The 288,358-nt window shown below is 48.6% G+C and overlaps 2 protein-coding genes across 2 annotated transcripts; both read right to left on the bottom strand.

The window, feature by feature from the left end:
* Window positions 1-2,403: 2,403 nt before the first annotated feature.
* Window positions 2,404-6,127, bottom strand: LOC139251192 (aldo-keto reductase family 1 member D1-like; the record flags this gene model as incomplete). The annotated part of the gene is made up of 3 exons (XM_070873163.1): window positions 6,035-6,127; window positions 3,417-3,584; window positions 2,404-2,520 (listed from the first exon to the last, which is right to left on the bottom strand). Coding segments are annotated over exons 1-3 (378 nt in total), but the record flags the coding sequence as incomplete, so codon positions are not given.
* A 92,398-nt stretch (window positions 6,128-98,525) lies between these two features.
* On the bottom strand, window positions 98,526-226,627 carry LOC139251193 (aldo-keto reductase family 1 member C15-like). Its single transcript, XM_070873164.1, has 9 exons — window positions 226,489-226,627; window positions 198,361-198,528; window positions 182,855-182,971; window positions 176,362-176,442; window positions 172,211-172,333; window positions 158,349-158,458; window positions 132,762-132,927; window positions 102,992-103,074; window positions 98,526-98,714 (listed from the first exon to the last, which is right to left on the bottom strand). The coding sequence occupies exons 1-9, from the start codon at window positions 226,570-226,572 to the stop codon at window positions 98,672-98,674; spliced, it is 975 nt and encodes a 324-aa protein (XP_070729265.1). The 5' UTR covers window positions 226,573-226,627; the 3' UTR covers window positions 98,526-98,671.
* Between the last annotated feature and the right edge of the window lie 61,731 nt (window positions 226,628-288,358).

Raw genomic sequence — 288,358 nt, 5'->3', positions numbered from 1 at the left:
GACTCTGGTGGGAGCCTCATTATCAAATGCCACTCGGCATTTTAACCTGGCCCCGATGGGGCGCTGGCTATGTCCATCTCACTAGCTGAGCCTCGAGAAGCCAGCGAGGTCGCTAAGGTAAGTAAAAAACAAAGATTCCTTACTGGAGCCAGAAGCAGCATGACTTCTCCCCCGGGCCCCTCCAGGAAAGTGTGTGTCTCCTCTGCCCCCAGCTGGGAGAGCCTGCAAACATGCTTTATGCCGAATGGACCTGGTTCCCAGTGGCCTTCTTACACTGATGGTGGGCAACATCTCGCCCTCCGATTCTCGCCATTCCACACCACTGGTTTGCCAAGTGCTGATTTCCGCCGCACCTCACTGATCTCAGCCAGGCCTGCAGTTAGGTGCTAGAGTTCACCAGGTCTCTGTGGCTTATTGCTTCCACAGGGGGTGGTACTACTGTTGCTTAGTATCACACTCTGCCGCTTGTTTAACCATGAATAATCAGTAAACCCTCAAATCAGAATCTCCTACAAATTGGGGGCTCATGCAGTTTTGAATGAGGTGCGCATTAGTTCAGCAAACCCACGATGTTGTGTACTGTCACTGAGCTAATGGGCAGCCCAAGTTTAATTGGCGAAAGCACAACTTCCACATAGCAGCAACTGGAGCATCAGATTTGGCCAGAACACCCTGAGCTAGGAAGGTGCAAATCAGTCCCTGATCACAATCTGTACATCCCTGCTGGATTTCAGCTGAGGACACAGTTGTGTTCAGCTGTGGTGCCCTCTGTAGTTGGAGGTTCAAACCCCCTGTGCGGAGGGGAGGGGGGCCTCCTCGTAGGACTGCTCCTGGGCATGGTCAAGGTGGTCATTAACCAGTCCAGGCAGCGGGCGGTCAAGGGGGTCGTTCAGGCCGACTGCCTGCGTCTCTTCTGCGGTTACATCTGAGTCAGGGTGTCCCTGGAGATGGAGCACGCGGTGTCCACCGGTACGCTCGCGGCCTTCCGCAAGAGGTGGGCGCCGGAGGGACTGGAGTGCATCATCACCCCCGGCAACCAAATTTTAATTTGATTTTATGTCCAAATGTTAATTTGTTTAAATTGCTCGTTTTTAGTGACCTCACCCCCTTTTAGCCAGGGGGCACTTGTATAATTCGTGTTTTGGTGCCCTCAAAAAATAAACCAAAAAAACAAAAAACAACAAGGGGGCACCTGAAAAGATTTTGGAGTGCCCCCCCTTTAATCAGGGGGCACTTGATTAAAGTATTACAACAAAAATAGTTGTAGAGCTGTTATTCCAATATTGGAGGGTCAAACCTCTAATCTCAAATTGCTCTGGTTTCAGGCAGTTATGTTTGGGGTTGTCTTTCCTCAATATCAGTCTCCAAGTATTGTGGGAAGATATTGCATTAATTTGACTAGTGAGCAGCTTTATAACACATGTATTAGCAAAAACCTTATCTTCTCTCTAAGTGGAGATTTTGCTGTGTATGCAGATGGATTTTCAGCAGGCTAAAAGCTAATAAAACTCTGTCTGGATTGACTTATCATATGCTAACTTGTAACACAGCCAAGCAAATGGATTTTACAATAATTCAAAACATCTGGCAGTAAGAGGTTCTCTTTCCCCCCATGAATAATCATCATAGATGGTCCCTCGAACGTGGATGACTTGCTTCCACACGAGTTCACAGATGTTTCAATGAAGGACCCGATGTTCCAGTCCTGAACTCCAGGGGGTGGAAGATGCCTGTGAGTGGATTTTTTTAACGTGTGGTAACTGTTGCACATCAGCCATCACACGGGCTTGACAGAGCTCGGTCTTTATCCAGTGGCAAGGATTGACCAGGACGGCTGGAGACCTGCTCTGCTATTCGGACCTAGTGCGCGCACATATCACAGTGTGGGCTGGGAATAATAGAGATGTAATGTTTACAGTTTTACTTTGAAGTTTGGAGGACAAGCTGCTATAACTGGCTGGTCTTTGTAAATTATGTAATTCTGAATTTGTTTTCTCTTCAAGACTGCCCCAGTAGGTAAATTCAGAACCAGAAAAATAAATATCGGGTGAGGGCAAGGAATGGCTGCTATCTGTAAGACTGTGTCTTTTAAAGAAAATGGTTTCTTATGACTTTCTCCTCAAGAAATGTTCTCCGCTTATCTACATTAATGTCAACATTTGAAGTATCTGTTACAATAAATTGCTTATTTTTGCTGTTTAAAAACCCCCAGCCTGCAGGTGCTATCTAGACTTACACATGAAGAATAGACTTTTGGATGAGGTGGCAGAGGACTGTCCTGGTGAACTGCACACCAATAAGAGGGAGCTCCATGAGGAGGGGAAGGGAATTAGAGGGGGGAGGGAGGGGAAGAGGGCTATGAAAGAGCAGCCTCTGAAACATTGTGTAAGATGCTGACTTTACCTTGAAGGCCAATGGCAGCTCAATGATGAACAGGTCCATGTAATCAAACTTTAAAAGTTTCAGCGATCTCTCCAGGAAGGGTCTGACCATCACCGGAGGGTGATAGGTGCTCCATAGCTGAAAGTTGGACTCGAAGTTAATACAACAAACTGAAACAGCATTATAATATTCAGGATTACAGAACACTGAGAGTTCTGTATTGAAGACATCACAACCTCCGATACACCAGTTATATTCACAGTTCAGTCTGAAATTGTGCTTTCACAATGCCTGGTATCAGTGCTACAGGAGAGAGATTCCCCATGCAGCTGAATCATATAGCCCCCAAAATGCCAGATTCCCCTCCCGCCCCCCTCCGCCGTGCTGAGCCGGTGTAATGTGCCTCTGGGAGAGCGAGGGGGAAGTCACAGTCCTGGCACGTGATCGCCATCCACTGTCGTCAGTAGAAAGTGCCGATGGGGTCAAGGTTGGCTGTAATACCCTCTCTCGTTGATAGGCTGCTGTCTCACTGTTCACATATGAGGAGTGCCCACTTGAATGAGATATGGGAGAGCTGCTCACCCTTGCACAACTGGATCTCTCTACAAATTACCGCGCACAGGAAAGGAGCGAATCTAAAGCAGATAATGATTTGTAGAAACATTAAAGGTGCTATATAAATGCAGGCTGTTGTTGTTTAATATTTCTCTGCTGATTTACCATTGGTCCCTGGCGTAAGATGGAGAAATGCAGCCAGGGTTCCTGCTCCTGCTTGAGTCCTGAAGCGTGTGAGAGTGTGTACATGTTTGTGTGCATTTATGGATGTTTGTGCATATACATGCATTCACATGTATCTGCGTGAGTGGTTGAGAGTGTAAATGTACGTTTGTGTGTGCACACGTTCACTATCTGGGCACACACGTGAAAATGGCGAGGGAGCCAAAAGCTGCAGATGTACATAAAACAGAAGCTAATCAAGAGTCAGCAGGGAGAGGAGGAGAGAGAGAGAGAGAGGTTCTTCAAATGTTCATTACCTTGCCACAGTAATAGATCTCGTCTCGCCTCACTGCATCATCAGCGATTTTTTCCTGAATGGCCTCTCCGATCTCATCTTCATTACCGTACACCCATGCTCCATCAAAGTGGCGATAACCCACGTCGATCGCCACTTTCATTGCATGGTAACACGCATCATGGGCAGTCTGTTAAAAAAGGAATGTATCAGCAAAACAGAAGACAAAACTGTTTCAAACCTAGAGCTCAGTGTATTGTTACTTTAAAAAAAAGTACCCCCCCTCTCCCCCCCCCCCCCCCCCCCAGGGTGTAGTGGGTGACAGCGCCCACTACAGAAATGAACCCCAGTACTTTATCTGTATGCTTTATGGCCTTATCAACTTGCGTTGCTACTTTTAGCTATTCATGTACTTGTATTCTCAGATTGCTCCCTCTGGTGGCCCCGGCCTGCTGATGGTCTTGCAGGCTGGGACCGTGCCGATTTACATCAGTGGGCCGGGGCCATTGGAGGGAGCAGCGTGTGGCGGTATACCACTGCAGGGAGCAGCGCGTGCTGCTGCAGGAGGGCGATGGCTGACTGCAGTGAGGGCAGGTACAGCAGGAGCGGTGAGGTCGGGGTGAAGGAGCGGCGAGAGATTGTAGAGGGACGTGATCGGGGTCCAGGAGAGGCACGAGTTCGGGGCCCAGAAGAGGCGAGGGTCCTGGGGCAGCACAGGCCAGCCCACACTGCGATATGTGTGCGCACTAGTTCCGTGCAGCAGAGCGGTCTCCAGTCGTCTTAGTTAACCCTTGCCACTGGACCAAGACCTAGCTCTGTCAAGCCCGTGTGGTGGCTGGTGTGCAACGGTCACCACACGTTTAAAAAATCCACGCACAGGCATCTTCCACCCTTCAGGATGTAGTTCGGGATCCGGAATATTAGGTCCTTCATTGAAACACCTGTGAACTCATCCCTTTTTGGCGTGGAAGCAAGTTATCATCACTTCGAGGGACTGCCTATGATGATGATGATGATGATTCCCAGATCGCTTTGCTCCTCTACCCCATTTAGTTTTTTTAACCTTCCAAGGAATAATTACTTTCTTATTCCTCCTCCCAAAATGAACAAGTGCATGTATGCTATATGTGCCTGTATGTATTTAATTATCTGTGTGAGTGTATATATATTGACTGCACACACACACACACAAATGCACATGCTCCACTACATTAACCTTCATTTGCCAATGTTTATGTCTTCCTATATTTTGGTGCAGTCCTCCACATTATTAGCTGTACCCCACAATTTATCAATGTCCGTATGTGTGGCTGTGTCCATACGTGTGCGTGTGTGCATGTGCATATGTACTGCCATAGGGACACACCTGGCATTCAGTACATTCTCTCTCTGTGGACACACACACATGCTGTACATTCTCTATAGGGTCACAGGCAGTACACACTCTATAGGGACACAGGGAGTACACACTCTCTCTATGGGGACATAGGCAGTACACAGTTTCCATAGGGACACGGGCAGTACACACTCTCTATGGGGACACAGGCAGTACACACTCTCTATAGGGACACACACAGGGAGTACACACTCTCTTTCGGGACACAGGCAGTACACACTCTTTCTATAGGGACACAGGGAGTACACACTCTATGGGGACACAGGGAGTACACACTCTCTATGGGGACACAGGGAGTACACACTCTATGGGGATACAGGGAGTACACTATAAGGACACAGGCAGTACACACTCTTTGGGGACACAGGCAATATGCATTCTCTCGATAGGGACACAGGGAGTGCACACTCCCTCTATGGGGACACACACAGGGAGTACACACTTTCTCTATAGGGACACAGGGAGTACACACTCTATAGACACACAAACAGGGAGTACACACTCTCTCTATAGGGTCACAGACAATACACTCCCTCTATAGGGACACAGGTAATACACATTCTCTCTTTACGCACAGGGAGTACACACTCTCTCTATAGGTTCACAGGCAGTACACACTCTATAGGGACACACACAGGGAGTACACACTCTATGGGGACACAGGCAGTACACACTCTCTATCGGGACACAGGCAGTACACACTCTTTCTATAGGGACACAGGGAGTACACACTCTCTCTATAGGTACACAGGGAGTACACACTCTATAGGTACACAGGGAGTACACACTATAGGGACACAGGGAGTACACATTCTCTCTATAGGAACACAGGCAGTACACATTCTCTCTATAGGGATACAGGCAGTACACTCTCTTTATAGGGACACACACAGGGAGTACGCACTCTCTATATGGGGACACAGGCAGTACACACTCTCTATAGGTACACAGGGAGTACACACTCTATGGGGACACAGGCAGTACACACTCTCTCTATAGGGACACAGACGTACACACTCTCTCTATAGGGACACAGACAGGGAGTACACACTCTCTCTATAGGGACACATGCAGTACACGCTCTCTCTGTAGGTACACAGACAGTACACACTCACTCTGTAGGCAGGTTACTGAAGTGCACCGAGTAACCACAAGGGAGCGATGTGAACCCTTTTGAGAGAGCACAATGGAGGAGTGACAGGCAAATGTTGGAGAGAAAGATTGAAAATAAGAGACATACTTACGATTTTGGGTGTAGAGAAAGTTCCCAATCCAATAATGGGAATGCTGTTTCCATCATTTAAAGGGATTCGATGATTTTGTGCTGTCAAGCTCATTTCTGTAACCTGCTCAGATAAAATATGTGAATCCAAGTCTCTCTCAAGTTTTAATAGCCAACATCCACGTGAACCACAAAGGGGAAGGGCCATCTACCTAACCATGCAACTGTTAACCCTCTGACTTCCAAACTCTCCTTACAGACTTTAAACTTATAATCAAACATCTTTTCTGAAATAAAATGAAAAATCGTTAACTGAGACCGAATATGAGAGGTCCTTATTGCTTCAGTCACATGGTACCAGAGATACACATCTGCAAACACCTTTCAGCAGGGCTCACTGGATACTGGTTAGGGCCATAGGTCGGGTAAATTTACCGTCTCACACACAAGGTGCAGGCAGATAAATAACCGGTCTTCATATTTCCAGAAAAGAAACACCGGACATGGAGTGCAATCTCTCTATAGGGTGACAACTTGACATTCAAGGGCATTACCATCACCGAATCCCCCACCGTCAACATCCTGGGGGTCACCATTGACCATAAACTTAACTGGACCAGCCACATAAATACTGTGGCAACAAGAGCAGGTCAGAGGCTGGGTATTCTGCTGTTATGTATTGTCCAGGTACATTAAATGTATAAGTACAATGGTGCGCCACAGGGGGCGCTGTGGTGAAAGTACCTGTGAGACAGAGAATAAAAGGCTGCCCACCACACCTGAGAGGCACTCTGGAGTTGGACAATAAACGACTAAGGTCACAGCAGTTACTACAACACCAGACCATGTGGAATCAGTGATTTGAGTGCTACATGCCCCACATTGGCAACGAGGAAGCGGACGAACTCCATGCAACCATGGCTACTCTGGGCTCGCTAAAGGATTTTACCGTGGGCAATGATTGGGAGGCCTTTATAGAAGGGCTCGAGTACTACTTCACAGCAAACGACGTGACGAAGGACACAGATGCACTGAGAGAAGCGTAAGGCGATATTGCTTTCCAGTTGTGGCGATGAGGTTTACTGTCTCGTCGGGGATTTGCTGGCACCCGCAAGCACCAGGGACAAGTCATATGAGGAGCTGGTCGCACTCATTCATGACCAGTTGAAACCGAAGGAGAGCATCCTCACGGTCAGATACAAATTCTACCATCACTGCAGACCCGAGGGCCAGGATGTCACCAAATATGCTGCGGACCTCAGGAGACTCGCGGCGCCATGTGATTTTGGCGCACACCTTGACGAGGCGTTGCGGGACGTTTTTGTTATGGGGATTGGCCATGAGGGTCTCCTTCACAAACTGCTAGCCACGGAACCCACAGTCATCCTGACAAAAGCCATCACCATCAGCCGGGCATATATGACCTCGACTTGCAGCACCCAGCAAATGATCCACACAGTCTCGAACCCAGCAGGCACTGTCCACAGGATAGCACCTACCACGGACAAAACTGCAGAAAGTGGCTCTGCCCGGGGCAGAGAGCATGGACCTCAGGGTCCTGGAACTCAGAGTCCGCTGAAGGGGGCCAATCAAGCAGCACCATGCTGGCGCTGTGGAGGAAGCCATGGGGCTCACCGGTGCAGGTTTGCAGAGTAAACGTGCAATACCTGCCACCTGAAAGGCCACCTTCAGCGTATGTGTAAAAGAAATCGGACTCAGCATGTGGCTGAGGAGATGGTGAATGATCCACTGTTTAGTGAGGAGCAGGCAGAAGAAGATGAGGTGTTGGGACTGTATACGTGTACCGACGATTTGCTCCCAGTGATAATGGAAGTAAAAATTGACGGAGTCCCAGTGAGTATGGCAGTGGATACGGGATCGGGTCCGTCATTGATGAGTCAGAGAACTTTTGAGAAACTGTGGGGTAACCCGGCTGCATGACCCAAGCTGGTCCCTGTCATGGCAAAGCTGCGTACCTACACCAAGGAACTGATACCTGCACATACGCTCTGCTGAGAACAGGTATCTCACGGGGGCGAGACGCACGGTTTATCTTTGTGGGTCATTGCAGGCGATGGGCCGACGTTCCTCGGCAGAAGATGGATGGGAAGGTCCGTGGGAGCTGGGAAGACTTCATTCCTCCACAGACTGCTGCTCCTCGGGTTCCCAAGAGCAGCGCTGACCGAGCTGGAGCTGCAGCCTAAATCCACACACAGGCGACAGCGGCCCAGAACTCCTGACCCCAAGTAATTCTGCAGCTTCAGCCTCCACAGACGAGCAGACCCTGGAAGAACGTGTTTGCAGGTGCGGGCCGATTGCTGGGGTGTGGGCCGGCGGGGCGCTGCGGGCGTTGAGCGGGAGGTCCATCGAGGGCCGATGGATCTGGGGGGCCCACGCAGAGGAAAAGCAGGGCGGAGGTAGCAGCTGCGATGGTGACGGCCACGGCGGCCGCAGGAGGGGCGGCAAGTGCAGAGACAACGGTGGGAGCGGAGGCTGCAGCGGTGGCTGGCGTGACTCGGGAGAACGCGAGCCAGAGCGGTGGATGCGGCAGCAAGTACGGAGGGACTCACAGGGACTGTGACTGATCGAGTCCAGGGAGCCACTTCTGCCAAGCTGGGTTGCTCTGGGCCGTTTTTTTCCCTTCCTTTCTTCCTTGTCCCTTCTGTTCTTTCTTTGCCAGTGAGCTCAAGATGGTGGTGAGCCTTGTGGCAACGGAGCTCTGCAGACAAAGGCCAGCAGAACACCTAAGATGGCGGTGCCCAAGGGAAGCCTCGTGGGAGCCACAAAATGGCATCTTAGAAGGGAAATGCACCCGGGAGTCTTAAAAGGGCCTTACATCGTTTGCGGTCCCCACATAAAGACTTTTGTAAGGCAAGAGCGAGTCAAAATGAGCTATGTGAATGTAGGATGACGGATTTATGATAAGAATTAATATTTTAATGCTGAATGGTTATTGTGTTTAAAATAATGGATATGAATTATGAATTACGATAAGAGTTAAGAGTTCAATGCTGAATGGTCACTGGGTTTAAAATTATGGATATGAATTACGGAAAGAGTTAATACCACGAGGTTCAAGTAAAAGGGATATGGATCTGTGTCTAACATTACCAACGGGCTAATGCGATTTTCGATTAAGGGGATTCATGCAATGGTTCAGCGGCTGCTAAGGCGGCTACTTCATGAGAATAGAGGCAATGCACCAGTTGCGATACCCTGTCTCAGTGCAGCCCATTACCTCGGGCAAAAAGGGGCTGTGCACCGCCACTGTACCTCACCCAGAGGAGCTGGGATTAAATAACTGTTCAGTGTACCTGCAACCTTTTGACATAACATCGGCATCACATATTCTATGTACCATACAAATGTACCGTTTATGTATACCTGCTTTCTGTTGGAGGTTATGCTCGTGTACTTTATCACCCATGTAAGGACTGCAAGTACCACATGCTTGCACTGGGTCCTCCACATGGGGGAGAAGAGGGAAGTGGATGGTCATGGACTCACACCCACAAATCAACCAGGACCAACAAGGTCGAGGCCACCGGCAATGACTTTTGGAACTGGGGGGGGGAGTGAGATGTTATGTATTGTCCAGGTACATTAAATGTATCTGTACAATGGTGCGCCACAGAGGGTGCTGTGGTGGGAGACCTGAAAGTACCTGCGAGACAGAGTATAAAAGTCTGCCCACCACACCTGAGAGGCACTCTGGAGTTACACAATAAAGGACTAAGGTCACAGCAGTTATATCAACACCAGACCGTGTGGAGTCAGTGATTTGTGTGCTACATACACCACATCTGCGGCAAGTGTCTCCCCTCCTGACTCCCCAGAGCCTTTTCACCATCTACAAGGCACAAGTCAGGAGTGTGATGGAATACTCCCCACTTGCCTGGAAGAGTGCAGCTCCAACAACACTCAAGAAGCTCAACACCATCCAGGACAAAGCAGCCCGCTTGATTGGCTCCCCATCCACCACCTTAAACATTCACTCCCTCCACCACCGATGCACCGTGGCTGCCATCTACAAGATGCACTGCAGCAACTCGCCAAGGCTTCTTCGACAGTACCTCCCAAACCCGTGACCTCTACCACCTCGAAGGTCAAGGGCAGCAGGTGCATGGGAATACCACCACCTCCAGATTCCCCTCCCAGTCACACACCATCCTGACTTGGAAATATACCGTCGTTCCTTTGTCGTCGCTGGGTCAAAATCCTGGTAAATGGCAAGTTCGGTAAGTAATCATCAGATTGTAATTTGACTTTGTCTGGCAACATAAAGAAACTGGAGGGTCAGTGACAGTTAGCAGTTAACAGCTATCAATTGCAAGTGGTTGCTTGCGCTAAAAACCGGCTTTTCCGATCTGTCAAGCTGGAGCTTGACAGATCATCCGCATTTCAGGAGCGAGAACATTTGCACAGGCAAGATTGTGGGACTTACCCATATCTTGCCCAGCAAATGTCCTCAAAACTCTTGCGCCTACTATTACAGGTGTAAGAGTTTTAAAACACACAAAAACATTGTAAACTAAAATTTTAAAAACACGTTATTGTTAAAAACCCTCCCCACTATGGTAAGTTTTTTAAAACATAATTAAAAAAACTTTTTAAAAATCGGAAAAATATATATGTTTTTAAATACATAAATAACTTTAATTTAAATCAATGAAAATATGTTGTGCATTTTTTTTATCTTTTATTATTGGTTATTAGTGTTTGGTTACCAGCCTGTCCTCACCGCACAGCACTGCCCCCCAAACATCAAGGTCCACGACGTGGCCCTGGACACAGTGGACCACTTCCCATATCTCGGGAGTCTCCTATCAACAAGAGCAGGCATTGATGATGAGATCCAACACCGCCTCCAGTGTGCCAGTACAGCCTTCGGCCGCCTGAGGAAAAGTGTTTGAAGATCGTCCCGCAAAACTGTCACCAAGCTCATGGTCCACAGGGCCGCAGTAATACCTGCCTCCTGTATGGCTCAGAGACATGGACCATATACAGTAGACGCCTCAAATCGCTGGAGAAATACCACCAGCGATGTCTCCGCAAGATCCTGCAAATCCCCTGGGAGGACAGATGCACAAACGTTAGTGTCCTCGTGAAGGCCAACATCCCCAGCAGTGAAGCACTGACCACACTTGATCAGCTCCGCTGGGCAGGCCACATAGTTCGCATTCCAGACACGAGACTCCCAAAGCGAGCGCTCTACTCGGAACATGTCCACGACAAATGAGCCAAAGGCGGGCAAAGGAAATGTTACAAGGACACCCTCAAAGCCTTCCTGATAAAGTACGACATCCCCACTGACACCCAGGAGTCCCTGGCCAAAGACTGCCCTAAGTGGAGGAAGTGCATCTGGGAGGGCGCTGAGCACCTCGAGTATCGTCGCCGAGAGCGCAGGCAGTGGAAGGAGCGTGGGGCAAACCAGGCTCCCTGCCCATCCTTTCCCTCAACGACTATCTGTCCCACCTATGACAGAGACTGTGGTTCTCGTATTGGACTGTACAGCCACCTAAGAACTCATGCTAAGAGTGGAAGCAAGTCTTCCTCGATCCCGAGGGACTGCCTATGTTTGGAGGGCTTTCTCATTCATAATAATGGGAACTCCAACTTACGGAGTTCCCATTATTATGAATGAGAACATACTTTGCCTGATTGGCTGCCCAGACCCATGTGACTGTAGCTCCAGGCCTGCGCACATGCTGACGTGCACATGCTGCAACGCGCAGTCAGTGGAGGCCTCAGGACCGGGAACTCGCGTTGGCGCAGCAGCGCTTCTTTTTTATAAAATCCATTCGAACGCCCGCGGGAAGGAGAAACCGGGATTTCTGGGCCATTGCTATTCAGAACTGGCTGATTTATTCGCAAAAGGTTTAACAATCACAATACACATTACCAGTTCAACTATTTTAGTTGTGCACTTGAAACAAATGCCCCCTACAAGGGGGGCCACACTCCAAAATAAGTTTTTTTCCAGTGCCCCTTTTTTTTTTGAGGGTGCCCCGACAAGCATGGCACCACACGCCGTCCACCGTCCAGAAGATGCGCTAGGCAGTCCCCTCGTGCACCACGTTGAAGATGCCCTCCGTCGTCTCCTCCCGCGCCAGCGGACAAAAAGTTGGCGGCGGAAGGAGAACACGTGACGCAGGCTGGTCTCCCTGAGGCCGAGCGGTATGGGGTTAATCCCTGACCTTACCTCCCCCAGTTGATGTAGGTGGGGGAGCAGGAGCTCAGCGGGAACAAAGGGCGGGACGATGGAAAGAATGACCCTCTGCGCGGTGGCCTCGAGAGGGTCCACCGGCAGGAACGTCCCGCCCACCGTGAGTCCCTTTTCAAGGGCCAGGGACACCGCCCGCACCGACCCCAGGAAGAACACAGCCTTCCCGGACATCTTGGAGACAATGGCCGAGGGGCCGACTACCCCAGCCATCGCCCGCATGCACTCCTCAATGGTCATAGTGGGGTGAGTATAGCTTGTGATCCCGTTTTTTTTTGTTATTAATCTGAAAGGTGGCAGGGCAGCAGGAGGCGCAGGAGGTGCCGTGGATGTGGACGCCGCCTGCGCATACGTCCTTGCTGGCACCGCCACCGGCGTGGATGGGGACGCCATCACGGGGTCCCTTTAAGGGCTACACCCACCACAAAGTCACAGGCCTGAATGGTCTTAATGGCCTCGTTATTGTGTGAGGAGGGGGAGCTCTTAATGAGGCACACCTCTCCCCTAGTTAACGATTGGGGAGGGGCCTTGCTCCCTCTGCTCAGTTGTCTTATAATTGCTTTTTTAATAAGGAGGAAAGGGGCTCTCAGAGAGAGAGTGACAGAGAGAGTGACAGAGAGAGAGAGAGAGAGAGAGAGAGAGAGTGAGGGGGAGTGGGAAAGAGGGAAGCTGTTAGAGCAGGTCTCCCCTCACAGTGCTGGGTGGGTGTTTTGCTGGGGTGCAACCCCGGATGGTAAATACAAAGTGATAGAGAATTCAAGCTCTGCAGCCCGGCTGCAGTTTTGAGAAAACACAGACCACATTGCATTAAGTCATCAATCAACTTGACATTTTAGGACCTTGGGTAGTGAGCCAATTAAAGGTTAACAGACTATCAAATGAGCCAATAAGGTCAAAGAAGGCAAGTTCTTTTCTGTAAATTGAACCAGGTATAAGTACAGCCATTTTGGCCAGGTGGTCTACGAAGGACAAAGGCCTGGCTTAAAGCCAAGAGCTTGTTGCTGCTGCCAGAATAAAGTTACATTAAAACTACAACCGGAGTTCGTATTTCATTGGAAATTAAGAGATCTAACAATTTTGGCGTCACGAACACGATCGCTGAGGGAAGAAACTGAATTTTGGACATCGGACCTACATACTGAGGTAAGGACTCCTCTTTATAAAAGTCCTCGGTCAAAAGTCTAAATTCGCCTCTCCTTCTACGCGATTCCGAAAGCCTCCGGTTTGCGAACCTTCCAGTTGGTAGTTGGTACGAGGTCCCAAAGACGTCTAACTTCGGCGGTGTGTTAGTTAATTAATCACTGACCTACTGATCAGCTGGAAAGCCTACGACTCGAGACCCCAGTAAAGAAATCAGTATTATGGAGCAAAGAATTTCCTACAACTGTTAAAGGTGGGCAGGCACCATCTGAGGTTTCGATAGATGAAATCCTCCTACAGTTGAAAGAATACATAGAGCAACAATTCAACTTATCTAAAACCTGTATTAAGATCGAACTTCCAATGGTCCTTGGACGAGATTAAAAGGGTCTGGGGAAAAACGACCCGTATGAAAAATAAAGAGTGAATTAGATGTCCCTAGCCATTATGGGACAGATCCGAAAGCGGAATGAAATTATAATGCGTTCCCAACATGATAGAGAACTGACCAGTACAAAGGACCAATTGCAAGCTGTTTGTGCACAGCTGCAACAGAAAAAACTTGAACTTGAAAAGTTGGAAGCGGAAGTTAAAGATCTTAAAGGTGAAATTAAAGAATGGAAAAAATTATTAGGTCAAGAGACAGTAATAGGAAAAGGAAAATGTATCGGTCAATTCCCAGGGTTCCCATGTTTGGATAAATTAAAAGCACAAACCCGAAGACACGACCGAGGAATAGATATGGATTCTGAATCCTCCGACAATACAGAGTCGGAGGATGAAGAATTAGGGGTGCGCTTTGCCCCATTTAAAAAAAGACGAGTTGTAGTCAAATCAGAAGGGACTGCGGATGAGGGCGGAACCAAAAAAATGAAGAAAAGGGTGTATGCAGAATATTTAGTTCAAGACCCAGAGAAAATTGATAAATGGTCCAAGGAGTTGCCCAATCCAAAGAAAGGGGGAGTGAAAACGTGGGACCAATTGGACCGCTTAAGAAATATATATCAATTTCATCCCTGGGACGGAGTGCAAATTTTGACCATAATGGTGCCAAAAACACAGGGAAGAAAATTGCACGACAAAGTAGAAGAAGCTTTGGGGCAGGATGAGCAAGAATTAAACGCAGGATGGGAGATGATTAAACACTGGCTGCAAGACTTCAGTCCAGTTAAGACAGACTGGGGAAAAATTGCAGACTGCCAACAGAAAGGAACAGAGGAGGTCCTGGAGCATGACGAGCGGTTTGGATGCATGTGGCTAGAACATTCGGGTATGAATAATATGGATGAGGAAATGGAAGTGTTTGGACCCCTGAAAGCAGCTTTCGTGGCAGGTCTAAAGCCAGAACTGTCCAAAATGTTTAAGGTAGTGTTACCGGACTGGGAAGGTAGAGGAACTACCTTTGCAGCATTGGTGGATCGATGTAACCAATTAGATCGGGATATGGGAGCTAAAGTCCGAGCTGTACAGGCTATGGGATGGAAATCCCAGGATTCCGATAAACATCATTAGGAAAATTACCCGGAAAAAGTCATTATTGTGGGAAAGAAGGTCACCGGGCCAAGTTGTGCAGGGCAAAACAGCAAGGTCGCAGCCGGGGAAGAGGACGCAACCAGGGATACAATTCAACCAACAAGCCAGGCTTGTCACAAGATAACGACCTCATAGAAGCATTTAAGCGACTGACAATACAACAACAGAAGGAGTTACTTGGGATAGCAAAAAACGATTAGAGCCCACCCTGGTCCACCTCCTCGCACTAATACAACAAAGGGGAGATGGGCTATATATAACTGTGAGGGTGGGCGATAAGGATGTGAACTGTCTTTTAGACACAGGGGCGGAATTAACATGCTTACCCCTACAATATGGAGACTTTTTGCCGTCGGATGGTAGGGCACGTACAGCCTATGGAGTTGGGGGCCATAAAATGGAAATTAAAAGGACAACACCGGTACTTATAGGGCTGGGTCCACATGAACTAACCACGCCGGTCTGGATAGGCCCAGTAGATCAACCCCTTTTGGGAATGGACGTTCCAATCCAAGTAGATTCTCGTTGCATTTCGAGGATGGTCGAGTGACATGGTCAATTAGAACTTTGAAGAAAGAAGAATTGAAGGCACACCCGATATGGGCTAAAGATAAGAACGATTGTGGCCTACTCCAGATGGAGCCTGCGTCATTTACCGGGACCAAGCCTCCATGCACTAAACAGTATCCCATCAGTCCAACTGCCATCGTGGGAATCTTACTGGTTATTCAGCAATTGGAGAAACAAGGGGTGCTTATTAAAACACATAGCTCCTCCAATAGCCCCGCGTGGCCGGTACAGAAATCTAATGAGGCTTGGCGTTTGACTGTCGATTATAGGAAAGCTAACCAGTGTATTGATCAAAAAGCTCCTTTGGTCGCAGATCCGCCCACCATTTTTAATGCCCTCAAACCGGAACATAAATATTTCTCGGTTATAGATATGGCCAACGGATTTTGGTCGGTGCCTCTGGCACTGCAGGTTCGACAGTGGTTTGCTTTCACGGTCCAAGGACAACAGTATACTTGGACCCGGTTACAACAGCCCTACGGTATTCCACATGGCTTGACAAAGCCATTTGCGAGAATTACCTCCCTTGTCATCCACAGTCATCCAATATGTAGACGATATCCTGCTCACTTCAAACACGGAAGAACAGCATGAACAAGATTTACGAGTTTTGCTAGACCACCTTTGGCTGAAAGGACATAAAGCCAGCATCGACAAAGCACAAATATCCCAAGAAGAGGTTGTATACCTGGGAGAAAATATTTCACAAGGAAAGAGAGAACTTACCCAAGATAGAATTGCAGCCATTCGGGCTGCTAAAAAACCCACCACTATTCAGGAACTAAGGTCTTTTTTGGGATTGTGTAACTTTAACAGAAATTGGATTGACTCCTTCACACAGCTTGCTCAGCCATTGAATGATATCTTAAAGGGGAAACGTGCCTCTAAAGAAGCCATCACCCTCACTAAAGAACAGCAAGAGGCCTTCCTGAGTTTGAAAAAGGCTTTGTGTTCGGCACCAGCTCTGGGAATCCCCGACAGTGGTAAGCCATTTACCCTGTTTGTCCATGAGAAAGAAGAATATATGACAGCTATACTGACACAAGAACATGGGGATCGGCAAAGACCTATTGGCTATTATTCGGCAAAACTGGATGCGGTAGCCCTCGGATGGGGAAGTTGCCTAAGGGCCATGGAAGCTACATGTCAAGTGGTAATGACCACTGCGGGTCTAGTCCTCGACCAAAAGCTTATTGTCAAGTGTCCCCACACCGTGCACGCTTTGCTGTCTATGAATAGAATGTCTCAGGTGACGGCAGCTAGATGGACCCGCTGGACAGCAGTTTTGGAAGCTCCTAATCTCCATATCATCCGGGCCAGCCCGGTTAATTCCGCAACTATGCTCCCGATGTCAGAATCGAGGGAGCAAGAGCGGGGAAAATGTGAAGAGCCTGACTGCGTGGAGATTTTAAAAGAAACAGAAGAAGCAGCCTTAGCAGCAGAGGAGCCTCTGCACAAACCAGACCTCATCCTGTTTACAGATGGTTCCTCCTTTGTTGACAATGGTACAGAAAAGCAGGATGGGCAGTTACAACCTTATATGAGGTAGTGGCAAAAGGACGTTTACCCTCAGGAACGTCAGCACAACAGGCCGAGTTACGGGCCCTGTCAGAAGCATGTCGAATAGCAGAAGGACAGACAGCTAATGTCTACACAGATTTGCGTTATGCTTTAGGAGTCGCTCACGACTTTGATCTGTTATGGCGGAAAAGAGGATTCCTCACTGCTGCTGGTACATCTATCCGAAATGGAAAAGAAGTCCGAGACTTACTAGAGGCCATACAATTACCTCAGGAAGTGTCCATCCTGAAGTGTAAGGCCCATGCCAAGGAAAATACCACAGAAGCACAGGGAAATGCCCTAGCCGACCAGGCAGCTAAAGATGCCGCCTCACAGGGCGCTCCCCCAGAAGGATCAACACAGATGTGCAGATTGAAAGCACTCAGCACTCAGACACGAGTCCTTCAAACAATGAAGGTGAGTGCTCCCGAGAGGAAAAATGGACATGGATTGAGGCAGGAATTAAGCTATGTGAAGATGGTGTCTGGAGACAAAGAGTTACCGACAAGCCAGTCGCGCCACAAGCGCTTATGCCTTTTTTAGCCCAACAGATCCACTCGTGGGGACACTTGGCCTCACAACAGATGACGGCACGATTCCAGAAAAGCTGGTGGGGTTGGGGATTTAAACAACATGCCCAGCTGGTAGCAGACCGTTGTGTGGTCTGCCAGAAAAATAATTCTGGACCCATCACGGTAATGCCCCAACTGAGGTCCCCTGCCCCTGTCGGACCATTCCAGCATCTGCAGGTTGATTATATATCTCTTCCTTCATGCCAAGGATACACTAACATTCTTGTCATGGTCGACAGATTCTCTAGATGGGTAGAAGCTGTCCCAACTAAAAGAGCCACAGCCAATCACACTGCAAAGGTCTTGTGTAAGGATTACATTCCCCGATGGGGAGTCCCGAGTAGCATTGACTCTGATCAGGGAACACACTTCACAGGTGCTGTCTGCCAAGAAGTCTGTAGGTTACTGAACATTACGTGGGTTTTACACTGTCCTTATCATCCACAATCATCAGGACAAGTAGAGCGAATGAATCGAACTCTGAAACAACAGCTTGTCAAAGATCACCAAGAAGGAACACCATGGCCCCAGGCACTACCAATAGTGCTATGTAGTATTAGGGCAACCCCGAACAGAACTGCAGGTCGAAGCCCATTTGAAATTATAACAGAAAGACCCATGTCGCTGCCAGGAACTATCGATTTAAGGAAAACTGATGTTCACTTAATGAGTGACACTTTGTTATCATACTGTCAGAACCTAACCAATGCTATTAGTTCTGTTTCCTGACAAGTATCAGCAGCTTGGGGTAATCCACCCGAAGGAGGACACGACATCATCCCGGGAGTCTGGGTGTATGTGAAAAAGTTGCATAAAGAACCTTTGGGTGCCAAGTGGGAGGGACCTTATCAAGTGTTATTGACCACCCAGGCAGCTGTTAATGTCCAAGGAAAGAAAGCCTGGATCCACGCTTCACACGTTAAACGAGCACCTGTAACTGAAGCTGAAATCCAATAAGGACAATTACTTTTTGCCAAAATGTAGAAATTTACTGTATTACTGATTGTAAGTATTCTAGGCATTTGCCTACTTCTTACTAGCCGACCCTCTGCACCAAAGGGAAATAGTAGGGTAGCAAGGGAATTACATGTAAATACCTTTTTATATATGTCATACATTTATGCCAAACAAGGTAACATTTCTAGTTGTTGGGTATGTGCGCATATTCCTATTCACTCAAAGGGAGGGATTCCCTTGAGACCAGTTCCCTTGAATATCTCGGAAATGGCTGAGTGGATAATTAATCAAAACAAAACAGGCAATATGTTTCAGGATACGGAAAACTGGGCACGTAAATGGAAGTTAGCAGGTTACAATCTGGCTACCTTTGAAGGGGGATACCAACCATGCTACAATAATTCCAAACAGCCCCCCATTTTTTGTTATCACTAATACAACGGGAATAGGAAGACTGGGGGAATCGGTCTGTCAGATTAGAAACATCAAAGGAGGCCAAAATATGGGGTATAGTAACTGCTCCCAGAATTATAATGTAATCAAGCCACGGAACCGTCCAAACTGGGCCGATGTGGGAGTTTTTAACGCAACAGAGATTCTGAATAAATCAGATGGAAAAGCCTGGACAGGCCCCGGAGTGTTGCTGACAAAGAAACAGCTAACATTCATTGCCTATAATATAACCTATTGGGTGTGTGGCCACAAGGCCTACCCTTGGCTGCCCCAGAATTGGACGGGATCCTGCTATTTAGCCTATATTGTGCCATATATGTATCATATAAAGTCACTGTCGGAACATTTACACCGTCCTAAGAGAGCTATCACAGAAACAGAGAGGTTCTTTGCCATTCTGATCCCCAGGTATGGGACCGCCAGACTGGCAAGGGAATCCATTAACATGGCATCCGTTGTGGAATGGGTAGCCAATGATACCTCAGAGGCCCGAGTTAAAATCAATACAGAAATGATCGCAATCCGCACAGTAGCCCTACAGAATAGACTGGCCCTTGACTACATCCTGGCTGAAAAGGGAGGTACTTGCGCCCTACTCGGAACTGAGTGTTGCACGTATATCCCAGACAGCTCCGAAGAAATTACCCACTTAGCGGAGCATATCCAAAAGGAGGCAGAAAACTTAAGCAACCCCCATCATTCACTTTGTGGAGCGGAGCCACTGAATGGCTAGGTTCAATAGCAACTTCATTGGTGGAAGGTTTAATTCTATTTGTTGTAATTGTTTTACTTTTATATTGTTTGTTTATGTTGATTAAATGTGGTTGCAACCATGCGGCTGTAGCTGCTGTTCCGCATGTGAGACACCTAGCAGGTCCCAGCAGTACGTGGCACAGGGGTATGTTATGCTTAAGGGAAGGTTGTTTACTGGTTGAATTAAGATATTGATTTGGATTAAATTGGAATAAGGTTCATCAACCTACTAAAACCAGACTTCCATTGTGGCCACGATGGAACTCGGGTTGGTGTAAATTTGTGTGGAAGCTACTAGTCCGGACATGTGGCAAAACACATCAACAAATTTTAGAAGGAAACTCTATTAACAGGTATGAAATTATTTTTTAGAATGTTTAACCAGTGATACCTGATGTTTTATGATTCAGTTTGTGAAAGAATCAAAGGGGGGATTGATAGAGAATTCAAGCTCTGCAGCCCGGCTGCAGTTTTGAGAAAACACAGACCACATTGCATTAAGTCATCAATCAACTTGACATTTTAGGACCTTGGGTAGCGAGCCAATTAAAGGTTAACAGACGATCAAATGAGCCAATAAGGTCAAGGAAGGCGAGTTCTTTTCTGTAAATTGAACCATGTATAAGTACAGCCATTTTGGCCAGCTGGTCTCAGAAGGACAAAGGCCTGGCTTAAAGCCAAGAGCTTGTTGCTGCTGCCAGAATAAAATTACATTAAAACTACAACTGGAGTTCGTATTTCATTGGAAATTAAGAGATCTAACACAAAGTCTTTTAGATAATCTTTGGGTGGAGGGAGAAGATGTCTTCACCTGGGGCAGCTGGAGCCACCCAGGCACAGCACTCCCAACGGTGTTAATTGGGATGATTAACAAGTCTTCACCCAGTTAGCTCCAGCTAACCCAGGCCAGGCAATGGGGGAGGGGTGCTTCAGTGGTGTGTGGGGCCTAGTTGTGGGCAAGACCCCCACACACACTTCCACACACACACCCCCCCCGCGATGTTCCGGCCCTCGAATTTATCTTCTTTCCTTCCCCCACCAATAAAACAAAGTCTTTTGGGAGTGCACGAGTTCACCCACCTAAAGAATGATAATGGCTCTCCCTCCTACCAAACTGGATGGATGTTGTTCTTCTCCCCCTCTCTCCAACTCTCTGTAGCAGTGTTATAGTTGATGAATTCTGTTCTCCTCCTCTCCCTCTGGATGGTGAATTGTAGTAAACCCCTTCCTCCTCTTCCTGGGGTATTCTCAGGGTTCTTTACAGGCCTCAGGCAGGAGCAAAGGCAGAGAGCTCCTTCCCTCACTGCTCTCTGCTCCAAATGAGCAGGCAACAGCTCCACAACTCTTTTAGAGACAAAATAAAACATTTAAATCAAGTACCCCCCATCTTGGGGGGCCACTCCAAACATTTTCCAATGCCCTTTTTTTTTTTTTCGTTTTTTTTTTGTATTTTTGTTGTTTTTTTTGGGGCATTAAAATTGTATATTTTACAAGTGCCCCCTATAAAAGCGGAGGGGGACACTAAAAACCCGGCAATTAAAACAAATTAAACCTTAAAACATATAAAGTCAAATTAAAATTTGGTTGCCGGGTGTGACAATGCACTCCAGTCCCTCCGGTGCCCACCTCTCGCGGAAGGTCGCGAGCGTACCGGTGGACACCGCGTGCTCCATCTCTATGGACACCCTGGCCCGGATGTAGGCACGGAAGAGAGGCAGGCAGTCAGGCTGAACGACCCGCTCGACCGCCTGCTGCCTGGACCGGCTGATGGCACCCTTGGCCGTGCCCAAGAGCGGTCCTACGAGGAGGTCCTCGGACCTACCCACTCCCCTCCGCACAGGGTGCCCAAAGATCAGGAGTGTGGGACTGAAGTACAGCCAGAAATTGAGGAGCAGCCCCTTTAAATAATGAAACAGGGGCTGCAACCTCGCACACTCCATAAAAACATGGAACACGGACTCTTCCAGACCGCAGAAATTGCAGGCGGCCTGGGAGTCCGTGAACCGGCTTAAAAATTTGTTGCACGGCACTGCTCCGTGCACCACCCTCCAGGCTAAGTCCCCGATAAATAGTGGGAGGACTCCCGCGTAGAGTGCACTCCATCGGGGACCCCCGCCACCTCCGGATGGCAAGATGGTACGCCATGGCGTGTCCGGTCGGCAGACGAGGATGGCAAAGTTGAGAGTGTGCAGGAGCAGCCCATACAGGAAACCCTTCCGCGCAGAACTGAAAGGCACGGAGGGGATTTCCCCGAGGCGGCACAAGTTGTGAGGCGCCGGCTCCCGAGGGAAGTTCAGGGGTTTGGCACCGATGAGGAATTCCGTCCGGACGGGGTCAGTTCGGACGGGATCTCCCCACGTGCTTGAGCCTCCTCGACACACCTAACGGAGTCAGGGCCCAGAGCTGTTTTTAGCGACTTGATGGCATCGGCCGCGCGGTGTACGTCGGCCGAATTTAGGCACCGCGCCAGCGTGTCTGGCGCCATCCAACCCGCTCCTCCGCCATCGAGCAGGTCCCTGACCCTGGTCACCTCGCCAGCCACAGCACTCTTGCCCGATTGCCACCTAAAACCTCGGTCGTGGAGGTACGGATTCCCGAGCAGCGGCTCCTGCAGGACAGTCGCCACTCCAGCCGGTGGAGAGCTGCGCTTGGTGGAGACTTTGTTCCAGACCCTGGTGAGTTCCTTGTAAAAGACAGGCAGCTCCTGGAAGGCGGTCCTGGCACCCCCCAAGTTCACAAACAGGAGCTGCGTGTCATAGTTAAGGCCGTGCTGCTGGCGGAAGAAATACATCGCCAGCGCACGCCACCTAGGAGGGGGCTCGACGTAAAGGTATCTCTGCAGGGTCTGAAGATGGAAAGTCGCTAGCTGGGTGCTGACGCAGACCAATGACTGACCGCCCTCCCTAAGCGGGAGGCTCAAGACCGCGGCAGAGACCCAGTGCTTCCTGTTGTTGCAGAAGAAGTCCACCAGCTTCTCTGTATCTTGCCAACAAACGCAGGGGGAGGGGTCAAAGTGACCAGCCGGTACCACAGCATAGCGGCCACCAGCTGGTCTATGACTAGCGCTCGGCCACTGTAGGACAGCACTCGGAGCAGTCCTGTCCAGCGCCCTTGGCGAGCGGCGAACTTGGCCTCCAGCTCTTGCCAGTTCGCCGGCAAGGCTCCCTCGTCGGGGCTAAGGTAGACTCCCAGATAGAGGAGATGGGTCGTGCTCCAGGCAACAGGCCTGAGCTCCTACGGCAGGGAGTCCACCCACCACTGACGCACCAGGAGTCCGGAACATTTCTCCCAGTTGATCCTGGTGGAGGATGCGGCCGAGTAAATCTCCTGGCACTCACGCATCCTCCGCAGGTCAACGGGATCCTCTACCGTGGGGAGCACGTCATCGGCGTAAACCGAGAGGACGACCTCCACGCCCGGCCCTTGCAGAGCCAGTCCCATCAACCTCGTCCGCAGGAGACGCAGGAAAGGCTCCACGCAGATGGCATATAACTGGCGGGACATAGGGCATTCTGCATTAGGATGGAGAATGAAACAGTTAATTCAGAGACCATGGTCCAGAACTTAAAGAAGGGTAACTTTGAAGGTATGAGGCATGAACTGGCTAAGATAGATTGGCTAATGATACTTAAGGGGTTGACTGTGGATGGGCAATGGCAGACATTTAGAGACCGCATGGATGAATTACAACAATTGTACATTCCTGTCTGGCGTAAAAATAAAAAAGGGAAGGTGGCTCAACCGTGGCTATCTCGGGAAATCAGAGATAGTATTAAAGCCAAGGAAATGGCATACAAATTGGCCAGAAATAGCAGCGAACCTGGGGACTGGGAGAAATTTAGAACTCAGCAGAGGAGGACAAAGGGTTTGATTAGGGCAGGGAAAATGGAGTACGAGAAGAAGCTTGCAGGGAACATTAAGGCGGATTGCAAAAGTTACTATAGGTATGTAAAGAGAAAAAGGTTAGTAAAGACAAACGTAGGTCTCCTGCAGTCAGAATCAGGGGAAGTCATAACGGGGAACAAAGAAATGGCAGACCAATTGAACAAGTACTTTGGTTCAGTATTCACTAAGGAGGACACAAACAACCTTCCGGATATAAAAGGGGTCAGAGGGTCTAGTAAGGAGGAGGAACTGAGGGAAATCTTTATTAGTCGGGAAATTGTGTTGGGGAAATTGATGGGATTGAAGGCCGATAAATCCCCAGGGCCTGATGGACTGCATCCCAGAGTACTTAAGGAGGTGGCCTTGGAAATAGCGGATGCATTGACAGTCATTTTCCAATATTCCATTGACTCTGGATCAGTTCCTATCGAGTGGAGGGTAGCCAATGTAACCCCACTTTTTAAAAAAGGAGGGAGAGAGAAAGCAGGGAATTATAGACCGGTCAGCCTGACCTCAGTAGTGGGTAAAATGATGGAATCAATTATTAAGGATGTCATAGCAGTGCATTTGGAAAATGGTGACATGATAGGTCCAAGTCAGCATGGATTTGTGAAAGGGAGATCATGCTTGACAAATCTTCTGGAATTTTTTGAGGATGTTTCCAATAAAGTGGACAAAGGAGTACCAGTTGATGTGGTATATTTGGACTTTCAGAAGGCTTTCGACAAGATCCCACACAGGAGATTAATGTGCAAAGTTAGAGCACATGGGATTGGGGGTAGTGTGCTGACGTGGATTGAGAACTGGTTGTCAGACAGGAAGCAAAGAGTAGGAGTAAATGGGTACTTTTCGGAATGGCAGGCAGTGACTAGTGGGGTACCGCAGGGTTCTGTGCTGGGGCCCCAGCTGTTTACATTGTACATTAATGATTTAGACGAGGGGATTAAATGTAGTATCTCCAAATTTGCGGATGACACTAAGTTGGGTGGCAGTGTGAGCTGCGAGGAGGATGCTATGAGGCTGCAGAGTGACTTGGATAGGTTAGGTGAGTGGGCAAATGCGTGGCAGATGAAGTATAATGTGGATAAATGTGAGGTTATCCACTTTGGTGGTAAAAACAGAGAGACAGATTATTATCTGAATGGTGACAGATTAGGAAAAGGGGAGGTGCAACGAGACCTGGGTGTCATGGTACATCAGTCATTGAAGGTTGGCATGCAGGTACAGCAGGCGGTTATGAAAGCAAATGGCATGTTGGCCTTCATAGCGAGGGGATTTGAGTACAGGGGCAGGGAGGTGTTGCTACAGTTGTACAGGACCTTGGTGAGGCCACACCTGGAGTATTGTGTACAGTTTTGGTCTCCTAACTTGAGGAAGGACATTCTTGCTATTGAGGGAGTGTAGCGAAGATTCACCAGACTGATTCCCGGGATGGTGGGACTGGATCAACTGGGCTTGTATTCACTGGAGTTCAGAAGAGTAAGAGGGGACCTCATAGAAACGTTTAAAATTCTGACGGGTTTGGACAGGTTGGATGCAGGAAGAATGTTCCCAATGTTGGGGAAGTCCAGAACCAGGGGTCACAGTCTAAGGATAAGGGGTAAGCCATTTAGGACCGAGATAAGGAGAAACTTCTTCACCCAGAGAGTGCTGAACCTGTGGAATTCTCTACCACAGTAAGTAGTTGAGGCCAATTCACTAAATATATTCAAAAGGGAGTTAGATGAAGTCCTTACTACTCGGGGGATCAAGGGGTATGGCGTGAAAGCAGGAAGGGGGTACTGAAGTTTCATGTTCAGCCATGAACTCATTGAATGGTGGTGCAGGCTAGAAGGGCTGAATGGCCTGCTCCTGCACCTATTTTCTATGTTTCTATGTTTCTATCCCTGGCGCAGCCCTCTCCCAAAGCGAAGGGGCGCCATCAAGGACCCGGTAACCTTAATCAGACACTCTGCGGCGGCGTACAAAAGTCGGATCCGGGCGACGAAATGCGTCCCGAACCTGAAAGCGCGCCGAGTTCCGAACAGATAGTCGTGATCCACCCTGTTGAACGCCTTCTCTTGGTCGAGAGATAGGAAGGCGACTGACAGACCACTTCCTGGGAGTGATGGATGAGGTCCCGGACCAGATGGATGTTATTATGGATTGCCCGGCCCGGGACCGTGCAGGACTGGTCGGGGTGGATCATGTGGTCCAGCATGGCGCCAAGGCAAGCAGACATCACCCTGGCAAAGATTTTGTAGTCCGTGCTGAGGAGGGAGACCGGGCGCCACTTCTTAAAGAGGCGGAGATCGCCCTTCTTAGGCAGCAGGACGATGACTGCCCTGCGCCAAGAGAGGGGCATCTCCCCGGTCGCCAGACGTTCCCCCAGGACCCGCGCGTAGTCGCCCCCCAGGACGTCCCAGAATGACCTGTGGAACGCCACGGTCAGCCCATCCAGCCCCGGGGCTTTTCCCCTCGAGAGCCGGTCGAGGGCGTCAGTCAGCTCCGCCAAGTTTAGCGGAGCTTCCACATTTTCGGCGCCCTCCGGGCCGACCTTCGGCAGGTCCTCCCACAAAACTCTCCGCTCTTCCTCGCTGGACGGCTCCGGAGAGAACAGAGCCCGGTAATAGTCTCGGGCCCTGTTGATGACGCCCTCCGGATCCGAGACGAGAGAGCCGTCGTCGGCCAGCAGCGTCAGGAGCTGCTTACGGGCACTCTGTCTTTTTTCCAGCGAGTAGAAGAAGGGGGAGCCGCGGTCCAGATCCCGCAGGAACCGGATCCGCGACCTCACGAACGTGCCTCGGGACCCGATGAACTGCAGGTCCTTCAGCGCGGCCTTCTTCGCTTCGTACACCGTCCGCAGGGCCGGGTCCTCGACGACTTGACCGAGACGGGCTACCAGGTCGAGCACCTCTTTTTCTAGGCGCCCGACCTTGGCCGCCCACCTCTTGGTTGACCCCCTCGCATACTCTTGACAGAAGATGCGGACGTGAGCCTTGCCCACGTCCCACCACAGCCTCAAGGAGGGGAAGCCCCCCTGCTTTCTTCTCCAGTCGGCCCAGAAATGACGGAATGAGTCCTGGAACCGCTTGTCCTCCAGCAGCTGGTTGTTAAAATGCCAGAACGCGGACCCCGTCCTCGCGCGGAGCGAAGCGAGCTCCGCCCACACCAGGTGGTGGTCCGAACACGGCATCAGCCGCATGGAGGCTGCCGGGACTTAGGAAACGTACGCCCGAGACTTGTAAAGGCGGTCGATTCTGGACCATCCTACTCCAGGCCTCACCCAAGTAAAGGCGCTGGAGTCGGGATGGAGATTTCGCCAGACGTCCACCAAGTCGAAGGACCCGACCAGGTCCCTCAACTTCTCGATCGCCCTCATGCTCTGTGGGGCACCGGAGCGGTCCCTCACCTCGAGGGTGCAGTTAAAATCCCCCCGAGGACAATGCAGTCGCCGACGTCGACGGAGCCAAGAAGAGCGGCCACTTCTTCGAAGAAGCGCGTTTGCTGCGGGCCGGGCTGAGGGGCGTACACGTTCACGAGATGGAGCGGCACATCCCCCAGGCGAACCGTGACGTGCAGCAAGCGGCCTGGCACGGGCTCCTCGACCCCCAAGATCTCCGGCTGAAAATGCGGGGCCAGCAAGATGGCCACCCCACAAGAAGTGGCGGTGAGATGGCTCATTCGGACCTCTCCTTGCCATTCCAGGAGCCACGTGGCTTCGTCTCCCGCAACGGTGTGAGTTTCTTGCAGGAAGCACACCGCATATTTCCACTCCCGCAGGAGCGAAAAATTGTTAAATCTACGGTGTGCCTCTCTGCCGCCGTTGATGTTGAGGCTGGCTATGGTTATCTTCATGACAAAAGCATAGTGCAACCTCTACCTTAACCTATTGTGGGGGGGGGAGTGGAGTCGTTTGTTGACCTCCACTCCCTCAGCAGACCAGCGAGGAACCTTTTGAGCCGGCGCAGCTCAAGGCTTTGCGCCTTTGACAAGGGCCCGCCTGCGGCCATGGTTTTAGCGGCGCTGCGGATGTACGCGATGAGCAGCGTCGGCTCGGACCATTTTTCCAGGGCCAGATGGGTTCGGTTGCGGCGACCCTGGCTCTGGACGAAAAAGTTCCGGAGTTCCTTTACAGGAATGAGGGGGGACTCAGCGGCGGGCGTGAGGAGATCCACTGCCTCACTGGCGATGGACTCCAGATCTTCTGCGTCCTCCACCGAGTCCCCGTCCCCCTCCGGGAGGTCGCCGCTAGCAGCCGGCCCGTCGACCGCACGAGGTACAGAAAATGGCCCGGCTGCTCCATCCGGCCCTGGCTCTGCCCCGATCCCACCCCCAGGATCGTCGGCAGAGGAGTCCCCACTGGGCTCTTTTATATGTGGTGCCGGGTCGGGAAGCGACAACGGAAGGGGTTCCTCCTCCGTCCCAGGAACCGGGGAACATGGAGAGACCTGGTCAAAGAAATGTTCTAGGTCCTCCAATTCCCCCACCTCCAAAGTAGGGGGCGAAGGTTGGTGTTCTTCCCCCTCCCCGCCGCCACTCCCCGGCCCAGCGTGTGTCGGTTCATTAAAATTATTAAAAGGTTCATTTTCTGCAGAGTCGAGCAACTCCCGGGGGAAGTTGGGTATTGGCTGGGCGGGCTCAGGTTCGGCCTTTTCGGCCCCGCCCGCCTCAGTCCCCAGGATGCTCGACCCGGCGGCAACGCATTCCTCCGCTGGCCCCACGCCCCCCACGACAGCCAGATCTTCCACGCCATCCCCGGGAGGCAGAGGCTGGGCAGCCTCGACTGTCTCACCCTCCCCGGGGACAGATTCCTTCCGACTACGGCGCAGTTTGGGGGCGCTGGTGGGGGACGCGGGACACGCGGCGGGCACCGACTCCTCCGCAGAGAGATGTTGTTCCTCCTCCGCCTCATTGGAGCGGCGCCTCCTTTTTTTCCTGGGGGGTGGGGAGGCAGGGAGACCTCCATGTCTGCTGCGGTATTGGTCAAGGGCTCAGGCACGGGCTCAGGGCACCCCGCGCTCGCCGGTGACAGGGTTGGGCTGAGCCCCCTACTTTGGAGGTGGGGGAATTGGAGGACCTAGAACATTTCTTTGGACTGTCTGGTGCAATGAGGGGACCCGCCTCAAGGTGTTTTGTCTTCTTCCGCGCCTTCTTTCCGACCGGACGCTCGCCCTCCCCCCCCCGCCGCAGGCCATGAAAACAAAGGCCTCCGACGATGCCCGCGCACCTACGGGTGTTTTGGCAGCCTTGGAGGCGGGGCAGTTCTTACGGACGTGCCCCACCTCCCTACAGGCATGGCACCACACGCCGTCCGACGTCCAGAAGACGCGGTAGGCAGTCCCCCCGTGCACCACATTGAAAGTGCCCTCTGTCGTCTCCTCCCGCGCCAGCCGGACAAAGAGCTGGCGGCGGAAGGAGAACACATGCCGCAGGCTGTTCTCCATGAGGCCGAGCGGTATTGAGTTAATCCCTGACCTTACCTCCCCCAGTTGGTGTAGGTGAGGGAGGAGGAGCTCAGCGGAAACAAAGAGCGGGACGTTCGAAAGAATTACCCTCTGTGCGGTGGCCTCGAGAGGGTCCACCGGCAGGAACGTCCCTTTTCGAGGGCCAGGGACACTGCCCGCTCCGACCCCAGGAAGAAAACAGCCTTCCCAGACATTTTGGAGGCTGCAACAATGGCCGAGGGGCCGACTACCCCAGCCATCGCCCGCACGCACTCCTCAATGCTCATCGTGGGGTGAGTGTAGCTCTGGACCCCGTGTTTTTTGGTTATTAATTTAAATGGTGGCAGGGCAGCAGGAGGCGCAGTGGATGAAGACGCCGCCTGCGCGTACGTCTTTGCTGGCCCTGCCACCGACGTGGATGGGGTCGCCATCACGGGGTCCCTTTAAGGGCTACACCCACCCCAAAGTCACAGGCCTTAATGGTCTTAATTGGCCTCATTTAAATATATGAGCAGAGGGAGCTCTTAATGAGGCACACCTCTCCCCAGTTAACGATTTGGGAGGGGCCTTGCTCCCTCTGCTCAGTTGTCTTAATTTTTTAATTAAGGAGAAAAGGGCTCTCAGAGAGAGAGGGGAGAGACAGAGAGACAGAGAGACAGAGCGGGGGGTGGGAAAGAGGGAAGCTGTGAGGGCAGGTCTCCCCTCACAGTGATGGGTGGGTGTTGCTGGGGTGCACCCCCCAGATGGCAAGTAAAACAGTCTTTGTGGATGGTCTTCGGGTGGGGGGAGAAGATGTCTTCACCTGGGGCAGCTGGAGCCACACAGCACACACTCCCAACGATGTTAAATAGGGTGATTAATAAGGCTTAAGCCAGGTAGCTCCAACTATCCCAGGCTAGGCAATGGGGGAGGGATGCTTCAGTGGTGTGTGGGGCCTAGCTGTAAGCAAGACCCCCACACACACTTCCACACACACACACCCCCCGCGATGTTCCGGCCCTCGAAATAGTCTTCTTTCCTCCCCCCACCGAAAAAACAAAGTCTTTAGGGAGTACACCAATATACACCCAACTGAAGAATGGTAATGAAGTCTCTCCCTCCTTCCACACTGGATGGTGTTTTCTCAGGTTGATGTTCTTTCACCCTCTCTCCAACTCTCTGTCGCAGTACTAAAGCTGTTGTATGTTCTGCTCTCCTCCTCTCCCTCTGGATGAATGGAAATGTAGTAAACCCCTTCCTCCTCTTCCTGGGCTGGTCTCAGGGTCACACAGGGCCTCCAGGCACGAGCAACAGCAGGGAGCTCCTTCCTTCACTGCTCCAAGCTCCAAATGAACAGGCTACGCCTCCAACAGCTCCACAACGTTTTTAGAGTAAACAAATCAACATTGGATCGAGTGCTCCCCGATCTGGGGGACATTCCAGACACTTATAACAGCCCCCCTTTTTTTTGTATTTTGTAGGGTTTTTTTGTGTTTTTTTAGGTCATTAAAATTCAATATTTTCCAAGTGCCCCCTATAAAAGTGGAGGGGGAAACTAAAACCCCGGCAATTAAAACAAATTAAACTTTAAAACATAAAATCAAATTAAAATTTGGTTGCCGGGTGTGATGATGCACTCCAGTCCCTCCGGTGCCCACCTCTCGCGGAAGGCCGCAAGCGTACCGGTGGACACCGCGTGCTCCATCACCAAGGACACCCTGGCGCGGATGTATGCGTGGAAGAGAGGCAGGCAGTCAGGCTGAACGAACCCCTCGACCGCCCGCTGCCTGGACCGGCTAATGGCACCCATGGCCGTGCCCAGGAGCAGTCCTACGAGGAGGCCCTCGGACCTACCCGCTCCCCTCCGCACAGGGTGCCCGAAGATCAGGAGTGTGGGACTGAAGTGCAGCCAGAAATTGAGGAGCAGCCCCTTTAAATAATGAAACAGGGACTGCAACCTCGCACACTCCATAAAAACATGGAACACGGACTCTTCCAGACCGCAGAAATTGCAGGCGGCCTGGGAATCCGTGAACCGGCTTAAAAATTTGTTGCACGGCACTGCTCCGTGCACCACCCTCCAGGCCAAGTCCCCGATAAATCGTGGGAGTACTCCCGCGTAGATTGCATCGGGGCACCCCGCCTCCTCCGGACGGCAAGATGGTACGCCAAGGTGTGTCCTGATGGCAGACGAGCATGGCAAAGTTGAGAGTGTGCAAGAGCAGCCCGTACAGGAAACCACCTCTCTACAGGCATGGCACCACACGCCGTCCGACGTCCAGAAGACGCGGTAGGCAGTCCCCTCGTGCACCACATTAAAAATGCCCTCTGTCGTCTCCTCCCGCGCCAGCCAGACAAAGAGCTGGCGGCGGAAGGAGAACACATGCCGCAGGCTGTTCTCCCTGAGGCCGAGCGGTATGGGGTTAATCCCTGACCTTACCTCCCCCAGTTGATGTAGGTGAGGGAGGAGGAGCTAAGCGGGAACAAAGGGCGTGACGTTCGAAAGAATGACCCTCTGCGCGGTGGCCTCGAGAGGGTCCACCGGCAGGAACGTCCCGCCCACCGTGAGCCCCTTTTCAAGGGCCAGGGACACCGCCCGCTCCGACCCCAGGAAGAATACAGCCTGCCCAGACATCTTGGAGGCTGCGACAATGGCCGAGGGGCCGACTACCCCAGCCATCGCCCGCACGCACTCCTCAATGCTCATCGTGGGGTGAGTGTAGCTCTTGACCCCGTGTTTCTTGGTTAATAATGTAAATGGTGGCAGGGCAGCAGGAGGCGCAGGAGGCGCCATGGCTGATGACACCGCCTGCGCATACGTCCTCGCTGGCCCTGCCACCGGCGTGGATGGGGTCACCATGACGGGGTCCCTTTAAGGGCTACACCCACCCCAAAGTCACAGGCCTTAATGGTCTTAAATTGGCCTCGTTTAAATGTATGAGCAGAGGAGCTCTTAATGAGGCACACCTCTCCCCTAGTTGACGATTGGGGAGGGGCCTTGCTCCCTCTGCTCAGTTGTCTTAAATTGTTTTTTTTTCCAATTAGGAGGAAAGGAGAGAGAGGGGAGAGACAGAGAGAGAGAGAAAGTGAGAGGGGGTGGGAAAGAGGGAAGCTGTGAGGGCAGGTCTCCCCTCACAGTGATGGGTGGGTATTGCTGGGGTGCACTCCCCAGATGATGAAAGAACAAAGTCTTTTTGATGGTCTTCCGGTGGGGGGTAAAGATGTCTTCACCCGGGATAGCTGGAACCACCCAGGCACAGTACTCCCAACGATGTTAAACGAGATGTAAACGAGTCTTCACCCAGGTAGCTCCAGCTATCCCAGGCTAGGCAATGGGGGAGGGGTGCTTCAGTGGTGTGTGGGGCCTAGTTATAAACAAGACCGTCACACACACTTCCACATGCACACACACCCCCCGCGATGTTCCGGCTCTCGAATTATTCTTCTTTCCTCCCACCACCGATATAACAAAGTCTTTAGGGGAATACACCAATTATACACCCACCTGTAGATTGATCATGGCTCTCCCTCCTTCCACACAGGATGATGTTGTTATTTCCCCCTCTCTCCAACTCTCTGTAGAAGTGGTATAATTGTTGTATTCTGCTCTCCTCCTCTCCCTCTAAATGAAATGTAGTGTAGTAAGCCCATTCCTCCTCTTCCTGGGCTGGTCTCAGGGTACACAGTCCTCCAGGCAGGAGCTACAGCAGGGAGCTCCTTCCCTCACTGCTCCAAGCTCCAAATGAACAGGCCACGTCTCCAACAGCTCCACAAACCAAGGAGCATGCTCACAGATGCATACAGTCCGGCCTGGTTAGTGCCTGGATGGGAGACCGCTTGTGAAGACCAAGTTCACTTTGCCTTTCTTGCCTGCCGAAGCTGCTATCAGCCCTGCAAATTCACTGCTTTCAATCATGAAACTCTCATTAACCGGTCCAGGCAGCGGGCACTCGAGGGGGTCATTCAGCCCGACTGCTTGCCTCTTTTCCGCGGCTACATTCATGCCAGAGTGTCCCTGGAGATGGAGCACACAGTGTCCACCGGTACGCTCGCGGCCTTCCGCGAGAGGTGGGCGCCGGAGGGACTGGAGTGCATCATCACAACAGGAAACGGATTTTAAATTAGATTTGTTAAGGCTCTCTTTAATGTGTATTTGTAAATTTGCGAGTGCTGTGGTTGTGCCCTGTAACAAGGGGGCACGTGGTTGAATTGTATTATTTAAAAAGAGTTGTGAGCTAGAAGCTGCTTAAGCAGTTGTAGATTGTTGGACTCTCCAAAGCTGTATGTATTAGGCACTCGTTTGCAAAAGTACCGGTTTGGAGAGAACTGGGAGAACGCAAACGGAGTGAATCGTAAGCAGAGTGAGGAACTTTGTGAGCGCAGGGTTTTGGTGCAGAGGAGGAAGGCGGTGGAGATGTCTGACTGAAAAGGAGTAGTGGGGTCACAAAACCCAAGGTCTCTAAGTTAATAGATACGTGAGCAGCCCTGCGGCACAGCGAGAGGAGCGGCCGCAGATAAAGGTCGGACCGAGAGCCAAAAAGGAGCGCGGGTGTCAGGGACTGAGGTCAGTGATGTCAGCGCAAGGGAAAGAGCGGAATGGTGAGTAAGTTGGTGATTGTTGTTTTTTAAGTCTTAAGATTATTTCTGTTGTTACTTATAAAAAGTTAGTTAATAATCGAATAAATAAAGGCATGCAGGGCCGTGGAATGCACATCCTGAGCCATGTGGAACTCCAGGATGCTTCCCGTGTCTGGGACAACCTCATATGCAGGAGGTGTCGTCAGCTGCAGGAGCTCAAACTCCGGGTTTTGGAGCTTGAGCAGCAGCTGGCATCACTGCGGTGCATCCGTGAGGCTGAGAGCTACGTGGATACCACGTTTCAGGAGGTGGTCACCCCGTAGCTAAGGAGTGCGCAGGCAGAGAGAGAATGGGTGCCTGCTGGACAGAAGAGGAGGACCAGGCAGGTAGTGCAGTAGTCCCCTGAGTGCATCTCGCTCTCCAACCAGTATTCTGTTCTGAGTACTGGTGGGGGCGATGGTTCTTCTGGGAAGTACAGCCAGTCCAAGTCCATGGTACCACTGGTGGCTCAGCTGTACAGGGGAGGAGGAGGAAGACAGGGCAAACGATAGTGGTTCAGGGAGCAGACAGGCATTTCTGCGGTCGCAGACATGACTCCAGGATGGTATGTTGCCTCCCTGGTGCCAGGGTTACGAATGTCACTGAGCGGCTGCATAAAATTCTAGGGCGGGGGGGAGGTGAACAGCCAGAGTTCGTGGTCCATATCAGTACCAACGACATAGGTGGAAAGTTGGATGAGGTCCTGCAGGCAGATTTTAGGGAGCTAGGAAAGAGATTACAAAGCAGGACCTCAAAGGTAGTGAAGTGCTCTGCTATAATTAAAGGGTTAAGAATGGGTCTCGGGATTCAGGTGAGCTAAATAGGCTTTTGCAGTGGTCAGCTTTTGGTGGCTTAATGGGCCTTTTGAGATAACGTTAGGAACAACATGTTGACTTTGCAATGACTAATGGATGTAATCTGTGTGACTTGGTGATTGAAGCACAGGGGCTAAGGAGGGCAGGAAAGCAGAAGTGAAACGTTAACAGGATACCACATCTGGCCTGAGCAAGGGGTCAGAAGTAACACGTCTGGTATGAGGCATCGGAGAATGATTGTGCGATGCGAAAAGGAATTCGTCAATCAGCAACTGTGTGCGGGTTTTGGGCCAATTAAACAGCGTTGGGGGAGGGGAGGGGGGGGGCGCTGTGCTCGAGGCTGACATGCATTATTCAGTGTATAAAAGATTGCTTGGAACTTTGTATCATCAGAGAAGCCTGGCTAAAGGCAACTAGCAGGCAGGCTCCCCACCGGTGCAAATAAAGACTACTTGAATGTTCAAACCCGGACCTGGTGTTGCGTGTTGATTTTAAATACTTCACACAGTAGTAATCTCTGGATTACTCCTGGTGCCACACTCGAGAGAGAATAGAAATAGCAGGATAGAGCAGACGAATGCATAGCTGGAGAGATGGTGCAGGAGGGAGAGCTTCAGATTCTGGGGGCATTTCATCGGATACACGGCACAGAAACAAACTGTGGTGTCCTTACACCTTACTATAGAATCACACGAGGCATGTACTGCAGACAAGGTCACTAAGTGACCTGAACCTTTATTCCCATGACCAAGAAGTGATGACCCTGCGTGGGACCTCCCTTTATATACCTGGATAACCAGGTGAGGAGTGTCTCCCACAAGTTCACCCCCTGTGGCCAAGGTGTGCATTTCTTACATGTATACAGTGTACAGTGTTGTTACATAAAGGTTACAGTTATGTGAAGGTTATAAACATGACATCACCTCCCCCCAACGTCCTTGGGTCAAAGATTGAGTCTTTCAGGCGATCGACGCTCTCTCATGGAGCGCCGCAGTTGGGGCTCTGGTAGTTGGGCCTTGGCATGCGTCTCTGTCGCCTGAGGTGATTCCGGCCTGTCCGGGCTGGCCGCAGGGACTGTGCATGCTGGTGAATGTCCTTGTTGCTCGTTCTCTGGCAGTGGTGTAGGTGACATCTCATGATCTTCCTCAGGTTCCTCAGTGTCCATGCTGAACCTTTTCTTTACTTGGTCACGATGTTTGCAGCATATCTGACCATTGTTATGTCTGACCACCATGACCCTATTCCCCTCTTTGCCTATTACAGTGCCCTCAAGCCACTTGGGTCCCAAAGCATGATTGAGAACAAATACAGGGTCATCAATTTCTATGCATCTCCCCACTGAGTTGCGATCATGGCACTCGATTTGGGACTGGCGCTTGCCCTCAACAATGTCTGACAGGGCTCGATGAATGAGGGACAGTCGCGTTTTAAGCATGCGTTTCATGAGTAGTTCCGCGGGCGGGACTCATGTGAGCGAATTTGGTCGGGACCTGTAGGCCAGCAGGAGGCGCGATAGGCGGTACCGAAGGGAGGGTCGTTGAATCCGGAGCATGCCCTGTTTTATGATTTGAACCGCACGTTCCGCCTGGCCATTGGAAGCCGGCTTGAACGGTGCTGTCCTGATGTGTTTGATACTATTACCCGACATAAACTCCTGGAATTCAGACCTAGTGAAACACGGGTCGTTGTCGCTAACCAGGATGTCCGGCAAGCCGTGGGTCGCAAAGACCGTATGCAGACTCTCCACGTTGGTGGATGTCGTGCACAAATTCAATATGATGCACTCGATCCATTTCGAGTATGCATCAACAACAATCAGGAACATTTTTCCCATGAACGGGCCCGCGTAGTCGATGTGAATACGTGACCATGGCCTGGTGGGACGGGGCCACAGGCTGAATGGGGCCTCCCTGGGGGCATTGCCCAGCTGAGCACACGTCGTGCACCTGCGAACCCAGAGTTCCAGGTCTGAGTCAATTCCCGGCCACCATACATGTGACTGGGCAATGGTCTTCATTAACACGATGCCTGGGTGCTCGCTGTGGAGTTCCATGATGAATGCTTCCCTTTCTTTCTGGGGCATGACTACCCGGCTGCCCCATAGCAGGCACTTGGCTTGGATGGAGAGCTTATCCATCCGTCTGTGAAACGGTCTGACCTCCTCGGGGCACGCTCCGTGTGTGGGCGCCCAATCCCGGGTCAGGACACATTTCTTTATCAGGGATAGGAGGGGATCTCTGTTGGTCCAGATTTTGATCTGGTGAGCTATGATGGAGGAGCCTGCGGTGTTGAAAGCCTCAACGGCCATGACTATCTCTGCACTTTGCTCCGACTCCCCCTTGGTGATCACCAGTGGGAGCCTACTGAGCGCGTCAGTACAATTTTCAGTGCCTGGCCGGTGCCGTATGGTGTAGTCATACGCAGCCAGCGTGAGGGCCCACCGCTGTATGCGAGCTGACGCATTGGCATTGACAGCCTTGCTGTCGGACAACAGGGATGTTAACGGCTTGTGGTCCGTTTCTACCTGCTGAAAAGGTACTGGTGCATCTTTTTCACCCCGTAGACACATGCGAGTGCTTCCTTTTCAACCATCCCATATCCCCGTTCTGCCTGGGAGAACGACCTGGAGGCATAAGCTACAGGTTGGAGTTTGCCCTCATCATTACTCTGCTGCAACATGCACACAACCCCATAGTTTCTTACAGGGGTTGTACAAAGTCAGCACCTTGTTAGAACAAAGCAGATTCCACGCCCGATTGAAAGCCCATTCTTGATAGTCCCCCCAAAACCATTCACAACCCTTACGCAGGAGCATGTGCAGCGGCCCCAACAATGTGCTTAAATTCAGCAGAAAGTTCCCGAAGTAGTTCAATAGTCCCAGAAATGACCGCAACTCTGATGTGTTGCCGGGCCTGGGCGCACGACGGATCGCCTCAGTTTTGGATTCAATGGGCCGGATCCTGTCTGCGGCAACCCTCCTGCCCAATAACTTGACCTCTGGGGCCAAAAACACACACTTGGACTTCTTTAGTCGCAAGCCTACCTGGTCCACTCGGTGTAGCACCTCCTCCAGGTTGTGGAGGTGTTCCTCGGTGTCTCGACCCATGATTAGGATGTCATCTTGGAACACGATTGTTCCGGGGATGGAGTTAAGCAAGCTTTTCATGTTCCTCTGGAAGATAGCGGCCACTGAACGAATGCCAAAATGACACCTGTTGTAAACGAATAGCCCCTTGTGCGTAGTGATGGTGGTCAGAAGCTTGGATTCTTCAGCCAGTTCCTGAGTCATGTAGGCTGAAGTGAGGTCCAACTTGGTGAACAGCTTGCCACCTGCCAGCGTGGCAAAAAGGTCCTCCGCTCTCGGAAGCGGGTATTGATCCTGTAGTGACACTCGGTTGATGGTGGCCTTGTAGTCGCCACAAATCCTGACCGAGTCATCCGCTTTAAGGACAGGAACGATGGGGCTTGCCCAGTCACTGAATTCAACAGGCGAAATTATGCCCTCTCTTAGCAGCCTGTCCAACTCACTCTCAATACTCTCACGCATTACATACGGTACAGCTCTTACTTTGTGGTGCACTGGTCTGGCGTCCGGGGTGATGCGTATCTATCCTGTCGATCCCCTTCATTATTTTAAATGTTTCTATAAGATCACCCCTCATCCTTCTGAAATCCAACGAGTAAAGACCCAGTCTTCTCAATCTATCATCATCGGTAACCCCCTCATCTCCGGAATCAGCCTAGTGAATCGTCTCTGTACCCCTTCCAAAGCTAGTATATCCTTTCTTAAGTAAGGTGACCAAAACTGCACGCAGTACTCCAGGTGCAGCCTCACCAATACCCTGTACAGTTGCAGCAGGACCTCCCTGCTTTTGTACTCCATCCCTCTCGCAATGAAGGCCAACATTCCATTCGCCTTCCTGATTACCTGCTGCACCTGCAAACTAACCTTTTGGGATTCATGCACAAGGACCAATGGTGGAGCTTTGGAGGCGTGGCCTATTCAGTTGGAGCCTGGAGCAGTGAGAGAAGGAGCTGCTGCTTTTGCTCCTGTCTGGAAGGCCTGGAGTGAGCACTGAGAACAGCCCAGGAAGAGGAGGAGAGGGCTGGCTTACTACACATTCAACGTCCAGAGGGAGAAGAGGAGCGCAGAAAAATTCAACAAATTTATTTACTTCTACAAAGAGTTGGAGAGAGGGGGAAAACAGCAACAACCTGTGTGGAAGGAGGGAGATTCAACAACATTCTACAGGTGGGTGTTGGTGCATTCCCCGAAAGACATTGTTTTATTGGTGGGGGAGAAAAGAAGATTTTCTTCGAGGCCCGGAACATCGCGGGGGGTGTGTGTGTGTAGAAGTGTGTGTGGGGGTCTTGCTTACAGCTAGGCCCCACACACCACTGAAGCACCGCTCCCCCATTGCCTAGCCTGGGATAGCTGGAGCTACCTGGCTGAAGATTTACTAAATCACCCTATTAAACAACGTTGGGAGTGTGTGCCTGGGTGGCTCCAGCTGTCCCAGGTGAAGACATCTTCTCCTCCCACCTGAAGACCATCCCATAAGACTGTGCCTTGCTTTGCTTTCCATCATCTGGGGAGTGCGCCCCAGAAAAACACCCACCCATCGCTGTGAGGGGAGACCTGCCCTCACAGCTTCCCTCTTTCCCACCCCCTCACACTCTCTCTCTGTCACTCTCTCTGTCTCTCCCCTCTCTCTCTGAGAGCTCCTTTCCTCCTTAATTGGAAAAATAATTAAGACAACTGAGCAGAGGGAGCAAGGCCCCTCCCCAATTGTCAACTAGAGGAGAGGTGCGCCTCATTGAGAGCTCCTCTGCTCATAAATTCAAAAGAGGCCAAGTTAAGACCATCAAGGCCTGTGACTTTGGGGTGGGTGTAGCCCTTAAAGGGACCCCGTGATGGCGACCCCATCCACGCCGGTGGCAGGGCCAGCAAGGACTTATGCGCAGGCAGCGTCCACATCCACGGCGCCTCCTGCGCCACCTGCTGCCCTGCCACCATTCAGACTAATTACGAAGAAAAACGGGGTCAAGAGCTACACTCACCCCACAATGAGCATTGAGGAGTGCGTGCGGGCGATGGCTGGGGTAGTCGGCCCCTCGGCCATTGTCGCAGCCTCCAAGATGTCTGGGAAGGCTGTGTTCTTCCTGGGGTCGGAGCGGGCGGTGTCCCTGGCCCTCGAAAAGGGGCTCACGGTGGGCGGGACGTTCCTGCCGGTGGACCCTCTCGAGGCCACCGTGCAGAGGGTCGTCCTTTCAAACATCCCGCCCTTTGTTCCCGCTGAGCTCCTCCTCCCTCACCAACACCAACTGGGGGAGGTAAGGTCGGGGATCAACCCCATACCCCTCGGCCTCAGGGAGAGCAGCCTGCGCCACGTGTTCTCCTTCCGCCGCCAGCTCTTTGTCCGGCTAGCGCGTGAGGAGACGACAGAGGGCACTTTTAATGTGGTGCACGAGGGGACTGCCTACCGCGTCTTCTGGACGTCGGACGGCGTGCGGTGCTATGCCTGTAGGGAGGTGGGGCATGTTCGTAAGAACTGCCCCGCCTCCAAGGCCGCCAAACCACCGAGGGCGGCCAAGGCTGGCGCTGCCGCCACCCCTCCCCCTAGTAGTGTCCGCGTGCTGGGAGCTGTGGGTGCGCGGGCATCGTCGGGGGCCTTTGTTTTCATGGCCTCCGGCGGGGGGGGGGAGAGAGAGCATCCGATCGGAAGGAAGGCGCGGAAGAAGGCGAAATATCTGGAGGCGGGTCCCCTCGGTGCGCCAGACGATTTGTTTACCGCGCTCGGCCCAACCCCGTCACCGGCGAGCGCGGGGTGCCCTGAGCCCGTGCCCGAGCCCTTGACTAATACCGCAGAGGGGTTCGGGCGCGGGCAAGACAAGAAAAAGGGGGGAGTGGAGCGGGAGGCCTCGGCAGACATGGAGGTCTCCCTGCCTCCGCGCGCCCCCAGGAACAAAAGGAGGCGCCGCTCCAATGAGGCGGAGGGGGAACAACATCCCTCCGCGGAGGAGTCGGTGCCCGCCGCGTGTCCCGCGTCCCCCACCGGCGCCCCCAAACTGCGCCGTAGGCGCGAGGAATCTGTCCCCGGGGAGGGTGAGGCAGTCGAGGCTGCCCAGCCTCTGCCTCCCGGGGATGGCGTGGAAGATCTGCCTGTCGTGGGGGGCGTGGGGCCAGCGGAGGAATGCGTAGCCGCCGGGTCGAGCGTCCCGGGGACTGAGGCGGGCGGGGCCGAAAAGGCCGAACCTGAGCCCGCCCAGCCAATATCCAACTTCCCCCGGGATTTGCTCGACTCGGCAGAAACTGAAAATATGATTAATTCCACAGAACATCCACACGCTGGGCGGGGGGTGGCGGCGGGGAAGGGGAAGAACAACAACCCTCGCCCCCTACTTTGGAGCTGAGGGACTTGGTCGACGTGTAGAATTTCCTAAACCAGGTCTCTCCGTGTTCCCCGGCTCCTGGGGCGGAGGAGGAACCCCTTCCGCTGTCGCTTCCCGACCCAGCACCACTTTTAAAAGAGCCCAGTGGGGACTCCTCTGCCGACGATCCGTGAGGGTGGGATCGGGGCAGAGCCAGGGCCTGATGGAGCGGCCGGGCCGTTTCCCGTACCTCGTGCGGTCGACGGGCCGGCTGCTGGCGGTGACCTCCCGGAGGAGGACGGGGACTCGGTGGGGGACGCGGGAGAAGTTCTAGAGTCCACCGCCAGTGAGGCGGTGGATCTGCTCGCGTCCGCCGCTGAGGCCCTCCTCATTCCTGCAAAGGAACTCCGGGACTTTTTGGTCCAGTGCCGGGGTCGCCGCGACTGAGCCCGTCTGGCCCTGGAAAGATGGTCTGAGCCAGTGTTGATCATCGCGTCCGTCCGCGCCGCGGTTAAAACCTTGGCCGCGGGCGGGCCCTTGACAGGGGGTTCCTCGCTGGGCTGCGGAGGGAGTGGAAGCGAAAAAAAACGACTCCGCTTCCCCCCTCCACAATAGGTTAGGTAGAGGTTGCACTATGCTTTTGTCATGAAGATAACCATAGCCAGCCTCAACATCAACGGCAGCAGAGAGGCACACCGTAGATTTAACAATTTTTCGCTCCTGCGGGAGGGGAAATATGCGGTGTGCTTCCTGCAAGAAACCCACACCGTTCTGGGAGACGAAGCCACGTGGCTCCTGGAATGGCAAGGAGAGGTCCGCATGAGCAACCTCACCGCCACTTCTAGTGGGGTGGCCATCTTGCTGGGCCCGCATTTTCAGCCGGAGATCTTGGGGGTCGAGGAGCCCGTGCCAGGCCGCTTGCTGCACGTAACGGTTCGCCTGGGGGACTTGCCGCTCCATCTCGTGAACGTGTACGCCCCTCAGCCCGGCCCGCAGCAAACGCGCTTCTTCGAAGAGGTGTCCGCTTTTCTTGGCTCCGTCGACGTCGGCGACTGCATTGTCCTCGGGGGGGACTTTAACTGCACCCTCGAGGCGAGGGACCGCTCCGGTGCCCCGCAGTGCATGATGGCGATGGAGAAGTTGAGGGACCTGGTCGGGTCCTTCGACTTGGTGGGCGTCTGGCGAAATCCCCATCCCGACTCCAGCGCCTTTACTTGGGTGAGGCCTGGAGTAGGATGGTCCAGAGTCGACCGCCTTTACGTGTCTCGGGCGTACGTTTCCTGCGTCCCGGCGGCCTCCATGCGGCCGGTGCCATGTTCGGACTATCACCTGGTGTGGGCGGAGCTCGCTTCGCTCCGCGCGAGGACGGGGTCCGCGTACTGGCATTTTAACAACCAGCTGCTGGAGGACGTGCGGTTCCAGGACTCGTTCCGTCGATTCTGGTCCGACTGGAGAAGGAAGCAGGGGGGCTTCCCCTCCTTGAGGCTATGGTGGGACGTGGGCAAGGCTCACGTCCGCGTCTTCTGTCAAGAGTATGCGAGGGGGTCGACCAAGAGGCAGGCGGCCAGGGTCGGGCGCCTAGAAAAAGAGGTGCTCGACCTGGAGTCCCGTCTCGGTCAAGTCGTCGGGGACCCGGCCCTGCGGACGGTGTACGAAGCGAAGAAGGCCGCGCTGAAGGACCTGCAGCTCGTCGGGTCCCGAGGCGCGTTCGTGAGGTCACGGATCCGGTTCCTGCGAGATCTGGACCGCGGCTCCCCCTTCTTCTACTCGCTGGAAAAAAGGCCGACGACGGCTCTCTCGTCTCGGATCCGGAGGACGTCAACAACAGGGCCCGTGAATATTACGGGGCTCTGTTCTCTCCAGATCCGTTCAGCGAGGAAGCGCGTAGAGTTTTGTGGGAGGACTTGCCGAAGGTCAGCCCGGAGGGCGCCGAAAATCTGGAAGCTCCGCTAAGCCTAGTGGAGCTGACCGGTGCCCTTGCCCGGCTCAAGGGGAAAATCCCCGGGGCTGGACGGGCTGACCGTGGAGTTCCACAGGGCGTTCTGGGACGTCCTGGGGGGCGACTACGCGCGGGTCCTGGGGGAAAGTCTGGCGACCGGGGAGATGCCCCTCTCTTGGCGCAGAGCAGTCATCGTCCTGCTGCCTAAGAAGGGCGATCTCCGCCTCCTTAAGAACTGGCGCCCGGTCTCCCTCCTCAGCACGGACTACAAAATCTTCACCAGGGCGATGTCTGCTCGCCTTGGTGCCGTGCTGGACCACATGATCCACCCCGACCAGTCATACACGGTCCCGGGCCGGACAATCCACGATAACATCCATCTGGTCCGGGACCTCATCCATTATTACCAGGAGACTGGTCTGTCGGTCGCCTTCCTATCCCTCGACCAAGAGAAGGCGTTCGACAGGGTGGATCACGACTATCTGCTCGGAACTCTGCGCGCTTTCGGGTTCAGGACGCATTTCGTCGCCTGGATCCGACTTTTGTACGCCGCCGCGGAGTGTCTGATTAAGGTTAACGGGTCCTTGACGGCGCCCCTTCGCTTTAGGAGAGGGGTGCGCCAGGGATGCCCCATGTCCGGCCAGTTATATGCCATCTGCGTGGAGCCTTTCCTGCGCCTCCTGCGGACGAGGTTGACGGGACTGGCTCTGCAAGGGCCGGGCGTTGAGGTCGTCCTCTCGGCTTAAGCCGATGACGTGCTCCTCGCGGTAGAGGATCCCGCTGACCTGCGGAGGATGCGTGAGTGCCAGGAGATTTACTCGGCCGCATCCTCCGCCAGAATCAACTGGGAAAAATGTTCCGGATGCCTGGTGGGTCAGTGGCGGGTGGACTCCCTGCCGGAGGAGCTCAGGCCTTTTGCCTGGAGAACGACCCATCTCCTCTATCTGGGAGTCTACCTTAGCCCCGACGAGGAAGCCTGGCCGGCGAACTGGCAGGAGCTGGATGCCAAGGTCGCCGCTCGCCTAGGGCGCTGGACAGGATTGCTCCGAGTGCTGTCCTACAGGGGTCGAGCGCAAGTCATAAACCAGCTGGTGGCCGCAATGTTGTGGTACCGGCTGGTCACTTTGACCCCTCCCCCTGCGTTTGTCGCCAAGATACAGAAGAAGCTGGTGGACTTCTTCTGGAACAACAGGAAGCACTGGGTCTCTGCCGCGGTCTTGAGTCTCCCGCTTGAGGAGGGCGGTCAGTCTTTGGTGTGCGTCAGCGCCCAGCTCGCGACTTTCCGTCTTCAGACCCTGCAGAGATACCTTTACGTCGAGCCCCCTCCTAGGTGGTGTGCTCTGGCGACGTATTTCTTCCGCCAGCAGCGCGACCTCAATTACGACACGCAGCTCCTGTTTGTGAACTTGGGGGGGTGTCAGGACCGCCCTCCAGGAGCTGCCTGTCTTTTACAAGGAACTCATCAGGGTCTGGAACAAAGTCTCCACCAAGCGCAGCTCTCCGCCGGCTGGAGTGGCAGCTATCCTGCAGGAGCCGCTGCTCGGGAATCCGTACCTCCACGACCGAGGTTTTATGTGGCGGTCGGACGAGAGGGCTGTGGCTGGTGAGGTGACCAGGGTCAGGGACCAGCTCGATGGCGGAGGAGCGGGCTGGATGGCGCCAGGCATGCTGGCGCGGTGCCTGAATTCAGCCAACGTCCGCCACGCGGCCGAAGCCATCGAGTCGCTAAAAACAGCTTTGGGCCCTGACTCTGTTAGGTGCATCAAGGAGGCTCAAGCACGTGGGGAGATCCCGTCCGAACTGACCCCCGTCCGGACGGAATTCCTCATTGGCGCCAAACCCCGGAACCTCCCTTGGGGGCCGGCGCCTCACAACTTGAGCCGCCTCGGGGAAATCCCCTCCGTGCCTTTCAGTTCCGCGCGGAGGGGTTTCCTGTACGGGCTGCTCCTGCACACTCTCAACTTTGCCATCCTCGCCGGCCGTCAGGACACGCCATGGCGTACCATCTTGCCGTCCGGAGGAGGCGGGGGTCCCCGATGGAGGGCACTCTATGCGGGAGTCCTCCCACTATTCATCGGGGACTTGGCCTGGAGGGTGGTGCACGGAGCACTGCCGTGCAACAAATTTTTAAGCCGGTTCACGGACTCCCAGGCCGCCTGCAATTTCTGCGGTCTGGAGGAGTCCGTGTTCCATGTTTTTATTGAGTGCACGAGGTTGCAGCCCCTGTTTCATTATTTAAAGGGAGCACTGGAGTAAAAAAATTGATTTTAGTGCCCAAAAAAAAAGAAAAACACAAAGAAAAAACACAAAAAAGAAAAAAAAAAAGGGGCCTTGTAAATGTCTGGTGTGTCATCCAGGTCGGGTGGCACCGATTAATGTTTTATGTTTTTCAGATAAACTCCAAAAAGAGTTTCATGCACAAGGACCAATCGTGGAGCAGTGGAGGCGTGTCCTGCTCAGTTGGAGCTGAGCTGCAGTGAGGGAAGGAACTCCCTGCTTTGCTCCTGCCTAGGAAGGCCTGGAGAGCCCTGAGACCAGCCCAGGAATAGGAGGAAAGGGCTAGCTTGCTACCCATTCAACATCCGGAGGGAGAGGAGGAGCGCAGAAAAAATTATCAACTTTACTACACACTACAGAGAGTTGGAGAGAGGGGGAAAAAACAACAACCTGTGTGGAAGGAGGGAGATTCTACAATATTCTACAGGTGGGTGTTGGTGCATTTCCCCAAAAGACATTGTTTTATTGGTGGGGGTGGGATCGGGGCAGAGCCAGGGCCGGATGAAGCGGCCGGGCCGTTTGCCGTACCTCGTGCGGTCGACGGGCCGGCTGTTAGCGGCGACCTCCCGGAGGGGACGGGAACTCGGTGGGGGACGCGGGTGAAGATCTCGAGTCCATCGCCAGTGAGGCAGTGGATCTGCTCGCGTCCGCCGCTGAGACCCTCCTCATTCCTGCAAAGGAACTCCGGGACTTTTTGGTCCAGTGCCGGGGTCGCCGCGACCAAGCCTGTCTGGCCCTGGAAAGATGGTCTGAGCCGGTGTTGCTCATCGCTTCCGTCCGCGCCGCCGCTAAAACCATGGCCGCGGGCGGGCCCTTATCAAAGGCGCAAGGCCTTGAGCTGCGCCGGCTCAAGAAGTTCCTCGCTGGGCTGCTGAAGGAGTGGAGGTCAACAAACGACTCCACTCCCTCCCCCACAATAGGTTAGGTAGAGGTTGCACTATGCTCTTGTCATGAAGATAACCATAGCCAGCCTCAACATCAACGGCGGCAGAGAGGCACGCCGTAGATTTAACAATTTTTCGCTCCTGCGGGAGGGGAAATATGCGGCGTGCTTTCTGCAAGAAACCCACACCGTTCCGGGAGACGAAGCCACGTGGCTCCTGGAATGGCAAGGAGAGGTCCGCATGAGCCACCTCACCGCCACTTCAAGTGGGGTGGCCATCTTGCTGGCCTCGCATTTTCAGCCGGAGATCTTGGGGGTCGAGGAGCCCATGCCAGGCCGCTTGCTGCACCTAACGGTTCGCCTGGGGGATGTGCCGCTCCATCTCGTGAACGTGTACGCCCCTCAGCCCGGCCCGCAGCAAGCGCGCTTCTTCGAAGAGGTGTCCGCTCTTCTTGGCTCCGTCGACGTCGGCGACTGCATTGTCCTCGGGGGGGACTTTAACTGCTCCCTCGAGGCGCGGGACCGCTCTGGTGCCCCGCAGTGCATGACGGCGATGGAGAAGTTGAGGGACCTGGTCGGGTCCTTCGACTTGGTGGACGTCTGGCGAAATCTCCACCCCGACTCCAGCGCCTTTACTTGGGTGAGGCCTGGAGTTGGATGGTCCAGAGTCGACCGCCTTTACGTGTCTCGGGCGTACGTTTCCTGCGTCCCGGCGGCCTCCATGCGGCCGGTGCCGTGTTCGGACCACCACCTGGTGTGGGCGGAGCTCGCTTCGCTCCGCGCGAGGACGGGGTCCGCGTACTGGCATTTTAACAACCGGCTGCTGGAGGACGTGCGGTTCCAGGACTCGTTCCGTCGTTTCTGGGCCGACTGGAGAAGGAAGCAGGGGGGCTTCCCCTCCTTGAGGCTATGGTGGGACGTGGGCAAGACTCACGTCTGCGTCTTCTGTCAAGAGTACGCGAGGCGGTCGACCAAGAGGCGGGCGGCCAGGTTCGGGCGCCTAGAAAAAGAGGTGCTCGACCTAGAGTCCCGTCTCGGTCAAGTCGTTGGGGACCCGGCCCTGCGGACGGTGTACAAAGCGAAGAAGGCCGCGCTGAAGGACCTGCAGCTCGTCGGGTCCCGAGGCGCGTTCGTGAGGTCGCGGATCCGGTTTCTGCGGGATCTGGACCGCGGCTCCCCCTTCTTCTACTCGCTGGAAAAAAGGCAGAGTGTCCGTAAGCAGCTCTTGACGCTGCTGGCCGACGACGGCTCTCTCGTCTCGGATCCGGAGGGCGTCAACAACAGGGCCCATGAATATTACGGGGCTCTGTTCTCTCCGGATCCGTCCAGCGAGGAAGCGCGTAGAGTTTTGTGAGAGGACCTGCCGAAGGTCAGCCCGGAGGGCGCCGAAAATCTAGAAGCTCCGCTAAGCCTGGCGGAGCTGACCGCCACCCTCGACCGGCTCTCGAGGGGAAAATCCCCGGGGCTGGACGGGCTGACCGTGGAGTTCCACAGGGCGTTCTGGGACGTCCTGGGGGGCGACTACGCGCGGGTCATGGGGGAAAGTCTGGCGACCGGGGAGATGCCCCTCTCTTGGCGCAGGGCAGTCATCGTCCTGCTGCCTAAGAAGGGTGATTTCTGCCTCCTTAAGAACTGGCGCCCAGTTTCCCTCCTCAGCACGGACTACAAGATCTTCGCTAGGGCGATGTCTGCTCGCCTTGGCACCGTGCTGGACCACATGATCCACCCCGACCAATCCTACACGGTCCCGGGCCGGACAATCCACGTTAACATCCATCTGGTCCGGGACCTCATCCATTGTTCCCAGGAGGCTGGTCTGTCGGTCGCCTTCCTATCCCTCGACCAAGAGAAGGCGTTCGACAGGGTGGATCACGACTATCTGCTCGGAACTCTGCGCGCTTTCGGGTTCGGGACGCATTTCGTCGCCCGGATCCGACTTTTGTACGCCGCCGCGGAGTGTCTGATTAAGGTTAATGGGTCCTTGACGGCGCCCCTTCGCTTTAGGAGAGGGGTGCGCCAGGGATGCGCCATGTCCGGCCAGTTATACGCCGTCTGCGTGGAGCCTTTCCTGCGCCTCCTGCAGACGAGGTTGACGGGACTGGCTCTGCAAGGGCTGGGCGTGGAGGTCGTCCTCTCGGCTTACGCCGATGACGTGCTCCTCGCGGTAGAGGATCCCGCTGACCTGCGGAGGATGCGTGAGTGCCAGGAGATTTACTCGGCCGCGTCCTCCGCCAGAATCAACTGGGAAAAATGTTCCGGACGCTTGGTGGGTCAGTGGCGAGTGGACTCCCTGCCGGAGGAGCTCAGGCCTTTTGCCTGGAGCACGACCCATCTCCTCTATCTGGGAGTCTACCTTAGCCCCGACGAGGAAGCCTGGCCGGTGAACTGGCAGGAGCTGGAGGCCAAGGTCGCCGCTCGCCTAGGGCGCTGGACAGGACTGCTCCGAGTGCTGTCCTACAGGGGTCGAGCGCTAGTCATAAACCAGCTGGTGGCCGCCATGTTGTGGTACCGGCTGGTCACTTTGACCCCTCCCCCTGCGTTTGTCGCCAAGATACAGAAGAAGCTGGTGGACTTCTTCTGGAACAACAGGAATCACTATGTCTCTGCGGCGGTCTTGAGACTCTCGCTTGGGGAGGGCGGTCAGTCGTTAGTGTGCGTCAGCACCCAGCTCGCGACTTTCCGTCTTCAGACCCTGCAGAGATACCTTTACGTCGAGCCCCCTCCTAGGTGGCGTGCTCTGGCGACGTATTTCTTCCGCCAGCAGCACAGCCTCAATTACGACACGCAGCTCCTGTTTGTGAGTGTGGGGGGGCGTCAAGACCGCCCTCCGGGAGCTGCCTGTCTTTTACAAGGAACTCATTAGAGTCTGGAACAAAGTCTCCACCAAGCGCAGCTCTCCACCGGCTGGAGTGGCGGCCGTCCTGCAGGAGCCGCTGCTCGGGAATCCGTACCTCCACGACCGAGGTTTTTGGTGGCGGTCAGACGAGAGGGCTGTGGCTGGTGAGGTGACCAGGGTCAGGGACCTGCTCGATGGCGGAGGAGCGGGCTGGATGGCGCCAGACACGCTGGCGCGGCGCCTAGATTCTGCCAACATCCGCCACGCGGCCGATGCCATCGAGTCGCTAAAAAGAGCTCTGGGCCCTGACTCCGTTAGGTGCATCGAGGAGGCTCAAGCACGTGGGGAGATCCCGTCCGAACTGACCCCCGTCCGGACGGAATTCCTCATCGGCGCCAAAAACCAGAACCTCCCTTGGGGGCCAGCGACTCACAACTTGAGCCACCTCGGGGAAATCCCCTCCGTGCCTTTCAGTTCCGCGTGGAGGGGTTTCCTGTACGGGCTGCTCCTGTACACTCTCAATTTTGCCATCCTCGCCTGCCGTCCAGACACGCCATGGCGTACCATCTTGCCGTCCGGAGGAGGCGAGGGTCTCCGATGGAGGGCACTCTACACAGCGGTCCTCCCACTATTTGTCGGGGACTTGGCCTGGAGGGTGGTGCACGGAGCAGTGCCGTGCAATAAATTTTTAAGCCGGTTCACGGGCTCCCAGGCCGCCTGCAATTTCTGCGGTCTGGAAGAGTCCGTGTTCCATGTTTTTATTGAGTGCACGAGGTTGCAGCCCCTCTTTTGTTATCTAAAGGGGCTGCTCCTGAAATTCTGGCTGCACTTCAGTCCCACACTCCTGATCTTCGGGCACCCTGTGCGGAGGGGAGCGGGTAGGTCCGAGGGCCTCCTCGTAGGACTGCTCCTGGGCACGGCCAAGGGTGCCATCAGCCGGTCCAGGCAGCGGGCGGTTGAGGGGGTCGTTCAGCCAGACTGCCTGCCTCTCTTCCGCGCATATATCCGGTCCAGGGTGTCCCTGGAGATGGAGCACGCGGTGTCCACCACTACGCTCGCGGCCTTCCGCGAGAGGTGGGCACCGGAGGGACTGGAGTGCATCATCACGCCCGGCAACCAAATTTTAATTTGATTTTATGTTTTTAAATTAATTTGTTTTAATTGCCAGTGCTTTTAGTGTCCCCCTCCCCTTTTATAGGCGGCACTTGGAGAAAAAAAGTTTTTGTGCAAAAAAAAAAGCCTGTAAATGTTTGGTGTTTCCCCCAGATCCGGGGGGGGGGGCATGGTTTAATGTTTTTTGTTTACTCCCAAAAAGAGTTTCATGCACAAGGACCAATGGTGGAGCTTTGGAGGCGTGGCCTATTCAGTTGGATCTGAGCTGCTGCGAGGGAAGGAGCTACCTGCTTTGCTCCTGTTTGGAAGGCCTTGAGAGCCCTGAGACCAGCCCAGGAAGAGAAGGAGGGAAGGGGCTTTCGACAATTCTAATCCATCTAGAGGGAGAGGAGGAGAGCTGCAAATTCACCTTATTACTGCTACAGAGAGTTGCTGAGAGAGGAAAAAGAACACCATCCTGAGTGGAAGGAGGGAGAAACTTCAACAACCAAAGGTGGGTGTGTTTTGGTGCATTCCCCCTAAAAGACTTTGTTGTATTGGTGGGGGGAGGAAAGAAGACCACTCGAGGGCCGGAACATCGCGGGGGGTGTGTGTGTGTGGAAGTGTGTGTGGGGGTCTTGCCTACAGCTAGGCCCCACACAGCACTGAAGCACCCCTCCCCCATTGCCTAGCCTGGGATAGCTGGAGCTACCAGGCTGAAGAATATTTAAGTACCCTAATTAAACATCGTTGGGAGTGTGTGCCTGTGTGGCTCAAGCTGCCCCAGGTGAAGACATCTTCTCCCCCCACCCGAAGACCACCCCAAAGACTCTGTTTTGTTTTGCCATCTGGGGAGTACACCCACCCATTGCTGTGAGGGGAGACCTGCCCTCGCAGCCTCCCTCTTTCCCACACCCCCTCACTCTATCTTTCTCTATCTGTCTCTCCCCTCTCTCTCTGAGAGCCCTTCCTCCTAATTTTAAAAAACAATGAAAACAACTGAGCAGAGGGAGCAAGGCCCCTCCCCAATTGTCAACTAGTGGAGAGGTGTGCCTTGTTAAGAGCTCCTCTGCTCAGTCTTATTAAACGAGGCCAATCAAGACCATTAAGGCCTGTGACTTTGGGGTGGGTGTAGCCCTTAAAGGGACCCCGTGATGGCGACCCCATCCACGCCGGTGGCAGGGCCAGCAAGGACATAAATGCAGGCGGCATCCACATCCACGGCACGTCCTGCGCCTCCTGCTGCCCTGCCACCTTTCAGATTTATTACGAAAAAACACGGGGTCAAGAGCTACACTCACCCCACAATGAGCATCGAGGCGTGCGTGCGGGCGATGGCTGGGGTAGTCGGCCCCTCGGCCATTGTCGCAGCCTCTAAGATGTCTGGGAAGGCTGTGTTCTTCCTGGGGTCGGAGCGGGCGGTGTCCCTGGCCCTTGAAAGGGGGCTCACGGAGGGCGGGACGTTCCTGCCGGTGGACCCTCTCGAGGCCACCGCGCAGAGGGTCATCATATCTAACGTCCCGCCCTTTGTTCCCACTGAGCTCCTCCTCCCTCACCTACACCAACTGGGGGAGGTAAGGTCAGGGATCAACCCCATACCGCTTGGCCTCAGAGAGAACAGCCTGCGCCATGTGTTCTCCTTCCGCCGCCAGCTTTTTGTCCGGCTGGCGTGGGAGGAGACGACAGAGGGATCATTTAATGTGGTGCACGAGGGGACTGCCTACCGCGTCTTCTGGACGTCGGACGGCGTGCGGTGCCATGCCTGTAGGGAGGTGGGGCATGTTCGTAAGAACTGCCCCGCCTCCAAGGCCGCCAAACCACCGACGGCGGCCAAGGCTGGCGCCACCGCCACCCCTCCCCCTAGTTGCGTCCGCGTGCCGGGAGCTGTGGGTGCGCGGGCATCGTCGGGGGCATTTGTTTTCACGGCCTCCGGCGGGGGGGAGGGAGAGCGTCCGATCGGAAGGAAGGCGCGGAAGAAGGCGAAACATCTGGAGGCGGGTCCCCTCGGTGTGCCAGACGATTTGTTTACCGCGCTCGGCCCAACCCCATCACCGGCGAGCGCGGGGTGCCATGAGCCCGTGCCCGAGCCCTTGACTAATACCGCAGAGGTGTTCGGGCGCGGGCAAGACAAGAAAAAGGGGGGAGTGGAGCGGGAGGCCTCGGCAGACATGGGTGTCTCCCTGTCTCCGCGCCCCCCTGGAAAAAAAAGGAGGCGCCGCTCCAATGAGGCGGGGGGGGAAACAACATCACTCCGCGGAGGAGTCGGTGCCCGCCGCGTATCCCGCGTCCCCCACCGGCGCCCCCAAACTGCGCCGTAGCCACGAGGAATCTGTCCCCGGGGAGGGTGAGGCAGTCGAGGCTGCCCAGCCGCTGCCTCCCGGGGATGGCGTGAAAGATCTGCCTGTCGTGGGGGGCGTGGGGCCAGCGGAAGAATGCGTAGCCGCCGGGTCGAGCGTCCCGGGGACCGAGGCGGGCGGGGCCGAAAAGGCCGAACCTGAGGCCGCCCAGCCAATATCCAACTTCCCCCGGGATTTGCTCGACTCGGCAGAAACTGACACTGCAGACAACTGTAATATAGGCCGGGGGCTGGCGGCGGGGAAGGGGAAGAACAACAACCCTCGCCCCCTACTTTGGAGCTGAGGGACTTGGTGGACCTGGAGAATTTCCTAAACCAGGTCTCTCCGTGTTCCCCGGTTCCTGGGGCGGAGGAGGAACCCCTTCCACTGTCGCTTCCCGACCCAGCACCAATTTTAAAAGAGCCCAGTGGGGACTCCTCTGCCGACGATCCTGGGGGTGGGATCGGGGCAGAGCCAGGGCCAGATGAAGCGGCCGGGCCATTTGCTGTACTTCGTGCGGTCGAAGGGCCGGCTGCTAGCGGCGACCTCCCGGGGGGGGACGGGGACTCGGTGGAGGACGCGGGAGAAGATCTAGAGTCCATCGCCAGTGAGACGGTGGATCTGCTCGCGTCTGCCGCTGAGACACTCCTCATTCCTGCAAAGGAACTCCGGGAATTTTTGGTCCAGTTCCGGGGTCGCCGCGACCAAGCCCGTCTGGCCCTGGAAAGATGGTCTGAGCCGGTGTTGCTCATCGCTTCCGTCCGCGCCGCCGCTAAAACCATGGCCGCGGGTGGGCCCTTATCAAATGCGCAAGGCCTTGAGCTGCGCCTGCTCAAAAAGTTCCTCGCTGGGCTGCTGAAGGAGTGGAGTCAACAAACGACTCCACTCCCTCCCCCACAATAGGTAAGGTAGAGGTTGCACTAATCTCTTGTCATGAAGATAACCATAGCCAGCCTCAACATCAACGGCGGCAGAGAGGCACGCCGTAGATTTAACAATTTTTCGCTCCTGCGGGAGGGGAAATATGCGGCGTGCTTTCTGCAAGAAACCCACACCGTTCTAGGAGACGAAGCCACGTGGCTCCTGGAATGGCAAGGAGAGGTCCGCATGAGCCACCTCACCGCCACTTCTAGTGGGGTGGCCATCTTGCTGGTCCCGCATTTTCAGCCGGAGATCTTGGGGGTCGAGGAGCCCATGCCAGGCCGCTTGCTGCACGTAACGGTTCGCCTGGGGGACGTGCCGCTCCATCTCGTGAACGTGTACGCCCCTCAGCCCGGCCCGCAGCAAGCGCGCTTCTTCGAAGAGGTGTCCGCTCTTCTTGGCTCCGTCGACGTCGGCGACTGCATTGTCCTCGGGGGGGATTTTAACTGTACCCTCGAGGCGAGAGACCGCTCCGGTGCCCCGCAGAGCATGACGGCGATGGAGAAGTTGAGGGACCTGGTCGGGTCCTTCGACTTGGTGGACGTCTGGTGAAATCTCCATCCCGACTCCAGCGCCTTTACTTGGGTGAGGCCTGGAGTAGGATGGTCTAGAGTCGACCGCCTTTACGTGTCTCGGGCGTACGTTTCCTGCGTCCCGGCGGCCTCCATGCGGCCGGTGCCGTGTTCGGACCACCACCTGGAGTGGGCGGAGCTCGCTTCGCTCCGCGCGAGGACGGGGTCCGCGTACTGGCATTTTAACAACCGGCTGCTGGAGGACGTGCGGTTCCAGGACTCGTTCCGTCATTTCTGGGCCGACTGGAGAAGGAAGCAGGGGGGCTTCCCCTCCTTGAGGCTATGGTGGGACGTGGGCAAGGCTCACGTCCGTGTCTTCTGTCAAGAGTACGCGAGGCGGTGGACCAAGAGGCGGGCGGCCAGGGTCGGGCGCCTAGAAAAAGAGGTGCTCGACCTAGAGTCCCGTCTCGGTCAAGTCGTTGGGGACTCGGCCCTGCGGACGGTGTACGAAGCGAAGAAGGCCGCGCTGAAGGAGCTGCAGCTCGTCGGGTGCCGAGGCGTGTTCGTGAGGTCGCGGATCCGGTTCCTGCGGGATCTGGACCGCGGCTCCCCCTTCTTCTACTCGCTGGAAAAAAGACAGGGTGTCCGTAAGCAGCTCTTGACGCTGCTGGCCGACGACGGCTCTCTCGTCTCGGATCCGGAGGGCGTCAACAACAGGGCCCGTGAATATTACGGGACCCTGTTCTCTCCGGAGCCGTCCAGCAAGGAAGCACGTAGAGTTTTGTGGGAGGACCTGCCGAAGGTCAGCCCGGAGGGCGCCGAAAATCTGGAAGCTCCGCTAAGCCTGGCGGAGCTGACCGGTGCCCTCGCCCGGCTCTCGAGGGGAAAATCCCCGGGGCTGGACGGGCTGACCGTGGAGTTCCACAGGGCGTTCTGGGACGTCCTGGGGGGCGACTACGCGCGGGTCCTGGGGGAAAGTCTGGCGACCGGGGAGATGCCCCTCTCTTGGCGCAGGGCAGTCATCGTCCTGCTGCCTAAGAAGGGCGATCGCCGCCTCCTTAAGAACTGGCGCCCGGTCTCCCTCCTCAGCACGGGCTACAAAATCTTCGCCAGGGCGATGTCTGCTCGCCTTGGTGCCGTGCTGGACCACAATGATCCACCCCGACCAGTCCTACACGGTCCCGGGCCGGACAATCCACGATAACATCCATCTGGTCCGGGACCTCATCCATTGTTCCCAGGAGGCTGGTCTGTCGGTCGCCTTCCTATCCCTCGACCAAGAGAAGGCGTTCGACAGGGTGGATCACGACTATCTGCTCGGAACTCTGCGCGCTTTCGGATTCGGGATGCATTTCGTCGCCCGGATCCGACTTTTGTACGCCGCCGCGGAGTGTCTGATTAAGGTTAACGGGTCCTTGACGGCGCCCCTTCGCTTTAGGAGAGGGGTGCGCCAGGGATGCCCCATGTCCGGCCAGTTATATGCCATCTGCGTGGAGCCTTTCCTGCGCCTCCTGCGGACGAGGTTGACGGGACTGGCTCTGCAAGGGCCGGGCGTGGAGGTCGTCCTCTCGGCTTACGCCGATGACGTGCTCCTCGTGGTAGAGGATCCTGCTGACCTGCGGAGGATGCGTGAGTGCCAGGAGATTTACTCGGCCGCATCCTCCGCCAGAATCAACTGGGAAAAATGTTCCGGACTCCTGGTGGGTCAGTGGCGGATGGACTCCCTGCCGGAGGAGCTCAGGCCTTTTGCCTGGAGCACGACCCATCTCCTCTATCTGGGAGTCTACCTGAGCCCCGACGAGGAAGCCTGGCCGGCGAACTGGCAGGAGCTGGAGGCCAAGGTCGCCGCTCGCCTAGGGCGCTGGACCGGACTGCTCTGAGTGCTGTCCCACAGGGGCCGAGCGCTAGTCATAAACCAGCTGGTGGCCGCCATGTTGTGGTACCGGCTGGTCACTTTGACCCCTCCCCCTGCGTTTGTCGCCAAGATACAGAAGAAGCTGGTGGTCTTCTTCTGGAACAACAGGAAGCACTGGGTCTCTGCGGCAGTCTTGAGGCTCCCGCTTGGGGAGGGCGGTCAGTCGTTGGTGTGCGTCAGCACCCTGCTCGCGACTTTCCGTCTTCAGACCCTGCAGAGATACCTTTACGTCGAGCCCCCTCCTAGATGGCGTGCTCTGGCGACGTATTTCTTCCGCCAGCAGCACGGCCTCAACTACGACACGCAGCTCCTGTTTGTGAGTGTGGGGGGCGTCAGGACCGCCCTCCGGGAGCTGCCTGTCTTTTACAAGGAACTCATCAGGGTCTGGAACAAAGTCTCCACCAAGCGCAGCTCTCCACCGGCTGGAGTGGCGGCCGTCCTGCAGGAGCCGCTGCTCGGGAATCCGTACCTCCACGACCAAGGATTTAGGTGGCGGTCGGACGAGAGGGCTGTGGCTGGTGAGGTGACCAGGGTCAGGGACCTGCTCGATGGCGGAGGAGCGGGCTGGATGGCGCCAGACACGCTGGCGCGGTGCCTAAATTCTGCTAACGTCTGCCACGCGGCCGATGCCATCGAGTCGCTAAAAAGAGCTCTGGGCCCCGACTCCGTTAGGTGCATCGAGGAGGCTCAAGCACGTGGGGAGATCCCGTCCGAACTGACCGCCGTCTGGACGGAATTCCTCATCGGCGCCAAACCCCGGAACCTCCCTCGGGGGCCGGCGCCTCACAACTTGAGCCGCCTTGGGGAAATCCCCTCCGTGCCTTTCAGTTCCGCGCGGAGGGGTTTCCTGTACGGGCTGCTCCTGCACACTCTCAACTTTGCCATCCTCGCCTGCCATCCAGACACACCATGGCGTACCATCTTGCCGTCCGGAGGAGGCGGGTGTCCCCGATGGAGGGCACTCTACGCAGGGGTCCTCCCACTATTTGTCGGGGACTTGGCCTGGAGGGTATAGCACGGAGCAGTGCCGTGCAATAAATTTTTAAGCCGGTTCACGGGCTCCCAGGCCTCCTGCAATTTCTGCGGTCTGGAAGAGTCCGTGTTCCATGTTTTTATTGAGTGCACGAGGTTGCAGCCCCTGTTTTGTTATCTAAAGGGGCTGCTCCTGAAATTCTGGCTGCACTTCAGTCCCACACTCCTGATCTTCGGGCATCCTGTGCGGAGGGGAGCGGGTAGGTCCGAGGGCCTCCTCATAGGACTGCTCCTGGGCACGGCCAAGGGTGCCATCAGCCGGTCCAGGCAGCGGGCGGTTGAGGGGGTCGTTCAGCCAGACTGCCTGCCTCTCTTCCGCGCATACATCCGGTCCAGGGTGTCCCTGGAGATGGAGCACGCGGTGTCCACCGGTACGCTCGCGGCCTACCGCGAGAGGTGGGCACCGGAGGGACAGGAGTGCATCATCACGCCCGGCAACCAAATTTTAAATTGATTTTATGTTTTTAAGTTAATTTGTTTTAATTGCCGGTGCTTTTAGTGTCCCCCTCCCCTTTTATAGGGGGCACTTGGAGAAAAAAATATGTTTTTGTGCCCAAAAAAACCCCCAAAAAACCACAAAAAAAAATAAAAGGGCCTGTAAATGTTTGGTGTTTCCCCCAGATCGGGGGGGCACGGTTTAATGTTTTTTGTTTACTCCCAAAAAGAGTTTCATGCACAAGGACCAATGGTGGAGCTTTGAAGGCGTGGCTTATTCAGTTGAAGCTGAGCTGCAGAGAGAGAAGGAGCTACCTGCTTTGCTCCTGTCTAGAAGGCCTTGAGAGCCCTGAGACCAGCCCAGGAAGAGAAGGAGGGAAGGGGCTTTCTACAATTCTAATCCATCTAGAGGGAGAGGAGGAGAGCTGCAAATTCAACCACCTTATTACTGCTACAGAGAGTTGGAGAGAGAGGAAAAAGAACACCATCCAGTGTGGAAGGAGGGAGAAACTTCAACAACCAAAGGTGGGTGTGTTTTGGTGCATTCCCCCTAAAAGACTTTGTTGTATTGGTGTGGGGAGGAAAGAAGACCACTCGAGGGCCGGAACATCGCGGGGTGTGTGTGGAAGTCTTGCCTACAGCTAGGCCCCACACAGCACTGAAGCACCCCTCCCCCATTGCCTAGCCTGGGACAGCTGGAGCTATCAGGCTGAAGAATATTTAAGTACCCTAATTAAACATCGTTGGGAGTGTGTGCCTGGGTGGCTCCAGCTACCCCAGGTGAAGACATCTTCTCCCCCCACCCGAAGACCACCCGCAAAGACTGTGTTTCGTTTTGTTTTTTCCATCATCTGGGGAGTGCACCCCAAGAAAAACACCCACCCATCGCTGTGAGGGGAGACCTGCCCTCGCAGCATCCCTCTTTCCCACACCCCCTGACTCTATCTCTCTCTCTCTCTCTCTGTCTCTCCCCTCTCTCTCTGAGAGCCCTTCCTCCTAATTTTTAAAAACAATTAAAACAACTGAGCAGAGGGAGCAAGGCCCCTCCCCAATTGTCAACTAGGGGAGAGGTGTGCCTCGTTAAGAGCTCCTCTGCTCAGTCTTATTAAACGAGGCCAATCAAGACCATTAAGGCCTGTGACTTTGGGGTGGGTGTAGCCCTTAAAGGGACCCCGTGATGGCGACCCCATCCACGCCGGTGGCAGGGCCAGCAAGGACATATGCGCAGGCGGCATCGACATCCACGGCACGTCCTGCGCCTCCTGCTGCCCTGCCACCTTTCAGATTGATTACGAAAAAACACGGGGTCAAGAGCTACAGTCACCCCACAATGAGCATCGAGGAGTGCGTGTGGGCGATGGCTGGGGTAGTCGGCCCCTCGGCCATTGTCGCAACCTCTAAGATGTCTGGGAAGGCTGTGTTCTTCCTGGGGTCGGAGCGGGCGGTGTCCCTGGCCCTTGAAAAGGGGCTCACGGTGGGCAGGACGTTCCTGCCGGTGGACGCTCTCGAGGTAACCGCGCAGAGGGTTATCATATCTAACGTCCCGCCCTTTGTTCCCGCTGAGCTCCTCCTCCCTCACCTACACCAACTGGGGGAGGTAAGGTCGGGGATTAACCCCATATCGCTTGGCCTCAGAGAGAACAGCCTGCGCCATGTGTTCTCCTTCCGCCGCCAGCTCTTTGTCCGGCTGGCGCGGGAGGAGACGACGGAGGGTCATTTTAATGTGGTGCACGAGGGGACTGCCTACCGCGTCTTCTGGACGTCGGACGGCGTGCGGTGCCATGCCTGCAGGGAGGTGGGGCACGTTCGCAAGAACTGCCCCGCCTCCAAGGCCGCCAAATCACCGAAGGCGGCAAAGGCTGGCGCCGCCGCCACCCCTCCCCCTAGTTGCGTCCGCGTGCCGGGAGCCGTAGGTGCGCGGGCATCGTCGGGGGCCTTTGTTTTCACGGCCTCCGGCGGGGGGGAGGGAGAGCGTCCGATCGGAAGGAAGGCGCGGAAGAAGGCGAAACATCTGGAGGCGGGTCCCCTCGGTGCGCCAGACGATTTGTTTACCGCGCTCGGCCCAACCCCGTCACCGGCGAGCGCGGGGTGCCCTGAGCCCGTGCCCGAGCCCTTGACTAATACCGCAGAGGTGTTCGGGCGCGGGCAAGACAAGAAAAAGGGGGGAGTGGAGCGGGAGGCCTCGGCAGACACGGGTGTCTCCCTGTCTCCGCGCCCCCCCGGGAAAAAAAGGAGGCGCCGCTCCAATGAGGCGGAGGGGGAACAACATCCCTCCGCGGAGGAGTCGGTGCCCGCCGCGTGTCCCGCGTCCCCCACCGGCGCCCCCAAGCTGCGCTGTAGGCGCGAGGAATCTGTCACCGGGGAGGGTGAGGCAGTCGAGGTTGCCCAGCCGCTGCCTCCCGGGGATGGCGTGGAAGATCTGCCTGTCGTGGGGGGCGTGGGACCAGCGGAAGAATGCGTAGCCGCCGGGTCGAGCATCCCGGGGACTGAGGCGGGCGGTGCCGAAAAGGCCGAACCTGAGGCCGCCCAGCCAATACCCAACTTCGCCCGGGATTTGCTCGACTCGGCAGAAACTGACACTGCAGACAACTGTAATATACATCCACACGCTGGGCCGGGGCGTGGCGGCGGGGAGGGGGAAGAACAACAACCCTCGCCCCCTACTTTGGAGCTGAGGGACTTGGTGGACCTGGAGAATTTCCTAAACCAGGTCTCTCCGTGTTCCCCGGCTCCTGGGGCGGAGGAGGAACCCCTTCCACTGTCGCTTCCCGAACCAGCACCAATTTTAAAAGAGCCCAGTGGGGACTCCTCTGCCGACGATCCTGGGGGTGGGATCGGGGCAGAGCCAGGGCCTGATGGAGCGGCCGGGCCGTTTGCCGTACCTCACGCGGTCTACGGGCCGGCTGCTGGCGGCGACCTCCCGGGGGGGGACGGGGACTCGGTGGGGGACGCGGGAGAAGATCTAGAGTCCATCGCCAGTGAGGCGGTGGATCTGCTCGCGTCCGCCGCTGAGACCCTCCTCATTCCCGCAGAGGAACTCCGGGACTTTTTGGTCCAGTGCCGGGGTCGCCGCGACCAAGCACGTCTGGCCCTGGAAAGATGGTCTGAGCCGGTGTTGCTCATCGCTTCCGTCCGCGCCGCCGCTAAAACCATGGCCGCAGGCGGGCCCTTATCAAAGGCGCAAGGCCTTGAGCTGCGCCTGCTCAAAAAGTTCCTCGCTGGGCTGCTGAGGGAGTGGAGGTCAACAAACGACTCCACTCCCTCCCCCACAACAGGTTAGGTAGAGGTTGCACTATGCTTTTGTCATGAAGATAACCATAGCCAGCCTCAACATCAACGGCAGCAGAGAAGCACACCGCAGATTTAACAATTTTTCACTCCTGCGGGAGGGGAAATATGCGGTGTGCTTCCTGCAAGAAACCCACACCGTTCCGGGAGACGAAGCCACATGGCTCCTGGAATGGCAAGGACAGGTCCGCATGAGCCACCTCACCGCCACTTCTAGTGGGGTGGCCATCTTGCTGGCCCCGCATTTTCAGCCGGAGATCTTGGGGGTCGAGGAGCCCGTGCCAGGCCGCTTGCTGCACGTAACGGTTCGCCTGGGGGACGTGCCGCTCCATCTCGTGAACGTGTACGCCCCTCAGCCCAGCCCGCAGCAAACGCGCTTCTTCGAAGAGGTGTCCGCTCTTCTTGGCTCTGTCGACGTCGGCGACTGCATTGTCCTCGGTGGGGATTTTAACTGCACCCTCGAGGCGAGGGACCGCTCCGTTGCCCCGCACAGCATGACGGCGATGGAGAAGTTGAGGGACCTGGTCGGGTCCTTCGACTTGGTGGACGTCTGGCGAAATCTCCACCCCGACTCCAGCGCCTTTACTTGGGTGAGGCCTGGAGTAGGATGGTCCAGAGTCGACCGCCTTTACGTGTCTCGGGCGTACGTTTCCTGCGTCCTGGCAGCCTCCATGCGGCCGGTGCCGTGTTCGGACCACCACCTGGTGTGGGCGGAGCTCGCTTCGCTCCGCGCGAGGACGGGGTTCGCGTACTGGCATTTTAACAACCAGCTGCTGGAGGACGTGCGGTTCCAGGACTCGTTCCGTCGTTTCTGGGCCGACTAGAGAAGGAAGCAGGGGGGCTTCCCCTCCTTGAGGCTATGGTGGGACGTGGGCAAGGCTCACGTCCGCGTCTTGTGTCAAGAGTACGCGAGGGGGTCGACCAAGAGGCGGGCGGCCAGGGTCGGGCGCCTAGAAAAAGAGGTACTCGACCTGGAGTCCCGTCTCGGTCAAATCGTCGGGGACCCGGCCCTGCGGACGGTGTACGAAGTGAAGAAGGCCGTGCTGAAGGACCTGCAGCTCGTCGGGTCCCGAGGCGCGTTCGTGAGGTCGCGGATCCGGTTCCTGCAGGATCTGGACCGCGGCTCCCCCTTCTTCTACTCGCTGGAAAAAAGACAGGGTGTCCGTTAGCAGCTCTTGACGCTGCTGGCCGACGACGGCTCTCTCGTCTCGGATCCGGAGGGCGTCAACAACAGGGCCCGTGAATATTACGGGGCCCTGTTTTCTCCGGAGCCGTCCAGCGAGGAAGCGCGTAGAGTTTTGTGGGAGGACCTGCTGAAGGTCAGCTCGGAGAGCGCCGAAAATCTGGAAGCTCCGCTAAGCCTGGCGGAGCTGACCGGTGCCCTCGACCGGCTCCCGAGTGGAAAATCCCCGGGGCTGGACGGGCTGACCGTGGAGTTCCACAGGGCATTCTGGGACGTCCTGGGAGGCGACTACGCGCGGGTCCTGGGGGAAAGTCTGGCGACCGGGGAGATGCCCCTCTCTTGGCGCAGGGCAGTCATCGTCCTGCTGCCTAAGAAGGGCGATCTCCGCCTCCTTAAGAACTGGCGCCCGGTCTCCCTCCTCAGCACGGACTACAAAATCTTCGCCAGGGCGATGTCTGCTCGCCTTGGTGCCGTGCTGGACCACATGATCCACCCCGACCAGTCTTACATGGTCCCGGGCCGGACAATCCACGATAACATCCATCTGGTCCGGGATCTCATCCATCATTCCCAGGAGGCTGGTCTGTCAGTCGCCTTCCTATCCCTCGACCAAGATAAGGCCTTCGACAGGATGGATCACGACTATCTGCTCGGAACTCTGCGCGCTTTCGGGTTCGGGACGCATTTCGTCGCCCGGATCCGACTTTTGTACGCCGTCGCGGAGTGTCTAATTAAGGTTAACGGGTCCTTGACGGCGCCCCTTCGCTTTGGGAGAGGGGTGCGCCAGGGATGCCCCATGTCCGGCCAGTTATACGCCGTTTGCGTGGAGCCTTTCCTGCGCCTCCTGCGGACGAGGTTGACGGGACTGGCTCTGCAAGGGCCGGGCGTGGAGGTCGTCCTCTCGGCTTACGCTGATTACGTGCTCCTCGCGGTAGAGGATCCCGCTGACCTGCGGAGGATGCGTGAGTGCCAGGAGATTTACTCGGCCGCATCCTCCGTCAAAATCAACTGGGAGAAATGTTCCGGACTCCTGGTGGGTCAGTGGCAGGTGGACTCTTTGCCGGAGGAGCTCAGGTCTTTTGCCTGGAGCACGACCCATCTCCTCTATCTGGGAGTCTACCTTAGCCCCGATGAGGAAGCCTGGCCGGCGAACTGGCAGGAGCTGGAGGCTAAGGTCGCCGCTCGCCTAGGGCGCTGAACAGGACTGCTCCGAGTGCTGTCCTACAGGGGTCGAGCGCTAGTCATAAACCAGCTGGTGGCCGCCATGTTGTGGTGCCGGCTGGTCACTTTGACCCCTCCCCCTGCGTTTGTCGCCAAGATACAGAAGAAGCTGGTGGACTTCTTCTGGAACAACAGGAAGCACTGGGTCTCTGCCGTGGTCTTGAGTCTCCCGCTTAGGGAGGGCGGTCAGTCGTTGGTGTGCGTCAGCGCCCAGCTCGCGACTTTCCGTCTTCAGACCCTGCAGAGATACCTTTACGTTGAGCCCCCTCCTAGGTGGCGTGCTCTGGCGATGTATTTCTTCCGCCAGCAGCACGGCCTCAACTACGACACGCAGCTCCTGTTTGTGAGTGTGGGTGGTGTCAGGACCGCCCTCCGGGAGCTGCCTGTCTTTTACAAGGAACTCATCAGGGTCTGGAACAAAGTTTCCACCAAGCGCAGCTCTCCACCGGCTGGAGTGGCGGCCGTCCTGCAGGAGCCGCTGCTCGGGAATCCGTACCTCCACGACCGAGGTTTTTGGTGGCGGTCGGACGAGAGGGCTGTGGCTGGTGAGGTGACCAGGGTCAGGGACCTGCTCGATGGCGGAGGAGCGGGCTGGATGGCGCCAGACACGCTGGCGCGGTGCCTAAATTCTGCTAACGTCTGCCACGCGGCCGATGCCATCGAGTCGCTAAAAAGAGCTCTGGGCCCCGACTCCGTTAGGTGCATCGAGGAGGCTCAAGCACGTGGGGAGATCACGTCCGAACTGACCCCCGTCCGGACGGAATTCCTCATCGGCGCCAAACCCCGGAACCTCCCTCGGGGGCCGGCGCCTCACAACTTGAGCTACCTCGGGGAAATCCTCTCCGTGCCTTTCAGATCCGCGCGGAGGGGTTTCTTGTACGGGCTGCTCCTGCACACTCTCAACTTTGCCATCCTCGCCTGCCGTCCGGACACGCCATGGCGTACCATCTTGCCGTCCGGAGGAGGCGGGGGTCCCCGATTGAGGGCACTTTACGCAGGGGTCCTCCCATTATTTTTCGGGGACTTGGCCTGGAGGGTGGTGCACGGAGCAGTACCGTGCAATAAATTTTTAAGCCGATTCACGGGCTCCCAGGCCGCCTGCAATTTCTGCGGTCTGGAAGAGTCCGTGTTCCATGTTTTTATTGAGTGCACGAGGTTGCAGCCCCTGTTTTGTTATTTAAAGGGGCTGCTCCTGAAATTCTGGCTGCACTTCAGTCCCACACTCCTGATCTTCGGGCACCCTGTGCGGTGTCCTTGGAGATGGAGCACGCGGTGTCCACCGGTACGCTCGCGGCCTTCCGCGAGAGGTGGGCACCGGAGGGACTGGAGTGCATCATCACGCCCGACAAACAAATTTTAATTTGATTTTATGTTTTTAAGTTAATTTGTTTTAATTGCTGGTGCTTTTAGTGTCCCCCTCCCCTTTTATAGGGGTCACTTGGAGAAAAAATTCGATTCTGTGCCAAAAAAAAAAGAAGCCTTGTAAATGTTGGTGTTTCCCCCAGATCGGGGGGCACGGTTTAATGTTTTTTGTTTGCTCCTAAAAGAGTTTCATGCACAAGGACCCCCAGGTCCCTCTGCACTGTAGCATGTTGTGATTTCTCCCCATTCAAATAATATTCCCTTTTACTGTTTTTTTTTCCCAAGATGGATGGCCTCACATTTTCTGACATTGTATTCCATCTGCAAAACCTTAGCCCATTTGCTTAACCTATCTAAATCTATTTGCAGCCTCTCTGTGTCCTCTACACAACCCGCTTTCCCACTAATCTTTGTGTCATCTGCAAATTTTGTTACACTACACTCTGTCCGCTCTTCCAGGTCATCTATGTATATTGTAAACAGTTGTTGTCCCAGCACCGATCCCTGTGGCACACCACTAACCACCGATTTCCAACCCGAAAAGGACCCATTTAACCCAACTCTCTGCTTTCTGTTAGCCAGCCAATTCACGATCCATGCGAATACATTTCCTCTGACTCCGCGTACCTTTATCTTCTGCAGTAACCTTTTGTGTGGCATCTTATCGAATGCCTTTTGGAAATCTAAATACACCACATCCATCGGTACACCTCAATCCACCTTGCTCGTTATATCCTCAAAGGATTCCAATAAATTAGTTACACATGATTTCCCTTTCATGAATCAATGTTGCGTCTGCTTAATTGCACTATTCCTATCTAGATGTCCCGCTATTTCTTCCTTAATGATAGCTTCAAGCATTTCCCCACTACAGATGTTAAACTAACCGGCCTATAGTTACTTGCCTTTTGTCTGCCCCCTTTTTTAAACAGAGGCATTACATTAGCTGCTTTCCAATCGCTGGTACCTCCCCAGAGTCCAGAGAAATTTGGTAGATTATAACAAATGCATCTGCTATAACTTCCGCCATCTCTTTTAATCTCTTTTGAATTTCGCTCCACAGATGAAATGGCATGCACATCCCCCCAATTCCAGTTCATCTCGGCTAACCAGCTCCTCCCCAAGAGCGCGGGACCATTCCCCGGGACAATCCAGAGTGGCAGCCAGTTCTCCGATCCATTGTGTGTCCGATCCATTGTGTGTGACCACCAAGTTTGCACTGCCTCTCTAGTGTACGTCCGTAACTGCGAATCAATGCGTTTCAATTTGGGCCTGTTAGCTTTGAGTGGCAATAGTTTTTCAAATTGTTGGGCACTCATAAGTGACTGGCTGGCTCCTGTGTCCAGCTCCATGCGTACCGGGATGCCATTTAATAGAACTTTCATCATCATAGGTGGCGTTTTGGTATACGAGCTGTGGACGTCTGCCACATGAACCCGCTGGACTTCAACGTCCATAACTTTGCCTCAAGCATCACCCTGCCTTGCAGACCCCTCGTCTGGTTCCTCTGCCTTGTAAACTAGCCTCACTACAGGCTTTCTGCACATTCGGGCCAGATGTCCACTGAAGTTACAGATTCTACAGATAAATTGCTGAAACCTACAGGTTTTCGCAGCATGTCTGCCACTGCACCTCCAGCATGAGCTGAGATTGTTGTGAACAAAGGAACTGTTAACAGGCATTCCTCTCTGATTGTTTCTTTGATTACTCCTGAGCACTCTGTTGCTGAGTGTCAATGGTCCCATCCCGGGACGCATTGTCCCTTGTGATGGCGTGAATTGCCGATCCCCCTGCCATTGTCTCAGTTGCTGACCCAACCTAGAGTCTGTTGCTGCCTGGGCGTGTCGAATTGCCCTTGCCTGCCTGCGGGGTTCTGAATCTCGTTTACAATGTTAACTCCCTGGTCCATCGCCACGTTGGAACCAGGGCTGCGTGCGTAAATTATCTTGGTCTCCTCTTGCCCTGCCATGAAGGTTTGAGCTATCAACGTTGTCCTTTCCAAAGTCAAGTCTTTGGTCTCAATAAGCTTCCTGAAAATCCCGGCACGACCAATGCCCTCAATGAAGAAATCCCTTAACATCTCCCCCCTGCAGGCATCTGTGAACTTAGAGGCTGGCCAAACGCCAAAGGTCCACAACGAAGTCCGATATGCTTTGTCCCTCCCAATGCCGGTGTGTGTAGAACTGGTGCCGGGCCATGTGTACACTGCTCGCCGGTTTGAGGTGCTCAACGATCAGAGTGCTGAGCTCTTCAAAAGACTTGTCCGCCGGCTACTCGAGTGCGAGCAGGTCTTTCATCAGCGCATACATCTTGGATCCACAGTTGGTCAGTAGATGCGCCCTCCACTTGTCAGCCGCTTCCTCTCCCAGCCAGTCCTTCGTGACAAAGCTCTGCTGGAGCCTCTCAATGAAATCGTCCCAGTCCTCACCAACACAGTACCGTTCATCTGTGCTACCGGTGGCCATCCTCTTGGGTTGTTAATTCCCGTTTCTCGTCGCCAAATGTGGTGTCCTTACACCTTACTATAGAATCACACGAGGCATGTACTGCAGACAAAGTCACGATGTGACCTGAACCTTTATTTCCAGGACCAATAAGTGCTGACCCTGCGTGGGACCTACCTTTATATACCTGGATGACCAGGTGAGGAGTGTCTCCCGCAAGTTCACCCCCTGTGGTCAAGGTGTGCATTACTCAGGTGTATACAGTGTACAGTGTTGTTACATAAAGGTTACAGTTTTGTGAAGGTTACAAACATGACACAATCCATTCGGCCCAACCAGTCCATGCCGGCATTTATGCTCCACTTGAGCCTCCTCCCGTCTTTCCTCATCTAACTCTATCAGCATGTCCCTCTATTCCCTTCTCCCTCATATGCTTTTCTAGCCTCTCCTTAAATACATCGATACTATTCACTTCAACCATTCCCTTTGGTAGCAAGTTCACATTCTCACCATTCTTTGGGTAAATAAGTTTCTTCTGAATTCCCTATTAGATTTAGAACATAAGAACATAAGAAATAGGAGCAGGAGTAGGCCATATGGCCCCTCGAGTCTGCTCCACCATTGAATAAGATCATGGCTGATCTGATCATGGACTCAGCTCCACTTCCCCGCCCACTCCCCATAACCGTTTATCATTTAAGAAACTGTCTATTTCTGTCTTAAATTTATTCAATGACTCAGCTTCCACAGCTCTCTGAGGCAGCGAATTGCACAGATTTACAACCCTCAGAGAAGAAATTTCTCCTCAGCTCTGTTTTAAATGGGCAGCCCCTTATTCTAAGATCATGGCCTCTAGTTCTAGTCTCCCCCATCAGTGCAAACATCCTCTCTGCACCTTGTTAAGCCCACTCATAATCTTATATGTTTTGATAAGATCACCTCTCATTCTCCTGAATTACAATGAGTAGAGGCCCAACCTACTCAACATTTCCTCATAAGTCAAACCCCTTATCCCTGGAATCAACCTAGTGAATCTTCTCTGAACTGCCTCCAAAGCAAGTATATCCTTTCATAAATATGGAAACCAAAACTGCATGTAGTATTACAGGTGTGGCCTCACCAAAATCTTGTATAGCTGCAGCAAGACTTCCCTGCTTTTATACTCCATCCCCTTTGCAATAAAGGCCAAGATACCATTGGCCTTCCTGATCACTTGCTGTGCCTGCATACTATCCTTTTGTGTTTCATGCACAAGTACCCACATGTCCCACTATACTGCGGCACTTTGCAATCTTTCTCCATTTAAATAATAACTTGCTCCTTGATTTTTTTTCTGCCAAAGTGCATTTCTTGGTGACTATCTTATATTGATGGCCTCTAGTGTAAACACTCTCTCTGTATCCACTCTATCAAAATCTTTCATAATTTTAAAGACTTCTATTAAGTCATCCCTCAGCCTTCTTTTTTCAAGAGAAATGAGACCTTTCCTGATATGTACACCCTCGCAATTCTGGTAACATACTTGTGAATCTTCTCTGCATCCTCTTCAGTGCCTCTATATCCTTTTTATAATATGGCGACTAGAACTGTACATAGTACTCTAAGTGTGGTCTAACCAAGGTTCTATACAGGTTTAGCATAACTTCCCGACTGTAGTGGAGTATTACAAAGATACTCAACACTCTGTTTTGGAGAAGAGAATCGTTTATTATAAAGTACTCGATCGAGGGAAAGACAGCTTCTACACGGGTTCAGTAACTCGGTGACCCAAACCAGCCATTCTCTCCAAACAATCTTGGGTTACTGTTTTTATACAGTCAAAATACATACAAAATCATGAAGTTCCACGCGGAGGCTTTCCATTTGTTGTTTCCTTGCCTACATCACAACATTTTTGCCTTCCAACTCTGATTAATTGGTTAATACAATTATATTGACGGCAAGCTTCATTACCTCCCCTGTGCACCTTTTATCTGATAAGTTACGTGCCACATCATTCTCAGGTCTGCGAACTCTTCTCCTCTTGGCCTAACTGCTTTCAACTAGTTGAGATGTTCTTCAATCGTCTTTTGTTTCCCGTAATCTCTTACCACCCCATGTGACCTAGCCTTGGAGTGTATTTTTACCAACTGTCTGGTTTATACTGTAATAAGATGATCTATCTTCCTGAGAGTTCTAATTTTATCATTTTCCCTGTGTTCGTTGCATGTATTTTTTTTCTCACAGCCTTGCTTTTGGTTTATAAATTTTACTTAATTAGGTCCCCTTTGATTAATTAGGTTACCTCTACTTAAATTTTTTTTTTTACAATCCACCATTTGATCAGATGGTACCCCAAATACCCACCGTGACCAATAATTTTCCTTTCCCTATCTTGATTCGTGTGTCTCCCGCCCCGGTTTCATTGATCAGATGATAGGATTGGGACACTCACGACTCATATCAGGTACTCGTGCCATTGTTGTCGTTGCTCCTCCGGCTTCATCAGTTCTTTGTTAATGGCCCTAGCCAAGGTTTTTATTCTGTACCTCTTGTATCTGCCTGCACATTCTGCCAGGAGTATCAGTACCACTCCCAGCTGCACTATGACTAACACATGGGATATCATTCGAATCCAAGGGTGTATGTGCAAATTCAGTCCAAAGTTGTAGAACCGAGCACACCATGATGGTTCAGCCAATTCTGTATCAATGTCCTTTTGCAGATTTTCGATTTGTTTCTCTGAGATGACATATTTAAATTGTTGTTCAAACACATTCCTTTCCAGTGTCAACTGCTCTTCGAATTTCATGGTGTTAGATTCTGGACATTTCAAGACTCGTCATATCCGGGCATACCAGGGGTCCGTTTCAGGGAGGTGGGGGGGGCAGTCGTACCAGGGGCTGTGGTAGTTGGTGGGGCAGTGTTGGTGGGTTTAACTCAGGGACAACCTCCGAGCACCAATCACCACTGGCCCCATTCGTGCATTGGGAGGGCAGGCATAACTTCTGCTCATCCTGATCTTGCTGACGTACTCCTGAGAATTGAGTGAACTGTGGTGCGCACCTTATCTGCACCCCTTCCTTCCGGGTGCATTGCTTTTGTCTCTTCTCCTCCCATCCCAGGCTACCTGACATACCGCGTGTCTCATTTACCCAAATTGTCAACGTTGTATATGCCCATCCCGTGGGTGTTTCAAACCCTTTGTATACCGTTTTAGGGACATCATTCCCACGCTGCACCTTAAGTGCACTGTTGTTTCAACCGTCACCATCAGCTTTCCGGCATCACAACCAATGTCACCCGAATCCGTGTAATACATGCCTTGCTGTCCCTCAGTCGGTTGTCCCTGTGTTATGGTAGCTTCTTCCAGGCTGGTGAGGATTGAGGCACCTGTCAGGATCTTTGCAACAAGCCACATTTTTTTCCTGTTGAGAGATTACAGCCTGGCGTCCCAGGGTTCAATTAGATCCTCATCATTTCTCTTTCAACCCGATTGCTTGCATCGTTTCTCCGGACATGTGAACTTTCCCAGATCCATTTTATTATACACATGTGTAGCCACTGATTACCACCTCATATGGTCCACTTCACCTAGGTGCGAATCCTGGTTTATCTGCCACTTCCTCAAACATTACCTTAGCCCCACCTCGGAGATTATAGCTGAGGTATTTATCCCATTGTCTTTATCCTCCTCTCTCTGTCTTTCTCGGACCTCCTGTCGCATACCTTTCAACTGCTCACTCAATTCCATCACATACTTCCTGATTCGACATCGTAATGGTCCTAATTCTGCCCCTCCTGGAACTATTCCCTTGGGTAACTTCATTGCGCGTCCGGTCATTAATTCATACGGGTATTAATCCCGTGGTCCGGTTTGGGTTGGCGCGCAACCTCATTAATATTGTGGGTAGTAATTCTGGCCAGGATTGTCTGGTTTCCTGTATTCAAAAACAAGTGACAGTTTATAAACTATCTTAACATACAAGTGCTCGCAATTCAAGTTCTCGCAAATCATTTCCAAGGCTACTTCCATATCTTATCTCGTCTCCCCCAAATGTTATTTCTGTCTTTCATCAGAGAAAATGGTATTTTGTAGATTGTTTCCAAACTTTTTAGTTTTATTTCTTTTTTTTTTTAAAAAGAGATCAGATTTTACAAATTTGCATACAATGGAACTGTAGGCTGGCATCATTGGTTAGTGCCCACATTAAACATTTTATTTAGCGAGTCCTTTTGATGAAAAACATTCTTTCAATAGATCTCTGTCAGATCAACACACAAAAAAAATCTCAAACACCAAAATAGTTTTAAAGAGGCTCAATTTTAAATGTATCTCAGTATTTTGTTGTGTCTTTTCTTAACCAGTGGTACTTGAAACCTTTATAACAAAATGAATTCTTCACTGTTCCCATCCAAATTGCTGCTCCCCTTTTGTATTATTTGTATTTAAACGGTATTCTTCGATACTGATTGTCCTTTGCTGGAGTCTACAATCCCACCGATACCTTATAATCTCACGTTTGGGCCTGTCTACCCCTTAGAAACATAGAAACATAGAAAATAGGTGCAGGAGTAGACCATTCTGCCCTTCGAGCCTGCACCCACATTCAATATGATCATGGCTGATCATGCAACTTCAGTATCCCATTCCTGCTTTCTCTCCCTACCCCTTGATCCCTTTAGCCGTAAGGGCCACATCTAACTCCCTTTTGAATATATCTAATGAACTGGCCTCAACAACTTTCTGTGGTAGAGAATTCCACAGGTTCACAATTCTCTGAGTGAAGAAGTTTCTCCTCATCTCGGTCCAAAATGGCTTACCCCTTATCCTTAGACTGTGACCCCTGGTTCTGGACTTCCCCAACATCAGCAACATTCTTCCTGCATCTAACCTGTCCAATCTTCTAAATTCCAGTGACTATAAGCTGAGTCGATCCAGTCTTTCTTCATATGGCTGTCCTGCCATCCAGGGAATCAGTCTGGTGAACCTTCCCTGCTCTGCCTCAATAGCAAGAATGTTCTTCCTCGGATTAGGAGACCAGAACTGAACACAATATTCAAGGTGAGGCCTCACCAAGCCCCTGTACAACTGTAGTATGACCTCCCTGCTCCCATACTCAAATCCTCTTGCTATGAAGGCCAACATGCCATTTCCCTTCTTCACTGCCTCCTGTACCTGCAATGCCAACTTTCAATGACTGATGTACAATGACACCCAGGTCTCGTTGCACCGCCCCTTTTCCTAATCTGTCACCATTCAGATAATATTCTGCCTTCGTGTTTTTGCCATCAAAGTGGATAACCTCACATTTAGCTACATTATACTGCATCTGCCATACATTTGCCCACTCACCTAACCTGTCCAAGTCATCCTGCAGCCTCTTCGCATCCTCCTCACAGCTCACACTGCCACCCAGCGTAGTTCATTTGCAAATTTGGAGATAGCACCTTCAATTCCTTCATCTAAATCATTAATGTATATTGTAAATAGCTGGGGGGGTCCCAGCACTGAACCTTGCGGCACCCCACTAGTCGCTGCTCGCCATTCTGAAAAGGACCAGTTTATTCCTAATTTTTGCTTCCTGTCTGCCAACCAGTTCTCTATCCACGTCAATAAATTACCCGCAATACCATGTGCTTTAATTTTGCACACTGATCTCATGTGCGGGACCTGGTCAAAAGCCTTTTGAAAGTCCAAATACACCACATCCACTGGTTTTCCTTCGTCCACTCTATTAGTTACATCCTCAAAAAATTCTAGAAGATTTGTCAAGCATGATTTCCCGTTCATAAATCCATGCTGACTTGGACCAATCCTGTTACTGCTTTCCAAATGCGATGATATTACATCTTTAATAATTGATTCCAACATTTTCCCCACTATCGATGTCAGGCTAACCAGTCTATAATTCCCTGTATTCTCTCTCCCTTCTTTTTTAAAAAGTGGGGTTACATTAGTTACCCTCCAATCCATAGGAACTGATCCAGGGTCAATAGACTGCTGGAAAATGACCACCAATGCATCCACTATTTCTTGGGCCACTTCCTTAAATACTCTGGGATGCAGACTATCAGGCCCTGGGGATTTATCAGCCTTAAATCCCATCAATTTCCCTAACTCAATTTCCTGACGAAGAAGGATTTTCTTCAGTTCCTCCTTCTCGCTAGAACCTCTGTCCCTTAATATTTCCGGTAGGTTAAAATAGAAACATAGAAACATAGAAACATAGAAAGTAGGTGCAGGAGTAAGCCAATCGGCCCTTCAAGCCTGCACCATCATTCAATGAGTTCATGGCTGAACTTGCAACTTCAGTACTCCATTCCTGCCACCTCGCCATACCCCCCGATCCCTCCAGAGGTAAGGACTACATCTAACTCCTTTTTGAATATATTTAGTGAATTGGCATCAACAACTTTCTGTCGTAGAGAATTCCACAGTTTCACTACTCTCTGGGTGAAGAAGACTCTCCTCATCTCGGTCCTAAATAGCTTACCACCCCATCCTTAGACTGTAACCCCTGGTTCTGGACTTCCCCAACATTAATAATAAACATAAGAACATAAGAATTAGGAACAGGAGTAGGCTATCTAGCCCCTCGAGCCTGCTCCGCCATTCAACAAGATCATGGCTGATCTGGCCGTAGACTCAGCTCCACTTACCCGCCCGCTCCCCATAACCCTTAATTCCCTTATTGGTTAAAAATCTATCTATCTGTGGTTTGAATATATTCAATGAGATAGCCTCAACTGCTTCCTTGGGCAGAGAATTCCACAGATTCACAACCCTCTGGGAGAAGAAATTCCTTCTCAACTCAGTTTTAAATTGGCTCCCCCGTATTTTGAGGCTGTGCCTCCTAGTTCTAGTCTCCCCAACCAGTGGAAACAACTTCTCTGCCTCTATCCTGTCTATCCCTTTCATTATTTTAAATGTTTCTTTCAGATCACCCCTCATCCTTCTGATCTCCAACGAGTAAAGACCCAGTCTACTCAATCTATCATCATAAGGTAACCCCCTCATCTCCGGAATCAGCCTAGTGAATCGTCTCTGTACCCCCTCCAAAGCTAGTATATCCTTCCTTAAGTAAGGTGACCAAAACTGCACGCAGTACTCTAGGTGCAACCTCACCAATACCCTGTACAGTTGCAGCAGGACTTCCTTGCTTTTGTACTCCATCCCTCTCGCAATGAAGGCCAACATTCCATTCGTCTTCCTGATTACCTGCTGCACCTGCAAACTAACTTTTTGGGATTCAGGTCCCTCTGTACCGCAGCATGTTGTAATTTTTCCCCATTCAAATAATATTCCCTTTTACTGTTTTTTTTTCCAAGGTGGATGACCTCACATTTTCCGACATTGTATTCCATCTGCAAAACCTTAGCCCATTCGCTTAACCTATCTAAATCTCTCTGCAACCTCTCTGTGTCCTCTACACAACCCGCTTTCCCACTAATCTTTGTGTCATCTGCAAATTTTGTTACACTACACTCTGTCCCCTCTTCCAGGTCATCTATGTATATTGTAAACAGTTGTGGTCCCAGCACCAATCCCTGCGGCACACCATTAACCACCGATTTCCAACCCGAAAAGGACCCATTTATCTCAAATCTCTGCTTTCTGCCAGCCAGCCAATTCTCTATCCATGCTAATACATTTCCTCTGACCTCGTGTACCTTTATCTTCTGCAGTAACCTTTTGTGTGGCACCTTATCAAATGCCTTTTGGAAATCTAAATACACCACATCCATCGGCACACCTCTATCCACCATGCTCGTTATATCCTCAAAGAATTTCAGTAAATTAGTTACACATGATTTCCCTTTCATGAATCCATGTTGTGTCTGCTTGATTGCACTATTCCTATCTAGATGTCCCGGTATTTCTTTCTTAATGATAGCTTCAAGCATTTTCCCCACTACAGATGTTAAACTAACCAACCTATAGTTACCTGCCTTTTATCTGCCCCCTTTTTTAAACAGAGGCGTTACATTAGCTGCTTTTCAATCCGATGGTACCTCCCCAGAGTTCAGAGAATTTTGGTAGATTATAACAAATGCATCTGCGACAACTTCCACCATGCTGACGTGCTCAGACATATGATGGACACCACCCCACTCCAAACCAGCCCCTACACCACTTCAAACAGCCCCCCAAAGTGCTGGGAGGCAGTGACAAAGTTAAAGTGACGAATTTCCCGCCTTGGCCCTCCAACTCCCGCGGGGCGGTGATAATTTGACTAATTCGAATTATCCGCCCAAAACGTACTGGTGGGCAATTTCCAGCCCTTTATTCAATGATTATTTCTAGTTCTATTAATTAGCTAAGTATTAAATTTAATACAGTACTTTATAGTTTCCCGTACCTAGTTTAAACCACCATTGGGGCTGGTTCTGGGGGAGGTGGGATCTGTACAGGCCGGATGGGTTGCACCTCAACAGAGCCAGGACCAATAATCTCATGAAGAGGTTTGCTCGTGCTGTTGTTGAGCGTTTAAACTAATTTAGCAGCGGGGCACCAGGATGTAGCATTCGAAAGGAGAAACAAAGGGCACAAAGGATTGGGAGAGACGGATAACACTAAAGCAAGAAGTAGTAAGGTTGGGTCAGACTAAGAGAGAACACAGGATGGTCTAGGATAGGTTTACAGTGTATGTATGTGAGCGCATGAAGCGCAGTAAACAAGGTTGGTGAGCTGCAGCGCAAATAGCCACATGGGAATCTGATGTCATGGCGATAACGGAGACCTGGCTCAAAAAAGGGCAGGATTGGGTATTAAATTTTCCTGGATAAAGGGTGTTCAGGAAAGATAGTAGGTGGTGTGGCTGTATAGTTAAGGAGAATGTTACAGGTCTGGAGAGAGAGGATGTCTTGGAGGGGTCAAGGCCAGAATCTATATGGTTTGAGTTAAGAAACAATAGAGGTGCCATTACACTACTAGGTATATTCTATAAGCCACCGACTAGTAGAAAAATATGGGGGAGCAAATTTGTAGAGAAATTAGAGAGATGCAGGAATTATAGAGAAGTGATAATGGGGGACTACACTTTTCCTCATATAGACTGAGATAGTAACGGTGTAAAGGGTAGAGAGGGGGAAGAGTTTTTGAAGTGTGTTCAGGAGAACTTTCCTGATCAGTATGTTTCTGTCCCAGCGAGGGAGGAGGCATTGCTGGATCTGGTTCTGGGGAATGAGGTGGGTCAGGTGGAGCTACTGTCAATAGGGGAACATTTAGGGAACAGTGATCATAGTATCATAACGTTTAAATTAGCTATGGAAAAGAACAGGGAGCAATCTAGAGTACAAATACTTAATTGGAGGAAGGGAAATTTCAGTGGGATGAGAACAGATCTGACCCGGGTAAATTGGAATCAAAGATTGGCAGGTAAAACTATAATGGAACAATGGGCTGCCTTTAAAGAGGAAATAGTTCGGGTACAGTCGAGGTACATTCCCACTAGGGGGAAGAGCAGGGCAACTAAAGTCAGAGCTCCCTGGATGATGAAAGAGATAGAGAGTAAGGATGAAGCAGAAAAAGAGCACGTATGATAGATATCAGGTTGAGAATACATCTGGGAAGCAGGCTAAATATAGAAAGTTCAGAGGGGAAGTGAAAAAGTAAATAACAGAGACAAAGACCGGGTATTAGAATGGAATGGCAGCTACAAAGCTAGGTGGGAATGTAAGTTGTGAGGACGATGCAAAGAGGCTTCAGGGGAATATAGACAGGCTAAGTGAGTGGGCAAGCACATGGCAAATGGAATATAATATGGAGAAATGTGAAGTTATCCACTTTGGTAGGAAAAATAGAAAAGCAGAGTATTTTTTAAATGATGAGAGATTGGTAAGTGTTGGTGATCAGAGGGACCTGGGGGTTCTTGTACTGCAATTATATCATCATAGGCATTCCCTCGAAATTGAGGAAGACTTGCTTCCACTCTAAGAGTTGTCAGGTGACTGTACAGTCCAATACGGGAATTACAGTCTCTGTCACAGGTGGGACAGACAGTCGTTGAGGGAAAGGGTGGGTGGGAGTCTGGTTTTCCGCAAGCTGATTCCGCTGTCTGCGCTTGGTTTCTGAATGCTCTTGGCGACAAGACTCGAGGTGCTCAGCGCCCTCCCTGCTGCTCTTCCTCCACTTAGGGCGCTCTTGGGCCAGGGATTCCCAGGTGTCGGTGGGGATGTTGCACTTTATCAAGGAGGCTTTGAAGTTGTCCTTGAAATGTTTCCTCTGCCCACCTGGGGCTCGTTTGCCGTGCAGGAGTTCCAAGTAGAGCGCTTGCTTTGGGAGTCTTGTGTCGGGCATGCAGATGATGTGGCTTGCCCAATGGAGCTGGTCAAGTGCAGTCAGTGCTTCGATGCTGGGGATGTTGGCCTGATCGAGAACACTGACGTTGGTGCATCTATCCTCCCAGCGGATTGCAGATCTTGCGGAGGCGGCGTTGGTGGTACTTCCCCAGCGCTTTGAGGTGTCTACTGTATATGGTCCACGTCTCTGAGCCATATAGGAGGGCGGATATCACTACTGCCCTGTAGACCATAAGCTTGGTGCCAGATTTGAGGTCCTGGTCTTCAAACACTCTTCCTCAGGCGACCGAAGGCTGCGCTGGCACACTGGAGGCGGTATTGAACCTCGTCGTCGATGTCTGCCCTTGCTGATAGTAGGCTCCCGAGGTATGGAAAATCCCAAGGTATACAATTATATAGAGCCCTGGTGAGATCTCACCTGGAGTATTATGTACAGTTTTGGTCTCCTTACCTGAGGAAGGATATACTTACAACAAAGATTTACCTGACTGATTCTGGGATGGGGGATTGTCCTATGAGGAGAGATTGCATAGACTAGGCCTATGTTCTCTAGAGTTTAGAAGAATGAGAAGTGATCTCATTGAAACATACAAAATTCTGACAGAGCTTGACAGGGTAGATGCAGGGAGGATGTTTCCTCTGGCTGGGGAGTCAAGAACCAGGGGTCACTGTCACAGAATAAGGGGTCAGCCATTTAGGACTGAGATGAGGAAAGATTTCTTCACTCAAAGGGTGGTGAATCTTTGGAATTCTCTACCCCAGACGGCTGTGGAGGTTCAGTCGTTGAATATGTTCAAGACAGAGATTAATAGAGTTTTGAATATTAAAGGATATGGGGAAAGTGCAAGCAAGTGGAGTTGAGGTAGAAGATCAGCCATGACCTTACTGAATGGCGGAGCAAGCTCGAGGGGCCAAATGGCCAACTCCTGCTCCTAATTCTTATGTTCTAACATAAACGGGAATCCAAAAGTCTTCCATAGGCATATAAATAGTAAATGGGTAGTAAGAGGAGGGGTGGGGCTGAATAGGAGCCAAAAAGGATATGCAAGGGTGGATGGGATAAGAATTGATAAAGAGGAGGTACTAGAAAGGCTGGCTGTATTTAAAGTAGATCAGTCACCAGAACAGGATGGGATGCATCCTCGGACCCTGAGGGAGGTTAAGGAGGAAATTGAGGAGGGTACTGGCCATAATCTTCCAATCCTCCTTAGATACGGGGCTGGTGCCAAAAAAGGGTGTTAAGATAAATGCAGCAACTACAGGTCACTCAGTTGAAACTCGGTAGAGGAGAGAGTTTTAGAAACAGTAATCAAGGACAAAATTAACTGTCACTTGGACAAGTGTTGATTAATTAAGGAAAGCCAGCACGGATTTGTTAAAGGCAAATTGTGTTCAAGCAACTTGATGGAGTTTTTTGATGAGGTAACAGAGAGGGTTGATGAGGGCAATGCAGTTGATGTGCTGTACATGGATTTCCAAAAGGCGCTTGATAAAGTGCCACATAATAGGCTTGCCAGCAAAGTTGAAGGCCATGGAATAAAAGGGACAGTGACAGCATGGATATGGAATTGGCTCAGTGACAGGAAACGGAGAGTAGTGGTGAACGTTGTTTTTCGGACTGGAGGAAGGTATACAGTGGTGTTCCCCAGGGGTCGGTACTGGGACCACTGCTTTTCCTGATAAATATTAATGACTTGGACTTGGGTGTACACGGCACAATTTCAAAATTTGCAGATGACACAAAATTTGGAAATATAGTGAACAGTGAGGAGGATAGTGATAGACTTCAACAGGACATGGACAGACTGGTGGAATTAGCATGGCAGATTAAATTTAACGCAGAAAAGTGTGAAGTGATACATTTTGGTAGAAAGAGGAGAGGAAATATAAGCTGAAGGGTACAATCCTAAAGGAGGGGCATGAGCACAGATATATAGAAACATAGATATTTACAGCGCAGAAGGAGGCCATTTCAGCCCAACGTATCCGCACCGGATGACAAAGAGCCGCACGGCCCTCGGTCAGCAGGCCTGAAAGTTACATACCTTCCAACCTTACCTTAAATACCTACGAACAATGAACAATGGCGGAAAACGTTATGTGCACATAGAAACATAGAAAATAGGTGCAGGAGTAGGCCATTCGGCCCTTCGAGCCTGCACCACCATTCAATAAGATCATGGCTGATCATTCACCTCAGTACCCCTTTCCTGCTTTCTCTCCATACCCCTTGATCCCTTTAGCCGCAAGGGCCATATCTAACTCCCTCTTGAATATATCTAACGAACTGGCATCAACAACTCTATGTGGTAGAGAATTCCACAGGTTAACAACTCTCTGAGTGAAGAAGTTTCTCCACATCTCGGTCCTAAATGGCTTACCCCTTATCCTTATCCTTAGACTGTGACCCCTGGTTCTGGACTTCCCCAACATCGGGAACATTCTTCCTGCATCTGACCTGTCCAATCCCGTCAGAATTTTATATGTTTCTATGAGATTCCCTCTCAGTCTTCTAAACTCCAGTAAATACAGGCCCAGTCGATCCAGTCTCTCCTCATATGTCAGTCCTGCCATAGAAACATAGAAACATAGAAAATAGGTGCAGGAGCAGGCCATTCAGCCCTTCTAGCCTGCACCGCCATTCAATGAGTTCATGGCTGAACATGAAACTTCAGTACCCACTTCCTGCTTTCACGCCATACCCCTTGATCCCCCGAGTAGTAAGGACTTCATCTAACTCCCTTTTGAATATATTTAGTGAATTGGCCTCAACTACTTTCTGTGGTAGAGAATTCCACAGGTTCACCACTCTCTGGGTGAAGAAGTTTCTCCTTATCTCGGTCCTAAATGGCTTACCCCTTATCCTTAGACTGTGACCCCTGGTTCTGGACTTCCCCAACATTGGGAACATTCTTCCTGCATCCAACCTGTCCAAACCCGTCAGAATTTTAAACGTTTCTATGAGGTCCCCTCTCACTCTTCTGAACTCCAGTGAATACAAGCCCAGTTGATCCAGTCTTTCTTGATAGGTCAGTCCCACCATCCTGGGAATCAGTCTGGTAAACCTTCGCTGCACTCCCTCAATAGCAAGAACGTCCTTCCTCAGATTAGGAGACCAAAACTGAACACAATATTCCAGGTGAAGCTGGGCAGACAGTGAAGAAGAAGGAAAAGAGTGCTAGTTTCCATTGTATAGAATGCCTGTATGACAAAACGACCCTACTGTGACTGAAAGTTTAATAGCGCGGTCAAAATGGAGGCTCTTCAATTAACAGCCAGGGAAAGAAGTGGCTTTCTGCAGTGAGATTGTAAATCCCTTTGTGAAGATTAAATTAGGGCCGATTTCAACATCAGTGGGATAATGGAAGTTTGGGGGGGCTGGGGGGTGGGGGAGGTGTTGGTGAGATGGTGGTGAATGAGTGGAGTGTACCTGCCTGTGGTTGCCTGAGGCCTGAGCCATTTTGAGGCCCCGGGGCTTAATTACATGCGATTTACTGGAGCCAAATACTGGCTTCCCGGGCGGGAGGGCGAGAAGCCGACGACAGTCGGATCGGGACGGGGCATGACAGAGCATTCAAGGGGGAGGTGACCTGAGATGAACCTGCAGGGGGCCAGAGTTTACTGAGGGCCCTGCTCCTCATGGCCCCTCCAAACAACCCTGAAACATGAACCCAATTTGAGCGACCTCTAATGGTCCCTTTAAGGACCGCTGGGTTAGGTTGCTCAATACCTGGTACATCATCATATTCATAGGCGGTCCCTCGAAACAAGGATGACTTGCTTCCATACCGAAAATGGATGAGTTCACAGGTGTTTCAATCATATTCCGGATCCCGAACTACATCCAGAAGGATGGAAGATGCCTGTCCGTGGATTTTTCTAACGTGTGGTGACCGTTGCACACCAGCCACCACACGGGCTTGACAGAGCTAGGTCTTGGTCCAGTGTCAAGTGTTAACCAAGACGACTGGAGACCAGCTCTGCTGCACGGACCCAGTGCGCACACATAACACAGTGTGGGCTGGCCCATGTTGCCCCTGGGTCCTCGCCTCTTCCGGGCCCCGAACCTTTGCCTCTCCTGGGCCCCGGTCACATCCCTCTCCGAACTCTTGCCGCTCCTTCATCCCAACCTCGCCGCTCCTGCTGTACCTGCCGGCACTGCAGTCAGCCATCGCCCTCCAGCAGCAGCACGCGCTGCTCCCTGCAGTGGCCTCAACACCTGGTACACATGGGTAGACCCCACCCATTTGTACCTCAAAATTGGAGGTCCGTTTATCACAGGCCCCCGATTTGCATGTTACAAATCACATCTCACCTGAAACAGGTGAGTACTCCACTAGGCCATCTCAGGACCCAGGAGATTAAGGGAATCAAGGGATATGGGGATAGCACGGGAAGGTGGAGTTGAGGTAGAAGATCAGCAGGCTCGGGGTGGGGGGTGGGGGCTGAATGGCCGACTCCTGCTCCTAACTCTTATATTCTTAGCCCAAGAAGGCGGTGGCCAGGCCACCAGTGTATATGGATAAGTAAGTGTCTCAACGTCAATCTTGGGCTGTGACTGCCCAGGTCAAGTTAAAATCGTCCCTCGTCCTTTTTGATCTTGTCCTCCTCTATCCTCCATGCATGCACGATTTCTATTCGGAGTCACTGGACCGTGATCAGAAGCAGGAGCCCTGGTTGATACTTTCCCCCTCCCTTGTTCAGAGATGCTGAGGCCAAGTGTAACACCTAACTGAAATCAGGCAACTCAGTGCAGGCTGGGAGTTGAAACAAGGGCCTCACTGGCCTGTTTGGTGCAGTTGAATGTCGAGAGGTACAGTTGCCAACTGAATTACTGGAACTTCTGTATCTTGAGCACACTCGTGTTTGGCTTTCAGCGAAATGCCCCACGTGGAGGAATAGTCCGGCAATACCCAGTGCCAAGGGTCACCCTGAAAAAATGACAGTTTTGTGAGGCACTAAATGGGGTGAAGGACCTTCTTCACTGCCTGGAGCAGAAAGAAAGACTTGCATTTATATAGCACCTTTCACAGCCACCAGACATCTCAAAACGCTTTACAACCAATGATCTACTTTGTTTAGTGTAGTCACTGTTGTAATGTGGGAAATGCAGCCAGTCTGCACACAGCAAGCACCCAAAGACAACAATGCGACAACGACCAGACAACCTGCCCCCGACATGCTGACTGAGGGACAAACATTGGCTAGGACACCGGGGATAACTTCCCCGCTCTTCTTCGAAATAGTGTCATTGGATCCCTAACGTCCACCACATGAAAGGGCAGACAGGACCTCTGTTTAACATCTCATCCGAAAGCGCAGCACTCCCCCCACACCGCACCGGAGTGTCAGCCCAGACCTATATCTGAAGACCCTGAAGTGGGACTGGAACTCACAACCCTCCGACACAGAGGCGAGGGTGCTACCCACAGAGCTACAGCTGACACTCTGCACAGAGACTGTCTCACGGGTGCTATAGTTGGTGCTGTTCTGAAGCTCGGGCTGAGGCATATGGATGACACTTTGTATTTGCATATAATCGGGTGACACCGAACCTGGGATAAGCTCAAAATTCACAATAAAAGTTTTTTTCCCCTTTGTGTGTATTTCTTTTTATGCACAATCTCTCTTTGATGAGGTCATTATTATTACATTTTCCCTTGCTCCCTGTGTGAAAGCCTACAACAACAGCTTGCATTTATACAGCACCTTTAACAACAACAACAACAACTTGCATTTAGATTGCGGCTTTAACATTGTAAATGTCCCAAAACACTTCACAGGAGTGTTAACAAACAAAATTTGACACCGAGCCACATGAGGAGATATAAGGGCAGATGAAGGAGCTAGGTTTTGAAGAGCCTCTTAAAGATGGAAAGAGAGAGGTAGAGAGGTGGGGAGGTTTAACCTCGTCTATGTTGGCAGGGCAGGTTGAGAAAGCGGTTAAGAAAGCAAACGAGATCCTGGGCTTCATGAATAGCGGTATGGGGGGGGGGGTCATTGCGCCGCACCCCGTTTGGGGACGGTAACAGCCGCGGGGCAGGATTTCCCGCGCCGCTCGCAATATTGGGGTTCCCGCCGTCGAGAGGAAGTGAAGCGCAAATTAACGGACTCCACTTGCTCTGTGGGGCGCGAGTGGGGCGTAAACAATCGGAGAGGGGCACAGTGTAATGCACTGGGACACGGAGCACTGCCGTGTAGAAAGGGCCCTTCCCTTCATTAAAGGGGGGGAGCCAAGATGCTGCCTCTGTGGGTCCCTATTAGGACCACCGGGGAGCGAGTGCCCGGCGGTCAATCGGAGTGTGGGGCTGCCCGATCGTGGCACGGACCCCACAACCACGCTGCAATGGGCCGGATTTTTTTTTGAGAGCGTCACTTCCCTTTAACTAGCATTCTGCGAGGGCCCGACAGCCCAGTACCCTCCCCGCGAGGGGTCTACAGCCTGATACCCTCCCCGCGAGGGGTCTACAGCCCAGTACCCTCCCCGCGAGGGGTCTACAGCCTGATACTCTCCCCGCGAGGGCCCACAGCCCGATACCCTCCCCGCGAGGGGTCTACAGCCCGATACTCTCCCCGCGAGTGGTCTACAGCTCAGTACCCTCCCTGCGAGGGGTCTACAGCCCAGTACCCTCCCCGCGAGGGGTCTACAGCCCGATACTCTCCCCGCGAGGGGTCTGCAGCCCGATACCCTCCCCGCAAGGGGTCTACAGCTCAGTACCCTCCCCGCGAGGGGTCTACAGCCTGATACTCTCCCCGCGAGGGGTCTGCAGCCCGATACTCTCCCTGCGAGGGCCCACTGCCCGATACCCTCCCCGCGAGGGGTCTGCAGCCAAGTACCCTCCCCGCGAGGGGTCTGCAGCCCGATACCCTCCCCGCGAGGGGTCTGCAGCCTGATACCCTCCCCGCAAGGGGTCTACAGCCCAGTACCCTCCCCGCGAGGGGTCTACAGCCCGATACCCTCCCCGCAAGGGGTCTACAGCCCAGTACCCTCCCCGCGAGGGGCCCACAGCCCGGTACTCTCCCCGCGAGGGGCCCACAGCCCCATACCCTCCCCATGAGGGGCCCACAACCCGATACCCTCCCCGCGAGGGGTCTGCAGCCCGGTACCCTCCCCACAATTGGTCGCTGTGCACGGTTATGATGGCGTTACCAGTTACTGCTGCCGCTAAACTCCAGTGGAGGCGACCCCAATTTCTCCCCCATAGAGTACAAAAGCGTGGAAATTATGATGAACCTGGTTCGGCCCCATCTGGAGTATTGTGTCCAATTCTGGGCACCGCACAATGTGACAGCCTTAGAGAAGGTGCAGAAAAGATTTATGAGAATGGTTCCAGGGATGAGGTACTTCAGTTACGTGGATAGACTGGAGAAGCTGGGGTTGTTCTCCTTAGAGCAGAGAAGGTTGAGAGGAGATTTGATCGAATTGTCCAAAATCACGAGGGATCTGGACAGAGTAGGTAGAGAGAAACTGTTCCCACTGACAGAAGGCTCGAGAACCAGAGGACACAGATTTAAGGTGATTAACAGAAGGCGACATGAGAAAAAACTGTTTTTACACAGCGAGTGGTTAGGATCTGGAATGCACGGCCTGAAAGGGTGGTGGAGGCAGACTCAATCTCGGCTTTCAAAAGGGAGTTGCATAAGTAACTGAAATAATTATTTTGCAGGGCATGGGGAAAGGGCGGGGGAGTGGGACTAGTTGAAGTGCTCTTGCACGGGCTCAACGGGCCGAATGGCCTTCTTCCATGCTGTAACCATTCTATGATTCTATGCACTGCAGCAACTCGCCAAGGCTTCTTCGACAGAACCTCCCAAACTCGCGACCTCTACCACTTAGAAGGAAAAGGGCAGCAGGCACATGGGAACACCATCACCTCCAAGTCATACATCATCCTGACTTGGAAATATATCAACGTTCCTCAGACAGAGAGAGGACATGGCAGAGAGGGGGACAGGGCAGAGAGAGAGGGATAGCGGAGAGAGAGAGAGGAATAGTGGAGAGAAGGATAGTGGAGAGAGAGAAGGGATAGTGGAGAGAGGGATAGTGGAGAGGGGGATAACAACATAAGAACATAAGAAATAGGAGCAGGAGTAGGCCATACGGCCCCTCGAGCCTGCTCCGCCATTTAATAAGATCATGGCTGATCCGATCATGGACTTAGCTCCACTTCCCTGCCCACTCCCCATAACCCTTGATTCCCTTATAGTTTAAGAAACTGAATTAATTTAAGACAGAAATTGACAATGTCCCAGCTTCCACAGCTCTCTGAGGCAGCGAATTCCACAGATTTACAACCCTCAGAGAATAAATTTCTCCTTATCTCAGTGTTAAATCGGTGGCCCCTTATTCTAAGATCATGCCTTCTAGTTCTAGTCTCCCCCACCAGTGGAAACATCCTTTCTGCATCCACATTGTCAAGCCCCCTCATAATCTTATACGTTTCAATAAGATCACCTCTCATTCTTCTGAATTCCAATGAGTAGAGGCCCAACCTACTCAACCTTTCCTCATAAGTCAACCCCCTCATCTCTGGAACCAACCTAGTGAACCTTCTCTGAACTGCCTCCAAAGCAAGTATATCCTTTCGTAAATATGGAAACCAAAACTGCACGCAGTATTCCAGGTGTGGCCTCACCAATACCCTGTATAAATGTAGCAAGACTTCCCTCATTTTATACTCCATTCCTTTTGCAATAAAGGTCAAGATTCCATTGGCCTTCCTGATCACTTACTGTACCTGCATACTATCCTTTTGTGTTTCATGCACAAGTAACCCCAGGTCCCGCTGTACTGCAGCACTTTGCAAACTTTCTCCATTTAAACAATAACTTACTCTTTGATTTTTTTCTGCCAAAGTGCATGACCTCACACTTTCCAACATTATACTCCATCTGCCAAATTTTTGCCCACTCACCGAGCCTGTCTATCTCCTTTTGCAGATTTTTTGTGCCCTCCTCACATTGCTTTTCCTTCCATCTTTGTATCATCAGCAAACTTGGCTACGTTACACTCAGTCCCTTCTTCCAAGTTGTTAATATAGATAGTGGAGAGAGGGATAGTGGAGAGAAAGAGGGATAGTGGAGAGAGAGAGGGATAGTCGAGAGAGAGAGGGATAGTGGAGAGAGAGAGGGATAGTGGAGAGAGAGAGGGATAGTGGAGAGAGAGAGATAGTGGAGAGAAAGAGGGATAGTGGAGAGAGAGGGATAGTGGAGAGAGAGAGAGGGATAGTGGAGAGAGAGAGGGATAGTGGAGAGAGAGAGAGGGATAGTGGAGAGAGAGAGGGATAGTGGAGAGAGAGAGGGATAGTGGAGAGAGAGAGGGAAAGTGGAGAGAGGGATCTTTCAGGAAAAGGGATTTTGCAGGGAGAGATTTTGCAGGGAGAGGCATTTAAGAACATAAGAAATAGGAGCAGGAGTGGGCCATACGGCCCCACGAGCCTGCTCCACCATTTAATAAGATCTTGGCTGATCTGATCTTGGCCTCAACTCCACTTCCGTTGACTCCCCTATCGTTCAAAAATATATTCAATGACCCAGCCTCCACAGCTCTCTGTGGTAGAGAATTCCAAAGATTCACGACTCTCTGAGAGAAGAAATTCCTCTTCATTTCTGTTTTAAATGGGCGACCTCTTATTCTAAGACTATGCCCCCTAGTTCTAGATTCCCCATGAGGGGAAACATCCTCTCTGCATCCACCTTGTCGAGCCCCCTCAGAATCTTATATGTGTCAATAAGATCACCTCTCAGCCTTTTAAACTCCAATAAGTATAGACCCAACCTGCGCAACCTTTCTTCATATGACAACCCCTTCATTTCAGGAATCAACCTAGTGAACCTTTTCTGAACTGCCTCCATTGCAAGTATATCCCTCCTTAAATAGGGAGACCAAAACTGTATGCAGTACTCCAGGTGTGGCCTCACCAACACCCTATGCAGTTGTAGCAGGACTTCCTTACTTTTATACTCCATCCCCTTTGCAATAAAAGCCAATATTTGACAGAGAAAGGACTGCTTTTACCTTTTTTTAAAATCAGCTAATGGATTTTGCAATTCTACTGTTTACAAATTAGACGTTGCCCAATTACTTACAGCTGTTTAACATAGAATTGTCAGCCTGAAGGTTAACATTCTGAAAATAAACTTGGTTCAGTGATCTTTGATGTTTAACAGTCAATCAGTGTGGATCATGAATCAACACAATGTCAGAGGGAGTACACTCTAATCTATACAGTGTTCTGGCCATGAGACACTCAAAGGGAATGCTATGGAAGATGAATGAGATATTTAACGTTTTCAACGATTACTTCCTGCAAATATTTATGAGGTGAACTGGAGTAAAATCTCCTCCACAGACAGTGACAATCCAACTAAAATTAACTTCAATACAAATCAAATGAAAGACCTGAAGCCCTAATGGGCATCTGTTATAAACAAAAAGACCTTTGTGCATGTTGATGCAGGTGAGGGCCTTCGATGATTCCTCCAGTTCCTGCGTCATGTAGGCTGAAGTCAGATCCAGCTTCGTGAACTTCTTTCCTCCCGCCAGCGTTGCAAATAGGTCGTCGGCTTTTGGTAGTGGGTATTGGTCCTGCAGGGAGAAACGATTGATAGTTACTTTGTAATCGCCACAGATTCTGACGTTGCCGTCTCCCTTGATGACTGGCACAATAGTACTGGCCCACTCGCTGAACTCAATCGGTGAAATGATGCCCTCTCGTTGCAGCCGGTCTAACTCAATCTCTACCCTTTCTCCCATCATGTAAGGTACTGCTCTCGCCTTGTGATGCATGGGTCGCGCCCCCGGAATTAGGTGGATCTGCAATTTTGCTCCTTGGAATTTCCTGATGCCTGGTTTGAAGGAAATTTGTTTAAGATCTGGGCACACGAAGTGTCGTCAACGGGTGATAGCGCTCAGACGTCCTCCCAGTTCCAGCGTATCTTTCCCAGCCAGCTCCTGCCGAGCAGCGTAGGACCATCGCCCGGTACCACCCAGAGTGGTAGCTTGTGCACCGTTCCATTGTAGGAGACCTTTACAGTAGCACTGCCGATTACAGGAATCAATTCTTTAGTGTAAGTTCTTAGTCTCGTGCGAATTGGAGTTAAGACTGGCCTTGAGGCCTTGTTGCACCACAACATTTCGAAAGTCTTTTTGCCCATGATGGACTGGCTCACGCCCGTTTCCAGCTTCATTGACACCGGGACTCCATTCAGTTCAACATTCAGCATTATCGGGCTGACAATTCGTGGTGAAATTGTGCACCCCATGTACCTCTGCCTCCTCTATCTGCGGCTTTGGTTCATAGTGATGCTCTGTGGATCTGTCCCCCTCTGCAACGTGGTGGTCTTCAGGTTTAACAGGCTTAACAGCTCGCCTGCACACTCGTTGGAGGTGTCCCATTGTTCCACAGCCCTTGCAAATGTACTCTTTGAATCGGCATGAATGGAAACGATGCTCACCCCCGCAGCGCCAACAAGATGTTAATGGCCTTGCATTCATCACCCTTGATGGTGGACCCTGAGACATCTGCGGATGTGTAGCTGCAGGTATGTGTGACCTGCCCCGTACGTTACGATTCAAAAACAACATTACTTTGTTCGCAGTACTTGTAGAAGCACTTTTGAGCTGAGAGATTTGCTTAGTATTGTCACTGGTGGCAATGAATGCCTGGGCTATCGCTATGGCCATACTCAAGGTTGGGATCTCCACAGTCAAAAGCTTGTGAAGTATGTTTTATGGCCAATGCCAAGTTTCTGAGCATGTGCTCCAAATGTCCTTCAAATTCGCAATGTCCTGCAAGGCGTCTCAGCTCGGTGACATAACTCCCACTTCATGGCACTTCAGGCCTTTTGTAGGTGTAGAACCGGTACCTCGCCATCAGAACGCTTTCCTTCGGGTTCAAATGCTCGCGGACCAGTGCGCACAAATATCGTACGATTTCTGCTGGAGTGAGCAGATTCTTCATGAGGCCATACGTTGGTGCCCCACAGATGGTGAGGAGGATCGCTCTACGTTTGGCAGCGCTCTCTTCCCTATCTAGCTCGTTGGCCACGAAGTATTGATCGAGTCCCTCCACAAAAGTTTCCCAATCATCTCTCTCCGAAAATTTCTCAAGGGTGCCCACTGTTCTCTTCATCTTTGGGTTCGCTATCTGTATCTCATCACCAGTTGTTATGTATGGAGAAAGAGTCAGACTGAACACTGTGAGCTCAAAGTAAAGTGTGACCTTACTCTTTTATTGCAGGTCTCCAGAGTGCCTCTCCACCCTGTGAAGCCTTCTTAAATACCTGTGCTCCCAATGGATTATGGGATCCCTTGGGAGTCCGGGGAATGAGCCCTCTGGTGGCTGTACAGAGTAAATACAAGTCCACAAATATAATACTTAGCTTCCTGCCGCTGAGCCAATTTTCGATCCACTTGCCATTTTAGAAATATAGAAACATAGAAAATAGGTGCAGGAATAGGCCCCTCGACCCTGTACCATGATTCAATAAGATCATGGCTGATCATTCACCTCAGTACCCCTTTCCTGCTTTCTCTCCATTACCCCTTGATCCCTTTAGCCGTAAGGGCCATATCTAACTTGCTCCTGAATATATCCAATTAACTGACATCAACAACTCTCTGCGATAGAGAATTCCACAGGTTAACAACTCTCTGAGTGAAGAAGTTTCTCTTCATCTCAGTCCTAAATGGCTTACCCATTTCCCTTAGACTGTGTCCCCTGGTTCTGGACTTCCCCAACATCGGGAAAATTCTTCCTGCATCTAAACCTGTCCAGTCCCGTCAGAATTTTATATGTTTCTATGAAATCCCCTCTCAACCTTCTAAACTCCAGTGAATACAGGCCCAGTCGATCCAGTATCTCCTATTATATCAGTCCTGCCATCCCGGGAATCAGTCTGGTGAACCTTCCCTGCACTCCCTCAATAGCAAGAACATTCTTCCTCAGATTAGGAGACCAAAACTGAACACAATATTCCAGGTGAGGCCTCACCAAGGCCCTGTACAACTGCAGTAAGACCTCCCTGCTCCTATACTCAAATTTCCGAACTATGAAGGCCAACGTACCATTTGCCTTCTTCACCGCCTGCTGTACCTGCATGCCAACTTTTAATGACTGATGTACCATGACACCCAGGTCTCGTTGCACCTCCCCTTTTCCTAATCTGCCGCCATTCAGATAATATTCTGCCTTCGTGTTTTTGCCACCAAAGTGCACAATCTCACATTTATCCACATTATACTGCATCTGCTATGCATTTGCCCACTCATCTAACCTGTCCAAGTCACACTGCAGCCTCTTGGCGTCCTCCTCACAGCTCACACTGCCACCCAGCTTAGTGCCATCTGCAAACTTGGAGATATTACACTCAATTCCTTAATCTAAATCATTAATGTATATTGTAAAGAGCTGGGGCCCCAGCAATGAGTCCTGCGGCACCCTACTAGTCACTGCCTGCCATTCTGAAATGGAACCGTTTATCCTGACTCTCTGCTTCTTGTCTGCCAACCAGTTCTCTATCCACGTCAGTAGATTACCCCCAATACCATGTGCTTTAATTTTGCACACTAATCTCTTGTGTGGGACCTTGTCAAAAGCCTTTTGAAAGTCCAAATACATCATATCCACTGGTTCTCCCTTGTCCACTCTGCTAGTTACATCCTCAAAAAATTTCAGAAGATTTATCAAGCATGATTTCCCTTTCATAAATCCATGCTGACTTGGACCGATTCTGTTACTGCTTTCCAAATGTGCTGCGATTTCATCTTTCATAATTGTTTCCAACATTTTCCCCACCACTGATGTCAGGCTAACCGGTCTATAATTACCCGTTTTCTCTCTCCCTCCTTTTTTAAAAAGTGGGGTTACATTAGCTACCCTCCAGTCCATAGGAACTGATCCAGAGTCGATAGACTGTTGGAAAATGATCACCAATGCATCCACTATTTCTAGGGCCACTTCCTTAAGTACTCTGGGATGCAGACTATCAGGCCCTGGGGATTTATCGACCCATCAATTTCCCGAACACAATTTCCCGCCTAAGAAGGATTTCCTTCAGTTCCTTCTTCTCACTAGACCCTCGGTCCCCTAGTATTTCCGGAAGGTTATTTGTGTCTTCCTTTGTGAAGACAGAAAGTATTTGTTCAACTGGTCTGCCATTTCTTTGCTTCCCATTATAAATTCACTGAATCTGACTGCAAGGGATCTATGTTTGTCTTCACTAATCTTTTTACATATCTATCGAAGCTTTTTCAGTCAGTTTTTATGTTCCCAGCAAGCTTCCTCTCATACTCTATTTTCCCCCTCCTAATTAAACCCTTTGTCCTCCTCTGCTGAATTTTAAATTTCTCCCAGTCCTCAGGTTTGTTGCTTTTTCTGGCCAAATTAAATACTCTTCCTTGGATTTAACACTATCCTTAATTTCCCTTGTTAGCGACGGTTGAGCCACCTTTATTTTTACTCCAGACAGGGATGCACAATTGTTAAAGTTCATCCTTGTGACCTTTAAATGTTTGCCATTGCCTATCCACTGTCAACCCTTTAAATATCATTCGCCAGTCTATTCTAGCTAGTTCACGTCTTATACCATCGAAGTTACCTTTCCTTAAGTTCAGGACACTAGTCTCTGAGTTAACTGTGTCAGTCGCCACCTTAATAAAAAATTCTACCATATTATGGTCACTCTTCCCGAAGGGGCCTCACACAACAAGATTGCTAATTAGTTTTTTCTCATTACACATCACCCAGTCTAGGATGCCAAGCCCTCTAGTTGGTTCTTCGACATATTGGTCAAGCAAACCATCCCTAATACACTCCAGGAAATCCTCCTCCACCGTATTGCTACCAGTTTGGTTAGCCCAATCTATATGTAGATTAAAGTCGCCCATGCTAACTGCTGTACCTTTATTGCACGCATCCTTAATTTCTTGTTTGATGCTGTCCCCAACCTCACTTCTACTGTTTGGTGGGCTGTACACAACTCCCACGAGCATTTTCTGCCCTTTGATATTCCGCAGCTCCACCCATACAGATTCCACATCATCCAAGCCAATGTCCTTCCTTACTATTGCATTAATTTCCTCTTTAACCAGCATCGCTACCCCACCTCCTTTTCCTTTCTGTCTACCCTTCCTGAATGTTGAATACCCCTGGATGTTGAGTTCCCAGCCTTGGTCACCCTGGAGCCATGTCTCCGCGATGTTAAATATATCATATTTGTTAATTGCTGCCTGTGCAGTTAATTCGTCCACCTTATTATGAATACTCCTCGTATTGAGGGATAGAGCCTTCAGGCTTGTCTTTTTAACACACTTTGCCCCTTTAGAATTTTGTTGTAATGTGGCCCTTTTTGATTTTTGCCTTGGGTTTCTCTGCCCTCCACTTTCACTTTTCTTCTTTCTATCTTTTGCTTCTGTCCCCATTCTACTTCCCTCTCTCCCTGTATAGGTTCCCATCCCTCTGCCATATTAGTCCTTAAAATATTTCAGAAGATTGGTCAAGCATCATTTCCCTTTCATAAATCCATGTTGACTTGGATCGATTCTGTCACCTCTTTGCAAATGCGCTGCTATTTCATCCTTAATAATTGATTCCAACATTTTCCCACTACTGATGTCAGGCTAACCGGTCTATAATTATCCGCTTTCTCTCCCTCCTTTTTTAAAAAGTGATGTTACATTAGCTACCCTCCAATCCATAGGAACTGATCCAGAGTCAATAGACTGTTGGAAAATGATCACCAATGCATCCACTATTTCTCGGGCCACCTCATTAATTACTCTGGGGTGCAGACAACCAGGCCCCAGGGATTTATCGGCTTTCAATCCCATCAATCTCCCCAACACAATTTCCCGCCTCATAAGGATATCCTTCGGTTCCTCCTTCTCACTAGACCCTCGGTCCCCTAGTACATCCGGAAGGTCATTTGTGTCTTCCTTCGTGAAGACAGAACCAAAGTATTTGTTCAATTGGTCTGCCATTTCTTTGTTCCCCATTATAAATTCACCTGATTCTGACTGCAAGGGACCTACGTTTGTCTTCACTAATATTTTTCTCTGCACATTTCTATAGAAGCTTTTGCAGTCAGTTTTTATGTTCCCAGCAAGCTTCCTCTCGTACTCTATTTTCCCCCTCCTAATTAAACCCTTTGTCCTCCTCTGCTGAATTCTAAATTTCTCCCAGTCCTCAGGTTTATTGCTTTTTCTGGCCAATTTATATACCTCTTCCTTGGATCTAACACTATCCTTAATTTCCCTTGTTAGCCATGGTTGAGCCACCTTCCTTGTTTTATTTTTATTCCGGACAGGGATGTACAACTGTTGAAGTTCATCCATGTGATCTTTCAATGTTTGCCATTGCCTATCCACCGTCAACCCTTTAAGTATCATTTGCCAATCTATTCTAGCCAAGTCATGCCTCATGCCGTCGAAGTTCGCTTTCCTTAAGTTTCGGACCCTAGTTTCTGAATTAACTGTGTCACTCTCAATCTTAATAAAGAATTCAACCATATTATGGTCACTCTGCCCCAAGGGGCCTCGCACAACAAGATTGCTAATTAGTCCCTTCTCATTACACATCACCCAGTCTAGGATGGCCAGCTCTCTAGTTGGTTCCTCGACATATTGGTCAAGCAAACCATCCCTAATACACTCCAGGAAATCCTCCTCTACCGCATTGCTACCAGTTTGGTTAGCCCAATCTATATGTAAATGAAAGTCGCCCATGATAACTGCTGTACCTTTATTGCACACATCTCTTATTTCTTGAATAAGAGTAAAGAAGTCTTACTACAACTATACAGGGCCTTGGTGAGACCGCACCTGGAGCATTATGTACAGTTTTGGTCTACTTACCCAAGGAAGGATATACTTGCCATGGAGGGAATGCAACAAAGGGTCACCAGATTGATTTGTGGGAAGAGGGGATTGTTCGATGAGGAGAGATTGAACAGACTAGGCCTATATTCCTTAGAGTTTAGAAGAATTAGAGATGATCTCATCGAAACATTAAATTCTTAAGAGGCTTGACAGGGTAAATGCAGGGAGAATATTTTCCCTGTCTGGGGAGTCTAGAATAAGGGATCGGCCATTTTAGACTGAGATGAGGAGAAATTTCTTCACTCAGAGGGTGGTGAATCTTTGGAATTCTCTACCCCAGAGGGCTGTGGATGCTCAGTTGTTGAGTATATTCAAGACAGAGATCGATAGATTTTTGGATAACGGGAATCAAGGGACAAGGGGATAGTGCAGGAAGGTGGAGCTGAGGTAGAAGATCATCTATGATTTGAACAGAGAGCAGGCTCGAGGGGCTGTATGGCCTACTCCAGATCCTATTTTTTATGTTCTTAATCTCCTGGACACTGCTGGAGCATCCCAGGAGAAAAATCATTGGGGCAGTAAAACACTTTTGTTTATTAGTTATAAAAACAATGGAGATGGGAACAAAGGCTGTTTGACTGGGTGGGGCAGTTGGAGGCAGGAGGGCTGGTGATGAAATCTCCAAGAATACATTCAATCAGAATTGACAGCCCGACACTAATAGTGAGCAATGCTCCCTGTAATTTTGTTTGGCACCTCAAGGGTGCTTTAAGGGGTTGTGTGGGCCTTTCAGAATACCATGTATTCACCGCTTTTCTCATTAAAAAGCCGTCAAGCCAGCTGTGCAGGGTCACTGGAGCTCTGCGCGACCACGCAGCTTAAGAATATTAAAAAATAGGAGCAGGAGTCAACCATTTGGCCCCTCGAGCTTGCTCCATCATTCAATAAGATCATGGCTGATCTGATCATGGACTCAGCTCCACTTCCCTGCCCGCTCCCCATAACCCTTTACTCACATCGCTCAAAATTCTGTCTATCTCCACCTTAAATATATTCAATGACCCAGCCTCCACAGCTCTCTGGGGCAGAGAATTCCATAGATTTACAACCCTCAGAGAGAAGAAATTCCTCCTCATCTCCGTCTTAAATGGGAGACCCCTTATTCTATGACCCTAGTTTTAGTTTCCCCTATGAGTGGAAATATCCTCTCTGCATCTGCCTTGTCGAGCCCCTTACTCTCTTATAAAGTTTCAATAAGATCACCTCTCATTCTTCTGAACTCCAATGTATATAGACCCAACCTACTCAACCTATCCTCATAAGTTAGCCCCCTCATCTTCAGAATCAACCAAGTGAACCTTCTCTGAACAGCCTCCAATGCAAGTATATCCTTCCTTAAATACGGAGACCAAAACTGTACGCAGTACTCCAGGTGTGGCCTCACCAATACCCTGCACAGTTGTAACAAGACTTCTCTGCATTTATACTTTATCCCTCTTGCAATAAAGGCCAACATTCCATTTGCCTTCCTGATTCCTTGCTGTACCTGCATACTAACTTTTTGTGTTTCATGTACAAGGACCCCCAGGTCTCTCTGTCCTGCAGCATTTCTCTCCATTTAAATTATAATTTGCCTTTCTATTATTTCTGCCTAAGTGGATAACCTCACATTTTCCCACATTATACTCCATCTGCCAAATTTTTGCCCACTCACTTAGCCTGTCTATATCTCTTACAGGGAACATCAATAGTGAGTGCATTTTAGTCCAAACTCGAAGTACCAGCTTTAAGTTTACAGCTATCTGGAGAGAGTACAATCCCATCCCTGCTTGTTTTTGAGTTTTTACTGGACTCTTTTCTGCTGCCCATTACCTAACTCGCAACAAGTCTTGTTCACCCAACACTCCTGTGCTCATGGACCTACATTGGCACCCAGTCCAGAAACACCTCGATTTAAAAATTCTCATCCGTGTTCAAATTCATCTATGGCCCCTCCCCTCTCTGCAACCCCCTCCAGCCCTACAACTTTGTGAGCAACTTAGATGAGCTAGTTTATCTATAATATTATTGCCTTGTGTACTTTCTGTTGTAAAATTCTTGTCATTTTTTGTGTCAACCCTTTAACAGAAATTCGAGCCCATGAAATTGGAGTGCGATCTGTCTTCAGCGCACGCTAGACGTATCTAATAAGGATGCCAGCAGAAGCTGGCAGATTGGACCAGCGGCCTCATTACTACAGTGCCGCGGTGCGAGCACCAATCGTAGCTCGCCAATGATGCAACATGGTCCGTATTGGTGAGTCCAGGACAGGGAGGCAATCGGGAGGTTGTGAAAGGTGATTGGCAGCCGCTCGCAGTTTTATTGTGAGGCCAGGAGAAGCACTCCTGCTCCCACGTTGGGGCAAGTGTTTTTTTAAAAACACTTGCCACATTGCAGCATTATTTGGAACCCACCAGGATCTCGGCGCTCCTCCAATTCCGGCCTCTTGAGCATCCCCGATTTTAATCACTCCACCATTGGTGACCATGCCTTCAGCTGCCTGGGACCTCAGCTCTGGAACTCCCTCCCTTAACCTCTTGACCTCTCTCTCTACCTTTAAGTCACCCCTTAAAACCTACCTCTTTGACCAAGCTTTGCTCACCTGTCCGATTCTCTCTTTATTGGCTTGATACGCAATTTTGTCTGATAGCATCATCATAGGCAGTCCCTCGGAATTGAGGAAGACTTCCTTCCCCTCTTAGAATGAGACCGTAGGTGGCTGAACAATCTAATACAAGAACCAGAGTCCCTACCACAGGTGGAACACAGTCGTTGAGGGAAGGAGTGGGTGGGGCAGGTTTGCCGCACGTTCTTTCCGCTGCCTGCAGTCAGCGATGAGACTCGAGGTGCTCAGCATCCTCCCCGATGTGCTTCCTCCACTTAGGGCGGTCTTTGGCCAGGGACTCCCAGGTGTCGGTGAGGATGTTGCACTTTATCAGGGAGGCTTTGAGGGTGTCCTTGTAACATTTTCTCTGCCCACCTTTGGCTTGTTTGCCATGAAGGAGTTCAGAGTAGAGCGCCTGCTTTGGGAGTCTCCTGTCTGGCATGCGGACAATGTGGCCTGCCCAGCGGAGCTGATCAATTGTGGTCAGTGCTTCAATGCTGGGGACGTTGGCCTGGACGAGGACACTGATGTTGGTGCATCTGTCCTCCCAGGGGATTTGTAAGATCTTGAGGAGGTATTTCTCCAGCGACTTGAGGTGTCTACTGTACATGGGCCATGTCTCTGAGCCATACAGGAGGGCGGGTATTACTACAGTGGATCAGGAGCTTGGTGGTCGATCTGAGGGCATGGTCTTCGAACACTCTTTTCCTCAGGCGGTCGAAGGCTGCACTGGAGGCGGTGTTGAATTTCCTCATCAATGATTGCTTTTGTTGATAAAAGGCTCCCGAGGTATGGGAAATGGTCCACGTTGTCCAGGGCCGTGCCATGGATCTTGATGACTGGAGAGTGCCTTTGGATGTTTTACTACATTAAAGGTGCCATATAAATGCAAGTTGTTGCTCATGTGGCAGACTCCAGGGTTGCTTCACAATATTTCAGCCACTTCTTATTACAAGTGACTCCATTATCAGGAGGGGTCAGGTTCCACCTTCCCTCCCCCTTTCTACTTTGCTCCTATTTGCAGACGATTGGTCCTTTTGATGCCTTCCAGCTTCCTGAGGCCCGGCTGGTGGTTGGAGGGCATGATGGGGGCCGGGCTTCATGGGGAGCGGGGGGGCAGGTTTCACAGGGAGGGCGGGGGAGGGGCCAAGGTTCACAAGGAGGGGCTGCTGCCCTGGAGGGCGGGGCTCCCACTGATTGGCGGATCCCCGGATTTGAATGGGCTGACATGCTGCGTGCACCGCCGTACCAACAGCCGGTCCCGGGCTGCCCAGCAACGGCACCGAGAGCCTGGCCGGCGCGGGGGAGGGGCAGGGATAGAGGGTCAACAGGGGCCCTGGGGGGGCGGGGGGGAGGCAGAGATAGAGGGTCAACAGGGGGCCCGGGGCACTTCCCTCAATGCCCGGGGCACATCCCTCACATCCCGGGGCACATCCCTCCCTTTCCTCCCCTCTCGCAGAGCTCTCGTTTCCCCCGCTTTCTACTACACATCTCTCATCTCTCAGTTGGTAGGCTTGCATTCTGTATTCTTCATTTTACGGAAGCCAGGTTTCCTGTCTTGACCATGTTTCAGCAAGCAGCATTTCCATTGTTGCTGCCAATAACGTGAAGGGTGGGGCAGGGCAGGGCTTGTTTGCTCTGCAGTACCTCGGAGTAGTTAATACAAAGATTCCCAATCCTCCTTTGTAATGAGGGCTGTCTATTTACAGGTTTACGGTTAAATAAAATAGTCAGTTGGTTTATAGCCAGAGCTTCAGTTGGATAAATGTATACATTCATCGACCGAAGATGGGACATATTTCAGGAAGCCTGAGTATCTGTGAATCATGGACGAGGGAGAGCAGGAGCATAAAATCACCCCAACTCTCAATTCCTTCTCTGTGGGATTAGGTACTTTGTGGCCTTCCAGTTGGCCTCAGGGCAGGTGGGTTGAGATGGAATATTGACCACACCACAATATGAGGATAGGATTGGATTTGGCTGTAAGACAGCCTGCCAGCACTCATTGTCAAAGATCACACATGAAGAATGGCCATTTGGATCAAGTACCAGAGGGATCTCTTTCCATGTAAATGTACTGCAGTAAGACTCAACACACTCAGGAAGGGAAAGGGGAAAAGGAGCAGAGAATGTTTTAGTTGGGGTGGGGGCGAGAAAGAGGAAAGGAAAGAGCGAGAACATGATAGATAATTAGTTCACCGAGCAATATTAAATAATAACACTTCCCATGAGGTGTCCAGTAATGCTCAGATTTTATTTATTTTGATCCAAGTAATGTATCTGCTGCCAGGACTCGGTCATGTTCCTGACCTGTCCAGTCGGTCTTGTAAATTTTAGCAAAGTTGCATCATTATTGAGACATCCTTCTGGTGCGGAGCTCATTAATATTCATCATGGAATGGATAGTTGGGGTGATCAATCAACCTGAAATGGAACAGAAAAACAGGAATGCAACCAAAGATGCTTAAAGTGATTACAATATTTTTTGGAAAATCTCACAGGAGCTTTGTCACACCTGCTAAACACTTTACAGCAGGAGGCACTAGATAACAATCAAGAATCCGAACTTACACAACAAGGAGCTGGTACAGAGCAGGAAAGTCCCCTGTCCAGATAAATCCATCTAGACCAGGGATTGATCTCAATCAGGGTCAGAGTATTGCTTTCATTGACTTCAATACCCTGGGTTACAGAGTGGTAAAAGTTTTCTGGTGTCTTCCTTTCTGGATACTCAGTGATTGCTTGAAGTGCTGAAAACATGGTCACTTTGGAGTAAAGTTTGTTTGATGATGATGTGCCGGACAATGGGAAATTCAAACAGTTACACATCTGTGGTAGACTCAGTATTTGGATACCTGAGCTCGGCAGGCTCACAGTATTCCAGGGCAGAGAGATTGACCATTCAGCCTGGCTTATTGGGACCTGGAAGGATAGATGTGTTACTGAGAGCTGGGGAGTTCTTCTCACTGAAACCCAATGTCCCAATGGAAGATGGTAGGTCCTCATGGTTCAATAATGGGGAGCTTATTCCATGCCCCTGCTCTTTCCTGCTCTCTGAAGCTCAATTATTCCTGCTTGTCACACCTCCGCGTCTTAAAAAATCTCCTTTAGCTTTCCCTAACATACTGTCTTTCCCTTTTTCTCTTTCTCGATGGGCACTCTTTTCCTCAAAATCCATCTGTATGTGGCAAGTGCTGCACAAATGTAGTTTACTGTTGAAATTTACCTGTGCTTCGTGGCAGTAAGGTGTACAGTTTAGTTAGATTAACTTCAGCAGTACCCCTGAACCTTGCTTGGCCCACGTTGCCTGGGCTTGGGTAAGCAGAGTTTGTCCTGTTAGAGAGAGGATCCACACCCCATCAGCAAAACACAAAATGTATTGACATATACTTCTCATTAGTTGGGTGACAAGTTTCCACAGGTGTCAAACACTCAAAATGCATATGTGGATCCAAGACGAGACTGATGCCCCACAGTAAAATATTCTGTTACTCTCTAAGCTTGCACATTAATAATAGCTGTTTGGGCACAATTAAAGGGTGACCGCATGGGACCATACCACAACAAGGAGTCAATAGAGGAGGAGGGAGGAAAACTCGGAGGAAATAAAAGGAATAATGATCTTCTCCCTCCCTAGCCCTAATGAGCTGTGGCCAATAATCGTATCTATCGCCACCCCATCCGAGATCAGCTGTGGTTCAGTGGGCAGCACTCTCGCCTCTGAGTCAGAAGGTTGTGGGTTCAAGTCCCACTCCAGGGACTTGAGCACAAAAATATCTAGGCTGACACTCCAGTGCAGTGCTGCAGGTGCACTGTCGGATGAGACATTAAACCTGCTCTCAAGTGAGCGTAAAAGATCCCATGACACTATTTTGAAGAGCAGGGGAGTTATCCCCGGTGTTTTGGCCAATATTTATCCCTCAATCAACATAAGAAAAAAAAAAATTATCTGGTCATTATCATATTGCTGTGTGTGGGAGCTTGCTGTGCACAAATTGGCTGCTGCGTTTCCTACATTACAACAGTGACTAAACTCCAAAAGTACTTCATTGGCTGTATGGTACTTTGAGACATCCGGTGGTCGTGAAAGGAGCAATATAAATCCAAGCCTTTCCTTTCTTTAGCTGACTGCACAAATCAGGTTGAACGGAATAGGAGAGACAAACAAGCAAAATTAGTAGTAATAATTAGGTGGCATGAAGTTTCGGTTTTCGGTCCATAGAATCACATATGGGAGTTCTCCAGTTTTTAGGTTCTGAGAAAGAAATGAATTAGAGGATACTGTGAGACGATTTCTGATTTCAGTATGGTGAGGAAGTGTGCAGCTGTCACATTTATTGGATTTCTGACCTTCTGGCCACAGAAGAACTTTAATTTTATTAAATTAATTCGGTTAATTTCAGCTAAAATAATTTTATGTAGTGTTTTTCACACCCTCAGGATGTTCCAAAGTGCTTCAGTCAATGAAATGTAGTCACTATCGTAGTGGAAATGTGGCAACCTATTTGCGCAGATCATTCCTTATATGAAGCAGAAGGAAACAGTGGATGTAAAATGTTGTATGCAAGTGAAGCAGTCAAAGGCGAGAGTTTTTAAGGCAGGCTTTTGAAAGAAAGGTGGGATTTAGTGACAGAATGCAGGGGGCCTCAGGGGCAAGAAGTTGAAGAAAAACAATCAATTGTGGAATGGAGATATCGCAAAACAAGTATTACCTAGAACTGGAGGAGCAGGATTAAAAAATATATACATTTACAGGAGGTAGGTGACGCTGACAAAGCAGCACTCGTATATTCGTAGTTGCTCTGAGGTCATACTGAAGACGCTGCCTTTTTGAAACACTGCAGTCCTTCTTGTGATGGTGCTCCCGTGATAGTGCATTCCAGGAACATTGATGTACATCCAAGTTAGCATGGTGAATAACTTGAAAGATGGTGTTCCCATGGCACTGCTGCTGTTGTCTTCAGTGGTAGAGGTCACAGAGATGGGAGTTGGTATCAATGCAAATTTGGTAAGTTGCTGCAGAGCATACTGTAGATTGTGCACATGTACAGTGCTCCAGAGGTGGAGGTAGCAGATAGTCAGTGGCATGGAACCTGATCAAGTGGACTGCTTTGTCCTGGATGTTGTTTAAGCTTTGCGTATTGTTGCATGAGTGGTGAATTTTCCATCAGACCGCTGAGTTGAACCTTGTAGCTGGTGGAGAAGTTTTGTGGAGTCAGGTGGTGAGCCACTCGTCAGAGTACCTTGCCTCAGCCCTGCTCTTTTCGTCACAGATCTGGTCCAGTTAAATTTCTGGTCAGTGGTGATTCCCAATATGTTAATGGTGGGGGACCTGACCAAGATAACATTGTTGGAAGATCAGGGGGAAGTGGTTGGGAGTTTTGTTATTGGAGTTAGCACTTGTGTGGCATGAAAGTTACCCATCAGCCAAAGTTGGATGTTATTCAACTCCTGTTGTAGGCCAGCATGAGCTACTGCACAATTAGGAGTTGTGAATGTAGCTGAACACTGGAATTTTCAGAGAACGGCCCCACTTCTGAGTGCACAGATATATGGCTGGAGGAGAACTCAAGGCCGATTGCAGAAAGGCTTTGAAGGAATTTGAAGGCGAGGTTCTTGGAAGTTAATTTATTGGATACAGAGAACAAGTGGTGTTTGGCAAAATCAGGGATGATAGGAATGTGAGACAACTTGGTAAAACTAAGATGGTCTGCAGATATGCAACCTCCCAGCCTAGACATCCCTACAGAGCTGATTCAATGGATTATCAAAGTTCCTAGCAAAGCGTACAATTGGTGTCAGAGTGCCACCTAGTTTTGCCTAATAGCAGGTCTGCCCAGGGCTTGGTGCTCGGCCCATTTCCTGTTCTTCACTTAAGCCAATGACATTCCAATACCTGAACGAAGGACTCGTGTTCGCTCAGTTTGCTGCTATTAGCATTTGGGTATCCTTCATGAACTCAAATAGCATCAGAAATGCTGATGATACGGAGGAATGGTCGTGCCAATGGTGAATTTTGCTGAACCTCAAAATCAATGCATGGTATACTCCGAAAGAAACCAGTCCAAGAAACACGATGTGAGGATTGAATTCATGGCAAGACCAGTTAAAAGCAGAAGTTCGTGGTCATAACTTTCCAGAAGAACATGACTTGGACACATGGGTGACATCAGTTTCAGGGCATTAGCCCATGTGTCCTTTGTGATCAGAACAGAGTAAACCCCAGAACTTACCTTGGACTGCACAAAGCTACATCCACCAAATCCTGGAACGTGGCCATCCAGCCTGTTGCGCAGCAAGTTATCTACAAACAATCCAGAACTGAGCACCAAGGGCAAGATATCACCCACCACACTTTAGTTGCTTAACCTATGTGGGTTCCAAATAATGGAAGCAAGGCTTCTGAGATTCCAGCAGGGCACATGGACAAGGTGAGAACTATTCTATCACTGTCCATGCTGATTTAATCACAGAAGATTCTATGTTCTCCCCTATTACTAGCTAAGAAAGTGACACTGAAATCCGCACGTCAGAACAGATCTATAAATTTCAGAATGTCCAATATAAAAAGGATGTGAAGTATCCTGAGCAAGCTCCCAATAGTACTACCAATGACAACTAAAGCACACTCCCTGCCATGGTAGGGACTCTTACATTAAGGATCACAGCACAACAATTAGACACATTTGTCTATTACTTACGTTTCTTCAGTTACATAGCGGCAGTTTTTGTTTATTCCATCAATCCTTTTCATGTCCTCATCTGTCAGACAGAAGTCAAAGATCTGCAACAGTATAGAGAGAGATGTTCTCATATTCAGATTTGGAAATCGCTGCACTTCCTTTGCTATTGCACAGCAATCCTTGGGGACGTTATATTTTATATGTATGACGCATGATTCTATCATCAACCTCCTTAACACAGCAACATCCAGCCTCCCCAATAGTTCTGTTGGTAAACTAGAATCATAGAACGATACGGCACAGAAAGAGGTCATCTGACCCCTCGTGTCTTGCCAGCCCTTTGGTAGAGCTCTCCAATTAGCCCCACTCCTCTGCTCTTTCCCCATAGCCCTGTAAATGTTTTCCCTTCAAGTATTTATCCAATTCTCTTTTGAAACTATTGAATCTGTTTGGCCGTGCTTTCCAGATTACAACTTGCTGTGTAAAAATGCTACCTCATATTGCCTCTGGTTCTTTTGCCAATCACCTTAAATCTGTGTCCTCTTGGTTACTGACCCTTCAGCCACTGGAAACGGTTTCTGTTGGCATTATGGACCCCGGTTAATTCAGCTTCTGAAAGGGGTTAATGGTTAATTATTCTGTTATACTCATAATAAATGGTCAGACCGAGTACTGTGTGTAATGAGCAAGTGTGACCTTCGCTCCTTTATTGTAGTTGCAGAGTGCAGGTACCTCGTGTGTGGCCTGCTTATATACTGTACTCCCAAGGGATGCTGGGATCCCTTGGGACTCCAACTGGTAGACCCTCTAGTGGACAGGTGTGATGTAGGATACAAGGGGTTAAATACACAACATCACTCCCGTGTGAAGTCAACAATACACTTATTTACAAGGTGAGACGATCTGGGGCTTTGCACTTCCTTGTCGATTGTCTCAGTACAAATGTTGGTGTGGTTGGGTTGGTCAGTTCTTCATTGGGCTGTTGGGCAGCCGGCCTTGCCGGGCTGCTGGGGATGGTGAGTTCTGTTTCATGGTCAACTGTGATGTCAGTTGCCACTTGTGTGTGTGTTGGAAGGTCAAAGTTGGTGGTGTCTTCTTCGGGTTGTACGTAGCTGTCGGTGAACCGCAATTTAATTTGGTCCAAGTGTTTTCTGTGTGTTTGTCCTTTGGTCAGTTTGACCTGAAATACCCCTCTTTTTGGGACTATGTCCATAATTGAGCACAAACACAGGATCATTGATCTCAATATCACGTGACAAGTTTGCGCAGTCATGGTACACACTCTATTGATGTTGCTTGTCCTTCACGTGATCATGTCGATCAGGGTGGACCAGAGAGAGCCTTGTTTTAAGCGCCCTTTTCATGAGCAGCTCGGCTGGGTGTATCTCTATGAGTGAGTGGGGTCTGGTGCAGTAGCTGAGCAGTACTTGGGACACCCGGGTCTGCAGGGAGCCTTCCGACACGCATTTCAAGCTTTGCTTGATGGTCTGAACTGCCCGTTCTGCCTGGCTGTTGGATGCGGGCTTCAATGGCGCAGATGTGACATGTTTGACCGCGTTGCGGGTCATGAATTCGGCACTTGTGAAGCACGGGCCATTGTCACTGACTAGGACATCAGGCAGGCCGTGCGTGGCAAACATAGCTCTTAAGACTTTCAATGGTGGCCGTGGACGTACTTCCAGACATTATTGCACATTTAATCCATTTTGAGTACGCATCCACGGCAACCAAAAACATTTTTCCAAGGAATGGTCCTGCATAGTCTACATGGATCCTCGACCACTGTTTGGATGGCCAGGACCATAAACTTAGCGGTGCCTCTCTGGATGCATTGCTCAACTGAGAGCAAGCATTGCACTGGCGTACACATGATTCTAAATCTGAGTCGATGCCTGGCCACCACACATGGGATCTAGCTATGGCTTTCATCATCACGATGCCCGGGTGGGTGCTGTGTAGTTCCCCAATAAATGTTTCTCTGCCTTTCTTGGGCAAGATCACACGATTGCCCCCCAAGAGACAGTCCACCTGCAGGGACAGCTCATCTTTGCGTCTGTAGAATGGCTTAATCGCTTCCTGCATCTCCACTGGGACACTGGACCAGTTCCTATGGAGGACACAGTTTTTTTTTTTACCAGGGCCAGTAAAGGATCCAGGTCTGATCTGGCGGGCCATAACAGGGAATTTCTCGTTCTCAAATGCCTCCATGACCCTAAGCAAGTCCGCTGGCTGTGCCATTTCCACCCCGGTGGTGGGCAACGGTGGCCAATTGAGAGCATCTGCGCAGTTCTGTGTGCCTGGTCTGTGGCGAATTAGATAGTTGTGTGCCGACAGCGTGAGTGCCCATCTTTGGATGCGGGCAGAGGCATTGGTATTGATCCCTTTGCTCTCCGAGAATAGCGATATGAGCAGCTTGTGGTCTATTCCAAGTTCGAACTTGAGGCCAAACAAGTACTGGTGCATTTTCTTTACCCCGTAAATGCACACCAGAGCCTCTTTTTCAACCATGCTGTAGGCCTTTTCGGCCTTGGACAAACTCCTGGATGCACACGCAACCGGTTTCAAAATTTCCAATTTATTAGCCTGTTGTAACACACACCCAACACCGTATGACGACGCATTGCAAGCTAACACTAGTCGTTTACGTGGGTTATACAGGACAAACAGTTTGTTAGAACACAGTAAAGTTCTGGCTTTCTTAAAGGCAGCCTCGTGTGAATTTCCCCCATACCCAGTCGTCTCCTTTGCGCAGTAGCGCATGCAGGGGTTCTAGTAGGGTGCTTAACCCAGGTAGGAAATTACCGAAGTAGTTAAGGAGTCCCAGAAACGCCCGCAGCTCTGTCACGTAGCGTGGTCGCGGTGCGTTCTTGATGGCCTCCATCTTGGTGTCGGTGGGTCTGATGCTGTCTGCTGCGATCCTTCTTCCTCAGAATTCGACGTCCTGTGCCAGGAAAACACACTTCGAGCGTTTCAACCTGAGCCTCACATGATCCAACCGACTAAGAACCTCCTCCAGGTTCTTCAAGTGCTCCATGGTGTCCCGACCTGTAACCAATATGTCGTCCTGGAAGACCACTGTGCAAGGAACCGACTTTAGCAGGCTGCAACCAACCGAATCTCGAAAGGGTGCCGGTTGTAAATAAATAGACCTTTATACGTGTTGATGCAGGTGAGGCCCTTCAAAGACTCCTCCAGCTCCTGCGTCATGTAGGCCAAAGTCAGGTCCAACTTGGTGAATGTCTTCCCTCCAGCCAAGGTCGCAAATAGGTCGTCTGCCTTGGGTTGCGGATATTGGTCCTGCAGCGAAAAACGGGTAATTGTTACTTTATAGTCACCACAAATTCTAACTGTACTGTCCTCCTTGAGTACCAGAACAATCGGAGGTTCTTCATGAGGCCATAAGTAGTGGCCCCACAGACAGGTAAGAGGATCGTCCTTCATTTGGTCGTGTTCTCGTCCCCTTCCAGCTCGTTGGCTACGAAGTATTGGTCGAGTTTTTCCACAAAGGCCTCCCAATCATCCCCAGTATGTCGACTGTTCTTTGCATTTTCGAGCGGTTCGTTACCCCTTAGCCAATTGTTATTCTAATAATAAATGGTCAGACCGAGTACTGTGTGTAATGAGCAAGTGTGACCTTAGCTCCTTTATTGTAGTTCCAGAGTGCAGGTACCTCGTGGGTGGCCTGCTTATATACTGTACTCCCAAGGGATGCTGGTTACAAGGTGTTATAACACATTCGATATAGGGAAAAATGTGGTTAATATCATGAGAGAGACACACACACACACAGGGACAGATTTCACTTAGCAACAGCTGGTGGTTTATAACTAACCAGCCTTCGATATTTATAATTCTTCTAAATTTAAAATATTGGGCCCAAGTTTCGGACCGCGCCGCACCTAGAATGGCGTAGCCCCGACCTGGACGCCCGTTTTTCGCGCCACAAAAAATCTTCCAGATTCTCCGGCTCCCTGCAGGTCGTTTGCAGCTCGGCGCGGCACAGCACGAGCTGTGGGGGGCGGAGCCAGGTCCCTGCACTGAAAACAGTGCCGGGACCTCTGCACATGCGCGCTACAGTGGGCGCGTATGTGCAGTAGCTCCAGACGCCCAAAACTATGTGGGAGGGGCCCAAAGCACGCAGCCCCGAGCCCTGGCCGAATGGCCTCACTGGGGCTGCGTGCAGAAGGCTCCTCCCACGCCCAGCTCCTGCTTCCTCCGGACCGGACCCGACTTGACTCCAGCTCCCACCCCCCACGCCACCTACCTGTCAATCCAGTAAGTCCTGTCTCTCTGTCTTCTCCACCCCGTCTCCCCCCACCCCCCTCTTCCTCCCCCCACCCCCCTCTTCCTCCCCCCCACTACACCCCCTCTCCTCCACCCCTTGCTGTCAGAAACACAGACACTGACAGACAGAGAGTGAGAGACACAGACAGACAGAGATAGAGACACTAACAGAGACACACGGGGGGGGGGGGGGCTATCCCAGCACGCTGTTGGAGGACTCCCGGTGCTGCAGTCAGTAAGTAGAAAATGTTTTATTTATTGATTTTTTAAAAAATGTATTTTTTAATTTTTTTTGATTGATTTATTGGTTGATTTATTGATGTATTTATCATTTATTATTGATGATGACTCTTTTTGTCAAATTGAACTGTTTAATGTTTGTAAACTTCCCTTTAAACTCCCCCACCCTCCCCCCCCATTCCCCCATTCCCTACGCCTGATTTTCTAAAGTGTAGACAAGGTTTTTTCGAGCGTACAAAAATCTTCACTTACTCCATTCTAAGTTAGTTAGGAGTAAGTTTTCACTGACGAAACTTTGAAAACAGGCGTAAGTGGCCGGACACGCCCCCTTTTGAAAATAAAATTCTGTTCCAAAGTGAAACTGTTCTAACTGACGAGAACTGAAGCAAACTAAATGCCGAGAATTTGAATTTCTAAGATACTCTGTTCTACACCAGTTGCTCCAAAAAATCAGGAGCAACTGAGGCCGAAACTTGGGCCCATTGTTAGGATAAGAAAAGTCGAGAGAGAAGTGGTTTATGCTTACACAGCCAAGTCATGATGTTGTGTGCTTTAGATGCAGACCTGTGTCTCAACTATGCAATAGCCAAAGACTACCATTTTAGGTATGCCTGTTCGATAAGAAGAGTGCATAAATGTAAACCTTTTCCTTTATTCAATAGCACAGAGATACCCTTGCCTAGATATACCTTGCTCTGTGACTATACTGCGCTTGTAAATTGCTTTTTATGCTGAAATTAAAGAATAAAATGATTATAACCAGAAGACTGAATTCATTACTGCTCAAGTGAACAAACAGAACCTGGGGCCCAAGTTTCCACACGATAAAAAACGGGCGCCCCTCCGAGCTGGGCGCCCGTTTTTCGCGCCTAAAACGGCGCCTGAAAAAAAAATGCGCGATTCTGTAGCGCCCTGCAGCTCCTTGTCTGTTTGGCGCGGCGCCCAGGGGGGCAGAGCCTATACTCGCGCCGATTTTGTAAGTGGGAGGGGGCGGGTACTATTTAAATTAGTTTTTTTCCTGCCGGCAACGCTGCGCGTGCACGTTGGGGTGTTCGCGCATGCTCAGTGTGAAGGAAACATTGGCACTCGGTCATTTTTGTAGTTCTTTGTAGCTGTTTGGTTTTTGAACATTTTTTAATAAAAGCACATTGCCATCAGTATTGAGAAGGCTGCAGGAAGCCTCAGAAAGTTGAGGCAGCCGTTTCCTGACGACCTCCCCCTTTTGCCGTCGGGAAATGGCTCCTCAATTTCTGAGGCTTCCTGCAGCCTTCTGTCTCCTTCCCTTCCGCCGTCTGGAACGGCTTCCTCCCCCCCCCACCCCCGCTGCTTTCGGTCGGTCGGGCCCGCACTCCCCCCGCTCGGAACGGCTCTCCCCCCCCCCCCCCCCACCCGTTCGGTCGGCGGTCGGTTCCCTCCCTCCCTCCCTCCCTCCCGCCGTCTGGAACGGCTCTCCCCCCCCCCCCCACCCGTTCGGTCGGCGGTCGGTTCCCTCCCTCCCTCCCTCCCTCCCGCCGTCTGGAACGGCTACCGTCCCCCCCCCCACCCCGCGTTCGGGAACGGCTGCCTCATTTTGTTAGCCTTCCTGCAGCATTCTCCCTGCCTGAAGCACTTTCACACAGGTAGGAAGATGGTTTATTTAATCTTTTCTTTGCTTATAAATTTTTTATTCAGGTTGGATTTATTTGTATAATATTTGTATAAGTATAAATAAGGATTTATTATAGAATTTAATGACTTCCCTTCCCCCCCCCGCCCCCCACCTCGTTCTGGACGCCTAATTTGTAACCTGCGCCTGATTTTTTTAATGTATAGAACAGGTTTTTTCATTCTACAAAAATCTTCACTTGCTCCATTCTAAGTTAGTTTGGAGTACGTTTTCACTGTGGAAACTTTCAAATCAGGCGTCAGTGGCCGGACACGCCCCCTTTTGAAGAAAAAAATTCTGTTCCAAAGTGGAACTGTTCTACCTGACTAGAACTGCAGAAAAAAAAATGTGGAGAATTGCGATTTCTAAGATAGTCCGTTCTCCACCAGTTGCTCCTAAAAATCAGGCGCAAATCATGTGGAAACTTGGGCCCTTTGTTTTAAGATAACAGTTTCTCCTTATTTACTCTCATATAAACGGTTCATAATTTTGAATGCCTCTTATCAATTCTCCTCTTAACTTTCTCTGCCCCAAGAACCACCACCCCTGCTTATTCAGTCTCTACATAACTGAAATCTCTTCTGCACCCTCTCTAAGGTCTTGACATCCTTCCAAAAGTGTGGTGCCCAGAATTGAGCCCCAACCAGCGTTTAGTAAAGATTTAGCATACTTGTGTAATCTGGCTCTATTAATAAAACCCAGGATCCCATATGCTTTTTTAACAGCCTTCTCAACTTGTCTTGTCACCTTCAAAGCTTTGTGTACATACACCCCCAGGCCTCTCTATTCCTGCACCCCTTTTTAAATTTTACCCTTTTGTTCTTATTGCATCTCGTCATTGTTCCTACTAAAATTTATCAATTCTCTGCGTTAAATTTTATTTGCTCATTTCATAGGATATAAACGACACAGAAACAGACCATTTGGCCCAACCAGTCCATGCCAGTGTTAATGCTCCTTTTGAGCCTCCTTCCCTCATCTAAATCTATCAGTATAACCCTCTATTTTGTAATATATAGTTACACCTAGTGGACTACTGTGCTAATTGCTGTTTACAAGAATAAAACAAGGAATGGACCCAGCTTGGAGTCTGCGTATTGTGATGATGTAGAGAATATACCATATTGGCGACGGGATTTCTAGATACCCTGGCTGAAATTCTTGTTGGTGGATGATTCCAGCCAAACAATAGAGAGAAGAGAGAGGTCCTCTCTGTTGCAGAGCAGCTAAAAATCCAGCACACTTGGTTGAATTGAAGAGTCCAGATGGCCGTACCTCTGGGAATAGGGGGCCTGGGTGAATTCCATTGCGATTGAGAGACTTTGAGCATACGTGGAGTGGCTAGAAATGTTTTTCACCGCAAATAGTATCATCGAAGACCCCGATGATGAAAACTGTAACCGGTTGGAAAGAAAACGGGCTATTTTCCTGACTGAAGCAGGCCCCAAGGTGTATGAAACCCTGATAAATGTGCTTGTTCCCGTCAAGCCAAAGGACACATCCCCTTACGGAGATTCTAAGCAAGTTAGAATAGCACTACAGTCCTGAGCCCCTGGAAATTGCTGAAAGTTATCATTTCGGAATATGAGATCAGTTAACTGATGAGTGTATCAGTGAGTACATTGTAGCATTAAAAAAGTTATCCATTCACTATCATTTTGGAAACTTTCAGGACCGAGCATTGTGTAACCGCTTTGTTTGAGGGATGAAAAATGAAGCAATGAGGAGGACGTTGTTGACAACCTCTACCTTGACTTTTGATTTAGCTTATCAGACAGCTATGTCGGACATGACCGATCAATATTCCTGAGAATTTCGTACCATTTCCAGTCGTCAGACAACCGAGGTAAATCGCCTGCAGGTTAAAAGAAAAAGGCAGTTGGGCCCCAAGACCTCAGCAACTGGCAATGGTAACAGAACATTGAAATCATGCTATCGGTGTCTGGGACAAGACATTGATCAAAGTTGTCCATATGTGAAGGCAGAGCGTTTCTTCTGCTAGAAAACTGGGCATCTCACGAAGACATGCTGACGGAAGAGTAAACCAGCCTTCAAGGCTACAAGTAGAAATCCCCAGAGACTACAGAGCATTTAAGAAAAACAACAGGACGAGGAGGTTTTGGAGATATACATCATCAAGAGTACAAAGGTATCTAACGGCGATTTGAAAAGTATCATCCAAGTAGATGTTGCAGGAACCAGGATACCCATTTAAATCGACACTGGTGTATCCGTGAGCGTAGTATCGGAATCGCTATATCTCAACAAATTGCGTGATTTCCCAAGGTAGAGCTGCGAGGCTACTCAGGAGAGCAAATTCCTGTGGTAGGTCGTATCACTCTACCAGTGAAATACAAGGATCAATTTCAGTGCTTGCCTCTTTTAGTGGTGGCAGAAGGCTTACTAGGTAGAAATTGGTTGGGATCACTGAAGCTGGATTGGAATTAGATTTTGCATGTTGAAACGAGATTTGCGTTGAAGGATGATGTCATCAAGAAGTATCTGAAGGTATCCTGCGAAACAGGCAGTCCGATCCTCGGCTTCAAGGCGAATGTCAGGTTACAGACGTCGTTAGACCAGTTTACTGCAAGCCACGTCCCGTACCAAATGCACTCAAGGAGAGTTGAACAAGAACTCAAAAGATGAAATATTATCTCTAAGATAGATCTATGTAATTGGGCTACACCCATTGTTATTGTACCTAAGTCAGATGGTAAGGTAAGGTTGTGTGGTAATTATAAAGTAACCGTAAACCAGGTCCTAGAGGGTAATCTCCCCAATACATTGCTAAATGTAGAAGATTTGTTCACAATGCTGACAGGTGGTCAGATCTTCTCAAAGTTTGATTTTACAAATGCCTATTTACAACCTGAACTAGATGAGGAGTCCAAGTCATGCTTGACTATAAATACTCATCTTGGCCTATATCAATTTAATAGGCTACCATTTGGAGTGTCTTCCGCCCCCACCATATTTCAAGGGGCGATGAACCAGATTCTGCAAGGCATTGAAGGTGTAGTATGTTTAGATGACATACTCATTTCAGCACCAAACAAGCAAATTCATTATAACATATTGAATGAAGTCCTCAAACAGCTAGAGAAGCACAGCTAGAGTACAAGTGACTGCTCGCAAGTGTGAGTTATTTCAAAACTCAGTGGCGTACTTAGGGCACAGAGTAGACAAAGATGGTTTACATCCAACCAAGGGAAAGCTGGATGCAATTAAAAATGCACCCACTCCCAAGAATGTCACTGAACTTAGATCATTTTTGGATCTTTTGAACTATTATGGGAAGTTCCTACCAAATTTAGCTACAGTGTTACATCCACTGAATGGATAACATATCTAAGGAGATCAAGCTAGCATATGACACCTCTCCGTATGGAGTTGGGGCAGTGATCCCTCATGTACTATGTAGTGGGGAAGAGAGACCAATTGCTTTTGCTTCACGCACTCTCAGTGCCAGAGAGTAATTATGCATAAATCGAAAGGCAAGCTTTGGCTTTAATATTTGGGGTCAAGAAATTCTACAAATACTTGTATGGTCATAAGTTGACCATCGTTACAGACCATAAGCCCCTGACTGCAATCCTTCATCCAAAGTCCCCAGATCCACCTTTAGCTGCAGCCCGAATGCAGAAATAGGCTTTGATTTTATCAGCATATATGTATGACATTGAGTAGACGATCAGCTGATTACAGTAGTGTTGATGCTAAGTAGGTTGCCATCCCCAACACAAGTAACACCAATAGCTAAGAAATGTTGTATTTTTCATACAATGATGAACTGCCAGTCACAACTGAAGAGATTGGTAGAACAACCAAACTGACCCAGTTATGTCAAAGGTATATGATTACATCGCAAATGGCTGGTCAAACCATGTATCAGAGAAAGATATTCATCTATACTTCGTTCATAGGAATGAATTGTCTGAGGATAAAGATTGTATCATGTGGGGTGCAACAAAATTCCCCCAAAAATTTAGGTCCAAACTATTAGATCTTCATGACCAGCACCTGGGACTGTACTTGACCAAGAGTTTTTGCACACAGTTACTTATGGTATAAAGATATAGAGTACATAGTTAGCCACTTTTTAAAAAAGGAGGGAGAGAGAAAACAGATAATTATTGACAGGTTAGCCTAACATCGGTAGTGGGGAAAACGTTGGAATCAATTATTAAAGATGTAATAGCAATGCATTTGGAAAGCAGTTACAGCAAGTCAGCATGGATTTACGAAAGGGAAATCAAGCTTGACAAATCTTCTGGAATTTTTTTTAGGATGTAACTAGTAGAGTGGACAAGGGAGAACCAGTGGATGTGGTGTATTTGGACTTTCAAAAGGCTTTTGACAAAGTCCCACACAAGAGATTGGTGTGCAAAATTAAAGCACATGGTATTGGGGGTAATGTACTGACGTGGATAGAGAATTGGTTGGCAGACAGGAAGCAGAGAGTTGGGAGAAACGGGTCCTTTTCAGAATGGCAGGCAGTGACTAGTGGAGTGCCGCAGGGCTCAGTGCTGGGACCCCAGCTATTTACAATATACATTAATGATTTGGACGAAGGAATTGAATGCAATATCTCCAAAGTTTGCAGATGACACTAAGCTGGGTGGCAGTGTGAGCTATGAGGAGGATGCTAAGAGGCTGCAGGGTGACTTGGACAGGTTAGGTGAGTGGGCAAATGCATGGCAGATGCAGTATAATGTGGATAAATGTGAGATTATACACTTTGGTGGCAAAAACAGGAAGGTAGATTATTATCTGAATGGTGACAGATTAGGAAAAGGGGAGGTGCAACGAGACCTGGGTGTCAGTCATTGAAAGTTGGCATGCAGGTACAGCAGGCAGTGAAGGCGGCAAATAGCATGTTGGCCTTCATAGCGAGAGGAATTGAGTATAGGAGCAGGGAGGTCTTACTCTGGTTGTACAGAGCCTTGGTGAAGCCATACCTTTAATATTGTGTACAGTTTTGGTCTCCTAATCTGAGGAAGGACATTTTTGCTATTGAGGGAGTGCAGCGAAGGTTCACCAGACTGATTCCGGGGATGACAGGACTGACATATGAAGACTGGATCGACTAGGCTTATATTCACTGGAATTAAGAAGAATGAGAGGGAACCTCATAGAAACATCTAAAATTCTGACGGGATTGGATAGGTTAGATGCAGGAAGAATGTTCCCCAAGTTGGGGAAGTCCAGAACCAGGGGTCACAGTCTAAGGATAAGGGGTAAGCCATTTAGGACCGAGATGAGGAGAAACTTTTTCAGAGAATTGTGAACCTGTGGAATTCTCTACCACAGAAAGTTGTTGAGGCCAGTTCGTTAGATATATTCAAAAGGGAATTAGTGTGGCCCTTACGGCTAAAGGGATCGAGGGGTATGGAGAGAAAGCAGGAATGGGGTACTGAAGTTGCATGATCAGCCATGATCATATTGAATGGTGGTGCAGGCTCGAAGGGCTGAATGGCCTACTCCTGGATCTTCTATGTTACAACATGTCAATCGGTGAGCAAGAAACCATGGAAATGGCCTCCCAGGGTGTGGCAAAGGTTATATCTCGATTGCGCTGAGCTAGGAGGACAGCAACTGTTCATTGTTATTGATAGCCATGCGAAGTGGGTCGAGGTGTTTCCAATGTGGAAAATAACAAGTAAAACACTAGACAATTTTCTTCATATGGCCTACCAGAAGAGATTATTTCTGATAATGGGCCGCAATTTTGTTCAGAAGAATTTGCAAGAGTTCACGAGCAAAAATGGTGTGAAACGTACCAAGGTCCTACCGTACCACCCTGCTTCAAATGGTGCAGCAGAGCGCACAGTCCATATTGTAAAATGTGCCATCATCAAACAAATGTTGCATTCAAATCCGAAGAGACAACAATTGTCGTTGGGCCACAAATTTAGCTAATGAACCAGATTCTCGTTGTTAAAACCAAACTTGGCACAGTCCGTAGAAGAGAAAGAATTAAGACAGAAAGAGAATCATGATAGAGGTAGAGAAAAGTGTGAAATTTAATCAGAAGGAGAGAGTGAAGAACCATCACCATAAATGTTTAAAGTGGTTACCAGGAAGGGTGTTGAAGATATAACATAAGAACATAAGAATTAGGAACAGGAGTAGGTCATCTAGCCCCTCGAGCCTGCTCCGCCATTCAACAAGATCATGGCTGATCTGGCCGTGGACTCAGCTCCACTTACCCGCCCGCTCCCCGTAATCCTTAATTCCCTTATTGGTTAAAAATCTATCTATCTGTGACTTGAATACATTCAATCAGCTAGCCTTAACTGCTTCCTTGGGCAGAGAATTCCACAGATTCACAACCCTCTGGGAGAAGAAATTCCTTCTCAACTCGGTTTTAAATTGGCTCCTCCGTATTTTGAGGCTGTGCCCCCTAGTTCTAGTCTCCCCGACCAGTGGAAACAACCTGTCTGCCTCTATCTTGTCTATCCCTTTCATTATTTTAAATGTTTCTATAAGATCACCCCTCATCCTCTGAACTCCAACGAGTAAAGTCCCAGTCTACCTAGTCGACTCAATCTATCATAAGGTAACCCCTCATCTCCGGAATCAGCCTAGTGAATCGTCTCTGTACCCACTCCAAAGCTAGTATATCCTTCCTTAAGTAAGGTGACCAAAACTGCACGCAATACTCCAGCTGTGGCCACACCAATACCCTATACAGTTGCAGCAGGACCTCCCTGCTTTTGTACTCCATCCCTCTCGCAATGAAGGCCAACATTCCATTCGCCTTCCTGATTACCTGCTGCACCTGCAAACTAACTTTTTGGGATTCATGCACAAGGACCCCAGGTCCCTCTGCACCTCAGCATGTTGTAATTTCTCCCCATTCAAATAATATTCCCTTTTACTGTTTTTTTTCCCCCAAGGTGGATGACCTCACACTTTCCGACATTGTATTCCATCTGCCAAACCTTAGCCCATTCGCTTAACCTATCTAAATCTCCTTGCAGCCTCTCTGTGTCCTCTACACAACCCGCTTTCCCACTAATCTTTGTGTCAGCTGCAAATTTTGTTACACTATACTCTGTCCCCTCTTCCAGGTCATCTATGTATATTGTAAACAGTTGTGGTTCCAGCATTGATCCCTGTGGCACACCACTAACCACCGATTTCCAACCCAAAAAGGACCCATTTATCCTAACTCTCTGCTTTCTGTTAGCAAGCCAATTCTCTATTCATGCTAATACATTTCCTCTGACTTCGCGTACCTTTATCTTCTGCAGTAACCTTTTGTGTGGCACCTTATCGAATGCCTTTTGGAAATCTAAATACACCACATCCATCGGTACACCTCTATCCACCATGCTCGTTATATCCCCAAAGAATTCGTTAGTTAAACATGATTTCCCCTTCATGAATCCGTGCTGCGTCTGCTTGATTGCACTACTCCTATCTAGATGTCCCGCTATTTCTTCCTTAATGATAGTTTCAAGCATTTTCCCCACTACAGATGTTAAACTAACCGGCCTATAGTTACCTGCCTTTTGTCTGCCCCCTTTTTTAAACAGAGGCGTTACATTAGCTGCTTTCCAATCCGCTGGTACCTCCCCAGAGTCCAGAGAATTTTGGTAGATTATAACGAATGCATCTGCTATAACTTCCGCCATCTCTTTTAATACCCTGGGATGCATTTCATCAGGACCAGGAGACTTGTCTACCTCGAGTCCCATTAGCCTGTCCAGCACTACCCCCCTAGTGATAGTGATTGTCTCAAGGTCCTCCCTTCCGACATTCCTGTGACCAGCAATTTTTGGCATGGTTTTTGTGTCTTCCACTGTGAAGACCGAAGCAAAATAATTGTTTAAGGTCTCAGCCATTTCCACATTTCCCATTATTAAATCCCCTTTCTCATCTTCTGAGGGACCAACATTTACTTTAGTCACTCTTTTCCGTTTTATATATCTGTAAAAGCTTTTACTTTCTGTTTTTATGTTTTGCGGAAGTTTACCTTCGTAATTTATCTTTCCTTTCTTTATTGCTTTCTTAGTCATTCTTTGTTGTTGTTTAAAATTTTCCCAATCTTCTAGTTTCCCACTAACCTTGGCCACCTTATACACATTGGTCTTTAATTTGACACTCTCCTTTATTTCCTTGGTTATCCCTTCTCTTACCGCCCTTCTTTTTCACTGGAATATATTTTTGTTGAGCACTATGAAAGAGCTCCTTAAAAGTCCTCCACTGTTCCTCAATTGTGCCACCGTTTAGTCTGTGTTTCCAGTCTACTTTAGCCAACTCTGCCCTCATCCCACTGTAGTCCCCTTTGTTTAAGCATAGTATGCTCGTTTGAGACGCTACTTCCTCACCCTTAATCTGTATTACAAATTCAACCATACCGTGATCACTCATTCCGAGAGGATCTTTTACAAGGAGATCATTTATTTTTCCTGTCTCATTACACAGGACCTAAGATCTAAGATAGCTTGCTCCCTTGTAGGTTCTGTAACATACTGTTCTAAGAAACAATCCCGTATGCATTCTATGAATTCCTCCTCCAGGCTACCCAGTGCGATTTGATTTGACCAATCGATATGTAGGTTAAAATCCCCCATGATTTCTGCCGTTCCTTTTTCACATGCCTCCATTATTCCCTTGATTATTGCCCGCTCCACTGTGAAGTTATTATTTGGGGGCCTATAAACTACGCCCACCAGTGACTTTTTCCCCTTACTATCTCTGATCTCCACCGACAATGATTCAACATGTGGTCCTCGCACATATTTGGTCAAGATGTTTGATCATGGGCAGGTTAGGTTTGTTCACATTGATCATATTTTACCTACACATGTAGAAGGAGTTGAAACTTGGAATGATTCGATTATTTCTGACTCATCAGATAGTCTTATTACAAGTACAGTACCAGTAGCAAATCCTACATCAAATGTACTGGAAACAAATCCAAGAGAAAGTCCGAGTCAGGCAGACAAACAGTCTAAAGTTGTAGAGAGTTCAAATGTAGATCAAGGACATTCCTTGGAGGAGAATGTTCCTCAGGATCAGCCTAGAATGAGAGTCTTATGTTCGACACCATGTTTAGAATGTTCTGTTCGAGAGCGAAGGTATCAGAAAACAAGTTTGATTTGTAAATATGGCAAAATATCTTTTGTAATGTACAACCATGCAATTATGTATGATGATTGTTTGTTATAATTATATATTCATTAAGGAGGGAGAAATGTAAGAGCTGCGGAATACCAAAGGGCAGAAAACGCTAGTGGGAGTTGTGTACAGACCACCAAACAGTAGTAGTGAGGTTGGGGATGGCATCAAACAAGAAATTAGGGATGCGTGCAATAAAGGTACAGCAGTTATCATAGACGACTCTAATGTACATATAGATTGGATTAACCAAGTTGGTAGCAATGCGGTGGAGGAGGATTTTCCAGGGGTGTATTAGGGATGGCTTTCTAGACCAATATGACGAGGAACCAACTAGGGAGCTGGCCATCCTAGACTGGGTGTTGTGAAATGAGAGAGGACTAATTAGCAATCTTGTTGTGCAAGGCCCCCTGGGGAAGAGTGACCATAATATGGTAGAATTCTTTATTAAGATGGAGAGTGACAGCGTTAATTCATAGCCTAGGGTCCTGAACTTAAGGAAAGGTAACTTTGATGGTATGAGATGTGAATTGGCTAGAATAGACTGGCAAATGATACTTAAAGGGTTGACAGTGGATAGGCAATGGCAGACATTTATAGATTACATGGATGAACTTCAACAATTGTACATCCCTGTCTGGAGTAAAAATAAAAAGAGGAAGGTGGCTCAACCGTGGCTAACAAGGGAAATTAGGGATAGTGTTAAATCCAAGGAAGAGACATATAAATTGGCCAGAAAAAGCAGCAAACCTGAGGACCTGGAGAAATTTAGAATTCAGCAGAGGAGGACAAAGGGTCTAATTATGAGGGGGAAAATAAAGTATGAGAGGAAGATTGCAGGGAATATAAAAACTGACTTCTATAGATATGTGAAGAGAAAAAGATATGTGAAGAGAAAAAGATTAGTGAAGACCAACGTAGGTTCTTTGCAGACAGAATCAGGTGAATTTATAATGGTGAACCAAGAAATGGCAGACCAACTGAACAAATACTTTGGCTCTGTCTTCACTAAGGAAGACACAAATAACCTTCCGGAAATACTAGGAATTCGAGGGTCTAGCGAAAAGAAGGAACTGAAGGAAATCCTTATTAGTCAGGAAATTGTGTTATGGAATTTGATGGGATTGAAGGCCAATAAATCCCCAGGACCTGATAGTCTGCATCCCAGAATACTTAAGGAAGTGGCCCTAGAAATAGTGGATGCATCGGTGATCATTTTCCAACATTCTATTGAGTCTGGATCAGTTCCTATGGACTGAGGGTAGCTAATGTAACACCACTTTTTAAAAAAGGAGGGAGAGAAAACGGGGAATTATAGACCAGTTAGCCTGACATCGGTAATGGGGAAAGTTTTGGAATCAATGATTAAAGATGAAAAAGATGCATTTGGAAAGCGGTGACAGGATCAGTCCAAGTCAGCATGGATTTATGAAAGGAAAATCATGCTTGACAAATCTAGAATTTTTTGAGAATGTAACTGGTAGAATGAACAAGGGACAACCAGTGGATGTGGTATTTGGACTTTCAAAAGACTTTTGATAAGGTCCCACACAAGAGATTAGTGTGCAAAATTAAAGCACATGGTATTGGGGGTAATGTATTGACGTGGATAGAGAACTGGTTGGCAGACAGGAAGCAGAGAGTCGGAATAAACGGGTCCTTTTCAGAATGGCAGGCAGTGACCAGTGGTGTGTCGAAGGGTTCACTATTTACAATATACATGAATGATTTAGATGAAGGAATTGAATGTAATATCTCCAAGTTTGCAGATGACACTAAGCTGGGTGGCGATGTGAGCTGTAAGGAGGATGCTAAGAGACTGCAGGGTAACTTGGACAGGTTAGGTGAGTGGGCAAATGCATGGCAGATGCAGTATAATGTGGATAAATGTGAGGTTATCCACTTTGGTGGCAAAAACAGGAAGACAGAATATCTGAATGTGACAGATTAGGAAAAGGGGAGGTGCAACAAGACCTGGGTGTCATGGTACATCAGTCATTGAAGTTTGGTATGCAGGTTCAGCAGGCGGTGAAGGCGGCAAATGGCATGTTGGCCTTCATATCGAGACGATTTGAGTATATGAGAGCAGGGAGGTCTTACTGCCGTTGTACAGAGCCTTGGTGAGGACACACCTGGAATATTGTGTTCAGTTTTGGTCCCCTTAACTGAGGAAGAACGTTCTTGCTATTGAGGGAGTACAGCGAAGGTTCACCAGATTGATTCCTGGGATGGCAGGACTGACATATGAGGAGAGATTGGACCAACTGGGGCTTGTATCCACTGGAGTTTAGAAGAATGAGAGGGGATATCATAGAAACATATAAAATTCTGACAAGATTGGACAGGTTAGAGGCAGGAAGAATGTTCCCGTTGCTGGGGAGTTCCAGAACCAGGGGTCACAGTCTAAGAATAAGGGGTAAGCCATTTAGTACTGAGATGAGGAGAAACTTCTTCACTCAGAGAGTGGTTAACCTGTGGAATTCTCTACCGCAGAAAGTTGTTGAGGCCAGTTCGCTAAGATATATTCAAAAGAGAGTTAGATATGGCCCTTACAGCCAAAGGGATCAAGGAGTATGGAGAGAACGCAGGAAAGGGGTACTGAGGTTGAATGAACAGCCATGAACTTATTGAATGGTGGTGCAGGCTCGAAGGACCGAATGGCCTGCTCCTGCACCTAATTTCTATGTTTCTATTTGCTTTAACCACTCCCTGTGGTAGCAAGTTCCACATTCTCACCACTCTTTAGGTAAAGAAGTTTCTTTTGAATTCCCAATTGAATTTCTTGATGGCTATCTTATATTGATGACCTGCAGTTATGCTCTTCCCCACAAGTGGAAGCATGCTCTCTGTATCCACTCAAACCTTTCATAATTTTAAAGACCTCTAATTAGGTCACCCCTCAGCCTTCTTTTTTTCAAGAGAAAAAAGAGACCCAGCCTGTTCATCCTTTCCTGATTATGTATACCCTCGCATTTCTGGTATCATGCTTGTAAATCTTCTTTGCACCCTCCCTGTGCCTCTATATCTTTTTTATAATATGGTGACCAGAACTGTACGCAGTACTGCAAGTGTGGTCCAACCAAGGCTTGATACAAATTTAGCATAACTTTCCTACTTTTTAGTTCTATACCTCTAGAAATAAAGCCTAGTGCTTGGCTTGCTTTTTTTTAAATAGCCTTGCTAACCTGTGGCGCAAGTTTTAGTGATTTATGTAATTTGTACTCGGAGTTCCCTTTGTTCCTCTACCCCACCTAGACTAGCATCCTTCACGTAATAGTATTATGGGATACCTCTCTGTTACCTCTTCAAAAAATTCAATGAGGTTGGTCAAGACAGACTTTCCATTTTGAATGCTGACTATTCATTATTATATTTTTCATTTCTAGATATTCTATTTTCTCCTTTAGTAGAGATTCCATTATTTTTCTTAAACCTGGTGATGTGATCACTATTTCCAAAGTGCTCCCCCACTAAAACATATTCGACTTCATTCCCCAGAACTAGATCCAGCACTGCATCCTTCCTCATTGGGCTGGAAACACACTGAGCAAGAAACTCTGTAATTAGCCATTTGAACCAGATGGTGCCGGTTTCAGTTCTAGTCCCTGATGACTTGGATGCTTAACTGGCTTCAGTGCCTCTTTGGGGGAAAAAGTGGTCAGGGTTCTGGTTCTTCACTATCTAATGACCCTTACTAAAATTCTCTTCGGGTGGAGTGCCATCTTTAGCCTGCCAACATTCGCTGTCCAGGCTCACAGAAAGAGGTACTGGAGGCACGAGTCAGCATCGAGAAAAAAGTAGAATATACAAAAACTTTTTTAAATTGCCAGAGTACAATCACTTAATAAGAGATAATGTTGTAATTCCTAACTTTTTAATGAAGACTGAATGTATTATCGGGCAGACTGTATTATATGGGGAGGATTATAAACAATCCAGAATGCCCCTTATTTACATTATTGCTCCCAGTTCATGATCAGACTGATCCTGTGGACCTGGAATAGTGTAAGCAGGCCAAAAAGCCATGGAAAGAAAGAACAGATATGTTGTGTAATCTTGTTAAGGTAGACCCAGGTATTAACCAACAGAAGCCAATTTTTCGATGTGCATGGCCCTGAAACTTAACTCAGTGATTGCTAACTCGCTGATGCTTCATTATATCCCAAAATGAAATGCCCGGATATGCCAGCGTAGGGTAATCCTAGATCAAATTTTGAACCACACGATGTATGCATGAGGCAGAGCCACACACTAAAAACGTATAGGGTTAAAACTAGCAAGCTTTGTCTGTCACATGGGTCATAGGGAATGGTCAAGTGACATAAATGTGTTCCGCTTCTCTCCCCCTTCGCCCTCGGTTTTTCTTCCTGCGAATTCCCATCCCATTCTTCAGTGACTCATTGGGTACAGTTCCATGGACTAGTCACTCTTGGGTTACTTCGCCCAAGGGACCATTATTCTCAACAACACTAGAGACTCAACGCCATCCAGGACAGACCATTTTGCACGATTGGTGCTGTTAACCACTGAACTTAATATCTTCCCCTGTCGCTGGCACACGGACTACAATATGTACTACCTATAGGATACATTACAGCAACTTACCAAGCTTGCTTCAGCAGCACCTCCGCCTCATGCACCCTTACCACCAAGCAGAACAAGAGCAATAATGTGAGGGGAACACCATTACCCCCACGTCACATGCCATCCTAACTTGGACATACATTGGCATTCCTCAGTCACTGGATCAATATCCTAGAATTCCATACTGAACAGCATTCTAGGAGCACCATCACCACAAAGAATGCAGCAGTTCAAGGAAAAAAATGTGGACAAGAAGAGTCTAATAATAGGCTCTAATTTACAAGGTATTCAACTGGTCTGCCAAATGTCAGATCGATCCTATCCACAAATGTACAAATGAATAGGGAAAATTTGGAAGATTCTAGGGCTGGATTTTCACTAATATTGCGACTGGGTTTTCGCTGCAATTTGGCCCTCCGCGGAGAAAACCCGGTTGGCGGGATCCTCGGGTACCTGTTTGCGGTGGCGCTGCCACGTACTGCCGTGGAGAGGTGCGCCAACATGCAACGACGCAGATTGCGTTTGCATCGTACTTTCAGTACTCTCCCGACCGGTGCGCCGTGCCCAGAATACCGACAGGGTCAAACCTGTTGGTGCAGCCCTGCCAGCAGCGGTAAGTATGAAAACCTGCAAAGAAGGTAAGTTAAAGTTTTTATTTTTTAAATTATTTTTTAGCGATTTAGTAGGCAAGAGTTTTGTGAATGTTTTTTTGCAATTTCCCCGCCACCCCTTCCCCCCCCCCCCACACACAAAACCTCTCTCACAGCGCTACCGGCCCCGGACTAAAGTTGCCGAAACTCGCGGTTTGCTCCGCGAATCCTCATGCAACGCTGACTTTACCAATTCGTAAAGGCACAAAGTTAGGCCTAAAAACGGTTTTCAAACCGAAAATCTAGCCCAAGAGAGCTCAACACTTGTCTAAAGGGGTGGTGGTAGGAAGAGGTTTCTGTTGTGTGGGTCAAGGCCACATTTGTTGCCTGTCCTATTTGCCCTGAGAAGGTAGTGGTGGAACTTCTTGAACCACTGCAGTTTTTATGGCGATGGTGCTAGGTTAGGGATTACAGGATTTTGAGCGACGATAAAGTAATGGTATATGTCCAACTCACAATGGTGAGAGACTTAGAAATGGTGTTCCTTTACCATGTCTGCTCATTTTTGAGGCCCAGCACAAGCAGCGGGAATGGTCTCCTGCAATGGCTTGTCTTCTCGCCTCAACAGTTACCTTTTGAATCCCAAGGATCTATCCAGAGCTTCCTTCAATTTCTCATCTACATGCTGTCCTTTTGTGAAATCACCCAAAGATAAGACTTCAGGTTCCACACATAGAAACATAGAAAATAGGTGCAGGAATAGGCCATTCGGCCCTTCGAGCCTGCACCACCATTCAATAAAATCATTGCTGATCATTCTCCTCAGTACCCCTTTCCTGCTTTCCCTCCATACCCCTTGACCCCTTAAGCCGTAAGGGCCATATCCAACTCCCTCTTGAATATATCCAATGAACTGGCATCAACAACTCTTTGCTGTAGGGAATTCCACAGGTTAACAACTCTCAGTGAAGAGGTTTCTCCTCATCTCTGTCCTAAATGGCTTACCCCTTATCCTTAGACTATGTCCCCTGGTCCTGGACTTCGCCAACATCGGGAACATTTTTCCTGCATCTAACCTGTCCAGTCCCGTCAGAATTTTATATGTTTCTATGAGATCCCATTTCATCCCTCTAAACTCCAGTGAATACAGACCCAGTCGATCCAATCTCTCCTCATAAGTCAGTCCAGCCATCCCGGGAATCAATCTGGTGAACCTTCGCTGCACTCCCTCAATAGCAAAAATGTCCTTCCTCAGATTAGGAGACCAAAACTGAACACATTATTCCAGGTGAGGCCTCACTAAGGCTCTGTACAACTGCACTAAGACCTCCCTGCTCCTATACTCAAATCCCCTAGCTATGAAGGCCAACATGCCATTTGCCTTCTTCACCGCCTGCTGTACCTGCATGCCAACTTTCAATGACTGATGTACGATGATACACAGGTCTCATTGCATCTCCCCTTTTCCTAATCTGCTGCCATTCAGATAATATTCTGCCTTGGTGTTTTTGCCACCAAAGTGGATAACCTCACACTAACACTGCATCTGCCACGCATTTGCCCACTCACCTAACCTGTCCCAAGTCACCCTGCAGCCTTTTAGCATCCTCCTCACAGCTCACACCGCCATCCAGCTTAATGCCATCTGCAAACTTGGAGAAATTACACTCAATTCCTTCATCCAAATCATTAATGTATATTGTAAATAGCTGGGGTCTCAGCACGGAGCCCTGCGGCAACCCACTAGTCACTGCCTGCCATTCTGACTCTGCTTCGTGTCTGCCAACCAGTTCTCTATCCACGTCAGTACATTACCCCCAATACCATGTGCTTTAATTTTGCACACCAATCTCTTGTGTGGGACCTTGTCAAAAGCCTTTTGAAAGTCCAAATACACCACATCCACTGGTTCTCCCTTGTCCACTCTACCAGTTACATCCTCAAAAAATTCTAGAAGATTTGTCAAGCATGATTTCCCTTTCATAAATCCATGCTGACTTGGACTGATACGGTCACTGCTTTCCAAACGTGGTGCTATTTCATCTTTAATAATTGATTCCAACATTTTCCCCACTACTGATGTCAGGCTAACCGGTCTATAATTACCCGTTTTCTCTCTCCCTCCTTTCTTAAAAAGTGGTGTTACATTAGCTACCCTCCAGTCCATAGGAACCGATCCAGGGTCAATAGACTGTTGGAAAATGATCACCAATGCATCCACTATTTCTAGGGCTACTTCCTTAAGTACTCTGGGATGCAGACTATCAGGCCCCGGGGATTTATCGGCCTTAAATCCTATCATTTTCCCTAACACAATTTCCCGGCTAATAAGGATTTCCTTCAGTTCCCCCTTCTCGCTAGACCCTCGGTCCCCGAGTATTTTCGGGTGGTTATTTGTATCTTCGTTAGTGAAGACAGAACCAAAGTATTTCCTTGTTCCCAATTATGAATTCCCCTGATTCTGACTGCAAGGGACCTACGTTAGTTTTCACTAATCTTTTTCTCTTCACACATCTATAGAAACTTTTGCAGTCAGTTTTTATGTTGCCAGCAAGCTTCCTCTCATACTCTATTTCCCCCCTCCTAATTAAACCCTTTGTCCTCCTCTGCTGTATTACAAAATTCACCCAGTCCTCAGGTTTGTTGCTTTTTCTGGCCAATTTATATGCCTCTTCCTTGCCTTTAACACTATCCTTAATTTCCCTTGTTAGCCGTTTTATTTTTACTGCCGACAGGGATTACAATTATTGAAGTTCATCCATGTGATCTTTAAATGATTTCCATTGCCTATCCACCGTCAACCCTTTAAGTATCATTTGCCAGTCTATTCAAGCCAATTCACATCTCATACCATCGAAGTTACCTTTCCTCAAGTTCAGGAGCCAAGTCTCTAAATTAACTGTGTCACTCTCCACTTTAATAAAGAATTCTACCATATTATGGTCACTCTTCCCCAAGAGGCCTCCACAAGATTGTTAATTAGTCCTTCTCATTACACATCACCCAGTCCAGGATGGCCAGCCCTCTAATTGGTTCTTCGACATATTGGTTTAGGAAACCATCCCTAATACACTGCAGGAAATCCTCCTCCACCGCATTGCTACCAGTTTGGTTAGCCCAATCAATATTGGGTGGAGCTGCGGAATTCCAAAGGGCAGAAAACGCTAGTGGGAGTTGTGTACAGACCACCAAGCAGTAGTAGTGAGTTTGGGGACAGCATCAAACAAGAAATAAGGGATGTGCGCAATAAAGGTATCGCAGTTAACATGGGCGACTATAATCTACATATTGATTGGGCTAACCAAACTGGTAGCAATGCGGTGGATGAGGATTTCCTAGAGAGTATTAGGGATGGTTTTCGAGACCAATATGTCGAGGAACCAACTAGAAGCTGGCCATCCTAGACTGGGTGATGTGTAATGAGAAGGGACTAATTAGCAATCTTGTTGTGCGAGGCCCCTTGGGGAAGGGTGACCAGAATATGGTAGAATTCTTTATTAAGATGGAGAGTGACACAGTTAATTCGGAAACTAGGGTCCTGAATTTAAGAAAAGGGAACTTCGACGGCATGAGGCATGAATTGGCTAGAATAGACTGGCAAAGGATACTTAAAGGGTTGACGGTGGATAAGCAATGGCAAACATTTAAAGATCACATGGATGAACTTCAGCAATTGTACATCTCTGTCTGGAGTAAAAATAAAACGGGGAAGGTGGCTCAATCATGGCTAACAAGGGAAATTAAGGATAGCGTTAAAGCCAAGGAAGAGGTATATAAATTGGCTACAAAAAGCAACAAACCAATGGACTGGGAGAAATTTAGAATTCAGAAGAGGACGACAAAGGGGTTAATTAAGAGGGGGAAAATAGAGTACGAGAGGAAGCTTGTAGGGAACATAAAAACTGACTACAAAAGCTTCTATCAATATGTGAAGAGAAAAAGATTAGTCAAAACAAATGTAGGTCCTTTGCAGTCAGATTCAGGTGAATTTATAATGGGGAACAAAGAAATGGCAGACCAATTGAACAAATACTTCGGTTCTGTCTTCACGAAGGAAGACACAAATAACCTTACGAATGTACTAGGGGACAGTGGGTCTAGTTAGGAGGAGGAACTGAAGGATATCCTTATTAGGCAGGAAATTGTATTGGGAAATTAATGGGATTGAAGGCCGATAAATCCCCGGGGCCTGATAGTCTGCATCCCAGAGTACTTAAGGAAGTGGCCCTAGAAATAGTGGATGCATTGGTGATCATTTTCCAACAGTCTATCAACTCTGGATCAGTTCCTATGGACTGGAGGGTAGCTAATGTAACACCACTTTTTAAAAAAGGAGGGAGAGAGAAAACGGATAATTATAGACTGGTTAGCCTGACATCAGTAGTGGGGAAAATGTTGGAATCAATCATTAAGGATGAAATAGCAGCGCATTTGGAAAGCAGTGACAGGATCGGACCAAGTCAGCATGGATTTATGAAAGGGAAATCATGCTTGACGAATCTTCTGGAATTTTTTGAGGATGTAACTAGCAGAGTGGACAAGGGAGAACCAGTGGATGTGGTGTATTTGGACTTTCAAAAGGCTTTTGACAAGGTCCCGCACAAGAGTTGGTGTGCAAAATCAAAGCACATGGTATTGGGGGGTAATGTACTGACGTGGAAAGAGAACTGGTTGGCAGACAGGAAGCAGAGTCAGGATAAACGGGTCCTTTTCAGAATAGTAGGCAGTGACTAGTAGAGTTCCGCAGGGCTCAGTGCTGGGACCCCAGCTCTTTACAATATACATTAACGATTTAGATGAAGGAATTGAGTGTAATATCTCCAAGTTTGCGGATGACATTAAACTGGGTGGCGGAATGAGCTGTGAGGAGGATGTTAATAGGCTACAGGGTGACTTGGATAGGTTAGGTGAGTGGGCAAACGCATGCAGATGCAATATAATGTGGATAAATGTTAGGTTATCCATTTTGGGGACAAAAACACGAAGGCAGAATATTATCTGAATGGCGGCAGATTAGGAAAAGGGGAGATGCAACGAGACCTGGGTGTCATGGTTCATCAGTCACTGAAAGTGGGCATGCAGGTACAGCAGGCGGTGAAGGCGGCAAATGGTATGTTGGCCTTCATAGCTAGGGGATTTGAGTATAGGAGCAGGGAGGTCTTACTGCAGTTATACAGGGCCTTAGTGAGACCTCACCTGGATTATTGTGTTCAGTTTTGGTCTCCTAATCTGAGAAGGACGTTCTTGCTATTGAGGGAGTGCAGCGAAGGTTCACCAGACTGATTCCAGGGATGGCTGGACTGTCATATGAGGAGAGACTGGATCAACTGGGCCTTTATTCACTGGAGTTTAGAAGGATGAGAGGGGATCTTATAGAAACGTATAAGATTCTGACGGAACTGGACAGGTTAAATGTGGGAAGAATGTTCCCGATGTTGGGGAAGTCCAGAACCAGGGGAAATAGTCTTAGGATAAGGGGTAGGCTATTTCGGACTGAGATGAGGGGAAACTTCTTCACTCAGAGAGTTGTTAACCTATGAAATTCCCTACCGCGGAGAGTTGTTGATGCCAGTTCATTGGATATATTCAAGAGGGAGTTAGATATGGCCCTTACGGCTGAGGGGATCAAGGGGTATGGAGAGAAAGCAGGAAAGTGGTACTGAGGGAATGATCAGCCATGATCTTATTGAATGGCGGTGCAGGCTCGAAGGGCCGAATGGCCTATTCCTGCACCTATTTTCTATATTTCTATGTTTCTAATATGTCGATTAAAGTCGCCCACTGCTGTACCTTTATTGCACGCAACCCTAATTTCTTGTTTGATGCTGTCCCCAACCTCACTACTACTGTTTGGTGATCTGTACACAATTCCCACTAGCGTTTTCTGTCCTTTGCTATTCCGTAGCTCCACCCATACCGATTCCACATCATCCAAGCTAATGTCCTTCCTTACTATTGCATTCATTTCCTCTTTAACCAGCAATGCCACCCGACCTCCTTTTCCTTTGTCTGTCCTTCCTAAATATTGAATACCCCTGTCTGTTGAGTTCCCAGTCTTGGTCACCCTGGAGCCATGTCTCCGTGATGCCAATTACATCATATCTGTTAACTGCTATCTGTGTAGTTAATTCATCCACCTTATTCCAAATACTCCTCGCATTGAGGCACAATGCCTTCAGGCTTGTCTTATTAACACCCTTTGCCCCTTTAGAATTTTGCTGTAATGTGGTCCTTTTTGCTTTTTGCCTTGGGTTTCTCTGCCCTCCACTTTTACTTTTCTTCTTTCGATCTTTTGCTTCTGCCCCCATTCTACTTCCCTCTGTCTCTCTGCATAGGTTCCCATCCCCCTGCCATATTAATTTAACCCCTCCCCCAACAGCACTAGCAAACACTCCCCCTCGGACATTGGCTCCGGTCCTGCCCAGGTGCAGACCGTCCGGTTTGTACTGGTCCCACCTCCCCCAGAGCCAGTCCCAATATCCCAGAAATTTGAATCCCTCCCTTCTGCACCACTCCTCAAGCCACGTATTCATCTGAGCTATCCTGCAATTCCTACTCTGACTAGCACGTGAGAAATCAAGTTTTGACATCCTACTTTTTAATTTAGCTCCTAGCTCCCTAAATTCGTCTTGTAGGACCTCATCCCGTTTTTTTTAAACTTATATCGTTGGTACCTATATGCACCACAACAACTGGCTGTTCACCCTCCCTCTTCAAAATGTCCTGCACCTGCTCTGAGACATCCTTGACCCTTGCACCAGGGAGGCAACATACCATCCTGGAGTCTCGGTTGCGGCCGCAGAAACGTCTATTTTTTCCTCTTACAATAGAATCCCCTATCACTATAGCTATCCCACTCTTTTTCCTGCCCTCCTGTGCAGCAGAGCCACCCATGGTGCCATGAACTTGGCTGCTGCTGCTCTCCTCTAATAAGTCATCCCCCTCAACAGTACCCAAAAGCAGTGTATCTGTTTTGCAGGAGGATAACCGCAGGGGACCCCTGCACTACCTCCCTTCCACTGCTCTTCCTATTGGTCACCCATACACTATCTGGCTGTGTATCCTTTAACTGCGGTGTGGCCAACTCACTAAATGTACTATTCACGTCATTCTCAGCATCGTGGATGCTCCAGAGTAAATCCACCCGCAGCTCCAGTGCTGCAATGCAGTCTGTCAGGTGCTGCAGGCAGATGCACCTCCCTGGAAGCGTCCCTGACTTCCAACATATTACAGGAGGAGCATAATACGTGTCCGAGCTCTCCTGCCATGACTTAACCCTTAGATTAACTTAATTTGGCAACAATGCTAAAAGGTTGCTTACTGATAAAGAAAAGAAAAAGAAAAACTACTTACCAATCACCAGGCTGTGATGTCACCTTTCGATTTCTTTCTACTTCTTTTTTATTTTCTCTCCCTGCTGCAGCTGCACCAGCTAGCCTCATGAACTCCCGCTGTGACTGATGTGTCTTTATAGGCCTCTCCGACCACGAACTCCCTGACATATGCTGACAACACCTGGCTCTGCCTCACCACCTCCTCTCTTGACCCCTCCACTGCCTCTGTGTTGTCAGCCTGTTTGTCAGACATCCAGTCCTGGATAAGTTGTAATTTCTTCCAATTAAACCTCAAGAGACTGAAGCCACAAACTCATTTCCCTAGCCACCAATTCAATTTCTCTCCCCAGCCACTATCTCAGGCTGAACTAGACTGTTCACAACCTGTGTTCTATTTGACCCTGAGCTGAGATTCAACCCCATGTCCACACTATCTCCAAGACCACCGATTACCACCTGCCGAGTATCACCCATCTCCACCCCTGCTTCAACCCTTTTGTCGCTGAAATTCATCCATGCTCCACTATGCTAGTGCTCTCCTGGCCGGCTTCCCATCTTTCACTCTCCATCCTCCATAAACAAACTCATCCAAAACTCTGCTGCCCATATCCTAACCTGCAAGCAAGCACCGCTTACTCATCATACTGTGCTTATTGACCTACATTGGCTCCTGGTCCACCAACGTCTCAAAACTTATCCTTGTATTAAAACAGCTCATGATCTCACCTCTCCCAATTTCTAACCTCTTCCTGCCCTACATCTCTCCAAGAACCCTGCATTCTAACAATTCTAGCATCTTGTGCATCCTCCATTCCCTTAGCCTCACCATTGGCATCTGTGACTTCAGCCGTCAAGGCCATAAGCTCTGGAATTCCCTCCCTAAAACTATTTTACGTCCTATAAGATCCTCCTTAAAATCTACCTCTTTGAGCAAGCTTTGGCTCGGGATCACTTTTTGTCTGATTACATTCCTCTCACGGGATTAAGATTGAGAAATAGTTAAGAAATCCATTTTACACAAACGAATTACTTATTTATTTGTATTAAGTTCTGTAGTTAAACCTAAAATTGAATGACTGCAAAATGGCTGAAAATGTGTACAAAGGTAGTGTGCAGTCTGCTTCTGGGCCAAGTCTATCTCTATCACACTAAACTGGAAGCTCAGTATTATTGTTTTGGTGGCATGGTTCCTGTTGCATCATGCGGATACTAAATCTCTTTTTTTTCTGTGCAGATTTAAGGTGATTGGCAAAAGAACCATAGGAGACATAAGAAAAAACTTTTTTTACACAGTGAATGGCTAGGATCTGGAATGCACGGCCTGAAAGGGTGGTGGAGGCAGACTCGATCACGGTTTTCAAAAGGGAGCTGGATAAGTACCTGAGAGAAAAGAATTTGCAGGGCTACGGGGAAAGGATGGAGGAGTGGGACCAGCTGAAGTGCTCTTGCAGAGCCGGCACGAGCTCGATGGGCCGAATGGCCTTCTTCCGTGCTGTAACCATTGCATGATTCTAACTGGAGACCATAAGAATGGGGATTGAGAGTGGGTAAAGGGTTATGGAATGCAGATGCCTATGGATTAGCACAGTTTGGAACAGTATAAATTAAGTGAGATCATTACCATTAGGTTGGGTGATAAAGAAGGAGACATCTGGAGGGTCGAGCTGTAATGTGCGCATCTTCTGCGACTGATGTGATCTCGGTGGTGGCAGTGAGTATGTTCAGTTTAATATATCCTTCAATAACCATAGTGTTTGACTGTGTGTGATTTCATTCTTGGTTACAGGCACAAGATTGCAGCCTTTGTAATATTCGAACATTCACATTCCTAACACTATTCAACACTTGGGTGTTTTCTCAAGTTAAAGACATTATATAAGTGCAAGTTCTTGAATGGAGGTCAGGGACGATGACCGACTGTGCTAAAAGTGAATAGTTGGCAACTATGAAAAAGATTAACATCTCCATGAGGAATATTTTACCTCTTTGTTCTGCTTCATGCGTCCAGGACTGAAACTCTTCGGAATAACCACAACACCACGTTGCACTTGATAGCGCAGGGCTATTTGAGCTGCTGTCTTCTGGTGTTTTTCACCCATCTTTTTCAGCTCCGGGTCGTTAAGAAGGATAGGATTTTTTGTGTTGACCCTGTATTGGAAATTGAAAAGAATCTTTATAAGATCTCAGGATATTTCAAAATTTCTCCTTCCCACAACTATACAATGAAAAGCTGTGATTCCCTTTCATTTGATGTTTGTAAGTGAAAATAAACTCCATTTTTTTGTAAATTTATTCCTGGGCATCGCTGGCAAGGCCAGCATTTATTGCACATCTCTAAATGCTCTCGAGAAGGTGGTGATGAACATCCTTCTTGAACTACTGCAGTATGCGTGGCGAAAGTACTCCCACAGTGCTGTTAGGGAGTTCCAGGATTTTGACCCAGTGACTATGAAGGAACGCAATATACATCCAGTCAGGATGGTGTGTGACTTGGAGGTGCTGATGTTCCCATCCGCCTGCTGCCTTTGTCCTTCTCGGTGGTAGAGGTTGCGGTTTGGGAGGTGCAGTCAAAGCAGCCTTGGCGAGTTGCTTCAGTGCATCTTGTAGATGGTACACACTGCAGCCACGGTGCGCCGATGGAGGAGAGAATGAATATTTAAGGTTGTGGATGGAGTGCCAATAAAGCGAGCTGCTTTGTCCTGAATGGTGTCGAGCTTCTTGAGTGCTGTTGGAGCTGCACTCATCCAGGCAAGTGGAGAGTATTCCATCACGCTGCTGGCACTGAATGAATAGCCTGCCAACATTCATTGCCTCAGCTTACACACATGTAAAACCATCACTTGATTGAGGTATTAGTACAAGTGCCCCCTAGTTTCTCAGTAAGACTCGACATCATCAGGTTCTCAGTAAACATAATATACTATACGAATACTCACTACCATTGGCACATATTCAGAAAATTACCCCTCCCCGTGGGGGGGGGGTCTCCCACAAGCAGCTGACATTCAATATCAGACATGAGAAGGCATGGTTTCCCCAGAGTCAGAAAATAGCAGGTGTTGTCACCCACCACCAGTGCATAATCAGAAAATCCCTTCCTCCACTTTAATAGGGTAATATTATCACCGTGTCAGCACTATCACCACGGAGTCAGAAGGTCATGGGTTCAAGTCCCACTTCAGAGATTTGTGCACAAAAATTTAGACTGAGACTCCTAGTCTATTACTGAGGGAGTGCTGCACCGTCAGAGGTGACGTCTTTCGGATGAGACGTTAAACCGAGACCCCAAACATTCACAACTCTCTGAATGAAGAAATTCCTCCTCATCTCAGTCTTAAATGGCCGATCCCTTATCCTGAGACTATGCCTTCTTGTTCTAGATTCTCCAGCCAGGGGAAACAACCTCTCAGCATCTACCCTGTCAATTCCCCTCAGAATCTTCTATGTTTCAATGAGATTACCTCTCATTCTTCTAAACTCCAGCGAGGAAAGAATCTACTCAATCTCTCCTCATAGGACAACCTTCTCATCCCAGGGATCAATCTAGTGAACCTTTGTTGCATCACCACTAATAAAATTATATCCTTCCTCAGATAACTGTGCGCAGTACTCCAGGTGTGGTCTCTTGTACTCCAACCCTCTAGCAATAAAGGCCAACATGCCATTTGCCTTCCTAATTGCTTGCTGTACCTGCATGCTAACTCTGTGTTTCTTGTAGTAGACACCCAAATCTGTCTGAACACCAACATTTAATAATTTCTCACCATTTAAAAATGTGTTTTTCTATTCTTCCTACCAAAGTGAATAACCTCACAGTTCCTCATACTCCATCTGCCACCTTATTGCCCACTCACTTAACCTGTCCATATCCTTTTGCAGGCTCTTTGTGTCCTCCTCACAGCTTACTTGCCCATCTAGCTTTGTATCGTCAACAAACTTGGATACATTGCACTCAGCCCCTTCATCTAAGTCATTAATATAGATTGTAATAGTTGAGGCCACAGCACTGATCCTTGCGGTACCCCTACTAGTTACAGCCGGCCAATATGAAAATGACCCGTTTATTCTTACTCCCTGTTTTCTGTCTGTCAACCAATCCTTTATCCATGCTAATCCTTACCTCCCAACTCCATGTGCCCCTATCTTGCTTATCAAACTTTTATGTGGCATCTTATCCTTTTGGAAATCCAAATATATTACATCCACTGGTTCCCCTTTATCTACCCTGCTAGTTACATCCTCAAAAAAACTAAAATTTGTCAAACCATGCCGACACTCTGCCTAATATTATGATTCTCTAAGTACCCCTGTTACCACTTCCTTAATAATGGATTCCAGCATTTTCCCGATGACTAACTGGCCTGTAGTTCCCGGTTTTCTCTTTCTCTCCTTTCTTGAATAGCGGGCTTACATTTGCTACCTTCCAATCCGCTGGAGACTTTCTGAATCTAGGGAATTTCGGAAGATCACAACCAATGCATCCACTAACTCTGCAGCCACCTCTTTTAGGACCCAAGGATGTAGGTCATCAGATCCAGGGGATTTATCAGCTTTTAGTCCCATTAATTTCTCAAGTACTTTGCTCTACTGATATTAATTACATTAACTTCCTTGTTCTCAATAGCCCCTTGGTTCCCCACTATTTTTTGTATACTTTGTGTGTCTTCTACTGTGAAGACAGATACAAAATATTTATTTAAATCCTCTGCCATTTCCTTGTTCCCCAATATAATTTCTCCTGTCTCGGCCTCTAAGGGAACAACGCTTACTTTTACTGCTCTCTTCCATTTTACATACTTGTAAAAGCTCTTACAATCTGTTTTTTATATTTCTTGTTAATTTATTCACATTCTATTTGCTCCCTTTTAATCAATGCTTTGGTCATTCTTCGCTAGTTTCTAAAGCTCTCTCAATCCTCAGACTTACCACAATTCTTTGCAATAAGGGGAGATCGAACACGCTAATATGGTATTCTACAGAACACCTAATAGTGTAAGGGAAGTGGTGGAAGAAATATGTAATCTATGAAATGTGTAAAAGACACAAAATAATAATCAATGGAGATTTCGACTACCCCCAAATAAACTGGCAAGAGATAGGTAAAGTGTAAAAAGGAATGGAGTTTTTAAACAGTGTGTTCAGAACTCCTTTCTTATCTAGTACCCAAGAAGCCCAAAAAGAGAGTAATCACTGCTGGATCTCGTAATGGAACTTGAAACAGAGCAGATAAGAGAAGGGGTGCATCTAGGCAATATAGATCACAACATCATAACATTTAAAATGATTGAGAAAGATAAATAAGACAAAGTCCAAAGTAATAGATTCAAAAAAATACTAACTTTTAGGGGAGGAGAATGGAACTAGGGAAGATAAACTGTAAAACCATGTTGACAAAGAGATAGAACAGCAGTAGGAAACATTTTAAAAAGTAATCAATAGAGTTCAGGAGCAACATTTCCTCTAAGCTGCTTGGATGCACAGATCTGAGCTGGTCCCAAGCAGCCCAGGACTGGCTTTTTCAATGTTAAATTTCACACGTGTGAAATTGTGAACGTGCCGCGCACTCAAAAAAATTGAGAGAACATTGTTCAGAAGAAATATATTCTACCCAAAAAAAACAGGTACAAACTAGCCAATAATTAAATACGATGGATGAATAAAGAGATAAGGGTAAAATTGAAACTAAACATAAAGGCATACACTAAACACAGACAATAAAGGAGGATGACAAAAAGAATGCGGCGGATAGGAAATGTGGTTGACTCTTAACTGCCCTCTGAAATGGCCTAGGAAGCCACTCAGTTATAAAAAACCGCTACAAGAAACAATAAGAAGAATAAAACAGAATGGAACACCCGGCATCGACCTCGGCACCGGCTACGGACACGGCAACGCCACACGCAGCCCAATCGACCCTGCAAAGTTCTTCTGACCAACATCAAGGAACTTGTGCCAAAATTGGGAGAGCTGTCCCACACTAGTCAAGCAACAGTCTGACACTACGCCATAGGCAATAGGCTTATCGAGCTGTGCCTGGTCTCCAGTTGACTTGGACCCCCCTTGCCACTGGACCAAGACCTTGCTCAGCTAAGCCCGTGTGGTTGCCGGTGTGCAGTGGCCACCCCACGTTAAAAGAACTCACACACAGGCATCTTCCACTTCGTCAGTATGAAGTTCGGGACCTGGAACGTCCGGACCCTCATGGACAATCCCAACAGCAACAGGCCGGAATGCCGCACTGCCATAGTTGCCCGGGAACTCAGACGTTTTGACATGGACATCGCTGCCCTAAGCGAGACCCGGCGGGCAGGCCAGTTGAAGGAACATGGTGGAGGTTACACCTTTTTCTGGAAAGGGAAACCAGAGGCAGAACGCCGTCTTCATGGAGTCAGCTTTGCCGTCAAGAATGAGCTGGTCGACCACCTCAAAGATTCCCCCCTGTGGGGTTAGCGAACGCCTCATGACTCTCCGTATCACCCTAACCCGGAACCAATGTGCCACAGTCATCAGTGCGTACGCCCCTATACTCGATGCAACGGATGAGGCTAAAGAGGGTTTTTATTCCAACCTCAAGACATCCTTGTCCCGCGTCCCCACGGGTGACAAATTGATCCTCCTGGGTGATTTTAATGCCAGGGTCGACAAAGACTCAGCCCTCCGGGGAGGCGTGATTGGCAGAGAGGGGGTAGGGAAAGCCAACTTCAGTGGTACCCTACTCCTGACAAAACGTCAAGAACATGAACTCATCACCAACACCCTGTTCCGCCAGAGGGACAAATAAAAGCCATCGTGGCAATACCCTCGCTCCAAACACCGGCACCTGCTTGACTATGTCATCGTCTGAGCCAGGGATCAAAGGATGTGTGCATCACCCGTGCCATGACAGGAGCTGACGACTGCTGGACGGATCCACCATCAACATTAACATTGCCCCAAAGCAGAGGGGACAGCAGCAGTTCCGCAAACAAGTTAATGCCGGGGCACTTAGAGACCCAGCTAAGAGAGCCCTATATAGCCAGCGCCTCACAGCCAATCTGGCGTGCCTTGATGACCCTGAGCTGCTGAATGCCCACAGCGCTTGATCTGCCCTCCAGGCCTCTATAACCAGTGCCTATGAAGAGACACTTGTTCACGCAACCAGAAAACATCAGGAGTGGTTTGATGAAAATGATCAGGAGATCGAAGAACTAATAGATCACAAGCGCAAAGCATTTCTGAGCCTCAAGCAACAACGCAATTCGGGAGCTGCAAAACAACATTACAGACGGCTCAAGGCTCAGGTCCAACAAAAAACTCAGAACCTAAAGAACAGGTGGTGGATGGAGAAAGCACAGGAGATACAACAACTGGCCGACAGCCACGATATGCGAGGATTCTTCACTGCAGTCAAGGCCACCAACGGTCCAAACTCCCAAGGTCCCACCCCACTCCTGGTCAAGAACGGGAAAACACTCATTAAGGACACCGAGGCTGTCAGGGCCCGATGGAAGGAGCACTTTGAAGATCTCCTCAATCGAGACTCTGCCTTTGACTCGAGTGTTCTCGACTCCATCCCGCAGCATGCGACCCGCCACCAACTCAGTGAGACTTCAATGCTGCACGAGGTAGGCAAAGCCATAAAACAGCTGAAGAATAACAAGGCTACAGGTGCGGATGGAATCCTGCTGAGGCGCTGATACACGACCTCATCTGGAGGGAGGAGAGCGTGCCGGGTGATGTCAGAGATGCAATGATTGTGACCATTTTTAAGAAAGGGCACAAGTCCAACTGCGGCAACTATAGGGGAATCTCCCTATCAGCCACTGGGAAAGTTGTCGCTAGAGTTCCCCTCAATCGACTTCTCCCTGTGGCCGAGGAACTCCTCCCGGAATCACCATACGGATTTCGTCCCCTACGAGGCACAACAGACATGATCTTTGCAGCGCGACAGCTGCAGGAAAAATGCAGGGAGCAGCGCCAGCCCTTATACATGGCCTTTTCCGATCTTACAAAGGCCTTTGACACCGTCAACCGTGAGGGTCTATAGAGCGTCCTCCTCAGTTTCGGATGCCCCCAAAAGTTTGTCAACATCCTTCGCCTGCTTCACGATGACATGCAGGCCGTGATCCTTACCAACGGATCCATTACAGACCCAATTCACGTCCGGACCGAAGTCAAACAGGGCTGCGTCATCGCTCCAATCCTCTTCTCAATTTTCCTTGCTGCCATGCTCCACCTCACAATCAACAAGCTCCCCTTCCCGCTGGAGTGGAACTAAACTACAGAACCAATGGGAAGCTGTTTAACCTACGCCGCTTCCAGCTAGGTCCAAGATCACCCCAACCTCTGTCGTTGAGCTGCAGTATGCGGATGACGCCTGCGTCTGTGCACATTCAGAGGCTGAACTCCAGGATATAGTCAATGTATTCACTGAGGCATATGAAAGCATGGGCCTTACGCTTAACATCCGTAAGACAAAGGTCCTCTACCAGCCTGTCACCGTCGCACAGCACTACCTTCCAATCATCAAGATTCACGGCGCGGCCCTCGACAACGTGGACCATTTCCCATATCTCGGGAGCCTCTTATCAACGAAGGCAGACATTGATGCAGAGATTCAGCACCGCCTCCAGTGTGCCAGTGCAGCCTTCGGTCGTCTGAGGAAAAGAATGTTTGAAGACCAGGCCCTCAAATCTGCCACCAAGCTCATGGTCTACAGGGCTGTAGTAATACCCTCCCTCCTGTATGGATCTGAGGCATGGAGGATGTACAAAAGGCACCTCAAGTCGCTGAAGATATATCACCAACGATGTCTCCGCAAGATCCTGCAAATCCCCTGGAAGGACAGGCGCGCCAACATCAGTGTCCTCGACCAGGCTAACATCCCTAGTATTGAAGCACTGACCACACTCAATCAGCTTCACTGGGCAGGCCACATAGTTCACGTGCCAGATACGAGACTCCCTAAGCAAATGCTTTATGCGGAGCTCCTTCGTGGTAAACGAGCCAAAGGAGGACAGCGGAAACGTTATAAGGACACCCTCAAAGCCTCCCTGGTAAAGTGCGACATCACCACTGACACCTGGGAGACCCTGGCCGAAGACCGCCCGAGATGGAGAAAGTGCATCCGGGAGGGCATTGAGCTCTTCGAGTCTCAACGCAAAGAGCGTGAAGAGGTCAAGCACAGGCAGCGGAAGGTGTGTGTGGCAAACCAGCCCCACCGACCCCTTCCCTCGACAAATGTCTGTCCCACCTGTAACAGGGTCTGTGGCTCTCGTATCGGACTGTTCAGCCATCAAAGAACTCACTTTGGGAGTGGAAGCAAGTCTTCCTCGATTCCGAGGGACTGGTAATCATACCTTTCGGCCAAGGTCCCAGACTCCTCCATCACCCTCCCTGGGTACGTCCTATTCCACCGGCAGGATAGACCCACCAGAGGTGGTGGCACGGTGGTATACAGTCGGAAGGGAGTGGCCGAGTGTCAACATTGACTCTGAAGTCTCATGGCTTCAGGTCAAGCATTGGCAAGGAAACTTCCTGCTGATTACCACCCAACGCCCTCCCTCAGCTAATGAATCAGTACTCCTCTATGTTGAACATCACTTGGAAGAAGCACGGAGAGTAACAAGGGCACAGAATGTACTCTGGATGGGGGACTTCAATGTCAATAACCAAGAGTAGCTCGTTAGCACCACTACTGACCGAGCTGGCCAAGTCCTGAAGGTCATAGCTGCCAGACTGGGCCTGCGACAGGTTATGAGAGAACCGAGGGAAAAACCTACTTGAGCTGGTCCTCACCAATCTATCTGTCACAGGTGCATCTGTCCATGACAGAATTGGTAGCAGTGACCACCACACTGCAGCAGAATTGTATTCCACCATAATCTGTAACCTGATGACCCGGCATATCCCTCACTCTACCATTACCATCAAGCCTGGGGACCAACACTTGTTCAATGAGGAGTGTAGAAGAGCATGCCAGGAGCAGCACCAGGCATACCTAAAAATGAGGTACCAACCTGGGGAAGCTGCAACACAGGACTACATGCATGCTAAACAGCAGAAGCAGCATGCTATTGACAGGGTTAAGTGATCCCACAACCAACGAATCAGATCAAAACTCTACAGTCGTGCCACATCCAGTCCTGTAAGGTGGTGGACCATTAAACAACGGGAGGAGTAGGCTCCATGAATATCTCTATTCTCAATAATGGCAGAGCCCAGCACTTGAGTGCAAAAGACAAGCTGAAGCATTTTCAGCCAGAAGTGCCGAGTGGATGATCCATATCGAACTCCTCCCAACATCCCCACCATCGCAGAAGCCAGTCTTCAGCCAATTCAATTCACCACGTGATATCAAGAAGCGGCTGAGCGCACTGGATACAGCAAAGGCTATGGGCCCCAACAATATCCCAGCTGTCATGCTGAAGACTTGTGCAACAGAACGAGCCGCGCCACTAGCCAAGCTGTTCCAGTACAGCTACAACACTGGCATCTATCCAACAGTGTGCAAAATTGACCAGGAACATCCTGTGCACAAAAAGCAGGACAAATCCAATCCAGCCAATTACCACTCCTTCAGTCTACTCTCAATCATCAGCAAAGTGATGGAAGGTGTCTTCGACAGTGCTATCAAGCAGCACTTACTCACCAATGCCCAGTTTGGGTTCCGCCAGGACCACTCGGCTCAAGACCTCATTACAGCCTTAGTCCAAGCATGGATAAGAGATGAATTCCAGTGGTGAGGTGAGAGTGACTTCCCTTGACATCAAAGCAACATTTGACAGAGTGTGGCATCAAGGAGCCCTAGTAAAACTGAAGTCAATGGGAATCCGGGGAAAGACTCTCCACTGGCTGGAGTCATACCCAGCACAAAGGAAGATGGTTGCGGTGGTTGGAGGTCAATCATCATACCCCCAGGAGATCCTCAGGTCAGTGTCCTAGACCCAACCACTTTCAGCTGCTTCATCAATGACCTTCCTTCCATCATAAGGCCAGAAGTGGGAATGTTCGCTGATGATTGCACAGTGTTCAGTTCCATTCGCAATGCCTCAGATAATGTAGTCCATGCCCACATGCAGCAAGACCCAGATGACATTCAGGCTTGGGTTCATAAGTGGCAAGTAACAGTCACGCCACACAAGCGGCAGACAATGAGTATCTCCAACGGGATCACCATTTACCAGAAACTTAATTGGACCAGCCACATAAATCCTGTGGCTGCGAGGTCAGAGGCTGGGTATTCTGCTGCGAGTGTCTCACCTCCTGACTCCCCAAAATCTTTCCACCATCTACAAGGCACAAGTCTTCTGTAAGTACTTATCTTGAATAGGTGTTAATTGCAGAGCATAGGGGCCTTATAAATTGAGTGTAGCGCTTAAATGTATAAAAGTCAACAGTCTTTCAGAGCACAGAGTGGTATAAAACGGAGTGCACTTAAACAGAGTGGCTTATTTAGGAATTTCAAGAAAGTGGGAATTGGGGGAAGAGGTTGCAGCTTTTTGTCCATACTATTTGAAGTGCTTTGTGTTAGAACAGAGGCAAAAATCGAAAGTGTGACGTTGGCTCAAGGGAAATAGCCGATTGGCGAGTAGCTGGTGAGTGTTTTTGTCTTCTAGTTTTAAGTTTATTTCATAGTCAAATAGTTCATAGTTTATATCACAGTCAAATAAGTAGAGGCATGGCAGGGCAGCTCAGTCCCATGGATTGCACATCCTGTGGAATTTGGAAAATCCTGACGCTTCGCGCAGCCTGGACTACCCCATATGTAGGAGATGTCTCCAGCTGCAGCATCTCGAGCTCCACGTTTCAGAGCTTGAGCGGTGGCTGGAGTCACTGCGATGCATCTGCGAGACTGAGAATTTTGTGGATAGCACGTTTAAGGAGGTGGTCACCCCACATCTTAAGAGTCCCCCGTTCCCCCTCCCCACCGAGTCCATCTCGTTCGCCAACCAGTATTCTGTTCTGAGTACTGGTGAGGGTGATGGTGCCTTTGGGGAGTGCAGTCAGAGCTGCCCCGACCTGTGTGAGAACACCACCGCAGGTCGGGGCTATAAATAGAGCTGGAGCGCCAGGCCCTGGAACATCGTGGGTGAAAGTGCGGTGAATGAGGGTAGCACGGGCCTGCTCACACTGCAATGTGTGCACACTCAGTCTGTGCGGCAGAGCAGGTCTCCAGTCGTCCGGGTTCAACCCTTGCCACTGGATAAAGGCTTAGCTCTGTTGAACCCGTGTAGTGGCCGATGTGTAATGGTGACCACGTTTTTTTAAAAATCCACGCACAGGCATCTTCCACCCCCTCAACTGGAGTTCAGGACTGGAACATCAGGTCCTTCATTGAAACATCTGTGAACTCATGGAAGCAAGTCATCCTCGTTCGAGGGACCGCCTATGATGATGAGTCAGAGCCAAGTCCATGGCGTCACAGGTGGCTCAGCTGCACAGAGGGAGGAAGGGGGGAGGGGGGGGGGGGAAGAAGAATGGAAGAGCAGTAGTGGCAGGGGATTCAATTGTCAGGGGAGCAGACAGGCGTTTCTGTGGCCGCATACGTGACTCCAGGATGGTATGTTGCCTCCCTGATGCCAGGGTCAAGGATGTCACCGAGCAGCTGCAAGACATTCTGGGGGGGGGGAGGGAGAACAGCCAGAGGTAGTGGCCCATATCGGTACCAATGACATAGATTGAAAGTGGGATGAGGTCCTGCAGGCAGAGTGAGATTAAAAAGCAGGACCTCAAAAGGTAGTAATATCCGGATTACTGACGATGCCACGAACTAGTGAGTACAGAAATAGGAGGATAGAGATGATGAATGAATGGCTGGAGAGATGGTGCAGGAGGGAGGGCTTAAGATTCCTGAAGCATTGGTACCGTTTCTGGGGGAGGTAGGACCTGTATAAGCCGGACGGGTTGCTGTTGGGGAGAGTTTAAACTAGCTTGGCAGGGGGAGGGGAACCGGAGAATAGATTCAGTGGGGAGAGAGCAATGCTGGAATTGGGTAGCAGAGAAGTAGAAGTAGACAGCGAATTTGGAAGACAGAGGAAACCAGGGTTGGAAAATAGACAACAGGGGAGTTTAGCAATACTAAATGGAGTATAGGAAATAAGGCAGATGAGCTGAGAACACAAATTGACACTTGGGAGTATGATATTATAGTTATTACTGAGACATGGCTGAAAGAAGGGCAGGTATGGTAGCTCAACATTCCTGGTTACAGGGTTTTTAGATGGGAAGGACGGGGGGGGGGGGGGGGGTCGCAGTATTGAGAGAAAAGATAATCTATTAAAGGGGTCATCAAACGCAGCCATTTAGGTTGAATTAAGAAAAAAGGGGCGATCACACTATTGGGAGTGTACTATAGACCCCCAAACAGTCAGAGGGAGATAGAAGAACAAATATGTGGGCAAATTGCTGCAAAGTGCAAAAACTACAGAGCTGTAATAGTGGGGGATTTCAACTACCCTAATATTAACTGGGAAAAAGGTAGTTTGAATGGTAGAGGATGCGGAATTCCTAAAATGCATTCAGGAGAACTTCTTTAGCCAGTATGTAACAAGCCCAACAATGAAGGGGGCGGTTTGGGACTTGGTTTTGGGGATTGAAGAGGGGCAGGTGGAAGGGGTATCAGTGGGAGAGCATTTTGGTGCTAGTGATCATAATTTAGTAAGATTTAGAATAGTTATGGAAAAGGGCAAAGGGGGACCAGGAATAAAAGTTCTCAATTGGGGTAAAGCCAATTTTGCTGAGCTGGGATTTGGCCAAAGTGGACTGGAGACGTCTACTCGATGGTAAATCAGTGTCAGGCCTTCAAGGAGGAGATCCTGAGGGTACAGAGCAACTATGTTCCCTTAAAAAAAAAGGGTGGGGCTAACAAATCTAAAGCCTCCTGGATGTCAAGGGGCATACAGGGTAAGATAGAGAAAAAAAGGGAGGCTTGTGACAGCTATCGAGAACTCAACACTGCAGAAACTCCAGAGGAGTATAAGAAGTGCAGGGGTGCAATTAAAAAATATATCAGGAAAGCAAAAAGAGAGCATGAAAGAATGTTGGCAAGTAAAATCAGGGAAAACCCAAAGATGTTTTATAAATACATTATGAGCAAGAGGATAACTAGAGAAAGAGTGGGGCCTATTAGAGACCATAAAGAAAATCTGTGTGTGTAGGCAGAAGATGTGGGTAGTATTGTGTTCCTAACACAGATGAGACTGCACACAGGGAGGTTAAAGTAACAGTGACCTCAGTCTTTATTAAAACACTCCAGAGTGAGGAACAGGCCTCAGGGGCCAGTTTATGTACAGTGCTCCCAAGGGATGCTGGGATCCCTTGGGACTTCAGGGAATGCGCTCCCTGGTGGCGGAACATGGGAGTGCATGCTTTACAGATATACATGACTTCCCCCCCCAAAGTCAAAGGGAGGCAGTCAGGAGCCTTTCTTTCCCTGGTGGACCGCCTCGGTACAAATGTCTGTTCTGGTGTATTGGCTGTGCCCTTGCTGGGCTGGCGTATTGTTGGCCCTGCAGGGCTGGTGATGAGCCTGGCCTTGCTGGGCTGTTGGGCATGATGGGTTCGATTTCCTGGTCCAGCGTGGTGTCGTTGATCCTTTGGGTGTGTGTTGTGGGCTCGAAAAGGGTGGTGTCTGCTGTGGGTTGTTCAGGGCAGTCTGTGAACCACAGCCTCCTTTGGTCCAGGTGCTTTCTGCAAATTTGTCCATTGTCTAGTTTGACTGCAAACACCCTACTCCCTTCTTTAGCTATCACAATGCCCGCGATCCATTTGGAACTATGTCCATAGTTTAGCACATACACAGGGTCATTCAGATCAATTTCCCGTGACACAGTGGCGCGACCATAGTTTATATTTTGTTGCTGCCGCCTGCTCTCTACCTGATCATGCAGGTTGGGGTGAACCAGCGAGAGTCTGGTTTTAAGTGTCCTTTTCATGAGTAGCTCAGCCGGGGGCACCCCTGTGAGCGAGTGGGGTCTCGTGCGGTAGCTGCGCAGTACTCGGGACAGGCGGGTTTGGAGTGAGCCTTCTGTTACTCGTTTCAGGCTCTGTTTCATTGTTTGGACTGCCCGCTCTGCCTGCCCATTGGAGGCTGGTTTAAACGGGGCCGAGGTGACATGTTTGATCCCATTGCGGGTCATGAATTCTTTAAATTCGGCACTGGTGAAACATGGCCCGTTGTCAGTGACCAGTATGTTAGGCAGGCTGTGGGTGGCAAACATGGCCCTCAGGCTTTCAATGGTGGTGGTGGCGGTGCTTCCCGACATTATTTTAAATTCAATCCATTTTGAAAAAGCATCCACCACCACCAGGAACATTTTAACGAGAAACGGGCCCGCATAGTCGACATGGATTCTCGACCATGGTCTGGAGGGCCAGGACCACAAACTTAGTGGTGCCTCTCTGGGTGCGTTGCTCAACTGAGCACACACGCTGCATTGCCGTACACAAGACTCTAAGTCAGAGTCGATACCGGGCCACCACTCGTGGGATCAGGCTATCGCTTTCATCATTACTATACCTGGTTCTGTGCTGTGGAGATCAGAGATGAACGTCTCCCTGCCCTTTTTGGGTAGCACTACGTGGTTACCCCACAACAGGCAGTTTGTCTGAATGGACAGCTCGTCCTTTCGCTGCTGGAACGGCTTGATTAGCTCATGCATTTCAACCAGGATGCTGGCCCAGCTCCCATGCAGTACAAAGTTTTTTTTACTAGGGACAGCAGAGGATCTTGGCTGGTCCAAGTCCTAATCTGGCGGGCCGTGACAGGTGATTTATCATTTTCAAACACTTCCATGACCATCAACAAGTCTGCGGGCTGTGCCACCATGAACAAGTTTGCAGGCTGCGCCATTTCCACCCCCGTGGTGGACAATGGTAGCCAACTGAGAGCATCCGCACAGTTCTCGGTGCCTGGCCTGTGGTGGATGGTATAGTTATACGCTGATAGCGCGAGTGCCCACCTTTGTATGCTGGCTGAGGCATTAGTATTTATCCCCTTGTTTTCAGCTCAAATTTGAGGCCAAACATGTACTGATGCATTTTCTTTACCCCGAACACACATGCTAATGCCTCTTTCTCAATCATGCTGTATGCCCTCTCGGCCTTAGACAAGCTCCTGGAGGCATAGGCGACAGGTTGCAACTTCCCCGCAACATTAGCTTGTTGTAATACACACCCGACTCCGTACGACGACGGATCACATGCTAGCACAAGTCTTTTACACGAGTTATACAATACAAGCAGCTTTTTGGAGCATAAAATGTTTCTGGCTTTCTCAAAAGCAATTACTTGTTTTTTTCCCCATACCCAGTTCTCACCTTTACGCAATAACACACGTAGGGGCTCTAAGAGGGTATTTAACCCCGGTCGGAAGTTACCAAAATAGTTGAGTAGTCCCAGGAACGACCGCAGCTCCGTGACGTTCTGTGGCCTGGGCACGTTCCTGATAGCCTCTGTCTTGGTATCTGTGGGCCGAATGCCGTCCGCCGTGATCTTTCTCCCCAAAAACTCCACTTCTGTTGCCATGAAGATGCATTTTGACCTCTTCAGCCGCAGCCCTACGCGATCCAGTCATTGGAGGACCTCCTCCAGGTTTTGTAGGTGCCCGACGGTGTCCCGACCCGTGACCAATATGTCGTCCTGAAAAACCACCATGCGTGGTACGGACTTGAGTAGGCTCTCCGTGTTTCTCTGGAAGATCGCTGCAGCCGACCGAATTCCAAACGGGCATCTGTTGTATATGAACAGTCTCTTGAGTGTTGATGCAGATGAGGCCCTTCGAGGACTGCTCCAGCTCCTGCGTCATGTAGGCCGATGTCAGGTCGAGCTTGAACGTCCTGTCTCCTGCCAGCATCGCAAATAGATCGTCTGCCTTAGGTAGCGGGTATTGGTCCTGTAGCGAGAAACGATTAATAGTTACTTTATAATCGCCACAAATCCTGACCGTGCCATCACTTTTGAGTACTGGAACAATCGGGCTGGCCCACTCACTGAATTCCACCGGGGAGATGATGCCCTCGCGTTGCAGCCTGTCCAGCTCGATTTCCACTCTCTCCCTCATCATGTGAGGTACCGCTTGCGCCTTGTGGTGAATGGGTCGTGCCTCTGGGATCAAGTGGATCTGCACCTTCGCCCTGCAAAAGTTTCCAATGCCTGTCTCAAAGAGGGAAGGAAATTTGTTAAGAACCTGGGTACATGAGGCCTCATCGACATGTGATAGCGCTCAGATGTCATCCCAGTTCCAGCCAGGCTCCTTCAAAGCAGTGTGGGGCGATCGTCCAGGACAATCCAGAGTGGCAGTTGATGCACCATGCCCTTGTAGGTGACCTTGACCATGGCACTGCCCAGGACAGTGATAAGCTCTTTGGTGTACGTTCTCAGTTTCGTGTGGATGGGGCTCAGGGCTGGTCTGAGTGCCTTGTTGCACCACAGTCTCTCAAACATCTTTTTACTCATGATGGATTGGCTAGCGCCAATGTCCAGTTCCATGGCTACGAGTAAGCCTTACAATTTTACATTTAGCATTATAGGTGGACATTTCATCTCAAATGTGTGCACCCTGTGTACTTCAGCATCTGCCTCCTTTCTGAGGCTCGAAATTGCTTTGATGCACCATGGATTGATCTTCCTCTGCCACGTGGTGGTTAGCAGGTTTTGCAGAGCTTGCAGCCCCATTGTTCCAGAGCTCTTGTAAACATACCCTTTGAAGCTGCATGAATAGGCTGAATGGAAGCCTCCATAACGCCAAGGTGTGAATTGCCTTGCATTCATCCTTTGTTGCGGACTCAGTCATCTGGGTCACCTGAGGCCTGCTGGCAGTTGCAGACTCGTGATTTCTGCCCTGTACATTTCTGCTCGCAAACACAGTTCCAGTTAATTTACTTAGCTCGGTGACGTAGTTCGCCACTTACTGACCTTCAGATTGCTGGCACGTGTAGAACCGATACTTCGCCATCAGCATGCTCTCCCTCCGGTTAAGATGCTCCCGAACCAGTGTACATAACTCCTCATACGACTTATCTGTGGGTTTTACCAGAGCCAGAAGATTCTTCATGAGGCTGTAGGTTGGTGTCCCGCAGACCGTGAGGAGGACCGCTCTCCTTTTTGCAGTGCTTCCTTCTCCGTCCAGCTCATTGGCTACAAAGTACTGGTCTAGCCGTTCGACATAGGCTTCCCAGTCCTCAGCCTCCGAGAACTTCTCCAGGATGCCCACAGTTTGCTGCATTTTTGCGTTGGAATGGTATACTCGTCGCCAGTTATTGTGTTCCTAACGCAGATGAGACTGCACATAGGGAGGTTAAAGTAACAGTGACCTCAGTCTTTATTAAGACACTCTAGAATGAGGAACAGGCCTTAGGGGCTGGCTTATATACAGTGCTCCCAAGGGATGCTAGGATCCCTTGGGACTTCAGGGGATGCGCTCCCTGGTGGCGGAACATGGGTGTGCATGCTTTACAGATACACAACAGGTAATGAATATTTTGCATCTGTTTTCACAAAAGAGAGGGGCGGTACAGACTTTGCAATGAAGGAGGAGTGTGAAGTATTAACGAGATAAACATAGTGAGAGGAAATATTAAGGGGTTTAGCAACATTGAAAGTGGATAAATTCCCAGGCCCAGATGAAATGTATCCCAGGCTGTTAAGAGAAGCAAAAGAGGAAATAGCCGAGACCCTGACCATCATTTTTCAGACTTCTCTGGCTGCAGGTGTGGTGCCAGAGGACTGGAGGATTGCTAATGTTGTACCTTTGTTTAAAAAGGGAGAAAGGAATAGACCGAGGCTCCACTATTGGTGGCCTTACCACCCACTACCGTCGAGTTTTGCTGCCATTTTTCACTTGGGCTAGAGCAGGCGGGAGGGTAGCCCACTGATGTCCTCTGGCAGCCAAGCAGCGTAAGTGGCCTCCCGCTGAGCTGCCAGATTGGTGCAGGTGGGAGTCGGCGCCAGCAGGGGGAAGGACTGCTGCGTAGAAGCTGTTCTAACCCCAATGGTAGGTATGAAGGAAAAAAGAAAGTTAGTGAACATCTTAATAAAAGCAACGACTTATCTGGATGGGGTCTCCTGAAGGTGTTCCGGTGTTTTTTTATTGTTTGCTATGATTTTTATTTGCAGGTCTTCACCCTCCCTGGGCCCGACTCCATCCTCAGCGGCACTTGGGCGGCAAGAGCCTTTGCTGCCAAAATTGAGAGCTCCTGCCCGCTGCCACCCAGATTGACGGCGTAAGTCGTTGTTTGGCCACCGGGTGGTACTGCCACCTCATTAAGAGGGGTCTTCCAGGCAAAGCACCACCCAGTCTCTCGGCGGCCCTTTGGGCGGGCCTTGGCTTCGACCGAGTTCGGGCCCCGAGTAATTACAGGCCGAGTTCGGGCCCCGAGTAATTACAGGCCAGTCAGCCTAACCTCGGTGGTGGGAAAATTATTGGAAAAACTCCTGAGGGACAGGATAAATCTTCTTTTGGAAAGACATGGATTAATCAAGGACAGTCAGCATGGATTTGTCGAGGGAAGGTCGTGTCTGACTAACTTGATTGAATTTTTTGAGGAGGTAACCAGGAAGGTCGATGAGGGCAATGCGTATGGTGTAGCTAAGCTTCTGATAAGGTTCCACATGGCAGACTGGTCACGAAGGTAATAGCCCATGGGATCCAGTGCCAAGTGACATCATTGCCAGTCTGCAGACAATGGTGGACTCAGAGACCGTGTGGATCCAGACCTCATGATGCGTGTCATGGGCGATGTGGCAGCTTCCATTGCAGCACAGGCGGAAGCAATGCAATATCTTAGTGCTGTAATGCAGACAATGGTTGGTGGCACTGAAGCTCAGATTGCTCTCATGCAGTCTGAGCTGGGTGCCACGTGTGGTCTTAGTGCTGTCATGCAGTCAATGACTGCTGGCATCGAATCTCAGAATGCTCTCATGCAGTCTCAGCTGGGTGCCACGTGAGCTCTGACTGCTGCCATCGCCGCTGGATTCACTACAGTTGACCGGGGATCTCATGGTGTCACAGCAGGCCACCAATCTGTGCTCCAGAGAAATGGGTCAGTGGAGCAGGAACCTGCTGTCCTGTCCTCTCTCAGGATGACGGCATTCCTGAGCCCACCACTGCCACTCCACCATTACACTTGCCGCTGCCCGTCACCCAGTCAGCCGCCGTCCAACCTAAGTTGATGCAAACTACAACCAGGCCTTCCAGGCTCCGAGCTGGTCGAGGGCATCCTGCAAGGCCATCAGTAGTCTCTGGCACCAACACACAGCAGCCTTCCACCAGCTGTGCTGCAGCCACAGGGGACACACTGTGGAGGAACTGTAGACTAGTTAAGCCGAGTGTTAAGAGGAGTTATAAGGAATTGCACAAGGGTGATAAATATATTTGTTGTTTATGATACTCTTAAATGTTTGACTTACATTTTAGTTGGAATGGTTCATCTTTGGTTGTCTCTCATTTCAGTTTTGGGGTTGTGGTATGGAAGGGCAAATTGGTGTGCTAATGACAACGTGCAGAGCAACCGGGAAGTGGGATGGAATTCCAAAGTCTGAAGAGATGGTGTTGCTGCTCCTGCTCTTCCTTCTCTTGCTCCTCCTCCTCCTGACGTGGTTTGGCTACGCCTGGTGACAATGGCTGTGCCCTCATGATGGTCAAGTTGTGCAGCATGCAGCAGACGATAACAAAAAGGGACACCCGCTCAGCCGAGTACTGGAGGGCTCCTCCTGAGCGGTCAAGGTAGCCAAACCACTGTTTGAGCACTCTGATGGTCTGCTCGATGATGTTCCTGCTGGCGGCATGACTCTCATTATGAGTGCTGGGCAGGAGTGTTGGAGTTGCGGAGGGGAGTTATGAGCTAGGTGGAGAGCGGATAGCCCTCGTCTTACAGAAGCCAGCTGCGAGCTTGATGTGGTGGCTGGAAGAGAGCTGCCACACCGGTCTGGTGCAGGATGAATAGCCAGGATAGCAGGCATTGACGGTGAGGATTCTGCGTGTATGGTCGCACACCAACTGCAGTGAGTGGAAGTCTTTGTGGTTACAGAATACCTCAGGATTGTGATGCGGTGCCCACATAGTGACGTGGGTGCAGTCAATGGTGCCCTGCACCATGAGAATGCCTGCTATGCTGGAAAAGCCACATGCACACTCCAGCTGCTTCTCTCTGGTCATGGGGACGGAAATGTAGTCCCTTCTCCTTCTGTACACAGCATCTGTGATCTGATGGCTGGAGCAATGGACAGCAAACTGGGAGATGACTTCTGTCACTCCCTGGAAGGATCCATTACTGTAGAAATTGAGCGCGTTGGTGACCTTGACTGCCAGAGAGGGAGCCGTCCTCACCCTGGTCTGAGGCTCGAGGCCTGATTGCAGGAGGTGGCAGAACTCTGCGCTTCTCTTCAAACACACTGTTCCTCAGTGACAATGATGTAGGAGAATTGCTAGCAGAATACTCTGGAAGGTAAGGTCTCCTGTTGACAGCCTTGTTGGGCCTCCTCCCTTTGGCCACATTTTGCTGTCTTCCTCTCTGCCTAAAGTTGCCTCAAATAGTGACGTCGGAGAGGGTGTTCAGTGCCAACACAGCTCCCATGAAATGATATAAATGTTGTCGTTTCAAATGTGCCCTCAATGAAAGACAGGAATATTTAAAAGCCAGAATACTCCTTCAACCGAAAATCGCTCAAGTCTGTCAAACAGCCTGTCAGCCTATGTGTTAGTAAGCTGCAAACAGAAATGGGTGACTAAAATTGTTTCCAAAGATGGGGCCTTTAAATATCGCTCCTCCAGCCAACCCCCGACTGAAACGCGACAGCTGAAGCTTCGACATCAGCGCCAGACGGTAAGACAGGAGGCGCGACTGAATTTTGCTTCCAGGGCGGTATACCCATTAGTGCCGCCGCAACCCCACCCTCCAATTTAGCAGGAGGCGCCATTTTCGCAGCACCCAGGCGGAAACTAATTTGCGCCGTTAGTGTCCCTGGGGGGGGGGCACTGACTACCCGAATTTCGGCCACCTAATCTCTATCCAGTGATCCCCTACATCTGCAGACATCAGGGGAGAGCAGGAGGTTGGGGGGGTGGGGGGGGGGGGTGGGGCGGCAGGGAAACATGGATAGGCTGCAATTCCCTCCACAGGTGAATAGTCTCTTGATGCTCACATTGGGAGAACTGCCAGAATTCATCGAATTGTACTCCAGCAACATTTAGCTCCTTTAGTACACAAGGGGAAATATAGAAGGTACTCCCACAGTGCTATTAGGGAGTTCCAGGATTTTGATCCAGTGACTATGATGGAATGGCGATATGCTTCCAAATCAGGATGATGTGCGGCTTGAAGGGGAACATGGAGGTGGCGGTGTTCCCATGTGTTTGCTGCCCTTGTCCTTCTAGGTGAGAGAGGTCACAGGTTTAGGAGATGCTGTCAAAGATGCGTTGGCGAGTTGCTGCAGTGCATCTTGTAGATGGTACACACTGCAGCCACGGTGCGCCGGTGCTGGAGGGAGTGAATGTTGAAGGTGGTGGATGGGGAGCCAATCAAGCGGGCTGCTTTGTCCTGGATGGTATTGAGCTTCTTGAGTGTTGTTGGAGCTGCACTCATCCAGGCAAGTGGAGAGTGTTCCATCACACTCCTGACTTGTGCCTTGTAGATGGTGGAAAGGCTTTGGGGAGTCAGGAGGTGAAACACTCGCCGCAGAATACCAAGCCTCTGACCTGCTCTTGTTGCCACAGTATTTATGTGGCTGGTCCAGTTAAGTTTCTGGTCAATGGTGACCCATAGGATATTGATGGTGGGGGATTCGGTGATGGTAATGCCATTGAATGTTAAGGGGAGGTGGTTAGACTCTCGTTTGTTGGAGATAGTCATTGCCTGGCACTCGTGTGACACGAATGTTACTTGCCACTTATCAGCCCAAGCCTGAATGTTGTCTAGGTCTTGCTGCATGCGGGCATGGACTGCTCCATTATCTGAGGAGTTGTGAATGACACTAAACACTGAGCAGTCATCAGTGAACATCCCCACTTCTGACCTTATGATGGAGGGAAGGTCATTGATGAAGCAGCTGAAGATGGTTGGGCCTAGGACACTGTCCTGAGGATCTCCTACAGCAATGTCCTGGGGCTGTGATAATTGACCTCTAACCACCACACCCATCTTCCTTTGTGCTAGGTATGACTCCAGCAAGTGGCGAGTTTTCCACCCAATTCCCATTGACTTCAGTTTTACTCAGGCTCCTTGGTGCCACACTCGGTAAAATGCTGCCTTGATGTCGAGGGCAGTCACTCCCATCTCACCTCTGGAATTCAGCTCTTTTGTCCATGTTTGGACCAAGGCTGTAATGAGGTCTGGAGCCAAGTGGTCCTGCTGGACCCCAAACTGAGCATCAGTGAGCAGGTTATTGGTAAGTAAGTGTCGCTCGTCAGCACTGTCAATGACACCTTCCATCACTTTCCTGCTGATTGAGAGTAGACTGATGGGGTAGTAATTGGCTGGATTGGATTTGTCTTGCTTTTTGTGGACAGGGCATAACTGGGCAGTTTTTCACATCGTTCGATAGATGCCAGTGTTGTACCTGCACTGGAGCAACTTGGCTAGAGGCGCAGCTAGTTCTGGAGCACAAGTCTTCAGCACAACAGCCGGGATATTGTCGGGGCCCATAGCCTTTGCTGTATCCAGTGCGCTCAGATGTTTCTTGATATCACGTGGAGTGAATCGAATTGGCTGAAGATTGGCTTCTGTGATGGTGGGGACCTCATGAGGAGGCCGATATGCATCATCCACATGTGGCTGAAGATGGTTGTAAACACTTCAGCCTTTTCTTTTGCACTCACGTGATGGGCTCCGCCATCATTAAGGATGGGGATATTCATGGAGCCTCCTCCTCCCGTTAATTGTTTAATGGTGCACCACCATTCATGATTGGATGTGGCAGGACTGCAAAGCTTTTATCTGATCCGTTGGTTGTGGGATCACTTAACCCTGTCTATAGCATGCTGCTTCTGCTGTTCAGCATGCATGTAATCCTGTGTTGCAGCTTCCCCAGGCTGGCACCTCATTTTCAGGTATGCCTGGTGTTGCTCCTGACATGCTCTTCTACAGTCCTCATTGAACCAGTGTTGGTCCCCTGGCATGATGGTAATGGTGGTGAGGGATATGTCGTACCATGAGGTTATAGATTATGGTGGAATACATTTCTGCTGCTGCTGATGATGGCCCACAGCGCCTCATGGATGCCCAGTTTTGAGCTGCGAGATCTGTTCTGAATCAATCCCATTTAGCACGATGGTAGTGCCACAGAACACAATGGATGATAGCCTCCGTGTGAAATATAGAAAATAGGTGCAGGAGTAGGCCATTCGGCTCTTCGAGCCTGCACCGCCATTCAATAAGATCATGGCTAATCATTCCTTCAGAACCCCTTTCCTGCTTTCTCTCCATACCCCTTGATCCCCTTAACCGTAAGAGCCATATCTAACTCCCTCTTGAATATATCCAGTGAACTGGCATCAACAACTCTCTGCGGCAGGGAATTTCACAGGTTAACAACTCTGAGTGAAGAAGTTTCTCCTCATCTCAGTCCTAAATGGCCTACCCCTTATCCTAAGACTATTTCCCCTGGTTCTGGACTTCCCCAAGATCGGGAACATTCTTTCTGCATCTAACCTGTCCAGTCCTGTCAGAATCTTATATGTTTCTATGAGATCCCCTCTAAACTCCAGTGAATAAAGGCCCAGTTGACCCAGTCTTTCCTCATATGACAGCCCAGCCATTCCTGGAATCAGTCTGGTGAACCTTCGCTGCACTCCCTCAATAGCAAGAATGTCCTTCCTCAGATTAGGAGACCAAAACTGAAAACAATATTCCAGGCGAGGCCTCACTAAGGCCCTGTACAACTGTAGCAAGACCTCCCTGCTTCTATATTCAAATTCCCTAGCTATGAAGGCCAACATACCATTTGCCTTCTTTACCACCTGCTGTACCTGCGTGCCCACTTTCAGTGATTGATGAACCATGACACCCAGGTCTCATTACACCTCCCCTTTTTCTAGTCTGCCGCCATTCAGATAATATTCTGCCTTCGTGTTTTTGACCCCAAAATGGATAACCTCACATTTATCCACATTGTACTGCATCTGCCATGCATCTGCCCACTCACCTAACCTGTCCAAGTCACTCTGTAGCCTCTTAGCGTCCTCCTCACAGCTCACACCGCCACCCAATTTAGTGTCATCTGCAAACTTGGAGATATTACACTCTGTCCCTTTATCCAAATCGTTAATGTATATTGTAAAGAGCTGGGCCCTGCGGCACTCCACTAGTCATTGCCTGCCATTCTGAAAAGGACCCGTTTATCCCGATTCTCTGCTTCCTGTCTGCCAACCAGTTCCCTATCCACGTCAGTATATTACCCCAATACCATATGCTTTGATTTTGCACAACAATCTCTTGTGCGGGACCTTGTCAAAAGCCTTCTGAAAGTCCAAATACACATCCACTGGTTCTCCCTTGTCCACTCTGCTAGTTACATCCTCAAAAAATTCCAGAAGATTCGTCAAGCATGATTTCCCATGCTGACTTGGACCGATCCGGTCACCGCTTTCCAAATGCGCTGCTATTTCATCCTTCATGATCGATTCCAACATTTTCCCCACTACTGATGTCAGGCTAACCGATCTATAATTACATGTTTTCTCTCTCCCTCCTTTTTTAAAAAAGTGGTGTTACATTAGCTACCCTCCAGTCCATGGGAACTGATCCAGAGTCGATAGACTGTTGGAAAATGATCACCAATGTATCCACTATTTCTAGGGCCACTTCCTTGAGCACTCTGGGATGCAGACTATCAGGCCCCGGGGATTTATCGGCCTTCAATCCCATTAATTTCCCAACACAATTTCCTGCATAATAAGGATATCCTTCAGTTCCTCCTTCTCACTAGACCTACTGTCCCCTAGTACCTTCGGAAGGTTATTTGTATCTTCCTTCGTGAAGACAAAACCGAAGTATTTGTTCAATTGGTCTGCCATTTCTTTGTTCCCCATTATAAATTCACCTGAATCCAACTGCAAGGGGCCTACGTTTGTCTTTACTAATCTTTTTCTCTTCACATATTTATAGAAGCTTTTACAGTCAGTTTTTATATTCCCTGCAAGCTTCCTCTCATACTCTATTTCCCCCTCTTAATTAAATCCTTAGTCCTCCTCTGTTGAATTCTAAATTTCTCCCAGTCCTCAGGTTTGTTGCTTTTTCTGGCCAATTTATATGCCTCTTCCTTGGCTTTAACACTATCCTTAATTTCCTTTGTTAGCCATGGTTGAGCCACCTTCCCAGTTTTATTTGTACTCCAGACAGGGATGTACATTTGCTGAAGTTCATCCATGTGATCTTTAAATGTTTGCCATTGCTTATCCATTGTCAACCCTTTGAGTATCGTTTGCCAGTCTATTCTAACCAATTCATGCCTCATACCGTCGAAGTTACAGTCTACACAATAACTGTACAATGATCACTGCTACCAATGCTGTCATCGACAGATGCATCTGCGACAGGTAGATTGGTGAAACGGGGTCAAATAGATTTTTCACTCGTATTGGTTCTTTCACCACCTGCTGCAGGCCGGGTCTGGCAGCTATGTCCTCAGGACTCAGCCAGCTCGGTCAATAATGGTGCTAACTGAGCCACTCTTGATGATGGACATTGAAGTCCGCCACCCAGAGTACATTCTGTGCCCTTGCTACTCTCAGTGCTTCTTCCAAATGGTGTTCAACATGGAGGAGTACTGATTCATCAGCTGAGGGAGGGCGATAGGTGGTAATCAGCAGGAGGTTTCCTTGCCCATGCTTGACCTGATGCCATGAGGCTTCATGGTCCGTTGTCAATGTTGGGGACTCCCAAGGCCACTCCATCGGTGACTGTATACCACTGTACCGCCACCTCTAGTGGGTCTGTCCTGCTGGTGGGACAGGACATACTCAGGGATGGTGATGGAGTCTGAGACATTGGCTGACAGGTATGTTTCTGAAAGTATGACTGTCAGGCTGTTGCTTGACAAGTCTGTGGGACAGCTCTCCCAATTTTGGCACAAGTGCCCAGATGTTGGTGAGGAGGGTTTTGCAGGGTCGATTGGGCTGGGTGTGCCATTGTCGTGTCCATAGCCGGTGCCTAGGTCGATGCCGGGTGGTCCATTCTTCTTATGGTTTTTCGTAGCAGTTGCGTACAACTGCGTGGCTTGCTAGGCCATTTTAGAGGACAGTTAAAAGTCAACCACATTGCCCTGGATCTGGAGTTAAGAGTTATTGCAGTCTTCTGGCAATTTGCTCGATTGTTTTAGGAATTTTGATTGTCTTGGGAGATTTTGCAGTTCGAGGATGGGTTAATGGTCCACTTGGTGTACTATGTCTGAATGAGGCAAATTTGGACTTTTCCTGACCTTATTATACAATTGCATGTTGACCCAACCAGTATGAATCGATCTCAAAGTCCCCATTACATTTTAAATCTCCAGTTACCCAGTCCCAGGGAAGGTTTGCAGAGAATCATATCCCATGATATAGTATGTTCTAAATTCAGTTTCATGTTACAATTTGTTGATTCCGATGTACTTACAACGCTGGATCCTGTGGTCTTCCTAAGGGACTGTAGCCCACAAGAACGATATTGTTGGATTTACAGTACATCAGCAGTTTGCTCTGATTCAAGTATGGGTGACATTCAACCTGCAAAAACCAAAGGCCAGAATGGTTTAAAGACTCCCCACAACATGCAGTGGAACATGGCACAGCATAATAATGTTTGTAGTGAAATATCTCAAACAACACATGCAATGAACTACATTTGGAGTGCAGTGACACGACACGCAGCAATGTTCTACAAACGGCAGTGACCAGTTCATTTGTTTTGATGCTGCTAGTTAAAGGAACAATGTTGGCCAGGGCACATAAGAATTCCTCATGGTGCCGTGGGATCTTTAACAACCACCTGAACAGGCAAATGGGGCCTCAGTTTAACAGCCAATATGAAGGCCAGCCAGCACCTTTTGAGATAAGGTACTCCCTTTGTATCGCACTGAAATGCCAGGTCAGTTTATGCACTCAAGTCCTGGTGTGGAGCTCAAGACAAGAGTTATCTACTGAGCCAAACAGATACACGGGTAAATTTAACCCCCCAAAAATGGGTGGGTTTGGTTCAGATTGGAAGTTAAAATATTCAGGGGTGGAAATTCGGAATCACCCACTTTGAGGCAGTGACACCGCCCGGACGCTAGTTTTAGTGCCGCCAATGTTTACCGCCTCCAACTGGAATATTTAGTATTACTGCCCATGAGGGGAGTGGGGTGCTATGGGAAGCAGTGCACGCTACCCTTAGGGCGCAAACGAGGCGGAAACGCAGGAGGCCTACTGAAGTTATGGCGCTAGCTTGCCGGCATCCTAATGCCCAAAGAGGAGATGAGGTCGACCAGCTCAAAACCTAGAGAAAGTAAGGCAGGTAAGTCAAACAGTACAAACCGGTAAGTAATGTAATTAAGATGAATAAAATTGATTGCAGCCACTTACCTTCTCCACCGCAGCCATTTCGCCTGATGCTTGGAGGGACCGCCTGCTTTACTGGTCGGGAACAGCGCCTGCAGGTAAAGCAGGTGGTCCCATTCAAGTTTGTCGCCGCGGCGCCAAGGGAGTGTTTGACGCTGGACGTCACACACTCGACGATGTCGCCATGTGGGTGGCGCTAGAGTGCGCAGTGCTATCTCGTCGCACCGCCCCCATCCCTCCACTGAAGTTTTTGGGAGGCGAGGACAGGGCGAGGCTCGGGTGGTAAGTGTTTGGCGGCCCCTTAGCACCCCTCTCTGGCACTAAACAACCAAATTTCAGCCCCTAAATCTTTCAAACATGACCCCAACCGGCATACTTCTAGTTTTAAAGGAGGAGGATGAGGGGCAGGCAACTAATCTGCTCTCAGAGCCATATCCATAAGGTAAGTGTCTTTATGGAACTGCTTGTGTACCAGGAAGACAGGAGTGTTTCCTCCAGGTTCAACAAGCTAACCCTGTAAATCCCACCCCCACCCCACCACTGAACCTACCTGCTTCTGGGCAGCGGTCTGGTGCTGCAGTCTTCCCCAACCCCTCCCCTCCACCAACCCCCAAAACCATGTCCCAGTAAATATTGAGATATCAGGGCCTCAATCTCTGTAGTTGAACATCTATTGCTGGGAAACATAGAAAATAGGTGCAGGAGTGGACCATTCGGCCCTTCAAGCCCGTACCACCATTCAATATGATCATGGCTGATCATGCAACTTCAGTACCTCATTCCTGCTTTTTCTCCCTACCCCTTGATCCCTTTAGCCGTAAGTGCCACATGCTGAGGATGTTGTGAATAGCACGTTTAGTGAGTTGGTCACACCGCAGGTAAAGGTTACACATGCAGGTAGGGAATGGGTGACCACCAGGCAGAGCAGTGTAAGGAAGGTAGTGCAGGGGTCCCCGGCAGTCATCTCCCTCCAAAACAGGTACAGCGTTTTGGGTACTGTTGGGGAAGATGACTCATCAGGGGAAGGCAGCAGCAGCCAAGTTCATGGCACCATGGGTGGCTCTGCTGCACAGGGAGGGCAGCAAAGAGTGGGAGAGCTATAGTGATAGGGGATTCTATTGTAAGGGAACACATAGGCATTTTTGCGGCCACAATCGAGACTCCAGGATGGTATGTTGCCTCCCTGGTGCAAGGGTCAAGAATGTCTCGGAGCGGTTGCAGTGCATTCTGGAAGGGGAGGGTGAACAGCCAGCTGTCGTGGAGCATATAAGTACCAAAGATAAAGGTAAAAAACAGAATCAGGTCCTACAAGCTGAATTTAGGGAGTTAGGAGTTAAATTAAAAAGTAGGACCTCAAAAGGTAGTAATCTCAGGATTGCTACCAGTGCCATGTGCTAGTCAGAGTAGGAACTACAGGATAGCTCAGATGAATACATTACTTGAGGAATGGTGCAAGGAGGAGATATTCAAATTCCTGGGGCACTGGAACCGGTTCTGGGGGAGGTGGGGCCAGTATAAACCGGACGGTCTGCACCTGGGCAGGACCGGAACCGATGTCCTAGGGGGAGTGTTTGCTAGTGCTGTTGGGGAAGGTTTAAACTAATATGGCAGGGGGATGGGAACCTATGCAGGGAGGCAGAGGGAAGTAAAAAAGGGGCAGAAGCAAAAGGTAGGAAGGAGAAAAGCAAGAAGGGAGGGCAGAGAAATCAAGGGCAAAAATCAACAAGGGCCACAAGACAACATAATTCTAATAGGACAAAAAGAGTGCTAAAAAAACAAGCCTGAAGGCTCTGAGTCTCAATGCGAGGAGCATCGTAATAAGGTGGATGAATTAACTGCGCAGACCGCTGTTATGATGTAATTGGGATTACGGAGACATGGCTCCAGGGTAACCAAGGCTGGGAACTCAACATCCAGTGGTATTCAATATTCAGGAAGGAAAAGTAGGTGGGGTAGCGTTAATGGTTAAAGAGAACATTAACGCAATGGTAAGGAAGGACATTAGCTTGGATGATGTGAAATCTATATGGGTAGAGCTGCGAAACACCAAAGGGCAGAAAACATTAGTGGGAGCAGTAGTAGGGAGGTTGGTGATAGCATCAAACAGGAAATTAGGGACGCGTGCAATAAGGGTACAGCAGTTATCATGAGTGACTTTAACCTACATATTGATTGGGCTAACCAAACTGGTAGCAATACTGTGGAGGAGGATTTCCTGGAGTGTATAAGGGATAGTTTTCTAAACTAATATGTCAAGGAACCAACTAGAGAGCAGGCCATCCGAGACTGGGTCTTGTGTAACGAGAGAGGATTAATTAGCAATCTGGTCGTGCATGGCCCCGTGGGGAAAAGTGACCATAATATGGTGGAATTCATCATTAAGATGGAGAGTGACAGTTAATTCAGTGACTAGGGTCCTGAACTTAAAGAAAGGAAACTTCGATGGTATGAGACGTGATTTGGCTAGGATAGACTGGCGAATGATACTTAAAGGGTTGACGGTGGAGAGGCAATGGCAAACATTTAAAGATCACATTGATGAATTACAACTATTGCACATCCCTGTATGGCGTAAAAATAAAACAGGAAAGGCGACTCAACCGTGGCTAACAAAGGTAATTAGGGATAGTGTTAAATCCAAGGAAGAGGCATATAAATTGGCCAGAAGCAACAAACCTGAGGACTGGGAGAAATTTACAATTCAGCAGAGGAGGACTAAGGGTTTAATTAGGAGGGGGAAAATAGAGTATGAGAGTAAGCTTGCAGGGAACATAAAAACTGACTGCAAAAGCTTCAATAGATATGTGAAGAGAAAAAGATTAGTGAAGACAAATGTAGGTCCCTTGCAGTCAGAATCAGGTGAATTCATAATGGGGAACAAGGAAAGGGCAGACCAATTGAACAAATACTTTGGTTCTGTCTTCACTAAGGACGACACGAATAACCTCCCGAAAATACTAGGGGACCGAGGGTCTCGCGGGAAGGAGGAACTGAAAGAAATCCAAGTTAGTCAGGAAATGGTGTTAGAGAAACTGATGGGACTGAAGGCCGGTAAATCCCCAGGGCCTGATTGGGATGCATCCCAGAATACTTAAGGAAGTGGCCCTAGAAATAGTAGATGCATTAGTGGTCATTTTACAAAATTCCATGGACTGTGGATCAGTACCTATGGATTGGAGGGTAGCTAATGTAACCCCACTTTTTAAAAAAGGAGGGAGAGAAAACAGGGAATTATAGACCGGTTAGCCTGACATCGGTGGTGAGGAAAATGCTGGAATCAATTATTAAAGATATAATAGCAGCGCATATGGAAAGCAGTGACAGGATTGGTCCAAGTCAGCATGGATTTATGAAAGGGAGATCATGCTTGACAAATCTTCTAGAGTTTTTTCAGGATGTAAATAGTAGAGTGGATAAGGGAGAACCAGTGAATGTGGTGTATTTGGACTTTCAAAAGGCTTTTGACAAGGTCCCACACAAGAGGTTAGTGTACAAAATTGAGGCACATGGTATTGGGGGTAATGTATTGACGTGGATAGAGAACTGGTTGGCAGACAGGAAGCAAAGAGTAGGAATAAACGGGTCCTTTTCAGAATGGCAGGCAGTGACTAGTGGGGTACCGCAAGGTTCCGTGCTGGGACCCCAGCTATTTACAATATCCATTAATGATTCAGACAAAGGAATTGAATGTAATATCTCCAAGTTTGCAGATGACACTAAGCTGGGTGGCAGTGTGAGCTGTGAGGAGGATGCGAAGAGGCTACAGGGTGACTTGGACAGGTTAGGTGAATGTCCAAATGCATGACAGATGCAGTATAATGTGGATAAGTGTGAAGTTATCCACTTTGGGGGCAAAAACAGGAAGGCAGATTATTACCTGAATGGTGACAGATTAGAAAAAGGAGAGGTGCAACGAGACCTGGGTGTCATGGTACATCAGTCACTGAAGGTAGGCATGCAGGCACAGCAGGCAGTAAAGAAAGAAAATGGCATGTTGGCCTTCATAGCGAGAGGATTCGAGTGTAGGAGCAGGGAGGTCTTACTGCAGTTGTACAGGGCATTGGTGAGACCACACCTTTAGTACTGTGTGCAGTTTTGGTCTCCTAATCTGAGGAAGAACATGTTTGCTATTCAGGGAGTGCAGCGAAGGTTAACCAGACTAATTCCCGGAATGGCAGGACTGACTTTTGAAGAAAGACTGGATCGGCTAGGCTTATACTCACTGGAATTTGGAAGAATGAGGGGGGATCTCATAGAAACATAAAATTCTGACAGGACTGGACAGGTTAGATGCAAGAAGTATGTTCCCGATGTTTGGGAAGTCCAGCAACAGGGGTCTAAGGATAAGAGGTAAGCCATATAGGACCGAGATGAGGAGAAACTGTTTCACCCAGAGTGGTGAACCTGTGGAATTCTCTGCCACAAAGTTGTTGTGTCCAGTTCGTTGGATATATTGAAGAGAGAGTTAGATGTGGCCCTTATGCTAAGAGAATCAGGGGGTATGGAGAGAAGGTGGGAGTGGGGTACTGAAGTTGCATGATCAGCCATGGCGGTGCAGGCTCGAAGGGCTGAATGGCCTGCTCCTGCACCTATTTTCTATGTTTCTAACTCCCTTTTGAATACATCTAACGAACTGGCCTCAACAACTTTTGTGGGAGAGAATTCCACAGGTTGACAATTCTGAGTGAAACAGTTTCTCCTCATTTCGGTCCTAAATGGCTTACCCTTTATCCTTAGACTGTGACCCCTGGTTCTGGACTTCCCCAACATCAGGAACGTTCTTTCTGCATATAACCTGTCCAATCCCGTCAGAATTTTATATGTTTCTATGACATCCCCTCTCATTCTTCTAAATTCCAGTGACAAGAAGCCTAGTCGATCCAGTCTTTTTTCATATGTCAGTCCTGCCGTCCCGGGAATCAGTCTGGTGAACCTTTGCTGCACTCCCTCAATAGCAATAATGTCCTTCCTCAGATTATTGCACACAATATTCAAGGTATGGCCTCACAAAGTCCCTGTACAACTGCAGTCAGACCTCCCTGCTCCTATACTCAACTCCTCTCGTTATGAAGGCCAACATGCCATTTGCCGCCTTCACCGCCTGCTGTACCTTCATACCAACTTTCAATAACTGATGTACATGACACCCAGGTCTCGTTGCCCCTCCCCTTTTCCTAATCTGTCACTATTCAGATAATATTCTGCCTTCCTCTTTTTGCCACCAAAGTGGATACACTCACATTTATCTACATTATACTGCATCTGCCCACTCACCTAACCTGTCCAAGTCACCCTGTAGCGACTTAGCATCCTCCTCACAGCTCACAATGACACCAAACTTAGTGTCATCTGCAAACTTGGAGATATTACATTCAATTCCTTTGTCTAAATCATGAATGTATATTGTAAATAGCTGCAGTACCAGCACTGAACATTGCGGTACCCCACTAGTCACTGCCTGCCATTCTAAAAAGGACCAGTTTATTCCCACTCTTTGCTTCCTGTCTGCCAACCAGTTCTCTATCCATGTCAACGTATTACCTGCAATACCATGTGCCTTAATTTTGCACACCTATCTCTTGTGTGGAACCTTGTCAAAAGCCTTTTGAAAGTCAAAATACACCACATCCACTGCTTCTCCCTTGTCCACTCTACTACTTACATCCTCAAAAAATTCTAGAAGATTTGTCAAGCATGATTTCCCTTTCATAAATCCATGCTGACTTGGACCGATCCTGTCACTGCTTTCCAAATGCACTGCTATTACATCTTTAATAATTGATTCCAACATTTTCCCCACTACCGATGTCAGGCTAACCGGTCTATAATTCCCTGTTTTCTCTCTTTTTTTTTTAAAAAGTGGGGTTACATTAGCTACCCTCCAATCCATAGGGACCGATCCAGAGACTTTAGAATGTTGGAAATTGACCATCAATGCATCCACTATTTCTCGGGCCACTTCCTTAAGTACTCTGGGATGCAGACTATCAGGCCCTGGGGATTTATCGGCCTTCAATCCCATCAATTTCCCCAACACCATTTCCTGACTAAAAGCATTTCCTTCAGTTCCTCCTTGTTAGACCCTCGGTCCCCTAGTATTTTCAGAAGGTTAGTTGTGTCTTCCTTAATGAAGGCAGAACCAAAGTATTTGTTCAATTGGTCTGCCATTTCTTTGTTCCCCATTATAAATTCACCTGATTCTGACTGTAAGGGACCTATGTTTGTCTTCATTAATCTTTTTCTCTTCACACATCTATAGAAGCTTTTGCAGTCAGTTTTTATGTTCCCTGCAAGCTTACTCTCATACCCTATTTTTCCCCTCCTAATTAAACCCTTTGTCTTCCTCTGCTGAATTTTAAATTTCTCCCAGACCTTAGGTTTGCTGCTTTTTCTGGCCAATTTATATGCCTCTTCCTTGGATTTAACACTATCCCTAATTTCCCTCGTTAGCCACGGTTGAGCCACCTTCCCAGTTTTATTTTTGCGCCAAACAGGGATGTACAATTGTTGAGGTTCATCCATGTGATCTTTAAATGTCTGCCATTGCCTATCCACCGTCAACCCTTTCCCTTCGCCAGTCTATCCTAGCCAATTCACATCTCACACCATTGAAATTTCCTTTCTTTAACTTCAGGACCCGAGTCTCTGAATTAACTGTCACTCTCCAGCTTAATGAAGAATTCTATCATATTGTCACTCTTCCCCAAGGAGCTTCGCACAACAAGATTGCTAATTAATCCTCTCTCATTACACAACACCCAGTCGAGGATGGCCAACTTTCCAGTTGGTTCCTCGACATACTGATCTAGAAAACCATCCCATATACACGCCAGGAAATCCTCCTCCACCGTATTGCCAGCAGTTTGGTTAGCCCAATCTATATGTAGATTAAAGTCGTTCATGATAACTACTGTACCTTTATTGCACGCATTTCCTGTTTGATGCCATCCCCAACCTCACTATGACTGTTTGGTGGTCTATACACAACTGCTCCCACTAGCGTTTTCTGCCCTTTGGTGTTCCGCAGCTCTACCCATACAGATTCCACATCATCCAAGCTAATGTCCTTCCTTACAATTGCATTAATCTCCTCTTTAACCATCTCCTTTATCTTTCTGTGTATCCTTCCTGAATATTGAATACCCCTGGATGTTGAGTTCCCAGCCTTGGTCACCCTAGAGCCATGTCTCCGTAATCCCAATTACATCACATCCGTTAACAGCTATCTGCGCAGTCAACTCATCCACCTTGTGGTGTCCTTACACCTTACTATAGAATCACACGAGGCATGTACTGCAGACAAATTCACTAAGTGACCTGAACCTTTATTCCCAGGACCAAGAAGTGCTGACCCTCGTGGGACCTCCCTTTATATACCTGGATGACCAGGTGAGGTGTGTCTCCCACAAGTTCACCCACTGGGCCAAGGTGTGCATTTCTTACATATACAGTGTACAGTGTTGTTACATAAAGGTTACAGTTATGTGAAGGTTACAAACATGACATCACCTCCCCCCAATGTCTTTGGGTCAAAGATTGAGTCTTTCAGGCAGTCGACGCTCTCTCATGGAGCGCCGCAGTTGGGGCTCTGGTAGTTGGGGCATGGCATGCATCTGTCGCCTGAGGTGATTCCGGCCTGGCCGCAGGGTCTGTGCATGCTGGTGAATGTCCTTGTTGCTCGTTCTCTGGCAGTGGTGTGGGTGCCATCTCATGATCTTCCTCAGGTTCCTCAGTGTCCATGCTGAACCTTTTCTTTGTTTGGTCCAGATGTTTGCGGCAAATCTGCCCATTGTTAAGTCTGACCACTATGGCCCTATTCCCCTCTGCCAATTACAGTGCCCTCAAGCCACTTGCGTCCCAAAGCATGATTGAGAACGAATACAGGGTCATCGATTTCTATGCATCTCCCCACTGAGTTGCAATCATGGCACTCGATTTGCGACTGGCGCTTGCCCTCAACAATGTCTGACAGGGCTGGATGAATGAGGGACAGCCGCGTTTTAAGTGTGCGTTTCATGAGTAGTTCCGCGGGCGGGACTCCCGTGAGCGAATGCGGCCGGGACCTATAGGCCAGCAGGAGGCGCGATAGGCGGTACCGAAGGGAGGGTCGTTGAATCCGGAGCATGCCCTGTTTTATGATTTGAACCGCACGTTCCGCCTGGCCATTGGAAGCCGGCTTGAACGGTGCTGTCCTGACGTGTTTGATACTATTACCCGACATAAACTCCTGGAATTCATACCTAGTGAAACACGGGCCGTTGTCGCTAACCAGGATGTCCGGCAAGCCGTGGGTCGCGAAGACCGTACGCAGACTCTCCACAGTGGTGGATGTCGTGCACGAATTCAGTATGATGCACTCGATCCATTTCGAGTATGCATCAACAACAATCAGAAACATTTTTCCCATGAACGGGCCCGCGTAGTCTACATGAATACGTGACCATGGCCTGAAGGGCCAGGGCCACGGGCTGAGTGGGGCCTCCCTGCGGGCATTTCCCAGCTGAGCACACGTCGTGCACCTGCGAACCCAGAGTTCCAATTCCCGGCCACCATATATGTGACCGGGCAATGGCCTTCATTAGCATGATGCCTGGGTGCTCGCTGTGGAGTTCCCTGATGAATGCTTCCCTTCCTTTCTGGGGCATGACTACCCTGCTTCCCCATAGCAGGCAATTGGCTTGGATGGAGAGCTCGTCCATCCATCTGTGAAACGGCCTGACCTCCTCGGGGCATGCTCAGTGTGCGGGCGCCCAATCCCGGGTCAGGACACATTTCTTTATCAGGGATAGGAGGGGATCTCTGTTGGTCCAGATTTTGATCTGGTGAGCTATGATGGGGGAGCCTGCGGTGTCGAAAGCCTCAACGGCCATGACCATCTCTGCGCTTTGCTCCGACTCCCCCTTGGTGGTCGCCAGTGGGAGCCTGCTGAGCGCGACAGCGCAATTTTCAGTGCCTGGCCAGTGCCGTATGCTATCGTCATACGCAGCCAGCGTGAGGGCCCACCGCTGTATGCGAGCTGACACATTGGCATTGACAGCCTTGCTTTCGGACAACAGGGCTGTTAACGGTTTGTGGTCCGTTTCTAACTCGAACCTTCTGCCGAAAAGGTACTGGTGCATCTTTTTCACCCCGTAGACACATGCGAGTGCTTCCTTTTCAACCATCCCATATCCCCGTTCTGCCTGGGAGTGCGACCTGGAGGCATAAGCCACAGGTTGGAGTTGGCCCTCATCATTACTCTGCTGCAACATGCACACGCATAGGATGATGCATCACACATTAAAACCAGTTTCTTACAGGGGTTGTACAAGGTCAACAGCTCGTTAGAACAAAGCAGATTCCGCACCCAACTGAAAGCCCTTTCTTGACAGTCCCCCCAAAACCATTCACAACCCTTACGCAGGAGCACGTGCAGCGGCTCCAACAATGTGCTTAAGTTCGGCAGAAAGTTCCCGAAGTAGTTCAATCGTCCCAGAAATGACCGCAACTCTGATGTGTTGCCGGGCCTGGGCGCACGACAGATCGCCTCCGTTTTGGATTCGGTAGGCCGGATCCCGTCTGCGGCAATCCTCCTGCCCAAAAACTTGAACTCTGGGGCCAAAAACACACACTTGGACTTCTTTAGTCGCAAGCCTACCTGGTCCACTCGGTGTAGCACCTCCTTCAGGTTGTGGAGGTGTTCCTCGGTGTCTCGACCCATGATTAGGATGTCATCTTGGAGCACAATTGTTCCAGGGATGGATTTAAGCAAGCTTTCCATGTTCCTCTGGAAGATAGCGGCCGCTGAACGAATGCCAAACGAACACCTGTTGTAAACGAATAGCCCCTTGTGCGTAGTGATGGTGGTCAGAAGCTTGGATTCTTCAGCCAGTTCCTGAGTCATGTAGGCTGAAGTGAGGTCCAACTTGGTGAACAGTTTGCCACCTGCCAGCGTGGCAAAAAGATCCTCCGCTCTCGGAAGCGGGTATTGGTCCTGTAGTGACACTCGGTTGATGGTGGCCTTGTAGTCGCCACAAATCCTGACCGAGTCATCCGCTTTAAGGACAGGAACGATGGGGCTTGCCCAGTCACTGAATTCAACAGGCAAAATTATGCCCTCTCTTAGCAGCCTGTCCAACTCACTCTCAATTCTCTCACGCATTACATACGGCACGGCTCTGGCTTTGTGGTGCACTGGTCTGGCGACTGAGGTGATGTGTATCACTACTTTGGTGCCTTTAAAAGTCCCGACACCTGGTTGAAAAAGTGGCTTGAATTTCTGTAGGACCTGTGAGCATGAACTTCGCTCCACAGATGAAATGGCGTGCACATCCCCCCATTTCCAGTTCATCTCGGCTAACCAGCTCCTCCCCAAGAGCACGAGACCATTCCCCGGGACAATCCAGAGTGGCAGCCGGTTCTCCGATCCATTGTGTGTGACCACTAAGTTTGCACTGCCTAGTATTGGGATGATCTCTCTGGTGTGTGTCCGTAACTGCGTGTCAATGCGTTCCAGTTTGGGCCTGTTAGCTTTGAGTGGCCATAGTTTTTCAAATTGTTGGGCACTCAAAAGTGACTGGCTGGCTCCTGTGTCCAGCTCCATGCGTACCGGGATGCCATTTAATAGAACTTTCATCATCATAGGTGGCGTTTTGGTATACGAGCTGTGGACATCTGCCACATGAATCCGCTGGACTTCAGCATCCATAGCTTTGCCCCAAGCATCACCCTGCCTTGCAGACCCTTCATCTGGTTCCTCTGCCTCGTAAACTAGCCTCGCTACGGGCTTTCTGCACATTCTGGCCAGATGTCCACTGAAGTTACAGTTTCTGCAGATAAATTGCTGAAACCTACAGGTTTTCGCAGCATGTCTGCCACTGCACCTCCAGCATGAGCTGAGATTGTTCTGAACAAAGGAACTGTTAACAGGCATTCCTCTCTGATTGTCTCTTTGATTACTCCTGAGCACTCTGTTGCTGAGTGTCAATGGTCCCATCCCGGGACGCATTGTCCCTTGTGATGGCGTGAATTGCCGATTCCCCTTTCATTTCTCTGTTGCTGGCTCACCCGAGAGTCTGTTGCTGCCTGGGCGGTGTCGAATTGCCCTTGCCTGCCTGCGGGGTTCTGAATCTCGTTTACAATGTTAACTTGCTGGTCCATCGCCATGTTGGAACCAGGGCTCCGTGCGTAAATTATCTTGGTCTCCTCTTCCCCTGCCATGAAGGTCTGAGCCATCAACGTTGCCCTTTCCAAAGTCAAGTTCTTGGTCTCAATAAGCTTCCTGAAAATCTCGGCATGACCAATGCCCTCAATGCCCTTAACATCTTCCCCCCTGCAGGCGTCTGTGAACTTAGAGACTGGCTAAATGCTGAAGGTCTGCAACGAAGTCCAATGTGCTTTGTTCCTCCTGACGCCGGTGTGTGTAAAACCGGTGCGGGGCCATGTGTACACTGCTCGCCGGTTTGAGGTGGTCACCGATCAGAGTGCTGAGCTCTTCAAAAGACTTGTCTGCCGGCTTCTCGGGTGCGAGCAGGTCTTTCATCAGCGCTTACGTCTTGGATCCACAATTGGTCAGTAGATGCGCCCTCCACTTGCCAGCCGCTTCCTCTCCCAGCCAGTCCTTCATGACGAAGCTCTGCTGGAGCCTCTCAACGAAATCGTCCCAGTCCTCACCAACACAGTACCGTTCATCTGTGCTACCGGTGGCCATCCTCATGGGTCGTTGATTCCCGTTTCTCGTCGCCAAATGTGGTGATCTTACACCTTACTATAGAATCACACGAGGCATGTACTGCAGACAAAGTCACTACGTGACCTGAACCTTTATTCCCAGGACCAAGAAGTGCTGACACTGCATGGGACCTCTCTTTATATACCTGGATGACCAAGTGAGGAGTGTCTCCCACAAGTTCACCCCCTGTGGTCAAGGTGTGCATTACTCAGGTGTCTACAGTGTAGTTACATAAAGGTTACAGGTATGTGAAGGTTACAAACATGACACACCTTATTACGATGATCCTCGCATTGAGACACAGAGCCTTCAGGATTGTTTTTTCAACACTCTTTGTCCTTTTAGAATTATATTGAAATGTGGCTCTTTTTGATTTTTGCCTTTGATTTCTCTGCCTGCCACTTTTACTTTTCTCCTTTCTATCATTTGCTTCTGCCCCCATTTTACTTCCCTCTGTCTCCCTGCATAGATTCCTATCCCCCTGCCATATTAGTTTAAATCCTCCCCAACAGCACTAGCAAACACTCCCCTTAGGACATCAGTTCCGCTCCTGCCCAGGTGCAGACCGTCCGGTTTGTACTGGTCCCACCTCCCCCAGAACTGGTTCCAATGTGCCAGCAATTTGAATCCCTGCCTCTTGCACCATCCCTCAAGCCACATATTCATCTTAACTATCCTGCTATTTCTACTCTGACTGGCACGTGGCACTGGTAGCAATCCTGAGATTACTACCTTTGAGGTCCTACTTTATAATTTAACTGCTAGCTCCCTAAATTCAGCCTGTAGGACCTCATCCTGTTTATTTACCTATATCTTTGGTTCCTATATGCACCACGAGAACTGGCAAGACCCTTTGAAAGAGTGAATAAATTTACCTCCCAGGACAGTTCCAAGAGGAACAAGGAGGAGAGAGAGAGGGATCAGGGTTCCTGCTGCTGATGGCTGTTTGGTGTGTACATACCAGTTTAGATTAGGATTGGGATAACTGTGAGCCTCCATGGTCGATCAGTTTGCCATCACTCAATCTGGACTCCCGCATGAAGTATGCCCACTTGGGCAAGGAACCAGATGCAGGTTTGAAACTCTGCAGTAATTTCTATTTTATTATTAAGTAACTTGTGAAGGTTCCCTCCCTGAGTACATGAGGCAATTGGCCCCAATATTAGTAAACACAGCTACTGGGTGTAGAATTGCATCTCTGGTTTGTTACATTGATTCCTGAATCTTACCTGGTTACACACCGGCTTGTATTTCAGGTTGGGCATCTGCAGAATCATCTCCAACTGTCTGCGGTTGAAGTTGGACACTCCGATAGACCTCACCAAGCCATCATCCTTGCAGCCTTCCATAACCTACAGTGGATAAATGAGCAACTTTGTTTTTTTCGTCCTTTCCAACATTTTCATCCCCTGAAGTGGTTGGATCTGAGTGACAGATCAACAGGCCCCAGTCACACTCTCGTGTCTCCCCTAACATGCTAATTCGTATCTGAACCTTGATTGTGGACGTTGGCAAGTTATTCAACTGGGGAGAGCATCACAGCTGAACCTGATCCTGTCCTTGCACAGCGTTTACACAAATGCATGATCCAGTCAGAGCCCTTGGACAGTGTGGGAACACCCTCACTGTTTTCCTTCTCTCCTTAACCCAGGGACACTAAAGCCAATTGTACGTCCCCATCATCAACCTGAGTGAGACCATCCAATGCAATACAGACTGGGATCAATCCTTCTGTTTCCCACATTACAATAGTTACTACACTTAAAGTACTTCATTGGTTGTAAAGCATTTTGCGACATCCGGTGCTCAGGCAAGGCGCGATATAAATGTAAGTCTTTCTTTCTTTCCTGGTCCGTATGGACCAGAGATGGTCCTCAGGGTCATTGGGGAAGCTAATGTTGGTTCATAATTTCCTCTTCCTTATGAAGCTGATCTATTCCCATGGGATTTCTGCATCACATACACACTGCTTAGCGTTATCACCAGTCCAGAGTTTGAGGGGCTAGCCAGAAATGTCTAAAATTAAAACCTTGCACCAAAAGTTTGATGTTTAAATTGGGAGCCATTTCCCTCCCCCTTAAGTGGATGTCGAAATTATCAAGGTTTCTGAAGATTTTGTTCTTTGTTTTGTTTGCTCATATTGATTGAGGGAGTCTGGCCATGAACCAGGAGAACATTCTGTTCAGACAATATCATGGTATATTTACATCCACCTGAAAAGGCAAACAGACTTAGATTAACCATTACTCTAAAGAAAGGACAATATGGCCAACAGTGCAGCACTGTCACAGTACTGCACTGACATGTTAGCCTAGATTATGGGCGCAAAGTCTGCCGCAGGGATTCAACCCAGAATCTTTGGACTCAAAGTGAGTGTGCTAACACATAATCATTTTTCATGAACAGCAAGACAAACATCAGAACTCAAGCTATGATTTCACTTTTTTTCCCCTCTGACTTAATTTGAAATTTAACAAAAGCTCCCAATCACAGCAGTGGTGCACTGCACCATGCAGCTCCCAATCACAGCAGTGGTGCACTGCACCATGCAGCTCCCAATCACAGCAGTGGTGCACTGCACCATTGTAATGGTGCAACAAAAGGATAGGAGAACTTGGATGGCTGGGCAGGAGGCTATGTGCCAGCCGGGGCCCATTAACCAAAGAAAATAGCGATTGATGGAATATAATTGAATGGTGAAACTGGCGAAAGGAAAGAATGGAAGTGGAATTTAGTTAAGGGCCCGATTGGGAGAGCAAGGTCAAGGTGGGTGAGAAGGCTTACTCAGGGACATAAAGCGATTATCAGGAATGCCATGGTGATCTAGCAATGGCATGAGGGAGGAAGCACAGTGTTGCCATATTGCAGGAAGGGGGCAAGAAACAGAGAAGCCATTTGGCTCAACATGCCTCTGCTGCCTCTTTGAAAGAGCTATCCAATTAGTCCCACTCCCTTGCTCTTTCCTCATAGCCCTGCAATTTTTCTTCCTTTTTAATTATTTATCCAATTTCCTTTGGAAAGTTATTATTGAATCTGCTATCATTACCCCTTCAAAGCAATTGATGCTAGATCAATTGTTCATTTTAACTCAGAGATTGATAGCTTTTTGTAAACCAAACGTATTAAGGGATATGGGCCAAAGACTGGTATATGGAGTTAGGTCACAGATCAGCCATGATCTTATTGAATGGCAGAACAGGCTCGAGGGGCTAAATGGCCTCCTCATGTTCCTATGTTTTGCATTATTACTATTGTATATGAACACCCAAATCCCACAGCTCCTCCACAGCAACTCGGCTGGCCCATTAGAAAATATTCCAATTTGTTATTCTTGGATCCAAAGTTCACACTTCCCACATTGAACTTCATCGGTCACAGATTTGCCCACTCATTTAATTGGTTTAGGTCCATTGGAAACGTCCTACACAACTTACTGTGCCTCCTAACTTGGATATACAACTCTCTATTCCTACATCCACTTGCCAGATCCCGCTAATGAGAGTACATGAGAGTATTGTGGAGAATTCTGGGCACCACACCAGGAAAGATGTAAAGGCTTTACAGAGGAGGTTTACTAGAGATAAGTTATGAGGAGAGGTTAGAAAAGTTAGGACTGTTCTCCTTGGAATAGAGCAGATTAAGAGGTAATCTAATAAAGGTTTTCAAGACGATGTGCGGTTTTGATAAACTAGTCCCTCTGGCAAGTGGGTCAATAATCAGGGGTCATAGATTCAACATCATTGGCAAAAGATTTAGACGGGGTATGAGGAGAACTGTTTTCAGTCCAAGGGTTGTGGGGATCTGGAACACTCTACCTGAAGAGATGATGGAAGCTGGTTCCATAAATCATTTTAAAAGGGAATTGGACAGGTGCTTAAGGATGAGCAACTTACAGGGTTACGGACAAAAAGCGGTAAAATGGGACTTAGCACGACTGCTCTTCTAAAAAGCCAGCACAGGCACGACGGGCCAAATGGCCTCCTTCTGTGCTGATTCTCGGATTTCCTTTATTCCTACTCTATCTCGTACTTCCCAACAATTTACCCACCCATATAACAAGGTTACTTCCAATTCCATGTGCTCTTATTTTCGCTAATAATCTCTTGCGCAAAACCTTATTAAATGTCTTTTGGAAGTCCATATAGACACTCTCCTATCCACAATAGTGACTTCAAAAACTTCAACTGGATTAAGTCAGACATGACCTACTTTTCATAACTTCAAGCTGACTCAGCTCATACTTCTCCAAGTGTTTAGTCACTCGATCCCTGTTAATAGATTTCAGTAACTTCCCCACAATTGGTGTTATGGTTTCACTCTCCCTTTTTAAATAATGGAGTGAAATTTGCAATCCAAAGACACAATTCCCAAATGTAGAAAATGATAACTTAATACATCTGCAATTTCCTCCCCAATATCTGCAGTGAACCCCATCAGGTCCTGGAGATTTGTCTGTCTTAAGGTCCATTACTTTCTCCATTATCATTAAAAAAATATATATACTTGTAAGCTCAAATAAAAACAGAAAATGCTGGAAATACTCAGCAGGTCAGGCAGTCTGCGGAGGGGGAACCGTTTCATTTGTCAGAACTGGAAAAAGTTAGAGATGTAACAGATTTTAAGCAAGAACAAAAGGGAAGGTCTGTGATATGATGAAAGGCAGGAGAGATTAAAAGACAAAAGGGACGATAATACAAGGCAAAAGGAGATGGTAATGGGACAAGTAAAGAAACAAAAGACGAGTGTAGAAGAGGTGTAAATGGGATGGCAGAATCATCAACAGCTGCCATGTGGAAAAAATGGGGTCAGAGGTCCATCACAGACCTTCCCTTTTGTTCTTTCCTCCCCTCCACTTCCTTAAAATCTGTTACATCTCTAACTTTTTCCCGTTCTGACGAAAGGTCACCGACCCGCAACATTTCTCTCTCCACAGACGCTGCCTGACCAGCTGACCAGCGTTTCCAGCATTTTCTGTTTTTATTTCAGATTTCCAGCATCCGCAGTATTTTGCTTTTGCACTTGTAAGCTTCTCCACTTGACTTATTTTTTAAGTTCCCTTAGTTTTGTCTATTTTGTCCCTCTCCATTCTGCTCACTCCAAGAGTGAAAGCATACAGGTTTGGAACTGTCCCTATACATTCCCTAGACGCAGCGCAGTTTGCAATGTTAAAGTTCACGCATGCGCGAAACTGCAGATGGAAAACGTAGCCCCTTAAAGGTGCCACACCCCCAAAATAAATAACGGGAACGCTGTAAGCATCCCATAATACTTCAGCTGTTTAACACTTCACAGGATTGAAAAATTATTTTATTTTAGTTTTTTAGGTTCTGAATATCCCCAATTGTCACATACAATTATACTTCTGACGCCGAGTACCTACCGCCCAAGTTTCACGCAAATCCACATTCTCATGAAGAATCTTTCCACTCGCATCCCGAGGAAACAGTTCCTTTTCACTTGCCTGCAACAAACGGAAATAGTCACAAATTTTCCAGTTATCCCTGTTTTTATTAAGAAAAGCTATGCTTCCCTGATGGCCCCATGGATGATTAAGAGCAATTAGCCTCCAGGCATGCACCTCCATTGAAGGTGTGGTACACACTGGCTGACAGACATTGGCATACATCAGGATGGCTCAGGGACAGAGGGTGAGGGCTCACAGGTACTGAGGCGGCACTGGAGGTCCTGGTGGAGGAGGTATATCTTGTACTAGCTGGGGGTGGGCGGGGAGATGATGTGGGGGTGGAAGAGGAGGCCACAGAGGCAACTTATGCAGCAGATGCAGGAGGAGACCGCTGAGGAGGTTACAGCCAGGAGTACCTCTCCAGGACATGGCTCCAGTGCCACAAAAAATGTTCTGATTTGACATGAGTGGTCAAGGTAAAATCCCATCACACAAGTATTTCTCAGTAATGGCACCATCACCAGCATCACAAACTCAAAACACTGTATCCACCATGTAAGTGTACACTTACAGTCACACATCCCGCAATATTGCATCTTTCAACAAGCACTACTCACACCTCTTCAACCGTGTGAGGCATCACACACGCACAAACACACCTGCCAATACATTTATTCACAATCACTACTCTCTCTTCCTGCACAAGATGACACATAACAGGTGCCAACAGGACCCGACCGGGCAGGGTAAGCAGGTATGAGATCACTCCTCTTGCTGGTGGTAATCGGGGAGTGGCAGACGCCGGGGCCACAGGCAGAGCAGGGGACATATCGCCTAGTGATATGTGGCTACTCCAGCTTCCTTGCATATGGTCTCATCACACACATCCTCCTTTAGTGGCCACATGTGCTGCACCCTAAACCTTCTAGCTTTATCATTGTAGACTCTCAGGAGCAAGACCCACCCCGCTAGCCCCTACCTCCTCCGCCACAGAGGAGGAGAACTACCACTGTCGCAGGCACCAACTCAGAAGCCAGCACAATGCTTAACTTCGAGGGGCTCGGGTAGAACAAGGACCCCCATAGTAGCATGCCCCAGGCACTAGTGGACAGGGTGGAAAGGGCACTCTAGGTGCCCCCATTCTCGGGGGTGGGCAAGGTCGCATACTGGTTCTGCTACAGAGGACTGAGATGTGGACCTCACGGGCCAGGCTTCAGAAGGCTGATGGGTGCGACAAACCAAATGCACGGAGAGTCTGGCCAATTCCATCCAGCGACCCGTGGAGCCTAATATCATGCAGCATCCGATGACTGAGGTCGTAGGTTCCAATGCAGTCATTTCAGCTTCCATGGAACACCAAATAGCATCCATGGAACAAGATCCCTTTGTTTCTCTATCCCATCTAAACTCGCACCCTCCACGTAATAAGTCTACCTGGAACCCTCCGGTGCTCCCCCAGTCCTCCTCCTCCTTAACCTCTTCTTGAGCTTGACCCTCGGGCACAATTGCTGGTAGTATCGGCTGGTCCCTCATGATCGCCAGATTGTGGAGCATGCAGCAAGTCACCATGAATCAGGAGCATTCCCCACCGCCGTCCTGTCCCTCTCTACTCCAAAAGTTATGCCTGGCCTCATCTCCTCCCATTCCTCCTCTAGATCCAAGGGGGACCCCTAGCAAGATCCCCATTACCACTCTTTCTTCTGGTGACTCCTATAAGGTACAGTAGCACAACAATCACGGTTTTTAGGTCAAGAGAATTTTTGGAATAAATGATGATAGAGTGTTGGTGAAGTCTTGACAAAGTGTCCCAGAAAGTCTCCTGATATTTATCAAACATCCTCTACAAACGTAGTGTAGTCAGCTGATCTCCAGCAGCAAGTGAACAGTGAACAGTAAAAGCTGAACAAGGCTTTAAGTAGCACTCCTGTTCAGCTGGTCGCTGGGAGGTGAGGTCAGTAATTGCAACAATTGCCAAAAATGGTGTGCAGCCTCTTTAATTTTTGGGGCGTGCAGCCTCTTTAATGAGCGTTAGGAGCCAAATTTAATTGGTCATTAGAGCCTTCATCATCCAGAGGGCAGCCATTCCCAGTGCGCACTTCAACTCCTTTTACCAAGATGATGTCTTGCACGAAAGGTGGGCTATCCAGGCATTGCAGCTCAATGCCCCATATTGATCACCTCAGACTCATTTTAGCATAAAGGACACAGGGAAAATAGCCCCCTAGATATTTCCTTGGGTTCAACATTACTGATCACTCCTATAAGCAGACTTCACACCCTCTATGATTCAGAGTGCACCTCTAGTTAAACAGTAAAAAAAAATCCAGGATCATAACAGAGAACTCTTACTCCATACACTCACAACTGGAGTAGAAGGTGTGAATCCTCCTCTTTACAGAAGGCAGACTGAATATCATAGACGGTCCCTCGAACGAGGATGACTTGCTTCCACGAGTTCACAGATGTTTCAATGAAGGAGCCGATGTTCCAGTCCTGAACTCCAATTGAGGGGGTGGAAGATGCCTGTACGTGGATTTTTTAAAAAAAACGTGTGGTGACTGCTGCACACCAGCCACCACACGGGCTTGACAGAGCTAGGCCTTTATCCAGTGGCAAGGGTAAACCAGGACGACTGGAGACCAGCTCTGCTGTACGGACCTAGTGCGCGCACATATCGCAATGTGGGCTGGCCCGTGCTGCCCCTGGGCCCTCGACTCTTCTGGGCCCAGGTTCAGAGAATTGTCTACTGAGAGCACAAGCTTCAAGCCAATACAATGGCCTTGAAGTTCCAGTCGGAGGCTTCCTTCGGATGAATGCCTCTGACCCAAAATTTTTCTACGAATGTACCTCGTGGTTCCGGAAGCGCCTTCGATTCCGGTCGGAGGCCTAGATTAGATGTGTAGCACACAGGAAGAGGACTTCCTCGCACGCACGAAAAAGCTGGAGTCACGTGGGCCTGGACAACCAATCATTCTGCAGTATTCTCATTGATATAGGAACTCCGTTTCTCTGAGTTCCCATTATTATCAACGAGAATAACCCCCTAAAACACCCAAACACATAATAAATTAAAAAAACCACCAAATTGAAATTAAAGTTAATTAAATGTTTCAGAAAAAATATATATATTTTTTGGAATTGTGTGTGTGTTTTAATAGGGTTTAAAATAAAATTATCTTAATGGACAGGGTTTTTAAACATAAAAATGTATGATTACATTTAAATTTTATATGTTTTAAAACACTTACGCCAGTAAAAGTAAGTTATGCACCTGCTTTTACCAGGCGCAAGAGTTTGAAGGACATTCGCTGGGCATGAGTTGGACAAATAACCCAATCTCTCCTGCACGGATGTCTTTGCTGCGGGTATGCATTCAATCTGTCAAGAGATATCTTGACAAATCGGAAAAGCTGGGTTTTGGCGCATCGCGCCCCGATAACTAGCTTTTGCGAGGCCTCGCCGGGTTCATGCGTATTCCGTACGGACGCAGCAAGGCCGTGATTTCACGCCAATGGTTTGGTTACTCAAGGTGTAGAAATGAAGGGCCAAAATTGCACATTTTATAGTTCCATTTGTGCCTCAGGAGGGCGCTAACGGAATGCAATGAAGTTTTCGCCCAGGCAAGGAGGGTGACTGCGCCTCCCAGGAAATTGCCCACTGAGGTTTTGGGGGGCGAAGGGGGTGGGAGCGTGGGGGGGGCGATGTGCCAGTAGTGCCGCGCCCCGCGATTTGCCATGCATGTCGATCCCTTACCACCCCGCCCCGGCCCCTTTGCGCCCCACGGGGGAAATTACCCCACAGGTCGCGAGGATGGTGCCATCGGGGCACCTCTTAAAGGGGAGGGTTTTCTTTGTCAGCCAACTCTTCCATTGGCCCGACAATGGCGCCCCTTGTGACGACCAGCCCGCCAATACTCCATTATGGGTGTCGGGCTGCTGGCCCAATTGATCGGCTCCCTGGGGGTCCAGTGGGAGGGGCATTGTAGCATGTCAGCGCTACGCAGAGCATCCGGGTAGCACTGTGCTCCTGAGCATGGCGCTGGCCATCTGAACTTGGCGCTGCACTCAGTCCCATGTTCCTGCCCTAGGAGCGCCCCTCCAAGGATGCAGAGTGCCAGAAACAGCCTTCCGCTTCCTTTTAGGGGCGCTCGTGTCCAATTCTGTGTCGGGGCAGGACTTCCGGCCAGGCGATAAATGTCCCGGCCCGAAAGTTTACCGCCCCCAATCGGGGCCTGGGAAATTTCGACCTCGAATAGGCTACAGTGGGAATATACAATTCCCTCAATTGCTCAGTATATGTAAAAGATGCAACTTGCTTACTCATAGACTAAACATAAGCCACAAGATGGACAGCCCAGCATGACTGAGACCAAACTAGCTCAGGCTTTAGATGTTTAGAGAGCCTTTTGCTGCTGGTTGTGAAGCCCACAAACATGGACTGCCCCAGCCCCTTAAGTAAATGCGATGAAGTCTCTGTTTAGCACACTGTCAATCACAGAGGTCTCCTGGGAAACAATGACCATCACTTTTCTCAAAAATAACTGTTAATCAAAGTCACTACCCCAGGATGAGGACCGAGATATCTGCAGTTAGCCAATGTCCACTTTTACTACTCCGGTTCTGTGGTGTCAATTGCTCCCTGAAACGGTCGGATTGCCTGCTCATTTTAAAATGGAAGTCGACTCTGACTTTCTTGCAACTATTCGTGATAATGGGACCCGCAATTAATCTCTCTTAGATCGGGATTGGATTTCTGCGTCTTAAGCACACATGCACCATTAATCGTTCAGAAAGCAGACGGACTGTTCACACTTGGCACAGTGTGATTTGGTTCAATTGTAAACTGCTTTATTCGATGGTCGATAGAAACACACAGACCACCAAGTATGATGAAAGTTACTTGGTGCAATTAGTTCAATTTCAGTTTGTGTACCATTACAAAATTAAAGAATATACTGACACGAGCTCACTTGGGGACCTTTTTACTGAACGTAGAAAGATGGGATCACTGCGCTATCTATCTGGACAATGGTGTCGAGGTTCTCCCCCTCTCCTCTTGCTTTATTGACTGACTTTTGGCAAGTGTGTTGATTCTTAAAAAGCCTCTCTTAAAAGGCCAGCAGATCAAAGAAATATTGTCAATAAGTAGCTTCTAGATGTCGCCTGAATGACCAGTTATTGCTAACAAATAACAACTTGTATTTATATAGCACTTAACGTAGTAAAATGTCCCAAAGTGCTTCACAGAGGTATTGAGATTAAAAACTTGACACAGAGCCACATAAGTAGAAATTAGCACAGGTGACCAAAATCTTGGTCCGAGCTATGTTTTAAGGAGCGCCTTGAAGGAGTAACAAGAGGTAGAGAGGTGGAGAGGTTTAGGCAGAGAGTTCTAGAGCTTGGGGCCTAGGCAACAGAAGGCATGGTCACCGATGGTTGAGTGATTATAATCAGGGATGCTCAAGAGGGCAGAATTAGAGGAGCATAGATATTTCGGAAGGTTGTGGGGCTGGAGTAGATTACAGAGATAGGGAGGAGCAAGGCCATTGAGGGATTTGAAAAATAAGGATGAGAATTTTGAAATTGAGGCGTTGCTTAACTGGAAAGCAATGTAGGTCAGCGAGCACAGGGGGTGGTGGGTGAGCAGGACTTGGTGCGAGTTAGTACACGGGCAGACGAGTTTTGGATCACCTCTAGTTTACGTAAGCTAGAAAGTGGGAAGTCAGCCAGGAGTGCGTTGGAATAGCCAAGTCTAGAGGTAACAAAGGCATGGATGAGGGCTTCAGCAGCGGATGAGCTGAGGCAAGGGTGGAGACGGGCGATGTTACGGAGGTGGAAATAGGCGGTCTTAGTTATGCTGTGGATAAGTGGTCAAAAGCTCATTTCAGGGTCATATATGATACCAAGGTTGCGAACAGTGTGGTTCAGCCTCAGACAGAAGTTAGGGAGAGGGATGCAGTCAGTGGCTGGGGAACGCAGTTTGTGGCGGGGACCAAAAACAATGGCTTCAATCTTCCCAATATTCAATTGGAGAAAAAATTTCTGCTCATCCAGAACTGGATGAGCATCCAGAAATGGGCCATTGTTTGAGGCCTGTGCAAATTTTAAATCACCACTTATCTGCCTATAACCAATCGAGCATGGAGCTGTGGAAACTATGACCTTTCAGCACAGCCCTCGGCTCAAAACACATTTTCAGACAGCTGAATCCCAAACTGCAACATCCAGAGAGGTGGAACTTTCAATAGTATGGGAAGCCTGATTAATTTTTTCATTCTAAATGCAGGAGCTCCGAGGACAGTTGTGGAACCTCGATTGCTGCCCCGGGCGAGATCAGCGAACTCAGCACAGATGGAGGATTGAGCATGGGGCCTGCTGGCTCGTTTAGCTCAGTACCACACTAGGCTGTTTACCCTCTGGGCATTGCAAGCTCCATCTTTCACAGGTACATCTAATCATTTTTATTTTACCTTCAAAGCCATAGGCCAGTGTATAAGGTACAAGTCAACATAGTCCAGCCGCAGGCTTTTCAGTGTCTTCGTGAGGGCATTCCGGACCAAGTCGGGAGAAAGATAGGTCATCCATACCTACAGTCAAAACACAATACAATGGAGTTGTTACTTCAATCCAAAGCTTACATTTTTATTCAGAATATTATCAGTAAAGTGTCCCCAACACGTCTCATGATCTAATATAAAACCAGAGAATGCTGGAAATTTCAGCTGGTCAGGCAGCATCTGTGGAGAGAAAAACAGAGTTTCAGGTCGATGACCTCTCGTCAGAACTGGCGAATGTTCAAAATGAACAGATTCTTGAGGAGCACTGAAAGGGTGAGGGGAGGAAAAAACAAAAGGGAAGGTCTGTGATAGGGTGGAAGACAGGACAGATTTGAGACACAAAAGGGATGATGGACCGACTTGTAAATGGTGGGGGGGGCTGGGGAGATGGGGGAAGTTTAAAATCAAAAGCGAGGGAGCAAAATATGGGCAGAGGTTACGGTCTGAAATTGTTGAACTCGATGTCGAGTCCAGAAGGCTGTAAAGTGCCTAAACGAAAGATGAGGTGCTGTTCCTCGAGCTTGCATTGGAACAGTGTAGGAGGCCGAGGATGGAGAGGTCAGAATGAGAATGGAGTGAAGAATTAAAGTGACAGGTGACCGGAAGTTCTGGCTAACACTTAGGGACTGAACGAAGGTGCTCCACAAAGCGGTCTCCTAATCTGCGTTTGGTCTCCTCAGTGTAAAGAGCATCATCGTGAGCAGCAAATACAGTATACTAAATCGCAAGTACAACAAGTAAATCGCTGTTTCACCTGGAAGGAGTATTTGGGGCCCTGAACCAGAGAGTAGGTAAAAGGGCAGGTTTTGCATCTCCTGCGCTTGCACAAGAAGGTGCCGTGGGAAGGGGAGGGGGCGCTGGGGTGACTGCGGAATGGACCAGGGTGTCGCGGAGGGAGCGGTCTCTTTGGAACACTGAGAGGGGAGGAGAAGATGTAATTGGTGGTGGGATCACACTGGAAGTGGCAGAAATGGCGGAGGATGATCCGTTGAACGTGGAGGCTGGTGGGGTGAAAGGTGAGGACAAGGGGAACCCTGTCGTGGTTCTGAGAGGGAGGGGAAGGGGTGAGAGCAGAGGTGCGGGAAATAGAACGGGCACGGTCCAGGGCCATGTTAACCACGGCGGAGGGGAATCCTCTGTAGAGGAAAAATTGGAAAATAGGTCAGAAGCACTAGCATGGAAGGAGGCATCGTCAGAACAGATGCGACGCAGACGGAGAAACAGGGAGAATGGAATGGAGTCCTTACAGGATGTGGGGTGGGAGGAAGTGTAGTCCAGGTAGCTGTGGGAATCAGTGGGCTTATAGTGAATGTTTATCAATAGTCTATCCCCAGAAATGGAAACAGAGAAATCGAGGAAGGGAAGGGAAGAGCCGGAGATGGACCATGTAAAGGTGAGGGACGGGTGGAAATTGGATGCAAAGTGAATGACATTTTCTAATTCAGGGCGAGAGCAAGAAAAAGGGGTGAGGGAGGGGACCAGAGTAGGACTGGAACAAAGAATGTTCCACATATCCCACAAAAAGGCAGGCATAGCTAGGACCCATGCGAGTTCCCATAGCAACACCTTTAATTTGGAGGAAGTGAGTGGAGTTAAAGGAGAAGTTGTTCAATGGGGGATCAAGTTCAGCCAGGCGGAGGAGGGTGGTGGTGGTGGATGGGGACTGGTTGGGCCTCTGCTCGAGGAAGAAGTGAAGCGCCCTCAGGCCATCCTGGTGGGGGATGGAAATATAGAGAGATTGGACATCCATAGTGAAAAGGAGATGGTTGGGGCCGGGAAACTGGAAACTGTTAAGTGATGGAGGGCATCAGAGGAGTCACGGATCGAGGTAGGAAGAGAGTAGACAAGGGGAGAAATGAAGAAATAAGTTCCGTGGAGCAAGAACAGGCTGAAACGATGTGTCTACCGGGACAGTCCTGTTTTTGGATCTTGGGAAGGAGGTAGAGGCGGGCTGTGCAGGGCTGGGAACTATGAGGTTGGTGGCTGTGGAGGAAAAATCTCGAGGAGATGAGGTCTGGGAAATGATGACTTGTTCAGTGGTGGGGCCATGGTCCGGGGGAGGGAGGAAGAGGTGTCAGAGTTGGTGATCAGCCTCTGAAAGGTAGAGGTTGGTTCGTCAAACAACAATAGCACCACCCGTGTCAGCAGGTTTAATGACAAAGTTGGGGTCGGTTTGAGAGAGCAGAGTGCTGCAAATTCAGAGGGAGGTTGGTTGCAGTGAGTGAGTGAGGGGAGCAGAGAAATTGATAAGGCCGAAATCCCATTGGCAGTTTGTAATGAAGAGTTCTCGAGAGGGCAAGAGGCCAGAGGGAGGGGTCCAGGTAGAGCGAGAATTCTGCAAACGGGAGGAAAGGTCAGCTGTGCGGGGTGGAAGACCCCTGGCCAAAGAAGTGGACACAGGGGCGAAGGAAAAAGAGCTCATGATCTTCGTGGCATATTTATAGATTGTAATATTCTGGTCACTCATCAGTTAACTCACATTTTAAAATACTAGATCACCCTCGTCTTGCTGACTGCTATCTTGCAGGCTCAAGCACAGTTGCGATGTTTAGTTGTTCAGATGGAAACTTACTGTCCTTGATGTTATGTATGTAAACATTGTAACTATGTAAGACTTGCCACCAGAGGGCACAACTGTTGGAGGCCAGTGCAAGGGAGTATAAAAGGTTGTCTGCCATGCTGCTTAGGCACTCTGGAGTTGTATTAGAGAGACTAAGGTCACATCAGTTTTAGCTCACAGTACTCAGTCTTGTGGAGTTCTTCCAAACTTAACACTTTTTAGGTCAATTACTCCCTAAATAGGCAAATACAGGTAAGGTAGTTACAACTCCCTGTAAATTCATGGTTCCAGGTCAGAAACTCACAAAAGGTCAGAGCCTCTCCTTTTTTTGCTTGTGTTGCACATGTACCTAAATGTGACACTTTGGTGGCTCAATTTTCCCCGATCATTTGCGCCGTTTTTTTGGCGTATTTTTTTCCAAGTTTCCCCCTGCGATCTGCGCCGGTGTAACTGAGTTACGATTTTTCTAGGCCAGTTTTTTTTTTAAACCTCATGTCTGCGCCGTTTTTTTTCAATTGTTCGCAGTTTGGCCAACATTTTTTCCTCTTAGGTTGGCGTATCTGGCCACTTCTGGTGAGTTAAGAAAACCAGCACACATTGTCAAATCTGCACTGAAAGACGCCACTGTTTTTAAATCAAAGATTTTGGAATGAATCAAGAACAGTCAAAATCAATAATAAAGTTCAACCTTTTTTTAAAAAAAACTTGTCAACATAGAAGTGTAAATTAGTTGGATTTCAGTTTTCTCATTTTTTTTTAAAACTCACTCACACGACACCAGTGAACGACTTGAAGCAAGGCTGGAGGGTCATAGCTTTGGCCAGCAGAATCGGCCTCGCGTCTGGACTCAGCAGCTCGGGGCTCAGCTACAAAACAAGCTGTGGGGGGGTAGGGGGGGGGCAGGAGGGGGAGGAGAGAGCGAGGTGCCGATCGGAAGGCTTGGAGTCCAGGGAGGGGGAGGGGGAGGGAGAAGTCACTAATTATTATGGGTTGGGGGTTGAAGCAGTAGAGAGGAGCTGATCAGAAGGCTTGGAGCCCAGGGACCGGGGGGGGGGGGGAGAGGGAGGGAGGGAGGGGGGGAGAGGGAGGGAGGGAGGGAGAGGTCACAAGACCTGGAGATACACAACTGCAAACCTGTGCTGCCTGTTTTTCTGCTGTTTTGAGCTTCTTTCAAAGGCTAAATTTAAGTATGGGGGCAATACTGACAATGCCATACCTTGTGCAAGCCTTCTGCATCATGGTGCTATGTAGGAGACAACTGATTCAACTTCATCGCATCAGGAACATCAGAGCCCATAAAGTGCTGGGCAGAAGGCCTTACCCATCTCGGGTATATCGAGACAGGCGATCGTACCTCCACCCAAGTGATGCAGACTGTGTCAGAAGGCTGCATTTCCGTAAAGAAGTTGTAACTGAGATCTGAGAGTTGGACAAAGCAGACCTGCAACCTAGAAGCATCAGGAGGACTGCTTTGTCAGTTGAAGTGATGGTTACAGCTGCACTTTCATTCTATGTCTCTGGATCGTTTCAAGCTACAACTGGGGATGTGCGCGCCATCTCTCAACATGCAACACATGTATCCATTGGTCAGGTCACGGCTGCACTGTACGCGCGGAGGAATGACTTCATAAAGTTCCCCATGACCGCCCAAGCAATCCATGACCGGGCTGTGGGCTTCTCCAGGATTGCTGGCTTCCCACGATATTATACCCACATCGCCTTGCGAGCACCTTTGGAGGATTCCAAGATGTACAGGAACAGAAAAGGCTTCCACTCCATTAATGTGCAGCTCGTTTGTGATGACATGCATCATATCATATCAGTCGATGAGAGATACCCTGGCAACATCTATGATGCGTTCATCCTATGCGACAGCTTTATATCTGCCATGTTTCAGCAGCAGCCAGAAGGACAGAGCTGGCTACTGGGAGACAAAGGGGATGGCCTCGCCAACTGGCTCATGACACCCCTATGCGTAACCTGGACGGAAGCTGACCGTCAATACAATATGTTGCATAATGGACGCGCAACATCATAGAGAGGACCATTGGCATCTTGAAGCAGCGTTTCCGATGCCTGGACCATTCCGGAGGCTACTTGCTGTATTCCCCTGAGATTGTCGATCAGTTCACTGTTGTGTGCTGCATGTTGCATAACTTAGCCATCATGAGGCAGCAGCACCTGGTAGTGGAAGACCCACCTGCGATGAGAGTGGCTGATGATAATCATGTGGAAGATGTAGGAGGCGGAGGAGGACGACAACGAGGATGAGGAAGCCATGCAAGTGCCTGAGGCCGGAGCACAACAGCGGAGGAGCGTGGGCCATCGTGCTCCTTCAACAATTGCTCGAGCCTTGCGCCAGCAGCTCATCCGTGAACGCTTTACTGATGCCCGAGGGCTCTGCGACAACTATTCCACATGGACATGTTTACTGTTTGGAGCTGTTCTGTAATGTTGTGTTGTAATAATGGAACATGATTCAGTTTTAATGTAAAATATATTTTATTCAAAAGTTTACAATGTAGTTAACTTAAATAAAATTATTCTTGTATCAAACTTTACTTTAATATCACTCTTTACGATCATTTAAAAACTTTGACATAAACTTGTAAATTTACATAACTTACAAAAAACTTTTAATTTGAGAAGTTACAACAGTAACAATATCATCATCATCATCATCATAGGCAGTCCCTCGAAATCGAGGAAGACTTGCTTCCACTCTAAAAATGAGTTCTTAGGTGACTGAACAGTCTAATATGGGAATTACAGTCTCCGTCATAGGTGGGACGGACAGTGGTTGAAGGAAAGGGTGGCTGGAACTGGTTTGCCACATGCTCCTTCCGCTGCCTGTGCTTGATTTCTGCATGCTCTCGGCGATGAGACTCTGGGTGCTCAGCAACCTCCCGGATGCACTTCCTCCACTTAGGGTAGTCTTTGGCCAGGGACTCCCAGTCCCTGGGAATAACAACAACAGCAAAGAAAGGCTACACCCATCTCTCATCCCCCTTATTCTAAGACCACCTGCTGCGCTTGGTCTTGGACACTCCACCACCCCTGCAGTGGCGCAGTGTTTCTGGGCTTGATACCAAGCTTATTCCTTCTAACATCTTGGGTACTGTGCACCTCGAGGGTGGGGGGGGGGGGGGGGGGGGGGGGCGCGTCAGCATCTGGCAGCTTTGGGCTCTTCAGAGACTGGTGTGGGGATTGGAGTGGGAGTGACAGTTGATTCTGTCAATGGACGCGGGGTCTGGGTGTGTTCCCTTATTGCAGCAGCTAACTCCAACATGCTGTCCCTCATGCGCTCCGACAGTGTCTCAACGACCTGCAACATTCCCTCCCTCATGTTGAGCAAAACTGTCTGAACCACCTCCAACATTCCTTCCCTCATGGTCAGTGACGTGCTTTGCACTACCTCTGACATTCCTTCTCTCATGGCCACTATTCCTTCACTAATGGTCTTGGACATCATTCCCATTTCTCCTGTCATTGCTGTTACTTCTCCCGACAGTTCCGCTACCTCATCACTCACCCCACTGACGGCGTCCAGGAGTGGTCGGGTAAGGGCAATGCTCTCCGCACTCAATTACATCATCTGAACCACATCTGTTAGATCCTGCACCTCAGGAGAGCGCGGTCAAGCTTTCCTTCCCCTTCTCCCCATGGATGTGCCTCGCTGCACCCCAACACTGGGACCCGCAACCTCAGAAGGTGTGAAACCATGGAATGTCCCACCAACACTCAACCCACTAGTCACAGAAGGGGCTGTCACCTCCATGAGCGGCACCGCCTCCAAAGTCAGTGCAACAGTGGGAGCTTCATCCAGCTCCATCCCCTCACCTTCACCCCCATGGATGGATTGGAAGTTGCTCTCTTCAGGCTCATCCGCATCTGAATCATCTTCTGCATCGTCAGGGTTGCCTCAAGTTCTGCAAAAAGCAACAACAGTCAAATGGTTAGCAGCAGAGGAGGGGGCAGGGTGGATGGCATGAATAGGCTCACACATCGCAGGCCAGGCAGCAGGCTGATTTGAAGGACCATGATGAATTTGTAGGACTTACCCTCTCCCTCGAGTGTGGGGCCAGCTTGTGCTGTACGGATTGCTTTTTTCCAGGCAGGACCCATCAAAGCAAGGGTGTTAGTGGGTGAAGATTTGCCGGGCCTCCTCCTGTTTGAGTTCTTTCCCTTTTATGTGCCACCTTCCTCTGCAAAGATGAAAATGCAACTTTTTAGACAGGGTGTCTTTCTGCTGGGTGGGGCATATATAGCTGGTCACATTTGCAATTGCAATTCCACTGAATAAATGAAAATATTACTTACACTAACTACTTGACCAAGATCCTGCCATTTCTTTTTACACTGGCCTCTGCCTCTCGTGGTAGTCACCACTACGCAGTAATCCTCTGCAACTTGGTTCCAGCGTTTCTTCATTTCTTTGAATGGAACCTTTATGTGACCTTTGCTGGTGTCCAGCTCCTGCCATCTATTCTCAATCACAGTAACTAGTGCCTCCACTTCTTCCTGTAAGAAATTATTGGTCCTTGCACTGTGTTGCATCTTGTTTTACTGCAGCTGCGATTTACCCAATGCTCTCACACAGCACTCATAAGAACATAAGAAATAGGTGCAGGAGTAGGCCATACAGCCCCTCGAGCCTGCTCCGCCATTTAATAAGATCATGGCTGATCTGATCATGGACTCAGCTCCACTTCCCTATCCACTCCCCATAACCCTTTATCGTTTAAGAAACTGTCTATTTCTGTCTTAAATTTATTCAATGTCCCAGCTTCCACAGCTCTCTGAGGCAGCGAATTCCCAAGATTTACAACCCTGAGAGAAGAAATTTCTCCTCAGCTCAGTTTTAAATGGGCGGCCCCTTATTCTAAGATCATGTCCTCTAGATCTAGTCTCCCCCATTAGTGGAAACATCCACTCTGCATCCACTTATCAAGCTCCCTCATAATCTTATACATTTCAATAAGATCACCTCTCATTCTTCTGAATTCCAATGAGTAAAGGCCCAAGCTACTCAACCTTTCCTCATAAGTCAACTCCCTCATCCCCGGAATTAACCTAGTGAACCTTCTCTGAACTGCCTCCAAAGCAAGCATATCCTTTTGTAAATATGGAAACCAAAACTGCAAGCAGTATTCCAGGTGTGGCCTCACCAATACCTTATATAGCTATAGCAAGACTTCCCTCATTTTATACTCCATCCCCTTTACAATAAAGGCCAAAATACCATTGGCCTGCCTGATCACTTGCTGTACCTGCATACTATCCTTTTGTGTTTCATGCACAAGTACCCCCAGGTCCCTCTGTACTGCGGCACTTTGCAATCTTTTTCCATTTAAAATATTGGGCCTGAAATTCCGCTACATGTCTTCCCGTGGGCAAACTAAAGAACAAAGGTAAAAAAACTGCTGCACCCGCTTGAACTTCCGAGCCTGAGGCCTTCACTCCTACGCATCGGAGCGCGTGCACGTTGGGACGTGCACATGACTGGAGCCGTAGTCACATGGCTCCTGGCAGCCAATCAAGGTAAAGTGTTTTCTCATTCATAATAATGGGAGCTCCGTAAGTTGGAATTCCCATTATTAGGAATGAGACCCCCCCCACTCCCCCAACAAACACAAAATCAAAAAAAATTGAAAAAAAACACGACATATTTAGTAATTATTTAAATTAAAGTTCTTATAAAAAATAATATTTTCCCGACTTAAAATAAACTTACCGTAATGGGGAGAGTTTTTAAACAATAAAGTATGTTTTTATATTTGTTTATTTTATTTAATTTTAATGTTATGTATTTTTTTTAAAACACTTGCGCCTGTAAAGGTAGGCTATGCGCCTGCTTTTTCAGGCGCAAGATTTTAAAGGACATTTGCAGGGCAAGATATTTGTAAATATCGGAAATCTTGCCCTGCAAGTGTCCTCGCTCCCGATCTGCAGATGATCTGTCAAGCCAGAAACTTGACAGATCGGAAAAGCCGGTTTTCAGCGTGTGCGCATTGTGCGCTGAAACCCGGCTTTTCCGATGCCTTCCCGGGTCCGTAGGAACTTCGTACGGACCCGGGACATCGGAATTTCAGGGCTAATATCTTGCTCTTTGATTTTTTTCCTGCCAAAGTGCATGACCTCACACTTTCCAATATTATACTCCATCTGCCAAATTTTTGCCCACTCACTTAGCCTGTCTGTGTCCTTCTCACACAAACAACTGGCTCTTTAAAAATGGCCGATTGCCAAATCCGAGCTGTCCATCCATTGGAACGACGTCAAAAACGCAACTTTTTTTTCCGCGCATGCGCAGAAGGTGCGACTTCATTTTTCAACAGACAACAGGCTCCATCCCCCAAGGCGACTGAATTTGGTGCCATGCAGCATGTCCAAAGTATACATCGGAGAAACTTTGGCAAAATATTTCTGCCGGCAATACGCCAGAAAACAGGCTTGGGGAAAATTGGGCTCTTTATTTGATACTAGCAGATCTCCTGTGGCATTGCTTACTGTGGTTTGGTAGAAAGGTCACAAAAACAGTTCACTTGTGGCAGATTTCATTGAACCATTTGCACAGAATTGAGAGGTACATTTAACAAAACTGTTAAGATTGCAGAGGTAAAAATCAGGCTTTGTTTGCTTAGGCATTTACTGGAATCAGAATTATACAGCACAGGAGGCCAATCAGCCCATCAACCTTTGACTTGCTCTCTAAAAGCCATTTCAAATTTTATTTTTCAAGTATTCATCCATTTATCGTTTAAATTATGGATTCTGCATCCCCCATTTTTTCTGGTAGGGCATTCCACGTTCTAACTACCCCGAATATAAAATAAAAATTCTCAGAGAACGAGAGCTAGACCTGTTTCTGGCTGGATGATCAGCTTGTTCAAGAGGTAGGCACCTGGTAACGTTATCAGGACCAGAGCAATCTCCTGGACCAGTTTCGCTCACCTAAGGACATCAGAGAGGAACTTTCCAGATTTTTGTCCCCCTAATTGGCCTGGGTTTTTTATTTGGTTTTTCACCTTTCCCAGGCTCCAGGTGGGGAGTATATGCACTGTGATACAGGTACAGCAGGAGTGGCGAGGTCGGGGCGAAGGAGCAGTGAGAGATTGCAGAGCCATGTGATCGGGGCCCAGGAGAGGCGAGAGTTCGGAGCCCAGAAGAGGCGTGGGCCATGGGGCAGCATGGGCCAGCCCACACTGCGATGTGTGTGTGCACTAGGTCAGTGCAGCAGAGCTGATCTCCAGTCGTCTTGGTTAATTCCTGCCACTTGACCAAGAACTTGCTCTGTCAAGCCCGTGTGATGGCTGGTGTGCAACAGCCACCACACGTTAAAAAAATCCACGCACAGGCATCCTCCACCCTTGAATATGCAGTTCGGGACCTGGAATATTAGGTCCTTCATTGAAACACCCGCGAACTCATTCCTTTTTGGCGTGGAAGCAAGTCATCCTCGAGTTGAGGGACTGCCTAAGAAGATACACAAGATATTACAACTGTATGGGACAGGCTGGAAGGATCAGTAGGTGTTTTCTTGTCTGTCATTTTTCATATGGTCGTTCTTTCGATTATATTAAATTTATGCCCTTTATTTATCAACTCACCAACACTGAAAATTATTTTTCCTGATTTAGTTGTCATTTATCATCCGATCACCCCTTAAACATCTTTTGGGTTTGAGAATGCTTAGTGATCTGGGGCCAAGCATATTTGGGCTCACCGAGCTCTGGTACCACTCATGGTAGCAGCAGTGGAAGTCAGAGCATTGGAACATTCACAATACAGTTCTGATGAAAGGTCATCAACCTAAAATGTTAACTCTGTTTCTCTCTCCACAGATGCTGCCTGACTTGCTGCGTATTTCCAGCATTTTTGGTTGTTAATTTCAGATTTCCAGCGTCCGCAGTATTTTGCTTTTAGACACTGCTATCTGGTGGGGATATATGGAATAGACAGAGTAGGATCATCCACTGAGCACTTTAGGCTGAAGACACTTGCAAACGTTTCAGCTTTGGCTCTTACTTGTGCTGGGTTCTACAACGGTTGAGGACACATATGTTCACAGAACCTCCTCCTTCCAATTAGTTGTACATTCTCGACTGGATGAGGTAGGGCTACAGAGCTTTGTTCTGATCAGTTAGTTATGGGCCTACCTAACTGTCAATAGCTTGCTACATTTGAGGCTTAGCATGCAGGTAGCCCTGTGTAGTAGCTTCATTAAGTGCATAGCTCATTCCTGGCATACCCTTCTGCACTGACCCAGGGATAGTCTCCTCGCTTAATGGTGATCGCAGAGCTGGTGGGGGGTGGGAGGGCAGTATGCCAGGCCGTGAGGTTAGATTGTGGTGGTATATAATTCGGCTAGTACTGATGGGCCACAGTATTTCATGGATGCCAAGTTTTAGGTTGCTAGATCTGTTCTTTGTCTGTATAAGAACCTTGGAATGATAATGTTGCAATGCCCCTATCGAAATCCTCCCTTTCCCTGCTTTTGCACCTGGTTAAAATCTGTTATATCTCAAACGTTTCCAGTTCTGACGAAGGGTCACAGACCTGAAACGTTACCTCTGTTTCTCTCTCCACAGATGCTGCCTGACCTGCCGAGTATTTCCAGCATTTTGTGTTTTTGTTTTGGATTCCAGCATCCGCAGTATTTTGCTATTTGACTATAATTTTTTATTTGTGCTGGAACCTCAGTAGAAACACATACCCTTTTCTTCTTCTAACCAAGTGTGAGCAATGCCATGGGAGATGCTCATTAAATATATAGGGCAGGTCCTAAGTTCCTGAATAGTGCTTTAAAAAGGCTGTATATGTATAGCAAGACTAGATGTCAGATCTATAAGCGAGTGAAAGATAAACTTGGAACAGATTCCAGGAGGAATGGATGTGAAATGTCTAGAAAATTCTGCCAGGCAGGGGAGGAGAGACAAAGACTGCAGTGTATTAGGAGTGTATTAGAGATGGTTTTCGAGACCAATATGTCAAGGAACCAACTAGAGGCCTGGCCATCCTAGACTGGGTGATGTGTAATGAGAGAGGATTAATTAGCAATCTTGTTGTGCGAGACCCCTTGGTGAAGAGTGACCATAATATGGTAGAATTCTTCATTAAGATGGAGAGTGACAGTGTTAATTCAGAGACTAGGATCCTGAACTTAAGGAGAGGTAACTTCGATGGTATGAGACGTGAATTGGCTAAGATAGACTGGCAAATGATACTTAAAGGGTTGACAGTGGATAGGCAATGGCAGACATTTATAGATTACAGGGATGAACTTCAACAATTGTACATCCCTGTCTGGAGTAAAAATAAAACAGGGAAGGTGGCTCAACCGTGGCTAACAAGGGAAATTAGGGATAGTGTTAAATCCAAGGAAGAGGCATATAAATTGGCCAGAAAAAGCAACAAACCTGGGAGAATTTTGTAATACAGCAGAGGAGGACAAAGGGTTTAATTAGGAGGGGAAAAAGAGAGAAGGAGAGGAAGCTTGCTGGGAAGATAAAAACTGACTGCAAAAGCTTCTATAGATATGTGAAGAGAAAAAGATTAGTGAAGACCAACGTAGGTCTCTTGCAGTCAGATTCAGGTGAATTTATAATGGGGAACAAAGAAATGGCGGACTAGTTAAACAAATACTTTGGTTCTGTCTTCACGAAGGAAGACACAAATAACCTTCTGGAAATACTAGGGGACCTAGGGTCTAGTGAGAAGGAGGTACTGAAGGAAATCCTTATTAGGCGGGAAATTGTGTTAGGGAAATTGATGGGATTGAAGGCCGATGAATCCCTGGGGCCTGATAATCTGCATCCCAGAGTACTTAAGGAAGAAGCCCTAGAAATAGTGGATGCACTGGTGATCATTTTCCAACAGTCTATCGATTCTGGATCAGTTCCTGTGGACTGGAGGGTAGCAAATGTAACACCACTTTTTAAGAAAGGAGGGAGAGAGAAAACAGGTAATTATAGACCGGTTAGCCTGACATCAGTAGTGGGGAAAATGTTGGAATCAATTATTAAAGATGAAATAGCAACACATTTGGAAAGCAGTGACGGGATCGGTCTAAGTCAGCATGGATTTATGAAAGGGAAATCCTGCTTGACAAATCTTCTAGAATTTTTTGAGGATGTAACTAGTAGAGTGGATAAGGGAGAACCAGTGGATGTGGTGTATTTGGACTTTCAAAAGGCTTTTGACAAGGTCCCACACAAGAGATTGGTGTGCAAAATTAAAGCACATGCTATTGGGGGTAATGTACTGACGCTGATAGAGAATTGGTTGGCAGACAGGAAGCAGAGAGTCGGGATAAACGGGTCCTTGTCAGAATGGCAGGCAGTGAGTAGTGGGGTGCCGCAGGGCTCAGTGCTCGGACCCCAGCTCTTTACAATATACATTAAAGATTTAGATGAGGGAATTGAATGTAATATCTCCAAGTTTGCAGATGACACTAAGCTGGGTGGCAGTGTGAGCTGCGAGGAGGATGCTAAAACGCTGCAGGGTGACTTGGACAGGTTAGGAGAGTGGCAAACACGTGGCAGATGCAGTATAATGTGGATAAATGTGAGGTTATCCACTTTGGTGGCAAAAATACGAAGGCACATTATTATCTGAATGGTGGCAGATTAGGAAAAGAGGAGGTGCAACGAGACCTGGGTGTCATGGTACATCAGTCATTGAAAGTTGGCATGTAGGTACAGCAGGCAGTGAAGGAGGCAAATGGTATGTTGGCCTTCATAGCTAGGGGATTTGAGTATAGGAACAGGGAGGTCTTACTGCAGTTGTACAGGGCCTTTGTGAGGCCTCACCTGGAATATTGTGTTCAGTTTTGGTCTCCTAATCTGAGGAAGGACGTTCTTGCTATTGAAGGAGTGCAGCGAAGGTTCACCAGACTGATTCCAGGGATGGCAGGACTGACATATGAGGAGAGACTGGATCGACTGGGCTTGTATTCACTGGAGTTTAGAAGGATGAGAGGGGATCTCATAGAAACATATAAAATTCTGACGGGACTGGACAAGTTAGATGCAGGAAGAATGTTCCCGATGTTGGGGAAGTCCAGAACCAGAGGACACAGTCTAAGGATAAGGGGTAAGCCATTTAGGACTGAGATGAGAAGAAACTTCTTCACTCAGAGTTGTTAACCTGTGGAATTCTTTACCGCAGAAAGTTGTTGAGGCCAGTTCGTTAGATATATTTAAGAGGGAGTTAGATATGGCCCTGATGGCTAAAGGGATCAAAGGGTATGGAGAGAAAGCAGGAAAGGAGTACTGAGATGAATGATCAGCCATGATCTTATTGAATGGTGGTGCAGGCTCGAAGGGCCGAATGACCTGCTCCTGCACCTATTTCTATGTTTCTATAGTGGAAGCTGATTCAAAAATATCTTTCAATGGTAATTGGATAAATACTTGATGTGGAAAAAATTGCAGGGCCACGGGGAAAGCACAGGGGGCGTGGGACTAATTGGACAACTCTTTCAAAGAGGCACAATGGGTCAACATCCTCTGTGCTGTATCATTTGATAATTTATGATTCCAACAGTGACAATACTTCAAAAACTACATAATTGGCTTTAAAGCGGTTGTGGAAGGTTCGATATAAATGCACGCTCTTTTCTTTCTTTCCTGATGTTTTCTGTCATTTGTAACTGTACCCTAGCCAGAGTTAGCATCTTCAGGGATCAGGGCAGAAAAGGGTTTTCCACAAAGGGTAGTAGAAATCTGGAATTATCTCCCACAAAAGGCTGGATACAGAGACAATTGGATCTGCCAAGACTGAAATTGATAGGTAAGCGTTTCAATGGATTGCAGGTAAATGAAGTTGAGATACAGATCAGCCACAATCTGATTGAATGGCGGAGCAGGTTCAAGGGGCTGAGTGGCCTACTCCTGTTCCTATGTTCCTAAATCCTCCCATAACACATTCTTGAACATTTGGGAAATGTGAGTAAAGGATTTAAAATGCTCCTTTAAATTCTGACCAGGTCTGGAATTTAGCTCAGTACATTCTTGCCACTGTAGATATTACAGTACTCAAAATATGACATTCTGAAAACAGCTCGACTTCCACCAACTTTCTCCCCCTCTCCTGTATTCCACAGACCCTGTCAGCCTCTCTTCCTCCCCTGCTCTGCCTTTTGCCATGCCACTTTCATAACCAATGGGTCCCGCCACTCTTCCCCTCCCTCGCACTCTTTTCCCTCCATCGGCCCCTCCCTGCATCTTCTCTTCCCTCCCACCTAACCTTCTCTTCTCCCAAACCCTTGCAGCCTCGTCTACTTCGACACTTTTTTCCCTCCCTAACAAGGGAGGCCTAGCTCCTCCCATCCCACTTCCCTCTCCCCATCCCCTCGCATGTCATGTTCTCTCTACCAGCTCTCCTATCCCTTTTTCTTCCATCCCCAGTTCCTCTGGGCCACTTTGCTGCTTCTCGACTCACCCATCCTTTTCTCCCCACAACTCCTCCCCTTGTTTTCTCTTCCCTTCCTCCACTTCCAACTGCCCCTCTTTCCACTCCTCTTCTCTATCCCAGATTCTCACCTCTTACGAGTTATTCCTACCCCTGACCAGTCTCACCATTTCTCTCCCCAGCACCTCCTCTTTTCTCTGTCCCCATCTCCCTGATATAAGAACAATTTCTGATGACTTTCAAGACAAATTTATTGGGCTGAAAAGTCTATAAAAAGTGAAGATATTCCAGTTTCTCTTCAGTTTTTATAAACCTTTCAGCCTAATAAAATTGTCTTGAAAGTGAACAGAAATTGTTCTATACTCGAGGAAAATCTTATTTCAGGAGGTTCACCCAAGTACACTGCACCGACCTGTGTTTGTGTACATAATGAAACATTTCATACCTTGCTAGTGTAAAAGATGTCTTCCCGTTTCACTGTTCCATCAGCAATCTTTGCCCGAATGGCTTCGCCAATTTCATCTTCATTGCCATACATTAAGGCTCCATCTAGATGGCGGTACCCGATTTCAATGCCAGTCTTCACAGCTTTTGCTGTGTCACCTTTAACAAGCTGTCAAAACAAGTCATGCATCAGTGTTATGCTCAAAATGTGTAGTTACACCCATCCACCCACTCTCATCTCAGACACCTGCCTCAAGAAAATGTTCCCGCCCTGGAAGGTTCTGACCATTTCTGTAGAGCGTTTGAAAACTGCAAATGGCAGTAGGGCGATTTCCATTGTCTTGTGACTGGCCCAATTATGGGAAGGTGACGATCCCTGTCCCATTTTTGTAGGCCTCCTTCCCACCTCCAGCAGACCATAGACAGGGAGAATAAATTGCCTCAGCCAGGTCATCCTACTCGCAGATGGAGGGCATTCTGGAGATAGAAAGAGGCTGGGGCTAAACAGAAACGAGTCTCAGTATTACACCATTTAGGAGTGCAAACACATTTAGGCTTGATTTAGAAATGCTAATCTATTTCTAGACATCTCCTTAACTCACAGTAACCAATCATATTTCAGGTGTAGAATCATAGAAAATTTACAGCACGGAAGGAGGCCATTTCAGCCCATCATGTCCACGCCGGCCGACCAAGAGCTATCCAGCCTAATCCCACTTTCCAGCTCTTGGTCCATAGCCCTGTTGGTTACTGCACTTCAAGTGCACATTCAAGTACTTTTTAAATGTGGTGCGGGTTTCTGCCGCTACCACCCTTTCAGGCAGTGAGTTCCAGACCCTACCAGCCTCTGGCTGAAGAAATTTCCCCTCAAATCCCTTCCAAACCTCCTACCAATTACTTTAAATCTATGCCCCCTGATTACATAGAAACATAGAAAATAGGTACAGGAATAGGCCATTCGGCCCTTCGAGCCTACACCGCCACTCAATGAGTTCATGGCTGAACATGCAACTTCAGTACCCCATTCCTGCTTTCTCGCCATACCCCTTGATTCCCCCTAGTAGTAAGGACTACATCTCACTCCTTTTTGAATATATTTAGTGAATTGGCCTCAACAACTTTCTGTGGTAGAGAATTCCACAGGTTCACCACTCTCTGGGTGAAGAAGTTTCTCCTCATCTCGGTCCTAAATGGCTTATCCCTTATCCTTAGACTGTGACCCCTGGTTCTGGACTTCCTCAACATTGGGAACATTCTTCCTGCATCTAACCTGTCTAAACCCGTCAGAATTTTAAACGTTTCTATGAGATCCCCTCTCATTCTTCTGAACTCCAGTGAATACAAGCCCAGTTGATCCAGTCTTTCTTGATATGTCAGTCCCGCCATCCCGGGAATCAATCTGGTGAACCTTCGCTGCACTCCCTCAATAGCAAGAATGTCCTTCCTCAAGTTAGGAGACTAAAACTGAACACAATACTCCAGGCGTGGCCTCACCAAGGCGCTGTACAACTGTAGTAACACCTCCATGCCCCTGTACTCAAATCCCCTCGCTATGAAGGCCAACATGCCATTTGATATCTTAACCGCCTGCTGTACCTGCATGCCAACCTTCAATGACTGATGTACTATGACACCCAGGTCTGTTGCACCTCCCCTTTTTCTAATCTGTCACCATTCAGATAATAGTCTGTCTCTCTGTTTTTACCACCAAAGTGGATAACCTCACTTTGTTGATCTCTCTGCTGAGGGAAATAGATCCTTCCTATCCACTCTATCATAGTGTTATACAACTCAATCAGGTCTCCCCTCAGCCTCCTCTGTTCCAAAGAAAACAAACGCAGCATCTCCAATCTTTGCTCAAAGTCAAAATTCTCCAGTTCAGGCAACATACTTGTAAATCTCCTCTGCACCCTTTCCAGTGCAATAACATCTTTCCTGTAATGTGATGATCAGAACTGCAGACAGTACTCCAGCTGCGGCCTAAATTTCAAGCTTAACCTTCCTGCTCTTGTATTCCATGCCTCGACTAATAAAGGCAAGTATTCCATATGCCGCCTTAACCACCTTACCTACCTGGCCTGCCACCTTCAGGGATCTGCGGCATGCACTCCAAGGTCCCTTTGTTCCTCTACACATCTCTGTGTCCTACCGTTTAATGTGTAATCCTTTGCCTTGTTCGACTGCCCCAAAATGCAATACCTCACACTTCTCTGTATTGAATAACATTTGCCACTGTTCTGTCCACCTGACCAGTTGATTGATAACTTCCTGCAGTCTACAGCTTTCTTCATCATCATCAACTACACAGCCGATTTTAGTATCACCTGCAAACTTCTTAATCATACCCCCAACATTTAGAACTAATTTATTGATATATACCACAAAAAGCAAGGGACGAGTACGGAGCCCTGTGGAACCCCACTCGAAACAGCCTTCCAGTCACAAAAACACCCATCAACTATTACCCTTTGCTTCCTGCCTCCGAGTCAATTTTGGATCCAACTTGCCACTTTCCCTGGATCCCATGGGCTTTTACTTTCGTGACCAGTCATGTGGGACCTTATCAAATGCTTTGCTAAAATCCATATACACTACATCAAACACACTACCCTCAGTGACCCTCCTTGTTACCTCCTCAAAAAATTCAATTAAGTTAGTCAGACACGACCTTTCCTTAACAAATCCATGCTGACTGTCCTTGATTAATCCGTGTCTTTCTAAATGAAGATTTACCCTGTCCCTCGGAATTTTTTCCAATAATTTTCCCACCACCGAGGTTAGGCTGACTGGCCTGCAATTACTCGGGCTATCCCTTTTTAATCAAAGGTACAACATTAGCAGTCCTCCAGTACCCCACCTGTAGCCAGAGAGGATTGGAAAATTATGGTCAGAGCCTCTGCTGTTTCCTCTTTTGCTTCGCTTAATAGCCGGGTATACAATTCATCCGGGCCTGGGGATTTATCCACTTTCAAAGCTGCTAAATCACGTAACACTTACTCTCTTACTAGATTTGTTAGTCCCACCCTTTTTCTTTAAGGGAACATACTTGCTTTAAGCCCTACAGATCTCCTCCTTGAATGCCTCCCACTGCTCTGACACTGATTTACATTCAAGTAGCTGTTTCCAGTCCACTATGGCTAATTCGCCTCTCAGCTGCCCCAATTGAGAACTTTTATTACTGGTCTATCTTTGTCCTTTTCCATAATTACCCTAAATCTATGAATTATGATCACTAGCACCAAAATGCTCTCCCACTGATACCCCTTCCACCTGCCCCTCTTCATTCCCTAAAACTTAGTCCAGAACCGCCCCCTCCCTTCTTGGGCTTGTTACATACTGGCTAAAAAAGTTCTCCTGATTGCATTTTGCAAATTCCACACCCTCTATACCCTTCACACTAATTTTATCCCGGTTAATATTAGGGTAGTTGAAATCCCCTAGTATTACTGCCCTATAGTTTGTGCACTTCTCAGATATTTGCCTATATATTTGTTCTTCTATCTCCCTCTGACTGTTTGAGGGTCTATAGTACACTGCCAATGGTGTGATCACCCTTTTTGTTTTTTAATTCAACCCATTTGATGATCCTTCCAACATATCATCTCTCCTCACAGCTGTAATTATTTCTTTAATCAATATTGCGACCCCCCTCCTCCCCAGCTCTATCCCATCTGAAAACCCTGTAACCAGGAATGTTGAGCTGCCATACCTGCCCCTCTTTCAGCCATGTCTTCATAGCTATATCATACTCCCAAGTGTCTATCTGCATTCTCAGCTCATCTGCCTTATTCCCTAGACTCCTTGCATTGAAGTATATACCAGTTAGCACGGCCAAACTTCCTTGTTGTCTACGTTATAGCCCTCGTTTCCTCTGTCTTCCAAATTCAGTCTACTTTTCTGCATTCCAATTCCAGCTTTGCTTCTCTCTCTACAATCTATTCTCAGGTTCCCATCCCCCTGCCAAGCTAGTTTAAACCCTCCCCAACAGCACTAGCAAACACCCCACCGCCCCCCCCCCCCACCACCTCCTGGGAGGATATTGGTCCCGGTTTTGTTGAGGTGCAATCCATCTGGCTTGTACAGGTCCCACCTCCCCCAGAAACAGTGCCAATGCCTCAGGAATCTAAAGCCCTCCCTCCTGCACCATCCCTCCAGCCACCTGTCCTATCCTCCTATTTCTGTACTTACTAGCATGTGGCACTGGGAGTAATCCGGAGATTACTACCTTTGAGGTCCTGCTTTTTAATCTCTCTCCTTGCTCCTTAAAATCTGCCTGTAGGACCTCATCCCTCTTTCTACCTTTGTCATTGGTACCGATATGGACCATGACCTCTGGCTGTTCACATCTTCCCCAGAATGCCCTGCAGCCGTTTGGTGACATCCTTAACCCTGGCACCAGGGAGGCAACATACCATGCTGGAGTCACGTCTGCGGTCACAGAAACGCCTGACTGCTCCCCTAACTATTGAATTCTCCTACCACTATTGCTCTTCCATTCTTCTTCCTCCCCCCTGTGCAGCTGAGCCACCCGTGGTTTTGTGGACTTGGCTCTGGCTGCCCTCCCCAAAGGCACCGTCACCCCCACCAGCACTCAGAACAGAATACTGGTTGGAGAGCGAGATGCACTCCAGGGACCCCTGCACTGGTCCTCCTCTCCCTCTCTGCCTGCACTCTTAAGCTGCGGTAGCTGGCCACCACAGTGACTCCAGCTGCCACTCAAGCTCCGAAACCCGGAACTCGAGTTGCTGTAGCTGATGGCACTTCCTGCACATGTGGTCGTCCAGGCTACACGAAGCGTTCAGGATTTCCCACATGACACAGGATGTGCTGTCTACGGGACTGAGCTGCCCTGCCATGCCTCCATTTAATAGACTATGAAATAACTTAAAACCAGAAGACAAAAACACTCACCGGCTACTCACCAATCAGCTGTTTCCCTTGAGCCAACGTCACACTTTTGATTTTTGCCTCTCGAGTCTTTCCCAGTCCCGTTCTCTCTCGGAATCTCCCGCTCTCGGTATAGGACTAACTCAAGCATCCCTCCCATTATCGACCAGTAACTGAACCTCCCACCTTTCTGCTCAAGATGACTCAGGGCAACACCAGCTGGGACAGTTACACATTCAAATCAGGAGCACTTTGAAACATCCTTCTGGGTAATTAGATTTGTTGCCTGTATTCGCATCAAAACATTTTGAAGACAAATTCTCTACTTTTCTCCTTCCCTCTCCTGAAGACCCCAACTCACAGCTGGGTACAGCTCCACAGTCACAAGCAGCTTTCCAGAACAAGTCTAATCCTAACCTCACCCAAGATGAGGAGGAGTGCTGGTTAAACTTTTTCTCTCTGCTCCAGGGGCATGAGTGCCAGTCGTAGTCCTCTAAGTTGGTATGCTGGCTGAAATCTGCCAACTCACAGACTGAACTTTGGCCCTGAGACTTTGTGGTTGCTATGGTCTGGTCCTCCATTGGACAGGGCCTTTAGTCACCACGTCACCAGGGGAAATCGCGTATCAATTTTAAACAAACATTCAGCGTTGAGAACCAGGGCAGCAGTAGGAGACTAATGCTTCCAGATTGGAGAAGAAAATCAAGCCCCAGCTCCTGATCTTTATCTAGTGTACCTGCCTGAAAGTGAGCATGTGACCACAGAGCTATATTGCGTCACTCCCCAGTGCACATTCTTTCATACTCTATGCTGGATCCACTGGTGTGAATTACTGATGCTAAGGACACTACACGCTCCTACTGAACCCTTGTTGTCAACTTTCCATTCCTCCTTGGCCCCTTACGCTCCATTGGTGAACCTCAGTGATGTGCCTACTTATACTGTGTTCCTCAAACACCTCTTGGATTCACTTCCTCGCTACAACAGGTACTGAACCCGAGCGTTGGAGTCCACTTCACCCAACCGTAGAAACTCAGATTTCATAACTTTGGACGCTCTTGAATTTTGTCTCCTCTCAGTTCTCAGGTTACGACCAGATGTCTCTCCTAATCTCTACATGTCTTTGTAACCTGAATTCACACTATCCATTTGCATGTGCACTTTGGCTGTCGCTCCATGAACCAAGCCCATAATTTCTATCTCACTTCTCTTGGCCTCTCCTCTCCTGTCTCCTCCCCATCACCTATCATTTCTTCCCTCTTGGGTACCTTTCCCCTGCTAATCCCTAGCCCAAGCCATCACTATTCATATGCCTTTCTACTCTGCTGCCACTACCTCGGGCTTCAATAAGCCCACAGCTTCCCATTATGCTTCTCTCAGAATTCTCCAAAGAGTCCATCGAGACACTTGTTGCTTACAAATTGCAACTCTGAATGCCCCATCTTTGCTGATCTTCCCACTCAACATGCCTGCTGGAGATTAATCTCGCCAATCTCCTTCACATCGTCAGCCCACTTACTGCTGTCCCTCGGATCAACAGTCACCACAGTTCTGCACATTTCCCTCCATTGTGTCCCTTCACTCCCACACTAGGTTCTTGAGATCAATTACCTTATTGTCGACGACTGCATTGATATCCTGGCTTAGATAGAAACTTTTTCCACAGGTGTCACCACCTTGCACCTTAGCAAAGCCACCCAGCCTGCCATTGTTTTCCACCACAAATCGGCAGTGTTACCAAAGTCATCACCAAATCAGACCTTGGTCTCTCTTGTACCTCCAACCCCCACCCTCACCTTCTGGTACCTTCTCTTCCTTTAAGCACCTCACCTCATTTCCTCCCCTTGTGTCTCCTTTTAAATCCTTCTTCCCGACCACCCCTTCCCCAGCCACACCATAAGGTTTTTTCCCGCCAAGATATCAGGAAAAAAAATGTTTTTAACACGAGTGCTTATGATTTGGAATGCACTGCCTGATAGGGTGGTGGATACGCACTCAGTAGTGGCCTTCAAAGGGAATTGTATAAATACTTGAAAGGAGAAAACAATTGTGGGATATGGGGAAAGAGCAGAGGTGAGGGACTAACTAGATTGCTCTTCAAAAGAGCCAGCGCATACTCGGTGCTGTGCTATTCTATGATCACCAGATCGAGCACATCATTCTCCTCGACAATATTGGCCACAAATCCACGATCATCCTGGAATGCAAAGATAATCCCCGGCTTTGGTTTCTCCACTACCAACTGTCCCCTTAAACTGCTCTCACTGCTTCCTCCTCCAAATGGGAGGAGCTCAAGGAGTTGCTGGTCACTGATTGAAAGATTGAAACCATCATTCAGCTGCTTCTGCTATATCCTCCCCTTCCCCACCAAGCCAGCCCTAGCCCTGAACCCCTTTCTCTCTCTAGTTTCACTCCCATCTCACCTCATGTCATTTCTGAGCTCATCATGTCCACAAGGACCACCACTAATGAGGGTTATAAACCAAAAAATACCAAGTCATGATTTCTTACTTAATCTCATGATTTTTAAGAGTTTGTCTCAGGCCAGGTAGATAAGGTGGTTCAGAAGACATATGGAATACTTGCCTTTATAAGTTGAGGCATGGCATACAAGAGCAGGGGGTTATGCTTGAACTGTATAAAACACTAGCTAGGCCGCAGCTGGAGTACTGTGTGCAGTTCTGGTCACCACATTACAGGAAAGATGTGATTACAGGAAAGGGTACAGAGGAGATTTACAAGAATTTTGCCTGGACTGGAGAATTTTGGCTATGAGGAAAGATTGGAGATGCTGGGTCTGTTTTTATTTACAACAGAGGAGGCCAAAGGGAGACCTGATTGAGGTGTATAAAATTATGAAGGGCCTGGATAGAGTGGATAGGAAGAACCTATTTCCCTTGGCAGAGGGGTCAAAAACCAGGGGGCATAGATTTAAAGTAATTGGGGGGAGGTTTAGAGAAGATATGAGGGGAGATTTCTTCACCCAAAAGGTGTTGTGGGTCTGGAATTCACTGCCTGAAAGGGTGGTAGAGACAGAAACCTTCATCACATTTAATAGATACTTGGGTGTGCACCTGAAGTGCCGTAACCTACAGAGCTACGGACCAAGAGATGGAAAGTGGGATTAGGCTGGATCGCTCTTGGTCGGCCGACGTGGACACGATGGGCCAAAATGGCCTCCTTCCGTGCTGTAAATTTTGATGATTCTATGATTTATGAAACGGTGGAGTTGGCATTACCATCTCCGAGAGTCCAACCACATTCCCTTGACATTCAATGGCATTATCATCGCCGAATCGCCCACCATCAATATCCTGGGGGGGGAAGGAAAAGAGACCATTGACGAGAAACTCCACCACCTTCTACATCTACCGTGTAAGAATATAGATGTTTTAACATTATTCTAAAACAGAACAAAGACAGAACAGCTAATCGAGACAGAATTGGTTTTAACTGTACTCGCAAAGCATGGATTTCCCCCTCTATGACGCTGATAACATTGAAGAGAATGAATTTCAAGGACAAAGGCATTGGGGTGAAGTTTCGGCAGCCCACTAGAACGGCGCACATCGGAGAGGCCCACCTAATTTCTAGAACAAAAATTGCGCCGAATACTTACCTCGCGATTCTCCAATAGCTGTAGGCCCAATTCCACCTCAGTGGGGCGCAGCAGGAGCTGCTGGGGGCGGAGCTACAGCTCTGCGCCGAAAACAGTGCCGGCAGCTGTGCGGGTGCGCAGTGGAGGCTGCACGTGTGCGCAGTAGCGTCCTGTCTCCGGGGCGACGACCCTATCCCAGGCTGAAGGGACGGCGCCCCTATCCGCGGCCGAGTGGCCTGCGCATCTTACCTCGGCGGGACCCGGCTTCCTCGTCGGCGGCGGGGCCCTCCCGCCCTGCATCTTGCTGCGGTGGGCCCCGCCCGAAGAGTCGGTGGCATCAGCAGCAGCCCGGCAGCATCATCTCTCCCCCCTCATCATCATCCCCCCACCCCCCCCCCATCTTCTTCTCTTTCCCGCCCCCCCCCCCCCCCATCATCTTCCTCTTCCCCCCCATCTTCTCTCTCTTCCCACCTCCACACATCATCTTCCCCCCCTCCCCTCCCTCTACCCCCATCTTCTTCTCTTTCCTCCCCCCCCACACATCATCTTCCCCCCTCCCCTCCCTCTACCCCACCCCCCATCATCTTCTCTCTCATCCCGCCCCCCCCCCCCACCTCCAGCATCTTCTCTTCCCCTCTTCTCCCTGGTGCTGCAGTAGGGGAGTATAAATAATCATTTTATTTATTGTGATTTTTAATTTATTTTTTATTTTTTTAAATTTATTTGGATTGATTTATTGGTTTATTTATCATTTATTATTGATGATGGCTCTTTATTTGTAAAAAAGTGTTGTGTTTAGTGTTTGTTAACCACCCCCCCACCTCTCGTTCCCTACGCCTGATTTATAACCTATGCCTGATTTTCTAAGTGTAGGCAAGGTTTTTTTGAGGGTACAAAAATCTACACTTACTCCATTCTAAGTTAGTTTGGAGTAAGTTTTCGCTGCCTAAACTTGCAAAACAGGCGTAAATGGCCGGACACGCCCCCTTTTGAAAAAAAAAATCTGTTCTAAAATGAAACTGTTCTAACTCACTAGAACTGGAGCAAAATAAAGGCCGAGAATTGCAATTTCTAAGATACTCCATTCTAAACTAGTTGCTCCAAAAAAATAGGAGCAACTCGGGCCTAAACTTGACCCCATTATTCTGTAAAGATAGGTACATATAGATTATTAAATAAAGTAGCTAGTTCAGCTAGTTGCTGAAACACACGGTTTTGAAAAACAGGTTTTCATCATAGCAGGGAGGAGTGTAAAAGAAGGAAATTGTTGCAGTACAAATAAGGTCCCTTTTACTATAGAGATTGCAAGGGATAAGACATTGAAGGCTTGTACAACAAAGCTATGGTTTAAGAAAAGCAAGGATAGGGTATGGCGACGGTACAGTGTGATGGTAGAGTATGGGCCCCCTCATTCTTATCCAGCAATCTGTTCAATGATCCAAGAGTGATAAAATTTGAAGCCAGACAATGAAAGAAAATGCTTTCAAAAGATACAACCTTTCACTCAGTCGGAACTTTTTGACTACCTGCAAGGCCAGATAGCATGAACAGGTTTGGATGAGCCACACTCGCGATTTTCCACCAGATGTTCCCTACACGTTTGTTTTAGATACACAGCTAAATGTGTACTATTCTGTATGAGGTTTTAAGATGAATGTTGGGCCAAAAATTGCGCCTTGCCGGGTGTGTTCGATGTGTGCACGCACCCGAAGAGGGCTCGCAAACGCCAGTTCTCGCCCCGCAATGCGCATGCGCCAAGAACCGACTTTTGCGATCTGTCAAAATTCATTTTGACAGATCCAACACATCCCTGCAGGAAGGACATCCGTGGGGCAGAGACTGGGCTATTTGCCCAACTCTTGCCCGGCAAATGCTCTTCAAACTCTTGTGCCTGGCAAACTCTTATTGCCTACTTTTACCAGCGGAAGAGTTTTAAAACATAGCAAAATTAAATGTAATCATTCCTTTTTATATTAAAAACCCTGTCCATTAAGGCAAGTTTATTTTTAACCCTATTAAAACACATTAAAAAATTCAAAAAAATATATATTTTTCTAAAACATTTAATTACATTCAATTTCAATTATTTTTAAATATGTGAGGTGCTTTTTTATTTACTGTGTTGTGTTTCTTGTTTTTTGGGGGTTTCCTCATTGATAGTAATGGGAGCTCGTACAAACAGAAGTCCCATTATCAATGAGAATACTGTGATTGGTGGTCCAGGCCCACGTGATTCCAGGATACGCGTACGTACCTGGAAGACATGTTCCCGTACGCTGGACTGCGAATGGAGGCCTCCGACCGCAATCCTACGTTCCTCCAGGACAACCAGGTATTTTCGTCAAAAAATTTTGGGTCGAAGGAAGCCCCCGACCGCAATTTTCCCCAAATAATAAATGAAGTTAACTGTCAAACACATTACCGTCTCTAGCTTTATGAATCCGTTAAAAGGATGAGAGGAATTATCCTAACACACCATGGCTACAGTGTGTACCATCTAAATATATATTGCAGCAACTCACCAAGGCTTCTTCAACAATGCCTCCCAAACTCATGACCTCCACCATCTTAGAAGAACAAGGACAGCAGGTGCAGGGGAACACTATCACCTCCAAGTCATATACTATCCTGAATTGTACATAGAACATAGAAATTTACAGCGCAGAAGGAGGCCATTTCGGCCCATCGTGTCCGCATCGGCCGACAAAGAGCCACACGGCCTTCAGTCAACAGCCCTGAAGGTTACATACAAACCCATGAACAATTAACAATGGCGGAAAGGTAAAGAGCATCCAGCCAACCAGTCCGCCGCACACAACTGAGACATGGCTTGCACCACCCCAACTGAGGTGTGATATCTCTTGGGAGAGGCAAAAAGCAGACAAAAACCCAGGCCAATTGGGGGGAAAAAAATCTGGGAAAATTCCTCTCCGACCCATCCAGGTGATCGAAACTAGTCCAGGAGGTTACCTTGGCCATATTCATAGAAACATAGAAAGTAGGTGCAGGAGTAGGCCATTCAATATGATCACGGCTGATCATGTAACTTCAGTACCCTATTCCTGCTTTCTCTCCATACCCCTTGATCCCTTTAGTCGTAATGGCCACATCTAACTCCCTTTTTGAATATATCTAACGAACTGGCCTCAACAACTTTCTGTGGTAGAGAATTTCAAAGGTTCACAATTCTGAGTGAAGAAGTTTCTCCTCATCTCGGTCCTAAATGGCTTACCCCCTTATCCTAAGATTGTGACCCTCTGGTTCTGGACCTCCCCAAGATCGGGAACATTCATCCTGCATCTAACCTGTCCAATCCCATCAGAATTTTATATGTTTCTATGAGATCCCCTCTCATTCTTCTAAATTCCAGTGACTATAAGCCTAGTCGATCCAGTCTTTCTTCATATGTCAGTCCTGCCATCCCAGGAATCAGTCTGGTGAACCTTCGTTGTACTCCCTCAATAGCAAGAATGTCCTTCCTCGGATTAGGAGACCAAAACTGCACAAAATACTCAAGGTGTGGTCTCATCAAGGCCCTGTACAACTGCAGTAAGACCTCCCTACTCCTATACTCAAATCCCCTCACTATGAAGACCAGCATGCAATTTGCCTGCTTTACTGTTGGCTGTACCTGCATGCCTACCTTCAATGACTGATGTACCATGACACCCAGGTCTCACTGCATATCCCCTTTTACTAATCTGTCACCATTGATATAATAATCTGCCTTCCTGTTTTTCCAACCAAAGTGGATAACCTCACACTTATCCACATTATACTGCATCTGCCATACATTTGCCCATTCACCTAACCTGTCCAAGTCCCCCTGCAGCCTCCTCGCAGCTCGCACTGCCACCCAGCTTAGTGTCAAACTTGGAGATATTACATTCAATTCCTTCGTCTAAGTCATTAATGTATATTGTAAATAGCTGGGGTCCCAGTACTGAACTCTGCGGCACCCCACTAGTCACTGCCTGCCACTCTTTGCTTCCTGTCTGCCAACCAGTTCTCTATCCACGTCAATACATTACCCTCAGTACCATTTGCTTTAATTTTGCACACTAATCTCTTGTGTGGGACCTTGTCAAAAGCCTTTTGAAAGTCCAAATACATCACATCCACTGGTTCTCCCATTTGCACTCGACTAGTTACATCCTCAAATAACTCGAGAAGATTTGTCAAGCATGATTTCCCTTTCATAAATCCATGCTGACTTGGATCGATCCTGTCACTGCTTTCCAAATGCGCTATTTCATCTTTAATAATTGATTCCAACATTTTCCCCACTACCGATGTCAGGCCAACCGGTCTATAATTCCCTGTTTTCTTTCTCCCTCCTTTTTTAAAAAGTGGGGTTACATTAGCTACCCTCCAATCCATAGGAACTGAACCAGAGTCTATAGAATGTTGGAAAATGACTATCAATACATCCACTATTTCTAGGGCCACTTCCTTAAGTACTCTGGGATGCAGATAATCAGGCCCTGGGGATTTATCGGCATTCAGTCCCTTCAATTTCCCTAACACCATTTCCTGACTAATAAGGATTTCCCTCAGTTCCTCCTTCGCGCTAGACCTCAGTCCCCTGGTATTTTCGGGAGGTTATTTGTGTCTTCCTTAGTGAAGATAGAACCAAAGTATTTGTTCAATTGATCTGCCATTTCCTTGTTCCCCATTATGAATTCCCCTAATTCTGACTGCAAGGGACCTACGTTAGTTTTCACTAATCTTTTTCTCTTCACATATCTATTGAAGCTTTTGCAGTCAGTTTTTATGTTTCCTGCAAGCTTACGCTCATGCTCTATTTTCCTCCTCCTAATTAAACCCTTAGTCCTCCTCTGCTGAACTGTAAATTTCTCCCAGTCCTCAGGTTTGCTGCTTTTTCTGTCCAATTTATATACCTCTTCCTTGGATTTAACACTATCCCTAATTTCCCTTGTTAGCCACGTTTGCGCCACCTTCCCTTTTTTATTCTAATGCCACACAGGAATGTACAATTGTTGTAGTTCATTCATCTGATCTTTAGGTGTCTGCCATTGCCTATCCACCGTCAACCCTTTAAGTATCATTCTCCAGTCTATCCTAACCAATTCATGTCTCATACCGTTGAAGTTTCCTTTCTTTAATTTCAGGACCCTAGTCTCTGAATTAACTGTGTCACTCTCCATCTTAAATGAAGAATTCTACCATATTATGGTCACTCTTCCCCAAGGGGCCCCGCATGACCAGATTGCTAATTAATCCTCTCGCATAGAAACTTTTAAAATTCTGACGGGTTTAGACAGGTTAGATGCAGGAAGAATGTTCCCAATGTTGGGGAAGTCCAGAACCAGGGGTCACAGTCTAAGGATAAGGGGTAAACCATTTAGGACCGAGATGAGGAGAAACTTCTTCACCCAGAGAGTGGTGAACTTGTGGAATTCTCTACCACAGGAAGTTGTTGAGGCCAATTCACGAAATATATTCAAAAAGGAGTGAGATGTAGTCCTTACTGCTAGGGGGATCAAGGGGTATGGCAAGAAAGCAGGAATGGGGTGCTGAAGTTGCATGTTCAGCATGTTCGAACGGTGCAGGCTCGAAGGGTCGAATGGCCTACTCCTGCATCTATTTTCTATGTTTCTATGTTACACAAGTCTCAGTCTAGGATGGCCTGCTCTCTCGTTGGTTCCTCGACATATTGGTCTAGAAAACCATCACTTATACACTCCAGGAAATCCTTCTCCACAGTACTGCCACCAGTTTGGTTAGCCCAATCAATATGAAGATTAAAGTCACCCATGATAACTGCTGTACCCTTATTGCATGCGTCCCTAATTTCCTGTTTGATGACATCCCCAACCTCCCTACTACTGTTTGGCGGTCTGTACACAACTCCCACTAATGTTTTCTGCCCTTTGGTTTTCTCAGCTCTACCCATATAGATTCCACATCATCCATGCCAATGCCCTTCCTTACTATTGCCTTAATCTCCTCTTTAACCAGTAACACTTCCCCACCTCCTTTTCCTTCCTGTCTGTCTGTCCTTCCTGAATATTGAATACCCCTGGATGTTGAGTTCCCAGTCTTGATTACCTTGGAGCCATGTCTCCGTAATCCCAATTACATCATATCCGTTAACAGCTATCTGCGCAGTCAATTAATCCACCTTATTACGAATGCTTCTCGCATGAAGACTTAGAGCCCTCAGGCTTGTATTTTTAACATGCTTTCTCCTTTTAGAATTATGTTGTAATGTGGCCCTTTTTGATTTTTGCCCTTGATTTCTCTGCCTTCCACTCTTGTTTTTCTCCTTCCTATCTTTTGATTTTGCCCCCTTTTATTTCCCTCTGCCTCCCTGCATAGATTCCCATCCCCCTGCCTTTTTAGTTTAAACCCTCCCCAACAGCACTAATAAACACTCCCACTGGGACATTGGTTCCGGTCCTGCCCAGGTGCAGACCGTCCGTTTTTTTACTGGTCCCACCTCCCCCAGAACCAGTTCCAATTGTCCCAGGAATTTGAATCCCTCCCTCTTGCACCATTCCTCAAGCCACGTATTCATCTTAACTGTACTTGCTATTTCTACTCTGACTAGCACGTGGCACTAGTAGCAATCCTGAGATTACTACCTTCATGGTCCTACATTTTAATTTAACTCCTAGCTCCCTAAATTCAGCTTGTAGGACCTCATCCCGCTTTTTACCTATATCGTTGGTACCTATATGCACCACAACAACTGACTGATGGACAACTTCGATTCCCTGCAGTAATTACCATCATATCTGTGCCAGCCAACAAGAGGTTATCCAGTCTAATCCCACTTACCAGCTCTAGGTTTGTAACCCTGCAGGTTACGGCACTTCAAGTGCCCATCCAAGTACCTTTTAAATGTGGTGAGGGTTTCTGCATCCACCACCCTTCCAGGCAGTGAGTTCCAGACTCCCACAACCCTGTGTGCAGAAACCCCCACTTCAAATCCCCTCTGAACCTTCCACCAACCACCTTAAAACTATGTCCCCTCATAATTGACCCCTCCCACCAAGGGAAATAGGCCTTTGCTATTCACTATATCCAGGCCCCTCAAAATTTTGTACACCTCAATGAGGTCTCCTCTCAACCTCCTCTGTCCCAATGAGAACAAACCCAGCCTATCCAATCTGTCCTCATAGCTAAGATTCTCCATTCCAGGCAGAATCCTAGTAAATCTCCTCTGCACCCGCTCTAGTGCAATTACGTCCTTCCAATAATTCGGTGACCAGAACTGCACACAGTACTCCAGCTGTGGCCTAACCAGAGTATTGTACAATTAAGCATAACCTCCCTGCTCTTGTATTCTATTCCTCAGCCAATAAAGGCACGCATTCCATATATCTTCTTAACCACCTTATCCAACTGGCCTGCAACTTTCAGGAATCTGTGAACAAGCACTCAGGGATCTGTGGACAAGTGTTCATCTACACTATTAAGTGGCCTACCGCATAATGTGTATACCCTTTCCTTATTAGCCCTCCCAAAGTGCATTACCTCACAATTCTCCAAATTAAATTCCATTTGCCACTGCTCTGCCCACCTGACCAGTAGATTGATACCCTCCTGCAGTCCATGACTTTCCTCTTATCAACCAACAGTCTCTCCTCATATGTCAGTCCTGCCATCCTGGGAATCAGTCTGGTGAACCTTCGCTGCACTCTCTCAATAGCAAGAACGTCCTTCCTCAGATTAGGAGGTTTTTTCACGGGTTCCTGTCCACGACCAATCAGACCAGCACTCTGCTTGCCGGGCTGATTGGACAGGATCGCAGCTGCCGTGTTTTCCTTTGCCCAGCCTGCAGCGATGGCCCTTTCCTTTAAGGTAGGGAAGGAGCCTTTGCTCCATTCACCGCCCCGCCTGCTGACAACTGCTCACCAGGAAGGAAGTGGCATGCTTGATTTAGTGCTCCACTTCCTTCTTGGAATGCATATACCGAATATTTTTTTTTTTAAACTTTTTAAATTTTTTCAAACTTTTAAAATTTAACATCCCAAATGGGGCAATATCCAATTTCATCCCCAGAGTACAACAGCCTGAACCTGTATAAAGCACTGGTTCAGCTTCACCTGGAGTATTGTGTTCAATTTTGTGCACTGCAATTTAGGAAGGTGTGAAAAGATTGACGAGAATGATTCCAGGGATGAGGGACTTCAGTTACATGGCTAGAAGCTGGGGTTGTTCTCCTTAGAGCAGAGAAGATTGAGAGGAGATTTGATCGAGGTGTTCAAAATCATGAGGATTCCAGACAGAGTAGATAGAAACTGTTCCCAGTGGCAAAAGGGTCAAGAGGGCACAGATTTAAGGTGATTGGCAAAAGAACCAAAGGCGACAGAAGAGAAAACTTTTTTATGCAGCGAGTGGTTAGGATTTGGAATGTACTGGCTGAATGGGTGGTGGCAGCAGACTCAATCACGGCTTTCAAAAGGGCGCTGGATAAATAGCTGCAGGGCTACAGGGAAAGGGTGGGGGAGTGCGACTAGCTGAAATGCTCTTGCAGAGAGTCGGCACGGGCTCGATGAGCCAATGGCCGTCTTCCGTGCTGTAACCATTCTAAGTGTGACAGCCAGTGGCTCAGTGGGCAGCACACTCGTCTGAGTCAGAAGGTTGTGGGTTCAAGTTCCACTCGAGATTTGAGCACAAAAATCTAGGCTGACACTCCAGTGCAGTGCTGTACTGTTGGAGGTGCCGTCTTTCGGATGAGACTTTAAACCGAGGCCCCGTCTGCTCTCTCAGGGACGTAAAAAGTCCCATGGTACTATTTTGAAGAAGAGCAGGGGAATTATCTCCAGTGGCTTGGCCAATATTTATCCCTCAATCAACATCAATACAACGGACTATCTGATAATTGTCACATTGCTGTTTGTGGGAGCTTGCTGTGCGCAAATTGGCTGCCGTGTTTCCTACATTACAACAGTGACTACACTCCAAAAAGTACTTCATTGGCTGTAAAGTGCTTTGGGATATCCGATGGTCATGAAAGGAGCTACATAAATGCAAGTCTTTCTATGATTTTAAGCCCCGATGATATTTCTTCTGGGTTGCTCACAGCAGCGTACAGGAGTTTAATTTATTAATTCCTGGAGACTCCAGGACAATCCTGTAGAGTCGGCAACCCTAGTTGAAACCCATGTCTGCAGTCGGCTGCCATTCTATTTCCTACCCAACTCGCAAGCTCACGAGTCAACAGTGAAATCTCACGTTTGTTTTCCCCTCGGAGACTGACGCAATGACGCTGGGCAGGAATTGAACAGCACGGCAGTACTCCGATTTGTCAGGGCACAGCAGAGCCGCTCAGCATTGGCCACGGAGATCAGAACGTTCCCTGGGGGCACACGGGGCTAGAAATTTGCCAGCCTGTCGATAACGTTGTTTCACGTTATTTTTGTGAAAATATAATAATTTTGCCATTTTTTAAACGGGGTAAATTTGGGCAAAAAATACGCCCTCCGATAAAAATCGGAGTTGCTGGAGGATTCGTGTTGGAAACTGCCGTCCTCGCTAACTTTACGAGGCTGATAGCCAAAAATACAGGGAAGAAAACACAAAAAAATTTCAAAAAATAAATCAAAAAATTAACAAAATCAGAATACCCTTAAGTAACCAATTGCTGAAAATTAATTTTTAAAAAAACTTCAACTTACCTTTTGTGTAGGTCTTCCTATTTACCGATGTTTCTGAAGCCTGATTTTCTCATGCGTTATTTTTTCACCTGAGTACCGGTTCGCCGAATGGCCAAATTTAGGCGCTCCCATTTTTTACGCATGGTGGTCTGCTTTTTTTTTCGATACTTTGAAACCGCCATTCTTAACCTTTGGAGAATTTGTTAGGTTTCTTTTAACGACAAAAAAAACTTTTTAAGCGAAAAAGTCACGTTAAAACGTGCGTTAGGCTGGCTAATTTCTAGCACACGCTCTCCTATTGCCAAAGGTGACAGATGGACAGTGTTGCTGGAAAAGATCAGCCTTGCCTGGCGTGCGTGGGTTAGCACTGCCACCTGCTCACACCTGGCTACTCATTGTACAAGGAAGAGCAGTGTCCACCGGTACGCTCGTGGCCTTCCGTGAGAGGTGGGCACCGGAGGGACTGGAGTGCATTATTACCCCCGGCAACCAAATTTTAATTTGATTTTATATGTTTTAAAGTTTAATTTGTTTTAATTGCTGGTTTTAGTGTCCCCCTCCCCTTTTTATAGGGGGCACTTGTAAAATATATGGTTTTAATGCCCCCCCAAAAAAAAAACCCAAAAAAACAAAAAACATTTAAAAAAAATAAAGGGGCAGTTAAAAGTGTCTAGTGTCCCGCAGATCAGGGGGCACTTGATCGAATGTTTATTTTGTTCCCCCCCCCAAAAGAGTTGTACAAGGTAGAGGTGGATCGCAATCACGTCTAACAGCCCGCCATCAGGTCCCGTCCCTTGACCATGCTCATTGGCTACTTTGCAGGCAGCTCCGCTGAGCCTTTACAAGTGATTGGCTGGTTTCCTAATCAATCATACAGACAACCCTGGTTGCTTCTTTCGAGGTAAAGGAAGCGCTGCAGGGTGGCAGCAGTCAATTAGATTTGGGTTTTGCAAAAGCAAACGAAATTAGAGACAAAACTGAGGAATGTGTGCTTTTGTAAATATTGTTTATATTGTGAAAGCAATTGGACTTGTTTTCACCCAGTTGAATACTTGTGTTTTTTTTATTCATTCATAGGATGTGGGCGTCGCTGGCAAAGCCGGCATTTGTTGCCCATCCCTAATTTCCCCTTAAGGTGGTGGTTAACCGTCTTCTTGAACCGCTGCAGTCTGTGTGGTGAAGATACTTCCGCAGTGCTGTTAGGGAGGGAGTTCCAGGATTTTGATCCAGTAATAATGAAGGAACGGCCGATAAAGTTCCTAGTCAGGATGTCCTGATTTGGAGGTGGTGTGTTCCCAGGCCCCTGCTGCTCTTGTTCTTTCTAGGTGATAGAGGCCGTGGGTTTGCGAGGTTTTGTCAAAGGTGGGAGTGGATGGGGTGCCAATTAAGCGGGCTGCTTTGTTTTTAATGGTGTCAAGCTTCTTGAGTGTTGTTGGAGCTGCACTCATCCTGACTTGTGCCTTGGAGATGGTGGGACGGTTTTAGGGAGTCAGGAGGTGAGATATTCGCTGCAAAATACTCAGCCTCTGATTGGCTTTTGTTGTCAAAGTATGTGTGTGGCTGGTCCGGTTAAGTTTCTGGGCAATGCTGACCCCCAGGATGTTGATGGTGGGGGATTAAACAATGGTAATGCCATTGAATATCAGAGGCGGTGGTTAGACTCTCGCTTGTTGGAGATAGCATTGGCTGGCACTTAAGTGGTGCAAATGTTACTCGTCACTTATCAGCCCAAGCCTGAATGTTGTCCAGGTCTTGCTGCATGCGGGCATGGACTGCTCTATTATCTGAGGGGTTGCTAATGGAACTGAACACTGTGCAATCATCAGCAAACATCCCCACTTCTGACCTTATGATGGCGGGAAGGTCATTGGTGAAGCAGCTGAAGATGGTTGGGCCTAGGATACTGCCCTGAGGAACTCTTGCAGCGATGTCCTTTCTGTAACTTTGCTGATGATTGTGAGTAGATTGATGAGGTGATAATTGGCCGTATCAAACGTCCTGCCTTTTGTGGACAGGACATACCTGGGCAATTTTCCACTTTGTCGGCTAGATGCCAGTGTTGTAGCTGTACTGGAATAGATTGGCTAGAGGCACGGCTAGTTCTGGAGCACAAGTCTTCAGCACAACAGCCGGGATGTTGCGGGGCCCATAGCCTTTGCGCTCAGCCGTTTCTTGATATCACACGGAGTGAATCGAATTGGCTGAATACTGATTTCTGTGATGGTGGGGACATCAAGAGGAGGCAGAGATGGATCATCCATTCGGCACCTCTGGCTGAAGATGGTTGCAACCACTTCAGCCTTGTCTTTTGCACTCGCATGTTGGGATCCGCCATCATTGAGGATTGGGATATTCATGGAGCCTCCTCCTCCTTTTAGTTGTATAATTGTCCACCACCATTCACGACTGGATATGGCAGGACTGCGATGCTCTGATCTGATGGTTTTTGGATCACTGAACTGTGTTTATAGCATGCATGTCTTCCTGTGTGCAGCTTCCCCAGGTTGGTACCTCATTTTTAGGTATGCTTGGTGCTGCTCCTGGCATGCTCTTCTGCACTCCTCATTGAACCAGGATTAGTCCCGTGGCTTGTTGGTAATGGTAAAGTGAGGGATATGCCGTGCCATGAGGTTACAGATTGTGGTGGAATACAATTCTGCTGCTGCTGATGGCCCATAGAGCCTCATAGATGCCCAGTTTTGAGCTGCTAGATCTGTTGTGAATCTATCCTATTTAGCACAGTGGTAGTGCCACACAACACATTATGGAAGGTTTCTTGTGTGTGAATACAGGACTTCGTCTCCAAAAGGACTGTGCAGTGGTCACTCTTAACAATACTGACATGGACCGATGCATCTGCAACAGATAGAGTGAGAATGAGGTCAAATAGGTTTTTCCCTCATGTTGGTTCTCTCATCAACTGCTACAGACACAGTCTGGCAGCTATGTCCTTCAGGACTAGGCCAGCTCGGTCAATAGTGGTGCTGCCCAGCCATTCTTGATGATGGACATTGAAGTCCCCCACCCAGAGTACATTCTGTGCCCTTGCTACTCTTCCAAGTGGTGTAACTTTTATAGAGGGAAAAATAATCCCGAACCAAGTTTAAGGATACACTGGTTTAGAATTCATGAGATCTCATGGATCCCTTGCAACTTAAAAAACAGAAAAGTAAAACCCCAAAAACAAAACAAGGCCAAAGCTGGTAAAATGCAAGTCAAAAAGGCCTCAACATCGTGTTCCTATTTGCCAATGGTCTCTGAACATACAAAAGCTGAGAGGTGATTTAGCCATAGTGGACTGGAAACTGCGACTTGAAGGTAATTAGTGTCAGAGCAGTGGGAGGCATTCAAGGAGATCCGAAGGGTTCAGGCCAAAATGTGCCCATAAAGAAAAAGGATGGGACTAACAAATCTAGAGCCCCCTGGATGTCTAGGGTCATACAGGGTAGGATAAAGAAAAAAAGGGGAGCTTATGCCAGATACCATGGGCTAAATACTGCAGAATCTCTAGAGGAGTATAGAAAGTCCAGGGGTAAAACTAAAAAGGACATTAGGAAAGCAAAAAGAGTGTATGAAAAATTCTTGGCAAGTAAAATCAAGAAAAACCCAAGATGTTTTATAAATATATTAAGAGCAAGAGGATAACTAAAGAAAGGGTAGGGCCTATTAGCGACCATGAGGGTAATCTGTGTGTGGAGGCGGAAAATGTGGGTATGGTTGTTAATGAACACTTTGCGTCTGTTTTCACAAGAGAGGGGAGATGCAGTTGCTGCTATTGAGGAAGAGGAGTGTGAATTATTAGATGAAATGAACAGTGAGAGGAGGTATTAAGGGGTTTAGCAGCTTTGAAAGTGGATAAATCCCCAGGCCCGGATGAAATGTATCCTAGGCTGTTAAGCGAAGCAAAAGAGGAAATAGCGGAGTCTCTGACCATCACTTTCCAATCAGCTCTGGCTTCAGGTGTGGGGCCAGAGGACTGGAGGACTGCTAATGTGGTACCTTTGTTTAAGAAGGGAGAAAGGGATAAACCGAGTAATTACAGGCCAGTCATCCTAACCTCAGTGGTGGGAAAATTATTGTAAAAAAATTGTGAAGGACGGGATAAATCTTCATTTAGAAAGATATGGATCAATCAAGGACAGTCAGCACGGAATTGTTAAGGGAAGGTTGTGTCTGACTAACTTGATTGAATTTTTCGAGGAGGTAACCATGAGGGTCGATAAGAGCAGTGCTTACGATGTAGTATAGATGGATTTTAGCAAAGCTTTTGATAAGGTCCCACATGGCAGACTGGTCACGAAGTAAAAGCCCATGGGATTCAGGGCAAAGTGGCAAGTTGGATCCAAAATTGGCTCAGAGGCAGGAAGCAAAGGGTGTTTTGTGACTGGAAGGCTGTTTCCAGTGGGGTTCAGCAGGGCTCAGTCCTAGGTCCATTGCTTTTTGTGGTATATATCAATGATCTAGACTTGAATGTTGGAGGTATGATTAAGTAGTTTGCAGATGATACTAAAATCGGCTGTTGGTTAATAATGAAGCAGAAAGCTGAGGACTGCAGGAAGATATCAATCAACTGGTCAGGTGTGCAAAAGGAATTTAAACCAGAGAAGTGTGAGGTAATGCATTTGGGGAGGTCTAACAAGGAAAGGGAATACACATTAAATGGTAGGACAGTGTGAAGTGTAGAGGAATAAAGGAATCTTGGAGTGCAGGTCCACAGATCCCTGAAGGTAGCAGGCCAGGTAGAAAAGGTGGTTAAGGCTTAATGCTTGAACTGTATAAAACACTGGTTAGGCTACAACTGGAGTACTGCATGCAGTTCTGGTCACCGCATTATAGGAAGGATGTGATTGCACTGGACAGGGTACAGAGGAGATTTACGAGGATGATGCCGGGAGTGGAGAATCTTGACTATGAGGATAGATTGGATAGGCTGGGTTTGTTTTCCTTGGAACAGTAGAGGCTGAGGGGAGACCTCATTGAGGTATATAAAATTATGGAGGGGCTTAGATATAGTAGATAGAAAGGGCCTATTTCCCTTAGCAGAGGGATCAACAACCAGGGGGCAAAATTTTAAGTAATTGGTAGATGGTTTAGAGGGGATTTGTGGGGAAATATCTTCATAGAGGGTTGTGGTGGTCTGGCACTCACTGCCTTAAAGGGTGGTAGAGGCAGAAATCCTCACATTTAAAAAGTACTTGAATGTGCACCTGAAGTGCCGTAACCTACAGGGCTGGAAAGTGGGTAGCCTCTTTTTGGCCGGCACAGACATGATGGGCCAAAATGGCCTCCTTCCGTGCTGTAAACTTCTATGATTCTATGATACAATACATGTGCTGCCCATATCCCTCCCCTGATGTAGAACACCAACATTAATAGACTGTGTACAGCTTCTTTAGAAATTTTTGTTTGGAATATAATAATTTTGCGTTTATCTGAAACTGAAAAATCACCCACCTGAAGCCCAAGAGAAGTACCCAAATATAGCAACGTGATGATATTAAGTAGGACTTTTAAAAGATTTTTGTAAAAAAATTTCAGATGTAGAAAAATCCTATTTGTAATGAGCTATGATCTGTTAAGAGATGGATGAACTGTATATTGGTTTCTATTTCATACAAAAAGCACTCATGATTTCTTACCAAATCTCATGTTTTTTTTTAAAAAAAGAGTTTGTCTCATGATTTTGAGACGGTGGATTGGCATTACTTTTCCGATAAAATCCTATTTTGTTTCACTCTTATCGAAATGTAGAAAACTAATTAAATTCAGCATTATATACAAACACAAGGGTTTCACTCATTCAGGCATTTTTTGATCATGACAGACTGTAGACAGCCATGACAGTGGCCACCTTCATTGCTGCATTGTGCCCAGACCTCCCCGGATCCTCCTCCTGCTCCCGCACACACACTCCATGTAAACTCACATGACTTCTCTGACGACCCGCATGACCTCTCACCTCTCACTGACCACCCCCATGACCCCTCAAGTGAACTCTCACCTCTCAGACCACCCACATGACTTCTTACCCCTCGATGACCACCCGCATGACCCCTCACCGGACCTGCGTAACCTCTCACCACTGAATGACCATCCACATCCTATCATGGCAGGGAGTGTGGTTTAGTTGTCACTGGTAGTACTAGTAACATTGGGAGCTTGCTCAGGATACTTCACATCCTTTTTATATTGGACATTCTGAAATTGATAGATCTGTTCTGACATGTGCGGATTTCAGTGTCACTTTCTTAGCTAATCCCTGTAATAGGGGAGAACATTTAATCACAGAAGATTTTATCAACATGGACAGTGATAGAATAGTTCTCACCTTGTCCATGTGCCCTGCTGGAATCTCAGAAACCTTGCTTACATTATTTGGAGCCCACATAGGTTAAGCAACTAAAGTGTGGTGGGTGATATCTTGCCCTTGGTGCTCAGTTCTGGATTGTTTGTAGATGACTTGCTGCGCAACAGGCTGGATGGCCACGTTCCAGGATTTGGTGGATGTAGCTTTGTGCAGTCCAAGGTAAGTTCTGGGGTTTACTCTGTTCTGATCACAAAGGACACATGGGCTAATGCCCTGAAACTGATGTCACCCATGTGTCCAAGTCATGTTCTTCTGGAAAGTTATGACCAGGAACTTCTGCTTTTAGCTGGTCTTGACATGAATTCAATCCTCACATCGTGTTTCTTGGACTGGTTTCTTTCCCTGAGTATACCATGCATTATGAGATTCAGCAAAATTCACCATTGGCATGCCCATTCCTCCATATCATCAGCTTTTCTGATGCTATTTGAGTTCATGAAGGTTAATACTAATAGCAACAAACTGAGCGAACACTAGTCCTTCGTTCAGGTATTGGAATGTCATTGGCTTAAGTGAAGAACAGGAAATGGGCCGAGAACCAAGCCCTGGGCAGACCTGCTATTAGGCAAAACTAGGTGGCACTCTGACACAATTGTACACTTTGCTAGGAACTTTGATAATCCATTGAATCAGCTCTGTAGGGATGTCTAGGCTGGGAGGTTGCATATCTGCAGACCATCGCTTTGATAGTTTTACCAAGTTGTCTCACATTCCCATCATCCCTGATTTTGCCAAACACCACTTGTTCCCTGTGTCCAATAAATTAACTTCCAAGAACCTCGCCTTCAAATTTTTTCAAAGCCTTTCTGCAATCAGCCTTTAGTTCTCCTCCAGCCATATATCTGTGCACTCAGAAGTGGGGCCGTTCTCTGAAAATTCCAGTGTTCAGCTACATTCACAACTCCTAATTGTGCAGTAGCTCATGCTGGCCTACAACAGGAGTTGAATAACATCCAGCTTTGACTGATGGGTAACTTTCATGCCACACAAGTGCTAACTCCAATAACAAAACTCCCAACCACTTCCCCCTGATCTTCCAACAATATTATCTTGGTCAGGTCCCCCACCATTAACATATTGGGAATCACCATTGACCAGAAATTTAACTGGACCAGATCTGTGACTAAAAGAGCAGGGCTGAGGCAAGGTACTCTGACGAGTGGCTCACCTCCTGACTCCACAAAACTTCTCCACCAGCTCATCATCATAGGCGGTCCCTTGAACAAGGGTGACTTGCTTCCACAAGTTCACAGGTGTTTCGATGATGAGCCCGATGTTGCAGTCCTGAACTCCAATTGAGGGGGTGGAAGATGCCTGTGCGTGAATTTTTTTTAACATGTGGTGGCCGTTGCACACCAGCCACCACACGGGCTTGACAGAGCTAGGTCTTGGTCCAGTGGCAAGGATTAACCAAGACGACTGGAGACCAGCTCTGCTGCAGTGACCTAGTGCGCGCACACATCGCAGTGTGGGCTGGCCCGTGCTGACCCTGGGCCCTCGGCTCTTCTGGGCCCCGTACCCTTATCTGTTGCACCTCCATCATGATCTCTCACCGCTCCTCCGCCATAAACACACACCGCATCTCACCACAAACATTCGCCGCTCATCCGCCCCGACCTTCACACTCCTCTCTATACCTGGGCCCTGCCGATGTTCCTGCCCATGCTCCAAAACAGCGACCAGGGATTTGATGACATCACCCAGTTGCCCATCTCAAAATCGTCGCACACTTGGAGAGCTCGCGCTGGAGGTTGAAGCTCTTATACTTACCGACCTGCAGAGCTGTTCTCTCGCAGGTCAGGGGGGCCACCAGCTACAAGGTTCAACTCAGCAGTGTGATGGAAAATTCACCACTCATGCAGCAATACTCGAAGCTTAAACAACATCCAAGACAAAGCAGTCCACTTGATCAGGTTCCATGCTGTGGAAATGTATTTTTATCTAAGCTGATACCATACGGTATTTGTGTGCCCTTTGCAATATATATATAACAAAATGGAGTCCTGGCCCTTCCAGAACTTTCTGCATTTTAGCAGTCAGCTTGCGTAAACAGCTAAACCTGGTTTGAGATGGCTGATGGCCATCAGACAGCTAGGAGACAAGTCATGCTGAGACAAGTACCCCCCCCATGGTGCTCTCCTATTGTCCACACGAGTTCCATGTCACCCCACCCTTATCTTCTAGACTCAAACCACCAGCCATTATCTCTTGTAGAGACCTCATCCATTTGATGCAAACAGATAAACTGACCAGGAAATTGGACAATCCTGACGCAATACAAGACAGGTAATAGCCCATTACCTCATTCTCATGGAGTAATGGCCGGCTGGCCAACTGATAACCCTGACAAAAGGAAGTATCTGTAAACCATGTCAGGACCAGGATATAGTAATTAACTCTTTATCTGTATTCACTGACTGTGAGACAGAGCAATGCACAGGGAGAGGCCATAACTTGGGTTTTACTGTATAAATATCTTGTGAAACTGTACCATTGTGGAGGTGTTCACTTAGCCCTTGACTGAGTGTGACCTGCCCCTTGCTAGCAAGTAAATTAAAGAAACTTCTGCCGGAGCTGTAAGTGTCGGAGTCATTCTTTTCGGAGGTCGAGATTTCGACAATGCCACTGACTATTTGCCTGTTTGGTGCCAAAATGAGTATGTCATCTAAATAGCATACTACCCCTTCAATACCATGCAAAATCTGGTTCATCACTCCTTGGAATATGGCGGGGGCAGAAGACACTCTAAATGGTAGCCTATTAAATTGATATAGGCCTAGATAAGTCTTTATAGTCAAGCAGGACTTAGACTCCGCATCTAGTTCAAGTTGTAAGTACGCATTCGTAAGATCCAACTTTAAGGTTGTGAACAAATCTTCTACATTTAGTAATGAATTGGGGAGATTACCCTCTAGAACCTGGTTTATGGTTACTTTATAATCACCACACAATCTTACCTTACCATCTGACTTCTGTACAACAACAATGGGTGTAGCCCAATTACATCGATCTACCTTAGAGATAATGTCTCGTCTTTTGAGTTCTTGCTCAACTCTCCTCGAGTGCATATGGTACGTGGTTTGCAGTAAACTGGTCGAGCGTCCTTCTGTACTCTGACACTCACCTTGAAGCCTTGGATCAGACTGCCCGTTTCGCAGAACACCTTCGGATACTTCTTGATATCATCCTTTGATGCCAATCTCGTTTCAACACAAAAAATCTCACTCCAATCCAGCTTCAGTGATCCCAACCAATTTCTTCCTAGTAAGGCAGGTTTGTCTCCTACCACTACTATTAAAGCCAAGCTCTGTGATTGATCCTTGTATTTCACCAGTACGGTGATACGACCTACCACAGGAATGTTCTCTCCTGAGGGGCAAGCTCTGAAATCACCACATACAGTCATACAACAAAATTACTTTTTGAGTGAGCGGGTTCCCATTTCCGCAAGACCTCTCACCTCCCAATGACCACCTGTATGACCTCCCACCTCCCAATGACCACCTGTATGACCTCCCACCTCTACAGACATACTCTCACGAGGCTGCACCAACATATTGTGATGGAGGTGGTTGGGGAATGCTTTAATTAAAGTAATTTCACCACTCCCTCCGAAAACCGCTTTGGAAATTAAATATGTGTCCTTACTTTGTCGAGTGAGCAGGTTCCCAGCCCCAGGTTCGGGATACTGCTCCCGTCATTGAGCGGCACACAGCGACCGATTGCAGCCATCCTCACCCACAGCTCGAGCCCCAACTGTCCGCCCACCGCGCGCCGCTCCCGCTCCCCTCCCGGCCAGGTGTGTGTGGCTGGGGGGCGGGGCCACAGGGGCGGGGCCTCGGGCGGCTCCGGCTCTGCGGTTCCAGGGACTTTTTGCCTTTCAAACTGCATTTGGTGTTTACAGTAACTTACTCTCACGAGGCTGCACCAACATACTGTGATGGAGGTGGTTGGGGAATGCTTTAATTAAAGTCATTTCACCACTCCCTCCAAAAACCGCTTTGGAAATTAAAAATCTTTCTTCTCATTCCTTTTTTCCCTCTCCCTTTCATGTCTAATCTGCTTTCTAATAAAAAGAAAGACTTGCATTTATATAGCGCCGTTCACAATCTCAGGCTTTCCCATAGCATTTTACAGCTCTTATCAAAGTTATAAATGACATCCTGTGTCACTTTGACAAAGGTAAACTATCCCTATTCATTCTTCTCGACCTGCCTGACATGGCTGACCTCACCATCCTCCTCCAGTACCCCAATGTTGTCCAGCTGGGTGGGACTGCACTCGCCTGGTTCCATTCTTATCTATCCAATCATAGCCAGAGTATCACCTGCAATGGCTTCTCTTCCTGCTCCCACATCGTTCCCTCTGGTGCCCCCCAAGGATCTATACTTGGTTCCCTCCTACATGCTCGGCAACAACACCCAAAACCACAGCATCATTTTCTACAAGTACGCTGACGATATCCAGCTCTTGCTCACCACCACTTCTCTCGACGCCTCCACTATCTCTAAATTGTCAGACTGCTTGTCTGACATCCAGTACCAAGCAGCAATCTCCTCCAACTAAATATTGGGAAGACCAAAGTCGCCACAAACTCCATTCCCTAGCCACTGACTTCATCCACCTCCTCAGCATCTGTCTGAGGCTGAAGCAGACTGTTCGCAACTTTGGTGTCAATGAGCTTCCAACTACACATCCACACTATCACTAAGACCACCTATTTCCAATTGCGGAACATCGCCCGACTCCATCCCGCATGAGCTCTTCTGCTGCTGAAACCATCATTAATGGCTTTGTTAACTCTAGACTTGACTATTCCAATGCACTCCTGGCTGCCCTCCCACTTTCTACCATCAGTAAACTTGAGGTTATCCAAAATTCTGCTGCCCGTGTCCTAACTCGCATCAAGTTCCGCTCACCCATCACCCCCGTGCTCGCTGATCTACATTGGCTCCCAGTTAAGCAACGCCATGATTTCAAAATTCTCATCCTGATTTTCAAATCCCTCCATGGCCTCTCCCCTCCCTATCTCTGTAATCTCCTCCAGCCCCATAATCTTCCGAGATGTCTGCGCTCCTCTAATTCTCGTCTCTTGAGCATCCCTGATTTTAATTGCTCAACCATTGGTGTCTGATATGTCCTTACTATACAGTATAAATGCACACGAGGCCCATGCTTGAGAGAAGGTCAGTCTGTGACCTGTCCTTTATTCCTTAGCACTCAAGTGCAGGAAGTGGGTGGAGCTTCCCCTTTTATATCTGAAGGTCTAGGTTAGCAGTGTCTCCCACAAGTTCACCACCGAATGGTCAGTGTTCTCACGGTGTACAACTTAGGTCAGTTTATACATGGGTTACAATGCTGGTTGAATACATGACATCACCTCCCCCCCAAAGTCTTATTGGGATCACAGGTTGAGTCTCTCTGGTGGTTTACGCTCCCTTGTAGAGCGCCTGTGAAATGGTTTAAATTTCTCAGGGCATGCCCTGTACGTGGCTGCCCAGTCCCCATTCAAGACACATTTCTTGACTAGAGACAATAGCGGGTCTCTATTTGTCCAGACTTTAATCTGACGGGCTGTCACGAGTGAGCCTTCACTTCCGAAAGCTTCAACAGCCATGACCATCTCAGCAGCATGCTCGGTAGCCCCCTCAGTGGTGGCTAGTGGGAGCCTGCTGAGTGTATTGGTGCAATTTTCGGTGCCCGGTCTATGCCGAATTGTGTAGTCATAGGCGGCTAACGAGAGTGCCCACCTCTGTATGCGGTACCGATGCGTTTGCATTTATGGCCTTGTTGTCAGCCAAAAGGAACGTTAGGGGTTTGTGATCTGTCTCCAGCTCAAATTTCCTGCCAAACAGGTACTGGTGCATTTTCTTTACTGTATATACACATGCGAGCGCCTCCTTTTCTACCATCCCGTAGCCCCTTTCTGCCTGGGAAGACTTCTGGAGGCATAAGCTACCGGCTATAACTGACCCTTGGCATTGACATGCTGCAACACACACCCGACACCATAGGACGACGCATCGCACGTTAACACAAGTTTCTTACATGGGTCATATAGCGTTAACAGATTGTTGGAACATAACAGATTGCGTGCTCTATTAAAAGCCCTTTCCTGGCTGTCCCCCCAGACCCATTCACGACCTTTGCGTAGGAGCACGTGTAGCGGCTCTAGCAGCGTGCTCAATTTGGGAAGAAAGTTACCAAAATAGTTCAGGAGCCCCAGGAATGAACGCAGCTCCGTCGTGTTACAGGGTCTGGGTGTTCTCTGGATCGCTTCTGTCTTGGACGCAGTAGGCTGATCCCGTCTGCTGCTCCCCTCATCCCCAGGAATTCTACCTCTGGAGCTAGGAAGACGCACTTCGCCTTTTTCAGTCGCAGCCCTACCTGGTCCAGTCTGCGTAGCACCTCCTCCAGGTTGTGGAGGTGTTCTTCAGTATCGTAACCCATAATGAGGATGTCGTTCTGAAAAACCACCATCCCTGGAATCGACTTGAGGAGGCTTTCCATATTTCGTTATCGAAGATCGCGGCGGCCGAGCGAATCTCGAACGGACATCTGTTGTACTCAAACAACCGCTTGTGTGTCGTGATGGTGGTCAGCTTCTTCGATTCAGTCGCCAGCTCCTGCGTCATGTAAGCTGAGGTCAGGTCCAATTTTGAAAAAAGTTTGCCACCAGATAGCGTCGCAAAGAGGTCCTCCGCTCTCGGTAGTGGGTACTGGTCTTGGAGTGACATCCAATTGATGGTGGCCTTGTAATCGCCACATATCCTGACCGACCCATCCGCCTTGAGCACCGGCACAATCGGGCTCGCCCAGTCACTGAATTCGACTGGCGAGATGATGCCTTCCCTCAGCAGCCGGTCCAATTCGACTTCTATCTTTTCCCGCATCACGTACGGCACCGCTCTGGCCTTGTGGTGTACTGGCCTGGCGTCCGGGTGTATGTGAATCACTACCTTGGCCCCCATGAAAGTGCCAATGTCGGGTTGAAATAATGAGTCAAATTTGTCCAGGATCTGTGAGCATTATACTTGCTCCACAAAGGAAATTGCATTGACATCACTCCATTTCCAGTTCATGACAGCAAGCCAATTCCTCCCCAGTAGTGCGGGACCGTCCCCTGGGACAATCCAGAGTGGCAACCTGTTCTCCGAATCTTTGTGGGTCACGACTATCGTGGCGCTGCCTAGCACCGGAATGATCTGCTTTGTGTAAGTCCGTAGCTGTGCGTCAATCGGCGATAATTTTGGCCTCCTGGCCTTGGATGCCCACAACTTTTCGAACTGTTTTATACCCATCAGGGACTGGCTGGCCCCCGTGTCTAGCTCCATTGATACTGGGATGCCATTGAGGAGCACTTTCATCATTATCGGTGGCATCCTGGTGTATGAACTGTATACGTGCTCCACACGAACTCGCTGAACATCAGCTTCCAGCGATTTCCCCCAGCGTTCATTTCTGCAATTTCTGCAGGTATTTTGCTCACCTCTGCAAACTCCGGCTGAGTGTGTGCCTCCACGCCTCCAGCATGAGCTGCGGTTTGAAACAAAAGGTCCTTTGCCAGTCGATCGTCCCTGACTGCCCCTGTTATTGCCCTTGAGTGCGCCATTAACAGGTGTTGATGACCCCATTACTGGCCGCATTGTCCCTTGCAATAGCGTGAGTCGCCGTTCAGCTTGCCATTGTCTCTGTCGAACTCCCCCTCTGGGTTCGACTACATGTTGGTGCATGCCCGACTGCCCTTGTCTGCCTGGAGAACTGTGTGCTGCTTTAATAATGTTGAATCTCTGTCCCAACCATTCCTTAACAGAGTACCTCTCGTCTGTTCTGCTAGTGGCCATGCTCGCGTGGTTTAAATCCCAGTTTCTTGTCGCCATTGATACGTCCTTACTATACAGTATAAATGCACACGAGGCCCATGCTTGAGAGAAGGTCAGTCTTTGACCTGTCCTTTATTCCTTAGCATTCAAGTGCATGAAATGGGTGGAGCTTCCCCTTTTATATCTGAAGGTCCAGGTTAGGAGTGTCTCCCACAAGTTCACCACGTAGTGGTCAGTGTTCTCACAGTGTACAACTTAGGTCAGATTATACCTCTGTTACATTGCTGGTTGAATACATGACAGTGTCCATGCCTTCAGTTGCCAAGGCCCTAAGCTCTGGAATTCCCTTTCTACCTCTCTACCCTCCTTTCAGACGCTCCTTAAAACCTACGCCTTAAAAATCCAGCTTTTGGTCATCTGCCCGAATATCTCCTTATGTGGCTGTGTGTAAAATTTTGCTCATCTGAAACGCCTTGGGACATTTTACTATATTAAAAGCACTATATAAATATAAGTTGTTGTTGTTGTAATGTTGTGCTTCGACAGGATATTGTGATACCCTGTATATCATTTTTCCCTTATGTGGAGGTATTATCGGATATTGTCATACATCATTTACCTCTAATCACAGTGTGATGTACATTTAATAATACACCAATACACAGTGGTCCCACAGTATGATGTACTCCTAAGTACCTGTTACAGCCCTCTTTTTCAAAAAAATAGCATGAAAAGTTTATCATGGAAGATTAACCGATTCAAGGTTGTGGCATAGATAGCTTTGTCAGACAAGATAAAGACATCGGACAAAGGTGAAAAATTCAAACCAGTTGTTCTCAAACATGCACTGTGCCCACAGTATGACTTGCCTTTAAATTACAATAATAAACACAGACCTAACATTATGTTGTACGTTCAAGTATAGACTAACATACAGTGATTTAACAAAATACAGTAATGTACCTTTACAAATACATTAGTATATAGACCTGGATCTTGATGACGTCACTCTTCGCTGCTGTCGCAGCTCGTGCTGCTCCCTGAAGTGGTGTGCCTCTGCAAAATTCTAGTGCAACAGCCCATTAACCGCAAAATCTGTCAGAGTAGCCACTACCACATGGACTAATCCCAGGTCGATGATTGGAGCGTGGGCAGATACAGCAGGAGTGGAGAGAGACTGTGGAGGGACGTGATCGGGGCCCAGGAGAGGCATAAGTGCACACTATGCAATATGTGTGCACACTAGGTCTGTTCAGCAGAGCAGGTCTCCAGTCATCTTGGGTAACCCTTGCCACTGGACCAAGACCTAGCTCTGTCAAGCCTGTGTGGGGCCCGGTGTACAACGGCCACCCCACGTTAAAAAAATCTATGCACAGGCATCTTCCACTTCAGGATGTAGCTCAGGACCTGGAATTTTAGGTCCTTCATTGGAACACCTGTGAACTTATCCTTTTTTAGCGTGGAAGCAAGTCATCCTCGTTTCAAGGGACTGCCTATGATGATGATGATGATGAGTATACAGAGGGCCCATAGTGTGATACAGATTTGAAGACTTGCACTAATGCAATCACTTTTTGTTCTTCGCATAGGCACACGTAGCTTTATTTAGAATGAAGTGGCAATTCGCTGGCGTTTCTCACAGATATGAACTATCTCAGGCACTCAGGCTTCCCCAGAAAATCCATTACTTGTTGAATTTGGAGTATTGTGTACAGTTTTAGTCTCCTAACTTGAGGAAGGACATTCTTGCTATTGAGGGAGTGCAGCGAAGGTTCACCAGACTGATTCCCGGGATGGCGGGACTGACATATCAAAAAAGACTGGATCTTGTATTCACTGGAGCTCAGAAGAATGAGAGGGGATCTCATAGAAACGTTTAAAATTCTGACGGGTTTAGACAGGTTAGATGCAGGAAGAATGTTCCCAATGTTGAGGAAGTCCAGAACCAGGGGTCACAGTCTAAGGATAAGGGCTAAGCCATTTAGGACCGAGATGAGGAGAAACTTCTTCACCCAGAGAGTGGTGAACCTGTGAAATTCTCTACCACAGAAAGTTGTTGAGGCCAATTCACTAACTATATTCAAAAAGGAGTGAGGGGGATCAAGGGGTATGGTGAGAAAGCAGGAATGGGGTACTGAAATTGCATGTTCAGCCATGAACTCATTGAATGGCGGTGCAGGCTCGAAGGGCCAAATGGCCTACTCCTGCACCTATTTTCTATGTTTCTATGTTTCTATGAATTTGATTATTTTTTCAGTTTCTCTCTCCAAATCTCTTTGCTCCTGTCCTGATGTATACTGGGGCATTCTTCCAAAGGTGATTGATGTCTTTACCATGTGGGAGTCAAGGCATGAGTTTCAGCAGGCTGTTCAACCATGAGAATTAATACCCACCCGATTCTGACCATTCTGTGTCCTTATAGTGCACTTCGGTTAACTAAAAATCCAGTATTGAAAGATGAAGGAGAAACAACTTAATTTATTACATTTGAAAACAGCTTAACATTTAACAGTTCTCTGCTAGTTTACAAACTCCAGCTTTCAGGCTGACTAACTGACTATATAAGCAAATATAAACGATAACCCACTGCCAATTGACAACCCTGACCGACTAACCAATTGTCACTTAATGAAACGTACTCAAAAATTATTTACCATTACATCTTTTCTTCAACACAAGTAACTATTTGTACCGGACGGACAAGCCGGCATCGACCTCAGCATCAGCTATGGACACGCAATGGCACGCCCAGCCCAGTCGACCCTGCAAACTCTTTCTCACCAACATCTGGGGACTTGTGCCAAAATTGGGAGAGCTGTCCCATAGACTAGTCAAGCAACAGCCTGACATAGTCATCCTCATAGAATCATACCTTTCCACCAATGTCCCAGACTCCTCCATCACCATCCCTGGATATTTCCTGTCCTACAGCAAGACAGACCCACCAGGGGCAGCTACAGTTGGGTGGGAGGGGTCTTGGGAGATCTCAACATTGACTCCGGACACCATGAAGTCTCGTGGCTTCAGGTCAAGCATGGGCAAGGAAACCTCCTGCTGATTACCACCTACTGCCCTCCCTCAGCTGATGAATCAGTATCCTCCATGTTGAACACCATTTGGAAGAAACACTAAGAGTAGCAAGGACACAGAATGTACTCTGGGTGGGGGATTTCAATGTCCATCACCAAGAGTGACTCGGTAGCACCACTACTGACCGAGCTGCCCAAGTCCTGAAGGACATAGCTGCCAGACTGGGCCTGCAGCAGGTGGTGAGAGAACCAACACGAGGGAAAATCCCACTTGACCTCAACCTCACCAATCTACCTGTTGCAGATGCATCTGACCATGACAGCATTGGTAGCAGTGACCACCGCACAGTCATTATGGAGACGAAGTCCCATCTTCACTCTGAGAACACTCCATCGTGTTGTGTGGCACTACCACCGTGCTAAATGGGATAGATTCAGAACAGATCTAGCAGCTCAAAACTGGGCATCCATGAGGCGCTGTGGGCCATCAGCAGCAGCAGAATTGTATTCCACCACAACCTGTAACCTCATGGCCCAACATATCGCTCACTCTACCATTACCATCATGCCAGGGGACCAACACTGGAGCCAGGAGCAGCACCAGGCGTACCTGAAAATTAGGTGCCAACCTGGGGAAGCTGCAACACAGGACTACATGCAAGCTAAACAGCGGAAGCAGCATGCTATAGACAGAGCTAAGTGATCCCACGGATCAGAGCAAAGCTCTGCAATCCTGTCACATCCAATCATGAATGGTGATGGACCATTAAACAACTAACATGAAGAGGAGGCTCCATGAATATCCCCATCCTCAATGATGGCGGAGCCCAGCACGTAAGTGCAAAATACAAGGCTGAAGCCAGCTTCAGCCAGATGTGCTGAGTGGATGATCCATACCAGCCTCCTCCTGAGCTCCCCACCATCGTAGAAGCCAGCTTCAGCCAGATGTGCTGAGTGGATGATCCATACCAGCCTCCTCCTGAGCTCCCCACCATCGCAGAAGCCAGCTTCAGCCAGATGTGCTGAGTGGATGATCCATACCAGCCTCCTCCTGAGCTCCCCACCATCGCAGAAGCCAGTCTTCAGCCAATTCGATTCACACCACTTGATATCAAGAAACGGCTGAACACAGTGGATACAGCAAAGGCTATGGGTCCCGACAACATCCCGGCTGTCATGCTAAAGACCTGTGTGCCTCCAGCCAAGCTGTTCCAGTACAGCTACAACACTGGCATTTATCCAATAATGTGGAAAATTGCTCAGGTATGTCCTGTCCACAAAAAACAGGACAAATTTAATCTGGCCAATTACCATCCCATCAGTCTACTCTCAATCATCAGTAAAGTGATGGAAGGTGTCGTCAACGGTGCTATCAAGCGGCACTTACTCACCAATAACCTGCTCGCTGATGCTCAGTTTGGGTTCCGTCAGGACCACTCGGCTCCAGACCTCTTAACAGCCTCGGTCTAAACATGGGCAAAATATCTGTATTAAGAGCTGAGTTGACTTCAAGGCAGCATTTGACCGAGTAAAACTGAGGTCAATGGGAATCAGGGGGAAAACTCTCTATTGGCTGGAGTCAGACCTAGCACAAAGGAAGATGGTTGTGGTTGTTGGAGGTGAATCATCACAGCCCCAGGACATCGCTGCAGGAGTTCCTCAGGGCAGTGTTCTAGGCCCAACCATCTTCAGCTGCTTCATCAATGACCTTCCCTCCATCCTAAGGTCAGAAGTGGGGATGTTCGCTGATGATTGCACAGTGTTCAGTTCCATTCGCAACTCCTCAGATAATGGAGCAGTCCATGCCCGCATGCAGCAAGACCTGGACAACATTCAGGCTTGGGCTGATAAGTGGCAAGTAACATTCACATCACACAAGTGCCAGGCAATGACTATCTCCAACAAGCGAGAGTCTAACCACCTCCCCTTAACATTCAACGCCATTACCATCACCGAATCCCCCACCATCAATACCCTGGGGGTCACCATTGACCAGAAACTTAACTGGACCAGCCACATAAATACTGTGGCTACAAGAGCAGGTCAGAGGCTGGGTATTCTGCGGCGAGTGTCTCACCTGACTCCCCAAAGCCTTTCCACCATCTACAAGGCACAAGTCAGGAGTGTGATGGAATACTCTCCACTTGTCTGGATGAGTGCAGTTCCAATAACACTCAAGAAGCTCAACACCATCCAGGACAAAGCAGCCGCTTGATTGGCTCCCCATCCACCACCTTCAACATTCACTCCCTCCACCACCGGCGCCCCCTGGCTGCAGTGTGTACCATCTACAAGATGCACTGCAGCAACTCGCCAAGGCTTCTTTGGCAGCACCTCCCAAAATCGCGACCTCCACCACCTAGAAGGACAAAGGCAGCCGGTGCATGGGAACACCACTGTGGGAGCGCAGGTCCGCATTTCAGAACTCATTGCTTCAGCGCGGTCTGGAGATCGAAAGGGTTAAAAGTTGGAAGATTCAAGATTGGATTAAAACAGGCTGACAGACGATATGGTGCCTTTTAGCCATTGAAATGAGTAGCTGGTCATTGTCTGTGTGTTAAGTATTTGAGTACCTTGTTACTACAGGTGCAGCGCCCTGAATCCGGAACCCTCGGGACTGAGGCCGTTCTGGATTTTGGGTTTTGCTGGATTTTGGAAGGTCTTTCTGACATCATGAATCCGGAAACACCCCAGCCCAGGTTCGGGTATTTCCGGATTTCAGAATGTCAGCAGGGGTGTGTTCAGCGGGCGATGAGGTCGTTGGGGGATGGTGTTCGGGCGGGGCCCCGCCGCCGGGGAGGAGTTCGGGCGGGGTCCCGCCGCCGGGGAGGAGTTTGGGCGGGGTCCCGCCGCCGGGGAGGAGTTCGGGCGGGTCCCGCCGCCGGGGAGGAGTTCGGGCGGGGCCCCACCGCCGGGGAGGAGTTCGGGCGGGGTCCCGCCGCCGAGGAGGAGTTCGGGCGGGGTCCCGCCGCCGAGGAGGAGTTCGGGCGGGGTCCCACCGCCGGGGAGGAGTTCGGGCGGGGTCCCACCGCCGGGGAGGAGTTTGGGCGGGGTCCCGCCGCCGGGGAGTAGTTCGGGCGGGGCCCCGCTGGGGAAGAGTTTGAGCCCCGCAGGGGAAGAGTTTGGGCGGGGCCCCACCGCTGGGGGAGTGGTCAGTTGGGGCCCGCTGAAGAGCTGGTCGGGCGGCCCCATCGTGGAGGAGGTGTTCGGGCGGGCCAGCAAGGAAGCCTCGAGGTAAGGGCATTGGCGGCAAGGTGAGGCCCGAGGTCGGGCAGCGGCGAGGCAAGGGATGGTGAGGCAAGGCCCGTGGTCGGGCAGCGGCGAGGCGAGGGATGGTGAGGCGAGGCCCGAGGTTGGGCAGCGGCGAGGCGAGGGATGGTGAGGCGAGGCCCGAGGTTGGGCAGCGGCGAGGCGAGGGACGGTGAGGCAAGGCCCGAGGTCGGGCTGCGGCGAGGCGAGGCGAGGGACGGTGAGGTGCGGCGAGGCGAGACCTGAGGTCGGCAGGGTTGGCGGGTCCGGATTCCGGAACATTTTACGGATTCCAGACGACCCTTCCACCATTCGGTCCGGAGTCTGGACTCTGGAACATTCCAGATTCCTCAACTCCGGATTTTGGACGCTCAACCTGTACTTGATGGCGTCATCTGTATGTTAAACGATGTTAAGTATTTGAGTGTACCTTGTTACTATAATAGTAATTCGTGACATTGTCTGTATTTGAGTACCTTGTTACTATTTGATGACATCTGTCTGTTAAATAATCTGTTTTGTGTGAAGTAATTCAGAAAGCAGATAGCCTTGATTGTCTAAATGCAAAGAAATAAGAGTTCAAAGGCTTTTTAGATACAAGAGATGGAACTGGCTTTTGTCACACATACGCGGACAACAGTGACTGGAATCTCGAAAGGTGTGTCACTGCTTGGAGAGCTGCCTTTGCAAGCAGAAAGTTTGTTGAGTATGAATGTCTAAATAAAAGACCCCATCCTGCCTTTACTACTAATGAGTGTGTGTGCAATTCGATGTTTAAAGCAACGAAACGAAAAGAGCAAGACAGCTGTTACAACAACCACCACCTCCACGTTCCCCTCCAAGTCACACACCATCCTGACTTGGAAATATATCGCCGTTCCTTCTTCGTCGCTGGGTCACAATCCTGGAACTCCCTCCCTAACAGCACTGTGGGAGTACCTTCACCACACGGACTGCAGCGGTTCAAGAAGGCGGCTCACCACCACCTTCTCAAGGGCGATTAGGGATGGGCAATAAATGCTAGTCTAACCAGCGATGCCCACATCCCAGGAACAAATAAAAAAAACCTGAAATGGTATGGAAGTAACAGGAGCAGGAACTGCAGTGCTGCAGAAATTGTATACATATATGATAGAAATATAGGGCCCAAGTTTCCACATGATAAAAAACGGGCGCCCCTCCGAGCTGGGCGCGTTTTTCACGCCTAAAACGGCGCCGGAAAAAAAACGCGCGATTCTGGAGCACCCTGCAGCTCCTTGTCTGTTTGGCGCGGCGCCCAGGGGGGGGCGGAGCCTATACTCGCGCCAATTTTGTAAGTGGGAGGGCGCGGGTACTATTTAAATTAGTTTTTTTCCTGCCGGCAACGCTGCGCGTGCGCGTTGGAGCGATCGCGCACGCGCAGTGTGAAGGAAACATTGGCACTCGACCATTTTTGTAGTTCTTTGTAGCTGTTTAATTTTTGAACATTTTTTAATAAAAGCACATTGCCATCAGCACATCAGCACTGAGGCTTCCTGCTTACTGCCCCTCCCTCCCTCCCGTTCGCGGGAACATCGCTGAGCTGACTGAAGCACTTTCACACAGGTAGGAAGATGGTTTATTTAATCTTTTCTTTGCTTATAAATGTTTATTCAGGTTGGATTTATTTGTATAATATTTGTAGAAGTATAAATAAGGATTTATTGTAGAATTTAATGATTTCCCTTCCCTCCCCCCTCCCCCTCCACCTCATTCTGGACGCCTAATTTGTAACCTACGCCTGATTTTTTAATGTGTAGAACAGGTTTTTCTTCACTTGCTCCATTCTAACTTAGTTTGGAGTACGTTTTCACTGTGGAAACTTTGAAATCAGGCGTCAGTGGCCGGACACGCCCCATTTTGAAGAAAAAATTCTGTTCCAAAGTAGAACTGTTCTACCTGACTAGAACTGCAGAAAAAAAAATGTGGAGAATTGCGATTTCTAAGATAGTCCGTTCTCCACCAGTTGCTCCTAAAAATCAGGTGCAAATCATGTGGAAACTTGGGCCCATAAAGGGGAAATGTGCATGAAAAATACAATGATTGATCAAAGGGTTTGATTAGGGCAGGGAAAATGGAGTATGAGAAGAAGCTTGCAGGGAACATTAAGACGGATTGCAAAAGTTTCTATAGATATGTAAAGAGAGAAAGGTTAGTAAAGACAAACGTAGGTCCCCTGCAGTCAGAATCAGGGGAAGTCATAACGGGGAACAAAGAAATGGCGGACCAATTGAACAAGTACTTTGGTTCGGTATTCACGAAGGAGGACACGAACAACCTTCCGGTTATAAAGGGGGTCGGGGGGTCTAGTAAGGAGGAGGAACTGAGGGAAATCCTTATTAGCCGGGAAATTGTGTTGGGGAAATTGATGGGATTGAAGGCCGATAAATCCCCAGGGCCTGATGGACTGCATCCCAGAGTACTTAAGGAGGTGGCCTTGGAAATAGTGGATGCGTTGACAGTCATTTTCCAACATTCCATTGACTCTGGATCAGTTCCTATAGAGTGGAGGGTAGCCAATGTAACCCCACTTTTTAAAAAAGGAGGGAGAGAGAAAGCAGGGAATTATAGACCGGTCAGCCTGACCTCAGTCGTGGGTAAAATGATGGAATCAATTATTAAGGATGTCATAGCAGTGCATTTGGAAAGAGGTGACATGATAGGTCCAAGTCAGCATGGATTTGTGAAAGGGAAATCATGCTTGACAAATCTTCTGGAATTTTTTGAGGATGTTTCCAGTAGAGTGGACAAGGGAGAACCAGTTGATGTGGTATATTTGGACTTTCAGAAGGCGTTCGACAAGGTCCCACACAAGAGATTGATGTGCAAAGTTAGAGCACATGGGATTGGGGGTAGTGTACTGACATGGATTGAGAACTGGTTGTCAGACAGGAAGCAAAGAGTAAGAGTAACTGGGTACTTTTCAGAATGGCAGGCAGTGACTAGTGGGGTACCGCAAGGTTCTGTGCTGGGGCCCCAGCTGTTTACACTGTACATTAATGATTTAGATGAGGGGATTAAATGTAGTATCTCCAAATTTGCGGATGACACTAAGTTGGGTGGCAGTGTGAGCTGCGAGGAGGATGCTGTGAGGCTGCAGAGCGACTTGGATAGGTTAGGTGAGTGGGCAAATGCATGGCAGATGAATTATAATGTGGATAAATGTGAGGTTATCCACTTTGGTGGTAAAAACAGAGAGACAGACTATTATCTGAATGGTGACAGATTAGGAAAAGGGGAGGTGCAAAGAGACTTGGGTGTCATGGTACATCAGTCATTGAAGGTTGGCATGCAGGTGCAGCAGGCGGTTAAGAAAGCAAATGGCATGTTGGCCTTCATAGCAAGGGGATTTGAGTACAGGGGCAGGGAGGTGTTGCTGCAGTTGTACAGGGCATTGGTGAGGCCACACCTGGAGTATTGTGTACAGTTTTGGTCTCCTAACCTGAGGAAGGACATTCTTGCTATTGAGGGAGTGCAGCGAAGGTTCACCAGACTGATTCCCGGGATGGCGGGACTGACCTATCAAGAAAGACTGGATCAACTGGGCTTGTATTCACTGGAGTTCAGAAGAATGAGAGGGGACCTCATAGAAACATTTAAAATTCTGACGGGGTTAGACAGGTTAGATGCAGGAAGAATGTTCCCAATGTTGGGGAAGTCCAGAACCAGAGGTCACAGTCTAAGGATAAGGGGTAAGCCATTTAGGACCGAGATGCGGAGGAACTTCTTCACCCAGAGAGTGGTGAACCTGTGGAATTCTCTACCACAGAAAGTTGTTGAGGCCAATTCACTAAATATATTCAAAAAGGAGTTAGATGAGGTCCTTACTACTAGGGGGATCAAGGGGTATGGCGAGAAAGCAGGAATGGGGTACTGAAGTTGAATGTTCAGCCATGAACTCATTGAATGGCGGTGCAGGCTAGAAGGGCCGAATGGCCTACTCCTGCACCTATTTTCTATGTTTCTATGTTTCTATATAGAGGGTGCTGGAAAAGACACTTTGAGGTCGGTGATCGTACGCAGGTATAATAGGTTCATTCACTTTTTTTTTTATTTCCAAGGCTGTTTCCCGAGAATTAATCGTATAAGCTGATTTTACATTGGGTGGTATATGCCTTGCCTCTGCCCAAACCAAACCATGTTTGTAGCTCAGCATCCGTTCCCAAGCTTTACTAATAAAGGTGCTATGTGTTCAGTACAAGTAGTTTGTGTTGTGTATGGAGAAAGAGTCAGACTGAACACTGTGAACTCAAAGTAAAGTGTGACCTTAGTCTTTTATTGCAGGTCTCCAGAGTGCCTCTCCAACCTGTGAAGCCTTCTGAAATACCTGTGCTCCCAAGGGTTTATGGGATCCCTTGGGACTCTGGGGGATGAGCCCTCTGGTGGCTGTACAGAGTAAATACAAGTCCACATATATAACAACATTGCCCCCCCCAAAGTCAATAGTGTAACTATTTACAATGTGAGTCGATCTGGGGCCCTTCTTTCCCCGGTTGATTGTCTCGGTGTGAAAGCTGGTGTTGTTGAATCATTTGTTGGGCCCTGCAGGGCTGCTGTGGATGATGGGTTCTGCTTCATGGTCAACCGTGGTGTCAGTTACCACTGGTGTGTGTGTTGGGGGATCAAAAAAGGTAGGGTCCAAGGTGGGTTGCTCAGGATAGCCCGTAAATCTGAGTTTGATTTGGTCCAAGTATTTCCAGTGAATGAGTCCATTTGAAAGTTTGACTCGAAACACCCTGCTCCCCTCTTTGGCCACAACAGGGCCAGAAGCCACTTGGGACCTTGTCCATAATTTAATACAAATACAGGATCATTGACTTCAATCTCGCGTGACACATTTGCGCTATCATGGTATGCACTTTGTTGAAGCCGCCTGCTTTCTACCTGTTCATGTAGATCAGGGTGAACTAACGCGAGCCTTGTCTTAAGTGCTCTTTTCATGAGCAGTTCAGCAGATGGGATCCCAGTGAATGATTGGGATCTCATGCGGTAGGTAAGCAGGACTCGGAATAGGCGAGTCTGCAGTGAGCCTTCAGTTACCCTCCTCAAGCCTTGCTTGATGGTTTGCACTGCTCTCTCTGCCTGACTATTGGACGCTGGTTTAAACGGGGCAGATGTGACATGTTTGATCCCGTTACAGGTCATGAATTCTTTGAACTCAGCACTGGTAAAGCATGGCCCGTTGTCACTCACCAGGACATCGGTAAAGCTGTGAGTGGCAAACATGGCCCGCAGGCTTTCAGTAGTGGCAGCGGACGTGCTAGTCGAAATGATCTCACATTAAATCCACTTGGAGTATGCGTCTACAATCACAAGGAACATTTTACCCAAGAACGGGCCTGCATAGTCGACATGTACTCTGGACCACGGTTTGGAGGGCCAAGACCATAAACTTAGCAGCGCCTCCCAGGGTACATTACTTAACTGCGAGCATGTATTACATCTGTGAATGCAGGACTCTAAGTCCGCATCGATACCGGGCCACCATACGTGGGATCTGGCTATCGCTTTCATCATTGCGATGCCTGGGTGGGTACTGTGGAGGTCATTGATGAAGGTGTCTTTGCCCTTCTTGGGACCACGACTCGATTGCCCCACAGAAGGCAGTCTGCCTGTGTAGATAGTTCATCTTTGCGCCGCTGGAACGGCTTTATCTCTTCCTGCATTTCCACTGGAACACTGGACCAGTTCCCATGAAGCACATAGCTTTTGACTAGAGATGATAAGGGGTCCTGGCTTGTCCAGGTTTTGATCTGCTGGGCAATGACGGGTGATTGCTCACTCTCAAATGCTTCCATAACCATGGCTAGATCTGCGGGCTGCACCATTTCCACCCCCGGGGTGGGCAATGGCAGCCTACTGAGAGCATCGGAACAGTTTTCTATGCCTGGCCTGTGTCGGATGGTGTAGTTGTATGCGGACAACATGAGCGCCCATCTCTGGATGCGGGCCGATGCATTGGTATTTATTCCTTTAATCTCGGAAAATAGGGATATAAGTGGCTTATGGTCCAATTCGTTTCCAATTTGAATTTTAGCCAAAACAGGTATTGATGCATTTTCTTTACCTCATTGACACACGCTAACGCTTCTTTTTCAATCATGCTGTAGCCTCTCTCGGCCTTAGACAGATTCCTGGATGCATAAGTAACCGGTTGCAGTTTCCCAAAATCATTAGCTTGTTGCAATGCACACCCGACGCCATATGACGACGCATCACATGCTAGTACCAAACGCTTATATGGATCATACAACACAAGCAATTTGTTTGAGCATAACAATTTTCTCGCTTTTACAAAGGCATTTTCTTGACTTTTGCCCCAAACCCATTTGCCCTCTTTTCGTTGTAAGACATGTAGTGGTTTTAGCAGGGTGCTGAGACCTGGTAAAAAGTTACCAAATTGGTTCAAGAGTCCCAGAAACGACCGCAGCTCCGTCACGTTCCGTGGCCTCGGTGTGTTCTCGATTGCCTCTGTCTTCGCGTTGGTGGGCTTAATGCCGTCTGCCGCAATCCTCCTTCCCAGGAACTCCACGTCAGGCGACAGGAAAATGCACTTCGAGTGTTTTAACCTGAGCCCCACACGGGTGAGTCAACTAAGAACCTCCTCCAGGTTCTGCAGGTGCTTGACTGTGTTCCGACCTGTGACCAAGATGTCGTCCTGGAAGACCACGATGTGCGGGACCAACTTCAGTAAACTTTCCTTGTTTCTCTGGAATATCGCCGTCGCTGATTGGATTCCAATCTGTTATAAACAAAAAGACCTTTGTGCGTGTTGATGCAGGTGAAGTCATCCACCTTGGGGGAAAAAAACAGTAAAAGGGAATATTATTTGAATGGGGAGAAATTACAACATGCTGAGGTGCAGAGGGACCTGGGGGTCCTTGTGCATGAATCCCAAAAAGTTAGTTTGCAGGTGCAGCAGGTAATCAGGAAGGCGAATGGAATGTTGGCCTTCATTGCGAGAGGGATGGAGTACAAAAGCAGGGAGGTCCTGCTGCAACTGTATAGGTATTGGTAAGGCCGCACCTGGAGTACTGCGTGCAGTTTTGGTCACCTTACTTAAGGAAGGATATACTGGCTTTGGAGGGGGTACAGAGACGATTCACTAGGCTGATTCCGGAGATGAGGGGGTTACCTTATGATGATAGATTGAGTAGACTGGGTCTTTACTCGTTGGAGTTCAGAAGGATGAGGGGTGATCTTATAGAAACATTTAAAATAATGAAAGGGATAGACAAGATAGAGGCGGAGAGGTTGTTTCCACTGATCGGGGAGACTAGAACTCGGGGGCACAGCCTCAAAATACGGGGGAGACAATTTAAAACCGAGTTGAGAAGGAATTTCTTCTCCCAGAAGGTTGTGAATCTGTGGAATTCTCTGCCCAAGGAAGCAGTTGAGGCTAGCTCATTGAATGTATTCAAATCACAGATAGATAGATTTTTAACCAATAAGGGAATTAAGAGTTACGGGGAGCGGGCGGATAAGTGGAGCTGAGTCACGGCCAGATCAGCCATGATCTTATTAAATGGCGGAGCAGGCTCGAGGGGCTGGATGGCCTACTCCTATTCCTAATTCTTATGTTCTTATGAAGGCCTTCCTGATGATTCCTCCAGTTCCTGCATCATGTAGGTTGAAGTCAGATCCAGCTTCGTGAACGTCTTTCAAAGAGGTCGTCGGCTTTTGGTAGTGTGTATTGGTCCTGCAGGGAGAAATGATTGATAGTTACTTTGTAATCGCCACAGATTCTGACGGTGCCATCTCCCTTGAGGACTGGGACAATAAGACTGGCCCACTCGCTGAACTCGATCGGTGAAATGATGCCCTCTCTTTGTAGCTGGTCTAGCTCGATCTCTATCCTTTCCCTCATCATGACGGTACTGCTCTCGCCTTGTGACCGGAATTAGGTGGATCTGCACTTTTGCTCCTTGGAATTTCCCGATGCCTGGTTCGAACAGTGAAGGAAATTTGTTTAAGACCTGGGCATACGAAGTGTCGTCAGCAGACGATAGCGCTCGGATGTCGTCCCAGTTCCAGCGTATCTTTCCCAGCCAGCTCCTGCCGAGCAGCATGGGACCATCGCCCGGTATCACCCAGAGTGGTAGCTTGTGCACCGCTCCATCGTAGGAGACCTTTACGGTAGTACTGCTGATTACAGGAATCAGTTCTTTTGTGTAAGTTCTTAGTTTCGTGCGAATTGGAGTTAAGACTGGCCTTGAGGCCTTGTTGCACCACAACCTTTCGAAAGTCTTTTTGCCCATGATGGACTGGCTCGCGCTTGTGTCCAGCTCCATTGACACTGGGAGCCCATTTAGTTCAACATTCAGCATTACAATTCGTGGTGAATGTGTGTACCCCAAGTACTCTGCCTCCTCTATCTGAGGCTTTGTTTCGTCGTGATCTTCCTCTGCAACATGGAAGTTTGCAGATTTAACAGGCTTAGCAGCTCGCCTGCACACTTGTTGGAGGTGTCCCATTGTTCCACAGCCCTTGCAAATGTATTCTTTGAATCGGCATGAATGGAAACGATGATCACCCCCGCAGCGCCATCAAGGTGTTAATGGCCTTGCATTCATCACCCTTGATGGTGGAATCTGAGACATCTGCGGATGTGCAGCTGCAGGTATGTGTGACCTGCCCTGTACATTACGATTTGAAAACATCAATTTTTCACAGTACTTGTAGCAGCACTTGTGTGCTGAGAGATTTGCTTTGTATTATCACTGGTGGCTATGAACGCTTGGGCTATCGCTATGGCCTTACTCAAGGTTGGGGTCTCTACAGTCAAAAGTTTGTGAAGTATGGTTTTGTGGCCAGTGTCAAGTAAGAAAAAGTCTCTGAGCATGTGCTCCAAATGTCCTTCAAATTCGCAATGTCCTGCAAGGCATCCCAGCTCGGCGACATAACTCGCCACTTCCTGGCCTTCAAATCTTTTGTCGGTGTAGAACCGGTACCTCACCATCAAAACGCTTTCCTTCGGGTTCAAATGCTCTTGGACCAGTATGCACAAATCGTCGTGCGGTTTCTCCGTGGGTTTCGCTGGAGTGAGAAGATTTTTCATGAGGCTATACCTTGGTGCTCCACAGACGGTGAGGAGGATCGCCCTTCGTTTGGCAGCGCTCTCTTCCCCATCTAGCTCTTTGGCCACGAAGTATTGGTCGAGTCGCTCCACAAAAGTTTCCCAATCATCTCCCTCCGAAAATTTCTCCAGGATGCCCACTGTTCTCTGCATCTTTGGGTTCGCTATCTGTATCACATCGCCAGTTGTTGTGTATGGAGAAAGAGTCAGACTGAACACTGTGAGCTCAAAGTAAAGTGTGACCTTAGTCTATTATTGCAGGTCTCCAGAGTGCCTCTCCAACCTGTGAAGCCTTCTTAAATACCTGTGCTCCCAAGGGATTATGGGATCCCTTGGGACTCCGGGGGATGAGCCCTCTGGTGGCTGTACAGAGTAAATACAAGTCCACATACATAACAGTTTGTTTCTGTGATTTTCTGGTAACAATATCATTTTTATTTTATTTAAACTTACTAATCAATTTTCCGATTTTGCATGTTTTTCGGTAAAAGTTGTATTGCTTGCAATTCTATCCGTTACTTGCTCTCAAACTCCAATGCAAATGGGCTCCTTTCCCTGTGAAATAGGCTCCTGCGCCTGCTTTCACTAACCGTACCATTTTTGGACGTAATTGCTGGGAAGTTGGTGGGCAATTAGCCCAACTCTGCGCCAGCAATCAGCATTTCCCCATCGGTGCAGCTCATGTGTCAAGGCACGCAAATTTGGGATTTAGCACATGCACAGGCGCATGTGGAAAGGCCGCACTTGCGGGATATCTCAAAGGCAAAATCTGCCCCGAAAATAGATAGAAATGTCACCTTGGAAAGAATAGGAAATCTCTGAATAGATAAGGTCCAATTCCAACTGACATCCACCCAAGGGTGATTAAAGAGATGGTACAAGAGATCTGTGAGCCCATTGCCCCAATCTTCAATAACGCAATAGAGTCAGCGATAGTTCCCTTACATTGGAAGGTAGCTCATGTAGTTCTCATTTACAAAAATTAAACGCCCATAAACCTGACCCCCAGCATTGGGAAGATGCTTCAAGGGATCCAAAGAAATGATCACTACAACAACTTTTATTTATATAGTGCCTTTAACGTAGTAAAACATCCCAAGGCAATTTCACAGCAGTGTTATAAGAAAAAAAAAAAAATTTGACACTGAGCCACATAAGAAGAAATTACAGCAAATGACCAAAAGCTTGGTCAAAGAGGTAGGTTTTAAGGAGAGGCTTAAAGGAGGAAAGAGAGGTAGAGAGGCAGAGAGGTTTAGGCAGGGAGTTGCAGAGCTTGGGGCCCAGGCAACAGAAGGCACGGCCACAATGGTTGACCAGTTGTAATCAGGAATAATCAAGAGGCCAGAATTTGAGAAGTGCAGACATCTCGGGGGGGTTGTGAGGCTGAAGAAAATTACAGAGGAAGCGAGGGGTGAGGCCATGGAGGGATTTATAAACAAAGATGAGAATTTTGAAATCGAAGCGTTGCTTAATCGGGACACAGGTAGGTAGGTCAGCGAGGACAGGGGTGATGGGTGAGCGGGACTTGGTGCAAGTTAGGACACGTCTGCCAAGTTTTGGATGACCTCAAGATTACGTAGGGTAGTGTCATGTATGTACTTTTGGGATCACTAGCCACTAGATGGCGTTACTGTTGGATGCCATTGGGCTGCACGCACGTGTGTGCAGCCCAAGTATAAAAGGCCAGCCATTTTGTATATTAGTCACTTTGGGCCTTAATAAATCAGAGCCAAGGTCATAGCTCTTGGAGTTAAACAGTACTCAGTCTAACAGTTATTGCATACACAACATTTGGCGACGAGGCAACAAGAACCTTTGCATGCAAAAATGAGCACAATTGGATTGTTGGAGCAATTCATGGAAGGAGAAGATTGGGCAGATTTTGTGAGCCGTTTGAGCAAGTTCTTCATGGCCAACAAAATGGCGGCGGGCGGTGTTCCTCGTGGTTTGCGGTCCAAACATTTATGGTCTGACAAAGAATCTACTCTACCTGTGAGTCCAATAGAGAAGACGTATGAAGAATTGTGTACACTGGTACAGGACCACCTTAAGCCAGATGAAGGCATCATCATCTTGAAATACAGATTTTACACGCATGTTCGCTCAGAGGGACGGAATGCGGCAGAATTCGTTGCCGACCTGAGACGTCTAGTGGGACTGTAAGTTCGGGGCTGTGTTGGCAGACATGCTGCGGGACTTCTTTGTAATCAACTACGAGGTGATCCTGCGTAAACTAATGGTGGTGGAGACGTTGGACTTGAACAGGGCCATCACGATTGCTCAGTAATGCTTGACGACAGATAGAAGTCTAAAGCAGATATCAGTGAAAAATAGAAACTCGGCAAGTACTGTAAATATAATTGATTCGGTGCTCGGCAGAGCGGCACATGGCAGGGCCTACCCGACCGCGTATGCGAAACCTGTGGCTGCCCAAAGTCCACCAGCGGGAATGCATCCGATTTCTCCGTGTTGGCATTGTGGGGGAACTCACCGGCACCAGTAGTGCCGATTTAAGCAATATAGTTGCAAAGGCTGTCTAAGAGTGGGGTATCTCCAGCGCAAGTGTCCACAGATGAGCAAGCGTGCTGCGACACAACACGTGGAGGATGATGGTCAGACTAGCGCGGCTCCGGATACACAATCCGAGATACCAGAGGAGGAAGTGTATGGACTGTACTCATTCCTAAGTAAGAGCAAACCGATAATGATTAACATGAAATTTAATGGGGTGACGGTATCGATGGAACTGGACATGGGGGCGAGTCAATCGACAATGAGCCAGAGGGCATTCGACAAGCTGTAGGATACTAAGGCTGTGAGGCCCAGGCTGAGTCCAGTCAATGCCAAGTTGCGCATGTACACCAAAGAACTCATAACGGTGATTGGCAGTGCCACAATTAAAGTGTCGTATGACGGTGCTGTTCACGAGTTACCGCTTTGGTTTGTCCGAGGCAATGGCCCAACGCTGTTCGGCAGGAACTGGCTTGAGAAAATCAGATGTGATGGGAACGACATCAAAGATACATGTGCCCAAGTACTGAGCAAGTTCCCTTCGCTGTTCGAATCAGGCATCGGCAAATTCACGGGAGCCAAGGTACAGATCCACGTGGACTCAGATGCAAGACCCGTCCATCATAAAGCTCGGGCAATTCCATATATGATGAGGGAGAAGGTCGAAATCGAACTGGACAGACTCCAGCGTGCAGAGATCATATCACCGGTTGAATTCAATGAATGGGCCAGCCCCATTCTTCCTGTGCTGAAAAGTGATGGCACAGTCAGAATCTGTGGAGACTACAAGGCTACGATCAACAGGGTTTTGAAACAGGATCAGTACCCGTAACCGAAGGCTGATGACTTGTTTGCAACGTTAGTCGGGGTGTAGTCGTTCACCAAACTGGACTTGACATCGGCCTACATGACACAGGAGCTGGTCGAGAAGTCGAAGAGACTTACGTGCATTGACACGCATAAAGGACTGTTTATTTATCACAGATGCCCTTTTGGAATTCGCTCGGCTGCAGCAATATTTCAGAGGAACATGGAGAGTCTACTGAAGTCCGTTCCCAGAACCATCGTGTTCCAAGATGACATCCTGATCACAGGTCGTCACTCCGAGGAACATCTGAACAATTTGGAAGAGATTCTACATCGTCTGGACAAAGTGGGACTCAGACTGAAACGTTCGAAGTGCGTCTTCATGGCACCAGAGGTCGAATTCCTCGGGAGGAAAATTGCAGCTGATGGCATCAGGCCCATGGACACGAAAACCAAGGCCACCAAGAATACACCCAAGCCACAAATGTGATGGAGCTGCATTCATTCCTTGGTCTACTCAACTACTTTGGTAACTTCCTATCTAAATTGAGAACCTTATTAGAACCACTGCACATACTGCTAAGAAAAGGCGACAACTGGGTGTGGGATGCATCTCAAGACAGAGCTTTTGAGAAAGCCACTAATCTGCTTTGCTCTAACAAGCTGCTGGTACATTATGACCCATGTAAACGCTTAGTATTGGCCTGTGATGCTTCGTCATATTGAATTGGTTGCGTACTCCAACAAGCTAATGAGTCGGGTAAACTTCAACCAGTCGCGTATGCTTCAAAAAGTTTGTCTAAAGCGGAAAGAGCCAACAGCATGGTAGAGAAAGAAGCCTGTGTGTGTATGGGGTTAAAAAGATGCATCAGTACCTGTTTGGTCTTCGGTTTGAACTGAAGACAGATCACAAGCCGCTCATTTCACTGTTCTCTGAAAACAAAGGTATCAACACCAATGCTTCATCCCGCATCCAGAGGTGGGCGCTGACATTATCCGCTTACGATTATGTAATTCACCGTAGACCTGACACCGAGAATTGTGCCGATGCTTTGAACCGTCTGCCGTTGCCCACACCGGAGGTGGAAACGCCACAACCGGCGGACATATTGTTAGTTATGGATGCTTTTGAGAGTGAAGAAACCCCTGTCACAGCTCAACAAGTTAAGACCTGGACCAGCCAGGATCCGATTTTATCGGTGGCGAAGAGTTGCATCCACAAAGGTGATTGGTCTGCCATACCCAAGCAAACGTGCGAGGAGATCAAACCATACATTCATTGCAAAGACGAACTGTCTATTCAGTTGGATTGTATACTGTGGGGCAATCGTGTTGTTATGTCCAAGAAGGAGAGAGAAATTTGTACCTGAGCTACATAGCACACACCCCGGCATTGTAATGATGAAAGCCATCGCCAGGTCTCATGTATGGTGGCCGGGAATTGACTCTGAGCTGGAATCATGTGTGCATCAGTGCAACACTTGCATGCAGATCAGCAAAGCACCAACGGAATCGCCACTGAGTCTGTGGTCGTGGCCATCCAAACCATGGTCCAGCATCCACATAGACTTTGCAGGTCCCTTCCTGGGCAACATTTTTTAGTTGTGATGGATGCATATTCGAAGTGGATAGAGTGTATAATCATGTCATCCAGCACATCCACAGCTTCCATTGAGAATCTCAGTGTCATGTTTGTGACACATGGTCTGCCTGACATCGTTGTTAGCGACAATGGATCGTGCTTCACCATTCAGGAGTTTCAAGAGTTCATGAAACTCAATGGTATCAAACATGTAAGGTCAGCACCATTCAAACCTGCATCCAATGGGCAAGCAGAATGTGCCACCCAATCATAAAGCAGAGTATAAAGCGAGTAACCCAAGGGTCACTGCAGACCTGCCTGTCATGCATGCTGCTTAGTTACAGGACAAGACCACACATGCTTACCGGGGTCTCGCCTGCTGAACTAATGATGAAGAGAGGGTTTAAGACCAAGCTATCTCTTTACAGCCTGATTTGAATAATCATGTTGAATATAGAAGACAAAGTCAGCAAGGGTATCACAATCGCACAGCTGTATTATGCGATATTTCTGTAAATTATCCTGTATATGTTCTGAATGATGGTCAGTGTCCCAAGTGGATCGCTGGTACTGTCATGGCCAAGGAGGGCAACAGAGTATTTATTGTCCAGCTCAAAAATAGGCAAACATGCAGGAAACATATGGATCAGACAAAGCTGCGGCACACAGACGAACCGGAACAGTCGGAGGAAGAGACAATCGACGACCAACCAACCTAGCCCCAATCATCAGAGGACTCAGTGGTCATCGGTGAATCGGGACTTTCAATCACTGACATATTCAATGAAAATGGACTTTCAATCCCTGACATGGCCATTGCCACTCCCACCAGGTCAGCCACCCAGCCACCAGTCACAACAGACTCTGACCACTCACCCAAGGCTGGAGTTGAACTGAGATGGTCAACCCGGGAGTGTAAAACACCGGACCGTCTCAATTTGTAAAATACTGTGTTAATATCTCAGAGAGGGGTATTGTCATTGTATGTACTTTTGGGGTCACTAGCCACTAGATGGCATCACTATTAGAGGCCATTGGGCTGCACACACGCGTATATTAGTCACTTTGGGCCTTAGTAAAGCAGAGCCAAGGTCATACCTCTTGGAATTAAACAGTACTCAGTCTAACAGTTATTGCATACACAACAGTACAATGTGGGAGGCCAGCCAGGAGTGTGTTGGAATAGCAAGTCTAGAAGTAACAAAGGCTGGATGAAGGTTTCAGCAGCAGATGAGCTGAGATAGGGGCAGAGACGGGCAATGTTACGGAGGTGGAAATACTTGGTTTTAGTTGTGCCGCAGATATGTGGCTGGAAGCTGATTTCAGGGACAAAGATGATGGCCAGATAGTGAACAGTCTGGTTCAGCCTCAGATAGATACTAGGGAGAGGGATGGAGTCAGTGGATAGGAAATGCAGTTTGTGCTCAGGATCAAAGACAATGGCTTCGGTCTTCCCAAAATTTAATTGGAGAAAATTTCTGACAATTTAGAGACCATGGAGGGGTGGAGAGAAGTGGTGGAGAGGTAGAGCTGGGTGTCGTCAGCGTACATGTGGAAACTGATGCTGTGTTTTCAGATGATGTTGCCAAGGGGCAACATGTAGATGAGAAATAGGAGGGGCCAAGGACAGATCCTTGGGGGACACCAGAGGTAACGATGCGGGAGTGGGAAGAGAAGCCGTTGCAGGTGATTTTCTAGCTACGATTAGAGAGATAAGAATGGAACCAGGCAAGTGCAGTCCCATCCAGCTGGACGATGGTGGAGAGGCGTTGGAAGAGGATAGAGTGGTCAACCGTGTCAACGGCTGCAGACAGGTCGGGAAGGACGAGGAGGGATAGTTTACCTTTGTCACAGTCACAAAGGATGTCATTTGTGACTTTGATAAGAGCCATTTCTGTACTGTGGCTGGGGTGGAAACCAGATTGAAGGGATTCAAACATGGAGTTTGGGGAAAGCTGGGCATGGATTTGTGATGCGACAACACGTTCAAGGACTTTGGAGAAGAGAGGGAGGTTGGAGAAGGGGCGGTGGCTTGCAAGCACAATGGGGACAAGGGTTGGTTTTTTGAGAAACGAATGATAGAATCATAGAGATTTACAGCACGGAAGGAAGCCATTTCGGCCCATCATGTCCGTGCCGGCCAACCAAGAGCTATCCAGCCTAATCCCACTTTCCAGCTCTTGATCTGTAGCCCTGTAGGTTGCGGCACTTTAAGTGCACATCCAAGTATTTTTTAAATGTGGTGAGGGTTTCTGCCTCAACCACACTTTCAGGCAGTGAGTTCCAGACCCCCAGCACATTCTGGGGAAAAAAGTTTACCCTCATATCTCTTCTAAACCTCCCCCCAATTACTTTAAATCCATACCCCCTGGTTGTTGACCCCTTTGCCAAGGGAAACAGGTCCTTCCTATCCACTATCGGGCCCCTCATAATGTTATACACCTTAATCAGGTCTCCCCTCAACCTCCTCTGTTCCAAAGAAAATAGACCCAGCATCTCCAATCTTTCCTCAGCCAAAATTCTCCAGTCCAGGCAACATTCTTGTAAATCTCCTCTGCATCCTTTCCAGTGCAATCACATCTTTCCTGTAATGTGGTGATCAGAACTGCACACAGTCCTCCAGCTGTGGCCTAACCAGTGTTTTATACAGTTCAAGCATAAGCTCCTTGCTTTTGTATTCCATGCCTTGACTAATAAAGGCAAGTATTCCATATGCCGCCTTAATCACCTTATCTACCTGGCCTGCTACCTTCAGGAATCTGTGGACCTGCACTCCAAGGTCCCTTTGTTCCTCTACACTTTTCAGTGTCGTACCATTTAATGTGTATTCCCTTGCCTTGTAGACCTACCCAAATGCATTACCTCACACTTATCCGGATTGAATTCCATTTACCACTGTTCTGCCCACCTGACCAGTACATTGATATTTTCCTGCAGTCCGCAGCTTTCTTCTTCATTATCGACCACACAGCCTATTTTAGTGTCAACTGCAAACTTCTTAATTATACCCTCAACATTCAAGTTCAAGTCATTGATATATACCACAGAAAGCAAAGGACCCAGACTGAGCCCAGTGGAACCCCACTGGGTACAGACTTCTAGTCACAAAAACATCCATCAACCATTACCCTTTGCTTCCTGCCTCTGAGCCAATTTTGGATCCAATTTGGCCGCATTGCCCTGGATCCCATGGGCTTTTACTTTCATGACCAGTCTGCCATGTGGGACCTTATCAAAAGCCTTGATAAAGTCCATATACACTACATCATATGCACTGCCCTCATCGACCCTCCTGGTTACCTCCTTGAAAAATTCAATCAAGTTAGTCAGACACGACCTTCCCCTGAACAAATCCATGCTGACTGTCCTTAATTAATCCATGTCTTTCCAAATGAAGACTCATCTTGTCCCTCAGGATATTTTCCAATAATGTTCCCACCACACTTAGGTTGACTGGCGTGTAGTTACTCGGCATATCCCTTTCTCCCTTTTTAAACAAAGGTACAACATTGGCAGTCCTCTGGCCCCACACCTGTAGCCAGAGAGGACTGGAAAATGATGGTCAGAGCCTCTGCTATTTCCTCTTTTGCTTCTCTGTACAGACTTGGATACATTTCATCCAGGCCTGGGGACGTATTCACTTTCAAAGCTGCTAAACCCCTTAATATTTCCTCTCTGACTATGTTTATCTCATCTAATAATTTACACTCCTCCCTCATTGCAAAGTCTGCATTACCCCTCTCTTTTGTGAAAACGGATGCAAAGTATTCATTAAGAATCTTACTTACGTCTTCCACCTCCACACACAGATTTTCTTTATGGTCTCTAATAGGCCCCACTCTTTCTCTAGTTATCCTTTTGCTTTTAATGTATTTATAAAACATCTTTGGGTTTCCCCTGATTTTACTTGCCAACATTCTTTCATGCTCTCTCTTTGCTTTCCTGATATGTTTTTTAATTGCACCCCTACACCACTTATACCTCGCTAGAATTTCTGCAGTACTGAGTTCTCGGCATCTGTCATAAGCCTCCCTTTTTTTCTTTATCTTACCCTGTATGTCCCTTGACATCCAGGAGGCTGTAGATTTGTTAGCCCCACCCTTTTTCTTTAAGGGAATATACTTGCTCTGAACCCTCAGGATCTCCTCCTTGAAGGCCTCCCACTGCTCTGACACTGATTTAACCATCAAGTAACCATTTCCAGTCCACTTTGGCTAAATCCCATCTCAACTCAGCAAAATTGGATTAACCCCAATTGAAAACTTTTTTTTCCTGGTCCCCCTTTGTCCTTTTCCATAACTCTCCTAAATCTTACTGAATTATGATCACTAACACCAAAATGCTCTCCCACTGATACCCCTTCCACCTGCCCCTCTTCATTCCCCAAAACCAAGTCCAGAACCGCCCCCTCCCTTGTTGGACTTGTTACATACTGGCTAAAGAACTTCTCTGAATGCATTTTAGGAATTCTGCACCCTCTACAATTCACACTACATTTTTCCCAGTTAATATTAGGGTAGTTGAAATCCCCCACTATTACAGCTTTATAGTTTTTGCACTTTACAGCAATTTGCCCACATATTTGTTCTTCTATCTCCCTCTGACTGTTTGGGGGTCTATAGTACACTCACAGTAGTGTGATCGCTCCTTTTTTTTCTTTAATTCAACCCATATGGCCTGGTTTGATGACCCATCTAACATATCATCCCTTCTCATAGCTGCAATTATTTCTTTAATCAATACTACGACACCCCCTCCTTTTTTACCCCCCTCTCTAGGCCGTCTGAAAACCCTGTAACCAGGAATGTTGAGCTGCCATGCCTCAGTATTGGCTATAATATTTTACTCCCAAATATCTATCTGTGCTCTCAGCTCATCTGCCTTACTCCCTATACAGCTTGCATTGAAGTATATACCATTTAGTATTGCCAAATTTTCCTGTTGTCTATTTTCCAGCCCTGTTTCCTCTGTCTTCCAAATTCACTTTCTACTTCTACTTCTCTGCTGCCCAATTCCAACTTTGCTTCTCTCCCCACTGAATCTATTCTTAGGTTCCCATCCCCCTGCCAAGCTAGTTTAAACCCTCCCCAACAGCACTAGCAAACCCCCCCGCGAGGTTATTGGTCCCGGCTCTGTTGAGCTGTAACACGTCTGGCTTGTACAGGTCCCACCTCCCCCAGAAATGGTCCCAATGCCTCAGGAATCTAAAGCCCTCCCTCCTGCACCATCTCTCCAGCCACACATTCATCTTCTCTATCCTCCTATTTTTGTACACACTAGCACGTGGCACCAGGAGTAATCTGGAGATTACTACCTTTGAGGTCCTGCTTTTTAATCTCTCTCCTAGCTCCCTAAACTCTCCCTGTGATTGAGAAGGGTGATAACCGCAGATTTGAAGTAGAGGGGGGAACAGTATCTGAGGAGAGAGAACCGTTAACAATGTCGGTTAACATAAGAGCCAGAAAAGGAAGTTGGGTGGTCAGCAGTTTAGTGGGAACAGGGTCAAGGGAACAGGAAGTGGGTCTCATGGACAACATGAGCGTGGAGAGGTCAAGAGTGGAGATCAGAGAGAAACTAGAGAAAGCTGTGAGTTTATGGCTAGGGCAGGGGGAGCCGCAGAGGAAGTTAGGCCTGCTGGGCTAGAAGAAGGAAAGGAACTCGTAGAGGCAGCTGATCGAATGGTCTCAATCTTACAGACAAAGACGTTCATGACCTTGTCACACTTGTTGTTGGAGGTGAGTGTGGTGGAGACAGGAGAGTGGGAGTTAAGAAGACAGTTAGCAGTAGAGAAGAGTAGCCGAGTGTTATCTTAGCATTCCAGAAATAGGAGGGAGCCAAGAATAGATCCTGGAATAGTGAGCAGTTTTGGCAGACAAGAGTAGGACTCAATAATGCTTTATGTGGTGCAGCCAACTCTGGCAGTGAATGGCTAAACCAGTTGTCTGCCACATCTGGTCAAGTCTGCGTCCCTTGGACTTGAGGGAGCGAAGATGAGGGCCGGACCAGGGGGAACGGCTGGTGTGAGAAAGTAAATGTTTTAATAGGGACTGGGGCATCAAAGGTGGTGATGAGGGCGTTGTTGAGCTGATCGGTGGCTGCAGAAATGCCATAGTGAAAGCAGACCCGAAGGCTGAATAGTTTGGAATTGATATGTGCAGTTGTAAGAGAGTTTGGAGAGAATTTTTTCCAGGAAAGAGAAGCAACCATTAGAGATATTGAACACGGCTTCCAGAAAAGAAGGTCGTGTCATACAAAGGTCGTGGCTTTTTGAAAAAGTTACTCGGTTCATGGATGAGGGTAATCTGATTGATATTGTCTGCTTGGATTTTCAGAAAGCCTTCAATAAGGTACCTCACACTCAGGCCGCGATCTCGTCAATCATGGCAAGTTCGGGTGGGTGGCAACCCTGCTCCAGGCTCCAGCCTGCACTATGTGAAGAATCTTCCCTTGATCGGGCTTGTTAAGCCCCGCCCTGCGAGGTTCCCGGTCAATTAAAAGGAAGCGGGTCTTATGACATCATTTGATGATGCGTCCTTAAAGGGACCATGGCCACATTGATTTTGACAATTGTTCTGTCAGTGTTCTGCAGCATTGAGGTGCTGCAAACACTGACAATCAGCCCAAAAGTGTAGGGCTGCACCCAGGCTCTCCCATCACTCCATCCAGATGGATATGGAGGGAGTCACAGCATGAAGGGAGGTTCTCTTCCCTTCCAATGGGCAGAAGAGACCTCCCAAGGACAGCAATGCAGCCTGGTTGCACATTGCACAAGCAGTGATGTGGTCAGGAGGACCAGGCTGCAGTGGCACAAACCTTTCCATGATCTCAGTAGATCACAAAAAGTTAGTATAAAGCCACATTCAACCTCATCCTGCTGTGCCACTCATCACATTCCCATCACTTTTCCCTACCCTAGTCCTACACATCCTTACTTACACCAACTTACCTTGCACCTCCACCCATCTCTCTCTCTATATATACATTATCACATCCTTATCTCACTAGCCACACCTCGCACTCACCCTCACACTCGCCCAATCATACCAACTTTATGGTGTTGATGTGGGGTGGTGCCAACCTGGCGCATCATGTGGCAGTCAGGGTGCACAGAGTCAAGTGAAGTAAATCTGGCCTCCCAGGCAGCAATGTGGTCAGGTGCTGATGCCCTGTGTACTGTGCAGCATCAGGTGATTGCGGAGAAGGTTGGTGTTATTGGTGGTGATGCTGCTGTGTTTATTGATGTTGGTGTTGGCGCTGATTGTGGTAGGATTCTGAGGACCATGATGAGAGTTTCTCTTGGGCACTGATACTGACGGAATAGATGGCAGCTGAAGTTGAGATGACAGAAGCGATCTGTCAAAGGTGAGAGAGGTTGCTCCAAGGAGGATGCAAGAGGGATGGAGTATAAAAGCAGAGAAGTCCTGGTACAACTGTACAGAGTGATGGTGAAACATAGAAACATAGAAAATAGGTGCAGGAGTAGGCCATTCGGCCCTTCGAGCCTGCACCACCATTCAATAAGATCATGGCTGATCATTCACCTCAGTATTGCTTTCTCTCCAAACCCCTTGATCTCTTTAGGCGTAAGGGCCACATCTAACTCCCTCTTGAATATATCGAATGAACTGGCATCAACAACTCTCTGTGGTAGAGAATTCCACAGGTTAACAACTCTCTGAGTGAAGAAGTTTCTCCTCATCTCGATCCTAAATGGCTTACCCCTCATCCTTATACTGTGACCTCTGGTTCTGGGCTCCCCCAACATCGGGAACATTCTTTCTGCATCTAACCTGTCTGATCCCGTCAGAATTTTATGTTTCTATGAGATCCCCACTCATTCTTCTGAACTCCAGTGAATACAGGCCCAGTCAATCCCGTCTCTCCTCATATGTCAATCCTGCCATCCCGGGAATCAGTCTGGTGAACCTTCGCTGCACTCCCTCAACAGCAAGAATGTCCTTCCTCAGATTAGGAGACCAAAACTGAACACATTCCAGGTGAGGCCTCACCAAGGCCCTGTACAACTGCAGTAAGACCTCCCTGCTCCTATACTCAAATCCCCTAGCTATGAAGGCCAACATGCCATTTGCCTTCTTCACCGCCTGCTGCACCTGCATGCCAACTTCAAGGACTGATGCACCATGACACCCAGGTCTCGTTGCACCTCCCCTTTTCCTAATCTGCCGCATTCAGATAATATTCTGACTTTATGTTTTTGCCACCAAAGTGGATAACCTCACATCTATCCACATTATACGGCATCTGCCATGCATTTGCCCACTCACCTAACCTGTCCAAGTAACCCTGCAGCCTCTTAGCATTCTCCTCACAGCTCACACTGCCATCCAGCTTAGTGTCATCTGCAAACTTGGCGATATTACTCTCAATTCCTTCATCTAAATCATTAATGTATCTTGTAACGAGCTGGGATACCAGCACTGAGCCCTGCGGCACCCCACTAGTCACTGCCTGCCATTCTGAAAAAGACACGTTTATCCTGACTCTCTGCTTCCTGTCTGCCAACCAGTTCTCTATCCACGTCAGTACATTACCCCCAATACCATGTGCTTTGATTTTGCACACCACTCTCTTGTGTGGGACCTTGTCAAAAGCCTTTGGAAAATCCAAATACACCACATCCACTGGTTCTCCTTTGTCCAATCTACTAGTTACATCCTCAAAAAATTCTAGAAGATTTGTCAAGCATGATTTCCCTTTCATAAATCCATGCTGACTTGGACCGATCCTGTCACTGCTTTCCAAATGCGCTGCTATTTCATCTTTAATAATTGATTCCAACATTTTCCCCACTACCGATGTCAGGCTAACCAGTCTATAATTGCCTGTTTTCTCTCTCCCTCCTTTTTTAAAAAGTGGGGTTACATTAGCTATCCTCCAGTCCATAGGAACTGATCCAGAATGATAGACTGCTGGAAAATGACCACCAATGCATCCACTATTTCTAGGGCCACTTCCTAAAATATTCTGGGATGGAGACTATCAGGCCCTGGGGATTTATCGGTCTTCAATCCCATCAATTTTCCAAACACAATTTCCTGACCAATAAGGATTTTCTTCAGTTCCTCCTTCTCGCTAGACCCTTGGTCCCCTAGTATTTCCGGAAGGTTATTAGTGTCTTCCATCGTGAAGACTTAACCAAAGTGTTTGTTCAATTGGTCTGCCATTTCTTTGTTCCCCATTATAAATTCACCTGGTTCCGACTGCAAGGGACCTATGTTTGTCTTCACTAATCTTTTTCTCGTCACAGATCTATAGAAGCTTTTGCAGACAGTTTTTATGTTCCCAGCAAGCTTTCTCTATTTTCCTCCTCCTAATTAAACCCTTTGTCCTCCTCTGCTGAATTCTAAATTTCTCTCAGTCCTCAGGTTTGCTGCTTTTTCTGGCCAATTTATATGCCTCTTCCTTGGATTTAACGCTATCCCTAATTTCCCTTGTTAGCCATGGTTGAGCCACCTTCCCCATTTTATTTTTACTCCAGATAGGGATGTACAATTGTTGAAGTTCATCGATCTGTTCTTTAAATGTTTGCCATTGCCTATCCACCGTCAACACATTAAGTATCATTCACGAGTCTATTCTAGCCAATTCACTTCTCATACCATCAAGGTTACCTTTCCTTAAGTTCAGGACCCTAGTCTCTGAATTAACTGTGTCACTCTCCATCTTAATAAAGAATTCTACCATATTATGGTCACTCTTCCCCAAGGGGCCTCGCACAACAAGATTGCTAATTAGTCCTTTCTCGTTACACATCACCCAGTCTAGGATGGCCAGCTCTCTAGTTGGTTCCTCAACATATTGGTCTAGAAAACCATCCCTAATACACACCAGGAAATCCTCCTCCACCATACTGCTAGAAGTTTGGTTAGCCCAAATCAATATGTAGATTAAAGTCGTCTATGATAACTGCATCCCTAATTTCTTGTTTGATGCTGTCCCCAACCTCACTACTACTGTTTGGTGGTCTGTACACAACTCCCACTAGTGTTTTCTGCCCTTTGGTATTCCGCAGCTCATACAGATTCTACATTATCCAAGTTAATGTCCTTTCTTACTATTGCGTTAATTTCCTCTTTAACCAGCAACTCTACCCACCCCCTTTTCCTTTCTGCCTATCCTTCCTGAATGTTGAATACCCCTGGATGTTGAGTTCCCAGCCTTGGTCACCCTGGAGCCACGTCTCCGTAATGCCAATTATTTCATATTCGTTAATAGCTGCCTGCGCAGTTAATTCGTCCACCTTATTACGAATACTCCTCGCATTAAGGCACAGAGCCTTCAGGCTTGACTTTTTAACACACTTTGTCCATTTACTGTGGAATTCCTGTGGAATTCTCTACCACAGAAAGTTGTTGAGGCCAATTCACTCCTGTGGAATTCTCTACCACAGAAAGTTGTTGAGGCTAATTCACTAAATATATTCAAAAAGGAGTTAGATGAAGTCCTTACTACTAGGGGGATCAAGGGGTATGGCGAGAAAGCAGGAATGGGGTACTGAAGTTGCATGTTCAGCCATGAACTCATTGAATGGCGGTGCAGGCTAGAAGGGCCGAACGGCCTACTCCTGTACCTATTTTCTATGTTTCTATGTTTCTATGTTTACACTTTTGCTGTAATGTGGCTCTTTTTGATTTTTGTCTTGGGTTTCTCTGCCCTCCACTTTTACTTTTCTTCTTTCTATCTTTTGCTTCTGCCCCCATCTTACTTAACTCTGTTTCCCTGCATAGGTTCCCATCCCCCTGCCATATTAGTTTAAATCCTCCCCAACAGCACTAGCAAACACTCCCTTTAGGACATCGGTTCCGGTCCTGCCCAGGTGCAGACCGTCCGGTTTGTACTGGTCCCACCTCCCCCAGAACCGGTTCCAATGTCCCAGGAATTTGAATCCCTTCCTCCTGCACCAGTGCTCAAGCCACGTAGTCATCTGAGCTATCCTGCAATTCCTACTCTGCCTAGCACGTGCAACTGGTAGCAATCCTGAGATTTCTACCTTTGAGGTCCTGCTTTTTAATTTAACTCCTAGCTCCCTAAATTCAGCTTTTAGGACCTCATCCCGTTTTTTACCTATATCATTGGTACCTATATGCAGCACGACAACTGGCTGTTCATCCTCCCCCTCCAAAATGTCCTGCAGCCACTCCAAGACATCATTGACCCTTGCACTGGGGAGGGAACAAACCATCCTGGAGTCTCGATTGCGGCCACAGAAACGCCTATCTATTCCCTTTACAATAGAATCCCCTAGCACTATAGCTCTCCCACTCCTTTTCCTGCCCTCCTGTGCAGCTGAGCCACCCATGATGCCATGAACTTGGCTGATGCTGCCTTCCCCTGATGAGTCATCCTCCCCAACAGCACCCAAAACGGTGTATCTGTTTTGGAGGGGGATGACCGCCGGGGACCCCTGCACTACCTTCCTTCCACTGCTCTGCCTGATGGTCACCCACTCCTTATCTGTGAGAACACACCTGGAGTACTGTGTACAGTTTTGATCCCCTTATTTAAGGAGGGATATACTTGCATTGGAGGCAGTTCAGAGAGAGAAAGAGAAAGAGAAAGAGAGAGAGTGAGAGTGAGAGAGAGAAAGAAAGGTTCATGAGGTTGATTCCTGAGATGAAGGGGTAATCTTATGAAGAAAGATTGAGCAGGTTGGGCCTATACTCATTGAAGTTTAGAAGAATGAGAGGTGATCTTATTGAAACATGTAAGATTCTGAGGGGGTTTGATAGGTAGATGCAGAGAGGATGTTTCCCCTCGTGGGGGAATCTAGAACTAGGGGGCATAGTTTCAGAATAAGGGGTCGCCCATTTAAAACGGAAATGAGGAGGAATTTCTTCTCTCAGAGGGTCGTGAATTTTTGGAATTTTCTGTCCCAGACGGACTGGGTAATTGAATATATTTAAGGTGGAGATCGACAAATTTTTGAATGAAAGGGGAGTCAAGGGTTATTGGGAGTGGGCAGGGAAGTGGAGTTGAGACCAAGATCAGATCAGCCAAATGGCCGATGCCTACTCCAATTTCTTATGTTCTTATGTAAGGAGGTGACAGTGGTGTCATGTATCCTACATGGCTACTGTTAGTACTATCACAAGGTGTGCCACCAGAGGATATAGCAGTGGGAGACTTGTAGGTTACCAGTATAGGTGTGCCTGGCCTAGTATAAAAGGCAGACCACCAGGTGCGATCCTCACTCTGGAGTTAACGAATAAAAAACTAAGGTTACTACAGTTCAAATACAACACATTGTCTCGTGGAGTCATTATCAGAGCACCTAAGGACACAACAATTGGCGACGAGATTACGAACTTTCACGCAAAAATGGCAACCTTTGGTATGTTGCAGCAGTTCGCCGATGGTGATGATTGGGATGCCTTTGTGGAGAAGCTAGACCATTTCTTCACAGCACACGACCTGCCAGAGATAACCCGGCCACACTGGCTGATAAGCACAGAGCTATCCTGCTCACTTGTGGGCCCACTGTCGATGGCCTCGTCAGGGACTTGCTGGCACCAGCGAGGACAATGACCAAGTCATACAAAGAGCTCGTAACCCTGATCCATGAGCAACTCAAGCCCAAGGAGAGCATCCTCACAGCCAGACACTGGTCCTATACCCACCGATGGCCCAAAGGCCAGAAAATTGCAAAGTATGCCGCAGACCTCAGGAGGCTGGCAGCACCGTGAGAGTTCGGCACCCACCTCGACAAAGCGCTGCGGGACATTTTTGTCAGTGGAAGTGGCCATGAGGGCCTTCTTCATAAGCTACTGTCGGTGGATACCACAGTCACACTGCAGAAGGCCATCTCTGTGAGCCAGGCATTCATCATCTCGACCTGCGACTCGAGGCAGATGACTCACCCTCAGGACTCAAACCCGACAGGTACCATGCACAGAGTGGCGCCTTTTAGAGGCTGGACTGCAGAGCGCGAACCTTCTCAGGGAAGAGAGAACAGGCCCACGAGTCCCTTAACTCAGAGTCCGTCAAGGGGAGCTAATCGTGTAGCACCATGCTGGCATTACAGAGGGAATCACAGGGCTCACCAATGCCACTTTAAAGACTATGTGTGCAAAGGCTGCAGCACAAAGGGCCACCTCCAGCGAATGTGTAAGAGAAATATGACTCACTGTGTCGATGAAGAGTCTGCAGGTGGTCAGGAATCCAGCACGGATTATGAATCGATAAGCAGAGAGACAGCCCAGCCCCACGGGGAGGAACATAGCATGTTCACCTGTACCACCGAGTGTTCCCTGCTGAAGATGGAAGTCGAGATAGATGGCGTTCCAGTCTTCATGGAAGTGGACACGGTGGCGAGCCAGTCAGTGATGAATCAAGAAGCCTTTGAGAGGCTATGGGACAATCAAGCTGAACGACCCAAGTTGGTCCCGGTTCAGGCAAAGCTGTGCACCTACACCGATGAAATCATCCCAGTCATTGGTAGCGCGAATGTAAAGGTACTCCATGATGGGGAGGTGCACAAGTTACCTCTGTGGATTGTTGCAGGTGATGGACCAACGCTGCTCGGCAGAAGGTGGATGGAGAAGATCCGTTGGAAGTGGGAAGACTTTACCCCTCCACGGCAAAGCAAGCCCTCACCTGAGGGTGGACCCGGCACCAGAGAGCAGACCAGCACGGCACCTGAGGCACAGACCGCTCAGCACGACTGCGTGGAGATGATCCAGCTGAGACAACCCGGACGCACCTTCCAGGTTCCAGTGGCAGGACTCCGGAGGAAGAAAATCGATCCAGAGGTGACTTCCCAGCTTCGGTGACAGAACCCGGGGAGAAGAGGATCACAGCAGTCGACATCATGGATGGTGGAAAGATGGCGCCCAAACCACGAGGTGAGGTGCTGAAGAAAAAGATGGCCATGGCCAGACCACGAGGTGCAGCGCTGATGGAGCAACACATGGCACCAAACGGAGAAGCGGATTGGGGTAAAAATAGCAAGGCTCTCTTAAAGGAGGCCTGCAACCCACTATAATTAAAGGGACAGTCCCCAGCCTCAAGCAATTAAATAGTTACTGTAAGTCAGAGACAAAATGTGCAACTGATCATGTAAAATGTGTAATTGATGATCTGAATTGTGTACATGCAACCAGCGAGGAAAAGTTGCGCGATTGCGATCGGACTCACAGAGTGTCCATCATAAGTAATGAAAAGTTGTGCGATGCAGGATTTCAACTGCATGCAGCCAATGCAGCGGGCAGACACCCATCGGGAGCGCACAGGTCCAGCGAGCTACCCAATGCTGTAGCCTGTGTCCGGGGGACCAGAGTCATGCACCATGAAGTGTGGCCACAAGCAGCCAACACACATGAGCTGCAGAGCAAGTGACCTCAGCAGGGCAAAGGCACCGGTATCGAAACCCTGCCCCTCATCGGCTCCACCTCTCAGGCACCCGATGGCACTGACTGCCACGAGCCTGAAAGAACAGACTGTGCTACAGCGCAGCCCCCAGACCCCATCGCCACCAAGGCCAAACCAGTAAACGAAGGGTCACCCGCCACAGTTTCCCCAAAGGGGACCGGGACCAGCCAGGATCCCAAACCAAACAACGCCCAGGCCAGCGAGTCAGCAGTCCCCTGTGCACTGCTGGGCGACAGCTCCTCAGGGAACAGCAGTGACCCAGGGCGCAAAGAAAGGACAGGGAGGTCACAGGCATCTGTGAACCGGCCCGACGCTAGGGACCACGGTAACTGCCCCAAGAGCAGGCAACTCGAGCCAACCGGGTTCCTACTGCCAGCACCGGACACCGAGCCACCATCAGACTGCAGGGACACAATCCAGCAGCCCTGGAACTAGTTTGTCCTTATGCACCGGTCACTGCATCGATAAGGCATCTCGCCAGTCTAATGTACTTGTCTCACAATGGAACCACAAATTTAATGTTTCCCTGAACTTAAATATATATTGATAGGTCCTTACTATACAGTATAAATGCACACGAGGCCCATGCTTGAGAGAAGGTCAGTCTGTGACCTGTCCTTTATTCCTTAGCGCTCAAGTGATGAAGGTGGGTGGAGCCTCCACTTTTGTACCTGAAGGTCCAGGTTTGGAGTGTCTCCCACCTAGTGGTCATTGTACTCACAGTGTACAACTTAGGTCAGATTATACATGGGTTACAATGCTGGTTGAATACTTGACATCACCTCCCCCCCAAAGTCTTATTGGGATCACAGGTTGAGTCTCTCTGGTGGTTTACACTCCCTTGTAGAGCGCCTGAGTTGGGGCTCCGGTTGTTGGGCGCTGGCCTGAGTGTCTGCTGTTTGCGGTGCCTCAGGCCTGTCCGGACTGCCCACAGTGACTGGGCTCTCGTTCACTTGGTTCCGGTGTTCGGTCACCTGTGGTGGAGTGAACTCTATATCGTGTTCTTCCTCTGCTTCTTCTATGGGGTTGCTGAATCTCCTTTTTGTTTGATCCACGTGTTTGTGGCAGATTTGTCCATTGGTAAGTTTAACTACCAGAATCCTATTTCCCTCTTTGGCAATCACAGTGCCTGTGAGCCATTTGGGCCCTGCAGCGTAGCTGAGGACAAAAACAGGATAATTTACATCAATACATCGCGCCCTCGCATTCCTGTCATGGTAGTCATATTGTGATTGACGCCTGCTCTCGACAATTTCTTTCATGGTGGGGTTTATAAGGGATAACCGGGTTTTGAGCATTCTTTTCATCAGCAGCTCTGCGGGTGGAACCCCTGTGAGCGAGTGTGGTCGGGATCTATAGGCCAACAGGAGGCGTGATAAGTGGGTTTGTAGGGAACCCCCTTGGATTCTGAGCATTCCCTGTTTGATTATCTGCACTGCTCGTTCTGCCTGGCCGTTTGAGGCCGGCTTGAACGGTGCTGTTCTAACATGGTTAATTCCATTGCCTGCCATGAAGTCCTGGAATTCAGTGCTTGTGAAGCACGAGCCATTGTCACTGACCAAGACGTCCGGTAGACCGTGGGCGGCGAACATTGCCCGTAGACTTTCTACCATGACAGAGGATGTGCTTGAATTAAAAATGTCACACTCGATCCATTTGGAGCAGGCGTCTACTACAACCAAAAACATTTTTCCCATGAAAGGACCTGCGTAGTCCACATGGATGCGTGACCAAGGCTTGGCGGGCCATGGCCAGGGGCTAAGGGGGGCTTCCCTGGGTGCATTGCCCAGCTGGGCACACGTGTTGCATCTGCAAATACAAAGTTCCAGATCTGCGTCTATCCCTGGCCACCAAACGTATGACCTGGCAATTGCCTTCATCATGACAATGCCTGGGTGCTCGTTGTGGAGTTCTCTGATGAACACCTCTCTGCCCATCTGGGGCATGACTACGCGGTTTCCCCACAATAGGCAATCGGCCTGAATTGAGAGTTCATCACTGCGCCTGTGAAATGGTTTAAATTCCTCAGGGCATGCCCAGTCCCCATTCAGGACACATTTCTTGACTAGAGACAATAGTGGGTCTCTATTTGTCTAGACTTTAATCTGACGGGGTGTCACGGGGGAACCTTCGCTTCCGAAAGCTTCAACAGCCATGACCATCTCAGCAGCATGCTCGGTAGACCCTTCAGTGGTGCTAGTGGGAGCCTGCTGAGTACATCGGCGCAGTTTTCGGTGCCCGGTCTGTGCCGAATTGTGTAGTCATAGGTGGCTAACGTGAGTGCCCACCTCTGTATGCGGGCCGATCCGCATTTGCATTTATGGCCTTGTTGTCAACCAAAAGGGATGTTCGAGGTTTGTGATCTGTCTCCAGCTCAAATTTCCTGCCAAACAGGTACTGGTGCATTTTCTTTACAGCATATACACATGCGAGCGCCTCCTTTTCTACCATTCCGTAACCCCTTTCTGCCTGGGACAGACTTCTGGAGGCATAAGCTACCGGTTGTAACTGACCCTTGACATTGACATGCTGCAACACACACCCGATACCATGGGATGACGCATCGCACGTTAACACAAGTTTCTTACATGGGTCATATACTGTTAACAGAGTGTTGGAACATAACAAATTGCGTGCTCTATTAAAAGCCCTTTCCTGGCTGTCCCCCCCCAGACCCATTCACGATCTTTGCGTAGGAGCACGTGTAGCGGCTCTAGCAGCGTGCTAAATTTGGGAAGAAAGTTATCAAAATAGTTCAGGAGCCCCAGGAACGAACGCAGCTCCATCGTGTTACGGGATCTGGGTGCTCTCTGGATCGCTTCCATCTTGGACGCAGTAGGGCTGATCCCATCTGCTGCTACCCTCATCCACAGGAATTCTACCTATGGAGCTAGGAAGACGCACTTCGCCTTTTTCAGTCGCAGCCCTACCCGGTCCAGTCTGCGTAGCACCTCCTCCAAGTTGTGGAGGTGTTCTTCAGTATCGAAACCCATGATGAGGATGTCGTCCTGAAAAACCACCGTCCCTGGAATTGACTTGAGGAGGCTTTCCATATTTCGTTGGAAGATCGCGGCGGCCGAGCGAATCCCGAATGGACATCTGTTGTACTCAAACAATCCCTTGTGTGTCGTGATGGTGGTCAGCTTCTTCGACTCACTCGCCAGCTCCTGGGTCATGTAAGCTGAGGTCAGGTCCAATTTTGAAAATAGTTTGCCACCGGATAGCATCGTAAAGAGGTCCTCCACTCTCGGTAGCGGGTACTGGTCTTGGAGTGACATCCAATTGATGGTGGCCTTGTAATCACCACATATCCTGACCGACCCATCCGCCTTGAGCACCGGCACGATCGGGCTTGCCCAGTCACTGAATTCGACTGGCGAGATGGTGCCTTCCCTCAGCAGGTGGTCCAATTCGCCTTCTATCTTTTCCCGCATCACATACGGCACCGCTCTGGCCTTGTGGTGTAGTGGCCTGGAGTCCGGGTTTTTGTGAATCACTACCTTGGCCCTCATGAAAGTGCCGATGCCGGGTTGAAATAATGAATCAAATTTGTCCAGGATCTGTGAGCATGATACTCGCTCCACACAGGAAATTGCATTGACATCGCCTCATTTCCAGTTCATGACAGCAAGCCAACTCCTCCCCAGTAGTGCGGGACCATCCCCTGGGACAATCCAGAGTAGCAACCTGTTCTCCGAATCTTTGTGGGTCACGACTACAGTGGCGCTGCCTCGCACCGGAATGATCTGCTTTGTGTAAGTCCATAGCTGTGCGTCAATCGGCGATAATTTTGGCCTCCTGGCCTTGGACGCCCACAACTTTTCGAACTGTTTGATACCCATCAGGGACTGGCTGACCTCCGTGTCTAGCTCCATTGATACTGGGATGCCATTGAGGAGCACTTTCATCATTATCGGTGGCGTCCTGGTGTATGAACTGTTTACGTACTCCACATGAACTCGCTGAACTTTAGCTTCCAGCGATTTCCCCCAGTGTCCATTTCTGCAATTTCTGCAGATATTTTGCTCATCTTTGCAAACTCTGGCTGAGTTTGTGCCTCCACGCCTCCAACATGAGCTGTTGTTGGAAACAAAAGATCCCTTGCCAGTCGATCGTCCCTGACTGCCCCTGTGACTGTCCTTGAATGCGCCATTAACAGGTGTTGATGGCCCCATTACTGGCCGCATTGTCCCTTGCAATGGCGTGAATCGCCGTTCAACTTGCCATTGTCTCTGTCGAACTCCCCCTCTGGGTTCGACTACATGTTGGGGCATGCCCGATTGCCCTTGTCTGCCTGGAGAACTGTGTGCTGCTTTAACAATGTTGAATCTCTGTCCCAACCATTCCTTAACACAGTACCTCTCGTCTGTTCTGCTAGTGGCCATGCTCGGTTTAAATCCCAGTTTCTCTTCGCCTTTGATAGGTCCTTACTATACAGTATAAATGCACACGAGGCCCATGCTTGAGAGAGAAAGTCAGTCTGTGACCTGTCCTTTATTCCTTAGCACTCAAGTGATGAAGGAGGGTGGAGATTCCCCTTTTGTACCTGAAGGTCCAAGTTAGGAGTGTCTCCCACCTAGTGGTCATTATTCTCACAGTGTACAACTTAGGTCAGATTATACATGGGTTACAATGCTGGTTGAATACGTGACATATATGAATGCTATGAGCCTCTGACATAATCTATGTGTGTCGCGGGGGTGGGGGGGGGAGTGATTAGGGACACACTCCAACAGCAATCACCAGCACGCTACTGCACCAACCACTCACCCAAGATTGAAACGACCTGCCAAGAGTCAACCAGATAGAGCCCACATAGAGCTAAGCCCAGAGCACAGTCAATGCAGAGGCGATTTGCACTAAAGGCTCAGGGGAGAGTGATGTCATGTATCCTACATGACTACTGTTGGTACTATCACAAGATGTGCCACCAGAGGACACAGCAGTGGGAGACTTGTAGGTTACCTGTACAGGTGTGCCTGGCCTAGTATAAAAGCAGGCCACCAGGTGTGATCCTCACTCTGGAGTTAACAAATAAAGGACTCAGGTCACTACAGTTGAAGTACATTGCCTCGTGGAGTCATTACTAGAGCCTCTAAGGACACAACAAGTGGGTAAAGAATTCATGGCAAACACTTCCAAACTGCATACAGCTCAAAAGTGTCTTCCAAATCCTGAAGACTTTCGCTTCTGAGATTGGAAAGTGAACAGCTGTGAAATGGTAGCTTTTATACCACTTGTGCAGCTGTAAACTAGCCAAAGCAAATGAGAGTCACTGAGAACCCAATGCATTTATCTGACGTGAAACCCGAGCGACGGGAAGCTCCTGAAAAAGTTGGAAGAATGGTACATACCTGGTAAAATTATTTTCAAATACCTTTAAAATACCTCTTAATAATTGGCTGGTCCGCCATTTGCTGTCGGGCCTGTGACCGCAGTCAGGCCCGGCACTTTGGAATCTACCAAGGAGGCATCCTGTCCCGCTGTCAATCAGGGTCATAGTGACAGTGGACCCCGGCTCCAAACCCGCACTCACAGGGCTGGGGAGATTCACAAGATAGCATCTTGCGTTAACAGTGGGAATTTGATACGCTGGATTATGAATTGGCTACAATCCCACAGGCAAAAAGTTATCGTGAATTGTTGTGGATCAGCCTGGAGGTAGGTTACTAGTAGTGTCCCCCAGGGATCAGTCCGAGACCCACTACTGTTCAATGCTTTTATGAATGACCTGGACAGTGGTGTTGGGTCAATGCGATCTCCTGGGTCGTCTCTGTTGTATATGCTGACTATGGATGTACTCTATGTGTAGTCACTTGAGATTGTGTAAGATGGAGACTTGTTTACCTGATGTACTATCAATAAGGTTCACACCGTGTACATACATGCTGGCACCACTAGAGGATGCAACTGGTGGAGACCAGGTGTTTCCTGTCCTGGTAGCAGGGCCCTGTATAAAAGGCTGCACACCATGCTTGCTGAGCACTCTGGAGTTTGAAAGAAAGGACCAAGGTCACTGCAGTTCAAGTATAACACATTGCCTTGTGGAGTCATTCATAAGACGGAGGGTCCGTAAGCAGCTCTTGGCGCTGTTGGCTGATGACGGCTCTCTGGTCTCGGGTCCGGAGGCATCAGCAACAGGCCCCGAGAATATTACGGGGCTCTGTTCTCTCCGGAGCCGTCCAGCGAGGAAGTGCGTAGAGTTTTGTGGGAGGACCTGCTGAAGGTCGGCCCGGAGGGCGCCGAAAATCTGGACTCTCCACTAAGCCTGGCGGAGCTGACCGGTGCCCTTGACCAGCTCTCGAGGGGAAAAGCCCCTGTACTGGACGGGCTGACCGTGGAGTTCCACAGGGCGTTCTGGGACGTCCTGGGGGGGTCGACTATGCCCCTGGGGGAAAGTCTGGCGACCGGGGAGATGCCCCTCCCTTGGTGCAGGGCAGTCATCATCCTGCTGCCTAAGAAGGGCGATCTCCGCCAACTTAAGAACTGGCACCCGGTCTCCCTCCTCAGCACGGACTACAAAATCTTCGCCAGGGTGATGTCTGCTCACTTTGGCAATGTGCTGGACCACATGATCCACCCCGACCAGTCCTACACGGTCCCAGGCTGGACTGTCTACCACATCTCCCAAGGGTGTCGGCGCCTCACAACTTGAGCCTCCTTGGGGAAATCCCCTCCGTGCCTTTCAGTTTTGCGTGGAGGGGTTTCCTGTACGGGCTGCTCTTTCACACTCTCCACTTTGCCATCCTCGTCTGCCGTCCGGACATGCCATGGCGCATCATCTTGCCGTCCGGAGGAGGCGGGGGTCCCGAGTGGAGTGCTCTCTATGCTGGAATCCTCCCTTTATTTATTGGGGACTTGGCCTGGAGGGTGTTGCACGGGGCAGTCCCGTACAATAGGTTTTTAAGTCAGTTCACGGACTCCCAGGCCACCCGTAATTTCTGCGGTCTGGAGGAGTCCGTGTTCCCTGTTTATGTTGAATGTGTGAGGTTGCAGCCCCTCTTCCATTATTTTAAGGGGCTGCTCCTCACATTTTGGTTGTACTTCAGTCCCATGCTCCTGATCTATGGGCAACCAGTGCAGAGGGGAGCGGGCAGGTCGGAGGGCCTCCTCATAGGACTGCTCCTGGGTATGGCCAAGGTGGCCATTAACCGGTCCAGGCAGCGGGCAGTCGAGGGGATCTTTCAGTCCAACTGCCTGCCTTCCGCGGTTACATCCGAGCCAGGGTGTCCCTGGAGATGGAGCACGCAGTGCGGTACGCTCGCGGCCTTCCGCGAGAGGTGGGCGCCGGAGGGACTGGAGTGTATCATCACCCCCGGCAACCAAATTTTAATTTGATTCATTTAATGCCCAATGTTTAATTGTTAATTCGTCAGTTCTAGTGCCACTTTTGGGGGCGGGGCGAGGGGGACTTGATGTATTGTTTTATGTAAAATAATTTAGAGTTGTTGAATTAGGAATGGCTTAGCCAGTCACGGGACGTACACAAGACTCAATAAAACCCCAGCCAGTTGGGTTCGGGGGATCCACGACAAGGCAGGTGGTTGTGAGTTGCTATGAATTCTAAGCAAAGAACCCATGAAGCAAATACATTATGCTTTTTATTTTAAATTTACTTAATTAACTGAATTGAAATTCCCCAGCTGTTGTGGTAGGATTTGAACTTTTGTCTCCGGATCATTAGTCCAGGCCTCTGGATCATGAGCCCAGTAACATTACCACTATGCTAATGTTCTCACTGCTGTGTGTGGAGGAAATATTCCTCCAGTGCTCCTCATTAATATTTGTAGGAAGTAATCACTGAGAATGTTAAATATTATCGTCCACATCTCTCCCTTTGCCTGTCTTATGGCTAGAGCACTTTACAGATTGGAGTGGGCTCCCTCTGACATTGGGCCTGAAATTCAGGTGGGAGACTTCCTTCGGACGAACGCCTCAGACCCGAGAATCTTTTCCGAAAGTACCTGGTGGTCCCGGAGGCGCTTGCGATTATGGTGGGAGGCCTTCTCTTCCCGCGCTTCGGAGCGCGTCCTCGTCCTCCAGGTTCGCACCAAGAAGGTGCAGTCACATGTGACTGTTCAGCCAATCAGGTACGGTATTCTCATTGATAGCAATGACAACTCCGTATCTCCGAGTTCTTATTGCTATCAATGAGAAAAAAACTCCAAAACATATTGAACACAACATAAAAAATAAAAAAAACACCTCCCATAATTAAAATTAATTGAAATTAAAGTTAAATGTTTTAGAAAAAATTATATTTGGGGGATTTTTTAAAAAGTGTTTTAATAGGGTTTAAAATAAACTTACCTTAGTGGTCAGGGTTTTTAACATAAAACTGTGTATTTAAATTTTATATTTATATGTTTTAAAACGCTTACACTGATAAAAGTAGGCTATGTGCTTGCTTTGACCAGGCGCAAGAGTTTTAAGGACATTCGTTGGGCAAGAGATGGACAAACAGCCCAATTTCTCCCGCGCGGATGTCCTGGCTACGGGGATACGTTTGATCTGTCAAGCCAGAACGGAAAAGTCGGTTTTCGGTGCATGCACATTACGCGCAGAAAACCAGCTCTTGCGGGGCCTCACAGGATCCATACGCACTCCGTACGCACTTTCTGCAGACCCGGTGAGGTTGGAGTTTTAGCCCATTATGTTGATTCATGATCCACACTGACTGACTGTTAAACGTCAAAGATCACTGAACCATGCTTATTTGCAGAATGTTAACCTTTTATTGTTAGGCAAGCAGTCTAATCCTTCTCAAGGCTGTGAATTCGACATTAAACAGTAGCATGCAATCGGGCAATGTCCAATTTGTAATCTGCTCAATTGCAAAAGTCAACTTGCTGACAAAAAAGGTTAAAGCAGTCCCTCTCCCTGAAAATCGTTCTCCCTGAAAATCATCCTCCCTGTATTCTCACTATCTGCTATCCTGCTCTATGCAACATCCCTCACTCTGCTATCTCATTATATGCTACACCTCTCTCTACCATTAGGCAATCTGCACTGCATTAAACGTTAAAGTCTACTTTATACAGTGATAAATAACTGGCCAATGTCCAATTTTTAAATTGCTGAATTGTAAAAGTCAACTTGCTGATAAAAATTGTTAAAGCAGCCCTGCCTCTGTCAAAATCCCTCTCCTTGTAAAATCCCTCTCCCTGTGGTACACTCATAATAAAGGATGAAGCTGAGTACTGTGTACAATGAGCAAGTGTAACCTTAGCTCCTTTATTAAGATTCCAGAGTGCATGTATCTCGTGGGTGGCCTGCTTATATACAGTGCTCCCAAGAGATGCTGGGATCCCTTGGGACTCCAACAGGTAGGCCCTCTGCTGGACAGGTGTCATACAGGTTACAAGGGGTTAAATACATAACATCACTCCCCCGTGAAGTCAACAGTACACTTATTTACAAGATGAGACGATCTGGGGCTTTTCGCTCCCTTATCGATCGTCTCGGTACAAATGCGGGTGTGGGTGGGTTGGTCAGTTCTTCACTGGGCTGTTGGGCAGCCAGCCTTGCCGGGCTGCTGGGGATGGTGAGTTCAGCTTCGTGGTCAACCATGATGTCAGTTGCCATTTGTGTGTGTGTGTTGGAAGGTCAAAGTTGGTGGTGTCTTCTTCAGTTTGTTCGTAGCTGTCGGTGAACCGCAATTTGATTTGGTCCAAATGTTTTCTGTACATTTGTCCATTGGCCAATTTGACCTGAAACACCCTACTCCCCTCTTTGGCTGTGACTGTGCCAGTGAGCCATTTGGGATCATGTCCATAATTGAGCACAAAAACAGCATTATTGATCTCAATATCGCGTGACAAATTTGTGCGGTCATGATACACACTTTGTTGATGCTGCTTGCTCTCCACGTGATCATGGAGATCAGAATAGACAAAAGAGAGAGCCTTGTTTTAAGCGCCCTTTTCATGAACAGCTCAGCTGGGGGAACCCCAGTGAGTGAGTGGGGTCTGGTGCGGTAGCTGAGCAGCACTCGGGACAACCGGGCCTGCAGGGAACCTTCCTATACGCATTTCAAGCTTTGCTTGATGGTCTGAACTGCCCATTCTGCCTGGCCATTGGATGCGGGCTTGAATGGGGCAGAAGTGACGTGTTTGATCCCATTGCGGATCATGAATTCCTTGAATTCAGCACTGGCCATTGTCGCTGACTAGGACATCAGGCAAGCCGTGCGTGGCAAACATGGCTCGTAGGCTTTCAATAGTGGCCGTGGATGTGCTTACAAACATTATTGCACATTCAATCCATTTTGAGTAAGCGTCCACGATGACCAAAAACATTTTGCCTAGAAATGGGCCACATAATCCACGTGAATTCTCGACCACAATTTGGATGGCCACGACCACAAACTTAGCAGTGCCTCTCTGGGTGCAATGGTCAGCTGAGAGCAAGTGTTGCACTGGCGCACGCATGACCCTAAATCTGAGTCGATGCCAGGCCACCACGCATGGGATTTGGCTATGGTTTTCATCATTACAATGCCTGGCTGGGTGCTGTGCAGTTCACATATGAACATATCTCTGCCTTTCTTGGGCCACAATAGACAGTCCGCCTGCAGGGACAACTCAACTTTGTGTCTGTGGAATGGCTTAATCGCCTTCTGCATCTCCACTGGGACACGGGACCAGCTCCCATGTAGGACACAGTTTTTTACCAAGGGCAGAAAAGGATCCTGGCTGGTCCAGGTCCTGATCTGGCAGGCCATAATGGGGGACTTCTCATTCTCGAATGCCTCCATGACCATGAGCAAGTCCACTGGCTGTGCCATTTCCACCCCGGTGGTGGGCAATGGCAGCCAACTGAAAGCATCTGCGCACCAGTTGCAAAATCCCAGATTCGTTAGCCTGTTATAACACACACCCGACCTCATATGACAATGCATCGCAAGCTAGCACTAATCATGTACAAGGGTTATACAGGACAAGCAGTTTGTTTGAACACAATAAGTTTCTGGCTTTCTTAAAGGCAGCGCCTTGTGCATTCCCCCATACCCAGTCGTCTCCCTTGCGCAGTAGCACATGCAGGGATTCTAGCAGGATGCTTAACCCAAGTAGGAAATTATCGAAATAGTTAAGGATTCCCAGGAACGACTGCAGCTCCATCACGTTCTGTGGTCACGGCGCGTTCTTGATGGCCTCCGTCTTGGCATCGGTGGGTCTGATGCCGTCTGCTGCGATTCTTCTTCCCAAGAATTCAATGTTCTGCGCCAGGAAAACACACTTCGAGCGCTTCAAACTGAGCCCCACGCGATCCAACTGACTAAGAACCTCTTCCAGATTCTTCAAGTGCTCAATGGTGTCCCGACCTGTAACCAGTATGTCGTCCTGGAAAACCACAGTGCAAGAAACTGACTTTAGCAGGCTCTCCTTATTCTGCTGGAAGATCACCACGGCCGACTGAATGCCGAACGGGCACCGGTTATAGATGAACAGACCTTTGTGCATGTTGATGCAGGTGAGGCCTTTCGAAGACTCCTCCAGCTCCTGCGTCATGTAGGCCGAGGTCAGGTCCAGCTTGGTGAACGTCTTCCCTCCAGCCAGGGTCGCAAATAGGGTCTGTCTTGGGTAGCGGGTACTGGTCCTGCAGCGAAAAATGGTTAATCATTACTTTATAGACCCCACAAATTCTAACCGTGCCGTCCTCTTTAAGTACCAGGACAATCGGACTAGCCCAGTTGTTGAATTCCACCAGCGCGATGATGCCTTGTGGTGGATGGGTCGCGTACCGGAAACCAAATGGATCTACACTTTCGCCCCCTCGGACAACGGTGGGAACTTGTTCAGAATCTGGGCACATGAGGCGTCGTCGACAGACGAAAGCGCTCGGATGCCGTCCCAGTTCCAGTGTATTTTTCCCAGCCAGCTTCTGCCAAACAACTTGGGGCCATCCCCTGGCACAATCCACAGCGGGAGTTCGTGTTCTGCTCCGTCATAGGAGACTTTGACTTCTGCACTGCGAATTAGTTGTGTCATGTACATTTCTGCTCGAAACCGACGTTACTTTATGCACAGTACTGGCCGAAACTTCTTTACTTTGCGAAATCTGTTTGGTGTTGTCACTGGTGGACATAAATGCCTGGGCTATCCTTATGGCTTTACTTAGATTCAGAGTTTCTACAGTCAACAGTTTGCGAAGGATTGTCTCATGTCCAATGCCCAGTCTCTGAGCATTTGTTCTAGGAATCCTCAAACTCACAATGTCCTGCGAGGCACCTTAATTCGTCAACATAGCTCGCCACTTCCTGGCCCTTTGATCGTTGACACGTGTAAAACCGATATCTCGCCATCAAAACGCATTCCTTAGGATTTAGGTGCTCCCAGACCAGCTTACACAATTCTTCGTAGGATTTCTTTGTTGGTTTTACCGGAGCCAGGAGATTCTTCATGAGGCCAGAGGTTGCTGCCCCACAGACAGTTAGTAGGATCGCCCTTTGTTTGGTAGCGTTCTCGTCCCCTTCCAGCTCGTTAGCCACAAAGTATTGGTCAAGTCTCTCCACGAAGGCCTCCCAATCTGAGACCTTCTCCAGGATATTGACTGTTCTTTGCATTTTCGCGCGGTTGTTCGTTACCTCGTTACCAATTGGTACACTCATAATAAAGGATGAAACTGAGTACTGTATACAATGAGCAAGCATGACATTAGCTCCTTTATTAATCTCCAGAGTGCAGGCACCTCGTGGGTGGCCTGCTTATATACCGTGCTCCTAGGGATGCTGGGATCCCTTGGGACTGCAACAGGTGGGCACTTTGGTGGTCAGGTGTCATACAGGGGTTACAAGGGGTTAAATACATAACACCATGTAAAATCCCTCTCCCTGTAAAATCCCTCTCACTCCAAAATCCCTTTCTTGCAATATCCCTCTCTCTGCAAAATCCCTCCCCTGTAAAATCCCTGGGGCGAAATTGCCCACCGCCCCGATTGGGGCCGTTAAGCCGCTCGGAGCGGGACTTCCTGCAGCCGGTCGGAAGTCCCTCCCCAGCCACTGAATTGGGCTTATCGCCCCTCAAAGGAAGTGGTTCCAGCGGCACTAATCATAGAAACGTAGAAATTTACAGCACGGAAGGAGGCCATTTCGGCCCATCGTGTTCGCGCTGGCCGACCAAGAGCTATCCAGCCTAACCCCACTTTCCAGCTCTTGGTCCGTAGCCCTGTAGGTTACGACACTTCAAGTGCACATATAAATACTTTTTAAATGTGGTGAGGGTTTCTGCCTCTACCACTCTTTCAGGCAGTGAGTTCCAGACCCCCACCACCCTCTGGGTGAAGACATTTCCCCACAATTCTCCTCTAAACATCTACCAATTACTTGAAATCTACGCCCCCTGATTATTGACCTATCTGCTGAGGGAAATAGGTCTGTCCTATACACTATCCAGGCCCCTCATAATTTTATACACCTCAATAAGGTCTCCCCTCAGCCTCCTCTGTTCCAACAAAAATAAACACTGCCTATACAATCTTTCCTCATAGCTTAGATTTTCCAGTCCAGATATTCTCATAAATCTCCTCTGTACCATCTCTACTGCAATCACATCTTTCCTGCAACATGGTGCTCCAAGCCATCGTCAACATCTTCACCGAGGTGTACGAAAACATGGGCCTTATACTAAACATCCGTAAGAGAAAGGTCTTCCACCAATGTGACCCCGCCACACAGCAATGCCCCCCCACTCATCAAAATCCACAATGCAGCCCTGGACAACGTGGACCTCTTTCCATACCTCGGGAGCCTACTACCAGCAAGGGCAGACATCGACGATGAGGTTCAACACCACCTCCAGTGCGCCAGTGCAGCCTTCGGTCGCCTGAGGAAGAGAGTGTTCGAAGATCAGGCCCTCAAACCGGGCACCAAATTTATGGTCTACAGGGCTGTAGTGATACCCGCCCTCCTGTATGGCTCAGAAACGTGGACCATATAGAGTAGACACCGCAAATCGCTGGAGAAATACCACCAACGATGTCTCCACAAGATCCTGCAAATCCCCTGGGAGGATCGAGGCTCCAACAAAGAAACATAGAAACCTAGAAAATAGGTGCAGGAGCAGGCCATTCGGCCCTTCGAGCCTGCACCACCATTCAATATGATCATGGCTGATCATGCAACTTCAGTACCCCATTCCTACTTTCTCTCCATACCCCTTGATCCCTTTAGCCGTAAGGGCCACATCTAACTCCCTTTTGAATACATCTAACGAACTGGCCTCAACAACTTTCTGTGGTAGAGAATTCCACAGGTTCACAATTGTCTGAGTGAAGAAATTTCTCCTCATCTTGGTCCTAAATGGCTTACCCCTTATCCTTAGATTGTGACCCCTGGTTCTGGACTTCCCCAACATCGGGAACATTCTTCCTGCATCTAACCTGTTCAATCCCGTCAGAATTTTATATGTTTCTATGAGATCCCCTCTCATTCTTCTAAATTCCAGTGAATATAAGCCTAGTCAATCCAGTCTTTTTTCATATGTCAGTCCTGCCATCCCGGGAATCAGTCTGGTGAACCTTCACTGCACTCCCTCAATAGCAAGAATGTCCTTCCTCAGATTAGGAGACCAAAACTGTACACAATATTCAAAGTGTGGCCTCACCAAGGCCCTGTACAACTGCAGCAAGACCTCCCTGCTCCTGTACTCAAATCCTCTTGCTATGAAGGCCAACATGCCATTTTCCTTCTTCACCGTCTGCTGTACCTGCATGCCAACTTTCAATGACTGCTGTACCATGACACCCAGGTCTCTTACACCTCCCCTTTTCCTAATCTGTTACCATTCAGATAATATTCTATCTTCCTGTTTTTGCCACCAAAGTGGATAACCTCACATTCATCTACATTATACTGCATCTGCCATGTACGCTGGTGGTGGAGGGAGTGAATGTTGAAGGTGATAGACAGGGTGCCGATCAAGCGGGCTGCTTTGTCCTGGATGGTGTCAAGCTTCTTGAGTGTTGTTGGAGCTGCATTCATCCAGGCAAGTGGAGAGTATTCCATCACATTCATGACATGCCTTGTAGATGGTGGAAAGGCTTTGGAGAGTCAGGAGGTAAGACACTTGCCGCAGAATACCCAGCATTTGACCCGCTCTTGTTGCCATAGTTTTTATGTGGCTGGTCCAGTGAAGTTTCTGGTCAATGGTGATCCCCAGGATATTGATGGTGGGGGCTTTGTCAATGGTAACGCTGTTGAATGCGAAGGGTATGTGGTTAGACTTTCTCTTGTTAGAGATAGTCCGGAGATGAGGGGATTGAGTTAAGAGGAAAGGTTGAGTAGGTTGGGCCTCTACTCATTGGAATTCAGAAGAATGAGAGGTGATTTTATCGATATGTATAAGATTATTGTTATGCATTTAACTATATAATACTTGCCACCAGAGGGCGCGACTGTTGGAGTCCTAATGGTCACCTGCACACATGTGCAGGACCAGTATAAAAAATTGGCTGCCATGTTGTTTAGGCACTCTGGAGTTGTAATAAAGAAGGTTAAGTTTAGCTCACAGTACTCAGCCTCGTGGAGTTCTTCTATACACAACAATAGGCGACTCGTAACAGAATACGAACCTTCACGCAACCATGGCTGCCATTGGAATATTAGAGAGATTCGTAGAGGGTGATGATTGGGAAGCCTTTGTTGAGCATCTCGACCAGTACTTTGTGGCCAACGAGCTGGAAGGAGACACTAACGCAGCCAAGTGCACGGCTAAAGGGATCAAGGGTTATGGAGAGAAAGCAGGAATGGGGTACTGAAAGGCATGATCAGCTATGATCATATTGAATGGGGGTGCAGGCTCGAAGGGCCGAATGGTCTACTCCTGCACCTACTTTCTATGTTTTCTATGTTTCCATGTTTCTCCTCACCGCCTGTGGAACTAAAATATACGGCCTCATCAAGAATCTGCTCGCACCGACAAAACCAACGTAGACGGAATATACAGAGTTGTGCACGCTGGTTCAGGACCACCTCAAGTTCTCAGAGAGTACCCTCATGGCCAGATATCGTTTTTACACGCACCATCGCTCCGGGGGCCAGGACATGGCGGATTATGTCGCCGACCTGAGACGCCTCGTGGGACCTTGCGATTTTGAAGCTGTGTTGGGGGAAATGCTGCGGGACTTTTGAGTGCTGGGCATCAGCCACGAGGTCATTCTTCGAAAGCTGCTGGCTGATGAAACCCTAGACCTGAGCAGGGCCACCGCGATCGACCAGCCAACCATAGTCACGGACGATAATACCAAACATATGTCTTCTCAACATTGAAGCTCACCGGCAAGTACTGTGCATAAAATGATGTCGCTAGCAGGCCGAACGGCATATGGCAGGGCCTATAGGTCTGCGGCTGCAAGACCTGTGATGACTCAGAGTCCGCCATCGGCGGTGAATGTGAATCCATTAGCACCAGGTTGGCGTTGCGGGGGTAATCATCAGGCCCATCAATGTCGATTCAAGCATTGCCTGTGTAAAAACTGCGCAACGATGGGGCACCTCCAGCGAATGTGCAAACGTGCTGCGACATAGAAAATAAAGAAAATAGGTGCAGGAGTAGGCCATTTGGCCCTTCGAGTCTGCACCACCATTCAATATGATCATGATTGCTGATGCAACTTTAGTACCCCATTCCTGATTTCTCTCCCTACCCCTTGATCCCTTTAGCTGTAATGGCTACATGTATACATGTAACTCCCTTTTGAATATATCTATCGAACTGGCCTCAACAACTTTCTGTGGTAGAGAATTCCACAGGTTCACAATCCTCTGAGTGAAGAAGTTTCTCCTTATCTCGGTCCTAAATGGCTTACCCCTTATTCTTAGACTGTGACCCCTGGTTCTGGACTTCTCCAACATCGGGAACATTCTTCCTGCATCTAACCTGTCCAATCCCCAGAATTTTATATGTTTCTATGAGATCCCCTCTCATTCTTCTAAATTCCAGTGAATATAAGCCTAGTCGATCCAGTCTTTCATCATATGTCATTCCTGCCATCCCGGGAAGCAGTCTGGTGACCCTTCGCTGTGCTCCCTCAATCCAAGAATGTCCTTCCTCAGATTAGGAGACCAAAACTGTATACAATATTCAAGGTGTGGCCTCACCAAGGCCCTGTGCAACTGCAGCATGACCTCTCTGCTCCTGTACTCAAATCCCCTCGCTATGAAGGCCAACATGCCATTTGCCTTTTTCGCCGCCTGCTGTACCTGCATGCCAACTTTTAATGACTGATGTACATGACACCCAGGTCTCATTGCATCTTCCCTTTTCCTAATCTGTCACCATTCAGATAATATTCTGCCTTCCTGTTACATTATATTGCATTGGCCATGCATTTGCCCACTCACCTAACCTGTCCAACTCATTGCTTTCCAAATGCGCTGCTATTACATCTTTAATAATTGATTCAGCATTTTCCCCACTACCGATGTCAGGCTAACCAGCCTATAATTCCCTGTTTTCTCTCTCCCTCCTTTTTTAAAAAGTGGGGTTACATTAGCTACCTTCCAATCCATAGGAACTGATCCAGAGTCTATAGAATGTTGGAAAATGACCACCAATGCATCCACTATTTCTAGGGCCACTTCCTTAAATACTCTGGGATGCAGACTATCGGGCACAGGGGATTTATCGGCCCTCAATCCCATCAATTTCCCAAACACAATTTCCTGACTAGTAAGGATTTCCTTCAGTTCCTCCTTCTCGCTAGACCCTTGGTCCCCTAGTATTTCCGGAAGGTTATTTGTGTCTTCCGAGTGAAGACAGAACCAAAATATTTGTTCAATTGGTTTGCCATTTATTTGTTCCCCATTATAAATTCACCTGAATCTGACTGCGAGGTACCTACGTTTGTCTTCACTAATCTTTTTCTCTTCACATATCTATAGAAGCTTTTTCAGTCAATTTTTATGTACCCTACAAGCTTCCTCTCATACACTATTTTCCCCCTCCTAATTAAACCCTTAGTCCTCCTCTGCTGAATTCTAAATTTCTCCCAGTCCTCAGGTTTATGCTTTTCCTGGTCAATTTATATGCCTCTTCCTTGGATTTAACACTATCCCTAATTTCCCTTGTTAGCCATGGTTGAGCCACCTTCCCCGTTTTATTTTTATGCCAGAACAAGGATGTACAATTGTTGAAGTTCTTCCATGTGATATTTAAATGTCTGCCATTGCCTATCCACTGTCAATCCTTTAAGTATCATTTGCCAGTCTATCCTAGCCAATTCACATCACATACCATCGAAGTTACCTTTCTTTAAGTTCAGGACCCTAGTCTCTGAATTAACTATGTCACTCTCCATCTTAATAAAGAATTCTACCATATTATGGTCACTCTTCCCAAGGGGTCTCGCACAACAAAGATTGCTAATTAATCACGTGGCAGAGGATGATCGATCCGGCGCGGATCACGCAGCACAGGCAACTCAACCCGAGGAAGAAGTGTATGGGGTACATGCCTTCACCACCAAGAGCTCTCCTATAATGCTGAAAGTCAAATTAAATGGAGTTCCAGTATCCATGGAGTTGGACAAGGGTGCGAGTCAGTCAATAATGAGCCAGAAGGCTTTCGAGAAACTGTGGGGCAATATAGCACAAAGGCCCAAACTGAGCCCGAATAATGCAAAGCTGCACCTCTGCACCAAAGAGCTCAAACCAGTCATTGGAAGTGCGGTAGTGAAGGAGCTGTGCATGACTTATCATTGTGGATTGTTCCAGGCAACAGCCAACGCTGGCTAGAAAAGATTAGATGGAATTGGAACGATATCAAAGCACTATCTTCAGTGGATGATGCCTCGTGTGCTCAAGTGCTGAGCAAGTTTCCCTTGCTATTCGAACCAGGCAGCGGCAACTTCACAGGCGCCAAGGTACAGATCCATCTCGGCCCCGATGCACGGCACATTCATCACAAGGCTCGGGCGGTCCGTACATGATGAGGGAGAAAGTCGAGATCGAACTGGACAGACTTCAACACGAAGGAAACATATCGCCAATCGAGTTCAACGAATGGGCCAGTCCAATTGTTCTGGTGTTGAAAAGCGATGGCACAGTCAGAATCTGCGGAGACTACAAGGTAACGATTAATCGAGTCTCACTACAGGACCAGTACCCACTGCCCAAGGTGGATGACCTGTTCGCAACTTTAGCGCGGGGGAAGTCGTTCACCAAGTTGGACCTAACCTCCGCCTACATGACACAGGAGCCGGCTGAATCTTCGAAAAGACTGACGTGCATCAACACACACAAAGGGCTGTTTATACACCACAGGTGCCCTTTCGGGATTCGCTCGGCTGCAGCCATTTTCCAGAGAAACGTGGAGAGTTTGCTGAAATCTGTTCCGCGCACCATTGTTTCAAATGACATCCTGATCACAGGTCATGATACCATCGAACACCTGCACAACCTGGAAAAGGTTCTAAGTCGCCTAGACAGAGTGGGACTCAGGCTGAAATGTTCCAAGTATGTTTTCCTGGCGCCAGAAGTCGAATTTTTGGAGAGAAAGATTGCAGCAGACGGCATCAGGCCCACAGTCTCAAAGGTATAAGCCATAAAGAATGCACCCAGACCGCAGAATGTTACGGAGCTGCATTCATTCCTGGGACTCCTCAACTATTTTGGTAACTTTCTAACCGGGTTGAGCATGTTGTTAGAGCCTTTGCACATGTTGTTACGTAAGAGTGACGACTGGGTTTGAGGCAAATCTCAAGACACAGCCTTTGAGAAGGCCAGGAACCTGCTATGTTCAAATAAGTTACTTGTACACTATGACCCATGTAAACGTTTAGTGCTAGCTTGTGACGCCTCATCATTCGAGTTTGGCTGTGTGTTACAGCAAGCCAATGTATCAAGCAACCTCCAACTGGTTGCGTACGTGTCTCGAAGACTGTCTAAGACTGAGTGAACCTCTTGTATGGTCGAGAAAGAGGCATTTGCATGTGTATATGGGTTAAGAAAATGCACCAATACCTATTTGGACTTCAGTTTGAGCTTGAAACTGACTACCAGCCGCTCATTTCGCTGTTTTCAGAGAGCAAAGGTATAAATACCAATGCTTCGTCCTGCATCCAAAGATGGGCACGAACATTATCCGCTTATTACTATGTTACTATGTTATCTGCCACAGACCAGACACTGAAAACTGTGCCGATGCTCTCAGCCAGCTACCATTACCCACCACTGGGGTTGAAATGCCGCAGCCCGCAGACTTGCTACTGGTCATGGATGCTTTTGATAGCGAGGGGTCATCCGCGTTAATGAAGAGGGCCCTCAAAACCAGGCTCTCCCTTGTCCACCCAGATCTAAATGATCACATGGAAACCAGGCGACACCGGCAGAACATGTACCACGATCGTGCAGCTGTTTCACGTTGTTAAGTTCTATTTCAGGTGGTCAGCTGTATTCGACAACAATCGAGTCAGATACCTTCAATCTTTACATCTTTATTGAAGCAGCTCCGGACCTGTTACCAAACTGCCAGCACAGAGTCTATAGATTCCGGGGCAGGCAGACAAAAGGTCTGCCTATCCTTACAGATGCATCCTTTTTATTCTTACAAACTAGAGGAGGTATGGCCCGCTTCATCAATCACAGTGTGTTACTAGGGCTTCATGAATTGATAGCCTGTTTATCTTTAGAACACTTTATACTTTTACGAGCGGAATAGCCCAGCTTAATCACACGAGGCAAATGTGCACCTTATCAAGTCATGGCCATAAACCCTTGTTTATCAGTGATGGTCACACAAGCTACTTTACCCCCTACTTTCTCACGAGAAACCAAGTCTGCCTTTCCTTACTTGCTTATTGATTCCTTGAACCATTTTATTAACCCTTTCATGATTCTTCCACCTACATTCACAACGTGACATTGATGTTAACGACCCTGAGTTTGTCCTGTATTACGGTCATGGTCCCAAGTGGGCTGCTGGCACTGTTTTGGCCAAGGAAGGGAATTGGGTGTTTATAATCAAACTGTTAAATGGCCAAACGTGCAGAAAGCATTTAGATCAGACCAAATTGCGATTTACTGACAACTAGGAATGACTTGAAGAGGACATCACCATCGACAATCCACCAACACACCCCCAACCAGCAATCGACCTCGCTGACAATCACGAGGATGAACCCACCGTTCCTGACAGTCCGGTCAGACCAGCCACGGTGCAGTGCAGCAATGGTCCGACCAACTCACACACGCCAGGGTTTGAACTTAGACGATCAACCAGGGAGCGAAGGGCTCCGGATCGCCTCAACTTGTAAATAACTTGCACCAAAGACTTTGGGGGAGTGATGTTATGTATGTAACTATGTAATACTTGCCACCAGAGGGCGCGACTGTTGGAGTCCTAATGGTCACCTGCACACACATACAGGGCCAGTATAAAAGGTTGGCGGCCATGTTGTTTAGACATTCTGGAGTTGTAATAAAGAAGACTAAGGTCACACGAAGTTTAGCTCACAGTACTCAACCTCATGGAGTTCTTCTGTTTACAACAATTATGAGGGGGCTTGACAAGGTGGATGCAGAGAGGATGTTTCCACTGATACGGGAGACAGGAACCAGGGGGCATAATCTTAGAATAAGGAGCTGCCATTTAAAATTGAGATGAGGAGGAATTTCTTCTCTCAGAGGGTTGTAAATCTGTGGAATTCGCTGCCTCAGAGAGCTGTGGAAGCTGGGACATTGAATAAATTTAAGACAGAAATAGACAGTTTCTTAACTGATAAGGGGTTATAGGAAGCGGGCAGGGAAGTGGACCTGAGTCCATGATCAGATCAGCCATGATCGTATTAGATGGCGGAGCAGGCTCGAGGGGCCATATGGCCTACTCCTGCTCCTATTTCTTATGTTCTTATGCCTGGCCTTTGTGTGGCACGAATGTTACTTGCCACTTACCAGCCCAAGCCTGAACGTCTGATGAATGGTCATCAACCCGAAACGTTAACTCTGCTTCCTCTCCTCAGATGCTGCCTGACCTGCTGAGATTTCCAGCATTTTTTGTTTTTATTCTAGATTCCAGCATCCGCAGTATTTTGCTTTTGTATGTCATCCAGATCTTGCTGCCTGCGGGCACGGACTGCTTCGTTACCTGAGGGGTTGCGAATGGAACTGAACACTGTGCAATCATCAGCGTAGATCCCCACTTCTGACCTTATGATGGAGGCAAGGTCATTGATGGAGCAGCTGAAGATGGTTGGGCCGAGGCTGAAAGAGAGGGGAGGATATTGAGGATTGGCACAGGAGGACGGCATCCCGACAGCTGCCGGTATATCTGTACAGACCTAATATAAGAACACAAGAAATAGGAGCAGGAGTAGGCCACCTGGCCCCTCGAGCCTGCTCCGCCATTTAATAAGATCATGGGTGACCTGATCATGGGCTCAGCTCCACTTCCCCGCCCGCTCCCCATAATCCTTTACTCCCTTATCTTTCAAAAATTTGCCCATTTCCACCTTAAATATATTCAATGACCCAGCCTCCACAACTCTCTGGGGCAGAGAATTCCACAGATTTACAACCCTCTGAGAGAAGACATTTCTCCACATCTCAGTTTCAAATGGGCAGCCCCTTATTCTGAGACTATGTCCCCTAGTTTTAGTTTCCCCTATGAGTGGACATATCCTCTCTGCATCCACCTTGCCGAGGTCCTCATTATCTTATGTTTCGATAAGATCACCTCTTATTCTTCTGCACTCTAATGATATAGGCCCAACCTACTCAACTATCTTCATAAGTCAACTCCCTCATAGAAACATAAAAACATAGAAAATAGGTGCAGGAGTAGGCCATTCAGCCCTTCTAGCCTGCACCGCCATTCAATGAGTTCCTGGCTGAACATGAAACTTCAGAACCCCCTTCCTGCTTTCTCGCCATACCCCTTGATCCCCCGAGTAGTAAGGACTTCATCGAACTCCATTTTGAATATATTTAGTGAATTGGCCTCAACTACTTTCTGTGGTAGAGAATTCCACAGGTTCACCACTCTCTGAGTGAAGAAGTTTCTCCTCATCATGGTCCTAAATGGCTTACCCCTTATCCTTA

The sequence above is a fragment of the Pristiophorus japonicus genome, unplaced genomic scaffold (genome assembly GCF_044704955.1).
Source record: "Pristiophorus japonicus isolate sPriJap1 unplaced genomic scaffold, sPriJap1.hap1 HAP1_SCAFFOLD_420, whole genome shotgun sequence".
Taxonomy (NCBI): domain Eukaryota; kingdom Metazoa; phylum Chordata; class Chondrichthyes; family Pristiophoridae; genus Pristiophorus; species Pristiophorus japonicus.
This window is presented reverse-complemented; position numbering and strand designations above follow the sequence as displayed.

Excerpts from the sequence above, each read along its gene's own strand:
- LOC139251193 (XM_070873164.1), bottom strand. The coding sequence starts at position 226,572 with ATGGCTGCAATCGGTCGCTGTGTGCCGCTCAATGACGGGAGCAGTATC. Across the intron at positions 198,529-226,488 it reads GAACCTGCTCACTCGACAAA|CTTGTTAAAGGTGACACAGC; the intron begins GTAAGGACACAT and ends TTGTTTTGACAG. Across the intron at positions 98,715-102,991 it reads CGCTATGTAACTGAAGAAAC|GTTGATTGATCACCCCAACT; the intron begins GTAAGTAATAGA and ends GTTCCATTTCAG.